The following is a 288,358-nucleotide window of genomic DNA, read 5'->3' as shown; positions in this document are numbered from 1 at the left end:
CTCCAAAGAAAGTCCGTCAGCACATCACGCCTAACTTTAATCAGGAGAAGATGAGCATCAAGAGCCCCCTCCCTCCCATGGGAACAGTTTTTATACCTTTTCTGACTAACTAAAGTATCTTTATCGGACGTTTTTTCTGTCAATCCAAACTTTCCATTGGCTGAGCCATGTCAGTCCACTGTCAGGTCACGCACTCCTGACCAAGTCCGGGGCCTCATCATAGCCCTTATTGTTCTTAGTTTCACCATCCTCTTTGCTTCTTCAAAACGATATTTTTGATTGGGAGAAACATTTACTTCCTAATCTTGGCAGGCCATTCAACGTCCTGTCCTTGGAAATGTCACCAAGAACACATTCAACTCGACCAGGATTTCTTTTGCATTAAACGTTGTCAGCTTAGCAAAATATTCTGCACATGTGTGAAAGCTTCACTCTGGTCAAGTCTCGAAGGCTGCAGTATTGGCAATCATTTTCTTTAGGCCCACTCGCAAAACTAATATGTAAACAAACACAAAACACCGATTAATGTGAGAAATAAAGTTTGTTTTGTTACCCACCCACCTTTGCTAATTATTAATCCATTAATCTATGTTACCTAACAGAAGCAAATAAAGCAACAAGGGGGGGCGTGGTCTGGCCACGCAGGAAGATGGCCGCCTGTTAGGAGAGCTCTGCCGAGGGACGGACCCCCGATGAGCCTCCTTACCTTACCTGCTCCTATGGGTCCTTTTTTGGAGGATGGCAGTCTTCGGTGACCCATGGGGATTACCGCGGTACTTCTCTTTTCTGGCAGGCGGCTTCCGTCCCTGAGTTAGCTGCATAACGGTGAGCCGCCCGATCCTGTGACGCGCACTGCGGTGATCGCGCGCATCCGACGCCGCACCTCTCCTCAGCGAGGGCGGCGTCCTTGAAACTACAGGACCGCGCCTCTTCACGTTGTAGGCCGCGCCTCCTTAGACGGTGGGGGCGCGCTTCATCGTGGTTATAACCTGATTTCTTTAACACTTCTGGCTGCATTTCCCAGTAAACAGCGCCCTCCTCTGGATTTAATTGATTATTTCTTTTCTAAGCTGCCAGAATCTTTCAATAATACCGGCACTATGACGAAAAGGAGCTGTCATTTGTACACTTGACAGACCTTTCTTTCTAGTCACATGTCAGCAAGTATCCAGGTGGATTAGCATTGCTTGCAAGGCTGCAATTACATAACTTCTTGTTTTTAAGCATTGCTCATACATGCAGCAGTCAGTTATGAATACTCATTGAAGAGTCAACGTAAATACTGCAGGCAGATTTATTTGCAGGACTACTGCTTCACCTTCCACCTTGACTCTAACTAATTGGCTTTGGCACTTTCATCCAGTCGCTTTAGGAGGCACATATGACATTTGAGTCAGAGTTACTTGACCCTATCAGTCTTCTTACCTCCTATTTCTCTACTGCGACACTTTGCCAGTTCCACTTCTAATGGAGAAAGAAGAGGAAGGGTAACTGGAAAAGGGCTGAACCTTCATTTACAATCACCGCTATATATCATTAGTTCATGTGAATTGTTTTCTCTGACATTGCCCTAGATGAATGCCTTGCTGCTCTATTACTTCATTGTACTCACATGCTTTTCTTCACCAGGAGGGGGGGCTTTTTGGTGTGCATGGCATTTTGCTCTCCTTTGAATTTGTTTCATTCTGCACTGCTTATTATTTTGTGGTAACATCAGAGTGCTTCCTCAATTTGTTGCGTTTTTCGTTTTGTTACACATGATGATCGCTGCTTTCTTGCATACACTTCCTTGCATTTAATTCTTTGCTGTTCTCCTGGTCTCATCATTGCTTCACACTCCAATACCTTATCAATACGTTTTTGTAGACCTTCTTTGCAACGGTGTGCTACAATGTCCAATAACAGAAATGGGGGTCGCGGTCCCAAACCGCCACTTTTTACTGAAGTGCTGAAACAAAATTCTAATGTTCTGGTGAAAGGAATTGGCTCATTATCGCCCCCCTCATCATCAGCTGCCTCATCTCAGAGCGACAAGTCTCTGTCAGATACTATGCAGCGTATCCTGCTGGAGCTTTCTGGTGTCAATCGCAGACTGGAGGGGCTGGACATCACAATGACGTCCTTAGCTACTGAGACTAAGTCTATTCGTGCTGAGCTTACTACCTTCCATACACGGATTGATGCTATTGACTCTAAGATATCAGATATGGAAACTCGACTGGATACTGTCCATGGTTCAGACCAAGATCTCCTCTTTTTGCATAGTAAAATCATTGATTTGGAGGATCGCAGCCGTAGAGACAATATTCGATTTTTTGGTTTTCCGGAAAATGTTGAAAAGCAAGACATGAAACTCTTTTTATGTGAGACTCTTCCTCTGCTAACTGGTGTTTCCTTTACTCCTCCTCTTGAAATACAGCGTGCTCATAGACTAGGGCCTCCACGTTGTGATGCTTCTGCTCGACCTAGACCAATTATTGCTTGCTTTCTTAGACATGAGCACACTCGACAGATCTTGTCAATGGCTCGTTCACGTGGCTCCTTCCTATTCCAAGGTCATACTATTCACATGGCGGCGGACTTCTCCAAAGAGACAAAAGAAAGAAAGAAGGCGTTCCTTTCTCTACGGCCGCAGCTGCGCAGACTGGACATCAAATATGGTCTATTCGAACCTGCACGTTTTCGTATAACCAGGAATGGCGACTCCAAAGACTTCTACGATCCTGCTCTTCTTCAGCAATTTTTAGATAACATCACGACTGATGGTATGAACACTCAACCTTCCTCCTCTGTTCAGACCTCTCAGTCCAAGGCGTCGTCGGCAGGTCCTACAGCATCTCCTTTGGAACCCTCTAATGACCCTCGGCAACGTGGCAGGGATATTACCCGTTTGCCTCGTTCTCAGGATGATAAGGCCTCGGCATTGCATTCAGTTTCCTCCCTAACTAACATGCCACAAAGGAACAAGTCTAGGTCACCTCTTAAACAGCCTTCAGATGCTGACTGATTTTTCTATTTTGTTGCCTTTTTGCTGTCTTATAGATTAGGATAATTCCTATTATCTGATGTTTTACCTGTTTCCTTACTTGCCTGTGGATCTATAGTATTATACAATATATGCATTGTGGCACCGTTTTATTTTGTGCCTTATCTCTTATTGTTACCCTGTGAATTTTTACCAAAATGTTGCTGTATTTACTCATTTTAGGTTTTGCTCACTATATGTTGCATATGCATTACTTTCTACATGCGGGGCTCGCTTTCTGTTCAAGCCCTTCTACATGTTGTGGTTATTGTGTTTAGATTCACACTGTTCATTTGCCTCGTTAGATACTTGGGTTTTGGCATAATGTAATTTTATTGTATTGCTCTACTCATTTATACTTATGCTGTCTCTATTCACGCTCTCATGTTTTCTTATGGATGCTTTTTTTCTTTTACTTACTGACTCTCTCTCTCTTTTTCTATCTTGTATTCTCAGCTTTGTTCCCTCCCATACACTATTTCCCATGTTTCTTTATTACATCTTATTTGTCTCCTTTACTGTATGCTATAGGGATTCCTTCATTTACTTCACCCCCTTTAGTCTTCTTTCTTTCCTTATCAAGCTATTATTTATTGTACAGTAATTCTACCATGCGTTTCATAATTTTCTTTATTTATTCACTGGGTTTCATAGTGGTATTTATTGTTTTGCATGATCTTGGCTAATGTTGCCTTCTGATGAGGACTGAATTTTCTTTTATGTTCTAGGTTTCCTAATTCTATGAGTTTATAAGCAGTATTTGTTGCTCATAATGCTTTTGCTGTTTCTTTAGTTTACTGAGCCTTTCATGCATTGTATAACATGGCTCCTTATATTTAGTGTTCTATATAATGCCCTATGCCTTACTGTTATTCTATATTCACTGTTAATCTGTGACTTTCAGTTTTACAGTCATTTAATCATTTTTCAGATTGTGCTTCTTATATACTATTAGGCTGTTACCTTTCCACACGTAGTTTTCTTTCCTCATGTCCATTCTCCCTGTTATAGTGATGTTATTATTGTTCGGGTAATCACTCAATATTCCATTTATTGATTATCTCGCTTATGAATGTTGTCTATTTGTTTCACTGTTTTTTTATCTTTAGTCTGTTTCTGATCATTTTCTTTCAATTTCCCTTCCATTGTATGATCTCATGGTTTTCCATCCTGTCTTTACATGTTATCTCTTTCCCTCTTTTTCGGTGCTATTATTGGTTTGTATCCTTTTCGTGTTTTCTTCATTCTAATACCCTCGTCTAGGTACTATTCTGTCGCTGTCTTTCTCTTTGGGGTATGATCACTTCGGTTCTTTGTTCCCTACTGTGTTTTTACCTCCATGTTCTTTCATGGTTTTATAATATGCGTTTAATCTCCTCAGTGTATATTTCTGTTTGTAGGCTTGCCTCCAATTTGTTACCTTTATTATGGTGGTCCTTTTTCCAATGTATTCCTTCCCTATGATATTATACACGTTACTTAACGTGACATTATTCATTTCCTTTACTGCTCACTTTGTTTTGGATACTTTCATATACTTCTTAAAATAGGTTCTGGTATTTTTCTATGCTCTTATTTCCATGCTTTATTATCTGTACTCACTATTCATTCTATCTCTCGCACCTCCTTTCTTATGTAATACATATTCAGTTTTATTACTTGTTCCCCGAATCCCCATTCTTCTTTGCTCGGAGGGGGTCCGGCCTCCCTTGGTGCTGTTGTAGGTGCACCCAGACCCGTAGTTAACAGTCTAGGTTTCTTTTTTCTTCTCTTTCTCTTCTTTTCTTTCTTTTTCAAATTCTTCTTTGCATCTTTAATACTTTCTCTCTCTCTATTCATATTTGCTTTATTTGTTCCACTCTTCGCTCTGCATTTATAAACCACTTTTCTTTTTCTTTTTCTTCTTTCTTCTTCCTCCTTACCCAGAGTAACAAACCTCCTCTTTTTATTTATTTTCTTTTTCCTCTTTCATCTTCTTGTTCAATTTTACTGTCATGTCTTCTACCCATCCGTTGTCTGTGATCTCATGGAATGTTCATGGCCTCACTCATTATATTAAACGAAAGAAGGTTCTTTCTTATTTGCATTCTAAACATGTAGACGTTGCCTTACTGCAGGAAACCCATTTGGACGATATCGAATCTAGTAAACTTAGCAGGGATTGAGTGGGTAAAGTCATTCATAGCAGTGTTTCTAAACCGGACCCCACTAATCCCAACCCTGTTCGTAAATGTGGCGTTGTCACTTCCTTTTACGACTATCAAGACATGGACTGACCCAGATGGTCGGTATGTATTTGTTAAGTTGAAACTTGGGAATTCTTTCATTTGTCTTGGTTCTGTCTACGCTCCATTAGGTTCCAAAAAGCAATTTTTTCTCAGACTCAATCGCCTCCTCACAGAAATAAATGCTACCCAATTTCTTATGGAGGTGATTGGAACTTGGCTCCAGATCCTGCCCTTGACAGAACAGGTTGCCTTGATACCTTGATACCGTCAATGCATCCGATAGGGCTATTTTGCGTGACATTCTTACTGATACTGGTCTGGTTGATCACTGGAGACTCAGTCACCCTCAGGATAAAGAATACACATTCTTTTCCTCTACTCACGGTACATTCTCCCGTCTCGACTACTTTCTTCTTTCGCAACATACAGTCCGGCTAGTTACAGAATCGAAAATTCTAGAAGCAGCCATTTCCGACCACTCACCTATCTTCTTGTCTCTTGATTTGGGTCTTTCCAGTCCGGGGCGCAAACCCTGGCGTTTAAACATCAATAAATATAAGACACCGTCAGGTAAGCTTCTCCTACAGTCGCACCTACGGGACTACCTTTTGAATAATGAGGACTCAATCCCTTCTAAAAGAACGGTATGGGCAGCTGCTAAGGCAACTATCAGAGGCCAACTTATGCGAGACGCTGCTATATATAACAAGAAAAATGCTGCCAAACAGGCTGATTTGGAAAAAGATATTGGCCGACTTTCCCAATTATATGTTTCGCAACCAACCCTTCAAAATCATAAATTGTTGGAACAGGCACGCATGTCACTCAACAGTCTTTTTACTTCTAAGGCCGAATATGCCTTACAAAGGATGAAAGGGCCTCACTACGAGCAAGGTGAAAAAGCTGGCCGTCTACTAGCTGCGCAATTGCGTCAGAGGGAGGCTGCTATGGCAATTCCCGCTATTACATCAAGTTCTGGTGATATGCTCACTCGACCGCAGGAAATCGTTGATGAATTTGCTTCATTTTACAGATCTCTCTATTCACCAAGTACTCAAATAGACACGTCCGAGATGTCCAATTTTTTGGATACAGTTCATCTTCCACTACTCTCTGATGATGGTAGAGCTCTGCTTGACGGAGCTATTACGAAGGAGGAAATTTCCTCAGCTATTGCTACCTTACCGCATCATAAAGCACCAGGTGAGGATGGTTTCCCCCCTGAATTTTTCAAGTGGACTGGTCAGAGTATGGTTGATACTCTACATGCCGCATTTGCAGAAGCCACAGAGAAATCCTCTCTTGGTTCTCTTTCCAACAAGGCCATCATAGCTGTTTTACCAAAACCTGGTAAGGATCCTCTACTGTGTGGTAGTTACCGCCCCATATCTCTTTTAAATTCTGATGTTAAGATCCTTGCAAGTATCCTTGCATCACGTCTTCGTAAGGTTTTACCTTCTTTAATCCACAATTCACAGGTAGGCTTTGTTCCTGGTCGTTCATCTCGGAATCATTTACGTACTCTCTCTCATGCCTTATGGTCAGCTAAAAATCTTGGTAGTGATGCCATACTCCTTTCTTTGGATGCCGAAAAAGCATTTGACGTATTGAGTGGGAGTATCTTTTTACCATAATGCAACGATTTGGCTTAGGCGACCAATTTATAGCTAAAGTACGTCTGCTATATGATAGTCCTTCAGCTCAAGTTAACTGTGGCGATTTCCTATCTACTCCATTTCCAATCAGACGGGGTACTCGTCAAGGCTGTCCTCTTTCCCCTCTCCTTTTCCTTCTGGCAATGGAACCTTTGGCTGCTGCAATACGTCAATCAACTGCAGTAGTTGGTGTTCCTCTTCCAATTGGTCACTCAAAAATTTATTTATATGCGGATGATATTCTTCTCACACTTACCGATCTTCCCCGATCTCTCCCTGCTCTTCTTCGCATCATAGATAATTTCTCTTCTTTTTCCGGTTATAAGATTAACTGGGATAAGAGTGAAGCACTGCCCATGTCCATTGGTACTACAAAATCTGCAATTTTAGGTTTTCCATTTCACTGGCAATCTTCCCGCCTTAAATATTTAGGAGTATTTATTAACAGAGGATTGGATAATGTGGTTATGGACAATTTAACACCGCTGATTGCACAAATGCAACGAGATTTCGATAAATGGAAAGTCCTCTGCTTATCTCTTTGGGGGCGAGTTCAGGCGGTTAAGATGGTCACCCTACCGCGCTTCCTTTATGTTTTAGGTATGCTCCCTTTAACCATTCCCCTGACTATTCTAAGGTCCATTGACTCCAAAATAAAATCTTTTATCTGGGGTACGGCTAAGCCGCGTATTACCATGGCCAAACTCAAATCCCACCAATTACATGGTGGCTTGGGTCTTCCCTCTATAGAGCATTATTCACTCGCCCTTCATCTTTCACAACTTTCCTTCTTTTTGCCCAAGTCTAAAGACATACCTCAATGGGTCCCACTTGAACGTCACTTATTATCTTCTAGTGTTGGCCTGTCCCTTTTATATGTTAGTGGTTTTAGTTCTTCCGACCCTAAAAACCCTATCTTATCTGCTATGCATAAATCTTGGCAAAGAAGCCATCGCTTACTTAAATCCAACTCGCGGCTTCACGTCAAAGCTCCTTTATGGTCCAATTCGGCTATTCATGTTCATGGTCGCATGATATCATGGCCTTTGTGGCAGGAGGCTGGTGTTCACTCTTTGGAACAACTATTCCACGACAATAACTTTAAATCTTTTTCTCAAATCAGCGAGGAATTCCATTTACCATCCACACAATCCCATCAATATGCACAACTTCAACACGCCATCACAAAACACTTAGGTTCTCCACCCGTTTTGTTGGCCGTATCTCCTATTTTATCTTATTTACATCTGTGGGGAAATCTTAAAGGTGTGACTTCTGGTCTTTACAAAACTTTCTTGCATCCTCTTTTTTCGCAACCCCTCTCGAAAGCTCTTCAATTGAAGTGGCAATCTCGCTTATCAGTTACATATTCCATTACTCAATGGGATCAAGTTCTGGAAGGTTTACATAAAGGTGTCCGAGAAGCTCGTCTCAAATTTTGCATTTTCAAAATCATCCATGAATGGCACTGGTCTCCATCTAAACTACATCATGCCAAATTGATAACACACTCTTTGTGCTGGAGATGTTCTGCTTCTGGCTGTGATATTACACACATTATTTGTGAATGCCCCCGTACTAAATCATTTTGGCTTTTTATTAGAAAGACTTTGGCATCTACTATGTCATTACCATTGCCCTTTACTTCTGCAAATATTATTTTACATGATTTTCGAGGTCTTCCGACATTGTCTAAACCACAAACTCGTCTTCTTCATACTGCTTTGGCTACGGCCAAAATCTGTATATTACGCCATTGGAAGTCTCCCTTATCTCCTTCCCAGGAAGAGTGGCTGGTGGCCATGGTACAAACAGCTTCTTATGAACGTGTAATTTATAACTTACAGGATAAGGCTTCTGTTTTCCTTCAAACATGGTCCCCATTCATAGAAGCCACGGTGGATAGTGACTCTGTTTCCATTCCTTCCTCCCCAACGTCTGCTATCCCTTCTTAATTATTTTTCCTTTTATTTTTGCGCTTGTGTACTCTTCCTGGTTTTATCATGCTCCTTATCCCTCTTCATTTGTCTAGGTCACCTCTTCCCTCTTCTTATCTCCTTTCTTTTGTTACTCTGGGATTCTCTTTTTTTCTTTTTTCTTCATTATTTTGCTTTCCTCTTCTCTGCTCTTTTTGCTTTATAGCTCATTGAATATTTGATATTTTTCCTTTTCCACATTTAAAATATCCTATGTATAATTATGTCATTTTCATATCTTATTTTATTATATATCTACATGTGTATGTATTTTTGTATTTTCATCTAAAATCTTTTAATAAAAAATTGCTAAACAAATAAAGCAACAAACAGATTTGTGCAACATAAAGACAAAAAGACAAAACATGAGCACACAGAAATAAGCACATGCCATTATTAAAACAGCCGCAATTTATTCTGACAAAACAATAGACAAGATTAAATTATTATTTTCTCTCCAACATGCTTTTGCAACATAAAGCACATATATGAGCACATATATATTAGTTCCCACATGTCATGAACTGCAATTTATTCTAGGTTGATTAATAATTTACACTCCATTCACGTTTAGTATAATTATTTTATTATGGAAGTTTAACTTTGCGAGTTGAAATAAATATATTTCTAAATCTCGCTCCATCAATATCTGTAGGGTAAGGCAATATTCATATGAAGCATGAAATGGGCACAGGAAACTCTGGACGAGGCACAGGATACATTCAAATTGCAAGCCCGCTCTATGTATGATTCTACACAAAAGTCCCCTCAGCAAAGCAGTGGAAGTGTACAGCTGTTACAGTCAAAACATTGTGAGATCAAAATGCTCTTGAGTGGTTCAAACACAAGAATTGAGAGGAAAGCAATAGAATCAAGTGCAGACAACTGAGATAAACTACAAAAGGTACTCATTAATGAGCAAGGGACCGACCAGATTCCCCCTCTAAGTATATGTATATATTGGAAACAACAGGTCTGTCAACAGACAATGAAGCTGTCTGTAGCTGAGACATAAAAATAGCTATGACAGCATTGCAGGTATTCAATGTTTGCAGCAGTCCCTTCCTGCAGAAAAGTGATATGATGTAGAAATAACAGGTTTTCAATATCTGCTGAGAAGAACCCTTTGCTCTGTCTGTCAAGCTTAAATATTCAAGACTCGGAGCCATTTGATACTTGTCCATGTAAAGAGTTGTCTGTGTGTGGATGTGTATGTGTGGGTGTGTGTGTGTGTGTGTGTGTGTGTGCACAAGTCTCTGTAAAGGGCTCTAGATGAGCTTGAGCATTCAGTATTTTATATTAAAAAGAACAAATTGAGCAGATGGTCACAAAAGACATGTGCAGTGCTTCCTTGCATGAGTAATAAATAATACCCTAAAAAGCATACTGAAGCTCACCCTGCAAATTCAGTTCATACTCTGCTGCAAAGCAAAATCAGTAAGTCAGAGATAAAACGGCATTCTTTCTGAAGAGTTTAGCCGGTAGATCTGTTTTTGGGAAGCATCTAATACTTGAAAGCAATTTATGAGGGCCACTCAGTGTACCGTGGGAGATGGAATTCAGTACGTTTTTATTTAGAGGATACAAATACTTGGAAGTGAAATTTATGAGTGAAATACATCACCTGTGTTTGTAGTACTAGGGATATGATGTGAATATTCCACAAACATCATTAGTATGGGTAAGACGGGCAATCCTCTTGATGCAGTTTTCCGGCATAAAATAGAATGTCACAAGTTATTTCGTTCTGTGTCACCTTGATTGAAGACTATGGGTGCCTTATTGAAAGTTCAAAAGATGTAACATGAAAATAAAACTGGCTTTCTAGCAGGCCACTAAATCATGACTGGATCTTTAAAAGTTACCCAAAAACAGCCTCTCTGGAGAAGCATTCCCAAAAATTGGCAAAGCCAACAAGTCTGGCTTTAATATGTGAACGCATGCAAACAGCATTTGTGCACTCCTCTGTTTCCATGCACAATGAGCTTCACGCCAGGAGTCTGAGTGCTGAAAAGTAAGTCAATAATAAGAGTTAAGTCTTATATGTTTTAATATGTTTCCTTTCTCTGAGAGAACATTTTAACTAATTACAGACATTGCCTTCTGTCAGTGCCACAACTTGTACATAGGATAGCCACGGTCCCAAGACAAACTTTGTACTCACTTGTATAAAAGCTAATTATTATCTGCACTATCTTATATATAATGTACATTAAAATTCTAAATGCGAGATACTGTAGGGTCTCCCACACAACTATTTGATAATGCGTGTATTTGATAATGCGTGTTGTCTATCGGCCAGTTAATTATCTTCAGATTTGTGATCTGATGGTTAGAAGGTATTTGTGTAATTATTGAAAAATCAGCATCTATATTTATAAATTGGTTGGCTTAAACATTGTGTGAAGGTTTAAATCAAACCTCTTTGCCTAAGGTACTATTGTCCAAAATAGGCATAGCGGGAAATATTTACTAGGAAACGGCAGTGCTGCGAGCAATTTAGCATTGCTCCACTGTGTCGTTTAAAAAACACAGTGATGCGCCATATTTACAAGAATACAGCACAACCTTGTGTTTTCTCTAGCACTGCTGCTAAACAAAAGCTGCCTAGCGCCAACACAGACACCCTTGTGACATGGTGCCAGGGTGTCCAGGGACACTTTCCTGCACATAAACAATCTTTAAAGGTGATTTGCTCTTTCTGTGTGTATTGCCGAACATAGCACATATAGAAAGAGCAAAAACATGGAGCAATAAAAGTATTCCTCCTCGTTGTGCCAAACTAACACCTGTATTCAGTGTTGTTAGTTGTTGGCTTTGCCTTAGATTTGCACATACTTATAAATCTGGGACAACATCAAAAAGCAATGGGTGTTGCGTGAGAATGCCCACAGCAACATTCAATGCACGCTCCTTTCACGCAGATAATTGCGTGAAAGGGGACAATACTTACAAAGCTTCGTTAAGCCACACAAAGTGGCTTAATGCCTCTTTGTAAAATGGAACATGGCATTGTGCCACCAGAGCATCCCAAAAAGTGACATTCCGGTGGCCTAATGCTCTTGTAAATATGCCCCAGCATGTTATTTCTTGTTTCCACCAGCCTGTGGCTGTTTTTACTAACCAAAGCTTTGTGAAAGACTTAAGCCTTCATTTAGGCTTTGACAGGTGGCCTGCCGTCCACCAGGAGAGTTGAGGTAATAACTTCTAGCGCCCAAATGGACTAGATCCTGCTGTATTTAGAAACCTCTGCCTGCGTGCCAATGATCTCTATGCCTTTAAAGGATCCACCATCATGGCGGCTCCTCTAAATTAATTCAAAATCTGCTGAGTAGTCACCATGTTTCATACAGCAGGTCAGTAAACTTATTTGTAGTACAAAACAAACACCCAAAGTGCAAGTTTCTTTTTGTAAAACAAAAATAAATGATATTCATACCTTAGGGGTTTTCTCCCAGGATGACAGGGTTATATTTCTTTTTTCACTTCAAGACCACAAGGCTTTCCCTGGTGGTCCCGAAGAGGCAAAAATTCAATTAGACCATCTGCTCGAAACAGGGCAGATGGTCAGAAGCACTTACACCAATAACTCTGTCGGTCTTGCCTTTGCTGTAAGGTTTCTGATGGGGAGGCAACACGAGCACTACTGGTAGAAACAGAACAGTCTATCCTACTCTAAATAAGATTCTATTACCCTGTTCACTAAACTCTAAACCATGGCCTCAGTTACATCATTCAGCAAATACCATATTGAATAAAACAGCTTTTTTACCCTGCCATAAGAGCTAATCTTAACCTGTGCATTCATGAATCTTCAGAGGAACATGTGTGTAATTAAGCCTGGGTGAAATGCTTGTTGCGTGAAAATCCCCAAATTACATATTTACACCACTTTTTAATTACGTACTACTACAATTTACTGCGAATGACGACATGTGTGGTAAAAATGTAATGTAAGCACATAGGAAAAACAGAAAGTGAATGGCTTTTGCTCACAGTTCTTTTATTTCAGTGCATCCTGACACCAAAAGATGATGCAAGGATGTATTTAACGCTAAAATATAGCGCACAATGACAGATTTGCATTTTTCATAATTATGCATAATTTTGCGTCATTTTATTGTAAGTTTTGCATTATTATTAAAACGCAAATGATACACATTTCCACATCCCTTGTGTATATATCAGTTTTCTCCTTGAGAGTTCGAAGGTGTACATTTTATTTACTGTCTCTATTAAAAAGTTTGTTAAAGTTGCATAGCTTATCTTTGCCTACATTCATCCAATAGCAGTACAATTATTTGGATAGTGGCAATTGACTAGCATGGGTGCTGTTTCAAATAATTTGCTTAAAAAACTAAGGAGTTCAGATGTCTTCCCTGGCTGAGAATGTAGGAATCTTTGATACATACAAGGCATTCATTACGTGGGGGATGATTTTTAATATGTTCTTAAAATGCTGTTATGGATAGTCATGTGGCTAATCATGTGAAAGAACATAGATCACTGCCTGGGATCCCTGTCAAAAATATGTTGCTGGGAGGAATTATAACTTGGATCATGATCATTCATCACCCATTGCCACTTGTGCTTTCTTTACTGAATATTGCAGACTGAAAACAGTCAGGTCAATGTAATTCCATCTCAGTACAGCAGATCAAGTTTCATATTTTTCAGATTAAGTGTCATGAGTCACATACTTTGCTTATTTGGGTTCTATCAAGAGTAGTCACGGTGTTTGAGATATGGTTTCTGAATTATTTAAACCAAGTCATTTTGATGAATTTCCTCTATTCAACAGTCCATTATGTGAATGATTTCATGAACTGCAAATCCGTGCTCTGTAATATCCTCTCCAGTCCCCTCCGCTAAACAATGTGTTCCCGTTCAGTCTCTCTGTCATCAGATTCTGAACGGTAACTAGAGGTGCACGAAATTTGCGAAATCGCAGCGGAATTACGCGGAATTTCATTACGTACAAAAACTGTCATTTTGCACTATATATTACTGCAAAATGCATCCTTGCTGCAATTTTTGCCTTGAGGATGCTTTTAAATAAAAGCTCCGTGATAAACAGCCGCTTGGGTTCTCTTATGCGGTTGTGGAATTTTTTTTACCGCTAATGGTGAGTAATTGCATGTAATGGCGTACTTTCAGGAATTTTTCATAACAAACATAATACAAAATTACAGACATACCATTGGTGACACATACATTTCACCAAGGTCTATTTATAATATATTCCCTTTTTTTTAATAAAGACCCAATTCACCTCACAATAGGTTTGCTTTTATAAAACATTTAATTATCGATAAAAGAGCCTTCTTGCAATACGTCCAATGGAAACAGTTTAAATTGAAATCTTAGAAGTCTACCTTCAATCCTAAATTGCTGTTTTAGGACTTAAAATCAAAATGAGAGCATTTGACTACTCTTAACTTATGAAGAGCATATTTATAATGATCTTAATGGAACAGTATAGCTCACAGGTCGAGAACTTGGCTTCACATTGCCTCTCTGAGCATAGTATAATATCAGGCAGAGTGTGAAGATCAGACACTATTAGTACATCTGGTGTTGGATAACATTTTGCCAAAATCAACCAATTTTAATATGTCATTGTAGCTTTTCCATCCTCCACCCATGGGTAATGTGTCAAGAAAAAGTGAGCTGCATTTGTTAACAAAATCAGTTTGAGTCAATAAGTGATTGACCCATTTCACCAACATGTCACATCTTCCTCAAGAATCTCCTTTTACCATGCCTCACATTCTCTCTATCTTAGCCAATTGATTTCCACTCATAGTTTGCCTCCCCTGATAGAAATCGCCACTTCATTCAGAATGTTTTCTATCTCCCCTCATCAATAACCTTCAATCTTCACTGTGGACTTCTTGCATATGAGTCCAACCATCTGACTCTCTCCAAGTGAAATCACTGTTTTCAAGGCACCTGGATTTGTTGAGTTGGGGCAACACTAGAATTGTGTTCATTCCCCTATCCAATGCTACCTACATATGGTTTTGGAGGCTCAAACCCTATCTGTTGATTTTGACAGCCCAAACAGCTTTTGCATTCAGGGCAATGCTTTGGAATGTTCTGCTCAAATCATTTCCCCCCCCAAAATATCACAGATCTGATAGGCTGTAATTAGACACCATCAAAAGGCATTGTTGCATATTAGGGTCATTTTACCCAAACCCAAATTACTGGAACAAACAAATACGAACACCAACATCCTTATGAAGCTAAAAAAGTATAATTTTTTCTCCATTGCCAAGAAGTTGATTAATTGGTTTACTGTAGAAGAACAAGTGACAATACAAGTGCTGTTGATGTTCAGGTTGAAATATCAAAAAAGGATATCACCTTCTTAAAAATGTGTACAATGATGCCAAGTGGAGTATGCCCCAGTCTAATCTATTTCTAGAGCAGCCAGTGTAATGGCTACTATTAGTGCAGTAGGAGCAGTGGCACTGGGACAAACACGTGGCAGGAGTTTACTGCATACCAACTATGGTTGATATTTTACTTCCAAGCTTGGATTGTGGGAACTCATTTTCCTTGCCTGCTTAGTGTCAATGTAACCTTTGCAATGCCACTCAGCACTGCTGCAAAATCCCACTTAATGCATCAAATACGGCCACATTGTTATGTAAGTGTTGGCAAAACATACCAATAAGAGTGAATCAACAAACACTCTTCCACCAGCACTGCAGTAAAGGTTTCAAGATATGGTTCTAAATAAATTATTGTGTCCAAGATGCAAGAAAGATCTTATGGGATTCAAGTGGCAAGACACCCATCAGTGTGTGGTTATCACTGCCTCAAGTCTGTCATTATCTCACTCACTCACTCACCCAAAGTCCCATCTAGGGCTTCAAGTCATGTATTGTATTGGATTGCAGCATTCCTATAGTGCTTCACAACCCTGACTAGTCCACGAAGCACTCTGAGTTGCATCTGATTCCTGTGCTCCCTTTTGGTGTGCTCCAGCAGAAGTAAGCATTACAAACCTCTAGTGCCACGGTGTAATGATAGGGACTTGAACCATCTTCTAACAGATACAAGCACAGAATCGAATACCATTTGTGACCGAAACAGTATGGAACATGTTTGTCATAGTGTTTGCCTACAATATTTGTTCCCGGTAAAATCTGCCATCAATCTCCTGAGCAAAGAGCAAGCATCTTGTGGTAGGGTGTAGGCGTTATCATCCATTCTGAAATCCAGAATTAGAATGATGCAGGTACTGCACACCTTTTAATTTCATCACACCCCAAAAACCCTCAAATTATGCACCCAATTTTTCCAGTATTAGTGCTGATGTAATGATAATTTCCTTGATATTTACATGCATATACAAAAAGGACTTACTATTTAATCTAAGATTCATTCTTTGTCTGTTAAATAATTCCATATAATTTTTTAAAAAGAGATTAGAAAACATTATTGGAAACATAGAAGTTAATGCTTTTAGTTTTAACATTTCGAAGAGGAAAGATTGCCACACATATGCATTTTTACCTTTCTTTTTAGCAGTCTGTCGCTTCAACCTCATACTCTAACTTATTCCAGCAGCATTTCTTAGTTCTAATTGATCTTATTTTTTCCTCTGCATATCATGAATATGATGTCGAAAGTGTGTGTAATTCCATCTAGAAAGGATCATTTTAGAATTGTTCAAGCAAGTTTTTGGTATTTCATCATGGTCGACTTGAACCAGAATAGGGGCCCAGGTATCAAAATTAAAGGGGCCCCCTTTAATGAATCAGACAGGTATAAAAGTGGGAATGTTTGCACTAGTAAAGACACGCTTAATTGGTTTGTGCAACCTACGGGAGACTGGGTGCATTAGTGCTTGCTGCTGACAATGTTTATGAAGGAAATAAATAATATACACAAGCCCCTCAGACCATATGGGCTTAGGGGCTATGTCCATCACCTCACCTTTTTAATAACAAGGAGATTGTCTGTCAGGCTGAACAACGGTCAGCCTGATAGACACTCCTCTTGTTCATGTCAGGCAGCCAGAAGTAAGGCATGCGCTAAATAGGCAGGCTCCTGACTCCCTGAGCTGAACTTTGCCAGGCTGAGGATTTCTCAGCTCTGTGGGTGTGATCTCCTCAGCATGGCAAAAGTGCCTTGAGACTAGCCCCCTCATGATGAGGGGAGCATCAATGATTGTCTCAGGCCTGGGCGCTTCAGTTTTAAGCCCTGAAGTTCCCTGGACCGAGTGTCAATCAGTGGCACCTAGTCACAGAGTGTGGTGGGGTCAGAAGTCTCACTAAGTGTGACAAGTGAGGGACTGCTGCCTTCCCTCAAAGGCTGACCTTACTGCAGTGTAGTAGGGACTTAACGGTCAGAGCATTGAGACCCATAAATTCAACTTACGGGTCAGGCAACTCTTAGCAAGTCCAAAGTCCCAGGTTTATGGTAAGGTAGGAAGAAAATATTGATCAAAGAGAAATTGTTTAAGTTCTTGTTTAAAAAGGAAAGAAAGGTGATACTACATATGGATGGCAGACGCAGCTGTAATAATATAATCATCACTAAATATGCAGTCATCCTATAAATATATATATATATATATATATATATATATATATATATATATATATATATATATATATATATATATATATATATATATATATAGATGCTTTTAAGCTCCAAAAGCGCCACTTCCAAATCCACCCAGGACTGGCGAAGCAAGCAAGGTAGGAGACGGACCACTGAATTTCACAGGTTCTTTATTGCAGTGTCAGCTGGTAAAACAGGAGGGCAATACGCGTTTCGGGCTTCACAAGCCCTTGTTCACATGCAAAGATCTAGTAAAACTTTTTGGTTTTTATAATGCTCAGTGACTTGCTTAAGCCCCACCTTCAGTATGGTCACATGACTATAGACATAGAAAACATATCATGTTTCCTTTAAATGTTTCGTGTGCAAATACGCAAAATAAGTTATACATATATATATGCTTGTTAAAAATACCTTAACATGACAGTCATAATTTCATAAATTGAAATTTTTATAAAGTATATCTTAATGCAAATTTGTAAACAGATAACAGGATTAACCCATTTGATACTATGTCACAAGGTATATAGTGAAGGTATTCAGATATTATGGAGGCAAGCAAGATATAAAGTGCAAATAACAGTGCTACTAGATCAATGTCTAGCTGTGCGAAAAGCGAAATCATACGTGCTACAGGGAGAAAAAATGTAAAGTATTGAAAGTGCATGATAAAGTGACCTGTGTATAAAAATGCATCAATGCTTAATCCAACAATTAGGATAAAATCACAATTTTGTCATTCTGAAAAGCAATATTAAAACATTTCATACAGGTATAAAAGTATTATCATGTTAAAAAGTGATAAGAACACCCCTTGATAAAAAGTGCTAAAAATGTAAAAAGTGGTAAATATAAATATATGTAAGGAAGTGAATAATTGATAAATTGCTAAATTGCGTTGCCGTGGCTAACAAGGAACTTGACTAGCAACGGAAACAGTCATATAGAAGAACAGAGATAGTCAGGATCATTAAATCGGACAGTCTGTGTGATTGAGATCTTCTCTAGGTAACAGGGATCCTGACTACCTAGAGGAACGTTGAAATCTGCACTATACAATTAGGAACCGGGGCTAGGTGTTAGTTCAGAGAAAATTGCGTAAATCCTCAGTATTGTTTAGCCCGTTCGGCCACTTGCTGTCATATTCGAGGATCATGCTGGATTCTAATTGCCTCAGTTTGAGCTCGCGGTTGCCTTTCCCGCCTAAGTGTGGGACTGAGGCTACAACATAATAAGTTAGGCAGTTGACATCTTTATTATGTGTACTCTGAAAATGACGAGCCACCGGGTACGTTTGATCACAGTGCAGAATGGCCCTGATATGCTGCAAGATCCTGACGTGCACCTGTTGTTTAGTACTACCAATATAGTTGAGGCCACAGGTGCACGTCAGGACATAAACAGCATATTCAGTTTTACAAGTATGATTGCCTACAATAGGGGTATCCACCGGCTTAAATGGGGTGCTGTAGTGAGTTTTATTAATGCCAAATTGTCATGCTCTACAATTGGAGCACCTACGGAACGCAGATGCCGGTTGTAGCCAGATAGCTTTTGGCTTTAGTTCTGGACTACTCTGATCCAGCACTGTTCCCATACTCTGCGCTCTACGAAAAGTTACCAGTGGTTTCTTCGGCAACATACATCCCAAAACAGTATCCGTGAGAATAGTTGGCCAGTTGTGATTAATAATTTGTCTGATCTTTTTATCTTGACTACTGAATGCTGTAATTAATCTAGGACAGTCATTTGAAATTGCAACTACTGGAGTTGCTACTGCCTGATCATTGCCAGTGAATTCGTTGAACAAGCTAGGTCTCGGTCATTTGTCGGCCTTTGCTAAAGCCCAATCAAACACTTGATCTGAGTACCCTCGGGCTTTTAATCGTATCCTTAATTCCCTGACACATTTGAGAAAATCTTCTTGAGAGCTACATATCCTCTTGATTCGTAGGATTTCTCCTAATGGTATGCTTTCAATGGTGTGAATAGGATGGAGACTGGAAGCATGCAGGGTCGTATTTCCTGCAGTAGCTTTTCTATGTTTTCTATATTACCCCATGTGGTAAGTGGACAGTGGCAGTGTCCCTGCCGCTTTTATGGCGCGATTATCGACGCTTTGGTGATTCTTGCAGACCTGTGTTTTTACAGTGTGTGAGCTCATTTTAAATCAGTTGGGGCTAGTGTGAGCGAGCGAGAGAGTGATCGCTCCCCCCGAGGGCTGTTTTAACTATTTTCCTCACATTTGTTTTTCGTTTTGGGGCATTCTGTATTTTGCTCTGCTGAGGTCCTTACCTGAAGGCAGGCAGCTGCAGCTTCGGCACTGGGAGGCGCTGGACTCGTCCCTCCTTCCCGCCTCGTTCTGACGCCGGTGATTAGCACCGTTCGAGCAGGGGGCATGGAAGGTCCGAGCCAGCTGCTTCCGGTTGCTACGGGCAGCGCTCTAATTGCTTGGACGCTGGGGGGGATATAAGGCACTGAATCCTGGGCCCCCATGTGGTAAGTGGACAGTGGCAGTGTCCCTGCTGCTTTTACGGTGCGATTATCAGCGCTTTGGTGATTCTTGCAGACCTGTGTTTTTACAGTGTGTGAGCTCATTTTAAATCAGTTTGGGCTAGTGTGAGCGAGCGAGAGAGTGATCGCTCCCCCCGAGGGCTGTTTTAACTATTTTCCTCACATTTGTTTTTCGTTTTGGGGCATTCTGTATTTTGCTCTGCTGAGGTCCTTACCTGAAGGCAGGCAGCTGCAGCTTTGGCACTGGAAGGCGCTGGACTCGTCCCTCCTTCCTGCCTCGTTCGGACGCCGGTGATTAGCACCGTTCGAGCAGAGGGCGTTGAAGGTCCAAGCCAGCTGCTTCTGGTTGCTACGGGCAGCGCTCTAGTTGCTTGGACGCTGGGGGGGATATAAGGCACTGAATCCTGGGCCCCCATGTGGTAAGTGGACAGTGGCAGTGTCCCTGCCGCTTTTACGGCGCGATTATCGGCGCTTTGGTGATTCTTGCAGACCTGTGTTTTTACAGTGTGTGAGCTCATTTTAAATCAGTTGGGGCTAGTGTGAGCGAGCGAGAGAGTGATCGCTCCCCCCAAGGGCTGTTTTAACTATTTTCCTCACATTTGTTTTTCGTTTTGGGGCATTCTGTATTTTGCTCTGCTGAGGTCCTTACCTGAAGTCAGGCAGCTGCAGCTTCGGCACTGGGAGGCGCTGGACTCGTCCCTCCTTCCCGCCTCGTTCTGACGACGGTGATTAGCACCGTTCGAGCAGAGGGCGTGGAAGGTCCGAGCCAGCTGCTTCCGGTTGCTACGGGCAGCGCTCTAGTTGCTTGGACGCTGGGGGGGATATAAGGCGGATGTATAATCGGCAGCGCAGCGGGCGCGACGAAGGAGCGCCAAAGTTACGCCTAAGTTAAGCCCGTCTGCGCCCGTCCGCGGCCGGGCGTGGGCCAGGGTCTTGCCCCCTGCCCCTCCGGGAGGACACATACGCTGGAGCAGAGCTGACCTGTTGTCCTTCCGCAACATGTGCGCTAGCAGCTCTTGTCTGCATGGCATGAGCGTTGAGGAGAATACTGGCTGCAGTCACTGCCAGTTCTCTTATAATCTGTCCAAGACGGCTAAAAGAGAGCATTACAAGCTAGTCTGTGGCTTGCTGAATATTCGGTCACTACGCAAGCACAGACTAGATATTCATGATCTCCTCAGTGAAAAACAATGGGATCTAGTTTTTTTCACGGAGACATGGCTGGACCGTGACTCTTCCCCAGAGGTCCTTGAAGCCATTCCGGATAGTTGTACTCTGGTAAGGCAAGATAGACCGAAGGGTAGAGGTGGAGGAATAGCCATTGCCGCCAAGCAGGGCCTCCGCTGCTATCTGGAGCAGACTGTGATCACAGATAGCGAGGCGGGTGCGTTCTCCATTCAAGTCAATGGGAGGTACACTGTGAAGGGCCTCCTGATATATAGGCCTCCTGGCCCATCTGTCAGATTCGTCGATAGCCTGGTTGAAGGTATCACAGAGGTAGCTCTGCGCACGGATAAGTTCCTGGTGTTGGGTGATCTCAACCTACACCTGGACGATCCTGCGGATAAGACGGCTTAGGACCTCTGTAAAGAGATGAGTGCGCTTCAACTCGAGCTGATGGGTAAACTCCCCACCCATCTGCGGGGCTACTTACTGGACCCTATCTTTGCCAACTGGGGACAGGTGGAGGCCTTGACCCCTGTACCCATTCCCTGGTCGGACCATCATCTGGTGCCCTTTTCGATCTACGTTCCGGGAGCTAGAGTGCCGGAACAGGTGGCATTACATCGACCGAGACGGAGATGGGCTAAGTTCTCCCAAGCCAGCTTTAATGAGGACCTCATGGTGGGGGGTGGTCCGGGGGGAGAGGATGTGGAGAAAGCCAACAATAACCTGGACCAGCGCATTATGGATGCCCTGGACCAGGTTGCTCCCCTCGCCCTGATTAGTACGAAGGGACGTGTCTTGAAAACGGCATCTTGGTTTAGTGAAGAGGTGCGCACGGCTAAGGTCGCGTGCAAACGTGCAGAAAGGCAGTGGAGATCAGCCTTCGCCACTCAAGCTAGAATGGACTATGTTGTAAGTGGGCGCAACTATCATAGATTAATTAGAAAGGCAAAAAAGGTGTATTATGACACCAGGATCAGGGAAGCAGAAAACTCCTCGAAGGAATTGTTTTTAATGTACAAATCACTCTCGGTTGGGAAGCCTGTGGCAGTCCCGGAGGAATTCTGCACGGTGGAGAGCTGCAACCGAGTAGCGGAGTTTTTTGCAAACAAGGTTGCAACCATTTATTCGGCCTTTCCAAGCCGGGCTATCATAAACCCCGAGATTGCAGAGGTGTACGGGGTAAGGGGAGAACAACGGGTGTTAACTACACTCGTCACCCCGCCCACTGAGAAACTTATTCAGATCTGCGGATCAATAAAATCAGGTTCCCCTAGAGACCCTACTGCACCCAGATGCCTGATCTGCAGTCTGTATGTACTAGAGCCGTACATCCGTCACCTTCTTGACACCTGTTTTAGGACCTATACAGTCCCTGATGCCTGGAAACGGGTGGTAGTCCTTCCTCTCCAAAAGAAGCCCAATATCAGCTATGATAGGTTAGACAATCTTCGTGCTATCTCTCTTCTGCCATACATGGCGAAGGTTGCTGAGAAAATTGTGAACCTCCAGCTGATGGGCTTTGTAGAAGAAGCTTCCCTACTCCACGACTCTCAGTTTGGCTTCCGTCCACGGCACTCAACGGAGTCAGCATTGCTTATGGCAGTAGAGTCCATACGGCAGGGAGTGGATGAGGGCCAGACTATGGCCCGGATCCTCTTGGACCTAAGCGCAGCATTTGACACTGTTGCTCATTCCACCTTGCTACAGTGTCTGAATGATGGAGGGGTATCAGGAGCTGCGCTTAGATGGATCCGGTCTTTCCTGACAGGTAGATGCTTTCAAGTCCGCCAGGGAGAATGCTATTCTAGGGAGATTGGGTTGGGCCAGGGCGTGCCGCAGGGCTCGTCTCTGAGCCCGACCTTGTTCAACCTATATGTCTCCCCGCTGGCAGCCATAGTTGAAAGCTATGGTTTGCGCCTTGTGTCCTATGCCGATGACACGCAGCTGGTCATATCCCTCTCGCGTGTGCCTGGTCTTGTGGCGGACAATTTCAGAGTTTGCATGCAAGAACTGGCAACCTGGATGTCCGCCAACTGCCTGAAACTCAATGGCAGTAAGACCGAGGTGCTCGTGGGGGGGGAGGGCCATCTGTATGGTCGTCGGCATGGTGGCCGCCCTGCCTAGGAGAGACACCTGTTCCTTGCCAGGAAGTAAGAAACCTTGGGGTATGGTTGGACGCTGACCTTGCCTTTGGCCCCCAGATTGGCCGAGTGGTAGGGACATGCTTTGGAGTTTTAAAAACTCTAAGGAAGGTCTTGGCTCTTCTGCCCATTACAGCTCGCCGGACGCTGGTGCATGCCCTAGTCACTTCGCGCCTAGATTACGGCAACTTGCTGTATCTGGGGGCCACGGGAAAGGCTCTCAACCGCCTCCAGGTGCTGCAAAATGCTGCCCCTCGCCTTATTTTGAGGCTTCCTAGAAGATCATCATCAAAGGCAGCGCTCCAGGCCTTGCACTGGCTCCCCGTCAGGAGCAGGGTGGAATTCAAGGCTCTAGCCATGTGTCACCGCATTCTGGGTGGCAAAGCCCCTGCCCCGTTACAGAGTTTGGTTACCCGGTATGAGCCGACAAGGAATCTGCGCTCCTCCTATACAGGACTTCTGAAAATCCCAAAAATAAAGAAAGCGCGTATGGGGGGCAGGTCTTTCAGATATTTGGCTGCGAAGCAGTGAAATGACCTACCATCAGAGTTACGCTTGGAGCCTTCGGAATCCATGTTTAGAAGGAAACTTAAGACTCACTTATTTGGAAGGTAGGCGGCTGTGATGGCTGCTTGGACTGCTTACCCCACTTACCATAGCGCGGGGACACGCCTTTGGGCGTAAACCAGGCGCTCTATAAATCTCCCTAATAATATTAATAATATGTAGGGTCGTCTGTAACCTGTTATTGTCATCTACATAAACATTGACATCTAAAAATTCAATTTGTTTGGTAAATTTTAAGTTAAGGGCATTGTTGTTGATTTCATCAATAAATTGACAAGCTTCCTTTTCGTCTCCCTGCCATACTATAAAGATGTGGTCTATATAGCGCAAAAATGTAACAATTTTTTCTCTGACCCATACCTGGTCATGTTTTCATAAAGGGAGATGGTAGACGTCGTGCACTTTACTGCTGGCCCCTGATGAGGAAAATAAATTTCCAAAACGCGTCGGGCCTATTTCAAACACACAACTGCCCATACCAACAAACGCTTTGGGGAAGGCGCACGCAGGCTCGAGTGCAACCCGCTACATGGACAACCCCATGGAGTTGTAATATATATATATATATATATATATTGCGTTTCACCACACGCTAACAAGCGTGAAAATGCACTCGAAATCCAGTATATATTCACCATCCAATTATACCATCCAGCAAAGTTCGTGGGTATATATTCTTTTATTCCAGCATGGAACACAGTTCATGGAACTAACCCCCAACGCGTTTCAGCGACAACTCGCCTTGGTCACGGGTGAGTAGTGTTAGCAAATTAAACATTTAAATAAAGTTTTCAAACCATCGTGTATAGACATGAAAAAAGGACAATGTGCATAAAGTAAAACACAGCGGCCATCTTGGCATGGTCAAGTACTCATAATAATGTGCCCAAGTGAATATCCATTCGACTATCTAACTCTTGCAATAATATATGCTATCACTTCTAGCAACAATATTGAATGATTTATCCAATACCTGCACCATAACAGTTCAAAATAATAATTGTCCCAAGTGGGGAAAACATTGGGACAATTATTATTTTGAACTGTTATGGTTTATGATTTCGAGTGCATTTTCACGCTTGTTAGCGTGTGGTGAAACGCAATACATACAGGGTGCCTTTGACCCTGGTGTGCACCGCAGTCCGAGGGTCCCGGTTTCTCAAAGGATGTGAACTGTTTATATATATATATATAAAACAATAAAATAACTTTGCACCGCAATTTGGGTCTCGTTGGTTCCTGTTCGTTTGTGTGGCGGACTGCAGCGCTTGTGGACGAAGGAGCTTGACATACCTCGTATTTGGCATCCGGGACTGCTTCCCCGGACTTTACGAGACCCCTCCACGTTTTGGGCAACGGCGGCAAGAAGCAACGTTCTTTTGGGACCTTAACCAAAGCTCCGTGTAGGAGACGTCGCCAACGCCCCAGGGAAAGCGGAATTGACTGCGGCGGCGGGTCAGAGGAAAACCGGAAGGAGTTCGGGATTCTGGGTCGGCGGAAGCGGATTGAGAACCTCTGGACTCCCCGTGTGTGTACCTGGGACGCTGTGCGGACAGACCGCAAGATACCCTGTGTGGAGTAGCAGGATCGGCTCGGCGGCATCTCAACCGGTAGGAGCATCGACTGCTGTGTGCACTTTTGTATTTCACCCATTTCCACGCACCATGTCGGCGGACACGTTAAGGGGGCGTGTTGAGGCGTCTAGGGGCATGTTCACGGATTCCCCGGCTGGGGGATCCGGGTCTAACACTAACACTAATTCGAATGTGGTTGCGGTTAGCGGCACGAGAAATGAGGCTAAAGAACTATTCAAACGCTTGGAGAAGTGTAGTAAGAGAGAACTATCTAAATGGTGGGAATTTACCTCTTTGACCGGCTATTTGGACGTGGGGCGAGTACCGCGTGGCTTGCGCATCATGCTAGCTCCGTCCTATGAACAGCCTGACCCACTCATGCTACAAGCCTGGGCGCTTTGCAACTTAGAAAATTCCAAACGATTGATGGCCATACTAGTTCAGTTCGCTGAGAGCGATAGATTGAAGCTCTTAAATGAAATCAACTTGATTGAAGCTGATATACTCAAATTGCCTCCTACTCCGGAAATTGATAAATATAGAACGGACATGAATGCGCGACTAGCACGTGAGGAGGATATCATCAAGAAGAGAAAAGCCTTCAAGTTCATACGAGATAGACTAGACTATGAAAATGGCCAAATCTTTACTTTTGCAAGAAAGTACGACAACATCAAACAAAGTAAAAATTTATCGGCCGTTGCTGCTACAAATGTAACAGATACCACTGTACCGCCACAACAGGTAGAATTGTCCTCAATTTCGGGGGATAGCTCACAACCCGAAAGTGAGTCGGACTCGGAGATAAGGCGACAACAACGGTCGGGGTTTCGAAAATTTACCCCAGGGCAGGAGTTGGAGTTGGTCCAGCGGGATCGCAAATTAACTTTGCGCTCAGCAAATCAACTTACCGGAGGCAGCAAGCCAACCGGAAACGCTCAGAGAGGCGCAAAAGCAACAAACGCCGCAAGCGTAAAGGGAACGCCAAGGAGACAGCGTCCTCGCTGGCAGCGCAACAAAGCACAGCCAGCACCGTCACAGGATTGAACGCCAACACAGTAGTTGATGAGAATGGACACTCTGTCATCAACCTGACTGAAATCGATCTAACCCCCAAAGAAACCAGCATTCTGGCGTTAGGCTTAACGTACAGTCCAAGGGGAGATTTTGATTACACGACCACGAAGATCGATGTATTTAAATTCGTGCGCAAACTCAAGTTGAGGAAATACCACAATGCGCACAAAACAACTGAGAGTGTGGCTGTTAGTAGTGATCAACCTGTAGACCCTAGCCTTGGCACCCCTGCAATTAGAAATGTTGAAACATCTATGGGATCAGCCCTAACACAAGAACTCTTTGAGCTCCAAGAGGAGGAATCCTCTTTAGGATCTTACAACTCAACGACACTTGGGGGTGAACCTGCCACTGCCTTATGTACAACACCTTTCAAACCAAAGTCGAAATTTTGCCAACTCATGATAAAAGATAATGTGGATATATTTCATGACAAAGTGGCAATACAGTTAAAGGAGCTACAGATTAAGAATGCCCACAGAAAGAAACGCTTCAACTACAGGGACAGTGAATATCATCAGTTAATCAAAAAGCTGAGTGCAAACAAAAATGTGGTAATACGTCAATCAGACAAAGGGGGTAACGTGGTCTTATGGCCACGTAAGATGTACCTAGAAGAAGCCCTGAAACAATTGAATGACAGGGACTGTTACAAACGTATTACGCCACAGGTTGCTCTACAGGCGAGGAACACAATATATTCAACATTGATAGCCTGGAGGAGCAAGGGCCTCCTTACCATGGATGAACTTAAATTCTTGAGGAATGATTTTCCGGTTACACCAGTCATTTATTTCATTCCAAAAGTTCATAAGTGCTATCAACAACCTCCAGGCAGGCCCATAATTTCGGCTTGCAACAGCCTGTTGGAGAACATGAGTAAATACATTGATTTCTTTTTGCAAGATTTTGTGAGAAACCTGCCATCTTTTATTTTGGACACTAGTGACTTATTAAGGAAACTAGCCAAGTTCCAATGGAACACGAACTATATACTGGTATCTATGGATGTCACCTCTTTGTATACCAGTATATTTCATCAAGATGGTATGAGAGCAGTACAGCATTTTCTTGGGAAAAGACCAACTTGTTTCCAAGATCACTCTAAGATGCTGATAGACATGATTGCAATCTGCTTAGAGAACAATATGTTTTTGTTTGCCAACCAACTTTTTCTTCAAACCAGGGGAGTGGCTATGGGGGCCTGCTTCTCTCCCAGTTATGCCTGTTTGCACATGGGTTACTGGGAGGAGCAGGTCCTGTGGCAAGAACATTTGGCCATTATGAATACAAAGGTAAAACTTTGGTCAAGGTATATTGATGATTTGATTTTTATTTGGGAGGGCACTGAGACGGAGGTGATAGATTTCATTGAGAAACTGAATGATAATGATCTTAACATCCGTTTTACCAGCAATATCAGTGCAACTTCTATAGTGTTCCTTGATGTTGAGATTTACGTCCAGGCAGGCAGCCTTCAAACTAGGTTGCATCGAAAGCCCACTGCAGGCAATACATTGCTGCATGCTGGGAGTCATCATCCAGCGCACCTGATACGGAGCATACCCTATGGGGAGATGCTCCGTGTCAGGAGGATCTGCAGCAGTGAGGAAGAGTGCCGGATGGCTCAACTCCACTGTAAATCTCGTTTCCTTCTTAGAGGCTATAAATCAGAGGCCATTGATGTGGCAATTCTTAAGGCCAATAGAACGGACAGATTGTCACTCCTGGGCTCAGGAGTGACTAATTCAAAAACCCAGATTAAGGACTCACAAGGGGTAACAAGGATGATTATGGGTTACAGTAACCAGCATAATAGCATCTACAAAATCATTAAGGAGAATTGGTCCTTACTGTCTGAGGATCCTATTTTGGGTCCAGTTATTCCAAAATTCCCCAGTATAGCATACCGTAAAGCTAGGTCGATGAAGGATAGCTTGGTGTCTAGCAGCCCAGAGGTTGTGATGGGAACTTGGCTTAACGAGAGTAAGGGCTTTTTGAGGTGTTCGAGTTGTAAGGCTTGTAAGAATGGCGTTAGCAAAACTGAAGTGAAAACACCATTGTCGCCATTCCCAATCAAGATTAAACACAAGCTCAACTGCAAGACAGAGTTTGCAGTTTATGTTTTGGAGTGCCCTTGTGGGCTAAGATACGTGGGCAGTACGAGGCCTCAGGTCCACAAGCGCATTCTCCAACATCTGCGAGCAATTAGTAACGTGGACACCTCATATCCAGTTGCCCGGCACTTTGATAAGTGCCATGGCAAAGATGCTTCCCTCTTGTCTTATTTTGTGATAGATTGTGTTCCTCCCCAGAGGAGAGGAGGTGATAGAGAGTCCCTGTTGCGCAAATTAGAAACGCGCTACATTATTCTTCTAGATACCAAGGTACCACAGGGCCTGAACACTGGGGAGGACTGCCACACCTATCTATAATGAATTCTGTCTGTTGTTATATGTAACCTATGATTACATTGCCTTTCTGTATCTGTATCTGACCTAAAATTTTATCGTGTACCCTAGACGCCTCGTATTTGATCATTATGTAACTGATTTTAATCACATTGTATGCAGTATCACTATTTTTCACTTCATGGTAGCACTTTTTTTAGCCATCTGTATATATATCAACTTAGATACATTTTGCACAAACTTTGCTATTTGCACATTAGTCAACTGTACTGTATACGCTAGACATTGATCTAGTTGCTAATAAGGACAACTATATACAAACCTAGGAATGAGTTCCACCATCAGGACATGGTTTTAAATGTTAATATTTATGTTTTTAACTTTTATATGTCCTTTTTGAGCTTTTATCAATTTTTGAGTAAACCATTGTGATTTGATGTGTATATATGAAATTTTGGTAATAGGGACTCTATAGGAATTATCAATGTGTGGTGGAAGTTTGTATTTTGCATCCAGTTGTACAGATTTTTATTGACATTATTTTAATATGTGCAATATTGTGCAAATTACTAGCATTTAGGCTGTAATTTTGAAAGACATGTGCGAGTTTACTTACAACATCATAGTAACTCTTCTATTTTCGTATCATGTGATGGCTATTATGCACTTTAAAAGGGTGGCCAGCCCTCGTGACGTTGTCATGTGAACAAGGCTACGGTTTAGCCGAAACGCGTCGTGGCGGACTGGTGCTGGGTTTAAAACAATAAAATAACTTTGCACCGCAATTTGGGTCTCGTTGGTTCCTGTTCGTTTGTGTGGCGGACTGCAGCGCTTGTGGACGAAGGAGCTTGACATACCTCATATATATATATATATATATATATATATATATTACCTACTGGCGGTCGCCAGTAGGTAGTTATAGTTAGGACCTAGTTTCCATAGGAAATCCGCAACATTCTATTGGGAATAACTTTGGCACCGGTGGACGAATTTTCGCAAATTTCTCAAAGAAGATGGCCCGCTCTGCTCTGCTCCTTCCCTTAAAGTTTGGGGGGGATTCGTCAAGCGGGGGCCGAGATAAAAGGGGGGTCCCAAAACGTGTTTTCTCCATGTTAATTTCCATAGGGCGGTTGGACTCACTTTTATCCCGAATGGCTGAATGGATTCCCACCAAACTTGGCAAAATTGTAGGGACTGGTAGCCCGATGTGCCTTTGCTATGTCTCAAGATATGTGCTCCAGAGGATTTTGAGTAATTTAGGTTCAAAAAAATATATATATCTATAAGCGCGCCCCGGTACTCGCACCGGGGAGCGCACCCGGTGCGCTACGCGAGTACGCGAGTGGAAAGCTGATTGGCTCTCGGGTGTCTGTCAACATCCCAAACAGTCCGGAGCGGCCGCCATCTTGTGTCTCGATCCTACCGAGACACAAGATGGCAAAAACAAAGGGGGAAATGACCAAAAGGGGGCAGGGTAGACCCCCCAGACCCCTTAGGTTTGATGTGGGGGCTATAAAAGGGCCCAGCGAAAAAAAAAAAAACGATTTTCACGGGGGGAGCGCCCGGTACGCGCACCGGGGAGCGTACCGGGGAGCGTACCATGGGGAAAACCCAGTGAAACAGTAAAATAATAATTTAAAGTGCTTAGAGGTAGGGTAGCTCTGAATAGAGTTGCTGTGTTGTATGGGTGATTTAAGTACCAACATGTAGGTACCAATGCAGAGTCTTAAATTCAATGTACACCTTCTTTTCTGTAGATATCTTGCATGTTGTTACAGAAGTTATTGTGGTATATGGAATCCATACCATAGTCTGTCAGGAAAGCAGAAACAGATCCTTTAAGCACTCCCTGAGAAGGCCTAGGGGATCATGGGTAGTCTACCCTGCTCCCTTATGATGTTTTCAAATTGCACAGTATACTGTAAGTCTCACTTTATATTATAATCATTTTGGTACTACTTCATGAATTACATATAAAAATGAATAATGTCTCAAAATTTTTTAATTATTAAATAAAAATGTATTGTTTAGAATTTTCATAGTTTAATAAAACTTCCAGCATCAGATGATCTGGAATCTCCTCAAAATTGCATGATTCAATATTGTGTAAACAGTCAAAAAATTGTTGGTCCAGAGACTCATCCATAAAATCCTCGTCAACAAAATCTTCTTGAAGAATCTCCTCATCGGTAATTTTGAAAGAAATATTGATGTTTTCTTGTTTACCTTCCATTTTCTTGCTGTAAATTGCATAAAAAATAACTATATCAGTAGAGTTAGGGCCATGTTGGGTTTAAGTTCAGAGAGGTACTTCTGAGTTTTTAACAGTGAAGTTATCTTTGGGCAGTGTATGGTATCAGGCAGGAAGTAGAAATATAAAAAAGTGCATGTGATGAAGCCTAAGTAAATTCATAATTATACCAGAGAAGCCTAACTCAATCCATAACTATAACAAAGAAGCCTATCTCAATCTATAACTATAACAGATAACTAACAGAAAACGTTTTTCTAAATTAACTTAAAGTGCACAACATAGTTCCCCTTACAAATTAACAACTTACCTTTCAGAAAGCAGTTGAAGTTTTCAGTGAAAATCCTTTTGAAATGTACCTCAGGTAATACTAGTCAAAATGGCCGTGTTTCCCTCTCATTTTTCATATATATTCATGTACATAACCAATCAAATGTCAGCACATAAAAATACAAAACGAAAGTAACATTTTAATTGATTGTAAATTCTAACACTTTCATATGTGTTTTTGTCAGGATATTTAGACGGGGCTACAGCCTAAATGGCTCATTGGAATTCCACCAAATTTGGGAAAATGGTAGGGACTGGTATGTAGTAGGGCCTATTCTATATTTGGTGAAAGTCTCTCCAGTGGTTTTTATGTAAATTAACTTCTAAATTTTTTGGGGAGCGCTTACCGGTGCGCGCCCCGGTACGCGCACCGGCAGCGCTACTGGAGTCCTCCATTTTGTGTTTCGGAAGAATTGAGACACAAGATGGAGGATAAACAATGTTGGGAATGGGTAAAAGGGGGCACGGTAGACACTCCCTGAACCCCTAGGTTTTCTGAGGGGGGGCTTAGGAGGCCTATATAGGCCCCAAAAATGTTTTTTTTTAATTTTATTTTTTGAGGGGGGCGCGCCCCGGTGCGCGTACCAGTACGCGTACCCTGGAGAAAAAAGAATGACAGAGTTTTTAAAAAATGTAGCATTTTTTTATAAATTGGAGGTAGTTCTAAAAACTTTTTTTTATTCTTTTTGTTGTTTTATATTTTTTTATTGTTTTTTTGAACATTTTTTACTTTTTTGGCTTTTATGAACAATTTTATAGTTTTTTATAATTTTTATGGGGACAAACAAAAAACAGGGAATTGTAAACGGCTCAACTGGAGCAAAAAAAAAACAGGAAAAAATTAACGTTTCTTTGGGCACTTGTGGTTATCACCAGCATGGTTGATGAGTGTAATACTTTGCTCACCATAGGTAATTGTTTTTCCACAAAATATACAAACGATGTTGTATCCACCAAACTAGGTTTGGATGTTTGGGACCATCTCCCTTGTCTCTAGACCCGATGGAGTGGGTTGTTTACTCTGGGAGGTGCTGGGTGAAGATTGGGAAAGGTTTCTGGTCAGTTCTCTGACCTCTGCCGCAGAATAGTTGTTTGGATGCCGGCGTTGCATGTGGCGAATCATGGTGTTGTTGCCAAAAGAGTATTTTTTGGCAGGGTTCCCCCTGGGTAGTACAGTGCCACAGATCAGACAAGTAACCTTTGGCGCATTAACTTTCTTTTGGTCCTTTGGGATTTTGAAAAACTCCCAGACAATGTGCTCCTTTGGCTTATAGGGGGTAGTATGTTCAGGCAGGAACTGCTGCCTCTCCTCCTCTTCCTCTTCCTCCTCCTCTTCTTCATCTCCACCACTGTGGTTTTGTGGTGGTCCTTGTGGTGGTGGTGGTGGTGGTGCAGATGCTCCTGCTGCTGCTGCTAGTGTAGCCATTTTTCAGTACAAATAGGTACAAATAGATCTGTAAACAGGTCTTCCTCAATCAAAGTACAAAGTGAGAATGAGGAAAAAAGGTGGGGGCTTTCATCATTTGGAAAACAAAACTGTCCTGAACCAATGAAAAGGGTTATTTTCAGATCACATGACTCGGGCTTTCATCATTTGGAAACCAAAACTGTTCTGAACCAATGAAAAGTGCTATTTTCAGGTCACATGACCCGACGCGCTTACGCTACGCGCCAGGGGGCGCGCCCCGTGGCGCGTAGCGTAAGCGCGTCAGGGTGCTTACGTTGCGCGACCGTATGCGCTCGGGCGCTTCTGGGTGCGCTTACGGCGTGCGTCATAAGACGCATCTCGTGGCTACGCGAAACGTGTCTTATGACGCACGGCGTCGCGGCTACGCGATACGTCACAATGTTGTTTTCGTTTGCGGCAATAGCGCTAACGGGACGCTCACCGGTACGCGCACCGGGGCGTGCCGCAAGACTGCGCTTACCGGTGAGCGCACCGGTATGCGCACCGGGAGCGCTCCAGGGCAAAAAAAATATATATGTATATATATAAAAAATAGTATTACATAAATATACAATATAGGATTCATTATAAAATAGAAATTAGCTATTAAAAAACCTATGAAATTCACTGATAAAACCATAGGTTTCACACCAGTTATAGTTAGGAATTAGCATTTAAAAAACCTATTAAATTCAACTGGTATGGGTATCTCCATTTTTTGAAAATGTTAGTTTCTATTTTTGAATATGTGTTTCAAGAGTTACATTACACTGAAAAGAGGTCTGTCACTCTGTCACATGGATGGTGTCATGAGTGATGTCACTGACCATGTCATGAGTGATGTAATATGTGACGTCATCAGTAGTGCATTGCAGGCGCGCAAGTTATAGTGAGTCCAACTAACTATAACGTGGGATTTTCAATGGTTTTATGTCAGTAAAATTTCCAGCTAACTATAACTGGTGTCAAACGTATGGTTGTTTCAGTGAACATATATATATATATATATAAATATATATATATATATATTCCAGCTCTACTTTCTCTCCGCCACGGCTTCCGCCAGGAAAGAATCGCACTCGCGGGGACTTGTCACCATACGTTTATTACAGCAACAGAGTAACAAGTAAACAGATGCGTAAACCTTTCTCTATGTTTACCGGAACGCCGTACATCCAAAGTATTTAAACGTAATCACTTCCGCCATGAACATCAAAAGAGGACTAACACATATCTAGATAGCACCTCTAAACCAGCACCATCTTTAAATAACAAACTGGTCAACTTTCGAATGCTAAATTCATATGAAAATCAATTCCATAATAAATTGAAAATCCTAATCAAGCCCTAAATGGGCAATCATTATTATGTTCACATAAATCAATCAAGCCCTGGATGGGCATATGTCTTTGATTAAATAAATACTGAATGATTAGAGCCTCTTCAACAAAAAATCCAAATCATCACAAATATATCAAATAGGACACATTCCAACAATGATACCATTGAAATGAAAACATTTGAGAGTTATGTCAGTTAAAAAAATTATGGAGATCTTCGCTGGTGTTAGATCCATTGGGTATTCTACTATCTAATGACAGAATAAAGGTAGACTCCAGCTGGCATAGCTTTTTCTCCCGATTGCCCCCACGGGTGCATGGAGGGACATCTCCTATTACAAAGTAATTGAGATCACAGACTTTGTTGGAATGGACAGCTTTGAAGTGTTGAGCAACTGGGTAATTGGAATCTGAGTTGATAATCGCACAAAGATATTGTAGTATGCGATTAAAAACTGGTAGCTTAGTGCTGCCAATGTATTTAAGATGGCAAGTGCACTCAAGAATGTACACTGCAAAGTCTGTACGGCAAGTAAAATGGCTTTTGATGGGAACCGGAGTGTTGCTAAAAGCTGTGCAATACTCAGAAACATTTCTCCCAAATTTGCAGGCTCGACAGGATTAGCATTTAAAGAAGCCACACCTGGTTTACCATGTAGATTTACAGGTAAGCTCTGGGCTGGATCTCACTAGGGCGTCCCTCATGGAGGGTGCTCTCCTGAAAGTAATATCAGGGACAGTAGGCAATACAAATTTGAGAGTTACGTCAGTTAAAATGATTGGCCAGTGTTTGAAAATAATCTTGCGAACAATTTTATCCTGTTTACAGTACGTGGTGAAAAGTCTGATGGGTTGCAATTCTTCTATTGGGATCCCCTGAGAAGGGCTAGAGGGTTGGGGGGTCTCTACCCTGCCCCCTTTTCGTGTTTTCCACTCTTGTTTTGGGCTCTCTTGTGCCTCAGTTCTCCTGAAAAACAAGATGGTGGCCAACACTTCCTGGTTTGGACAGTTTGGAATGTTGACAGTCGACTGCCAGCCAATCAGAAACTCGCTCGCGCACGTAAGGGTACGCGTACGGTGCGCGTACGGTGAGTGCATGTAGATATATAATTTGCTCAAATTCAATTTTCTCAACAACTACTGGAGGGATTTTCACCAAATATAGAAAAGGCACTACTGCATACCTGTCCCTACCATTTTGCCAAGTTTGGTGTAATTCCGTTCAGCCGTTCAGGCTGTAGCCGTGTCTAAAGGTCCCATAGAACATTCCATTTGAAAAATTTCAAATTCAATTTTCTCAAAAACTACTGGAGAGATTTTTACCAAACATAGCAAAGGCACATCTGCATACCAGGCCCTACCATTTTGCCAAGTTTGGTGTAATTCCATTCAGCCGTTCGGGCTGTAGCCGGATCTAAAGGTCCCTATGGAAATTAACATGGGGGAAACATGTTTTGGGACGCCCCTTTCGGCCGCCGCTTGACAAATCCCCCCGAAACTTTCAGGGAAGGAAGGAGCAGAGCGGAGCTGGCCAAAATTCTGGAAAATTACACACAGATTCCTCAATTGGCGCCAAAGTTATTCCCAATAGAATGTTGAGCGCATATAGATATATAATTTGCTCAAATTCAAATTCTCAACAACTACTGGAGGGATTTTCACCAAATATAGAAAAGCACTACTGCATACCTGTCCCTAACATTTTGCCAAGTTTGGTGTAATTCCGTTCAGCCGTTCGGGCTGTAGCCGTGTCTAAAGGTCCCATAGAAAATGCCTTTGAAAAATTTCAAATTCAATTTTCTCAAGAACTACTGGAGGGATTTACACCAAACATACAAAAGGCACTGCTGCATACCAGTCCCTACCATTTTGCCAAATCTGGTGTAATTCCGTTCAGCCGTTCGAGCTGTAGCCTTGTCACAATGTCCCTATGGAAGTTAACATGGGGAAAACACGTTTTGGGACCCACCTTTTTTCTCGGCCCGCGCTTGACAAATCCCCCCGAAACTTTCAGGGAAGGAGCGGAGCGGAGCGAGGCAAATTTAAGTAAAATTACAGGCAGATCCCTCAATCGACGCAAAGGTTATTCCCAATAGAATGTTCGAATTTCCTATGGTAACTAGGTCCTAACTATATATACCTACTGGCGACCGCCAGTAGGTAATATATATATATATATTTTAATCAAAAAGGTGCCCAAAGCATTCAAGGACGCACATCACTGTTTTTGCTGTACCATCCGGTTTTATTCACAAAGGAAGCCCAGCGTGGCCAAGAAGCGCAGCACCACCTCGGAATTGGAAAGAGGGGCTGCTGGCAGGAACTGCCTCCACGCCTGGAATGTGGCGCAGTGTCTGCGGAATAAAAGAGCTCGGCACTAGATCCAGTAACCGACTAACGGACATAAACTTGCTGAAAAAGGTGAGAACGGAACCTACTCAGGGGAAATTCTTGAAATCCACAGGGAAATGGACTGCTAATCCCAGAAGCCATTAACAAGCACTTAGCAAAGTAGGCAATTAGTGTGGTGCTCTCTCTGTCTATTCACCGTTCAGTCTGCCTATGATTAAGTGGGATCACTACCACAAAACACGTCAGGCCAATGATTTGAAAGACTGCATTGAAAGCGCTGGGCTTTCTTTGTGAATAAAACCGGATGGTACAGCACACATGGTGATGTGCGTCCCTGAATGCTGTGGGCACGGATCACTGAAATAATATCGACTACCAAAATATCGACTACCCAAAATATCGAGGATAAAATATCTACAACCAAAATATCGAGTTTGTATGTACAAACAGGTAAGTACAAAAATATCGAGTACAAAATATCGTTTACAAAAATATAGTTGTAAACAATATCGACTTTAATAAAAACAATGTTTAATTACATTAATATAAAAAATTAATTACTAAAATATAATTAACAATACCTAAATTAACTTTTAATACATAAATAATTAATGAAAGTAAAAAAATAATATTTTTTTAATCATATTTCTTAAAATATATATATATATATATAGTAACAAAATTTAATTAAATAATAGCCAATATTATTAACGTATACATATGACGTTACAACGCAACTTTTACAACGCACTACCATTACAACGTAAGTATTGGTAAGTATATAATAATTTTTTTTTAATTTAAATTATTTAAAATTATTTAAATATAATTTAATTTAATTTAATTTTACTTTATTTTTACACTGTACCCCTGTACCCCTGTACCCCAAAACTGACCCTGAACCCTAAAAAAACCTTTACCCAAAAATCCAAAACTGACCCTGAACCCTAAAAATACCCCTTTACCCAAAAACTAAAAACTGACCCTCAACCCTAAAAATACCCCTTTACCCAAAAACTAAAAACTGACCCTGAACCCTAAAAATACCCCTTTACCCAAAAACTAAAAACTGACCCTGAACCCTAAAAATACCCCTTTACCCAAAAACTAAAAACTGACCCTGAACCCTAAAAATACCCCTTTACCCAAAAACTAAAAACTGACCCTGAACCCTAAAAATACCCCTTTACCCAAAAACTAAAAACTGACCCTGAACTCTAAAAATACCCCTTTACCCAAAAACTGACCCTGAACCCTAAAAATACCCCTTTACCCAAAAACTAAAAACTGACCCTGAACCCTAAAAATACCCCTTTACCCAAAAACTAAAAACTGACCCTCAACCCTAAAAATACCCCTTTACCCAAAAACTAAAAACTGACCCTGAACCCTAAAAATACCCCTTTACCCAAAAACTAAAAACTGACCCTGAACCCTAAAAATACCCCTTTACCCAAAAACTAAAAACTGACCCTGAACCCTAAAAATACCCCTTTACCCAAAAACTAAAAACTGACCCTGAACCCTAAAAATACCCCTTTAATTTAACATAATTAGCAATTAATCAATTAAATTAAAATAATTACCAATTGCATTTTAATTAATTAACAAATATTATTTAATTACCAATTAATTAAATATTACTACCAATTAATACATTTACATATTTAATAAATAATAATTAAATTACTTCCCACCCTATTCCCCTATAAACCCACAACCCGCTACAGGAAATACATTATTTTAATTTACATAATTAGCAATTAATAAATTAAATTAAATTAATTACCAATTAAATTTTAAATAATTAACATATATTATTTAATTACCAATTAACATATATTATTTAATTACCAATACCATATATTATTTAATTACCAATTAATTAATTTATTATTTAATTACCAATTAATTAATTATTACTACCAATTAATTAATTTACATATTTAATTAATTATAATTAAATTACTTCCCACCCTATTCCCCTATAAACCCACAACCCGCTACAGAATAAAATTACACAATAATTAAAAAAAATCATTAATTAAAAATAATTATAACATAAAATGACACTTTTCACACATATTATAACATAAAAACACTATAAATAATTACATATTATATAAAAAACGATATTTTTTTACTTTCGATATTATTTACAGTCGATATTACTTCACTTACCTTAAAAACGATATTTTGGCTGTCGATATTCTGTCCTGTCGATATTTTCTCCAAACGATATTTAAAACTCGATATTCTGTCCAAACGATATTTTGGAGTCAATATTATCTCTGTGTACCTGTGGGCACCTAGTTGATAAAAAAATATATATATATCATGTACAAGTAAGGAACCCCTGGAAGAGCAACAAACAATCTGGATGGGCACTGATGAAGCCATTTGAGGCAGACATGCGTCTGCCCTGCGTTTCCAGAGAATCTCTAATGCCAGCACTATTTTTATAATAAAACTGTTCCTGATTCACCCCCGGAGCAGTGTCACACTCTTTTCATAGGAGAGGAGAGAGCCTGGTTGGTATGTGTGGCCAGCTGCAGGTGCTGGCGGAGTGACACGCTCTCTCGCTTTGGAGCTACGCGGATTAACTGTGCCTTGGTGTCCACATGAAAATGTAATGCGTCGCCCCCCAGGCATTGAATACCAATGAGGAACACATCGCTATTATAGGGAGAGAGGAGGCAAATCGTTGCCTGAAAAGGGGGACCCAGGACAGCCTAACCACCTGCAAGGCTACAGCGGTGTGGGGACCCGGCTCAACACTGTCTGGAACATCACTTGATGTTTTAAGAGGCCCCATCATTGAATGGGCACTTACAAAGCACTCCAATTACTAGAATGCAGCAGTGCAAGTGAGTAACGCTTAGTGCCTTGCACCTGTGAGGAAAGGGTGGGACTTGATCATGTGACTGGGTGTGACCTTTAGATATACATATATAAAACATATTTATTTTTCAGAAAGACACACATTCACTGGATGATGTCATCAGTGATGTCATTTGAGATGTCATCAGTGATGTCATGAGTGATGTCACTGACCATGTCATGAGTGATGTAATATGTGACGTCATCAGCAGTGCATTGTGGCAGAGCGAGTTATAGTTAGCTGAATTAACTATAACGGGGGAATTTCAATGGTTTTGTATGAGTGAAATGTCCAGCTAACTATAACATGTGTGAAACCTATGGTTTTTTCAGAGAATTTTTAAGGTTTTTTAAATGCTAATTCCTAACTATAACGTGTGTGAAACCTATGGTTTTTTTCAGTGAATTTCTAAGGATTTTAAATGCTAATTTTTAACTATAACGTGGCTGAAACCTATGGTTTTTTCAGTGAATTTCGAAGGTTTTGTAAATGATCATTTTTAAATGTATTAATTGTTATATTTTTTTTATACTGATTTACTACATTATTTTAAACTATTTTTAGATATTTGATTTTTTAAATTACATGACACATTTTTAATATAAATTGAAAAAAAATGTTTTTAAAAATATGAAAATTGTAATATTTATTTATTTTATTTAATATATTTTTTCTTAATTTATATATGTTTTATATAGCAGGCAATGATATCCTATAGAAGGAAATTCAAGGTACTGGTAAGTGCAGTTAAATTTACTTTTCAGGACTAGTAGTGAGCTAGATTGGGGAATTAATTCCTCTTCAATCCTGAGGTACCCTGTGAGCCAACTAGCCCACCAGGTACCTCCAGTATGCGTCAGGCAGCTGTGTAGCAGAGAGTCGTTCAAAGGGCACGCCCCCTTTTTACATCACTCTGCAACACAGCTCCGTGGCGCTTACTGGAGATACCTGTTGGATTAGTTGCCCCCTAGGGGACCTCTGGATTGAACAGGAATTAATTCCCTAACTTAAAACGCGCCTCAGGGCATGTTTGCACTCACATCACCTCAAGCCCCGCCCCCTACCTTCACCACTGTGCTAACGCGCCCTGTAGAGTGTTCTAAGTTGGGGGATTAAGTCCCCTTGCATACTTGGGGTCCCTGGGGCCAACTAGCCCACCAGGAACCTCCAGTATGACGTGTAATGAGGCCACGCCCCTTTTTACACCTCTCTGCAACGCAGCCCCTGGGTGCGTTTGCAGAGAGGGAACTAATTCCGCTTGCATACTGGGGGTCCCTGGGGGCAAACTAGTCCACCAGGAATCTCCAGTATGCGCCAGGGGGCTAGGTGTAATGAGGCCACGCCCCTTTTTACACCTCTCTGCAATTCAGCCCCCGGGACCGTTTGCAGAGGGGGAACTAATTCCACTTGCACACTGGGGGTTCATGGGGGGCCAACTAGCCCACCAGGAACCTCCAGTATGCGCCAGGGGGCTGCATTGCAGAGAGGTGTAATGAGGCCACCCTCCTTTTTACACCTCTCTGCAACGCAGCGCCCTGGCGCGTTTGCATAGGTGGAACCAATTTCCTTTGCAGACTGTGGGTCCATGGGGGCCAACTAGCCCACCTGGAACCTACAGTATGTGCCAGGGGGCTGCGTTGCTTAGCCCCAGGGGGTGGTGGTCCCCGGGTCAGTGTGGGGGGGATTGGGACCCCCCCCACTTCTTTTTCACTATGCCCCCGGGATTTGGTCCCCCCTGGGGGTAATTTGAAAAAAAGCAGACCGGGTTTTTTAAAAAAGAATTTGGGGTCTTGGGGTTCCTTGTGGGACCACCAGAGCAGGCCTAGGGGGTCAAGCTGTTTCTACCCTGCCCCCTTTTTGCGCTCTACACGTTTGTTTTTCTGCTTTCTTGTGCCTCGGTCTACCGAGCACAAGATGGCTGCCAACACTTCTTGGTTTGGAGAGTTCACAGCTAATGAGCATGCAGCTCGTACTCGGAAAGGTACGCGTACGGTACTTGTATGGTACTCGTACCCCGCGATTTTTGTAAAAAAAAAATTGGGGGTGGCCTTGGGGGTCATTGTGGGACCCCCTGAGCAGGCCTAGGGGGTCAGGGTGTTTCTACCCTGCCCCCTTTTTGCATTCTAAACGTTTGTTTTTCTGCTTTCTTGTGCCTCAGTCTACCGAGGCACAAGATGGCTGCCAACACTTTCTGGTTTTGAGTGTTGACAGACAGTTGACAGCCAACTAGCATTCAGCTCATGCTCTGGAAGGTACAGAGTACAGTAAGCTTACAGTAAGCTTACCGTATGCACCTCTAGATATACTTATGATTTTACTTTTGATTTTCTCTGGAACTACCGAACGGATTTACACCATTTAACAAAAAGGCCCATCTGCGAACAGAACTCTACCTTTTTGCCAAGTTTGGTGTAACTCTTTTCAGCCGTTCGGGTTGTAGCCCCGGCTAAAGGTCCTATGGGAAATTGCATGGGGAAAACACGTTTTGGGACCCTTCTTTTTTCTCGGCCCCTGCTTCACAAATCACCCCCAAACTTTCAGGGAAAGGGCGGAGTTGAGCAGGCCCTCTTCTTGGAGAAATTTGTGAAGATTTGTCCACCGGCGCCAAAGTTATTCCAAATAGAATGTTGCGGATTTCCTATGGAAACTAGGTTTTAACTATAACTACCTACTGGCAACTGCCAGTAGGTAATATATATATATATACATATTTTTTTAATTGAAACCAGTACAAACAGTTGCAACTACTGTATGCATGACTGTGTATAAACATACGGACCACAAATAGGTACTATACCTTGAATATATATTAATATATAATCTCTAATCTGATATACACCAATGCAGCAGTAATTTTGCAATATGTCATCAAGATTGTCATAGAAATGTTAATTTCTGTCACTTAAGGTGTTTTCCGTTGAAAATTAGTTAAAAAACTACCAATCCCAGAATTCCATGGGACGGGTTCAAAGTGCATAGCCTTTAAAATCTGTGGAAAAAGTAGTGCCACCTACCGTGAGAAAGGGCGCATGCCCGAAACGCGTCGGTGTGACAGACTGATGGTGGAGTTTGCCAAATAAAGGAGAGTTATTAACAATTCCAGAGTGCGACGTCTTTACTTTGCAAAAAAAGATTTTCTGGACCTGTGGTTGGTCCCTCGCACGCACCCGCTGCAGAGCGCTCCAGAGTGAACCGCCATTGCTTTGCTATATATATATAAACATATATATATTCGGCATAGAGACGTCCAGCAGCAGCATACAGCAGCAAAACAGACGAGGCAAACCCAATGTTGTGAGTAGTGGTTTTTAATTACTCATCACCATACCGCCATGACGCGTTTTGGTGCAAACAGCACCTTGATCACATGACAACGATACAAGGCAGGCGTGCTCAATTTAAAGGGCTCAGAGCCAATGGCCCGTTACCAAATGCATAGATATAGAAAGTAAACTGTCACGAAAAGTAACTGCATCAATGCATAATTACAGTTTTGTCACCAGTGGGCATGATTATAGCAATTCGGTTACACAGTTGAAGATATTTGGATATGATACGATATTTGTTCAGATCATATTTGTGCACTGAGTTTATAAATAAATAAATAAATACAAATATGTACATACTCATTTAAAATTCATCAATTTACATCACTAGCAGCAACAAGTAAAATTAAAAACTTTATGCAACGCTGAGCAATGTGAAAAACTAAAGTGCATCGGGGAGGAGCTCTCTATACGTAATGTACGCACCAGGCATTATATGTGTAAATATATAAATATATAAAATAATATATACATATGTACATACAAATGTAAATATACCTGTATTTTAAGTTCATCATAAATACAACCATAAAAATTCTGTTAACCTTCCATTTGATGATTCATATAGGGCTCCCCATATACATTTAAATTTCTTCTCGCATGAAGTAACCGTATGTCGTGGGGATAAATCCCTTAGTGAGATGTACTTGTATGCCCACTTAACCTATAGGTGACTAATGGTTAACTGACATTTGGCTCATGAGCTGTTATGTGCAACCCTGTGATAATATGAAAATCAGTGTAAGTTTAAAATGTGATATTTGGTTGAGGCAGCTACTATGTTCATTCAGGTTTGTTCCGCACCATTATAGTTTAGAATATTCAGAGATAAGTGTAGCAGTCTTCTCCCGCGTTTAATCCATTGGGACTCTTTGTATCTAGTAGGATAATATGTCGTGTTTCTAGTCTGCGCAGCAATAGATCACGGTCACCACCCCTTCTCTGAGGAGGAACAGTGTCTATTACAAAGCAGCACATTTCAGAAGCCTTTTTGTTATGTACTAAGCTGAAGTGCCTAGCTACCGGTACGCAGTGTCGCCGTTGGTGATGGCTCTTAAGTGCTGGAGTATACGCTTGTACACCTGTGGCCTCGTGCTACCAACATAGCGTAGGCCACAGGGACACTCCAGCACATACACCGCGTACTCGGTGCGGCAGGTCAGCTTATACCTGATGGTGATCAGTATCTTGTTAAAAGGCGTAACATAATCTTTCCTGCTGACTCCATTCTTACAAGCTTTGCAAGTTGGACAGCGCAGAAACCCCTTGCTCTTGTCTAACCATTGAGTCTCTACACGTGTTTCTGGACTACTAGATACCAGGCAGTTACCAAGTGTTCTTGCTCGCTTATAGGCAATCATGGGAGCCCCCTTAAACTGATTGCCTAATACTGGGTCACTCGTAATGAGTGCCCAGTTGCGTTTAATGATGTTCCTGATGGTACGGTGATGGTTATTGTAGGTGAAAATCAAACAAGTTATATTTTCCTCTTTGCGGTCGGTTGTCTGCACTGCACTTGTTGTGGTTCCCGTAGATTCTGTGAGATCGCAAGATGTAATTGCTAATAGTGAGGTTCTTGCTTGTGCATTTGCACGATTCATGGCCCTCTCTATCACAGCCTTACTGTAACCTCTCTGGCTGAATCTCACAGCACATTCTAGCTGCGCCGCTAAGCAACCTGCATTAGTGGTGCAAATGCGTCTAATGCGGAGCATTTCGCCGTAGGGTATGCTCCTAATTAGGTGGGCAGGGTGATGGCTACCAGAGTGGAGGATGCTATTACCTGCTGTTGCTTTTCTAAATAGCTTGGTTTCCAGTTTCCCTCCACTCACAAAGATTTCCACATCTAGGAAGCAGATTGAAGTATCACTGATCTGACTAGTGAATTCGAGATTCATACAATTGTCATTAAGACTGTTGATGAACTCCTCGGCTTCTTGTGTGGAACCGTCCCAAATCACGAAAAGGTCATCTATGTACCTTAACCATAGAACAACCTTGGTGGCCATTGTGTCCGCGAAGTTAGCCGACAGGACCTGCTCCTCCCAGTATCCCATATGCAAACAGGCATAACTGGGAGAGAAGCAGGCCCCCATCGCTACTCCTCTTATTTGTTGGAAATATTGTTTCCCAAAGAGAGAGAAATTATTCTCCAGACATAGAGTGATCATGTCGATGATCATGCGTGTGTGTTCTGTACATCCCTCAGGTCTAGAATTGAGGTAAAATTGCACCGCTCTCAGACCGTCCCTGTGGTGTATGCTGGTGTACAATGCAGACACATCCAAAGCTATTAACAGGTAACTTGTCTTCCATTTTACATCATACACTTTTTTGAGAAAATCACTCGTGTCTAACACAAAGGACGGTAATGATTTTACAAAGTCTTGAAGGAAAAAATCCACATATTTGCTGGTATTTTCCAGAATGCTGTTACATGCGGAAATGATTGGGCGTCCTGGAGGTACTTGATTGTTTTTGTGAATCTTAGGAATGAAATATATGACCGGAGTGATAGGATTGTCATTTTTCATGAACCTAAATTCGTCCATCGTTATCACTCCGGCACTTCTCCATGCCATGAGTTTGGAATATATTTGGTGTTTGGCCAAAGTAACCTCGTTCGTGTCTGCCCTGCGATAACAAGTGCGATCGTTCAGTTGGCCCATCGCCTCATCTATGTACATCTGAAGAGGCCACAGTACAACATTTCCACCTTTATCAGACTTTCTTATTACCACCTTTGTGTTGTTCTTCAATTTCTTTACACATTGGTGATATTCAAAATCTTGATATCTGTGTTTCTTGGAGAAATCATTGTGCTTAAGGTATAGTTCTATCAGTTCATTGGACACCTTGTCATGAAATTGGTCCAAATTGTCCTTGATCATTAATGGACAAAATTTGGATTTAGGTTTAAACTTGGTAGTCGTCAATGATTGTGCATGACCCGAGCCCGGATCATGTTGTTGCGACGTGGATTCCATTTGCATATCAAATAATGTGGTTAATAGACTTTCATCCAGTACTGGCATGATGGATTGTTCCATACTAGTCCCAGCCACATTAGGAAGCACAGCAGGTTTATGTATAATATTGTATTTACGCAGTTTTAACTTGCGGACGTACTTAAAAAGCTCAATTTTGGTATCAGCATAGTCAAAATTTGTTTTCGCGCTATATGATAAGCCCAGCGCCAGTATTTCAGTTTCCTTGGTAGATAGGGTCAGATCAGTTGATAACCGTTGGAGGTTCAGTATTTGTACAAATGCTATGCAATGAAGCTAGCGCTGGTTCCATTGCTTGCGTTTCTTTTGCGTTTTGTTTGGCACGCTTACGTTTGTTGTGTTTCCTCCTTGCTGCGCGTTTGGTGTTTGTGTTTTGTTTCTTGCAGCATTTTGTGCACCAGAGCGCAGGGTCTGCTTTCTGTCCTGCTGGACCACCTCCAGTTCTTGTGCTGGAGTAAATTTGCGAAACCCCACTCATTGAATTCTGCTTTGTTCGCTATCAGACCCACTTTCAACGCTTGAGATTGCATCCATAGAAGAGAGACTCTCAGTGCTTGCGGCTCCGAGTGTGGTGGGTGCTTTGGAGGACCCCACCCCCTTGTTAGGCTGGGATTTCTTGATGCTATCGTATTTTTTGGCAAAGGTGAAGATTTGCCCATTCTCATAGTCTAAAGGGTCCCTTTGTAACTTATAGGCTTTGCGACGTTTGATTATGTCTTCCTCTCTTTTTAGTCTCACTAGCATCTCCTCCCTGTATTTGGTGATTTGTGGGGTGATTGGCAGTTTTTCTATTTCCCCATTTATTCTCTCCATTTCAGCAAGTAACTTGACTCTATCGCTTTCAGCGTAATGTATTAGAATGGTCATAAGTTTTTTAGATGATTCCAAATTGCCTTCTGCCCAGTCTATGAGCATTTTAGGGTCCGGGTTTTCGTATGATGGTGCCAGAAAAATTCTTAGCCCACGTGGGACTCTTCCAACTTCTAAATAGCCTGTAAGGGAACTATGTTCCCACCACTTTGACTGTTCGGCCTTAGACGCTTTTTCAAGGGCTCTAAACAAATCTTTCACATTGCTGGGAACCTCATGCGGGGCTCCTAAAGTTGATGGTAATACCGACTCCCCGGCCGGGGAATCGCTGAACATAGTCTTTGCTGCCTCAGACCGCCCTTGTAGCGTGTCGGTGGACATGGTGATTGTTGTGAGCCTAGTTGACACGGTTCCCCCGCTTTGTCTATAATATTCTGTAATAGTCTGTGATAGCCAAGGAAACGCAGGAGCCGGCACACTCCACACGTGACTTACTTTAGCTTCCCGTCCTCGTCTCCAGTACTTGTCAGTGCACCTCCCGTCCAGTCCACAAACAGCGACCCGCCAGACGACTCCAGCAGGCACACGTCGTGAACCGGAACCACTTCTGACTTCCTTCCTCGCTTCAACTTCGGAACTGCTTACTCTCCCGGGGCGTAGAGGTTACTCCTCAAGGAGTGAATCACTGAAAACTCCAAAACAGGAATCGCTGCTTCAATCCTCTTAGCCCAAACGTGGAGGGGTTTGCCGGATCCAAGGAAGCAATCCTGGAGTATATTTTCGGCATAGAGACGTCCAGCAGCAGCATACAGCAGCAAAACAGACGAGGCAAACCCAATGTTGTGAGTAGTGGTTTTTAATTACTCATCACCTTACCGCCATGACGCGTTTCGGTGCAAACAGCACCTTGATCACATGACAATGATACAAGGCAGGCGTGCTCAATTTAAAGGGCTCAGAGCCAATGGCCCGTTACCAAATGCATAGATATAGAAGGTATACTGTCACGAAAAGTAACTGCATCAATGCATAATTACAGTTTTGTCACCAGTGGGCATGATTATAGCAATTCGGTTACACAGTTGAAGATATTTGGATATGATACGATATTTGTTCAGATCATATTTGTGCACTGAGTTTATAAAAAAAAAAAAAAAATACAAATATGTACATACTCATTTAAAATTCATCAATTTACATCACTAGCAGCAACAAGTAAAATTAAAGACTTTATGCAACACTGCGCAATGTGAAAAACTAAAGTGCATCGGGGAGGAGCTCTCTATACGTAATGTACGCACCAGGCATTATATGTGTAAATATATAAATATATAAAATAATATATACATATGTACATACAAATGTAAATATACTTGTATTTTAAGTTCATCATAAATACAACCATAAAAATTCTGTTAACCTTCCATTTGATGATTCATATAGGGCTCCCCATATAAATTTTAATTTCTTCTCGCATGAAGTAACCGTATGTCGTATAATATATATATATATTACCTACTGGCGGTTAGGATTGTTTTCCATAGGAAATCCGCAACATTCTATTGGGAATAACTTTGGCGCTGGTGGACGAATCTTCGCAAATTTCTCAAAGAAGATGGCCCGCTCCGCTCTGCTACTTCCCTGAAAGTTTGGGGGGGATTTGTCAAGTGGGGGCCGAGATAAAAGGGGGGTCCCAAAACGTGTTTTCCCCATGTTAATTTCCATAGGGCGGTTGGACTCACTTTTAGCCCGAACGGCTGAATGGATTTCCACCAAACTTGGCAAAATTGTAGGGACTGGTAGGCCGATGTGCCTTTGCTATGTCTCAAGATATGTGCTCCAGAGGATTTTGAGTAATTTAGGTTAAAAAAAATATATATATCTATAAGCGCGCCCCGGTACGCGCACCGGGGAGCGCACCCTGCGCGCTACGCGAGTACGCGAACGGAAAGCTGATTGGCTCTCGGGTGTCTGTCAACAATCCAAACAGTCCGGAGCGGCCGCCATCTTGTGTCTCGGTAGGATCGAGACACAAGAGGTGGCAAAAACAAAGAGGGAAATGACCATAAAGGGGCAGGGTGGACACCCCCTGACCCCTTAGGTTTGATGTGGGGGCCTGTTTTGGAGTTTTCAGTGATTCTTCACGGGGGGAGCCCCCGGTACACGCACCGGGGAGCGTACCTGGGAGCGTACCATGAGGAAAACCCAGTGAAACAGTAAAATAATAATTTAAAGTGCTTAGAGGTAGGGTAGCTCTGAATAGAGTTGTTGTGTTGTGTGGGTGATTTAAGTACCAACATGTAGGTACCAATGCAGAGTCTTAAATTCAATGTACACCTTCTTTTCTGTAGATATCTTGCATGTTGTTACAGAAGTTATTGTGGTATAGGGAATCCATACCATAGTCTGCCAGGAAAGCAGAAACAGATCCTTTAAGGACTCTCTGAGAAGGCCTAGGGGATCATGGGTAGTCTACCCTGCTCCCTTATGATGTTTTAAAATTGCACAGTATACTGTAAGTATCACTTTATATGATAATCATTTTGGTACTACTTCATGAATTACATATAAAAATGAATAATGTCTCAGACAATTTTTAATTATTAAATAAAAATGTATTGGTTAGAATTTTCATAGTTTAATAAAACTTCCAGCATCAGATGATCTGGAATATCCTCAAAATTGCATGCTTCAATATCTTGTAAACAGTCAATAAATTGTTGGTCCAGAGACTCATCCATAAAATCCTCGTCAACATAATCTTCAAGAACAATCTCTTCATCGGTAATTTCGAAAGAAATATTGTTGATTTCTTGTTCTCCTTCCGCTTTCTTGCTGTAAATTGCATGAAAAATAACTATATCAGTAGGGTTAGGGCACTGTTGGGTTTAAGTTCAGAGAGGTACTTCTGAGTTTTTAACAGTGAAGTTATCTTTGGGCAGTGTATGGTATCAGGAAGGAAGTAGAAATATTAAAAAGTGTATGTGAGGAAGCCTAAGTAAATTCATAATTATACCAGAGAAGCCTAACTTAATCTATAACTATAATAGAGAAGCCTATCTTAATCTATAACTATAACAGAGGGACAGTAAATAACTATCAGAAAACGTTTTTACAAATTAACTTAAAGTGCCCCTTACAAATTAACAACTTACCTTATATAAAAGTGATGAAGATAAATAAGAAAATCCTTTAAAGGTGTACCTCAGGTAGTTGTAGTGAAAATGGCTGTGTTTCCCTCTAATTTTTCATTTATATTCATGTACATAACCATCAAATGTCAGGAAATAAAAGTAGAAAATGAAAGTAACATTTTAATTGGTTGTAAATTCTAACACTTCATATGTGTTTTTGTCATGTAATTTACCTCAGGATATTTAGACAGGGCTACAACCCAAATGGCTCAATGGTATTCCATCAAATTTGGGAAAATGGTAGGGACTCGTATGTAGTAGGACCTATTCTATATTTGGTGAAAGTCTCTACAGTGGTTTTCATGTAAATTAACTTTAAAAATATTTGGGGAGCGCTTACCGGTGCGCGCCCCGGTACGCGTACCGGCAGCGCAACGGGAGTCCTCCATCTTGTGTTTCGGTAGATTTGAGACACAAGATGGAGGACAAACAGCGTTGGGAATGGTTAAAAGGGGGCACGGTAGACACCCCCTGACCCCCTAGGTTTTCTGAGGGGTGCTTAGGAGGCCCATATAGGCGAACTTTGGTGAAAAACAGTGAAAAAAATTAGAGTAAAGTAATCATTTTGAGTGATGAGAGGTAGGGTAGCCCTGAAAAGAGCTTTTGGGTTATGTGGCTGATTTAGGTACCTACAAGTAGGTTCCAATGCACAGTCTTAAATTCAGGAGGAATATTCTATTCCCCTCATCTGAGAAGTGCACACCATCTCCTCTGCAGATATCTTGCATGTTGTAACGCAAGGTGTTGTGGTATATGGAACCCATACCATAGTCTCTGAGGAAAGCAGAAACCGATTTATTCACATGTTTCCGTGCTTTCTCAAATTGTAGACAAAATTGGTTGGACCACTTCCATTTCTGTCTTTGGCATATATTGGAAAATACCAAGGCAGTTTGAGGAAAAAGTGCCATCAATTGCTCAAAGGTGTCCTTTAAAAGCATTTCCAGACCTACCCCAGTCAAAGTGCCTAAGTCATTTCCACCACAGTGCAGAATTATGAGGTGAGGGTGTGGCAGATGCAAAAAGGTTTTCACCAATGGTATCAATTGATGACATCTCAATCCTCTTTGGCCAATCCACTTGATGTCTACATTTGGTAAATCAAGGCTGTGAAAATTTCTGGTAGCTGCATACCTTTGAGCCCAGTGGATGTAGCTATGTCCAATAATCCAGACAGAATACATGGTAAGAGGAGGTTCTGGTGCAGTCAGATAAAGTGTGGGAATTAAATGGCAGTTGGAACAGTAGGAGTTTGAAAAAAAACGGTGGGGTTTCAGTGCTCTTGAATCACAAGCAATGATTGGTGGATTGAGATAGTTGAAAACTGAAAGATAGGGTGCATGTTTCTGTTCTGTGAAAGAAGTAATTTGAATGGTTAAGAAAAAGTCATTTAAAGAAACATTGCACCGGATAAGCTGGTGTATTGAGAGGTCAAACATCCTTGCTGAGTTCATTTGCAACATTGTAGAATAAACTTTTAAACCTGAGAGGTCAGTGAGGAGGGAGTTGCTATGGTAACAGGTAGAAAGGGCTGAGGGGGGAAGGGTGTTGGTTTGAAAATAGAGAGGTTTTAATTGGTTAACATGAGGGATATGTGTGTAGAATTAGAGGTTTTCTGTGCCATTCATGGTTGCAGTGCCTGGAGTGCATACCTTTAGCTCTGCTAAAGAAATATTGGTGTGTGTGTCTGACACTGTTTTAATGTTGCTTTGTGTCATGTTTTTTGATAATGCTTGGTAAAAAGTTTTTACTGCATATATGAATTGCATTTTGTAAAATTGTGAAGTTTCAGTAGTGACATGGAATGCTTGTACATAGGACGAGCGCTCTGTTTCTTGAATGTTATTGGAAAAACGATTTTGGGGCAAATTAATGGCTTTTACATTCTTGAGAAGGAATAAATAGTATCTGCATGGTTAAATAAATATATTTGAACATTTCACAATGATGTCACCTGTGTTACCTCAGATTAGGAAGCACATTGAGCTTCTTTGGTGTTGGTTTCTGTCATGTTTTTTGATAATGCTTGGTAAGATCATTTGCAAGATAGAGGATTTGTATTTTGTGAAGTAGTGAGGTTTCAGTAGTGAAATTGAATGCTTGTACATAGGACCTGCGCTCTGTTTCTAAAATGTTATTGGAAAAACGATTTTGGGGCAAATCAATGGCTTTTACAATTTTGAGAAGGAATACATAGTGTCTGGATGATTAAATAAATATATTTGAATCTTTCACAATGATGTCACTTGTGTTACCTCAGATTAGGAAGCACATAGAGCTTCTTTGCTGTTGGTTTGTGTCATGTTTTTTGATAATGCTTGGTATCAAGATTTGCAAGATAGAGGATTTGTATTTTGTGAAATAGTGAGTTTTAGTAGTGAAATTAAATGCTTGTACATAGGACCTGCGCTCTGTTTCTGAAATGTTATTTAAAAAACGATTTTGGGGCAAATCAATGGTTTTTACATTTTTGAGAAGGAATAAATAGTGTCTGCATGATTAAATAAATATATTTGAACCTTTCACAATCATGTCACCTGTCTTACCTCAGATTAGGAAGCACATTGAGCTTCTTGGCTGTTGTTTGATAATGCTTGGTAGGAATGTTTGCAAGAGAGAGAACATGTATTTTGTAAAATAGTGAGGTTTCAATAGTGACCTGGAATGCTTGTATATAGGACACCTCATCTGCACTCCTGGTTAGGCCTCACCTTATCTGCATCCTGTTACCATCAATTATATCCAATACATTGAGGCCTGTCCAGGGCGCAGGGAGGTGGTGAGGCTTGTCCAAGGGTCAGAGGAGGTGAGTCCTGTCCATTGCACTCTTGGACACAGGGCTCACCTCCTCTGCACCCCTGGACATGCCTCACCTCATGTGCACAATCTGCTTACTAATCTGAGGAAACACAGGTGACATAATTGTGAAATGTGCTAATATATTTTTTTAATGATGCAGATACTATGTAATCCTTGTCAATAATGTAAAACACATTCATGTGTCCGAAATCTTTTTTTAGAATAACATTTAAAAAACAGAGAAAAGGTCATTTGTATAAGCATTTCATTACAGTACTGAAACCTCGCTCATTTACAAAATACAATTCCTTTATGCATCAACATTTCTTTACTAAGTATTATCAAGAATGTATAAGTCTCTCTAATATTCTCTTCCTGACTTACTGTATTTTTCCACCTGTCCCCTTCTAACACCCTCTTTCTGACTTATTCCTTTTTACATCTCGACTCTGTGTTACACTCTCTTACACTCTCTCTTTGACTTATTTTCTATTACATCCTGTCTTTGATTTACTCCCTCTCTCTCATTACTCCTTGTTACATCCTCTCTCTGATTTAGTTCCTCTTACACCCTCTCTCAAACTTAGTCTCTCTCTACCTTTTACAGCCTCTCTCTGTTTTAGTCTCTTTTATATCCTCTCTCTTCTAACACCCTCTCTCTGTCTTACATCCTCTTACACCCTCTCTCTGTCTTACACCCTATTACATCTTTTTTCTGACTTATTCCCTTTGTCCCTTTCTTTGACTGACTCCCTCTCCTTATTACATCCTATTTCTGTCTTACAACATATTATACACTCTTTCTGTCTTACTCCTTCTCTATGTTTTACTCCCTCTACCTGTTTCTTTGTCTGACTCTCTCTGTCTTTTTGTGTTAGTTCCTCTAGCTCTCTTTCTCTGTCTTCCTCCTAGTTACATAGTTGCTGTGATATAAACTTAGATATGTTGTAAAGTAGTGTTTATATCGTTTGCTTATTGTCATTGCTTTGTTGTTTGGTAATAGTGGTCTAAAATGTGTTATCTTTTTTCTTTAACACAGATTAAAATCAAGATTTCAATAGTAAGGAAATATGCCCTCAAGGCAGAGGAGAAGAAAAGATGCCAAGCAGAAAAAAATCAAAAACAGCAACGGAATTAAAGCACTCCTCTACAACAAATACTTCAAAAGACAGGAAAAAAGCTCCTGGTAAGACAACTAAGTCTTTCTTTCGGAACATATGTAGATCAAAAAAAAATGTTGATGAGAATGTGAATAAACAGAAGGAGAGAGCAAATTTGAAGAGGAAGGAGAGGCCCTCCAAAAATGATACTACTGCAGCAGGAGAGAATAATATGTATAGGAATAGAAGGCAAAACCAATTCAGGGACATTCGTAAACGAATGTTTCGCAATAGAGTAGTTTTAAATTTGATGAAAAATAATAAGAAAGGTAAACAGAGAGCTGCTTTTTACAAGAAAAAGAAAAATGTAGAGAAAATTGTTGATCAGGCTTTTGAGGTTAAGAAAAAATTATTTATTTTAGTAATCAATAGAATTAGGACACTTAACAAGACAATTGATGTTTTCAAATCAAACAGTAGATGCAAAAGAGTAATTAATTGGACTAATTTTTGTAAAGTTTTTTCTGGAGAATGGATGCATAGTTCAAGTTGTGAGCCATTTTTTAATGAGGAGAGTTACTTCCAGGAGAATGATTTGGTGCATGCAGTTGACACCAGTGGTCGAGCATATGAGGTGATAGACGGTTGTCCGATTGAAAAAGAGAAACTTGTGTCTAGAAATGCGGAGGAGGTGTTAGCTGATGAAGTTTTAGGGAGACGTACTAAGGGTCCTGTGTACACTTGGAAGTGTAGTAGTATTTGTAGTGTGCGACAGGATTCAATTGATTTGCTTCATAATTTCTTACGGACATATAGTAAGAAAAGTCTAAAACAGAAAATGAAGATGTTGCAAGACTTAGGGCCAGATGTAGGTAAATCTATTTTACCGACTCATAAATACCGAATTTTACCGATTCGGTATTTATGAATCGGTAAAATAGAAGGAGGGAGATGTAGGTAAATCCAGATGTGCTTTTACCGAATCGGTAATATTCGGTATTTACCGATTCGGTAAATACCGACCGGTAATGCCCATTCATTCCTATGGGCTTTGAAGACCATAGGAATGAATGGGCATTACCGATTCGGTATTTACCGAATCGGTAAATACCGAATTTCACAAGGGTGCAGGGGGTGTCACTTTGACACCCTCTAGCACCCCCATAACAGGGTCGGGGGCAGGTCTGCCTGTCATATGGCACAGGTGTGCATGCACACATGTGCATGCACACCGGAATCGGTATTTTACCATCAAATTGAATTTGATGGTAAAATACCGATTCAGTAAGGCTTGTGGGACTCAGAAGAGTCCCACCTACATATCAAATTTACCGAATCGGTAAAAATACCAATTCGGTATTTTACAGAATCAGTAAATTTACCGATCGGTAAATTTACCGATTCTGTAAAATGACTGGCCCTACATCTCAAAATCCAAATACCGGTCGGTAACGGCCGAATTCGGCCGTTACCGACCGGTAATTGGCCACCTACATCTGGCCCTTAGATCCTTGCAGAGTCAGAGAAAACACAGGTTTGCATGGGCATTCACTGGCTTGTCTTTCTAGAAAAGTATGTCAGAGTGTTTTTCATCATTTTAGGATGTTAGCAGTGCATCATACTAAAATGAGGAAATTAGTGAGAATGTTGTATTATGCAAAAAGTCCAGCACTTAAGCTTAAACAGTTAAACAGTGCTCTTTTGCATGGAACTGAATTAGATGTGAAGAAAATTTGTGAAGAAATTGAGTTAAGTTACTTTGGTGAAAAAGAGGACAGTGTAGAAATTGACACAGTAATAGAAGGTAATGTGGAAGACAATGTACAGATTTCAAGTACAGAAAAGTTTGACCAGGAAATTACCAAGTTTAAGGTGAAATCAAGTGAAAGGCCTAATTTTACTTGTGTGTGTTGTCGACGGAGTCATTATAAGATTCAGACTAGGTTAGTTGATTTATATGCAGAAAGTGTAATGGAAAATAATAGTGAATGGAAGAATTTTGCAACTTTTTTGTTGGTGGAGAATTCCTTTGATTTGAGTTCTGATCAGCGTATTTGTAAATATTGTTACAATAAATTAAATGAAAACAGAATGCCTGCTAGAGCTGTTCATAATAATCTTGAGTTGGTAGACATTCCTCCTGAATTGATGGATTTAAATACATATGAATCTATTTTGATTCAATGTGTCCATCCTTTTCAGGCTATTGTTCGCATGGAGCCTAAGATAGGGAAATTGCCTCCTTCGGATTTACAGAGAGGATTAAAGGGAAGAGTTGTTTATTTGCCTCTACATTTCAAGAAAAATATTGATACAATTGGTGTAGAGAAAGTGGAAGAGGAACCTCTGGTTATTCTATTTAATGGGGTTCCGACAAAGAGTAAGAAAATCTGGCAAGATTTAGTGGAAGTTAGGAAAGTCAAAAAGGCAACGTTGTATTTGGTCAAAAACAATGAGTACTACAAAGATGTATGTGTTGGAGCAGAGGAAACAGCTGCAGAAGAAGACAGTGATTGTTCAGCCGGCCAAATTGAAAAAGTTGATGTATCTAGAAGTGAAGAAATATATGAACATTATACTGTTCATCCTTTGCCTTCCAAAGACGTAATGGGGAATGCAATTGACTTGTTTCAAATGAAAGCAGCAAAAGGAAGTCTCATTAGTGTATGGGAAGAAAGTTTGGAAGCTCGTTGTTTTCCACAGCTATTTCCAACAGGTCGAGGTGGACGATATGACGATCGACCACTTCAAATTCCTGCATCTGAATACCGGACTTTAAGATTATATGCTGAAGATCCAAGGTTTCGTCAATGCATCCCATATTTGTTTCATCTACTGTATGAAAGTGACTTATCTGGGCTTTCTGATGCAGTAAACCATATACTGAAAAGTGGAGCACATCTGCAAAATGTTTCGGCGAGGGACTTTATGGAGAAAGTCAATCTGCAAGACAATATCTTGGAATCTCATCTAATCAATCTCATGGCATGTCAGCGTGGTACAAACGAGTATTGGTACCGTCGTCATGGGGAATTGAAATGTATGCTAAGAAACTTAGGAACTCCTACATGGTTCCTCACTCTTAGCTGTGCTGAGTATGCATGGGACGACTTACTTCAATTTCTACGAGAGACAAATGCAAACATACAAAATATAGAATTCAAAACACCTGGAGAACTGTGTTCTTTGGATCCAGTGAATGTATGTAGATATTTCAATCATAGATTTGAAGCTATGATGTCTTTCATTACCAACAAAAGAAATCCTCCCCTTGGAGAGGTTTTGGATTTCTTTTGGAGAAAGGAGTATCAAGCGAGAGGTGCTCCTCACATACATATGTTGTTATGGATTAAAGATGCACCCAAATTTGGAACAGATTCGGATGACACAGTAATGAGTTTCATTGAAGAGTATTCAACATGTGCTGTTCCGAAAACTACCGAAGAAAACAGTTTAAGGCAACAAGTTTTACGGTTTCAATCCCATCGTTGTGGAAAGTACTGTCGTCGGAAATTCAGAAACAAGGACAAGTTCTACACAAAATGTCGTTTCGGGTTTCCACGACCAGTGATTTCTAAAGGAAGAGTAAATAATTTGATGTCTTCTCTGCGACTTACTGTGACGAGGAAATCACCAAAAAATACATACAATTTAAAAAGAAACGAAGAGTCCAAGTACATCAACGACTACAACCCAGTGATTTTGTCCATGTGGAATGCTAACATGGATATTCAGCTCGTTGCTGACAACTCTTTTGCTTTGGCTCGATATGTGACGTCTTACATCACAAAAAAAGAAAAGACAGAACTGAAGGAAATGTGGGAGGACATTTCACATGAAAAGAGTATAAGTAAAAAATGATACAGTTTCAGTTTGAAGATGTTGTCGCATCGAGAAATTGGAGCATATGAATGTTCTGATCGGTTATCATCAGCAAGTCTCTACGCCAAGTCTAGAACAAATATTTGGGTGAGTCTAGGTCTTGCTGCAACACGAAACCGAGTTTTGAAATCTGTACAAGAAATTGAGTATTTGGCGGAGAAAGAACCAAACAGTACAGATATTTTGGAGACAAACATGTTGGATACATACTATCCAAATAGAAGTAGTCATCTTGAGAACAGGTGTTTGTATGAAGTTCTGCAAAACTATATTTATAAGAGGACCATCAGAGAAGATATCAATAATGGAATATATGCTATCATTGGGTGTGAAGGATGTCTAGTGAAGCAGAGAAAAGGCCATTTGATTAATCATCGAAAATTGAGTTGCGAAAATCCAGAGAAAAGGAAATTTTACTATTTAGCTCTTTTGCAACTCTTTAAGCCATGGCGTACAGAAGAGGAACTACTTGGAGATTTTCTCGGTTACGAAGATTCTTTCAATGCAACCAAGGATACCATAGAATGTCCTGATTTTCCAAATTATCTGCAAATGTTGAACGAAGAAATAGAGCAAGAAGCCACAATTGCTGTAGAGATTGCTAGAGACAGTTCTCAAGACAGTCAGAGTTCTGCTTCATTGAGTCAGGATCCATTAGGAGGACCAATTATCCAAAATGAAGCTGCCACTGCCATGGATGAGGTGGAAAGAGCTATGGAACAAGCTCAAGATGATGTAGTTAACTTATAAGATTTGATGAAACAACTAAACCTTGAGCAGAAACAGATATATGACGAAGTCACAGAACAGGTTGAACATGGATTCAGTCATGAGAAAAAAGAGTGCTCATGTACATCATTTAAGCCTGTCCGACTGTACGTGAGTGGAGAAGCGGGAACAGGAAAAAGTTTTCTGATTAAAGCAATTGCAACTTATCTGCAGAAAAGGACTGAATCACCGCTGTCTTGTGTTGTTACCGCTCCAACTGGGCTGGCAGCACATAACATTAAAGGGATCACTTTACATTGTTTACTGCTGCTACCAGTGGAGCATGATAACAAATTACAATACCACAAGCTATCTGGAGATGCTTGTTCTGAAGTTTCCAGAGTCCTGAAGAAAATGAAACTTCTTATCATTGATGAAGTAAGCATGGTCTCAAATCTAATGCTTGCTTTTGCGCATTTGAGAATGCAAGAAATTCTTAGAACAGACTATGATGTCTTATTCGGAGGAAAACACATTATTGTTTTTGGAGATCTACTGCAGTTGACTCCAGTGAAAGGACAACCAGTGTTTAAAATGCTCACGCATGAAGATACCAGGAAGTGCCTAGGAAGCATTGGAAACGTTAATATATGGTTACATTTCAAATATGCAGAACTGCTTCAAAATATGCGACAGGCAAAGGACGAAGATTATAAAAATATTCTACAAGATGTAAGAATCGGAAAAGTAAGTGAGCATGGGAAAGGAGCATTACATGCACGATTAATTTCAAATTTGTATCCAAATGAAAACACTCTTCCAGAGAATATTTTTACGAAAATTACTGAGAACAAATCTGGGATATGTTTAATGCCAACTCTGCAAGAATTTTCCATCTTCAACAACAAAATGTTAAAGTTAGAAAATGAAGAGATTGTGAAACTGGAAGCTATAGATAAAATAGAGCATATGGGAGCAACAATTATTTTGTCAGAAAATTTGAAATCAAAATTGGATTCATTAGAGAAGAGTGTATCTAAAACTGCTGGTTTTGAAAAGACTCTGAATGTGTGTTTAAATTGTCTTATCATTTTGAGAAGGAATTTAACTGTTGAAAGAGGTCTGGTAAATGGAGCAATGGATCATGTTGTTGATTTTGTGAATTACAAAAATAGACATGGAATTGAAATTTAAAAAATTAAATTTGATGGCATTGACGAAATAGAACAAATTTGTCGTTGTTCAGCTATATTTTTGCTTGTGAAAGACTTATATGTTCGCCGAAAACAGTTTCCTGTTTGTTTGGCATATGCGGTGACAATTCATAAATCTCAAGGTTTAAGTGTAGATAGTGCTTTAGTGAACATTGGAAGTTCTGTGTTTAAAGAGGGTAAGGCATATGTGGCATTATCACGAGTCAGAACTTTATCAGGATTGCACTTGATTGAGTGTGATGAAACAAAGATTTGTGCAGATCTAGATTGTGTAAAAGAATACAATAAGTTAAGAAGAGAGTATGCTCCACATTTGCCTCAATATCCTCTGTTTGAAAAACGTGTGGTAGGCCGAAAAAGAAGAAATGAGAATAATTGCAGTGAGTTAGTAGCAAAAAGACAAAAAGTAGATGAAACAGTAATTGTAAGCAGAAAGGAAAAGGATTCAGGTAAAGATGTTGTTGGATTTCAGTTGAAAACAGTTCTGGTGTCAACTGCTATGCTAATGTAGTGCTTAATGTTGTTTTTTTTTCTTCAAAATTTACAAGAACAGATTGTTGAAAATCGGGATCAAACATTCTGCTGTTTATTGAATTCTGTGTTTGAGAAATGTAGCAATGATAGAGCAAAAATAGAAAGTGTTTCAGAAATTCGAAATCTTTTAGACATATGTTCTGGTCAAAATCAATTTTCACAGAATATTCAGCGGGATAGTCAGGAATTTTTAATGTATATGTTTGATGTATTGGAAGATGGAGGTGTAGATATAAAAAATCTGTTTAGCCTTTCGTATCAATGGCAGCATGACTGGGACAACTGTAGTTTATCAAGTAGTACTACAATAGACACCGAAAGATTTATATATTTGACTTTACCAGACTGCAAATCAGTGCCTTTTAATAATCTAGTTAAAGCAGCTGATCACAATATAGTGTGTACCCAATGTAAGTCTGCAATGCTGTCCACATTATTTATACAAAATTATGGTCAGTATGTCATTTTAATGTTCCAACGATGTGGACCTGATGGAACTAAATTGACAACTTCTATTAAAAATTTCGTGGCTTCTCAGTTATCAATTTCAGGAAGAACTTTTGCCACTGTAGCTAATGTTTATCATGACGGTCCTTCAACAACATCAGGGCATTACACATGCTATTTAAAATGTCGAAAAGGTTGGACTAACTGTAATGATACTCATTTGACTTTCAAACAACGTTTGCCTTTTGACTTAAAAAATTCATACCTAGTGTTTTTACAACCAAAATTTAAGTAAAGGTAATTGGCCTATGAAGACGGGAGCAGTTAATAAAAGTTACTCTGCTGTTTAAAATTATATTGTGAGTAAAAGTGATGAAGATAATATAAAAATTATAGTTCTCATAAAGGTACAGTAAGTGGATCGCATAGTAAGTGATATCAGTATTATAGGAAATGTTCAACATGAGAGAGCCAGAGATGGAATTATGAATATTTAAATAATGTGTGTTGTTTGAGCCTTTATTTCAGAACGTCGGGAAAACGGTAGTTTTAGAGTTTGTTTTAAGTAATTTGAAAATATAATGATACATCTGACACTATTTGGCCTTAAGGAAAGGTGAAGGAATGAGGAAAGAGTCATGACTGAACACAAGGAGTATATGAAAACATTGAAACATATTTCAGATGTTCTTGGAGCTTTTCTTCTAGAAAGTCGATGAAATGGAATTTTTAGAGAACAGCAGAGTACCTTCCTACGAAAAGGACCTTCATGATGTACTATTTGGCCTAAAGGAAAAGTAAGTGAATCAAAGATTAGTGTACATATGTGATTTGTAAGTTTATATGTTTGTTTTTTTAAACGCAATCTTTTTGATTGTGGTTTTTTTCCCGCTGCCATATGATGAATAGTTTGAACTCACTGTTTTTAGTGAAATTCAATATGTTCTGAGAACAGCAAAAATAAACTATCTAACATGTTGTACAAATTATTCTATAGTTTGTATTGTGTAATTTATATTATATTCCCATTGTATCACACTCACTTTCCTTTTTCCTCTCTCTTTCAGCTCTCTTTACTCACTCACACTGCCTTTCTCTCACTCTGTTTCACACCCATTCGTTTACTGCACTTCTTTCACAACCCCTCATTTCCATTTCAACTGTGTGCATCCCCTCTCTCCCTTGCACCACTTTTCAGTCTTCAGTCTCTGCTTTACTTCCCTTTTCCGTCTTTTCCTCCCTTGCTCTTTTAGTAATTCCTCTTTACTCACTCACCAGTATTTTCGCACTCTGTCACTATAAGTCACCCACTCTCCCTTGCTTATCTTTGTTTGCTCCTTTCTTTTGACCTCCTCTCTATTTTGCGTTCACTACCTCTATGTCCTCAGTCCCTCACTCTCTTTGTGTTATGTTCACTGGTGTTTATCTACCTTCTATCATTTCTCTTACAACAACTTCACTGCTTCTCTCTCATCGTTCTTCACCCCATTTCTTTTAGTCCGGTTCCATTGCTCCCCCTCATTTCCTATCTTTCAATGTCCTTCTCTTTACTTTCATCACCGAATCACTTTCTCTAAGTACCACTGCTTTAGTCCTCTTCTCCTCTTTTTCCTTCTTTTGCTCCCTTACTTATTTTCCTTTCCTCACTCATTGTACTCTGCTTCACTCAGTCTTTCCCTTAGTCTCTCTGTCTACTAACTTCCTCACTTCTTTTTCCTGAATCCTTCTATATTATCTTCTCTCCCTTCATCCCTTCACTCTTTGACTCTCCTTCACTTACTCTCAGTTATCTTCCATTCCTCATTCTTCTAAATGCATCCTCAATCAGACTCCTTTCCCTCTCAGTCTTTTTACTTACTCCTGTTTCCTGATTTAGTTCTTTTAGTATCTTTCTTACCTTCAGTTCATTTCTCTCTTCTTCTCCTCCTCTCTGTCACTGAATGTATCTGCCTTACTGTTAGTAATTTGCTCTCCTTCTATTTATTTTACCCTCTTTTTGTCCTTCTACATTACTTTATTTCCCTTTCTGCATCTTTCAATCATACTTTATTTCTTAATACACTGTTATGATTTTTAACCTCTTCATTTGTATCTTTTATTTTAAAATATATATTTTACTAATTATAACTTATTTTTTCTTCTCTCTTTCACAGATACAAAGTGTAGTAAAAAAATGTAATTAAAGTTACATTAATTATATGGTAAGTGTGACTTAAAAAATGTAGTTTGTCATCACCCTTTCCTTTAACCTCACTACTATTTTCTCACCCTACCTCACTCCTGTTTCCTTACTCTGCTTCCCTCACTTATTCTTATCCTCTATGTTTACTCCCCTTTCCCTAACTCCCCTCTCACTTTCAACTTCTTTCAGTCCCCCTGCTTTACTTCCCTTACCCTCTGTTGCCTTCCTTTGCTCCCTCACTCATTCTCTTTCCTTTACTCATTTACTTCACTCCTCTCACTCCTTCTCTCAGTCCGTCTGTCCTCACAGTTCCTCACTTCCGTTCCCTCACTCTATCTCTCTTACCGTCGCTGTCTCTGTCCCCTCACTCTGTCAATACTCTTTCGTCATGCTCACTCCCTACAACTCACCCACACTCCCTCACTTAGCTTTCTTTGCTGCTTCATTCACTCCCTTTCAGTCACTCCTTCCTTTACTCTCTCTCTCCTTTCTCTCTGTCACTCCCCATGTCTTACCCTTATTCACTTTTATCCACCCTCTTTCACCCCTCTTTACTTACAATCACTGCTCTTTTCTAACCCTCCCTCACCGTTGTTCCTTTCCTCCGGTTCCGTCACCACCCCTCATTCCCCATCCTTTACTGTCCTTCCATTTACTTTCAACACCCACTCACATTCTCCCAGTACCTCTGCTTTAGTCTTCTTCCTCTCTCTTCCCTTCTTTCGCTCCCTTATTCATTTTCCTTTTCTCGCTTACACCCTATTACACCTTCTCTCTGTCTTACTATGTAATAAACAGTCCCTCTGTGTTGCTCCCTCTAGCTCTCTTTCTCTTAACATCACTCTCTCTGTGTCTTTCCCTCATGCTCACTCCTTTATTTTATTTTTATTTTTTTTGGGTGCGCGCCCCGGTAAGCGTACCGGTGCGCGTACCCTGGAAAAAAAAAGAATGACAGAGTTTTTTAAAAATGTAGTTTTTTTTAAATTGGAGGTAGTTCTAAAAAGAACTGTTTTTTTTATTCTTTTTGTTGTTTTATATTTTTATATTGTTTTTTGAATTTTTTTTACTTTTTTTTGGCTTTTCTGAACAGTTTTATATTTTTTTTGTATTTTTTATGGGGAGAAACAAAAAACAGAGAATTGTAAATGGCTCGACTGGAGCAAAAAAAAAAAAAGGAAAAAATTAATGTTTCTTCGTGCACTTGTGGCTGATCCCAAGCACGGGTGATAAGTGTAATGCTTTGCTCACCATAGCATAATGTCACTCCACAAAATATGCAAACGATTTTAAAATTGGAAAACTTGGATTTAATGTTTGGGATCGTCTCCCTTGCCTCTGGACCCGATGGGGTGGGTTGATTACTTTGGGAGGTGCTGGCAGAAGATTGGGCAGGGTTTCTGGCCAGTTCCCTGACCTTTGCCCTAGCATAGTTATTAGGGTCCCGGCGTTGCATGTGCCGAATCATGGTGTTGTTGCCAAAAGAGTATTTTTTGTTAGGGTTCCCCCTTAAAAGTTGAAAGCCGCAGATTAAACAAGTCGCCTTTGGCGCATTAACTTTCTACTTGTCCTTTGGGATGGAAAAAAACTGCCAGATAAATTGCTCCTTTGGCTTATATGGGTTAGTATCTTCCGGTAGGAACCTCCCCTCCTCCTCCTCCTCCTCTTCTTGTTCTCCACCGCTGTGGTGTTGTGGTGATCCTTGTGGTGGTGGTGGTGGTGGTGGTGCAGATGCTCCTGCAGCTACTGTAGCCATTTTTCAGACAAATAGGTACAGAGAGGTCTTTCAACAGGTCTTCCTCACTCAAAGTACAAAGTGAGAATGAGGAAAATAGGTGGGGGCTTTCATCATTTGTCACATGACTCGGGCCTTCATCATTTGGACACCAAAACTGATCTGAACCAATGATAAGTGTTATTTTCAGGTCACATGACCCGACGCGCTTACGCTACGCGCCCCGGGGCGCGCCCGGGGGCGCGTAGCGTAAGCGCGTCGGGACGCGCCCGGCGGCACTTACGTTGCGCGATCGTATACGTTCAAGCCCTTCCGGGTGCGTTTACGCCGTGCGTCATAAGGCGCATCACGCGGCTACGCCATACGTCACGATGATGTTTTCGTTCGCGGCAATAGCGCTAACGGGACCCTCACCGGTACGCACACCGGAGCGCGCCGTAACACTGCGCTCACCGGTGAGCGCATCGGTACACGCCCGGGAGAGCTCCAGGGCAAAAAAAAATAAAAAATTTAAAAAAATAGTATTACATAATTATACAATATAAAATTCATTATAAAAAATATTACATTTCATACCTATAGAAATTTGCTATTAAAAAACCTATGAAATTCACTGAAAAAACCATAGGTTTCACACCAGTTATAGTTAGGAATTAGCATTTAAAAAACCTATTAAATTCACTGAAAAAACCATAGGTTCCACACCAGTTATAGTTAGCTGGAAATTTTACTCGCATAAAACCATTTAAATTCCCACGTTATAGTTAGTTGGACTCACTACAACTTGCGCGTGCAATGCACTGCTGATGACGTCACATATTACATCACTCATGACATGGTCAGTGACATCACTCATGATCATCATTATTAATGGCGTTATCAGACTCAATCATTCATTACAAATGAGTTTGCATATCTTCCTCAATGTTAAGCCCATCTGGTTGCTTAGAATTTAATTCTAATATGTACGTTGATTCTAGTTTACATTAATACTGCCAATTGTTTTTTAAAGTTTTTTTTAAAGCTTTTTAATTATCATGTGTTGGTTAGTTGGTATATGTAAGGCAAACGGCTGTAGATATATGTGAACACTTAGTATACTTTATTTGATAAGACATCATGGTTTATGAACAAGAGCTGACATCATGAGAATGTGCCCACAGGGGCGTGATTTTACTTATGGCATAACAGGTAGCTGCAATGAGGTTAATGCCCACTTGGGCTTTATTGTGACTAAGAACAACACTTCATTAAGTTGGGATTGTGCTAAAAACCTCATCATAAATGCACTCTCTTGAAGCCCGAAACGTGTCTTGCTGGCTGTGAAAGAACGAAAATAAAACTTTACCTCGCCTGAATATGCTGTGGTCGGTCTGAGTTCCTGCTTCGCCGTACAAACGGAAGTGGTGTGGAATTGCTGGTGCATATATAATATAATATTTGATGCTGAAGGACAATTTAGACATTTTCCATGATCGGGTTTCATTGGAACTGAAGGAGTTACACATTAACAATGCAAATGTAAAAAAGAAAAGACACAACTACCATGACATGCAATATCACAATCTAATCAAAAAACTGAAAGGACATAAACAGCTGGTAATTAGACAGTCGGACAAGGGTGGAAACGTTGTGCTCTGGCCCAGAAAAATATACCTGGAGGAGGCTTTAAAACAATTAAACGACAGGGAATGTTACAGGAGAACCAATGCACAGGAAGTGCAAGCAGCCAAAAACGAAAACTACTCCAAACTGATGGCCTGGAGGAGCAAGGGCTTGCTTACCCTCGATGAATTCAAATATCTAAAAAACGATCATCCTGTGACCCCTGTAATATATTTTATCCCCAAAATTCACAAAAACTATCATCAACCACCAGGAAGGCCAATAATTTCGGCCAGGAACAGCCTTCTGGAAAACGTCAGCAAATACATTGACTTTTTTTTGCAGGATTTTGTCAAAAACCTACCATCATTTATACTTGATATGGGAGACTTATTGAAAAAACTTTCCAACTTTGAATGGCAGCCAATTTTTCTTCTGGTGTCTTTAGATGTCACCTCCTTGTACACAAGCATTTATTACAGGGATGGGATAAGGGCAATCCAGCACTATCTCAGCAAGAGACCCGCTGAATTTGCAGAACATTCCAAAATGGTAGTGGACATGATTTTGGCTTGCTTAGAAAATAATGTGTTCCTATTTTCGAACCAGCTTTTTTTGCAGACTAGAGGGGTGGCTACGGGGGCCTGCTTCTCTCCCAGTTATGCCTGTCTCCACATGGGCTACTGGGAGGAGCAGGTCCTCATGCCTTGCCACTCTGCCACCATGAATACCAAGGTCAAATGTTGGTGGAGGTACATTGATGACCTCTTCTTCATATGGGATGGCACTACAGATGAAGTTACTACCTTTATTGAACAACTCAATGTCAATAATGTAAATCTACACTTTACCAGCACTTTCAGTAACATGTCCATTGTTTTTCTTGATGTAGAAATCTATATTGATAAGGGCAAGCTACAAACTAGGCTATACAGAAAACCGACGGCCGGCAACACTGTGTTGCATGCCCATAGCCATCATCCAGTCCACCTGATAAAGAGCATCCCCTACGGGGAGATGCTCCGCATCAGGAGAATATGTAGCAATGAAACGGATTGCCTGACTGCGCAAAATGAGTGTAAAACCAGATTTCTCGCTAGGGGTTATGATATGCACACTATTGACAATGCCATGAGGAGAGCCAACAAGCAAGAAAGACGCCAACTGTTGGGTTCCTCAGATGATAGCTTCAGGGCCCCTAAATCTGACACAGCCAAGGAAATCAGACTGATTATGACCTATAGCAATCAGCACAAGTCCATTCGGAAAATTGTTAAAAACAACTGGTCTTTAATCAGGAGTGACCCTGTTGTAGGTAGTTTAGTGACTTCCTCGCCCAACATCACATACAGAAAAGCCAGATCAATGCAAACCAGTTTGGTCTCCAGCAGCCCAGAACTAGTCACGGGCTCGTGGCTAGGTGGCAGTAGAGGGTTTTTGAAATGCACCACATGTAAAGCTTGTAAAAACGGTGTCAGCAAATCAGAATACATGATACCATTCTCCCCCAATCCTATCAAAATAAGAGAGAAACTTAACTGTAAATCAGAATTTGCGGTTTATGTTTTAGAATGCCCATGTGGGCTCAGATATGTGGGGAGTACCAGGCCTCAAGTACATAAGAGAATTTTGCAGCATTTGAGGGCCATCATTAATGCAGACCCCTCTTATCCTGTGGCAAGACATTTCGAACAAATGCATAGCAAAAATCCAAATGGTCTAACCTACTTTGTCATTGACAGCGTCCCTCCCCAAAGAAGAGGTGGTGACAGAGAAGGGCTCCTACGCAAGTTAGAGACTAGGTACATTATTATGCTGGATAGTAAGATACCTAACGGTCTCAACAATAGTGAGGATTGTCACACATACCTATAAACTTGTCACTCTGTAGAGAAGAGAATCGTGCACTGAGGTTGTACTTGCAACTTGTATTTCTATTCAGTTTTATATTACCATATTATGAACTTCCCCTGTTCTCCACACTTTTATCTTTGAATCAAGAGATATTTTATCTATTCTTTTTATTTATTACGCACAATTTTGTTTTAATCACTGGTAGCACTTTGATTTTACTGTTGCGTGATGTTGCACATTTAGCTAACTTGCACTGAAACCATTGCCAATTTGCACAAGAATTAGAATTGCCCACACAGGCAGTATTGTTGTTATGGCTTAGAGCCACTCTTAGGTAATATCCAATTGGCGTGTTTTGCACAAATCCTACTGTTGCTTCACCAGCACACGGTTGACAGTGAGACATGTTTTTTAATTGGAGCATTCAAAAAAAAGTCTTGTTTTGAGGTGACTCTTGCACATATTAGGAATATTTATATATTTTTAATACATTCTTAACTATTTATGTGTTTTAATGTATTCTATTCAGAATGGCTGTTTTATTCCTCATATTCCAATTTGTGCATTTACATCAGATGCTAAAAGGTTTCAGCGACAATAAGTGACACAATTGTATTCATACAGCCAAGATCAATGTATCATGTATTTTACATTTATTACTGTAAGCTAAGTTTGCTTCGAAGGCATTAATGCATTTATGCATGTAGTATTTCTACTATGTTTACCACGCAGCAGGCACCTTGCACTTTAAAACGGGTGGCCAGCCCCCATGACTGCGTCATGTGATCAAGGCTTATGGTAGCCGAAACGCGTCATGGCAGACTGGTGTTGGGCAAAATAAATGATTAAACACCTAAGAACGGGTCTCGTCTCTTCCTCACTGTTTGGCTGGGTATGCTGAATCAAAGGACGACACATACCGCATATATATATATATATATATATATATATATATATATATATATATATATATATATATATATATATATATATATATAAAACGATACCGTTATTCACCACACCTTTTCAAAAGAATAACGAGAGTAACCCCAAGTTTTGTGCTGATTCTTCGGTGATTTATTGTGCAATTACACCAGCCATCCGTCATAACGCGTTTCACCTCCCAAACGAGGCTTGATCACATGACGTGCAATGAAACAAAAGATATATATATATATTCATTTGCCTGGTTTGAATAATGATTATTAACTCCTACAAACTCATGCATTTATTGATTAGTACCGTTCGTTTATATTGCAACTGTGTATGTAACTATAATCATGCATTTAACATGTTAAGTTGACCAAAGGCCTTAAGCATTTGGATTCAATGTTCTCATTTCCAAAGAGAAAGCTTGCCAGGGTTGTGATGCTTTTCTCTCATCTGTAGGTGCACTTGCATGAGATCATGGTTAAAGAAAGGCTCATTGTGCAGCAGAGATATTGAGGCTCGAAATGAGTATCATTGGCAAGGACGAGGGACACTAACGAACAAAGGGAGGAAGATGGCCCATGTTGTATCTGAAGGCTGAAGGAATGCGAGATGTTTCAGAGTGTGGAGATCAGAAGAAAGGAGTTTAAGTGTAGTTGCCTTGGTTTACAGTGAGAAGGTGGATGAGTTGTGGAACACTTGACAGAGGTTCTTGAATGTTCTTTGTGGGTTTTAATGGTTGAGTCCAATATCCTTAAAGACTTTGAGATATCTCTGTTGTTTCGCTTCATGCAATACAATATTCTTTCCATTTAGAGAATATCTATGGAGATTCTGCTATGCTGACACCTTTCTATTTTAATGGATCAAATTAGAGTTTCCTCATCCAGTATTATTTAGAGTAGTTTTTGCTTAGGAGATTTAGATGTTCATTATGCAGAACAGGCAAGACGACTGCAAATCATATACTGATCAAAAAATCGTTTTTTTAAATGATTTATCACAATTACTGGATTTCTTTTATGTTTTATGTTGCGAAGGCTAAACTTCATTCATCTCTTTGGCCTGTCAGTAGTAGTTCTGTATTTTTAGAATATATTCCTAAGACTTGTGGACATCAGTCTGGCTTTGAATTTTATATAATGCATACTTAATCCCATTTTCCAGTGTAATTGTTAAATTCTAGTTGACCCTAACTCCTATTATTCCTCAGGCACCTAGAAAGTTCCATTTCAAAGAGCAAGGAAGAAGGAGCCCAAATACTGTGCGTTAGCAAACTAATCAGTAGCCCAACCACAAAACGTTTTTTAAGGCAGCTATTACATGCCCTTTGTGTTAAGGAATGGCTTTTAATACAATTAGATATTTGTGCATATTTCCTGTGTTGCATAAGTGATGTGTTTCTTTTTGTGCTGGTGTGTTTTTGAGCAGTATTTTGGCTTTGTGTTTTTTGTGTTCCACTCTGCCTGCTGTGTTATGTTTGGTTTTGACTGTTGTGCCCTGCAGGGGTGTAACACAGGCACCTTGACCCCTGTGGTGCAAGGGATCCCCAATCCTCCAGGAGGCCCCAATCTTTTAGGGGTGCACCCATTGAGCCCACGCCCTAGGAATATCTGTAAGATATGAGAGACGTGCATGCCCCTCATCACATTTTGTAGGGGAGCCCCATCATTTTGCAGGTAAAAATTTTTGCTTTGTTATTTTGCTTTTTCCTTTTTTATTGTGTTGTACTTTATAATGAATTTAGAGATGGTATGATATTCTGCTACATTTCCAGGCACAGTGTAAGGTAGTAAATTGCTGCCGTTCCCGCTCTTCAACTGTTTAAGACGCAATTCATCTCAAAACCGTAGCACAGACCATGGGGTATTTTGCATTAAATGAACATTGGTATCCATTTCACATGAAATGACCAATGCCAGAGCTAATTTACAACAAAGGCTGATTCACAAAACAGTCTTGAGTGAGCTATTACATGTCCTTGATGGTAAGGCATGCACTTGGTGCACATACCTTTTATCATCACATTATAAACCGAACTTGTGGAGGTGATAATGGGTGACACAAATAATTGTGCTTATTTGTTGTGCTGCATTTTTTGTGGCATGAAATGTGCTTTGTTTACTGCTGTGTTTGGGGCTGTTTTTTGTGCTGCGTACTATATGTTTTTCTTCTGCTGTTGCTTTTCTTTTCATTGTTATTGTGTTGTTTACTCTTACGTTCAACAGTTAAGCTGAAGTGAAATGAATATGGTGGTATTGTCAATACACATGTAACGCGTTAGACCCTTTATTTCATATCAAATGAATGTCAGAGTAATAAGTCAGTGTCACTAAAATATATAATATATAACAGATAGCAGATTGCACATTTAGAAAAAAGCACAAGAATGTTGGAGTTTTTTTTCATTTGTTTCATTCTTCTTGTAGTTTCTTGTATGTCCACATTTGTATTGAATAGAAGTTCAACCAGCACGTGTTTCAACCTGCCACAACACTGGGGCTTTCTCTAGAATTCCATTTCCCTTTTTATGAGGTGGTCATCAGGTAGTACAGGTAGAATCAATAGTGTGGTCTGAGGAAGCGATCATATGTTGTGGTCTTGTCTGAAGAGGAAGGGAAAGATGCACTTTCTACCTCTATGTGTTTAGAGATAGCATTGGTGGGTTTCAGAAGGACCTATTAGGTTTGCATCTGCTGTTGTCATAGCTGCTAAGGTTTCAGATAGCTATGTGTGACATTTGTATAATTTCAGTGTAATTATGAGTGACATTTCATCAACTACGAGTGACACTTTCTCCCCAGCAAAATCAAGCGATAAAGACGGGAAAACATATACATATCAGAAATAACACCCATTTGAGCAATGAGAAACTCTAAGAAGATATTACAACTGCTGCAAACCTAATATGAAAGGACCTTTACTGGGCAGTATAATTAAAATCAGTAGCTGAGCCCCCACGTCGTCTGATGTGTGTTGCCACCTGCTATTATTAACAAGTTGCACACCTCTCTCAGCAATTCAGTTATGCATGACAAGTGGAAGTTTACTTAAATGGGACAAATACTGCCACTCACTCTGGCACTTACTCATCATGATGCAGGTGCCACAGCCCGGTGGGCTGGGGTTGGGTCAGGAGACGCTGACTGAAGAACGCCAACATAGCCTAGGATGGCTACAGCCCACCCAGCCGCAGGGTGTAATATTTAAATAGTCACTGATACACAGCACCAGCTAGTGCAGTCAACTCAGAACTCACTAACCTTCCTCACGAGTCAGCCTGGCATGGCTGATGGGCCTAGGGCCAAGTCGCGCAGCTGGGGTGGGATCCCATCCCTCATCTGGCACTGGTCCAACTGCCAGCTGCTATAGCAAGGAGCAGTTGTCTCTCAGCCTGATCCCCTTGCCTCACTCCATTTGACTTAGTTTGCAGGACAGACCATAAATCTCACCCCCAACTGACCTTAACCTATAACTCTTACAAGCCATAAATGGTGGGGCATTGACTGTGATGTCAGTTATGCTTGTGTTTTGGGGCCGGGGGTGGGAGTGTCTATCTTAGATGCATTGTTGTAGTGAGAGAAGTACTCACAGAGATGTGAGCTGCCAGCCCCTTAGCCTGCCGAGAGCTGCATGCACTGTGCTACTGCTGCTCACATAGTCATGCATTATAGCATCACTGTGCATTGACAGCTGAGCAGTGCTACAATACATGACTAATGCATTTCGGTTGATGATGTGGACCACCACACTGAAATGCACTAGACTAACGCCTGATGCATTGTACTTGACCGGGCTTTCATTTCCCTGTATGGTTTAGGACTTTTTGCCTGTTGAAGTTATTTATGACATTTGCATTGATAGCATTGTCTCATCACTGAGACAATGGTGTATTTCATCAGCTCAGTGATGACTGGCTGCTGTTCCAAAACATTTAGCAGACTCACATACTGGAACGATGATAAAGAAGGCTTTGGGGAATAAAATTACCTTTAAGCCCTAGTGTATATTAGGCGATACCAAAGGTGATGATGGACGGAGCGTTTGAGTAAATCAAACACTCACCCCCAGTCAACTGATCTGGTTTTAATCCATCATCATTCTTTAGCTCACTCCACCACCCCAGTTCAGACATGGCCAAATGCAAATCAGTCTCACCCTGGGCCTCATCAGAACAGTCTAGCCTGAACTGTCAAGCCATGTCTTCTCTGGACCAGAAACAAGCATCCTGGGACAGGTTTTGGGTTCATAACCCTCATCAGCCAGGCTATCTTGAACCCAGTGGCAGAGTGAGCAAGGTACTCACGTCTGAGCATACCCTGCCAACTCAGGGAGAACAAAGCAATACCAAAGGGGATGATGGATGTAACACTTGAGCAAATCAAACACTCACCCCCTAGTCAACTGATCTGGTTTTAATCCATCATCATTCTTTAGCTCACTCCACCACCCCAGTTCAGACATGGCCATATGCAAATCAGTCTGACCCTGTGCCTCGTGGGAACAGTCTAGCCCGAACTGCCAAGCCGTGTCTTCCCTGGACCGGAATCAAGCATCCTGGGGCCGGTTTCGGGTTCATAACCCTCATCATCCAGGCTATCTTGAATACAGAGGCAGTGTGAACAAAGGACCCACGTCTGGGCGTACCCTGCCAACTCAGGGTAAACAAAGCGATACCGAAGGGGATGATGGACGGAGCACTAGAGTGTATATTAGGGCATGGCAGTTTAGAGGCCAGCAGCCCTTTATGTGCTTGAATGTGTCCACTGCTGACAGCCTGAGGTCATTTTAAAAGCAGGCCTGGGTTGCAGGACTGCTTTTAAATGTAAATTGTGCCCACACTTGACTTTGAAGTTAGGGGCACTTAGAAATTAATAAACTACAATATTTTGACATATTGGGTACTCTCAGGGTCTCCCCTCAGTTTCCCTGGGGTAAGGGGGTCAAGTACCTATATGGCGGACCATTCTAAGAGAGGTTTTATATGCCTTGGGGATAGAGAAATTGCACATTTCCCCTCCCTCATTGTAGTAAAGTGCTTCCCAAAATGGACTTATATGCTGGTAGCACTATGGAGTGAGTATCTACATTATCTGTGCATATTCAAGACCCCTAAAGTCTCCCTGGGTTATCCCAGGGGTAGAGGGTCATGAAGTTATAAGCATGGTCCTTATAAAATCTTTTTTATAGGCACTCGTGCTGGAGAAATTGAACATTTTCCCCATTGTAGATCCCCAGCCACATAGATCAACATTGCAATAGTTTATGAATTAATAACTACCACAAGGGACAACCAAAAATATAATTCGAAGACTTAGGAGGATAGTATTGATAAATCTAACAAAAAGCTGGTGTTGACATTATCCTAAAATATACAATGACCTGCCGAATTCCTGGAATATTTCAGCTGCAGAGGAAACCCCAGGTGAGTAGCAAATGTGGTGATATATCTCGCCTTTGCCTCCAATTCTAACTGGTGGTACCCCTTGTTTAAGTCCAACTTGGAAAATATTTTCGCTCCATTCAGGGCCGAAATCATATCACTCAAGTGCGGACCCGGGTGTCGCTCTCTTTCAATTGCAGTGTTGGGCAGGCGCATATCCACACAGAGTCTGACTTTGTTGGCCGTGCCCTTTTTGGGAACAATAACTACTGGGGACACCCATGGTGTTGGACCCTCGGTGCGCTCGATGATGTCAGCAGCTAGCAAGTCCTGGAGTTCTTCTTCTACAGCGGTTTGGAGGTGAAATGGTACCCGTCGAGGGTGTTGAGCGACAGGTCTGATTTGTTCATTAATGTGTAATCGTACTTGGCAGTTTTTTAGCTTGCCTAGTCCTTGGAATAGTCTGGGAAACTGGCGGGTCACATCTTGATTTCCGCTGACTTTGAAAAGGATTTCCACTAGATGAAGGCGTTCAGCAGTCGGGAGGCTCAGTAGACAGTCCGCTTCCGGGCCCTTAATGACGTGGATTACTGCTGGGATGGTTGTGTCTTCATGTTGGAGGGTCGTTGAAAACTTCCCGAGGCAGGGGAGTGGCTTCTTAGCCATCCATGTAAAGACTCTGACTGGTGCAAAGGTCAGTGGAGGACGTGGCTTCATTCTTTCATATTCGGTGACTGGAATGTAGTTCAGAGATGCACCTGAGTCTAGTACAAATTGCGTGTCATGATTGCCAACTTTGATATCCAGTCTGGGATATGTCTTGAGCTGGTCTTGATCTACAGCTAAGTTCAGATATTCAATGGTGTAAGTTGAGTCTCTGGATGACGGTCTCGATTCCTGGGATGGTGATCTCCGTTCCCACCTGGACCGACTTGACTCTCGGCTGAAGTGTGATGACCCAGAAGACTGTTCAGCTTGGTCTTGGACAGCTCGGGCATGATGTCTTCGAGTACCAGATCGGGACGTTCTCGGGGTACCTCTTCGTGAGTCGGGCTGAGCTGTCTTTGTGGCACCACTTCTTCTCTCCTTGTTGTACTCCCCACACATCGCTTCAAAGTGATTAGTTCGACCACACTTCCGACATCTTTGGCCCATGGCAGGACAGCTGTCTACATGGGGGTAATCGTACCCACAACAGAAACACTTCCTCACGTTCTCTGATCTCCTTTCCTTCTTCCACGGTTCTCGCCGCTGATGTCCTGATCGCTCTCGACGTGATGACGGACGTGATCTCCAGTGTTTGTCACTCGAGCGTCTTCGACTTTCATTCTTGGCGTGCACGCGTCTCACTTGTTCGCGACTTCCTTTGTGTCCCGTTTCGATGTCTGCTGCATATTCTTCTGCTTGATCAAATATTCGTGTCATCTCCTCTATATCATCAAGGCTATGTTCCTTTCTCAATAAACGTCTCCTCAATTGGTCGGAGTGACATCCATCAATTATTTGTGACTTAATTGCGGCATCTGTCGAGAAATTATCAAATGCACAATGCTTAGCTAGTCTTCTCAGTCGCATCATAAAAGCGCTCATTGGTTCCTCTTTCCCTTGACGAGCCGAGTGAAATGTATGGCTTTCATAGTCGACATTCTTTTTGTGAAGGAATCTCTTGTTTAGTGCGTCACGCACTTTGTCATAGGTGTCCGACTCAGCGTCAGGAAGGTCTTTGATTATTTTGACTATCTCCCGCCCCGCCAAGTTACGCAGGGCAATCAACTTCTTTTTATCCTCAGTCACTTCTGATCCTTCGATATAATCCTCGAATTCTTCGAACCATTCTTGCCATTTGGGATCCATGGTTCCCCCAGTGGTCACTTTTAGGGGTTCAGGCGCTCGCAGGTGCGACCCACCGGGAATCGTAGGCTTGGCATCTGGCGGATGTCTATCATCACCGGACATCGTTGCAGTGTTTGTTTGTGTCTTTGTCACACTCACTTGGTTTCACCAACGCTTGTTTACCTTCAGGTACCAATGCTTGTTTCTTTTGCCAATGTTTGTTTGTTTTCAGGTACCAGTGCTTGTTTCTTTGCCAATGCTTGTTTATTACTGAGTACCAATGCTTGTTTGTTTCATCAGTGCCTGACTTCAAAATGGCCGCCGTGTACCAGTCAAGGGGTCTGTCCTGACAACCGCCTGACTCAAAGATGGCCGCCGGCACTGCAGGCACACACGAGGCTTTCTCTCTCTCGGCACATTCATTTTCCACTTGCTCTGGACTCACCGGCAGGCAGTTGCAGGCCACAACGCTGGTCAGGATACCTTCTCTTGGTCACTGCTGGCACCAGGTGAGGTTGGGGTGGGCTCCCAGCCCACTTTCTCAGTTCCCGCTCGTTTGCGCCGACAGTGCGCTAAACCTCACGCATCGGGCGTGAGGTTTTCAACCCCCGACGAGCGTGCAGGCTCTGGCTGTGTCGCGCTCAACGGCGCTTGCTGGCAGTCCGTCGCGGACGATGTCCGCTGCTCTGGGGGCACATCCTCTTGACTGTTGGGCACAGTACAGGGTCGGAGTGGGCTCCCGATCTGTGTACACAGATCACTCACTCCAGGCACACGCTTCCCGCGTGAGACGCGTTTTACCGCGATTAGTGATTTTGGCTGTCAGGCGATTCGGCACTCGCTTCTGCAGTCTCTCTTGGCTCCCTCGCAGCCTCTGAAGGGATAAATACACCAGCTGCTGGTCTCGTCCTTCTGGCGGCAGCGTGGCTCGGCTCGGCAGCGTTTTCTGCTTGCTGCTTGGGACAGGGTGTTTCTTCAGGGTGTCGCAGGTAGTGGGTTTAGTATCCCACCCTCGTCGCCAGCTGTAGCATCTTGCTACCAAAGAAATACCGACTCGTATTACTGTTTGAAGGAGCTTTATTACACACTTCTATAACTCTCCCTGTCCCTACTCTAACTGCCCCTTCCTCGTGGGTTCCCTCCTCTTCCTGTCCACCCCCTAAGCTCCACCCATAACCACTAGCCTGCTAACTTCACTACAGCAACTTACACTGTTTTTTAATTTGGTCGGATTCACTAGGTGAAAGAATAAAATTGTCGCGAAGTGAGTGAATCCTATCAATTTTAATCACAATTCTCACCCCACTGTGAGGTGTGATATACTTTCACACTTCCCTTTTTTGCACCTTTTCTGTTATTTTCTTACTCTGTTGGACACCTCTATTTTCTGTTTAGAGCGTGATGAATGCCAATGATGATAACAATGGACTTCACTGGTGAGTACCTATCAGTGGTCCGCATGGTGGTACGTCCGTGAGGTGTCATCACGCTCGTTTCACTTTTTTCACTTTTTTCACTACATGGGAACTGTAGGATTGGGATGGCAATGCATTGTCCCACCATTTTCTGAAATACTGTCAACAAAAAAAAGTGTGAGATGAGTTTTTTAGGACTAGATATATATGAATACTACGAATTGAGTACACAGAGTGTTATGTAGAAGACTACAAACCTGTGAATATGACTAATTTGAGGAGATACGGCATATGAGGATCTCCGCAGTTCCAGGACCCTGGTCTTTTTGTATATTAATGATTTGAGTGGAGGGCCACCAGAGTTCCGTTTTCCCTCTTTGCTCCCTAGGGTTTGTGTACTGTAATGTCATACCATTATTATGCCTGCTATTATGTTTTACCTTTTGTTTGTGTTTAATATAAATACAAATATATATTATTTTGAAGGAATGCGTGGCCTACCATGACTCTTGAGTTACTGTCACAGTGCACCTATGTTATGAGTGAAGACTACTTCCAACTTGTAACTAGCAGAATGAGTCAGACCAGGCAATGCCTGAGTGAAGCTCAAGGTCTGTGAACTTTCAAAGTGATGTAAGAATGGTTTAGATTCTGCTCTGTTGGCCCACTGATTGAAATCACTCTTGATAAGAATTTGCCCAGCTCTTGTGTGGAGGGGGAGCAGTTAAAAGAAATTCCTCCAACATCGAAGCGCTATGACTTGACTGGTGGTACTGGAGTGATAAAAGAGCTGTTTGGGTGTATTACAAAGTGGATTGTGATACGCTCAAAGGAAAGCTCTGCAAATGAGAGATCAGAGTTTTAAATAAGATAAACCCCCCCCTTTTTGTGTTTCAACATTTGCTGAGCTCTGCAGGGTGCGATTTACCATATAGTTGCATTATAGCCCACCCACGTTTCTATTAGCCCTAACATGCAGTAGGTATCAGGTATTAGGTAATACAACTCAAAAGACATTCTTCTGGGTAAATTGAGTGTTGATAAGGCCCATTTTTAATAGCCGTTTGGTTTCATTCGGGAAATTAATCTGTCTGGGTATCGCATTGTAAGTCAGGTAGATCACTGCTTGTGCTCCATTAGTCTTAAAATGAGTACTTTGTCTACAAGCATACGAATTAGGTCAATATTGAGGGCGGATGAGATTTTTACCTTAGGAAGCTCTCCAAATATAAAAGCATTGGCTCAGTGAAGATAGTAAACTTGTTCAGTGTAGCAATAGTTCCTTTGTGTTTAAAGTTATTGGTGTATGGGCGAATGACACAATGGATTTCAAGTGGTCGGTGGTCAGGGATGAGGCCACATAGGAACTCATTCTTTACAAAAAATCAGCGTCAGATGTTTTAGAGTTCGCTTGAAAAACAAATATTTTGTTGTCATAGATGCTGGTCATCAGTTTTTATGGGAATCAGAGAGTAACATAGAATAGAGTTTCAATCTCCCATTGATATTTGGCTTATTGATAACATGAATGCATTCCGATATGTGGGACTCCACAACTCTAGTTTTTAATGAAGAATAGTAGGACAATAATAGGTATCCACGTTTGTATGCTGTGTATTCAGTGTGGATGAGACTTTCTGTAAGGGATTTCATTGTGAAGTTGTACATTTTTTATCAGCATTTAGGGTAATTAGTGTGACATGTAAATGATAGTACCGCGGCCCATGCAGGTTAGATAGGTGGGGAAGTGGGGCCGGGGGCGCAGGGGATTTCGACAGACGACGACGGGGGGGATGCGGGGGATTAAATAACTAATTAATTTGCCCACCGCTTTTACCTGCACGGGCCGCGGCTGGAGAGTCATATGGTCAGAAGTTTGTGATGGAGCCCTTGACCTAGCTTAACATTTTCTAAACAATTGTTTATGTCGGTTGTAGTTATTAGTGTATCTTGCACGATTATTTATACAGTTCGTTTATCTGAGGTTGGCATGTTGGGCACTGTGAGTGGCAAGTGTTACACTTGGTCAGATAGGTGGGGCGAACGTATTTTATCTTGTTTAGGGGAGAAGTGAACTTGAAGGGTAAACTTTAAGAATTTGAGCAGTATATTATGTAAGGGTTCAGCTTCTTTAAGCCACTAAAAGTGACAGTCTTACTAAACTAAAACATAGAAGAAAGCAGAAGAAAACAGAAGAAATCAGGGTAAAGTAACACACGTGACAACATTCTGGGAGATTTAGCCAAGAAAACAGATTTAGGACCACCATAAACACACAGAGATGCTCAGCAAAGGTCACAGGGGATTAGCTGAAACCCAGAATTTACACAGAACAAGGTCCAATGTGGCTCATTACCCTGAGAAATGATCCTCAAAAGGAGCAGTCCTGAAGCCACACACGAATTTAACAATCTAAAAGAAAATAATGCAACTCCTAACTAAGTTTTTTTTTTAAAAGGGACTTTAATAAGCCCTAACCATTTGGACAGACAAGTGCAATAATAACATGCATGCAGCACGCGTGGGACTCCAAATAACAAGACTGAGAAAATAAATACTTAAACTATCCAGTTGTTGAAGTTAAATATAATAATTGTTAAAAGAAAACGTTTTGTTATTGTGGATACCCCAAAAGAATGTAAATGTGTACCATTCACCTGGGCATCGGGCACTTGGCATCAAATAAACATAGTGACCGTTGGGAATTACAGGGAGTCATGGGAATCTAATATTTGTGTCAGAATATTCCATTTAATGAATAGTCTCCTATGCTTACTGCCCATTTGCTATCATATTTACACTTTCCTGTGTGCTAGGCCCTATAATGGGATCTGCTACTCTTTAGCAGACACACATGCTAATTACGTAGAAACCATGAAAGGTAAATGCAATGCACCATTTCATGTTAGCTTTGCGGATAAAGAACATGGTTGCATAAGTGTTCTTAGCAATTTGTCTCCTGTCGACACATGTATTACTGGATACATTTCACTGTAAAAATAATGTCAACCAAAATGTAACCTGATTAAAATATACTCTGCTTATCATACCATCCCTCATCCTGTCACCAAGGCTGTAATTTTGTGAGAAATCAAACTCGGTTCTTCTTTTTCTTGGACTACCCCCTGCTGGTGCTGCCTTCCCCCGTATCATTTACCATTTCTATTTTAGCTTCAAAATTGAAATGTAATTTCAGGTCAGAGTGGCAGCGTGAATATTTCAATCTGAGCTGCCTCCATCGATGGGATTTTGAGCTGTCATCAAAACTGGAATAAAAATACAATTTCCATAAAAGTATAAACATGCATTATTTCATTGGAAAGAGCAACACAAGTGCAAAAAAAGGACAGTGTAGATTATTGAGAGCGAGTTCCATTCTTGATCAAGCATTTTTTGTATTTATTTTTTTATTGAAGTTCTTGCAGTATACAGCATTTGTGACAGCGTGACTATATACTATATCTATCTATCTATCTATCTATCTATCTATCTATCTATCTATCTATCTATCTATCTATCTATCTATCTATCTATCTATCTATCTATATTTATATATATATATATATATATCTGTAATGTGCACTTATAACGTCAGCATCTAAATTGCCTTAGCATATGCAGAAACTTGATCAGGCATTAGCGTTATTTCCTTCCAATAATCACTTTTACAGATACCAGCTAATTGAGTGAGAAAAAATACTTGAAGTGATTTGACTTAAGTTTATGCGGTTGAAAGTTGGTATAAATTAATTCATATTTCGCCTTCGTCCGAAGGCGACATTTTCCCTAACAGGGTTTCAGATTTATGGTGTTCATCTCAATAACCAATCATGATTCTGTATTGCCCTTCCTAGTGAAGAGATCATGCCTTTACCCGTGATGAAACAGATCATTTGTGTTGGGTACTCCCGAGTCCTAGAGCAAAGTATCTGCATCAGACAAAAAGTACATCTTTATGCTGCACTGGTAGTAGACAAAATCAGCAACCCAGCTCTTTTGTTACAATGTCTAACCAAAAGCCATCCAACCACCTACTTGAACAAGTACATCTAGTGGTTCCAGGGGAAAACTAAATGCCTGTTTTCTGCAACTCCTACCAGTGGGGTCGCCAAGTCGTATGTAGAAATCCAACCAGCTGCAAATCCAAAATGCTCAGTGTATAAGCACACCCACAAACATTTACTCTTATTATATTTATAACTCAACCTCCTACCATGCTGGAGAAAATTTTCTGTTGATAGGATTTGCAACTATGGAACTGCAGGCAATCACTTCTGTAGAGTGATTATCCCTTCACATCCATATGCCCTATTTTATCACTTTCTTCGGAAAATTTCACTCTTCACTTCTTCGTCCCACGAATAATTCATACTCTCGTCTGATATGTTACTTCAAAATATATTCTTAAATCTATTTATATTTCGTAGGAGTGCCATGGAAAAATATGCTGCAATGTATTTAAGTGACTGTCACAAATTATATGAAGTAGAAAAAATAGCACATGATATTAATGTCAGTCAATTAAAAAATTAGCAAGCTTTTCCCACTCTTGCTCCAGTTCCTATATAAAAAGGTGGGGCATATTCTCAAGGACTTATCGCCGATTTATAGCCACTTTAGCGCCATAAAAGTGGCGATAGATTTATCGTCCTATTCTCAAGCTGGTGCAAACAGACGATATTGCCAGTTTTCCAGCGATAGCTGCCTCAAAAAACATTGCCAAGGATGAGAGCGACAACTAACGCTAATGATATGCAGAGTAGGCATTCCTGTGAAAAAACAAATGAAAACACCACTTCCCGATATTCTCAAAGATCAACGAGATCGGTGATGCAATCCAAAAACAGGCGATAAGGTGCGTTAGCAGCAGGGATTTAATACCTGCCTTCTACTGGTGTTAAGCAGGACGACAACCTGCAGTATAAAAGGGAGCCCAGCCCAGAGCCACATCTGAAGATGCAGCGTGGAGACACAAGAGGGCCACAACACCCACCACCACCCGCAGGACCCCCCGGACTACCACAGAGGCAGCACAGAACAAGGCAGCGGACCTTCCGAAAACGCACCAGCCTCACAGACTTAATGTCAGAGGATGTCATTGCCCACTACAGGCTCAAAAGAACAACCATCCTCCGCATCCTGACCCACATTGCCCACAGGCTCATGGTACCAACACAGCGGAGAACCAACATCCCTCCGCTGACAAAGCTGCTGGCTGTGCTGCACCAGTTGGCCTCTGGTACCTTCCAACCAACAACTTCCAGAGTCGGAGGAGTCTCAGAGCCAGCCCTATCAAAGTTCCTCACACCTGTCTTGGATGCCATCATCAGCTTTGTACCACAGCACCTTCACTTCCCCTACACTGCTCAGGAACAGCTGGAGACCAAGCAAGGCTTCTACGCCCTAGCTGGCTTCCTGCACATGTTGGGGGCAATTGACTGCACACATGTCCTACTTGTGCCACTTGCCAACACTGCACACAATTACTGCAACAGAAAGCACGCGCATTCCATCAATGTACAGGCAATAGTGGACCACCGGGGACTCTTCACCAATGTCGTCACCAACTACCCAGGCAGTGTGCATGATTCCTACATCTTCCAACAGTCCATCATCAACCAGTGCTTCTAGGATGGCACCTATGGTAATGCACTGCTCGTTGGTAAGTACCAAATGAACATACCACACACCTAAACTCCACAATCATGCAACTCACAACTGTGGGAATGCATATGTTACAAAATCACATACAACATGCCAAACAACATGTCCACCTACCAGGCACGACAACACAAGTAACTGTGATAACTGTGGCCAGCCATGTAGACAAACCATCCACATCATGGCACCTCTTCCACACAATTGCAGAATGTGGGGAGAGGTGGGAACCAAGTCTGTGCGAAGGAGGCAAGTGACCCATGAATAAGCATGTACACAATGTCAAGTGTGGCAGTGATGTGTTGGACAGACTTCAGTATGCAGAGCACGGACATGTCCATGTGGACATATACTGCTGGTGTTTGTAGTGTTGTGAACAGTGGACTCAACCATGTTACCTCAGGCAGTAGGGAAGACCTTGGACATATAGCTATGTTGTCTCCCCGTAAGCGTAAGTGGATTCGGCTGGACCGGCGTGCACCAGTCCTGCAAAGGAGTGGGAATAAATAGCCCGGGCTCTGCTCGTGGTTCACTTCTGGGTCTTGCGTGTTTCTCTGTGTCCGCCATATCCTGACCATAGGCCTATACACACATGGCTGACCACCTTCAACAGCCAATATCACAGTGCCATTGTCATGCTTGTGGACATGCACAGACAGTCATGACAAAGGTGTGTCTTAGGAGTGCATGTGATGCAACTGCACAGGGCACACAAGTAAATAGGCTCAGGGGGAGCGAGGAGCTGCTGTGAGGCAACGTAATACACATGGATGCCGCTCATTTGCTACAAGCAAAACATGTCAAAAATGAATCCCAAAGTTGCACACATCACACACCACTAAACTAATATCCTGCCAACACAGAATGCAGAACCACCGATTGACACATATCTCTCTTCCCTGTCACAGGTGATCAAGGATATGCACGCTGCCCGTGGATGATGACACCCCTCCGAGACAGGAACACCCAGGCCCAGAGGCAGTAGAATGCGGCCCACAGAGGCACCAGGGAAATTTTGGAGCGCTCATTTGGCGTGTTAAAGTCACGTTTCAGGGGCCTGGACATCACAGATTGAACACGCCTGTTCAGCCCGGAAATAGCGTGCAAAATGATCATTGCATGTTGTGTGTTGCACAACATATGTGTACGCACCAATGCCCCATGGATGCAAGTGCCAGATGCACCAGACAATGATGATGAAGATGAGGCAGGTGGACCACACCCCAGGGCAACTGCAGCAGGAATAGCCCAAAGGAACACAATCATTAACAATTTCTTCACATGAGCACGTCACATTGTGACTGTCCTTAGCAAACATGGGACAGGACAAACTGACCACAGGCACAGCATGTGCAAATAAATTAATTCCAACACACATTCCCTGTGTGCATGTCACTCCTCTGCATAAGCAGATCACTCTGACAAGTGTAAGTGCAACATTTAGTGCTAACAATCTCATGAATGGCAATTAGATGGTGGGTGTGTCACCTCTGTGCAGAGAGTCTGTTATGGGTGTCACGTATTCAAAATGGTACAAAAGGGGGTCCTCGGAATCTTGCTTCCGGTCCAGGGAAGGCATGGCTTGACAGTTCGGGCTGGACTGTTCCCATGAGGCACAGGGTCAGACTGATTTGCATATAGCCATGTCTGAGCTGGGGTGGCAGAGAGGGCTAAAGAACGGTGATGGATCAAACCCATATCTTTTGACTGGGTGTGAGTGTTTGATTGGTTCAGATGCTCCGTCCATCACCACCCCCTTTTGTACCGCTTTGGCTGCCAAAAGTGTGGCAGGGTATGCTCAGACTTGAGTCCCTTGCTCACTTTGCCACTGGATTCAAGCAAGCCGGGCTGAAGACGGCTGAAATGCCAGAAACCGGTCCTCGGTAGCTTGTTTCCGGTCCAGGGAAGACATGGCTTGGCAGTTCGGGCTGGACTGTTCCCATGAGGCACAGGGTCAGACTGATTTGCATATAGCTATGTCTGAACTGGGGTGGCAGAGTGGGCTAAAGAACGGTGATGGATCAAACCCAGATCTTTTGACTGGGTGTGAGTGTTTGATTGGTTCAGATGCTCCGTCCATCACCACCCTCTTTTGTACCGCTTTGGCCGCCATAAGTGTGGCATGGTATGCTCAGACGTGAGTCCCTTGCTCACTTTGCCACTGGATTCAAGCAAACCGGGCTGAAGACAGCTGGAATGCCAGAAAGCAGTCCTCGGAAGCTTGTTTCCAGGCCAGGGAAGGCATGGCTTGGCAGTTTGTGCTGGACTGTTCCCATGAGGCACAGGGTCAGACTGATTTGCATATAGCCATGTCTGAACTGGGGTGGCAGAGTGGGCTAAAGAACGGTGATGGATCAAACCCAGATCTTTTGACTTGGTGTGAGTGTTTGATTGGTTCAGATGCTCCGTCCATCACCACCTCTTTTGTACCGCTTTGTCGCCATAAGTGTGGCAGGGTAAGCTTAGACGTGAGTCCCTTGCTCACTTTGCCACTGGATTCAAGCAAGCCGGGCTGAAGATGGCTGGAATGCCAGAAACCGGTCCTCGGAAGCTTTTTTCCGGTCCAGGGAAGGCATGGCTTGGCAGTTCGGGCTGGACTGTTCCCATGAGGCACAGGGTCAGACTGATTTGCATATAGCCATGTCTGAACTGGGGTGGCAGAGTGGGCTAAAGAACGGTGATGGATCAAACCCAGATCTTTTGACTGGGTGTGAGTGTTTGATTGGTTCAGATGCTCCGTCCATCACCACCCCCTTTTTGTAACGTATTCAAAATGCCATTTCAGGGTGTCAAAGATAGAATGTAATCTCACTCAGCAGCGTATCACGTGTCCAAATTCATGAAATAAAGGTTCAACATGAGTGTCGAAGAGTGTATCAGGGGACAGTGGAAGGTGATGATGCAGAGGGCAGAACCAAGCAGAAACAGGCCATATATGGAGATGAATGCTACCGCTTCGTTCTTACCACTAAGGCAGAATCTGCATCTTAGTCCTCTGAGGTTTTGTGTGCCTCACATGTGGGTGGTGTTGTTTTATCTGCATCACTGTGTGGCAGTGACACATCAGTGGCTGGAGGTGGATTGTCTGCAGCACCCTGTGTCACTGACACTTCAGGGGCAGAGATGTGGATGGAGGGGCAGCAGCAGCATTCATACGTGCGAGGCCTTGTGGCAGCAATGCCATGATGAGCGTCTGCAGGGCATGGAAGAACCCAGCTACATCTCGCTGGTGTGCAGCCTTGGCAGCCATTCTTTCTGCATGCATCCGCTCCATGTTCTCCATGATCCTCCGCATGTGACCCAACTCCAGGCAGACATCACTGGAGCCACTCTGACTAGACAGTTGTTCTTGTCTCAGAGTCAGGACTCCAGCAATGTCAGTCATGGACCGTTGGAGAGCATGGAGCAGACTGTGGGTGTCCTTTAAGGACTGTAAGTGGTCCCTGATGGGACATAGACATCCACGTATGACATCTAGTTTGGCTTCCATGAGCTCGAACCCCACGCGCACCTGATCAGCCATCGTTTCCTGGCACCCCAACACGCGGCATTGGAAGGCTATGCGTTGTTCGTGGGGGTCCTGGGAGACGGCTGTGGTGGTGGGTGATTCCTGCTGTGTGGTCTGTGCAGGGGGGAGGTCTCCTCGATGCACCTGGGCTGCCCTGCTCCTGGAGGTGAGGTGCCTAAGCTGTCCATGAGCTCTTGGAGGGTGTCGGTGTCGAAGGTGTGGTGGTCCTCTTCGTCATCAGTGAAGAGATGTTTCATCTGCTTTGCAGGAGGTGTTTATTCTTCCTCTGCAATGTGAATGGGAGATGCAGTTTGATATTGTGTTAACATGTATGTTGAGGCATTGTACAAGATTACATACAGACTGCATGACAATGTACATTGTGACTGGGAGGTGCTGCCTATTTGATATGGGACAGTGGACATTTCGACAACATCACAGATGTGTGTTTGTACTTGTACATTATCATCTCACATTTCCCTGCTATGCCAAATGTGATTGGCCAGTTTCTACACACAAGTGGCACCAGTTGTTTCCTCTGTTCTGTTGTGAACGTGTTGCAGTTTGTACCACATTGTTATCAATACTGATGTGCTCTGAATGGTATGTGTGTGTGCTGCATTTTGGGAGCGTTGCCCCTGCAGCTCTGGTTTTGCTGCCCCTGATCCCTTTCAGACAGTGTGCCTTTGACTTTTGTGCTTATACAGTGCTGAGATGTTTTATACTTGGGAAAATTGGGCTCTTGGTGGGAGTTGGGACTCTGGGGCATTGTTTGTCCTCAGATGTGTTTGGTGACGTCAGGGGTTGTTTGTGCATGTGGATGTGTCAGAGTGTCACCTGCTCCTTTACGGATGTGGTCCACACTCATCCACCTCAGTGTTGTGGCGTGCAATATGGCATGATATATTGACTGCAGTCATGCCATGCATCATGCAGTGTCACTTGCATTGTCAGTGTGGCTCACAAGCACGCCTCTTTGCTGGGTTTGGCACATGTGCATGGGTTGATTGTGAGATTGGTGATGTGTGGAAAGAGCCCCCTCTGGGCACATTGCCTACGAAGGCCTACTTGCTGTTTCTAGGTGTGCTGCAGTGTGCTGCCAAGGGGATGAGGGACATGATCCAGAGTCATTGTGAGTGTGCACTGTGCTATTTTTAATTGTGAATGTGTGCCATTGTGCCCATCTCCCCTGTCCCCCAGTCCCTGATCATTACTCACCCTGTTGCTGTTGTGTCAGGTCATGTTGAACAATGCTCGGTCCACCAACTCTTGCCACCATCTCCACACTGATGATGTGGACATAATTTTCTCCATCTCATCCAGTTCCTCCTGTGACACAGGACTCCCACCTCCAGTCTGCATTGCTGCCTTCTGGTGGTTGCTGAGTTTCTGCTTGGTTTTCCGCTTCACATCATTCCAGCACCTCTTGAGCTCTTCCATTGCCCTTCTCAGCACTCCGACTACATTCATCGTGTCAACGATGGACTGACATTTCCATGTTTTATTGCCAATGACACAGTGGAGGTGACGAACAGTTGTTGATGGTGTTCTGTCACCTCCGTTATCAGGATCCTGTTTTACTGTGGAATGAACCATGTCTTCCTCTTATTCTTCTCCTTGCCCTTCCCTGACCCCGAGGTCCCAGGCTGGTGGAGCTTGTGGGGTTATGGTTGTCTTCTGTACTTGCTCCAGCTACCTCCATTCTGCTTTCCAGTTGTTTTGGTTTTGTTTGTGGGTTTGTTCCTGCTTTTATAGTGCTTTTTCGCTTCACATGTGTGAATTGCAGGCCTGACACAGCTTATCGCTGAACTTTTTATTGCGGTTGGGCCCATTGCCACTTTTTTCACGTTCAGATTTTGATTTTTATCATCGTCCCAGTAATTTTATCGCAGACATTTGACGTGTTATCTGGAAACTATTGCATGTTACCACTGTGTTGAGAATACAACGTTAACACAGCGTTATTTTCCTGTGATAGATGCGATGTGAAAAAGTGCGTTGACCTATTTTGGGGATGATTATCGCTCGTTCTTGAGAATATCCCCCAGTGTCTATAAAAAACAAGACATTTCAATGTCTGTCAACCAAACCAAATGGTTGTATGCTTGATAATCCCTCAACCCAATATGTTTTTCTCTGTACCAGTTAGCTCTGTGCATCACACATGATTGATTTTTGCACAGTTTCAGTGGCTTGATATGGTATCTACGTACATAATCTAGTACAGAGATGTGTATTGAAAGAGCTGTGAGATAGACAGAGGTGAGACAGTAAAGATAGGAGTAGGCATATAGAGGTTTAGGGTTGGATAGAGAAACAGGTAAAGAGAGAAGTGTGTTGTAGAATAGGTGAGGGAAATAAAGGAGAGTGACATAAGACCAAAGAGAAACTTTAGGCAAAGGTAGTTGTAGAGAGTAGCAAATAGAGAAGTGAGTTAGGGTGGGGTCGTAGAATCTGATTTAGAGTATGGCAGATGAGTAATCCATCACAAATCTAATGGTTAGCTTGTCTGCACTATTGCAGCTGCATTATATTGTAATAAATAATGTATAAGGTAGATGGGATATCTGTCACTTTTGTGATGGAGTACCCATCTGTCATGCTCTAAATGAGGCCTTTAGGTATTTGTGTGATAGAGAGATGAGATACAACAAGATAAAGATATGTCATGAGGGAGAGATGTGGTAGAGAAAGGGAAGGTAAAAAAAGTGCAGTGGTAGCAGGAGAGGGGCAAGGAAGATAGTGGGGGTAGAAGTAATTAAGGCATGGTAGACCAAGAAGTAGAAATGTAAAGAGGAGTGAGTAGAGTAGATATTAGATAACCTGTTCACCATCAGAACTGTAGACAAGAGAGCTAAATCATGAAATCCATTTTGCTGTATGTAAAGTTTACTACAGTAGTAATACTTACTACATAATTCAATTTACAAACCTACAGGTGGGAATCTCAACCTCCATCTTTCCTATATTATTTATTGAGAGATATCTCCATATGTATGTTTACTACTTAGTTCTAAATGTGGGAGGTACAAGGGTGGTGGGGAAATTGGGGAATATCTACTGATAAACTGGAGGGAGGGAAGTGTAAGGGGAGAGTTAGGGATAGGAAAGGGGAAGTTTAAAAAAGCTCATGTTATAACAAACACCCACATACAATAGTGTAAAGCCATTGCTATTTACAAAGTATACTGCCAAAGTTACAACTGTCCTAACGGTCACTAAACATTAGTACATGTACTGAAGTGAAGCCTTGCAGTAAGTTTAGCACTACACAAAGCCATTCACTGATACTGCATCACACTCCCACAGAAAATAAAAAGAGATAGGGGCTTAGCATAACACAGCAGGGGAAATAACATCACAACACACCATTCTCTATGAAAAAATCAAACAGTTCAAGATGCACTTACAAGAAAGTGAATATAGAATTTTAATAATGCTACACACAAAAAGCAAAAGCCAATTCTTTTTCACCATGGTCAATCTTGGTGACAAGCGCAAGGTTGGTGTGGATAATGTCACACAGGGCCTCCATAAACATGTTGCACTAGCAGCAAAAGAAGCCATGGCGCCATTCAAAATCAAGACCTGTGACTATATGTATGCATATATGTGTGAATATGTGTGTGTATATGTATGTATGTATGTATGTATGTATGTATTGTACACTTGTATAGCGCAAAATCCTGCCACCCAAAGGGTATCCTGGCGCTTTTGACTCCACTGAAACCTATACGCAACACGTTTTAGCCAGCTCTGGGGAAGAGATGAGTTTTTACATTTTTCTTGAAGGAAGACAAGTCCTCCAAGCTCCTCAAGGATAGTGGAAGGGAGTTCCAGAGCTTGGCAGCTGTGAATCCAAATGATCGGCCCCCCATTTGAATCCTGTTAATCCTGGGAACCACAACCAGGTATAACGAGGATGAGCGTAGCGGCCTCGCTGCGTGATACCAAAGGAAGAGGTTCCGTAACATTACTGGGCCTTGGTCATGTAAAGCCTTAAAGACCAAGCAAGAAGATTTAAAAAGAATTCTCTGATGGACTGGGAGCCAGTGTAGATCTCTAAGTGCAAGGGAGGAGGAAGCAACGCGAGGCCTAGCAAAGGCTAATTTTGCGGCCATATTTTGGACACGCTGCAGTTTAGAGATCAGGTTGCCAGGAGCCCCCAGAAGCAATGCGTTGCAATAATCTATCCTACTAAGGATAATGCCACGCACCACCTCTGGTCTAACCTGGAGTGGCAGCAGGGGGAGAATTTTCCGTAGCATACGAAGTAGCATCATACAGACAGGGACAGTTTTGTCAACAAAGCCATTCAGCTGAAGGTTGGAGTCGAACATCACTCCAAGGTTGCGGGCAGAATCCACCGCCACAACCTTACCTAATGAGGAGGACGGCCAAAGATCAATCGGCAAGGCGTGTGGGACGCGGTCCGATGAGCAATGGCGAACCTCCGTCTTGGAGCTGTTAAATTGAAGCGAATTGTTCCTCAGCCATTCGGACGTGGCCGTCATACAGCGCTGGAAGGTATCTGTGGACACCGCATCTTTGCCTTCCAAGGAAAAGATGAGCTGGGTGTCATCAGCGTAATTGATCACTGAGATGCCAAAGGATTTTATCAATTTAACTAAAGGACACAGATATAGGTTGAACAGTATGGGGCTGATCGCGGACCCTTGCGGGACGCCTTGTCCCACTCTCCTAATACCTGAGCGAAAAGGTGGTAGGGCCACCACCTGATGCCTGTTCAGAAGGTATGAGATCAACCAATTTCTTGCCAAACCAGCTATCCCGGCCTCCTCCAACCTGTTGACAAGGATGGAGTGGCTGACCGTGTCGAACGCGGCCGAAAGGTCGAGCAGCACTAAAAAGGCTGCTCGACCATCATCGACCCGCGATCGAAGTTTGTCCAACACGACCACCAGTGCCGACTCCATGCCATGGGCTGGCCGGAAGCCGAACTGGGCCATCTCCAAATAGTTGTTGCTTTCCAAAAAGTCGGAGAGGGACCGGGTAACCAGTTTTTCCATGATCTTCACTGGAAAAGGAAGCAAGGATATTGGTCGATAATTCGACAAACAGGTGGGGTCTAGCGTTGGCTTTTTTAGGAGAGGGGAGACCACCGCCAACTTCCAGCTGTCAGGGACCACAGCTGATTTAAAGGACTGAAGGCAGATGGAGTGTAGAGGGGAAAAAAAGTTCATCCTGAAATAATTTCCAATAACTGTGGGGCAATGGATCCAAAGGGGAACCATAGTTCACTCCGTTTGCTAGCTTGCAAAACTCGTCCAATGAGGGAAGGGGGCAAGACTCCAACCGTAAACAGGAAGTATGCTCATCCCCCTCAACAGGGGCAGGGGAGGGTGGACAGGCAATCACAGGCTGAGGGACGTATATGCCTGAGGGAGCAAGGGCATTTAAAATGTTTGCAATTTTATTCTCAAACGCTCCCGCTAAGGAATCACAGAGTGATTGTGAGGCTGGAATATTATACGCCGCGCACTTGGGCTTAGAGAGGTCATTTACTATTTTAAATAAGGACTGTGATTTATTCGTTGCCTGTGTCAACGTGACCTCAAAATATTTTGCCTTAGCACTTTTGATTTGGGCTTTATATTCAAGCAATGCAGTTTTATATAGTGACTTAGCATTCTCGGAATATGACCTCCTCCACACCCTTTCCGCCTGCTTACACTGGAGTTTCAGTTAAAATAAGTCAGGAGAATACCAGGTTTGGCGCTTGGCCTTAGGGTTCCGTATCGGGACCAATATGTCCAGAGAGCTGGTAATTTGCTGGCGCAAGCTAGCATAGCTTGCTTCAGCATTTTCCATCAAATGGAAAGTCCCGGAAAGGAGGGGTGGAAGTTCCGAGTAGTGTAAAAGCTTTGACCACTGTCTCTTCGCAGTAGACTGCACTCCATTCCTGCCGAGGGACTCTACGGGGAGGTAGAGGGAGAAGCACACTAGTGCGTGGTCTGTCCAGCATTGAAAAATTATTTCCCCGACTACCACCCGAGAGGCTTCAGCGAAGATCAAGTCCAATACATGACCCTTCGTATGGGTCTGGGACAGCACCAGCTGTTGCATCTGAAGGTTGCCACATGCCTGGCACAGTTCTCTATATGCTGTACCCAGAGACCCATCAGGCCAAAGATTGAAGTCCCCGAGAACAAAGAGTCTCGCATGCGAGTTAGAGAGGTCATATATTAAGTCTACCAGGTCTGGTAGTTTAGACGGTACAGAGCCCGGTGGTCTATAGCAGAGCAATCCGGACTGTACAACCCCTTTATGTCCTTTCATCGAGAAAACCAAGAGTTCAAACCCCTGGACCGCTTTGACCTCGAATATAGAGAACACCAATGAGTCTCTGAAAATAAGACCAATTCCTCCGCCTCTACTCCCTACCCTCGGGCAATGCATGATTTTATATCCCGCTGGACAGGCCAGTCCAAGTTCCACATTGCTGTCTGCTCGTGTCCATGTCTCGGTTAAAAAAAGCACATCCAAAGCATGGAAGTCTATGAGGAGTGCTATTTCAGCGTGATGTTTACAAAGTGAGCGGACATTGAGCAGGCCACAGGACAATGCGTCTGATTTTCCCGAGTTGGTTCTTGATTCTTGGCTGGTCAGGGGTTGTAACTGTATATACTCAGACCTGGAGTATGTGACTGGAGATGAGGAGGTACGGGCAGCGTGACTGGCACTGGGCACGACCGGTTCGCAATTGGGCGCAAACGGGCTTACCTCTGGCGCACCTCCGGCGCGCCTACGGCGCGCCCGCTGCGCGTCACCGCTGCGCGCTTGAGGGTAGCACATCTTATATGGCCGTTAAGCGCGGGATTCCTGCCAGGCCGATCTCTGGCCCCACACCCAAGATGGCGCCCGTAATTCGGCACCTCCTGGCTATCCACACCCAAGATGGCGGCGCGAGCACCGCAATGCGCTTTCCAGGGGATCCTGAGTTCTAAATCCCGCAAAGTGCGAGTGATGGCACAATTATAATGCAGGTAAGACCTGAATATAACCCCAGGCGAATTTCCCAGCGCGAGAGGATAACTGCGTTCTAATCGCGCAGCGCAATAGAGCAATAGTGCAAGTGCACGTGAAGCTAAGTGATTTAAAATAAGGCGTTTTAAAAAGAGGCAGCACGAGAGCAACAGCAGCAGCTGTCCGAGCGTGTGGTATCAAGTTGAATCTACCTGAGTCTGAAGAGATATCCGCTTAAATAAGCTCTTCAGAGCGCGGGATTCCTGCCAGGCCGATCTCTGGCCCCACACCCAAGATGGCGCCCGTAATTCGGCACCTCCTGGCTATCCACACCCAAGATGGCGGCGCGAGCACCGCAATGCGCTTTCCTGGGGATCCTGAGTTCTAAATCCCGCAAAGTGCGAGTGATGGCACAATTATAATGCAGGTAAGACCTGAATATAACCCCAGGCGAATTTCCCAGCGCAAGAGGATAACTGCGTTCTAATCGCGCAGCGCAATAGATTTAAAATAAGGCGTTTTAAAAAGAGGCAGCACGAGAGCAACAGCAGCAGCTGCGCGAGCGTGTGGTATCAAGTTGAATCTCAAGTTGAATATATGCATATATATTCATAGAAAAGAAACATCATGGGTTTGTGTTAGACTTGGCCCTTTTTGACAGGTTCACCCCTAAACTTTTTGCCTTTTCTGTGACCTGATATTAGTAGTTTTCGGCCTCTGCGCACTTTAGCACTGTGGCCCAGTGTAAAGTGTGTGTGCGCTCTGAGTGCCTGTGGTGAGATTGGCCTGCCCTCCCATAGGAATGCATGGGGGATATGCGTGTCTCTGGTAATTCCTGGTATGAGAGGAGTGGAGAGGCGAGTTTAGTAGGTATCAACTTGTGGGAATAAATGCTGCGCAATGGTGTGCTCAGATGTATGGTGACTGGTGGAGAAATGCCACTTTTAGAAATTTGCATTTCTGTGTGCAGTGTGTCTGCCTGCCTGATTTGAATTGCATATCTGGCTTGTGATTGACAAGTGCTGGATGGTGTGGGTGGCACCAGGAGCCAGGATGAGTCTGCCCAGCGGTGAATAGTGAGATCTGCATGTAGATGGGAGGGAGGAGTGGCATCTGGGACCTCAATAGGGCTGTGCCTTCCCTCCACAATGCTGGCTCTGCCCCCTCTGGTGCGTCTAATCCATGAGCCCCCACCTGACAAAGGAGAGAGGAGCTGAGCGAGCCATTGTGCTCCAAAGCACCCCTATACCATTTCTAACTTGTATCCCTAAACCCTGTGCTGTGACACAAAGGGAAACGAAGTATAAATATAGGGGATGTGACCCCGTGAAATTGTTCAGCTCTGTTGAGCTTGTTCTTCTTTTGGGAGGACACGCTGTCAGAGGGAACCGCCGCTGGACCCAGCTGCTGCTTCCTGAGGGTCCCTGCATGCTGGCCTGCCTGGCTGCGCTTTGCTGGGGCTCCACAGCTCCCAAGTCTCTTCCTTTTTGCTCAGGCAAAGACTTTGTGGCTTCTAGCACCTGTTATTTAAATTTCCCCAGAGGAGAGGAGAGAGCTGGGGCCTTGCAGCGCACAGCTGCCATCTATTCCGAGGGAATCCTGACGTAGGGATTCCCCCACCCCGCGTTATGCAGCTCTTTCACAGCTGCCCCACGTCGCATTTATGCCGCTAAAAATACAGCAGGTGCCCGCACAGCATATGGACACTTTTTACCTACAGGGGGATCCAGGCAGGCAACTAGAGCCAAATTTTGGGGGGGCTGACAAATATTTTGGGGGGCTAATTCTTCCAACCATAGACAGAGTGACTGAAAGAAGGGGTGAAAACACAACACAAGCCTAATTTACAAGTAACTGGTCTTTTAAAGACCTGTTAAGTACTCGGGTGCGGCTGCAATTAAATGGTCGCCAGCCCGCAAAGCTGTGTCAGCCCGGGCTGACACACGATGGGGGGGCTGAAGCCCCGGGAGCCCAATGGGTGTTGCCCGCCTGGCAGGTGCCGACTCGCCGTATTTGTGCCGGTTAACAGGAGCCTACCCCGTACTGCTGCCAGGAGAAGGAGCCACTGAAAACCCTGAGGGCCGCCACGCTGCCCGCGCCGACCCAAAAGTTGAACTGTGCAAGCCTTGGTTGCGGGTGGGGCCTGAGAGTGCACGCCGGTCAGGAGCCCAACCCGCGCTGGAGCACTACGAGGTGGTAGAGCGAGGAATAAGCCGGCATCTCCCTCATTGGTGCTCCCGCGAGCGAGGGAGGGCCCCGAGGTACCAGGTGAGAAGCCGGAGGATAGCTTTGAGGCCGGGAGAGAGCTGAGGGGAGAGATAGCTTCCCCTATGGCCGAAGGCACAGGACTACAGCGCTAGCCATGTAACAGACTTGCGGAGGGGAGCGCTGCAGAGGGGCCGTGTCCTGCTGGGTTGAGAGTTGTGTCGGCCGGCTCGCACGCGCATCATTTAGGGTGTGTGGTACCGTGGCCAGCTAGGAGTGGGGCATTTTTGTAACTCCCACCATTTTAGCAGAGTTGAGGTGCGAAAGGGAAATTGCATGCTCAACACTGCAATTAAGCATTCTTGGCCACAATTGCAGTGGGGGCTCAGAGGGTCCGTGTTCGCTCCAATAGTGGCCCTATGTTTTCCAGTTGCCCCGCGTGACAGTGGGCAACGGCAACGTTTTGGGTGAAATATTATTTCCGAGAAGCCCCAGTGAGACTGAGAGCAGGCCCCCCGAGCCCAGCGCTATTCTTACAGTGAGTGCCCACATTTCTGCCTGCACAGCTGCCCAGCAAGTAGTGGGCAGCTGCCACATTTAGGCCAGTACTTTGCGTACTTTTGCTTTTGCTGCCTTTGGCAGCTTACGCCCTGACTCTGTTGGACATAGGGTGTTGGAGCCCCTGAGAGAGGCCAGTTGGCCTGGGGGCCAATTCCAGGTGGGGTGCCCCCGCTTGGGGCACACTGTGTTTATGCTGGTTATGACATAATGTATTGATACTGGTGATGCCTATTGCGCACAACATTCTCCTAATGTGTTTATGCCTAATGTGATAATGCTTAGGTCATTATTGTGCCAGTAATTACTGGTTGTGTTCTACGTCTGTGATAAATCTTACTTTTACTATTTCTACTAAGTGATGATTCGGACGGTGGTCCATGTGGCCCTGTCTTGTATATATAATCCCCTGTAAATACAGCCGAGTGCCAGTTGGCACAGTGTATATTGTGTGATTACCATCTAATGTTTTTAAGATAATACAAAGGCTCTTTTTGATATAACCTTGTGTGGAGTTCCTTTTGTGGTGTGCCTAGTGTGTTGCTGCTGTGTGTGTTTTGCGCAAACGCTTTACACATTGCCTCCGGGATAAGCCTGATTGCTCGTGCCAAGCTACCAAGGGGGAGAGCAGGGGTTATCTTTGGCGTGTTACTCCCTTGCCCTGACTAGAGTGGCGGTCTCTGCCTGGCTTTGGTGCAAGCCTTAGCCAACCAGAGATCCCATTTCTAACAGGTTGGTTCACTTTACAGGGGTTAGTTGCATCAAGGGGTTGGACACAGGCCCTGTAGCCAAACCCCTGCTGCCCATGGCCAAAGGCCATGCGCAGTGTGTGGCTGTATTTACGTGTGTAATTAAATAATACTTTATGGTAAAAAAAGTAGAAATTCACAGAAAAAACAAAGTTAAAATAATGCTATAGTTAGGTGACTTTGTCAGTGTCAACATTAATGTGTTAAACTAAATAAATACAGAAATTCATCAGTTATAGTTAGCAGAGCCAACTATAATTTGCACAAACCCGCTGTGCACTGCTCAAAACCTCATATATGACTGCACTTCCGAGGGTAAATCTTTTACAGCAGTTTGCTCTTCTTCCCATGAGAGAGGGGCATCCAACAAGTCCTGGTCTTCCACACTAAGGGTCTGTTTATGAGTTGCGGCTGTCCTGAAGCAGGCGGCACACCACCGCCTGCTCCAGGACCACTAAAACTCATCACCTGCCATATTACAAGTAATTTTCTGGTCTAGCGGGCAAGTGGCATGGCAGTCCCGTGGCATTGCTGTTTAAAGGCTCATTGTGAGCATTAAACAGCACTGCTGCAGGACTGCCAATGCATGTTGCTGCACGGTAAGAAAAGCAACTTGTCATGCATTCTGACCTGTGCCGGAACTGGGGTGCAAATCTGCAGGGGGCACCCCCAGTTCCTGCACAGGACAGAATCCCATGCAGGGACAGGGACACAGGGACAAGAGGGGGCCCTGTGGGGCCCCATTTTTTGCCTCACTGCCATCTTTTAACCACTTCCATGCTAATGACAAGGCCAGCTCGTCATGCAGTACACTGGAGCTGTGCTTATGACGAGCTGACCTTGTCATGAACAATGGAGATCCTTCATGTTCAGCACCCAGCGGGAATTGCCTTAGCATTGAAGGTGTTAAAAAGGGTAGTGGCGAGGAAACTCAAAATATGCTCAGCGGTGCCACCGCGGCACTGCAAGCATATTTTGCCCTTGAACCTCTGCCATACTGTCACAGGATCCTTGATCCGCTTCAGTAGCAGCAGTTCAGTGGTATTCCAACCGCCACACTTATAATACTGCAGGCAGTTCCACAGTGTGGTGGCGGTCGGATTGCCACCACAACTACAGCAGTCCCATAGACCTCCATAGTCGTAGTATGGCCCTTAGTCTCCCAAAGGGGACTAACCCTAGGAAGTGTATTAGATCCTCATCTTCGTATTTCTCTTCCTTTTCTTCTAAATAGAGTCTCTCGTAATACCCCCGAAACACCTCTCAAATTCACTTTGGGTCAGAGTCAAGGACTCCCTTAGAGTCCCTTAACTCAGTTATCCAGGGCTCTGGTGCCTGAGCTACCCTCCGAAAATGTTTGATTTCCCCGTGGCGTTGGTGATCCCAGGGGCTTATAGAGACTGAGGAGGGGGGCCTTGTGCACCCCTTTCTTTCCTTTTAAATAAAGCCCCACTGAGGTGTTGGTTCCCGGGGCTCAATGAGACTCATGATTGGGGCCCCATGAGCCCCCTCCTTTTAAACTAAATGCACCAGGGACCTGGCCCATCAGGTGGCTAAAATCAAAACAAGTGCAGGCTTTTTGTCACAACTTTGTTGTTCAGTCACGTTTCTGCAGCAAAAATGTAAAACAAAGTGGTTTTTTGCCCTGGTAGGATCCGGCTGGGTCCCTATGACCAGAGCTAAGGGGTCAGGGTATTCCTACACAGCCCTCTTTCCTTTTTTTTCAATTTTTGTTTGTGGGACTCAGCTGAAGTCGAGTCTCAAGATGACTGCCAACGCTTCCTGGTTTAAGTGTTGGCAGCCAATCAGACTTGAGCACAGGGACTGTTGTATCCTCGGAGGATTGGTGCCCCTATCTATATACATTTGGATTTCTTTAAATAATTCAAAAACTACTGAACAGATTTACACCAAATAACAAAAAGGGTTTCTTTGTGGACCAAGAGCTTCCTTTCTGCCAAATTTGGTGTAATTTCATCAAGCGCTTCAGGCTGTAGTCTTGTCTAAAATTTCTATGGAAGATAACATTGGAAACAACACTTCTCTTTTACTCTCACCCCCCCTTTCCATGTACAACAAGAATCACTGGCGCACACTTTTGCGAAAAGTTTGTGAAGATTCGTCAAACGGTGCCGAAGACATAGGCAAGTCAAAAAACACTTTCCCTATGGAAACATGGTCCTAACTATAACATTACAAAGAGTATCAATAGGGATGTGGGCCCTGAGAGTCAAGAAGAAGAAGATGTGCACCCAGTATTGATGAATGAAGTACCCAGCCACTCCAAGCCGCCCCAGGCAGGTTTCCAGGGGTTAATGATGTATGGGTAGAATGTATAGCACAACAAGCCCTGAGGTGCAGTATTTAGAATCTGATGCCACTCTTAGCCTAAGAGATATTAGTCTGTTCCCAGATGGAAATTTTGGAGATGGGATCGGGAAATGATGATGCCTTGAGAATGTTAGAGAGTGAGCCAGAGTCCCAGTGTGGTTTGATGGCACATTTAGGGAACATGACCACAGATGCTCACAGGACAATGGAATGCCAATCTACAAAAATTGCCGGAATCCAAAAGCCGAAGGTTGTACAACAAAGTGAGTCTGTCTTTTTGAAAATCTCTCAATAAATACCTGGAAGTGGATAGCTCTGGTTCCCTGTTGTTTTTGCTCAAAGATATTTTGGGGAAAGTTAAATCTATGAAATATCAGCAAGCAGAAATGGCCAATGAGAGGAAGCAGCAACAGGAGAGAGTATAAAACCTGGGCCTGTAGGGTTGAACTTTTCTTGTGTGCACCACAACACACCTTTAAGCAGGTGAGCCAGGTGCAAAGTGGTAAAGTGTGCACTGTTATGAAGAATTCACTGCCATCAGGGAAGCAGCAAACTCATGTTGCCCGCAAGCCAGTGAATTCAAGAGAAATACAGGGCGGCTGTTTATAAGCTGCTCCTTGTTTCTCTCAACCCGCCAGCACTTTCAAAAGGGATCCTCTTGTAGGTGGGTGCAGTGCATGACTGCAACTGCCTGCAGGGGGATGTCTGGGGAGAGTGAATTGGATCCACTTTCTACATCCCAAAGGTGGTCTTTAGGAGATGCACTAAAAGTATGCCACCTTTTTCTGGTGTACTTCAGCGTACTGCATTAATGCATGTTTGCATTGGCACCCACATCAGTAATACCAAGCAGAGGCAAAATGATTGCCTCAATTGCATAGGGCCATGCCCCAATAAAAATGAGGGAATGCGCTCTCTTGATAGTGCTGGCCTTACATGCTTGCCAGCGCTATCTGTATTATACAAAGGGCCACATAAGTGTCTGCAACCCCTTCTGTAACGCCAAAGTGCCTTGGTGGCACGCAAAACAAACTTTCTGTAATATGGTCCAAGATGGCTTAATTTGCTGATCCTTGTGATGAGCTGGAACAAAGAATCACAGGTTATGAGGATAAAATAAAGGCAGCTTCATCACAGTCTGCATAGTTTTAGAAAGAGATCCAACTCCTTCATAAAAAAACAGGGGTGATTGGAAAATCAATCAAGGAGGATTGTTGGAGTGCCTGAAAGAAAGTAGGACAGAGTGAGGACTATTGCTTTTGATCTTATGTTCTTCCAGAGATTTCTCAAAATTTGACTATCATGTGGATGTATAGAGTGCCTTTTCATAATCCACCCAATGCTAAACACCCCCGCACTATTTTGGAAAATGTAGCCAACTATAGCTTTAAAGAAAAGGTTAAGGCTATCAAAGAAAAGTCTTTTACAGTGCAGAATGTGTCTACTTTTTGGCTCTTTTCACATATAACCCTTGAAACTGCACAACGCTGTCAGGAATTCAAGAATATGATTGCTGTTTTTCATGCAGTAGACACCCAGGCCTCATTGGTCCAGATGGCAACATTGAAAGTTCTATGCAAAGGACGCTTACATTGTCTCTTTCAGATAGTAGAGGCACAAGCTTTTTAGCTGGGATAAAACAAAGAACTTAGTTGACTTGGCTGGTTGAGAATTTTAACTGAGGTGCAATGAGTAAATTTATTATGTTGATTATGGCAATTGAATTTGATGCAAGGGTGTCACGATTCGCTCCCTGTGCTCTTGTGCCCACCACCAGGGGGCCGAATTGTGGGGCTTTCCAGTGTTCTAATATGCCTCCAGACACTCCCCTGTATGCATATCCTGACTTCCAGGCATTTGGACATCATTTAGGAATTGACATCCATTCCCAATCCATGCCGGGTTTTGTGAAAGCCAGCCTGCTTATACTTGAAGCCAGCCTACTCATGCCTGAAACTCCATTACCCAGAATTCCCTGCTCACTGCTATGTCTCCACCCCTGCAGGCCAAGGATGGGTGGAGGAATTCAGCTCACCTGTGGCTGGCTGCTGCTAGCCTGCTCACACCTGATGCATATGATTACTGTGAGCTCTTTTAAGCCCCAGCTCCCTTCAGGCAAAGTTTGGTCATTGTAGCTCTTTACCGGTGAGATCGATCCTTGTTTCCAGTACTCCCTGAGCTTTTGCTGTTCTTGTTTCCTGAGCTTTAGTTATGCCTTGTTCCTGACCTGCTGCTGCCTGCAGTGCTACCCTGACCCCTGAGCCTTAGTATTCCTTGTTCCTGAACTGCAGCAGTTTCGCTTATCCTGAATTAGCACTGTTTGCAGTGCCACCTTGTTTCCTAAGTTCCTGAGCTATAGCTATTCCCTGTACCTGAATTAGCACTGCCTGCAGTGCTACCTTGTTTCCTGAGTTCCTGAGCTATAGTTATTCTTTGTTCCTGGGCTTAGCTATTTCTTGTTCCTGATTTGCACTGCTTGCAGTGCTCTCTTGACTCCTTGTTTCCTGAGCTGTAGCTATGTCCGGTTTCCTCAAACCAGTATTGCCTGCAGTGCTAACTTGACTCCTGAGCTCTAGTAATTTCCCTGTTCCTGAACTAGCACTGCCTGAAGTGCTACCTTGACTCCTGAAGCATTGGTAGTTCCCTGTTCCTGAACCAGTACTGTCTGCAGTGCTGCCTTGACTCCTGAACCTTAGCTCACTTCTTGTTCCTGCCCCAGCTCTGCCTTCTATGCTACTTTGTTTTCTTGATTTCTTAACCTGCACTATTCTTGTATACCCTTGTAGCCTCCCCTTCTGTATATCCCTTTCCAGTCCCTGCCTTTCTTTCCAATTCCTTGGTTCCAGTTCTAGTTTGCTGCCTTTCTATTCTGCTGTCTTGCTTCTGTTGCCTTGTATGTGTGTTACCTGCTTTCTGCCACATGCCCTTTCATTTCCTTCCTTTCCTGTTAAGCACTCCTCCTTGCTAGCTCCTTGTCTATTGTGCTTGTGTTTAATTCTACCCCTTTGCTGTTACTGCCTTGCGTGTTCCTGTTTGATATCCAGGATCCGTGGGCACAGCTGACTACGTAGGTGGTGTTTCTTGTTCACTGTGAGTATTGTCTTTGAGTTGCATTTATAACATCACCATAGGTATAAGCTCCACAGACCCTGCCTTTGCATGCATATCCTATATGTGGGTATTTGCAGTCAGTGTCTGTAACAGCAATTGTGGGTAAGAAACTTACTGAGCTTCAATCTTCCCGTGTGGAGCTCCTGAGTGCTTTACCCCACACCCCCTTTATTGTTAATGTTGTCTCATATATATGTCCTGCACATTCGTCCTGGGTGTAGTTTTACTGAATGCTAAATTGCTTTGTGAGTACGCTTCCTTTCTAAGTCTTACCCATCTTGTTCACTTGTACAGGCTTCCCCTTTGGATCCTTCTTTCTCCTCTGACTCCCTGTATCATCCTGGGCAGCGCTGTACTCCTCTTCCTGTGTACGTTTTCTACCCAGTGCCCAGTCCTTGCCCAAGTCCTTGACTGTGTTCCCCACATAGTCCCGGACAGTCCCTGACAAAGGGATGATCATTCTACTGTCCATCTTTACCAATGCCAGTTCGCTTTTAGTAATTATATTGATTTACAAATTGGTTGATCTGAATTGGAAGGACTGAGCGGGTTGAGTGATGAGAGGGCTAAGTCAGGAACCGGATAACAACAAAGACAGCACTCATTCAGGGTCTAGATTGCCTTCAGGCAAGGAGGAGGGGTTTGGGGTGGGAGGAAGGGCAGCGCTTCCATTATAGCAGGAGGAGGAAAGGGGAGGGAGGTGGGTGGGGTGTATAGGGTGTGCAGTAGAAAATAAGGAGGTACAATTTAGTTGTAGATTAATACAGGATTTTTGAGAAATGATTTCAGTCTTCTTGGGAGGTGCCTGATGTGCAATGCATTTTGTAGGCTAGGTACGCAGTAGGGAGCGCCGAGACCAATTTACTTACAACGCATTGGTGCGGACTAGATTTGATTTGCACAAACGCAAAGCACTATATAAATAATATGCACTTTGGATGTGGCGTGAGCTAAAATGGAAACTTTTACTGAAATGCTCTTATACTGCTGCTATAATTAGGTGTTTAGGTACTGTAGGCACTTTAAGCATATGCACTTTTTTTAACTACATACCTTTAGGTATACACTGGTGTTGGTGCTCTTAGAACTTGATTTTGTTGTTTGCATAATTGCATATTTGTATATTTGCACAGAGGAGTGCTTTGGATTGTTTTGGCCAGTGGTATTAATAGTATGGTATGACGTAATATTAATATGGTTCTTTTGAAAAGGGTGAAATTATGAAAAATATTTGAATTGAACTTCAACGGTTGAATAATGGTCGAAAGAAGGCAGTAGAAGCCTGGATTAGGGGACATATTCCAACAGATTTTGTTTCTGCAGGAAACTCACCTGCGAGTATGGAACAGATGTCCAATTATAATGTTGAGATCAAGAGTTTTTTCTTTTTTTTTAAAACAAGGATTCAGTTACTGCCAATATGGTCCAGGATGCCATTAAGGCTTCCTTCCGAGCTTCTATGATCTCACGAGATAGAGCTCAATCCAAAAATCTGAAAAAGGAATGAGACTGTTTAGAGAATCAAATAAATTATAAATATAAGAGAATTTTGATGAATAGTTTGGAAGAGAATAAAATGGTGTTAGAAGAATCAAAATCGTCCCTCCAGGAATAATATTATGTTAAGAACTATGTACACAATTCCACCCATCTGCAAAAGATATATGAAGAGAGCGATTTTCCAGGGACGTTTATGTCATGGTAAGCATGAGAGTGCGTCAGGAAGAAGACGATTAGTGCCGTCAAATGTCTCAAAACAATGCATGTTCACCTCTGAGGATGAACTTAATTCTACTTTTAGAGTATGTTAAGATTATATATAGCATCCCCCCTAAGGTGGGTAGGTTAAAATTGGATTTTATTTGCATCATTTTCCTATTCCAGCTCTGACAGAGGTAGACAGGAGGTCTATAGAAAGTTCCTTTTCCATGCAAGAACTAGAGGAAGTGGTGTAAAGTCTACTTGGGGCAACGTTTGTGCCCAAGAGGGGTCTCACTCTGAATATTATTAAGTTGTTGTACATCTTTGAAATCCCTATTTGCTTGAAGTGGGCTATTTCCTTTTTAAAGAGGGAGCACCCCTTCCATTTTACAACTTAGGGAATGTGTTTTTTTTTTCTTAAAAAGGGTAAAGAACCTGTAGATCCCAATTCTTACCGGCCCATTACACGTTTAACCTTGGATTTCAAAATTGTAATAAAGCTGATTGCAAATAGTTTCAATAAATTTGCACCTACATTGATACATTCAGACCAGAATGGCTTCATAGCAGGAGACCAGCTCTGCATGAACACAATTTATTTTATCGACACACTAGATATGTTTGCTATGAAGCAGGTCCTGACAGCTTTTTTTTTGCTGGATGCAGAAAAAGCATTTGATCTTGTTGTATGGGACATGTCTAGGTATTTTAGAGAGATTTGAATTCTCTATCCATACTACAGGATTTTCAGAAAAGATGTATCAAAATACCGAAAAGGATATTGGAGATTTTAAGTAAAGTTAAAGGTTTGCTAGTCAAATGAAACCCACTCCCCCTTTTGTTCCTTGATAGGGTAGACTTAATAAAACTGGCTATACTTTCCTTATTTAATTTTCTATTTGTAGCTGTTACATGTATAATATATTCTTAATTGTTTAAGGTTGTTGAATCAATGGTTTCATCATGTTTGTTGTCTAAATTGAGACCCAGCACCATTAGCACTAGACACACTATATAGGATAAAGGAGGGTTGGCTCTACCACATTTTAAATCATAATATTTGCACAATATGTTTTAAGTTTTGGAAAATATGCACCTTGTGTAGTCACTTGCAGAAAAATGTGATAGCCATGATGTTAAAAGAAATCCAAATCCAAACCCCTTTCAGGTTAACCAAATCCCCCAAAATGTGAGATCTAAAATAACACCCTAACCTATTTATATCTGGTTGAAGGGAATTCTGGTGCTACCATTTATCCTTTGATAGCTTCACAAAGTCATTGGTCTTCCAACTACTGGCTAACTGATTTTGTCATTAATAATAAGAGATATAAAGTAAGAGTAAAGTGTGGTTGCAGTGGTCCTATAAGGTTCTGTATGGTACTTTCCAGCGCAAGATTATGTCGGATAGGAAGAAGTTGGTGGAAAATCTGATGATACACTCCATCTAGGAAGACATAGGGTTTTTGAATTAATATCTTTTGTCAGAAGCAGAAAGTTGATATTTATGGGTGAATCTCTACCAAATGGTTAAGAGAGGGGATTTTAGTATTGACCAAAGGTATTTGGCAAAAAAAATAAATGAGTTAAACTTTACAGCATTAAGAGGTGGGAGTTTTGGTTGAAATATATGGTCACTCAACTCATAAAAAAAATTAATTTGGAATGTCCCAATCAATGTTTTAGTAGTGATATTCCGAATAGTGGGTACTGGTCAAATATAATCTGGCACTACAGGAAATTTGATGAGTTTTGGTATAGTAGCTTTAGATTTTTGGAAAATCAACTGCAGATTCAAATTCCCCAAACCCCCATGCTCTTGGGATATTTCCCTATGCTGGTTATTGGGTGGAGGCATCAGAAGCTGATATTTATTTCAATGTAAGTGGTGTGATCTTTGCTCCTCTAAAAGAGGAGATTCAGTCGGCTCCCTGCTTCATTGATTGGCTCAATAAAATGCAGAGTGTCAAGAATAGAGAGAGTGGTTTACTGCCCGATCAGGTACCTTTTAAGAAATCTAATAGAATATGGGATCTTTTCTTAGTAGATTAGGGAGAATGGAAGCACTGTGGTAATTTTGTATGGGGGTTGGATCTGGAGTAATGAATTTGATGTAAAGTATTTATGTATGGATTATTGTAACATTGGATAATGGATTATGTATTTGTATTCTGCCTTATCATTCTTCAATTTAGTACCACTGATGAATTGTTTGACCATGATGATTTTTGGCTCTGTACCTGCAATTAAAAAAAAATATGATAAAAATGTTAAGAATATTCAACATTGGAAGAGGAAGAGTGCACAAGTGATTTCAAAGATGTCAGTGCCAACGCTGAGAGGCTTTCGCTAAGTAGGAAAGAGATACATTTTAGATCTAGATGCAGTCCCGAAATTTGCGTTAGCACAACAATCTGCTCAGTTTGGCCGCAAGTGTATTGGTGGGCTGTTAACAAGGTGATGACGGTGATTTTAAATGCACGAAGAAGTAATAACACAGGACTTTTGATTGAACATCAACAAGATATTTTACTTCTTAAAGACTGATGAGAGTGATTAAATGGAAGACCTGTGTGTTGCGTGAAAATCTATTTTCTTTTAAAAATATTTCCTCTTGTTAAAATATTATGTATTTTTATGTGCTTTTTGTACAATGCTTTGAAGTCATCGAGCCAATGATATTTAAAAAATATATATAAAACTATAACATTTTTGCTATAACTGTACATTGAGCTGGCTTACTGTTTGGCTCCCCATGACTATATATAGACTGATGTTTAACGTGTGTCAGTGGTGTTACTGACTCAATGAGTGCATGGCCAGGTGCACCCATTTAACCCAAACAAAATCTCAGAGAGTAAGAATAAATTTACACATGTAGATTTACTCACATGCATATTTGCCTTTTTTTACTAGAGATCTGTATGTTTATTGGTTTCCAATAATGGCCATTCATCTAGCGGAGAAGGGGTGGGGACATTTACCTTGCTTGCACCACCAATAGCACCCTTGATGTGCAACTGGTAAGATGCAAGTAGTCAAACAACTTCTCTTACCAATAAGTTGAAAAGACTTTACAAATACAAGGCATTTGTTTATTTCTATGCAACGTCCTTTTGATGCATGATCTTCTATTTGTTCAAATTGATTTTTAGTCAAAGATGAATGATCCCAGCTTGAAAATACATACTTGACTTTGGGTCATAAGAAATGAAAGCTTTAAAGAGTCTAGAAATACAATGTTTTAAGTTCACAAAAACACTACCAAGGAGTTTGAAATGCCTTCTTGGCAGCATATTGGAACCACAAGGTAAAATTAGACCAACCATTGTCAAAATGATATACTTTAAATATTGCAGATTATATTCAGTGGGACAGAAAATGTGAGACACATCCCTGTGGATACACCATTTACATGAGGAGTCCTAACAATTGTGACCATTTTTCCTAGTGGATTATTTTCAAGAGACCTGATTAGAACTCGCAGCAGAAAGGGAACAACCTAAATTTCAAAGTCCTTGACTCTCAAATACCATACTGTCAATCTCAGTCTTTGAAGAATTTGAATGAATATCAGTAGAGGAAGGATCAGAGGATATAGATGATGTGGAATAAACCACACATTATCTACCCCCATTTTCCCCAGAAGAGGAAACCAGTGCTTCTGTTGAAAATATGGACAAACCACAATCACTTTTGCTTCTTCCATTCTGATGTTTGCCAGAAATTGAGGAATCAAAGCAATGCATATACGCGTGTTTTTTGCCTTTAGAACATTAGTGCAAGAGCAAGCATGTTCTAAAACCTTCTAAAAACTGTGGAAGAAGAGCATTGGAATGATCTGCAAACAGGTCTATTTCTGAATTGCCAAGTCTTTGGAAAGTCCCTTTGAAGGTTAGACCTGACAGAATCAGATTCTGGAAAGAAGTAAAGTTTCTGTTTATAGTGTCCACCATCTGATTGTACCTGCTCTTTATAAGAATTCCTCTGATAGGCAGAAGATTTCTCTCTGCCCATCTGTCAATCATGTTGACTAGGAGATTAAGGGATGCTGACCCAATGCCAAACTGCCTTTTCACGTTTGACATGGCAATCAAGGTGTTTGTCCTGATTAAAACATATGGTCCCTGCATCTTCCCTCAATTACCCAAATTCCTTGGGCTGTTGCTGGACTCAGAAATGCACCCCAAACCTTCTTGCTGGCATCCATTGTTAACACCTGCTGAGGCTGAGGGGACACAACTAATTTGCCAGTTCATATTGAAAGAATCCAACCACCACATAATCTGAAGCAGCACTATTTCTGGCTCTGGAATCTTGGCATCAAAATCCTCCAAAATTGTGGATATGAAGAACTAGTGGGCCCAGATGGAGAATGGCTTATGAAACCATAAACAGTGTCATAGTCCAAAAGGACCGAAAATCAAAAATGGGTGTACAATGAGTAAAAAATGCAAAAATCCTATTCGTAAGCTTCAAGTTATATTGACCATGTATCCTCAAACCCGCAGTTATTGTCTCCCTGGAGCTCAATCATGGTGAAAAAGGGCAGACCGTCTTTGTACAACTTGAGTTTTTATGCACGATGCAGACAGACCAACCAATGTACACAAGGTTCAGTGATGGCTCTCGTAGCAACTTCTGTAATTGATGAGGAACCTGAACCTTTCCAGGGTTCAAACTACCTGCTAAACATCCAACATTAGTGTCTGTCTTGAGTGAGATATGATCATAAGGACACCCAGGTAAGGTTGAACTTGAATGACCTTTTTGTGCAGGTGAGCCATTATTTTAGCCAAAATATTTGTAAGCACTCTGAGAGAAGCTTTCAATTCAAAGGCTGAACCTTGAATTGCCAACGACTTCCACTTATTACAATTCCTAGATATTCCGATGGTCTTGCCAGAAAGATAATTGCAAATAGGCATCTTGAAGATCTACTGATGCTAAAACATTGCCCATCTGTATTAGTTGAATCACATGATCATTTATCGTGAAATGATTGGTTCTCAAAAACATATTCATGACCTTAAGGTCTATTATCGGACAGAAATCACCAGATAGATTTCTTCTTCGGAACAATTCCAGTTAGTACCAGCCCTGACCCTGTTCCCACCTGTGGTATAGGAATTATTGTATTTGTCTTCCTCAGGAACATAACATTATGATGCAATGATACTCTTTTTGACAGAACTGTTCAAAAGGAGCAAGAGAACAAACTTCTCAGGAAGAAGCTTAAGAAACTCTAGTGCATTAGTCTGGGAAATTATCTGTTGTGCCCAATTGTTCTTGATGTCCTCCTGCCAAACAATGTGTAACCCCAACAGTGTTGCTTCCACATGGTCCAAAAAAATCGGTTCTCCTACATTGCCCGGGACACTGATTAGGTCTTCTATTTTGGGATGACTTAGAATCAGTTGCTGACTGCCTCTATTGGAAATGTGACTTATTTGAAGATGGTTTATAGTACCTTCCATTTGGAGGATCATATGGCTTTTTGCTAGACCTGTACAAACTTTAATTTTGATAAAGTAATTTTAGTAAATTTTCATAATAAAATGTAAACAAAATCCCACATCACGTAATTTTGGGAAAAAAAGTTTAATATGAAAGTTCAGGTAATTTTTTAACATGACTAGCATTTCAAGTAGAGTTTTTTTACTCAAGCGCACTTTTTCGATAATTTTAGAGCATGAAACTACAAATCCAAATGCAAGCGTCAGTTCCTTCACTGTGAATGGTCTACAAGCATTTCAGGTAGATGTTTTACCTAAGCAGACAGTTTGGGTAATTTTTGAGTGAAAGCTACAAATCCAAACACGTGCTGCAGTGTTTTGATTGTGAGTCACCTTGAAATCAACTATAAATTACACTTATTTTCAAGTTGAATGTGTACCTGGATGGGCCCTTTGAATCATTTTTTGAGTGCAAGATGCATTTTGCATAATTATTTGTAATGTTGTGGTAATTTTGCATAATTACACTACAGCAATGTTTTTATTCCTATCATAGCCTCTAATTTTGTATTTGAGAGGCTGCATGTGTTTTCTGCTCCTAAAAACCTTATGAGTAACATTCCATATATCCTTCCCAACAAGCTTATCTCCAGAATATGGCATTTTAAACAGCCAAAGATTTCTTGGATGAATTTGTTTTCCAGTGCCTTTTAAATAACGTGGTCTTCTATCCTTCACCATGCTACTTGTTGACACAAGTGTCACTTTCAAACTAACACTACATCTCCTTGTTGAGTAGCCACTGACAAAGACTGACAGTTGTTCACTGTGGACTGTGAGGAATAGGTTGAATATATACTCGCTTTGGCAACTAAAGTCTATCCTGTGTAAGCTCTTTTAAGAGAAACTTCCACTCTTCTATCTTCTGGGTCAGCAAGAGACTCATCATCCAACAACTTTGCAGACTAACTAGCAAAGATAGAAAGAGCATGATCAACAACCAGTTTCTGATGGACACCCCCATCTTCTTTAGCTAAGGGATTTGGGGCCCGATGTATGACCCGTTTTTGCATGCGCAAACAGGTTTGTGACCGGTTTGAGCATGAAAAAACCTACAGGGCCATGTACAAACCCAATTTAGTGAGTCGCAATTTATTTGCAACTAGCTAAATAGGATTTGCGACTCGCAATTTAGTGGGAGCGTTCCAAGGGCATCCCTTCCTAATTCCGACTTGCTACCCTATGTAAGAATGTTTCACTACTGCAATTGCGGTCACAAAATACTCACAATGTACTGTCCTCTTCAAGAGCATGGTAATGCACTTGAAATTGGGAAGGGGTCCCTGGGAACACTACCTTCCCTTAAAAAATGAAGCAAAAACATATATATTTTTTTAAATGCAGCCTGTTTTCCTATAAGGGAAACGTTCTGCATTTATAAAAAAAAACTGCTTAATTTAAAAGCATCCCAGACATGGAGGTCTGCTGAGCCCAGCAGGCCACCTTTCTCAACAGGGTCGCAAATTGTGAGTGCCTCATGAATATTGATGAGTCATTTGAGAATTGCTAACAATGGGCTAGATGTATGTAGCCTGCATTTTGCTGTTCCCTAATTGCGATTCCCAAGGATTGGTAATTAAGAAATAGCAAAATGCAGTGTATGAAGGTGTATAGTACACCTTTTGGGATTCCTAAGGGGTGGCAAATTACCTACCTCATGAATATTAATGAGGTAGGTCGCAATTTACAACCCCCTAGGAATTGCAAAAATCACAGGGATGGTGGCCTGCTGAGATCAGCAGACCACCATGTACGTGATTGCTTTTCAATAAAGCAAACTTTTATTTTGTAAAGCAGCCCGTTTTGCTTAAAGGAAAATGAGATGCTTTACAAAACGAAAAATGAAAAGTTTTCTTTTAAATTTTTTAAGAGCAGGCAGTGGTCCGTGGGACCACTGCCTGCTGGTCCGAGGTACCACTGCCTGCTCTTTAAAATAGTTTTACAAACATTCAAAAAGGGGAAGGCGTCCCTTGGGGACCCCTTCACATTTGCAAATGGGTTCCAGCTACTTGAAGTAGGTCGAAAATGCGAATGTTTAGCAAGCGCAATTGCAGTCACAAAACATTCATACATACTGATGCAATTCGGTATTAGGAAGGGGTACCCTAAACACGCCCCTTTATAATACCGAATCGCAAACCCATTTCTCCATTCGGTAACAGGTTACTGAATCGCAAAATTCGGTTTGCTGCATCGGAAAAGCTATTTTTACATTCGCAAATGGGCAGATTCCGCGTATTTGTCCTTTTGCGAACGCAAAAATGCTTGCTACATCTGCCCCTAAGTCTCTGACACTGTTGTACATATCATTTTGCGAGTCGCAAATTGCGAGTCACAATTGAACGCAATTTACTACTCGTAAAAATGACATGGTCGTACATCTGGCCCATAATCTTTTAATACAAATCTGGATCTGTTGCAGGGATTCTGCTCTATAATAGAACTATGCTTGAAACCATAGAACATCAGTATGAAGGAACTCAATCAATCAGATGTCTTGTAAACTACAACTATTCACCCGTAAGGGTCTCAAGGCACTGGGGTGGGGGTAGCTACTGGTCTGACAGGGTGCTGTGATTCAGTCGAGGATCCAGGTCTTGAGGTCCTTCCTGAAGTGAGGCAATGACTGTGATTGCCTGAGGTCGAAAGGTAGTGTGTTCCTAATCTTTTCTGCAAGAAAGGAGAAGGATCTTCCTCCGGCTGTGGTCTTGCAGATACATGGGACGGTAGCCAGGTCCAGTTGGGTAGAGCGAAGGTCTCTGGCCGGTGCGTGGAATGTGAAGCAGTGGTTGAGGTACGCAGGTCCTACATCATGTAGGGCTTTGTAGGCATGTGTGAGGAGCTTGAAGGTGATTCTGTTTTGACTGGGAGATGCCACAACCGACCGCACCAGCACTAAGGGAACTCAAAGCCCCACAGGTCTACTGCTTGTCCAGAAGGAGGCGCTGATCAGCACTCAAAAGCGCCAATCTTATCCCGTGACGTGGGACGCCGCAATGGACCGCACCAGCACTAAGGGGACTCCAAGCCCCACAAGTCTACTGTCTGTCCAGGAGGAGGGGCTGATCCGCACTCAAAAACGCCAACGTTTTGCTGCGTTGTGGGATGCTGCAACCGACCGCACCAGCACTTAGGGGACTCCAAGTCTACTGCCTGTGCAGGAGGAGAGTCTTTTCAGTGCTCAAAAGCACCAACGTTCTGCTGCAATGCGGGATGCTCTCTCTTTTGAAGATTTTCGATCCGATTTTGCAATACCTGAAACTGGATAATGCAGCCTCAGCTATTCCAGGGAGCAGAGAGGAGTCTCACCCTGTACGAGAGGTGGCTACTCTCCAAACAGTCGAATAACCAGCTTATTACAGAGCTCTGCCTCATGCTACGCCCCCGGAACAGCTGACTAAATCTACGGGTCAGAGAAGATGGGAGACAGAATTGGGGTGGACACTATCGCCAAAGGAATGGGGGATATTTGTTACAGGGACAGACATGCAGCGCGCAATATCACTAACATAGAGTCCGTTACTAAGATTGCAATGTACTGGTATCTCAGCCTCCCCAGACTCCATAGGAGCGACCCAAGCCACTCCCCGGGATGTTGGAGGGAATGCGGGATGAAGGGCACACTGTTTCACCTGTTATGGGAATGCCCCACTCTTACACAGTACTGGGAACTGATCCTAGATGAGATAGACAAACATTTTGACAGTACAATATTGGGCTTCCTGGTGTATGTCACCTGGGCATGTCCGACATGATGTAGAGGAGCAGTTGGGACTAGGGGGAGGATCTAGACTTGACAATAACTTACATACCTCCCCCTTGGAAGCTACACAACATGAAATTCCAGGTGCTAATACCGAAACAGGCTCTGAGGTGGAGGAGGGTGTTTCTACTGGGGTGCCGCAATACCCCTTGACTTTCGTTTAGGATTCTGTTAAAGACACTGGGGAAAGACTGGGTGGTGACGTATCCACTGCTTCGATAGTGGCCCCTAACAAAAAAAATGGAAAAAGGGCATGAAATAGGGGTCCAATACAGCTGCCTATCAGCCTGGGGCACAGATGCCTCAGGCATTGAGGCCTGGGCCAAAATGCATCTCACTACTGTTGTTGCAGACTCTATTCAAACGTGCCTTGAGACGTTTTTTGGAACTCTTGAAGAGGACTTGACCACCTGCATTATAATGTCCTAGATGTCATGGTAGTTAAACTTGCTTCCATAGAGTCACATCTAGGCAAACTTAAGGAGTGTAAACCATGGTTAAAGAACAACATTGTACAGAGTAACGTGTAGTTGGCTGCTCACTCTGGTTTATGTCCCTCACATGCAAGACCATCTAGGCAGGCTCAACATACTGCCCAAGACCCCAGGAACCCAAAACCTGACCACAATAAAATAGTTATTAATAATAATGAACCTGAGCGGCAGGGTGCTAAATCAATTTACATGAGGTCCCACCTACCGTCTGAACAGTCAGAAACCTCTCTCTGTATAGAGCAGAGTAATCCTTCTTCGTACGGGTCTGGAAATATATGCAGGCTCCACTTACCCCCAGAGGCTGCTCATCAAACAGCAGTGTTAGTAGGGGTTCCCCACCTTAAAGATAACACAAATGAGACCCCTGATGAATTGATCCGTAAAGTCAAATTTTGGTGCACAAAGCTGTCTGATTGTGAGGCCAATGCAGCATCACATCTTAATATTGCTAGGCGAGTGGGAAGGGTTGGTCAGGGCATGAAGATGGATGATGGCGACTTATTAACTTAAATCAGGGAGATGTAGCTGGTCTCCTTTTTAAAGAGTGTTGTAATCATGGTCCGGGGGATAGTATAGCGTTTCAACTGGGGTTTTTTTTTATCGCCCATCTGTGAGAAACCAAGCCAGTAATTCCACATCCCTGTTTGGTTACCCTGCAGAAAGATCATATAAAGGGTCGGGCCTCAGATTTATTAACAGAGAGAGTCATCTTTTTACTCTGAACCCAAACCCACAATCCCTTAGTCTGTCAACACCAGAGGTTGTTTCTGGTGAGAGAGCAGTAGGGAACACCTTAGAATTAACTAACAGATTTTCCCCTCTGAGCCAGTTAGATTCCAATGACTGACTATCTAATCATCCCCTACACCTGTTTTAAATCAGTCGAATCAGGCCATCTCTATTATGAGTATACCAACGAGGGAAGTAGATAAACCAACAGAAACTTCTAAGGTACTTAGATGGAATTTAGCGGGTTTAAAGAACAAGAGCGATGATCCCATGTGGCCTGGTCTGGTAAGGGAATATGATGTAGTGGGGTTTCAAGAAACATGCAAGATTGAGAATACATTCTGGCTTGATAGTTATACAACTTATACAGAGGCAGTGCAACCTTCGGTAGCGGGTAGTCCAAGGGGTGGTTTACTAAAATTTATTTCCTTAAATGTGAGGGGCAGTCTTAGTAAATTGGACTCCGGGTCTAAAAATTGCTTAGTGGTTGAGATTAATCCTGTAAATGCACCAAAGATACTAATTCTTAATTTTTATAATTCTTTTGAAAAGTCGGACACAAATGAACATTTTTGCAGTTTAAGACTTACATAGGGAGAAACAAGTTGCTCAGTTCTCGAATGTTTTACTGGGAGATTTTAATAGTGATTTATTGTTTATTGTTTTTAGTTAACAAAAACCATCACAATACAAATACAGGTTAAATACATTTTAAAAGGATGTTACTCCATCTTTATTAAAACATTAATATATATTATTATATCACATACCATGAGTTATAATACAGTTGTATAAACTATATTTAAGGCAAAATTACAGGTACTTTGCAGTTTTCATCAAGTTATTTGTGTGGGGTACGCAGGTGATATAGCAAACATGATTATACGGTTCTAGATGTCATCAATTGCTACAGTTTTAACCTCCTTATCAATGTCAAACACTGTTATAGCCTGCGCTTTTGGATACTTCTTACAAGCCTGTTTTACTGCTTTGTCGTGGGATTGAAAAAACTTCACCAATTTACAATTTAGCCGAGGGTCAGTGGAGTCCAAGCTTCTCATGATTGCTGTTCTGCATGCACGGATCCCTCGCTCATTGAATAAAAACTTTAAATGTAATCGACACGCATTCATCATTTCGGGGCATATGCAGACCAAATGCACAAAGTCTTCTTCTGCTGCATCACATAGCCTACATGTTTTTGGTCCATTGTATTGCCAAAGTGTTTTTTCAGATAAAGACGGCAAATCCCCTAGATGCATGGCCAATAATTGTTTCTTAAAGTGCACCGGATAGGTTAACTGTAAATAAGTTGCAGGTTGCAATGTGACATATGTTTGGATTGTCATCCATGCATGGACTCGTCGTGAAAAACACTTTTATCCTATATCAGTGAGTGAATTTTAGCTGCTTTATTCATAGCCAGGCAAAACGTGGGATGCGGCAATTTTAAATCCCACACATCACCCGCATTTATTAAACGTAATGAGGAAAACAAATATTTGCTATAGGTTGAATTAGCATCATTGACCATGGCTTCCCATAGCACATTAATTAAAACACTTGATTGGTTGTTTTGTATTTTATGCATGGTGTTAATAAACTGATACCTTCTTAATATTCATTTTTGCAAAAACAATTGTCAGGTCTTTGACGAACTTGGCCCAGGCTGTAACCTAGAGACACATTTTGAACACACCATTCAAGGAGGATACTTAGAGGATTTTCTCACTGTATTCGGTCTGGCTCACCCATATTTGGCAGAAGATGGGGTGGGTATTCCCTCTTTTAAGGGCAGGGGTATGTTCTCAACAATTGACTACATATTTCTTAATACAACCTAACTTCCCTTGATTCTGGACTATACTGCTCAAGGGTCACATAATAGTGACCACAATCCGATTCACCTTAGTTTACGGGGGTAACTGAAGGCCACAGACAAAGTGGAGATTAGTGCTCCAGTCTCAATGATAAGAACCAGGGATGAAGGTCATAGATTGAAATGGGCCAATGTTTGTACCAGATCTCTTTTTAAATGATTTACTAGACATTGCAGGGAATGAGATAGCCATATGTCAAGAGGGTACCCAAGGGGAATTGAAATTATCACAGCATTTGACAAGATTTGTAAGCAGGTTGCTAGTGCCCTCTCCCTACCTATTAAGGACTGTTTCAACAAGGAAGAGATGTGGTTCGATCATAATTACTATCTGCTCTGAAAAAAAAAAACAGGATAGAACTCTAATAGCTGCGGCAAGGCTAGAGTATAAGCATAGATTGCATACTCGCAAATCAGAGATTAACCAGGAAGCCTGAAATGAACTGTTGTCCCTTGACGTGATCAAGAACAGTGCAAAGTTCTGGGATATTGTCAACAAACCTTTTTTCTGGTATCGGGGGTACCACTGTTCATTGTAATATTTTGGAAGAGCTTTGGTTTCATCATTTACGGTGCTCAGCCAGATCAGGTAGATGCAGGCCCCTCCGTATGGCCGCAGCATATAGTATAGATTTTTCAGAACAAGAAGTGGCTTTGGCCATTGCCCAAATGACATGCAATAAAGCACAGGGCCCGGACGGGGTCCCTGCTGATCTCTTTAAGGCAGATATCACTCTATGGTCAAAGATATTGGCTAATGTTTTAAATACGGTGTGCCAACAGGGTCTGCCGAAATCCTGGTCAAACTCAATTATTGTTCCAGTCTACAAGAAAGGTCAGAGAGGTGACCCCAGGTGCCAATATCTTTGATTGACTCAGCTGTTAAGGTGCTGGGCAGAGTGGTTCTTAGTAAATTAACAGGCTGGATTAATGAATGCAATGTCCTGTCAAACCTCCAATATGGTTTCAGGCACCTTGGATCAGTGTCTCAACCTTTATCTCTTAGTAGGGAAATATACCATAGTAAAGAAAGGGACACTTCATCTTGCTTTCATGGATCTATCCTAGGCTTTTGACCAAGTGAATAGATCCAAGCTTTAGGACCTGCTTCTCTCAATGGGTATGGAAAAAATATTGTGCATTTTAGGCAGACTTGCACAGGGATCTTTCGGCAAGAGTAAGGTTTGGTCAAAAGGGCAACCTTACGTAAAAGATTGATATTATAAGAGGAGTCAGCCAGGGTTGCATTTTGGCTCACTTGCTGTTCACCCTTTATATTAATAATTTAGATTCAGAACTGTGCAGAGCCAGTATGGACATTCGATTGATTCTAGCACTACCATATGCGGACGACCCTGCTTTGCTAGCACGCACAGCAGTGGATCTCCAGCATCTCCTGAACTCCTTTGTTGATTTCTTGGGCTGCTTGGACCTGATTGTAAATTTCTCAAAATCACAAACCATGATTATGGGAGTGAAGTCAAGAAAACCCAAAACACATTATTGAGATGTAAATGAAATAACTAGGGTTTGCCACAGTCCAGTATTTAGAGTCTTAATTGACGACAGGAGCTCATGGGCCCCACAAAGGAGGGCGAAGAGAAACGCGACGGTAAGATCCACCGGTGCGGTGCTTGATTTTGCTTGGAGGCTGGGTGCTAATCCTGTGCAAGCAATGTTGAGTATTTAGAAAGCCAAGAGTATTGCCATTGTGAATTATGGTTCTGAAATTTGGGGCTATAAGAACTGTGCAGAGCTTCAAATGGTGGAAAATAATTTTTTGAGAAGTCTGCTTTCAGTCCCCCAGTCAATAACTTCTTATATTATTCATCAAGAAGTGAGTATTGGTTTTGTGGTTTATCTGATCAGACTGTCCCTCTTTCTTGAATGGATCTTGATCTGGTCTAACTCAGTATTAGTGATGAATCAAGAGATCATACAAGACTGTACCAAACTAGATAGGGCAAGTAGTATCCAGTGGCTTAGTTACGTGAAAAGTATAGCAATGTTGTTAGGTCGCCCAGAGGTATTTGACAACCCAGAAACATTATACAAAAAAGATCTGGCATGGGCTAAGACCTCATTTCTACATCTAGCGTCTGCAGAAAGAGGGGCTACCGAGTTATTGAAACCCACTGTACGGGGATAACATTGGTTACATTGCGGTGTTTACACCGCAATACCTTCACAACGTGGGGATTACAAAGAGTCATTACAATGACTTGCAGTGAATGGCACTCTAACCTAAGGAATAGTATGATTTACTATTCTAACACCTTCCCTACTGTATGTAGACTGGAGTTGGAATAGTAACTCATACCATTCCTAAGTCCAGCGTCATCCAACGTAAATCGTTGTAACAAATTGCGTTGTAATTCCTCCGTTGAAAAGTTATCGCGGTGTACCCACCGCGATGTAACATCATATATTCCTGTACGCGCTAACCAGATTAGAAAAACTACTTATTTTATGGAGTCATGTTCAGACATAGTTACCAAGCTTCAACATTGTTTCCTTTTAATGAGACTGAGGTTTAATTATCTGCACTTTTTATTGTCTGAACCCCTGGACTGGAGAAAGATAGAGGATAGAGGATTTAGGACCCTGCCCCTGCGATACTTTTTTGAGTCAGGATACTTTGCGCTTTGTCCGGTTTTGTGAGCATTATTTGCACATACGTAAACGTTTTATTTTTCTAATTTTAAAGGACAAAGGCTTCATGCAGGTTAGGCCAGCCCTAACGTACATGCAGATGCTGAATAATCCCTGGGACATTTTTTAATATTGGTAGCTTTTTAGTAACGGCAATCAGAGCAAGAAAAAAGAGAGAGAGAGCCATGTGTTCTGATCTATTAAATGTATATCTTTTTATTTTTATTGTGAAATGGTTATCTCTCTTATAATATGCACTTTACCTTACATTGTCTGAACTTTTTAGAGAGTTCCTTTAATCATGTGTATTTTTAACTGGGACTGTATATTAACTATGACTGATTTTCATTCTATGATTGTGTGATATTTGTTTTTTATGTGATGGATATCTTAACATGCTTTTATGGTTCTAATTAACCGAATAAAGTGATTTTGATTGATTGACTGAGTGCCAGACAAGGTCTCTTGGGTGCCTGGTGACGTGACTGCACTGGGGGAGGTTGAGGATAAGTCTGGTGGAGGCTTTCTGAATGTTCTGCTGTTTCTTGAAGAGTTTCTGAGTAATGCCGGCATAGAGTGCATTGCTGTAGTTGATTCTGCTGCTAATGAGTGTTTGGGTGACCGTCTTGCAAGACTGTGGGAATCCACTTGAAAATCTTTGGGAGAAGGCGTAGTGTGTGGAAGCAGGATGATGAGATGGCATTGATCTGGCGGGTCATGGTAAGCGAGGAGTCCAGGATGATGCTGAGGTTCTGTGCATTGTCTGTGGGTCTGTGGTCCAGCAGATGTCACCTCATGCGGAGGGGTGGAGCCCATGATGAGGACTTCAGTCTTCTCTGAATAGAGCTTGAGGCAGCTGTTCTTCATCCAGCTGGCGACAGACTTCATTCCATTGTGAAAGTTGTTTTAGTGACTGAGGATTCGTTGGTGAGGGAGAGAATCAACTGGGTGTCATTGGCATAGGAGACGATGTTTAGTCTATGGTTCCTAATGATGGCTGTGAGTGGGCCATGTAGATGTTGAAAAGAGTGGGGCTGAGGGAGGAGCCCTGAGGCACTCCGCAGCTGATCTCTATGTGTTCTGAGAGTAACAGAGGTAACCAGACTCTGTGTTTGGCTGGTGAGGAAGGAGCGGATCTATTACAGGGCTTTGCCGTGGATGCCTGCGTTGTGGAGTCTTGTGAATAGGGTGCAGTGAGAGATGATATCAAAGGCAGCCAAGAGGTCCAGGAGGATGAGGGCCGTTGTCTCGCCTCGGTCGAGAAGGGCAGGGACATCATTTGTGGTGGCAAGGAGGGTGGTCTTGGGGCAGTGATTGCTTCAGAAGCCAGTTTGTGAGATGTCCGCAGTGTGGTTTGCTTAGATGGACCCAAAATGTTAGGCACTTATGGCCTTCTCAATAACCTTGGCTGTGAAGGGGAGAAGAGAGATGAGTCTGAATCTCTTGAGGTCTGTCGGGTCGGCAGAGGGTTTCTTCAGCAAGGGGTTAATCTCCGCGTGTTTCCAGTTTTCCGGGAAGGTGGCAGAGTAGATGGAGCAGTTGACGATGTGGCAGAGTTCGGGGGTGATGATGGTGGGTGCTCTGTTCAAGATGTGATTCAGGCTGTGATCTAAGGGTGCTCCGGGGTGAATGCTCTTCATGATCTTCAGGGTGTCATCCGCCATGAGGGGAGTCAAGTTTAGCAAGATCTGTTGGGGGCTGGCGTTGTAGGGTGTAGTGGATGCGGGTGGCATGGGAGGGTCTTAGGTAATGATGGTGTCGAAGCTGTCCTATATCTCCTTGATCTTACAGTGGAAGTAGGTGCCAAGGTTGTTGCAGGGAGGGGGATGCCCGCTGTCTCTCTGCTGGGTCTGGAAAATTCTTTGACCACGGTGAAATTTCTTTACTATTGAGTGAGTTCGTGTTGATCCTTTTTTGCAGGGCCACTTTCTTCATTGTTCGGATGAGATGGTGGTGTGGTGACAGTGGTCTTGAAGGCTGAGTGGTCTTCTGGGGTCTTCCTGATCCTCCATCTCTTCTTGAGCCGTTTACAGGTGTGTCTGTACTAATGAGAAGGGTGGGAGAAAACCAGGTGGCTTTCTTGGAGCCTTGCTTGCTTGGGGCTTTCTTCAGGGGAGCCAAAGAGTTGCACAGTGGGAGATACATCAGTGGAGGTTGTGTGATGAGGTGTTGGCTTCTGTGGATGTCGATGTAGGAGTTTTGCTGAGGAAGGTGGTGAGTTGTTCTTCTGTGACCTTGTTCCAACTTCTGCGAGGGTAGCAGTGGCCATGGTGGTGTACAGTGGGTTTGGTGAAGGCGAAGTGGACAAAGCGGTGGTCAGTCCACTGGCGCTCATGGTGTGGCTGAAGATAATGTTGTTGTTGGAGAAGATGGGGTAGAGCCTATGTCCTGCTGAGTGCGTTAGGTCCCATGGTGGCAAAGTTCTCCAGCAGGAATGGGGTGTTTTTCATGTTGGAGTTGTCCAGGTTAAAATTGAGGTCACAGAGAAGTATATAGTCTGTGGAGGAGAGGGAGTGGGGTACAGTGCGATGAAGCCTATGATGGAATTGTTGAAGGGTGGACGAGGTCCAGGAGGTCTGTAGATGAAGCTGGTACAGAGGCTGATGTTCAGATTTGTCTGGACCCATAAGCGGAGGTGCTCGATGTTGAGAGGTCATCCACGTGGGTGGTGGTGTGGAGGGTTCTTTTGTGTACGATGGAGATGCCTCCCCCGGTATGTTGATGCGGTCCTTGTGTATGATTTTGTAGTCATCTGGGATGGTGCTGGCAGTATCTGGGGCAGAGGTTTAGTACATTGATGTCGGGGTCGGTGGAGTCTCCACAGAATGTTTGTGTGGGGAACATGTGTTCAGCAGGATGCAGTTGAGGCAGCCAGTGTTTGTCGGTCGTGTAGTGGGTAGGGCTGGTGTGAAGTGGCAAGCAGAGGTGTAGCTGCAGTTCCGGCAGGAGACTGTGGTAAATAAATAATTATTTACCGGTACTATTTTTCATATAATCAATAAAACAGGTAGCTCAATAAATAAGAGTCAGGATTCGAGGTATCTTGAGTCTTCAGGCTTTAATCAGGCATAAGAGAAAAGGACAGAACAGCCTGGAAGCACGGGTCGGCAGCTGCACAGGAAGGGACAAGGGAAACTGGGAAATGGCAATTGGCAATTTTTAATATGGATGCACAGTATATATATCAAAACAATTGCATTACATTCAATACAGTAGGCGTAGCAGTAGGCGTGACTCGTAGCAGTCGCGAAAGATAAGGGCAAAATGATGTAACAAGAAGGCGTGTACAGGGCGTATACATAGACATGTGATGTAAACGTAACAGAATATGTCATAAATGGGGCGGAAACATGGAGGGAGCTACCTGAGCAGCTGGGACCTCTAACCTAGTGGTGCGCGAAAACGGGCAATGACGTGTTACCAGGGAGAACTGGGGGCTATGACTTCTGCGCTAGAAGAGGAGACTAAAGTCTGGAGTGTCAGAGCGACATGTACCCAAGGCATATCTGGTATCTGGTGTTTAGAGTACATATTGATAGAATCCAAAAGTTATCAGGGCAAAGGCTACTAGACATTAGGACTGATGCGTGCATAATTCTACATGTATTGTGTGTGCGAGGAATATTCTATGAATATTAATACAGTATTTCTCTTACATGGAGACAGAAAGGCTAGACCATGACGGAAACTATTGATGCGATTCAGTAGCCTAGGAATGCAGAGAAGGAGGGCTGGACTGATAACTGGAAGCATAACATACTCTTGGCAGACTGGGAGGCAGAGCCAGGCCGGGCCGGGCACTGCGAGGCATGAAGTAAGCTAAGGGTCAGGGATGCAGGTGGGGGCTGTATCGCTCCTCGGAGAGGGTTCAGAAGACTGGAGCTGAATCTGAATCCCGGCCCTTTTGAGGCCTAGAAACGGGGACAATTCAATGAATTACCGTGCACACTGTGAAATATGGCAACGTAGGTTTACATAGGCCTGATATTCGTTGTTTTCATGATGACTGGAAACTGGCATACTAGAGATGGACACAACTGTAATTGCGTCTTTAATCGATCAGAGGGGAATACATGCATATCGATCATGCACATATAGCATAAGATGGGGAACACGTAGGCACATATAACATGGCAAAATTTACTTTTCCACATTCCCTCCTTGTGCCCTACGTTTCCATCAGGAAACATCAATATTCATGATACCATCTATCATTTCATATAGCATAATTTGCTCGTCTCGAATTGTCTTGGAACGGGATTTAGGACTAGGAATACAAGAGGTAGCACACATGCCCCAAATCGCAGGGCCACATTGTATACAGAGGCAGCAACTGAATATAATCATTACTGCAATACCTAGGAATGACAATACTTTCCATCCCCAGGCAGATATAATACTCCAGAGCCAACCGGACCATGTCCAGGTGCCTGGATTCTGGTGTAACTGATGGGCAATTTTATGAAGTCTGGTTATAGCTGAATAAACAGACGGCGCGTTATTAGGAATGAAAATGCAGCAACTAGATCCGATGACTCTACATCCTCCTCCTCTATCGGCCAGTATGACGTCAAGAACGAGACGATTTTGGAGCACGACAAATCTCATAGCAGATTGCTCTTCGGTTAAGTTACCTAGAGCGGAAGTAGTCTCATTCACTACTGCTTCAAGGGTTCTGGTTAACCTACGTATTAGCTTACTATTCTGGATAGGTCCTATAAAGAAGAAGAAACCTTTATTGAAGTCTTGATATTGTTCTAGAGTAGTTTCAGTTTGATCGACAATTGGGGACTCGATCTCCCTTCTATGTCTGACGTGTACTAGATGTGTGTTTCTGTGATAATCAGATGGGGCTAGAAAAACTGGTGGCAGTAGGAAGGCAATATAACATGTTCCATCCCAATCGAGGGGCAGACGAACATATGCGGTCTGACCACAAACAAAATAAGAATGACGTGAGGCTTTGAAAATAGATTTCCCACTGTCACTATACTCGATAGTAGTAGTACAATCACTATGTCCCACATGTGCGGAACCATTCTTTCTGACACATAATTCGCCTTTGACTGGTAGTACTGAAATGGCAGGTAAATCTGGAGTAGTATCAGACTGAACATTCAGGACCATGAAATTCGAAGAATAATTACCTAAATCATATACTTCATTTTCTAGATCTAACCCTGTTCTATGGGAAAGACCTTGCTTGTCTGGAAAACATGTTCTATTCAGAAGGGACATATCATTTGAGGATGACGTTAACGTGGACCATGCTCCACACGAACCATTATGTGAAAACGGATAAGGAAAAAGTGGCAGAACTCCCTTCGGTGTCTGGAAAGGGGGGAGTCGACCACATACCCAACAATTAGTGGCATTGCTGGTCTGGTGTGAATAATGTAACATCCGGATGAATGTATTATTTCGCATAGCAAGACGATAGGATAGCTCGTGAGGAGGCAGATCACTAAATGTGTGCTCTACTGTAGTATTAGAAAACATATTTACATGTGAAACTGGAAAACATAAATGTAAAGCATAACTTGTGCAGGTAACCATAAGACTCAAAAATAATAAAAAACTTAGAACAATGATACATCTTATAGAGTTTTGACTAACTCTCTCACTATGGGGGTCTATCTCATACATGTCAGGAACCTGTCTAACCGTTTCACCCGAGAGGGACTTAGACAATTAAACTGGCTGACTTATTTTACTAGACCGGAGTTTCTGTTTATACTCCTGTTGCGGAGTTTTCTCTAACAAGGGAATTTTGAGTTCAGAGTCTGTTTTTAGGCAATCTTTAGGAATGAGGTAGTCCTTAGCAAAAGTCTTTTCTGGTACTCCATGGAATTTCTTTATGTGGGTCAGGTGGACCCATCCTTTTCTCCCCTCGAGCTTTACTGCAGTCCTTGTTGTAAGCAAGACGAGGCGGGGCTCCTTCCAGCGGGGCTCCAGCGGACTTGAACGATCAAAATTCCGCACCAACACCAGGTCGCCTGGAATGACTTCATGCGGTTTCACCTCGGTGTTGTCTGGAAATGCGGCGGCAACCTGTGAACGACAAGAGTGTAGGGCAGACATCAAGGAAGCTAGGTAATCTGTCAGCATATTACTGGAAACATCGGTAATACTGCGGGGTCTAGGTGTACCCCACATGTTTGGGGGGCGGCCGAATACGACCTCATACGGGGACAGACCTGATCTGGAATGTGCAACCATCCTCATAAAAAATAAAGCAACTGGCAGGGCAACTAGCCAGTCTACACCTTTTTCTCTACAAATTTTAGCAATGCGGATTTTCAGAGTCTGATTATGTCTCTCTACGAGACCGGCTGCTTCAGGATGGCGCACACAATGGAACTTCCACTGGTACCCCAACAGAAGGGAAACATGTTTCATGAGCTCAGATGAGAATGGCTGGCCGTTATCTGAATACACGACCCTAGGGAGTCCATAGCGGGGAAAGAATTCACGAACCAACTGCCTGGCAGTGGTCGCGGCTGTGTAATCTGGAACTGGATATGCTTCTGTCCACCTGGACAAAGCGCATACAACTACGAGGACATACTTAAAACCTCGACATCGCTCCATCTGAATATAATCCATCTGGAGGACTTCAAAAGGGTGGTCAGGGGGTTGGAATCCACCTTGTTCCACCGGGACACTTTTACCTGGATTGAACTGACAACATATCATACAGGTACGGACTTTCTGCTTGGCTGCAGCTCGTAAGTGCTTGTTGAACCAAAGGTTCTGAATACTGTCTAACATAGCTTTCTCTCCTAGATGTGCTGGACTATGTGCGGTATTAATAATGACTTGAACCATAGAGTCGGGGAGAAACCATGTGGCTTTTCCCTTCGTCAACCACCCTTGATCTGTCTGGACCCCTCCTTGTTCGGACCATTTCTTGATTTCTTCGGGAGTAGCATGTAACTGTATGTCTATGACATCTTGTGTAGGGTCCTTAACTGTCATACAAGTAGTCGGATCTGGAGTGAGTGTCTGTGTCGTGTTAACTAGAATGTCTGAAGCCTGAGCTGTAAGCTTGGCTGTTCGATCTGCTAGATCGTTACCTTGGGAAATTATGTCAGTAACTTTCGTATGTGCCTTGCACTTCATGATAGCGATAGCTGTCGGTAAATGTATTGCATCTAACAGAGCTTGAATGAGGAGACCATGCTGAATCTTGGTTCCATGAGAAGTCATGAAACCTCTCTCCTGCCAGAGCACTCCAAAGTCGTGTACGACTCCGAATGCGTAACGTAAATCTGTATATATGTTTACTTTCAGGTTCTTGGCACGTATGCAGGCTTGGGTCAGAGCGACTAGCTCTGCTGCTTGAGCAGACAGGGTGTCAATACGATGTGTTTCTATAACTTCGGTTTCAGTAGTCACTGCATACGCGGCTACTAGTTCTCCTGTACTTGTTCTCATACATGAACCATCCACATAAAGTGTCAGGTCAGGATTAGGTAATGCAATGTCTGTCAGGTCTTGTCTTGGCTTTGTCATAGTGTTGACAACTTCCACACAGTCATGTGTGGCCGGATTTGAAGTAACTGACGGTAACAGTGTGGCTGGATTTAGAATGTTGCAGCGTCTGATTTCTATGTGTGGCTGGAACAGTGTCAGTTCATAACCTGTTAAACGTGCAATGATCAAGTGTTGAGTCTGGGTTCGGTTTAAAAGAACTTCCACGGAGTGTGGAACTGGTACTGTCAGGGAATGTCCTAACACTATGGAATCACTTTGTCTGATTGCTAGAGCTGTGGCTGCAACTGACTTGAGGCACGCAGGCAGAGTCTGGGCTACTGGATCTAATGTGCTCGAGAAATAAGCACAGGGCTTGTACTGTCCTGCTTGATCTTGTGTGAGAACAGATAATGCAGTACCATCACGTTCTGTAACAAAAAGTGTAAAAGGCTTACTGTAGTTGGGTGTCGTTAGAACAGGTGCTTGACATAAGGCTTTCTTTAATTCATTGAATACAAGTGTATGTTCCTGGGTCCAAGGGAGGACAGTCGATACGGCTGCCTCCTGTGTCGTTAACTGTATCAGTGGCTTGGCTAGAAATGCATACTGAGGAATCCATTGTCTGCAGTAAGAAGTGAGGCCGATAAAAGCTCGTACCTCCTTCTGTGTCTTGGGCTGTGGAAGACTCGCTATTAACTGGATACGGTCTGGTGTCAACTGCCTACCCCACTTGGACAGTAAGTGTCCTAAGTATACCACTTGCTGGACACAGAATTGTAATTTGGAAGGGGACACCTTGTGCCCCTGCTCGGCCAGAAAATACAGAACTGTAAGTGACGCTCGCTCGCAGTCACGTTCAGAACGGGCCGTGATCAGTAGATCATCGACATACTGGAGCAGGGCAGTGTCAGATGGCATGTGAATATTGTCTAGTTGTCTCTTAAGTGCTTGACTGTAAATACTGGGACTTTCTGTGAAACCTTGAGGAGCTCGTGTGAATTTATAGCTCCTTCCATTTAAACAAAAACCGAAAAGGTACTGGCTGTCTGGATGAATGGGGACACTGAAAAATGCGTTCTTGAGATCGATAACTGTGAAGAACGTAGCTTCAGAATCAATGGCTGTTAATAGGGAAGAAATATCTGGGACTACTGGATACTGAGGTATGATACATTTATTAAGCTCTCGAAGGTCAATCACTAATCGATATACCGGAGGTGCATTTGGATCAGTACGTTTCAAGACCGGAATGATAGGAGAATTACATACATTGGAGTCAGTTTCTACAACCACTCCTTGAGCAATGAGCTCGTCAATAATTTTGGATAAGGCTGCTACAGCCTCAGGTGGCAATCTGTACTGTCTGATTCGTGGCAAAACTATACCTTGCTTGAGAGTCACACGATGGGGTGTGATGTGCATACAACCTACATCAGTTGGACCTTGCGCCCATAAATGCTGTGGTACATTCAATAATCTTGGATCAAAATCACGTAATACATAATGACCTTTAAAGTCTCTCAGGAACAATCGGACCCCTTCTGGGGAGCAACAAATTACTGCACCTAATTCTTTTAATGTCTTAATGCCTAACAAATTTTCTGGACATGATTTCGTGAGTAACAAATCAGTAGTTCGGGACAATGGACCAACTTCTAGAGAAACTGGTTTCGAAATTTCATTAACAATCGGCTTTCCTGAAAATCCAAGGGAAACATTTTTAGAGCCTGAGAGCGGAGCCCCTGGAACCTCGTCATGACTGATAGTAGTCCTACTTGCCCCTGTATCAATCAAAAACTTTCTGTCTTTCCCTAATACTTGACTGTGTACATAGGGACCCTCTTGATCTACAGGTATCTCGATGAGAGGCAAGCCTACCTCCCTCTCTAGGCTGTTTCATGAATATGGCTGATAATCTGGATATTCTGTCTGTGCATACTGGTACATCTGTTGTGTAACATGCTGTGTTGCAGCGATAGGCTGCGATGCTGGAACTGTCTGTTGTGCATTCTGGGGTGACTGAGAAGTCTGTGAAACTTGTTCTTGTCTAGGCGGACGTGGTCTTTCTTTAGTCTTACCAGTAGCTATGTTGTGTTTCAGAACTGCACACTCGTTTATAAAATGACCTGGCTGTTTACAGTAATTGCAGGTCCCTTTAACGGGAGCTGCAGGATGACTGGCTTGATTCGGACCCCTCTTCTGACTGTCTTGTGGAACAGATTGTGCAACTAATACTTTCATTTTCGTGTCTTTCATACGTCTCCTTTCGTGTTCTTGCTCTTCCCTGATTCTATTCTGGTGATACTGGAGCATCTGGAGCATTTGTGACGGAGTATTAGCTTGCCAACTACTTTCGACTTTCAAAACTCGATTTTTAACTTGTTGACTTGAATTCTCGACTAGTTTGGTAACAAAAAGATGAGGGTACGATTCACTACTCGTTTTCAGACCACTATTAATAATAAAACATTTTTCAAATCTGGAATCAAAATCACTAGTGTCTTCCTCCTGTTTCTGTTTACAAGCTGAGATTGCATCCCAATCTTCCTTTTTCGTGGCTAGTAATCTTGGCAAAACCTGGATCAATAACTCGGGCAATTCTTTAACTTTACCCCCAAGACCGGTACCTGGTACTCGTGATTTATCTTCAGCTTCCAAAGCTGTCCAATCTATCTTTTTCTCTCCTACCTCCCATTCTTTTTCCTTGAGTTTTTCATATACCCCTGCGGGCAACAGGACCTTTAACATTTTAATAATATCAGGATACGTGTATTCTCCCATACGGAGCATGTCTTTTAATTCTCGGTGGAACCCTGCTGGATCTTTGTCGTGACAGGGAATTAACTTTTTCATCTCTAAGAGTTCCATCTTTGTGATAGGGGTGTAAACAAATACTCGTTCTAGATCACCACCCGTTGTCCTAACTGGGTGTACTTCTCGTAACGGATGTTGTCTATCTATGTAAAATGATTTACTTTCTGGAGGTGAGACATGAACAAAATGCGGATTCAGAAACGTTCGATATTTGTGGCGCTGTTCTAGAATGATACTAATTAAATCAGTACCTAGACCTCTCCATCTATACTGGAGTAACTCGTTCAGAACATCATGTAACAGACCTGGATCAGAATGCTGTCCCTCATACAATGTAATGAGGTGCTGGATCATATACATACCCACCAGTCGCTGCTCGGCTGGGGGCAGTTTCAGAAACATTTGTGCCACTATTTCGTCTGGAAAAGTGGTAGAATCAGTAGTCCATCGGACTGCTGATCGAGCTAGTTCTTGTTCATGCATTGTACTCAGTTCACTATAACCGATTCGTGATTTCAGAATGTGATCGGTAGCTTGAAATACTTGCTCAAGAGAACCTTGTTCTGGTGCTGGAGGAGGGAAAACTTTCTTGTGATCTAGGCGTGAATGTCGGTCGGGAAGTCTAGTTCTACCTACATACGCTATTCTGGAGGGATTCTCGTCGTCTACCTCTTCAGTAGAAGAGTTGTCTTCTTTCTCGGTTACTCGTGCTGCTTCTCGTTTCTCGTGTATCTTTATTATTTCCCTACGGATTTTCTTGTACATACTCTCTATACAGTTCTGTGTCTTGTGTCTTCCCTCGGCTATATGGTCACTCCACCTGGTCAGGACTTTTATTTCTTCCGGATCTTTATCCGGATAATCTTGTTCTCTTATTAAACAATTAATTAGAAATTTTAAAAGCATGAGCTGAATCTCGACTTTTCTTTGAGCCATGGCCTCGCCAATACTTCCTGGATCTGCTCCTGTACGGATGAAACGATATATTCTGTCTAGATAACCTTTCATATTCGGTAGGGTGTCCAAATATTCGGTCACCCGTCTTACACGCAATGAATACAGGACCATATCATCATCGCCTGGGACTGGATCATAACGGCATTCGGTAAGGGCTCGCTGACTGAAGTTTGGGCGAACGCTGTAACGCTCGTGCATGTAGCTCGAGTAGCGTGATACGTCTGGGTTGAGGCGGGGTTCCAGGAGGACTTCCCCCCGTGGCCCCTAGACTAGAATCATCAACGGGTACTGTACGTGCTGGGAGAGTGACTGATGTAGCGGGTACATGTACTGTAGGCTGGACCGGGGGTGCCGTAACAGGTGCTGTAACCGGTGCCCCGGTGGCTGGAGGAACAGGAATTACATTATTTACGGGAGCTGGCGGAACAGGATTTGCATATTCTGGGACTGTGTCGTCCAAATAGGACGAGAGAAAAATATCAGCTGCGGTTGGTTTGTGACGTAACTTAATCGGAACTAATGGCGGCGGAAAATTACATGGTGCTTCCGGGGTTGCTTTCGGCAAGCCCTCGGCAAGAAGAGGATACATACCCTTAATAAGGGCATTTCTCTGTCTGTCTGACTGTTCGGCTTTAACTCGTTCACCTACTTCGATTAATTCCCTTTCTTGGGCTCTTTCGGAGGATTCCCTACTTAATTCTGTCTTTCTGATTTCTTTTTCCGTTCTTCTGTGAGATTCTTTGCGCCATAACTCGATGGCATCTTTCTGGGACTGTCTGGATTTCTTTTTCCATAATGCTTCTTCTACTCGCATGATGCACTCGGCATCCCACGTACCTGATACAGGCCATCTATATTTCTCTTCTAATTCCTTGGTGTACTCCACCCATAAGTCTAGATATAATATGGCACTTAAGCTATGCTTATGATACATAAAATGACCTGGACTGTCCCTCGACGGGACAGGAACTGCTTCCTCTAACAATCCCTTTCTGGTTTTAAACTGACGTAACTTCGAGAATAGAGGCATAGTTTAGGCTGAAGTCTGGACACAATACAATACACGGTAAACACAAAAATAACTGGAAAAACAAATCACTCATACCACGACATTGAAGACACATGAAATAACATTTAAAATAACGGTTCGGACAGAACACTGGAATTTCTTGAGAACAGAACTTACTGGAATGACTAGATGCACTGCTAAAACAGTACGAACTTACCGGTCCCATAAAGAGACACGTCAGGACCCGCATCCACCTAGGTGGACACTTCGTGTTGGATCTGTGTACCCAAACCCACGGACCAGAGACAAATTAATTGACCCTGTCTAGATACTACCCCAGCAACGGTACTCACCGGGCAGCAAGAACGGAAGGCCTCGGACTGGACTGGACTGCTACGACGACGGACTACGAACTTCGGACTTCAGTTACAGGTGGGCCTCCGGATACCTCGGACCTTGGACTCTCGGCTTGGGCTCTGGTCGGGACTCGCCGCGTTCCTCACCGCCTCGTCTGGATGCTGGACCGCAACCTCCGTCTCCTCCGTGGGCCTGAGGGATACTTGAAGCAGAAATATCTGCACGTGCACGGTATGGTTCCGTCACGGCTGCAGAGGATCAGGGGGCCTGCGTGGCTTCTCCGGCGCGTGGGGAAAGGGCAAGTCCCTATTCGGGCGCCATTATGTGGTAAATAAATAATTAATTACCGGTACTATTTTTCATATAATCAATAAAACAGGTAGCTCAATAAATAAGAGTCAGGATTCGAGGTATCTTGAGTCTTCAGGCTTTAATCAGGCATAAGAGAAAAGGACAGAACAGCCTGGAAGCACGGGACGGCAGCTGCACGGGAAGGGACAAGGGAAACTGGGAAATGGCAATTTTTAATATGGATGCACAGTATATATATCAAAACAATTGCATTACATTCAATACAGTAGGCGTAGCAGTAGGCGTGACTCGTAGCAGTCGCGAAAGATAAGGGCAAAATGATGTAACAAGAAGGCGTGTACAGGGCGTATACATAGACATGTGATGTAAACGTAACAGAATATGTCATAAATGGGGCGGAAACATGGAGGGGGCTACCTGAGCAGCTGGGACCTCTAACCTAGTGGTGCGCGAAAACGGGCAATGACGTGTTACCAGGGAGAACTGGGGGCTATGACTTCTGCGCTAGAAGAGGAGACTAAAGTCTGGAGTGTCAGAGCGACATGTACCCAAGGCATATCTGGTATCTGGTGTTTAGAGTACATATTGATAGAATCCAAAAGTTATCAGGGCAAAGGCTACTAGACATTAGGACTGATGCGTGCATAATTCTACATGTATTGTGTGTGCGAGGAATATTCTATGAATATTAATACAGTATTTCTCTTACATGGAGACAGAAAGGCTAGACCATGACGGAAACTATTGATGCGATTCAGTAGCTTAGGAATGCAGAGAAGGAGGGCTGGACTGATAACTGGAAGCATAACATACTCTTGGCAGACTGGGAGGCAGAGCCAGGCCGGGCCGGGCACTGCGAGGCATGAAGTAAGCTAAGGGTCAGGGATGCAGGTGGGGGCTGTATCGCTCCTCGGAGAGGGTTCAGAAGACTGGAGCTGAATCTGAATCCGGGCCCTTTTGAGGCCTAGAAACGGGGACAATTCAATGAATTAACGTGCACACTGTGAAATATGGCAACGTAGGTTTACATAGGCCTGATATTCGTTGTTTTCATGATGACTGGAAACTGGCATACTAGAGATGGACACAACTGTAATTGCGTCTTTAATCGATCAGAGGGGAATACATGCATATCGATCATGCACATATAGCATAAGATGGGGAACACGTAGGCACATATAACATGGCAAAATTTACTTTTCCACAAGACAGAGCCTTGAGTGTTCATCAGCGATGCCTGGCTACAGGCGGAGTAGCATCTGGTGGTGAGGGCATGGAGGGTGTTAGCGTCATAGTGGTGGATGGTCTGAGAACCAGGGTCCGTGGTGCTGGGAGTGGTCTAGGCATGGATGAGCACAGGTGGGCTTGTCTTTGATGTGCCAGCGGCGTGCCCACTGCATGACTGCGCAGCGGCAGCCATTAAGTAGTGTGCAGGGAGGGCTGGACAGCTGGGAGGTGGAGAACGTGGGGAATGGGAAAGTGGCACTGGAGAGGAATGGGGCCACAGGGGATCACAGCTGCGGGGCAAAAAGAATCAGAGAAGAAAAATGCCCAAAAAGTGCCAAAAATCTAAAAAGTGGCAAAGGACTGGAATGGATGAAGAGAGAGACAAGCAAAAAGAAGTAAAGGCAGAGCAGAAAAACAGATAGCACAGCAGCATAGCAGAGATGCTCTACTATGGAACCACCAGGGAGGAGGTCCAGGTGGAGGAGGGAGCAGCAGCTACCAGGCAGAGCTATGCAGGGGAGGGAGCCGTCCACTGCCAAGTTCAATGAGGGCCTGATTACCACTTTGGCGGTGCTGTGCTGGCTTTGTGCTGGCACAGCACCACTAAAGCCACACAAAGACCGCACACCTGCTTACTATTTGAACTCATGCAGGCAGATGGTCCATTTGCCGTTACCAACGTGGTGCCCTGAAAAAGGGTACCACAATGGGAACAGCAAAAATGTTCCAGCACAGCATGAACTGTGAAGTCCATACCTTGAACTGGGGGTGCAAGCAGACAGGGGTGCACATGTTGTGCTCCTCTATATGCATTCCATTGGTGGGGTCATGGGCCCTGTAGAGCCAGCTTTGTTTCCCCAACCCCATCCTTTTAGTGGCAGGCTCACCACCATGAAAAGACTGGTGGTGGAGTAACTTGAAATATGCTCTGTGGGACTGCGCTAATCCCGCTCAGCATTTTGTGTATTGGCCCTCCGACATGCAACCAGTTCCCAGGCATAGCCAGCAGTCCATCTCCAGAATGACACAGAAAGTCATAATCTGGTAGTCGGACCACAGCATCAGCTAGTCTGGCTGTCCATGGACTGCCAGAGTGACTTAATCCTCCTCCCTTGCTAGTAAAGCTGAATGATTATATGAAAGATCTCTGGGATTACTGGTAGCTTCCATACTTTAGCATACACAAATGGACAATCTACATCTCAGTAGATACAGTGCTCCTTTCTCAGAACTCTCGTTCCATGTGTCTGTTTGTTAGTCATGTACTAATTTATATGATAGGACATGTGTGCACATAAACAACAGCTACATTCATGTATTATGTCTAGGTGCTATACCTGGCCAGAAAGAATAACAAGGGACATTGTTGTTTGACCTTGTCTGTGGTGCTCAGACTAAATCCCAGTAAAAGAACAGAACACGAAAATATATGCAGATTCTGTGTGAAAGTACAATGTGACTCAAAGGCAAACGTGTTTATATAGTAATGTGTGCAAAGGAAAATAAGGCCTACAAAATGTACAGTTAGGCTAACATAGAGAAAACTACAATGGGCCATGAAGGAAACACATGACAGATCTTTCAATTTCCTTTTTAATAATCCATGTAACATAGAGTTGACAAGAGATTTAGGGTAAAGATGTTCAATAACTTACCTAAAGAAAGCATAATGACCAGAAGATGCTTGACCATCATTTAAAAGAGGATGAATATTGGAGGAAATATATTAAACCAAATACTTTATTTCATCCTTCTGGATAAATGTCCCCCCTACAAAAACCCAAATCAGCATCATCAGTGTCATAGCTAGGCCAGAATGCAGACACTAGGAAGGAGAACTAAAAGATATTTGGAATTAATCTTATGTTTGGTAGCTTGATGTGTCTGAATGTCATGATAGCGCAGTAAAGCATCAGCAATTGACATGACCATCAGCTGTATTTATTTCTCAGACATTCCTTTTTTATGTTTGTGACCCTTTAGAAATGATAGCCATCATAGGGATGGGTGGCCTGCTAGGTTTCGCAGGCCACCATGTCTGAGGTTGGTTTTAAATAGAGCAATCTTTTTTCCTTATACATGCAGCCTGTTTTCATTAAAGTGAAATAGGATTTGTTTCAAAAGAAAAAAATGAAGCATCTTAAGTTTCATTTTTTGAGAGTAGGCATTGGTCCATGGTATTTTTTTAACATTCTCACAGGGAAAGAGGACCACTATCCAGTTGCGAATGATTGACACACTTTTCAGTAGTAGGAAAAAATTCATGTTTTGCGACCGAAATACAGTAGCAAAACATTAATACATACCACTATGATTCGGTATTTGGAAGTGAGTTCCCTAAACACGCCACTTCCAAATACCGAATTGAAAAGCCAAATTGCGATTCTGTAGAATCTCAGGCCCTCAAGTATGAAACAATTTTACCATCGGTAAGTCTCCAAATGGTAAAATCAGAGGCGTTCCACATACAAAATGGCATTGTTTTAATTTACCAAACCGAATTTGCGGTTCTCTATTATTTTATTGAATCTCCTATTGGGTTTGTGAAAAAATGCTGATTATGTATTTGGAAAAGGGGTTGTTAAGGGCATTCCTTTCGGATATCGAATCTTTAAAGTATGTATTCATGTTTTGCACCTGAAATCTAATTGCAAATCATTAATATTTTACTACATTCTCATAGGAGGTGGTAAGCCATTTGCAAATTGGAAAGGGTCCCCCTGGTACCAATTACCCGGTTCACAGACACAACATTGATGTGATAAATATCGATGTAAACATTTTCTAAATATCGAGTAAAACATATAGAGAACAAAACTGTTGACTCCTATTCTCAAACAGGTAATTACAAAAATATTGTCTAAAAAATATCAATGTAAAAAATATCAATGTATAAAATATCGACTTTTATATAAATATAAAATAAAATAATATATATTAAATATTACATTTAATTTTAACAAAATAAAATTAATTTAATATACATTTTAATAAAATATAACAAATAAACTTAATAAAAAGATAAACACACAAACATAATTATGTGTACTTGTACATTTACTTTAAAACAATTAATAAACTATTATTTTAAATTTATGTTAAAAGTACAAATCAAATCAAAAATATATATTCATGATTTTAAATATAAAACACTAAATCACATAATAAACTAAAACATTAAACTATATTAAAAATATTTAAACTTAAATTTCACAATACAGTCAGTGCAACAGTAAGGAAAGTGTTGGATTGGGAAGGGGTAAAAATTACTATTCACACTCCAGTGAGAGCAACAGTAGGGAAAGTGTTGCATAGCGGAGGGGGAAAAATTACTATTCCCACTCCCATGAGAGCAACAGTAGGGAAATTGTTGGGTAGCAGAGGGGCAAAATTACTATTCCCACTCCAAAGAGTGCAACAGTAGGATAAGTGTTGGATAGTGGAGCAGTAATATTTACTGTTCCTACTCCAGTGAGATCAACAGTAGGGAAAGCGCTGGAAAGCAGAGGGGTAAAAATGACTACTCCCACTCTAGTGAGTGCAATAGTAGGGAAAGTGTTGGATAGTGGAGGGGTAAAAATTACAATTACAACTCCAGCGAGTGCAACAGTAAAGAAAATGTTGGATAACGGAGAGGCAAAAATTATTATTCCCACTTCATTGAGAGCAACAGTATGGAAAGTGTTGGATAGCGGAGGGGCAAAAATTACTATACCCACTACACTGGGTGCAACAGTAGGATGAGTGTTAGATAGCAAAGAGGTAAAAAAATGTCTTCCCGCTCCAGTCAGTGCAACAGTATGGAAATGTTGGATAGCACAGGGATAACAATTACTAGTCCAACTCAAGTGAGTGCGACAGTAGGAAACTTTTTGGATGGCGTAGGGGTAAAATGTACTATTCCCAATCCGGTGAGTGCGACAGTAGGGAAAATGTTGGACAGCAGAGGGGTAAAATGTACTATTTCCACTCCAGTGAGTGCACAGTGGGGAAAGTGCTGGATAGCAGATGGGTAAAAATTACTGTTCCCACTCCAGTGAGTGCAACAGTAGGTAAATTGTTTAATAGCAGAGAGGCAAAAATTACTATTCACACTTCAACAGTTAAAACAAATATATTAAAAATCAAATATATTAAATATGTAAAAAAAGTGATTATAATATTAAATACATAAAACAAATCCCTACAAATATTATATAAAATAAAATAATAAATACACTTAAGAAAATTATTCTTTAAAACTTGAAAATATTTACAAACAAAAACATTAGGTACTACGTAAATGTTTTTATTTTATTTTCTACTGAATAACACAGTCAAGAAATGACGCCCTCCTACAGGGAAAGGACAAACTCACATCAGCCCTCTGTCTCTCCGCTAAAACGCTTTGGGAATGTAAATAAGATGCACTTGAGTCCCATCAAATTACTCTTCCATCAGAAAGTTTAATTGTGAATCCTTATTTGCCACAATTTACTTTTCCTTGAAATGGAATCCTCGTACAAAGAGCCTAGGGGGTCAATTAGGATGGCGGACGTATCGCCACTGCCATGCAGGCGGTGGCGATCAGTCCGCCATCCTTGCCCATCTGCCACCTATTTCCCCCCCGCCATATTATAATGGCGGGGTGGACAGTGGCGGACGGGAAGACCGTCTGTCGCATTTCCGCCTCGGTCGCCTTGCGACCACGGTGGAAAAGCTCTAATATTGTGGCGGTGTCTATCAGACACCGCCAGCCATATTAGGATGTGCTGGGGGATATGCATTTGCGTGGCGGAAATGCCGCCACGAAAAGGCATACGGTCCATGCATTGGGGGCCCTTTGCGGGCCCCCAGGGTGAAGGGGGTGGTGGGGGGTGTACATGGGGGGTACCTATGGTACCCCCCTGCAGTTGCATGCACAATGCGTCAGGCACCGTGCGGTGCCTGCCGCTTTGTGCATGCAAATGCACAGCATGCATTTTTAACTTTGCGGCGGTTGCTGCTTAAAGCAGCACCCGCCACAATGTTAAATATACAGGATGTGACCACCAGGGTGGCGGTCACATCCTAATTCCAACGGAGGGACTGCCGCTGCTCCTGCGGACGGTTCCTCCACCTCGGGCTGGCGGACGGACGCAGGTCCGTCCGCCATCATAATCGACCCCTAGGTTTGGTGTTTTTACGTCACTTTTGTAGTCACAAACTACCCAATTAGCAATCACCAAACACTTTGTACATGTGGTCCTAAGTCAGGAATGGAAGGATGAATATGGATGAGGCTGGCAATAGATGTTTGTTTTCTGCCTCAATCAAATGGTATTATCAAAATGTTTCTACTTTATTGCATGAGACAAAAAGTCATGAAATCTGCATTTTAACTTTAGAGGAAAGGGGTTAATTGAAAGTTTAAAGATTTGCATTTCCTGACTATCAAGCTAAATTCTGGATTTTTACCATTGTATTAACAATAATTCTGAGTACAAACGGACTTTCATATTTGTAGTTAAGGCATATATATTGTATTCTTGCAAACATAGGCCCTTATTATGAGTTGGTTGGTATATTTCAACCTGTGTTTAAACCCCTGTTTACGCTCTGGTTGGACGTATGAGTTAGTAGGTGTTTGACCATCTGATCATTTTCGGATACATTAAATATCTCAACCATCATTACATTTCAGCAGGTCTAACCTGCCGGAATTTAGTGTGCAACACATACTGTATTTACCGTATCATACAGATTTTGTTGCATTAAACACCAAAATCCTGAAGTTATTCACCCCAACTCATTAGTGTTATTTATTGTACCCGATAAATTAACGTTTCCCGTGGTATAGTTATTTATCAGTAGCACCTAAACTCGTAATCAGGGCCATGAAATTATTGTTGCACATACTTCGACACAAGCATTCTTTGATTTAACCGTATTTGAAAAGTTGGAATTTGTTTAGAACCTCTAGCATGAATATTCTTTGAACGCACTCTATAAACAGATTTCATAATGTTATAGGATAGCGACAGCATTAGTCAAGTAAAGGGGAAACACAGCAGGAAACTGGCACCATTCATAGCTCTTGATCTTATATCTCAAATTGTGTGGAAATAACTGATTTTTTTGTTCAACGCTTTCCTTATATTTAAATGCTATATTTAATTATATTCAGCTCTTCAAGCGATCAAAGTACCCTTAGCCCGTGAGTTTTCACCTATAACTGAACTTATCATTACAATGCGCTGCAGGTGAATTTATAACAAAGCATGTACAGACAGTGTCAGGTTCATTATAGTAATTCCAAATAAACGCAACACATACATGCTTGTGAACCTTACTTGAAAATGCCCAGGCACCTGATTCACAAACTGTGCAAGTACATTTTAATGCATAAGCTGTGATGCCCACTATTGCTCAACTGGCACCTAAACGATTACTTAGGGCCTGGCATGCGTTTGGTTCCATTATTTTCATTAACACTGCGTTTATGGCTGCAGAAGTAGCTGTTTTTGGCTCGTGACAGCAGGCGTTTTGTATGGGTGTAATTTTAGGAGGGATTGGGGAGGATTCCTCTATTTTGTTCTTATTGCCAGTAAACCACTGCTTACTCTAGCATGTCATCCTTTCTCCTCCCCCTCTACTTATATATATGCATTAAATGCAGACAATGCCCAGAGGTGTAGCTTCGGGGGTAAGGGTCATTGGAGTGTGACACCCCTCACATAATTGCATTCCTGGGTTGGCAGTTAGATCTGGGGGCTCTGAGTTGGTTCTGCTATGTCTGTGTTGATTTTTCTCGTCATAATGATTTTGCTAAGAACTTTTAAACTGCTCATTTTTTGGATCAGCCTGATATACAGTGATTGGTTTTGAATGGATGCTAATATACTACTTTTCGGAATTCACAAACATTGGCAGTAGTAGGCTTGGAATTGTACCACAGTCTCAGGTTTTCAATTGGCAATCAAAAAACCGAAAGCTGATAGTACAAATGCTTGCAAATAGTCTACTCATTGGCAATCGCTCAGGGTAGGATTACAACCCAATATTGTATGCCCACTCTAGATGGTCTGATTTAGAGATTAGCAGCCAGAGTAAAGGAAGACAGGGTAGTGGAGGACTTCACTTCAGCTACCCACCTTTACTCCACCAACCAACTTGAGAGATGTCTGCTGGCCCTGTGGACATCTCTATACATTTTTATTTTTATTTTTATTTTTATTTATAGAGTTTTATAGCGCGGACTTGACCCTTGGGTATCTGAGCGCTTCACAGTTACATATGGAACATTTGAGATACAGTGCGATTGGCTATATAAAATTCCTGTACTACATTTTCTTATCAGTTTCAGCAAAAAAAACAGCAGTATTATTATATATAATATTCATGTACAAGACATTCGTATCCGTTTCAGTAAAAATAAAGTATTTTTGTATACAAGGATCTGTAGTGCTTTCTGTGAGTCCTACCACAGGACCGGTTCCTGATCGATGTTTGGTATTAAACAGCTAAAGAGACGCCTGGTGTTATGGAAGGAACTTGCTCATCAGGAAGCTCTTCGCTTCCTTCTTGAATGTTGCTATGTTTGGAATTTTTCTGATGTTTGGAGGGAGTGAATTCCAGATTCTGGGGGCTGCTCCGGAGAAAGCTCTGTCATAGGTTTTCTTCTTCCGAAAGAAGGGTGGTTTCAGCAGCAGTTCTCTGGCACTCCTAGCTAGTCTGTTTCCCCCTGACAGCTCTATTTTCTGAGCTAGGTACCTTGGAGTTTTGTAGTGGAGTGCTTTGTTTGTAGTACATGCCAGTTTGAATTGAATTCTTGCTTCGTACGGTAGCCAGTTTAATGCTTTCAGGTGACGGGAGATATGGTCATATTTTCTTGATCCAGTAATGAGTCTTGCTGCTGCATTTAGACACGCTTTTAGTGGAGCTGTGGAACTTTTTGACAGACCTGCCAGAGTTGTACATCCATATTCAATCCTTGAGATAACTAAGGACTGGACTGCTCGTTTAAGGTCTGCTGTAGTGATGAGTGGTTTCACTTTTCTAATATAGTTCAGGTGAAACCGGGCACTTTTTGTCATTGATTTGATGTGAGCTTTCATGTCTAGGTTCTTACCACCCCCTTTTGTACCACTAGGTTCAAGCGTGATTCCCATTGATTTTGCAGATTCAACTAGTGTAGGGGTGCAGTTTAGTGCTGTGATCATATTGGTCCATTCTTTCACTTCTGTGGGTTTCTTCAGTGGTGATTTTAATAGGAATTCTGTTTTCTGTGCGTTTAGTTTCAGATGATTACTAGTTAGCCAATGTAATGACATTTTTAAGGCCTCATTCATTTTTTTTATGTCGTCTATTGACGTTATCTTGATGTAAATCTGAGTGTCATCAGCGTACATGTGATAAGATATGCATGCGTCTCGTACAATTTCTGTGAGGGGTTCAACATTTAGGTTGAATATAGATGGACATAGAGTTGAACCTTGAGGGACGCCAATTGAATTTGGGCATGATGAGGAAAGCGACTGGTTGACTAGGAATCTTTGAGTTCTGTTCTCGAGGAATGATTCAAACCATTTCAGAACAATTCCAGATAGTCCCATCCTGTCTTGAAGCCTGGCTAGCAATTTTTCTTGGTTTACCGTGTCAAAGGCAGACGACAGGTCAAGAATAAGCATGGGCGGATTTTGCAAATTGGCAATCCGCGAACTTGCGTATTTACGGATTCGCAATCCGCAAAATCCGCGAACTCTCGCGAATTTGCGGATTATTTTTTTTTGTGTTCGCAAGGATTTCTGCCAGTTCGCGAGGATTCTGTACCAGTTCGCAATTGCGAACTTACTTGTCGGCTCGCAACGACCGCGACTATGTTGTTTCTACATCTGGTTCATCATCACAGGTTCACAGCACCCTCTGTTTCACCACTGCCACCCTCTGGTACACCCATGCCACCCTCAGGTACATCCCTGCCACCCTCTGGTTGGTTTATCACTGTAGATTATGGGGGTGAAAAAAAGCAAGCACACCTGCCCTGCTTCAACTGACATGAATTAATTTGGGGTTGATTAATGTGTCACTGAATTTAAACTTCCAGTCTGGCTGGCACCTGCTTCCTTATCTGTAATTTGCTGAACTCTGAAGGGGCCCCTCAGGAAGCACTACAGGGAATGTTTACTAATGATAAGATTGAACTTTTGCACCTGCTGAGTGCTTTCAGTATTGTCTGTAATTGCTTTCTGTTGAAGTGTATTTTTTTTAACAGGACCTTTGTTGTATACTTGTAGCTATTCTCTGAGCCTGCTGTGAGGGTCAGAGCAGGGTCATAGAATAGTTGCAAGTAGGCAAATGAACTCTGAAGTGGCCCCTCAGGAAGCACTACAGGAAATGGTTACTAATGATAAGATTGAACTTTTGCACCTGCTGAGTGCTTTCAGTATTGCAAAAAACGAAATATCCAGCAGCATCCACAAAAGTAATCCTTCCAGGTCAAGATCCAAATCAAAGTGACCAGCACATGAAGAAAGCACTGGGAGGAGCCTGGTGGACAGGAACAGGAAGTTGGAGACTGTGGGGCACTTCCTTCCTCCCACCCCCACCCCCTAAAATGGACTCCTTGCAAAGAAAAATGCAGGCAAATGTCAACCTGAGGAGTTATTCTGATAAAAATCATAATTTTCAAGGTTTATGCTGCCTGCTGGTGGATTTCTTGTGCGAAATTGCAAATTTTGCAATCTCGCAATTGGGAGATTGTCGCTGCCCGCCGCATCTACGTGTTCGCAAGTATTTACTCCCGTGAAATTGTATAGTATTCTAGTTGGCAAGCAAAAAATCCGCTTCGCACGGATTTTACGAATTTTCGGCAAGTTCGCTAGAGTTCGCGGATTGCGAATTTACCGAAAATCCGCAAAATCCGCGAGCGGAACGGATTTTACGCCCATGCTTAGTCAAGAAGTACTAATAGGCATGTTTGATTGTGGTCTAGGGCCTGCAGCGCATCATCCACTATGTGTAGGATTGCTGATTCTGTACTGTGGCCCGGTCTGAATCCGGATTGGCAGTCGTCCAGCAGCTTGAAATTGGCGATGTGGTAGCTCAGTTGATTTTGTACACATTTCTCGATTAGTTTTGCAAGTATTGGAATATTGGTTACGGGGCGAAAGTTATTCGGCTCTGCTGGGTCCTCAGTAGGTTTTTTTATGATGGGGAGGACTTGATCTGTTTTTAGGCATTCTGGTAGGATCTCTTGAGAAAGTGAGGCATTTATTATCTTTGTCCATACTGGGACAATGATATGATTGATCCTTTTTAAGCATTTAGATGGGAGGTGGTCATTTTAGTGGTTGTTGGGTTTGATATCCGAGAGAGTTTTGTCAATAGCATTCTGGTCATATAGCTTGAAGGTTGCCCAATGTGCATTGTTTTTCAAACTATCATGATCGTTTGTTGTGGTATCATTGTTTTGAGTTGGTAGGTGTCTCGGCAGGTTGTTAGCTGCTAACCTGAGGTCTCTTTCAAGCGTGTTGGCCTTGTCAGTGAAGAATGTAGAGAATTCTTTGCAGCTCAGTTGAGTTTTAGGAGTTTCTTGTGCAGATTTGGCCAACTTATTTGATTGTTGCTTTAACATCTCGAATAGTTTCTGCGGTCTGTTTTTGGCGTTGTCTAGTTCCGATCTCAAGAATTCCTTTTTGTAATGGAGTATTTTTGTTGTTGTACTCGTTTCTGATCTTTCTGAGTGTTTTAAGCTGGGGGATGATGGGTGCTGTCTCCATCTTCTTTCTGCCAGTCTTAATTTACGTCTATCTTCATTCATTATCTCAATAAACCATGGGTTTTTATCTTTCTCCGCTATGCTTTTTAGTTTTAGTGGCATGGTGGAGTTGACAATACTCGTTATTGACTTAGTGTCGTGTTCAGTGAGATCGTTAACGTTCAGCACGTTGTTAGGCGGATTTAGTTCCTTCTCACATCTTGCTATAAGCAGTTCCATATTAGGTTCCTTAATGTCCCGGGACCACTTTTTCAGTTTGACAGGCTGCGCGGTTTTGTTCTTTATTATTGTAGGTATTAGGAATGTTATGGCATAATGATCTGACCAATCACAAGGAGTAATTGATTGAACTGCAACATCTTTACTCCTAGCTATTATCCAATCCAAGGTTGCTCCATGCGAGTGGGTTGGCTGGGTGCAGGCTTGAGTAAGGTTTAGATCTGTCAGAAAGTCTTTCAATGCGTTGATCTGTTTGTTCTTCTTGTCATCCCAGTGTAAATTGAAGTCGCTGAGAAATATGTTATTAGTGTGACTGTTAGAGTTAGCCGTGATGATCTCCGTTAGCTCTTCTATGAAAGTAGCATTATTGCCTGGTGGGTGGTAGAGCGAATGTAATTTGCATCTTTGATTGCTTGCTGTTCTTACATTGAGTCCTAGGTATTCACAAGATTCTAGAGGGTCTGATTATATTTGGTTGATCTTCATATTCAACCGGTGTATGCAGGCTATACTGCTTCCTGTCTTTTTTTGTCTGTCTAATCTTAAAATGTTATAGTGAGGTGGCACCAGAATATCCATGATCGGGGCAGAAACAGGCATCGCTTGCTTTCTGTCAAAGTAGGAAGGTTTTATAGAAGGCTCTGTCAAACATGATGGCTAGGCATCAAACATTTCCAAAGCTGTTTTTCAAAAACAAGCTCCTAAAGAGTGAGTTTGATTTTGAAAACATAACTAATGACCACCACACCAGGGGATTTATTTCCCATGATGTGTGGGGCATTTTCTTTTTTTTTTTACTGTCCCTCAGCACCAGGAATACATGGTGGTGATGGGACGAACTGTTAAAAAAATACATCTGATCATCCACTCTAAATAGGGAAGACACTCGGACGGCTTACCCTGGATGGCCCCTACTCCATCAGAGGAAGTTTTACACTGGACTAAATTTTAATCTGCCAGCATAAAACTTGCAGTCTGCCTGGCTTAAAATCGGGTGAGTGTATTTTGAAGTTTGGTGGACAGGGTACTCTGTTAGTGTTCCAACAGAGTACCCTATCCTCCAAACTCAACTGACTGACCCTGATCCTCATGGGAACAGGCCATCCTGAACCTTGGTCATCTCATTCATGTGGCGAGCTGCTTTAGTTGGAATATTTGAGATTCATGTCCCTCGAATGTCACTGACTTAGCAATGACAATGAAGGGCAGCAGGGTACCTGCTCATCTGTATGAAAACCATCCCATGTGTGCTTAAGGTTAGGGGGCAACACTGGGGGTGGACATTGCTTGAATTATATTGGTGACTGTAGGTGGTGGGCATTGGATTGGGAAATAATTTCACCATCAGAATCTAACCTAGTGAAAGAGAACAAATGCAGAAAAGTAAGTAAACAGGGCAGAAGAGAAACAGGAAAATGGTGACAAAGGGATAATACAGGGTGGAAAAGAGCCTGTAAGAGTAAGATACACAAACAGGAAGTATAGGGAGGTGGAATAAAGAAGCAGGAAGTGGAATCAAGACTAGGCAGTCCAGGTGTTCAGCAAATATGACATTCAGCAGTACTGGCAGCAAGTTCCTAAAAAAAACGGTTTAACCCTGCAGTTTAAAAACATGTATCACTGAGGGTGTGATGATGATGGTTGAAAGCTCGAATATCAAGCACAAAATTATTGTTGGCAGAATATCGACTATGAAATTAATATGAAATTAGCTATAAACAGTTCCTTTTTTTAAAAAATATATATTTCTTTATATATATATTTAAACACAAAGTTATGGTAATACATAGTTCAAAAATGATACAGAAAAAAAACATAAATTAATACACGACACAAAAAGACACAGAAAAGAGAAAAAGAAACAACGAAAATGGAACAAAGAGCAGATAATGAATATACACGATAATCAAAAAACGAAGATTCATCCTAACGAATCAGTGACAGGAGCCCATATTCTGCGACCCATTTCCTATCTTCTCCTGCCTTTTACTCTACACACAGCTGACTCCATATTATACTTTGCCACTAATCGGGCCCTCCAGTTGATAAAGGTGGGGGAATCCGGACTAATCCAATGTAAAGTTATACATGCCCTAATAATAGACATAGCAATGAACAGAAAACCTTGCTCGGGTTTACTACGAATGAGACTATTTTGTGACTGGTCAACCCCCAGAATCACTAAGGCAGGTGTTAAAGTTAGGGCTTTACCAGTAATTTGAACAAGAAACCGCTCAACATCTTCAATGTAATTAGCTAGCTTAGGACAGGAGAAAAACATGTGTATTGTATCCGCAGCCCAGGTCCCACATCTACTACACAAGTTCCCTCGATGGTTAGACCATTTGACAATTTTGCCAGGAGTATAATACAAGTCAAAAGCGGCCATATAAAATTGGGACCTCAATCTACTGAAATCTAATTACCGTCTGGTCGGCCAACTCCAAGGAGACCGTCAGATCAGTCCCTTCTAGATCAAATTTCCTATCCCACTTATTATTTTGAACAATTAAATCATCAGGCAGCTCAGAAATGAGAGTTTGATATATAGACCCAATCCTGGATCTCTTCTCAATGTGCCCCACCAGCGGGATACTCTCAAACATATCTGCTCTAACTGTTGCATGCTGTAAAAGATAGCTCCTTAGTTGCAAAAATGTAAAAAAGGCCATACTTGGCTTGAAGATCAGAAAAAGAAGCAAATTGGCCCCATAAAAAGATCACCAAAACCTTAATCCCCCGAATACCCCAGCTGAAAGAAATCGAGTCCTGAAAAATCGAGGGCAAGAGGCCATAGGAGATAAGAGGAGTGTATGCATTAATAGTTGGCATACCAAATTGTCTGCAGATTTTTTTCCAGAACGTAAAGGCAGATTGTATAATCTTGAATTTGACTTTCTTGTAATAGCTTGGTTCGATATTGTTGACCAAGCAATTACAAGCGCCCCCCCCTCGAGGAGTAGCTCAAAAATTAAAGGCCTGGCAAATTCTGGCACCACAGTCTTCCCGCCTGATATTAGCAGCCCCATATGCTGTAGAAGTGCAGCCCAATGATATAACAGCAAAGAGGGCATACCCCATCCACCCTTTAATCTGGGAAGTATTAACCACTTCAACGCTCTTCTTGCTTTGTGATAGCCCCACAAAAACCTTGAGCAGGCCCTTTCGGCGCTTGAGATACAATGCATTGGGAATTCAATGGGGATAGAGCGGAATAAATATAAAAAATATGGAAGTATTGTTATTTTTCTTACATTGGAATGACCATGGAGTGAGAGATGAAGATGGTCCAATCTCTCCAATGATTGATTTACCTCTTTAACGATCGGTGACATAAAAATTTCAGTTATCTCCTCCACTTTCAGCATGATCTTCACCCCCAGATAAGTAGCAACCGGGATTACTGGGATCCCTACGGGTTTTAAGAAATCCAAGTGTATAACTTGTGTTTTATAGACATTGAGTCGATAACCAGAAACTACACCAAATCATTTGGCTAAATCGTAAACTGCCGGAAGAGCAGGGCATACCTCCTCAGTAAGAATGGCCACGTCGTCAGCGTATGCCAGTGTTTTATGAGCTACACCATTAACCGAGACTGCCTTGATCCTTAAACTGTTGTCTAATTTGATAAAAAAATGATCTATGTAGATTGAAAATAAAAGCAGAGAGCAGGGGCACCCCTGGCGACTTCCTCTACTAATGGACAGGAGATATGAATCTTGGTCAGACATATGAACTGAAGCCACTGGAGAAGCGTATAAGGCTTGTATGGACTTAATAAAATCTTGTGGAAATCCCTTAATTTTTAGTAATTGCCATAGGAAGCCCCAGGAGACCCTGTTGAACGCCTTTTCGGCGTCCAACAGGATAATTGCCATAGGTTGTTTGGAAACCTGAGCCCAATCAAATAGTGCTATTGCCCGCCTGATGTGATCTGTGGTGTCCCGACCAGGTATAAAACCATGTTGGCGATTAGAGACCAGGGGGGGATCACCTTTCCAAGCCTAAGTGCAATGATCTTGGCGTAAATTTTGCTATCCGCAAAAATTTGCGAAATCAGGCGATAGGACGAGGGACTGAGCTCTGGTTCGTCCTTCTTTCTAAAAATTACAATTGTGGTCGTGTGCCAAGAATCAGGTGTCTGACCCTTCTGGGCAAATGCAAATAGAGATTCTAGCTCCCCCAGTAGAGTATGTCTAAATGTACGATAAAACTCAAGGGGCAGCAAATCAGGACCAGCCGCCGTACCAGCTGCCAGTGACACTAAGGCTAGTTCGAGCTCCTCCCTAGAAATCGGGGAAGAAAGAACAAGCGACTGTTCTGATGTCACCTTTGCAGTTACATAGTCACCCAGATATTCCTCCCTCGAGTCCCCTTCATCATCCTCTTCGGAAGAATAAAGAGTCTTATAAAATTCCTGAAAAACTTCAAGGACCTTATCCGGTTGGTCTTGTATCCGGCCTATACTGTCTTTTATACGACATACCCAATTCAGAACCCCCTTGTGCTTTAGCCTTTTAGAAAGTAGTCTCCCGGTATGTTCACCATACTCATAGATCTATGTTTTATACTGAATAAAATTTGCAGCAAGCTCTTCCCCAAAATGCTGGTAGATTCTATTCCTACAAATAGCTATCTGCCTAAGTCATTCCTCTTTCTTTGCCTGATCAGTGATGACTCTAATTAATACTTTCTCCATCTCTCGCAGCTGATTGTTCCAGAATTTAACCCTTTCTTTGATTGCCTTTTGGCGGTATAGCCAGAAGCTGAGAGTTTCCCCCTCACTGCTGCATTAAAAGCATCCCAGACGATTGCCACAGGGGCTGAACCATTATTTCGCTGGAAGAAGTCTTTTATCCATTCTGACATATGGCTACAATACTCCTGGTCAAGCAGTAGTTTACGCTCAAATGTCCAGGCTGACCCAGGTGGCTTTATCCCTTTAGATGGAAGTTGCAAAATCAGTGGGTTGTGATCCGAAATTACTCGAGGATACAGCTCACAAATACCTCCTTCGAGGATCGAATCTGACACCAGAAAGTAATCTAATCGAACAAATTTGCTGTGGGGTGCTGAATAAAAGGTGTAGCCGGGATCTGCTGAGTACAACTTCTGCCAGACATCGACCAGGGCATGTTCAAGGCAAAACCCCTGAACAGCCTTAAATGTCTTCCCTTTCCTCCCAGGGTAAGGGACATTACAGTTTAAATCAAAGTTTGAGTTCAGATGTATATTAAGATCTCCACATAAGATTTTTGGGGAAGGCCATTGGGCAAATTCGATACTCAAAAAATGCAAAATAGAGGGGTCATCCAAATTAGAACCGTACAATGAACAGACAGTATATGAAGATCCCCTATTATATTGGCAAGAGCCCATCGGCCAAAATTATCCACCTTCAATTGCTGAACGGGCCTAACTACTCGCTTAGGTATTATAGCTACCTCCCTTGTAGCGGTTGTTTGCCGGGAGCAGGCAATCAGATCCAGACCCAATTCCTTCAGCCAAACACGGTTATTCCAAGGGACATGTGTCTCCTGTAAACAAAATATATCTATGTCCCAATGTCTGACAAGTTTAGCAAGCACACCCCTCTTTCTCCTATCATTTCAACCACAGCAATTTAGGGAGAAGATTTGAATTAAATTATCTCTACCCATCATCCTTGTAAGCGATCCTGACCACCCCAATGCTACCTGAACCCAGCAATCCTGTAGCACTGATTAAGACGGCTGCTGAAATGAGATTAAGACAAAAAAACGTAGAAAACCTTTTATATAAATTACCATTAGTAGCTTGTATGTAGATAAATTGCACCCACCTCCACCACCCACTACCATACCCGACCCCCCTGACCCCTCCCTCCTATCCCCCCTACCACTCCCCACCTTCAAAGGCATGGGGATCTACTATCCCTGGTGATGTTGAGCTGTGTGACCCCAGCTCGTCCTACCTCTGCACCCATAATATACTCAAAACAGTCTTACAGAAACAATGAAGAATCAATCTGCTCAAAGAAAGAAAACAAACAAAATGATAACCTGAGCCCCCTTTGCCTGGAATTCAGGGATCAGTTGCCTAAGGTGCCATCGCAATTCGACTGTCTTCTGACAGAAGTCAGGGCGCACAAAGAAGCTGTAGCCCTTACCAGTTCTTTTGCAGACTGGCCTTGCCAGATCATACAAAGATTTACGGGCCAAAATGTTATTCAAAGAGATCAGGATGGCACGAGGACGATTGTCAGATTGAGCACCAGAACTCCGCTGGTTGAAAGGAAAGCAATGAGCCCTCTGGATTTGCGTCTTTCAGTCCCATTGCAGGAGATCCGGGAAGGCCTCCTCGAATAGCTCAATTACATATTGGCGGACATTAGCACCCACCTGGCCCTCCGGGATACCCAGAATTCTCAAATTGTTGCACCTTGCCCGGTTCTCCAAATCGGTCAGTTTGAATACAGTGTCGTTCCTAGTTAATTGCATGCTTTCCACCTTAGACTGCTGTGCAGCTAATTCATCTTCAAGTTGGGAGATCCTGGTTTCCGCCTCTGTAATTCTGGAGGAGAAGTCCGAGCAAGTCTTCGCGATCCTGCGGATGGAGTTTTGTAGTTTCCTACAAGCCCCCTGTGTCGGGGAGCTTTCAACCCTTGACTCCTCTCTGTGCGCCATCATCACGTGATAAATAGTGGAAAGCGTGATTTCTTCAGGAGAGGCGAAAGCTGTGTCGTTACTACCAGACACTGCACTGGTCGCTGTGTCACCTTTATCAACCAGGCCAGATGAAAACGTGTAATCCCAAGACATAGCACCCGTGGTCATCTCGTTCACGGCGGGGCAAGCAGAGAATGCGCTAGTTTTTTTAACTGTCTCTGTCCTCAGCTGAGATTGATCGCCTTCACCATCCCAGCGAAAGCTACTGGTATAATTACCATCACCAGCCCAGTCCTTATCTTGGACATCCTCTTCTGAGGAGTTAGACACATCAGATAAGGAGAAAAATGTATCTGCTGGATCATCCTCCTTATTGAGCTCGAAGTCCTCCATTTGATCCATTACATTAGATAATAGTGCTGTTTCACATGGCCTTGAATCTTGTTTTTCTTCCAGCGGGACTCCATTACCCAGCATGCAGCTGGTTTGCTGAACAACACCACCATCAGATTCGCAGCCCTCAAGAAGCTCTTGAGAAGACTTCTCGGCAGTGGTGATAGCTGGCACTGCGTCCTGAAGTGCTAACAATGAAGACACAGAGGCAGGTGGAGCCCCCCTGTTCGTGCCTGCAGCCGATGTAGCTGTGATGGAAGGTGAAGATTTAGCAGAGGCAGAGCCCCTTGTCCCAGCAGGAGTGCTGATTGAGGATTTATTTTTCGAAGACTGGGCTTTAAATAATGCGGGTACCATTTGTTTGTTGTTACGACCGGCAATACTATTCTTGGCGGCCAAAGTCGAATTTGCAGGCTGCAGATTATCGGCTTCTCGCGCTTCGGAACTCGGAGCCGTGGCAGAGATCTTGGATGCAGCTCCAGAAGCCGGCATTGACGTGCCGCAGCCCCTGCTGGTGGATCCCTTTGGCGGCATGACTACGGAGGGACACTCCACAGGCTGAGGAGGTACGGCGGTGAGTGCGGGATTAGGTCTGGACCAGGACGCCAGGTAGCACGGGAGCGGTGCCAAGTCCAAAGATGCCAGCTCATTCTGGTAGGTGTTACAGATTTAACCCACTGCAATGAGTGTCCTGCTTCTCTCAAAAACAAGCTCTCAGGCGGCTATATCCTTCATTGTCAGGCAATTAGGTCAGTAGTGGAGAGCAGAGAGAGCAGCTCACTCGGCCGTCAGTGCGGCCGCCATCTTGCCCCACAAGTAACCCGCTATAAACACTTCCTAACCTGAAATCCTGATCTATGTACCTTGAAGGCATATACAATATTACCACTTTTATTTATTGCTATTTCAAAAATTGCAATAATACAGCACAATATTAGCGCCTTAACCGCGGCGTTTTTTCAGCCACGGTGCGGCGTTCTAAAGGGTGGACGGGGCTCTGTCGGCCGTTGGCACGCAAGGGGTTAACACTAAAACAGTATCCTGGGTTTACATTTAATAGCCCATGCTATGCCAACAGGAGCAAACAATCTCCCACAAGGGATGGGGTTATGGTCACTCTTTCAGGAGGACTAGATGCACTTAGCTAAAACTATAAACATTTTAGTTACAAACTATAACCGTGTCCATGCATGCCTAGGTCTTGTCATAAACTGGGTGAGCAACATCAGTTACAGAAAAGTGGAGCGAGAAGAGGGTGGGCCCAGGGAAGGGCATCCCATCTTGCCTGCAGCTCCAGGGCCTGTGCACACTTGGAGTCCAGCCTGTCAGCTGCTCTGCGTATCCTCGTTCCTAACAGGGTCTGGTACATTTGCACAGGCAGGAGTTTACCCCACAGACTGGTCCCACTCAGAGTCAACTGCAGCCCCAGGAAACTTCCATTCATCAACCACTTACCTACATAACAATGCAATAGGTCTGCGGCAGACACCCCTAGCCTCCTCCCTCTGCAGGGCCCTAACCTTAGCCTGTGCACAGCCTGTGACATCAGTCACCCAGGTTTACACTCTAGGTCTCCTGGGAAATTTCCAAACCATGGCCATTCGTCACGCAGACAGAGACAGAGCCAGAGACAAATGTACATATCTGTTCCTTACCTTCTTTGGGACCCGGCTGCGAAATAAGCCCAATAAACACACTGCAGGTGAGTTAGCGAGTGACCTAGATAGGGTCTTATTAGGTCGCAAAATTACCTCCACCCAGAACCCTGCAAGACCAGTGCAACCCCATGCGATGTACCCAAAGTCAGTGCCCAGTATCACCGATTGAGGGCAACCTCTAGGCTCCCCACCGCAGATAGTCTGAATCATATCAGGGATAAGGTACATCCAATGAGTGTAGTTGAATTGTATGTCTTTAAGACGCATATTGCGAGAGACATTCTGTGGATATGCAGTCACCCTCCCCATTCAGTGTCTGTCATGTCCTCACCCAAGTCTGCCACCCAGTGAACCCAAAGTGCATCCAAACGTTTCTTAACCAGCCCATTTAGAGCCTTAGAAAACCACAAGAATAGGCGAGTGCCCGTTCCCAAGGTCCGGAGTAACTAAAGGACCACAGGTATGGGAGGTTCTACTCCCACATCTCCCCATAGGTCCCGTAAAGCATATGTAAGCGCTTCATGGTTAAGAAGTTGTTCCACTGACAGGCCTGTATGATCCACCAGGTCTCTAAAGGGCATTAAAACATTCATCTGAAAGAAGTATCCCTGGGTTACCAACCCTGCCTCCATCCAGGAGTCCGTTTGCCCTGCAGTAAAGAAAGTCAGTACATCGCCATGAGGGAGGCCTACCAATGGGAGTTCTGGGGAATACGTGGTCACTGTAGCAGTGCACCACAGCCTGTGTGGCCAGCAGGCCAGGGCAGTGGACAAAAGGATACCTGGGCAGGGAATCCCTAAAGCTGGGGCCACCAGTTTCGCCTACAGGAGTCTCTGGTTGGATTCAATGGCCAACCGACCCAGGTCTGATAATAAGCCTACTCCATCAAGCCATTTTGTGATCCACTGAAGCTGGGCTGCAAGAAAGTACAATTCAAAGTCTGGCTGCCCTCAGGTGGGGGTCTGTAAAGGGTAGTTAATGAAAGCCTCTGACATCCGCTATCCCAAATCAATTCCCACAGGAGTGCATCAAGCCTCGGAAACCAAGCCACTGGAATTTTCACTAGGAGGTTGATCAAAATTTGCAGTGATACAGCCCAATATTAACACTAAAACAGTTTCCTGGGTTTACATTTAATAGCCCACGCTGTGCCAACAGGAGCAAACAATCTCCCACAAGGGATGGGGTTATGGTCACTCTTTCAGGAGGACTAAATGCAATTAGCTAATAACAATAAACATTTTAGGTACAAACTATAACCATGTCCATGCATGCCTAGGTCTTGTCATAAACTGAGTGAGCATCATCAGTTACCGAAAAGTGGAGAGAGTAGAGGGTGGGCTCAGGGAAGGGCAGCCAATCTCGCCTGCAGCTCCAGGGCCTGTGCACCCTTGGAGTCCAGCTCTGTCAGCTGCTCTCCGTATCCTCGTTCCTAACAGGGTCCGGTACATTTGCGCAGGCAGGAGTTTACCCCACAGACTGCCCCTCCGCAGAGTCAACTGCAGCCCCAGGACACTTCTATTCATCAACCACTTACCTACATAACATTGCAATAGGTCGGCAGCAGACACCCCTTGCCTCCTCCCTCTGCAGCGCCCTCTCCTCAGCCTGTGCACAGCCCGTGACATCAGTCACCCATGTTTACATGCTAGGTCCTCTGGTCAATTTCCAAACCATGGCCATTCATCACACAGACAGAGCAAGGGCCAAATCTACATATCTGTTCCCCACCTTCTTTGAGACCCGGCTGCCAAATAAGCCCAATAAACACACTGCAGGTGTGTTAGTGAGTGACCTAGATTGCGTCTTATTAAGTTGCAAAATTACCTCCACCCAGAACCCTGCAAGACCAGTACAACCCCATGCGATGTGCCCAAAGTCAGCGCCCAGTCTCACCGATTGAGGGCAACCTCTAAGCTCCCCACCGCAGAAAGTCTGATTCATATCAGGGATAAGGTACATCCTATGAGTGCAGTTGAATTGAATGTATTTAAAACGCATATTGCAAGAGACATTCTGTGGATATGCAATCACCCTCCCCATTCAGTGTCTGTCATGTCTTGACCCAAGTCTGCCACCCAGTGAACCCGAAGTGCATCCAAAAGGTTCTTAACCAGCCCATTTAGAACCTTAGACAACCACAAGAATAGGTGAGTGCCCGTTCCCAGGGTCCGGAGTAACTAAAGGACCACAGGCATGGGAGGTTCTGCTCCCACATCCTCCATAGGTCCTGTAAAGCATGTGTAAACGCTTTGTGGTTAAGAAGTTGTTCCGCTAGCAGGCCTGTCCGTTCCACCAGGTCTCTAAAGGGCATTTAAACATTCATCTAAAAGTAGTAGTATCCAAGGGTTACCAATCCTGCCTCCATCCAGGAGTCTATTTGCCCTGCAGTAAAGAAAGTCAGTAGATCGTCATGAGGGAGGTCTACCAATGGAAGTTCAGGGGCATACGAGGTCACTGTACCAGGACGCCACTGACTGCGCCACCAGCAGGCCAGGGCAGTGGACAAAAGGATACATGGGCAGGGAATCCCTAAAGCTGGGAACACCAGTTTAGCCTAGAGGAGACTCTGGTTGGATTCAATGCCCAACTGACCGATGTCTGATAATAAGCCTACTCAATCAAGCCATTTTGTGATCCACTGAAGCTGGGCTGCAAGAACATACAATTCAAAGTCTGGCTGCCCTCAGGTGGGCGTCTGTGAAGGGTAGCTAATTAAACCCTCTGACATTCGCTATCCCAAATCAATTCCCACAGAAGTCCATCAAGCTTTGGAAACTAGGCCACTGGAATTTTCACCAGGAGGTTGATCAAAAAGTAAGGAAGCTTCAGGAGCATGACTATTTTGGTGAGTGCAATACATTCCATAGTTGGTAGCCTGAGGGTGTGCCAAAATGAAACACAGGACTTCAGGGACCGAATGGCCACCCAGTTTCCCCTCTTGGAGATCGTCCTGTTCATGGAATACTTGGACATCTAAATATTTAAAGGTTTAAGGAACTAAAAGTATGTCAAGTGAGCAAGAAGTAGGGGGTCTGATCCAGCGATCACTGGAAACAGACGTTTCATTACGGTTTATCCGAAGACCAAAGCACCTTTCAAATTCCTCAAGACCTGGGAAATATCACTCATCCAGTCTCTGATGTAAATAAGCAAGTCATCTGCATATAGTGAAATAACATGATCCAAACGATCAAGAATAATGCCCCAATCTATTCCCTCCATTCTTAACATTTCTGCCAGTGGATCTACAGCCAGGGGGAACCCTGTCTAGTGCTTCCCAAAGTGTTAACCCTGCTTTAACTCTAGCTATTGGGTGGGTATAGAGTAGTGTGACCCATCTTACCAAGTTTGCAACTAGCCTCATGAGATGCATAGTGTCCTCCATGAAGTCCCAACGCACTGTGTCAAGGCATTTTCAAGGTCCACAGACACAATCACTGCAGTGGAGTCAGGTGGCTGATCATGGGCCTACAGGATTGAATAAAGTCTACAGAGGTTGTGATAGGTATTGCAGATTGGTATGAATCAGTTTTGGTCTCCATTAATCAGGGCATGTATATGGGGAAACAACTGAGACATTAATATTTTACTGAATATTTTGAAGTCAGAGTTAAGCATAGAGAGGGGTTGGAAGTAAGAGGGAGCTACATCCTGTAAGGTAGATTTGGGCAGGAGCACCACCAATGCCTCCTTAGTGGTTGCTGGGATAATACCTGCCTTGTAAGTTTCTGCATACATTTCTGCCAATTTAGGTCCCAGTACACACACAAACACCTTGTAGAGCTCCAAGGGGAGTACTTCAGGACTAGGCATCTTAACAATTGCCATGGTTTTGATGGCATTACAAACCTCTATGTGACACTGGAGCACCTAGTGGTTCTTGTTCCACCTGAGGGACAGACACATGTGGGAGTCCCTCCAAGAAGGAATCCAATGCTGCCAGGAGTCCTAGATCTGGTGGGCAATGGAGGGGCACATAATTAGACCTGAATGTCTCATTAATATGTTTTGGCTGGAAGATGACCGTCCCATCAGCTCACACTAGGTAAGTGGTGGGGTACCACTACTCTCCACACGAGCCAACCAGGCAAGGAGTTGTCCCAACTTTCTTTCCTCTTCATGTACCTGGATTATGTTGTTTTTTATAATCATGGCATCACAGCTGTTCCAGAGCCACATTATATTGTTGCGTGTCTCCGGCAACCGCAAAGGGCTTTCAGGCTACCAGCCTCCTTATTATCCAGCACATGGAGATTTGTATTTTGAGATACTTGTAGAGCGCAACATTCATCCCAAGGGACAACACTGCGCTAAGACTGAGCAGAGTGCGGTTCAGGCAATTGTAAGAGTTCTATTTGGTAAATCAGTATCTGGGGAACAAAAACTGTTTTTGAGGTTTTCCTGAATATTAGAAAGTCTTCAGTCAGGCGTAGTTCAAGTGGGAGTTTATTCCAGAGGGCCGTTGCTGATTTTAAGAAAGATTGGTCATCCATCCTGACTTTAGTCGTATGTTTGACTGTAGCCACTGCCTGATGGCGAGATCTCAAATTATGTGAGGGTACATGAAAATATAATTTGCCTTGTAGGATTTGTGGGCCAGTCTTATATTAAGTTCTATGTGCATAGCACATAAGCTTAAAGCTGGCTCTTTGACGTACTGGTAGCCAGGGTAACTCCTTCATGCAGAGGGATCCAAACTGTATCTACTTTTGCTACAGTTTGGCAGCAGCGTTTTGGACCACTTGGAGTCTGGTGAAAAGATACATACATACAGTGCATTGCCGTAGTCCAGTTTACTCACAAGAAGTGCTTGTGTCACCGTTTTCCTACAGTTTAAAGGAATCCAGGGAAAAGGTATTTTAAAGAGTTTTAATGTAGCGAAGCCTTTCCCGCATAATGAGCGTACTTGATTCTGCATGGATAGGGCGTCATCAAAGATGATGCCCAAATTCTTGAGATCATTCTCCAATTTCTTGAGATCCCTCTCTATGTCTTGTCAAATACCCACTGATTGCCCCAGGCAGTGTCCCCTTACCAGGATCTTAAAGGTCCCCCTTTCTGGGCCACGGCTTGATGTTGATCCTGGGTTAGTGGCAAAGTATTCAGTGATTCTGACTGTGAGGGAGTGTCAAAAGACGGCATCCTCAAGGGAAGTTGGGCTTAGCTGCAATGATTTAATAAGTGGAAATGCATCCAATGGTTGTATCGTCAAAATTAGAAGGCTTTGGGTTGACAGGGTGTGGACCAAGTATTCTGTGTGCAATATGCAACTATTAAGGGACTTGGAGTATACAAAGCGATCAATTCTCATGTGGACCTGGTATGTGCCTGAAAAGAAAGAATAATCCCTGTCTGTGGGATATGGAGTACGCCAGGGGTCCTCCATATCGCAGTATGTAATCCAAGAGGCCAAACCAGCTGCTGCTCTATGGGCTGCTGCACCTGGGAGTGGAAGATTTGAGTAGTCCAAGGACATGTCTAAAACTCAATTAAAATCCCTTCCAATAAGGCACAGCATCCCTTTCATATGAGCTAATCATGTCGACAGAGTATGAAGAAACGAGGTCTGATCATGGTTTGGAGCATAAACTCTGCCCACCACCAGTTGTTTTCTGCAAAACCACCCCTCCACCAGGGCATTTCAGCCGTCTTTCTCTATGTCAATTGAAGTTGGCTCAAAAGCGATTACAACCTATACCCAGAGCAGCGCCCCCTTGCAAAGGGCAAGTATCTAGTAGCATGGAGCTGACCCCGCCACCATCGGCAGAGGCAATCAGCTTCTGCAACCATGAGGTACGATTCCTGAAGTAGGGCAATATGTACAACATGACTTTTAAGGTACATCAGGACTTGGTGACGTTTGGTCACAGAACCCATGCCACATATGTTCCATGTCATCAGTTTGTAGTTGTTGGATGTGTTAGTCATAGGAATAGTCACATGGCAATCTAATGAAGGACCCTTCCCCAATTGTTTTCCCTGACCCAACAACCCCTGTATATAGTACTGGCACATCAGCGAAAGAAGCAGAATAGGACAATAAAAGAAAACAGTCTTTCCAACTCCCCATCCCCAGAGCAGCCCAGCATCAGCTGACCATCCAAACTATGCAGGTCAATAAGTTAATAAAACTTAATATATCCGCTCTATAATCCATAAGGTGGCAATGAGGAGAAAAGACAAAGGCAGGCTTCCAATGCACAGCTGTATCAGCACAAGAATTAATTAGGACAAGTGCACATTTTTGACAGACCCTGAACGGTGCATTTCCAACCAGATCCAAGATTCATCTGGGTTCTGACAGAAGTGGGAGTGACATTCCAGCGCAATTTTAAATTTAGCTAGAAATATACGGCCCTACTGAATCCCCTACTCACGGAGTATCCACTTCCCCTCTAAGAGGGAGGCTTGTTTGGTTTACACCACTGCAGTAAAGTCCAGGTACAATGTGACCTGACCATTTCCCACCCGGAAAGCACGTACTTCCTGTAGCTGCTGCAACAGCGCATTTCTGTCTTTGTATTGCAATAGCTTAGCAATTTTAGGCCTGGGAGGGCATCCTGGGCCTGGCGGTCATGCTGGTACTTGATGAGCTCTTCCAAGACATAGAAGGGCCAACAACGACTTCAACCAGGACTCAAAGAAAGCTATCATGTCACACCCTTCAGTTCCATATGGAAGACATATTATTCGCACATTGTTCCTCCCTCTGTGTACATTTTTATATATTTATAGAGTGCATCAATCATCCCGAAGGACATCACAACGCTAGGTCGGGGATTAGTGCAATTCAGGTTGTTCTTAAAAAGATCAGTATATGGGAAACAAAGTGGTTTTACATTTTTTTCTGAAGAGCAGATGACTGTCAGGTGAAGATCAGGGGGTAGGTTGTTCCAAAGGACCGCAGCTGGTTCAGAAAAAGATTGATCGCCCATCCTGACCTTAGATGTGCGTTTGACTGACGCGAGAGTTAGGTGACAAGATCTCAAATTGCGTGAAGGGACATGTAATTGTAGCTTATCTCGCAAAATGTGTGGTCCTTTTTTATGCAGGGTTTTGTGCAAAGGAGCTTGAAACTAGCTCCCTGGCATACTGGTAGCCAGTGTAATTCCTTCAGGCATTGAGATGCTGAGCTGTATTTTTTTTGTTACAGATTAAATTAGCGGCCGCTTTCTGGACTACCTGGAGTCTAGAAAAGAGATAGTCGGCCATGCCAACATAGAGGACATTGCCATAGTCCAGTCTGCTCAGGAGCAGAGTCTGTGTTACCATTTGTCTGCGGTTAGAGGGGATGCATGGAGACAGTCGTCTGAGCAATTTCAGTGTGGAAAAACGTTTTCGCATAGAGTGCTGCTTGGTCCTGCATGGAAAAGGTGTCATCAAAGATGATACCCACATTTGTAGCCGCTCGCTTGGGTTTTGAGGCTGTGCCTAGTGCCTGGGTCCACCAACTATTATCCCAAATCACCTGGGTACCCCCAAAAGCAGGATTTCAGACTTCCCTGCATTTAGTTTTGGACAGTGCCGGGAATTCCAGCTTGCAAGTTCAGTGAGACAATTTATTAAGTTGTCCATAGTCTCCGTATTGGTCAGTATAGTTATCAGGGGGATCACCAATTGAGTATCATCGGTGTGTGCCCTTCCATGCCCTTCCGCATCCTCTGTCCGATGTTCCAGCAGCTGCACTCATTCCGTGAGATGGGTAAATTGGGTTTTCATGGTTTGGTGCAGGGGCTGCAGCTCTGCGAGGGCTGTTTCATTGTCTTTCACCATGTGGTCAACTTCTGGTTGTCTGCACGGAGCAGGCCCAGTTCAACAGATGCCTTCCCTAGTTCCAGTTGGAAGGTGGACTACGATTCTTCAATGGCCCCTAATATCTTGTCCAAGGTACACTGCAAATTGAATGGAGAAGGGTCTGACAACATCTCTAAGTTGCACAAGTCCTGCTCTTCATCTGTCTATATCAAGCGTGATACCTGAGATTTAGCCTTCGCTTTCCCCATAGTGACCACCAATCCACTGTGCAGCAGGCTGAAAGGATGGATAATTCAGCTTGGTCATAACCAGGGCCGGACTGGCCATAGCGGGCACCGGGCAATCCCCCGGAGCGCCACACTTGTGGGGGCCAGTTTTGGGCCCCTGGGGGCCGTTTTTGTTACAGGGCCGTTAGCTGCAAAATCGGCTCTGTATCAAAATCGGCCGAAAACCGGCCCCGGAAAAGAGCTCGGCGGCACCTCCACCCGCCCCACCGACCCCCCCGAGTGGGGAGGGGGGGGCGAGCACGTTGCCAGGGGCGGTTGTGGTTCCCAGTCCGGCCCTGGTCACAACTGCAGTAGATAATTGAAGGCAGGTCAGCCCCAAGGGTATGCTCTTCCAAGGCCTCATACACTGCAGGATGCACCGTCACACCTTACTGATCTTTCAACTCAGCAGAATGGTCACACGGTTAGACAACTCATGTCAAATACGCTTCTTCCCCTCACAGTGGGCAGTTGGACAGAATAGACTATGCATGTGGAATAAATGTACTGTTTCATGAACAAAGCACGCACTGTTGGTTATAAGGAGTACAAGCAGACTAGTCACATGGAATATATGCAACTAGCTATAAGAAGTATAAGCAGTCTTGGCACGTGGAACGCTCCATATGCTGGCAGTTATCGTTTACTTTAGGGTTCACAGTATGGCAGATAGGCAACATGCGGAAGCACAGCAGTTAGGCACCATGCAGAGTGGTTATTTAGCCAGCATGCGTAATGGTCACAGACAACAAGTTCACGGTGTGGCAGATAGACACTATGTGGATTGGTCACACAGTCATATGCTCTGTGTTTCAGTAATTGTTAATTAATATTTACTTCAGAGTTCACAGTGCATGATGAATGATTATGCAACATGCAAAATGATTATGCTGTTACATTGCAGTGAGCAACGCAGGCACAAATATTTATAAGGAGTATACGAGGTAAAGAGTACAGGCTTTACATCAGAATTCACGGTGCAGCAGAGATCACGGTGCACCGGTTAGGCGGCATAGACTTGGCATGCAAAATGGTCACACACAGTGCGGCAAAAGGCGTACCATACCACCAGTGAAGATTGCGTCCCATCTTGGGATCTCAAGGTACCTCAAGCACTTCACTAGGCATAAGATGGGACTGCTGGTTCTGCTGTGCCTGCATACAACTTCTCCTATAATGTAGTGCAATAAACATCTGTTTAATTATAAGGTTTTTCCTTTAAAGGGAGTTGCTGCTCCTTTCCACCATTGACACTTCCCCTTTAAGGGGAGCTGCTTCTCCTTTCCACCATTTAAACTTCCCCTCTAACTCCCAGGGCTCCTCCTGCCATGGACGTTGCTTGTCTTCAGGAGCAAATCAAGGGCGTGCTCTCTAGCTTATGACTTCAATATGGTGAGTTATTTTTCTCCCAGTCCATGCCGTGCCGCACGATGATTTTAAGTACCACACCTGCCATACATAGACCGTGCAAGAAGCTCTTAAGTTCCCCTCATCTGAGCATTAGCCATTCGCCACATAGGCCGCATTCATTGTCTCAATTTCTAGGAAATTTCCACATGGTGTGCTTCCCCCATCACCCGGGTATGCTCAGGGTTATCTCGGTCAAGTCGCCATCCTCAAGCATTATCACCTCAGCCCTGCTGCCAACCTCCAGCCTTACGCTCATGCCCATGGCAGCAGGGAAATCACTAAATCGTCACTAGCTATGGTGACCTCTCATCGCCCAGGCCTGCTCAGGAACACCTCGGCCCAACCAAGTCCCTAAGGGCACCCAGTGAGGGAAATTTTGCAGGATTATTTTCAGGCAGATGCAGAGACGCCAGATTATACAACTGCCATCTTGGCCACCCAACTGCCCATATTGTTAAGGTATATTTATGAGGAGATCATTATAAAAGATCTCAACGTACCTATATACTTGCTTTCACAATAGTTTGGTAGTCAATATTCTGGCTATGATATTTTTACACCACAATATTTCAAACGTATCCTAGTGCTATATCATGGTGGGTAGGTAGCTGGCTCTCACCCTTTTCACACTTGGTTTCTGAGGAACAGGGAAACATGAAGGTGATATCAACATGTGTTAACACCTTACTGATGATTTAGTGGCATGCTGCTACCTGCCAACGTTTGTGATTTAAAATTATTGTTTATGTGAATTGGATACCAATATGTATTCTTCGATTTTTTTTCTGATGGTTGGTTTTGGGGATTAGTTCGGACACCAATACATATTCAGTTTTTTGTAATGGTTAGTGTTGGTAGTACTTCTATTGTTCAGAAGGAAGGAGTTACAGCACTTGTTTTTTTTCTTTTTACGAGTCTCATGTGGGTGTTGCCTTAATACTCCACAGATTTACTAATAATAATTTTCACTTGTGTTTTTTTAGAACCGACAGAGGCGTCATCAGCCTCCCGCTTTAGTAGCTTAAGCGGAGTCCCTCAGAGCACAGGGCACCAAACTGAATGGAGCTTGTTATTATGATAGTCAGCTCTAGCTTGGTTCGCTTGTTGCAGTGACTGAGTTTTATGGGAGTTGTAGTCCGCAGGCCTGTTCCTCTTCAAGGCAGCCTGCCTTTTGAAGAATACAACCCCAAGGGATTTCCAAGGGCTGATTAATCTCCCAAGAGATATAATGACATGCAGACAATGCACTAAATTCTAGTTATAGCTTGCGTACAGTGTTCTATTTTGATAGAAGCTGCGCGTAACAGGAGAGCAAAGCAGTAACTGTCTTTCTTTCTCACCTCTCCTCTAATCATGTGTGTCGCTTGGAGTGTTTTATCCATGTGAAAAGTCTGGCCTGTATGCTTCAACTCTACAACTCCTGCATGCTAAAATGATTTCAGTTGTTTCTGAGGGTTAAAATTGACACTGCTTATCTACTAGACTTTTTCACAGAAACTATGCCAATGACTTATTTTTGTATAGCATAAGCATATGGCTCAATATCTCAGAGAAGCACATAAAAACATATTAGTGGATCAAACTCCACTACCCCGTGTCAATGAAATGTTTTCTGCTATCAAAGGAATGTGTTGGTTCTCACCTATTGACCTAAAATCAGCATATCATCAGATACCTTTAAATGCAAACAGCAAAAAGTACACTTCTTTTATTACTCCGTTTGGATGCTTCCAGTTTCCCAGGGTACCCTTTGGCCTAGCATCTGCCCCCGCTCTATTTCAAAGAGTTATGACCAACATCTTTGAGGGCGTTTGTGGTGCGATGTTCTTCCAGGACGATATCCTGATAATGGGGAGCGGCAAATCTGAACACGATTTTCATTTGAAGCAAGTACTTGAAATTTTAAAATTGAAAGGGCTAACTGTGGAACTCAACAAATGTACATTTTCATTAAATGAGGTTGTGTACTTAGGTCGCAAGATTAGCAAGGAAGGAATCAAACCCAGAAAAGGCCTTATTGATGCTATTGTTAATGCACCAAGTCCCACAGGGAAAGATGAGGTCAGGGCATTTTTAGGTCTTACGGAATATTATTCGAAATTCATAATGAATTTCTCTGAAAAATCCAACCACATACATCAACTTTTAAAAGGCAAAACAGAATTTGTTTGGTCCAGAGACTGTCAAGAATCTATTGTTAGGATAAAGAAAGAATTGTCAAATGCACCGTTTTTCAGAGGTTTTGATCCTAAATGTCAAATTATTGTATCCAAAGATGCTAGCAATAAAGGTCTTGGCACTGTTCTTTCCCAGAGAGATAAAGAACACAATGAATGGGTGCAGCGTTTGCATCACATTCCCTCATCACTGCAGAAGAAAAACAATCAGTGATAGAATGTGAAACATGAGCATGCACATGGGCCCATGGACATTTTCGATTGTATGTTTGGGGTTTTCATGTGCTTATTTGCATTGATCATAAACTCCTCCTGAAAATGTTGTCCCCCTCTGGGTTACAAAACGCTTCCCCCAGATTAAGCAAAATGCCTGTGAAATTACTGGATTTCACATATGATATTGTGCATTGGCCCGGAGTCATAAATTGGGTTGCTGATTTTTTTTAAGCAGGTTACCCTTATCTTTAGCCAATGAGGATAATGATTTACAGGATGAGAATGAAATGGTTTCATTTCTGTTTGATATTGGGCAAGAGGCTATTACCTTTCCAGTATGGGTAGATTTCATGGCTAAAGATTGTATTCTCTGTAAGGTTACATCATATGTTTCTAAAGGATGGCCTGATATAAAGAAATTGTGTAGGGAGGAACCAGCTGGTTTAAGGAGTAGGTTGTTAAAATTGTGTCATGAGGGTCATCTGGGAATTTCTAAAACCAAGCAAAGAGTGAAGTATGACTACTGGCGTCCAGCATTGATAAACAGGTGGAGGAAATGATAAGCGAATGCATCAAGTGCAATGATTCTGACAAAAGTTTTAAAACATTCAAACCGCCTTTACATCCAATGAAAGTCCTAGTATGTCAGGGAAAAGAGTGGGTGTTGACATTGTGGGTCCTGTTGAAGGTACAGATGAAGCTTGCAAGTACATTTTGGTTCTGGTAGTAAAATCATCGAGTTTTGGGAAATAATCTTCAGGATAGAGGGTTTACCAAAAATCGTAATTACTGACAATTGGCACACAATTGACCTCTTTTGCATTAGCGTAACTGCATCAAGCATAAGAAGACATCTGTTTATCATCCCAAAGGGAATGATTTAGTTGAATGCTTTAATAGGGTAATGAAAGGTAGAATTCAACTGTCTAGATGTGGTAATATGAGGTGGGAAAGTGAGCTATTCAGGCTGATTTGGTCATACAGTATTACTCCAAGTATGAAAACTGGGAACAACCCATTCACAATGATGAGAGGAAGGCTAGCACTTACTAAAGACTTAGGGGGTAACGTCTGCCCGCCATCGTGGTGGGGATCGGGACTGCCCGCCATGCATGTGGTGGTCCCACACACCAACCAAATTAGGATGCAACTGCCACCTGGCGGTCGCATCTTGCAATTTAACATTAAGGCAGGTGCTGCTGACTGCAGTACCCGCAGCGTTGTCAAAAATGCAGGTTGTGCATTTCACTGCACTACGTGGCAGGCACAACACAGGGCCAGCCACTTAGTGCTGTTAAATGTAGGGGGGTACCATGGGTACCCCCCAGTGCACCCACACCTCCCCCCAACACAAGGGTGGCCCGCAACAGCCCCCCAAAACCAATCCCCACCTGACTTTCGATGGCCGTTTCGCCACCATGGAAAGGTTGGCTGTAGCCAGATCGTAATTTGGTGGACGGTGCCAGCTAGGCACCGTCACCATTTTATGTATGCAGATCGTACCACCAGGCAATCGTAATGATTGCCTGTGGAAGATCCGTGGCGTGCTGTCTTTGAGCCAGCCATGGTTGTGGTCAGATTTCCCCTGCCATCATAATGTGGTGGAGGAAATTGCTTTCCAATGGCGGAAGACCCGCCACGGCACTGCTGGCGGTGGAGGGCCTTCTGCCGTCGTAATGACACCTGTTTCCAAACAGGTGGAGTGGTCTCCTGAGAGTGTGCGCAAGAAAATAAGAATGGCATAGAAAACGTATAAGGAACGGTACAACAGAAAACATGGTGCAAAAATAAGATACTTCAAGTGTGGAGACTGGGTAAAAGTCCTTTTGGGAAAGAAAATAAGGAAGCAAGAGAAAGAGAGCAGATTCACTTGCCCTTTACGGATTTGTAAAATTCATTGTAATTCCGTTAAACTCAGTGATGGAAAGGTTTGGCACAAGAGCAGAATTTTTTATGCAGTCATAATGGAAATTTGCTAGACAATGATTGTGTCAGGTTGTCTAGCGCAAACTGTGACATGTGGTTAGATTTTGATGATGAAGGTGTCATTTTACCTGATCCTACCTGTGGCATGGTGGATGCATCGGAGGGTAGAGTTAGTGCTTCTGAGAAGGCACAAGTTCCAACTGAAACCACTCATTTAGATGCTAATACCATGGATGGAAGATGGTGTTCAACTGGTGGTTCTCGAGGTCTTGCTGGCAGCCAGAAACATACCAGCAGCTGTGGAAGAACACTAGTCAGACCTAAGAAATTTGATGATTACAATGTTGATGTTTAACCACATACTTGTGCTTACCTGCACACCATTTTATCCACTGGGCTGTCTTCACCGCAGCTCTCCCCTGCCTTGATGTTGCTTTCTCACCACTAATCTTTCCCCCCTACATATGTTTCCTTGAGAAGAGAGGATGTGTTGTGATGATGTTTTAACATGTTAATCTTGATTATGATGTAATACTATTCTCCTCCATCATTGGCACTGCGTCTCACACCATACCCCACGTTTCAACTTTACAGTTGAATAACGGTTGCTTGTCATTACTCAGTTTACTTTTTTGTGAACCAGATGTGTCTGGGCTTACTGAATAAATCTTCTTTTTCGAACCGCATGAAGTCTCAATCTTCAATTCTAAACTCTGTCTTGTCATTTTTATTTTGATCCTGGCTCTTACGAAGGAAGAGCATCAAACGTACAGTTTTTTTCGTCCACATTATAACATTTTCATTATCGCCATTCATTATTTTGTTGGTTCACATTGGAAAAGCAAATGGCACAAATGAGGGGTAGTGCTTATCCGAATTAATGGTTGTCTTGGTCCAACCTAGTGACACGCTGGCCAAGCCAACTTTATTATTAACTGTTCAGAAGAGATAGGAGGTGAGTGGGAAAGACAGGGGCAAAAGGAAAGATGAGAGAGATATAAAGGACAAATAGGCAGAGGAGAGAATAGAGAGTGAGAGAAAAATGGTATTTGGAGAGGGGTGAGAGACTTTGAGGGAGACAGAGAAGGGTGGAGGAGCGAGAAGAGGGAGGGGAGAAGGAAAATAGAGGGAGAGAAAGACAAAAGGAGGAGGATAGGAGTGCAAGTGGAGAAAAGAAAAAAGGTGAAGTAACACACAGAAAAAGGGAGGAGAGAGGAAAAGGGGAAGAGGAAATGGGGGAAATTAGAGAGAGGTACCAGAAGAGAGAGAAAAGAGGTACGATTGGAGAGGTTAAAGGATATTCCATATAGGGAGAAACAGGCTTGATCGCTCACTGCCATTCTGGATGTTCTTCCAAGTGAGGGTTATTTATTTTTTGGGATACATCCCTGAGTACGGACAGGCCACACAAGTACACACATAGACTGAGACTTTGCGCTGCTCATTGCGAAACGAGGCCTGACTTCAAAATGGCGGCGATCATGGGTAACGACTTCACGGAGCCCCAAAACTTCATCTAATGTCCAGGATTAGCCCTTCAAGCAACAGTTTCCTAAACATATGCCCAAATACACCTGTAAGTCTTGTATGACGAGTTAATCAATTTCCGGGACTTTGCGCCGTTCACTGCAGAACAAGGCCTGACCTCAAATTGGTGGCGTACAGTGCAAACCGGGGAGCGGTGATCTAAGTACAGCGGGAATGTGATGGGAAGCACAAACATGTGGGAGACCGCTACTAATGCAACAAGTGTGGCCTATTTGAAAAGCTTCTTCTTAAAGACACCAACGTCAACTACTTGAAGAATCTGCCAAGTATGGAGCCTGATCCTAAAAAGGAAGTCTAGGGAGGACGAGGACAACACTATAAAGTTTCCCCCAATGACCATCATACTTTACCCAGCGACATTGTTCATATTCTTCATAAGTCAAATGTTAAAGTACAACAGTGAAGATAAATATCATCTCATTGTATCTTTTATTTTTTTAATGTACTTATCTTTCTGTTTTTCTTTTCTCATTATTTCACGTTTATCAAGAGACCTTTTTCTTTTTTCTCACATTATTTCATATCATTTTTTAAAAACACATACATGGTAAACAATTCATAATCGTGAATGCATTTCTATAAAGTTAATACAAAAATCAACTCAAGAAAATTTCAAAGTAAGTATATACAACAAAACACCCCTGGATACCATTCAATATACACAGTCACACATCAAACATTCATATCATCCAATCTCATTCATACAATATCTGTACACAGTTGAGTTTTATGAGACTGAAAGAATCTCTGCCTGTAATCCAATCTCAGTGTGAAACACGAGGCTACGCACTTGGTCGACGTGCGTTTCGTTGGGTTTGAAGTTGTAAAAAACCACCTTCCTCAGGACCTATCCAGATGCAACCTTTCAATTCCCAGGGGACCTAAAAATAGATAAAAAATGTCACCACCATTGTACTCTGAAAGTAAGATTATAAGTACTCAGTACTAATACATTAACGACCCCAGCATGAACATTCATATGTGACTGCACACCATTTATAATTGCCCAAAACACAATAATTCCAGAGAAGAGCTTTTGGAAAGTTTTTAATATAAGAAAAACGATCCAAGTTTAACGATTTATAGAGATCGTCAAAACAGAAAAAAAAAAGAAAAAAAAAGAGTGTATTATCATAATCCAGGGTTAGCCGACCTCAATAGATTAAAGGGAGGACGAGGAGACATTGTTTTGCTCTGTTGAAAACGTCCAGACTCCGTTGACAATGAGCGCTGCCACCAGGATTGATTCAAAGCTCTGCAACCCTATTCTATTACCTGCGTTGTTCTCTGGCACAATGCTATGACCATCACCTACCCAGACAGACCTCGGACGTATGTCTCGTATCTTTCTCCACTGCTGACTCCCTCCCGTGGACTCCCTGCTCTCCCAGGCCTTTTTCTTTTTTCCCCCTCTTTTTTCTGTGAATCTTGTTTTTCATGGTCGCTAATAACTCTTGTAGAGAATTTGTAACCGCTCTGTAACTAATATGATCATTTTTATAATTTGTAACACAATGTTTTCCTTATGTTAAGCGGTAGACCTTGTTTTTGGCCGATGCCTGGTGGAGCTACCTGATAGCTATAGAGGGGATGGCCGCCTTGGCCCTCACCTACCCAGCCAGACTTTGGGCAGACCTTCCTTCGTCTCGCCCTCGCTTTCTCCCTCCCACCCCTTTACCCCACCCCCTTTCTCCTTCTATGCTCCATTTTTTCCGTCCCCTATGCTTTTTAAATGTTTTTCCATTGAGACCTAGCTATTTGGCCGATGCACGGTGGAGCTACCTGATAGCTATAGAGGAGATGGGCTGTAGGCACCTACCCAGACGGACTTTGGGCAGACTCTACCCCGTCTCTACACCCTATTTTCCTCCTACCCCTTCACCCTACCACCTCTCTTCTAAGCTCCATTTATCTCATCTTTAAGCTCTTGAAATGTTTTTATAAAAACTAATGTAACTGGTAACTGATGTCATTTTGTAACTTTGTGGAAACCTTTATAAAGCGCTCTGATACCTTCGGGTCTAGCCATCGCTATATAAAACTCAGAAAAAGTATATATATATATATATGTATTTCTCCCCATCATATTGCAATAGAGAACTGACACTTTTTATTTCTTATCTAGAGAAATTACATTTTTCAACATAAATAAGACAATTTTCAAATTTATGATATGGAGAAGAAGCAATGGAGATCAATTAATGCAAACACTTAGGGGCCCATTAGGATGGCGGGCGGATCGCCCCCGCCGGGCCGGCGGTAGCTACCGCTGGCCCGGCGGGGGCAATCCGCCCGCCATTCATGCCTGATTGACCCCCCGCCATATTAGTATGGCTGTGGGGTCCACGGCAGACGGAAAGACTGTCTGCTGCTTTTCCACCGGTCGACTCGTCGACCGGGCAGAAAAGAGGCATAATATGGTCGCGGTGTCTTCAAGACACCTCCATCCATATTATGATGCAGGCGGAGATTGGCCTTTCCATGGGGGCATTGCCGCCATGGAAAGACATGCAATATTCTGTGTTGGGGGCTCATTGGGGGTCCCCCAGGGTGGTGGTGGGTGCACTTGGGGGTACCCATGGTACCCCCCTACATTTGCATGCAGAAGGTAGCAGGCACCGCGCGATGCCTGTCACGTTGTGCATGCAAATGCACAACATGCATTTTTCACATAGCTGCGGTGGTGCTGCTTACAGCACCGCCCGCCGCAATGTGAAAAATGCGGGATGCAACCGCCATGGTGGCAGTCGCATCCTGATTTGTATGGTGGGACCGCAACACCTATGGCAGGTGGTCCCTTTTGCCGTTGCGGTGGTCCGCCCGCCAACGTAATGATACCCAGAGTTCTGTCTCTCAATCTGAGCATGTTGTAACGAAGGACTTTTTAATTTTGAGGAGAACATAAATATTCCTTGTTTTAATAAAGTGTTTATCAGAAACTTCAAGTGTCACAGGTAATGTAATGGCTCCTTGACCTTCGCCGTGGGGCTGGGGATGATTGCCTTTGATCTCCCAGGGTTCGTTCTTCTGTGGCTCTGCAAACTAAGCCACCTACAACCCCTTTAGTACTTGACTCCCAGCGGAAGCAATAGCGAGGAGTCTCAGGCTTATTAGGGACATTAGTGTGGAGTACAACATGCTAAGCACTGAAACACCCATCAGCACCATTACTAGTTGCCCAGCGAAGTGATCGTCTTTATAAAAGACAATACGTCTCTAATGCACTTTGACACACAAACATATTACTATTGACTACAATATGCAGGTACCCTGGAGAAGGGTCACTCTAAAATGGGCAGGGGTACCTCTAATGCTCACCCCACACCTCCCCTCTCTCTCTATAATAGCGAAAATCTGCATTATGTCTTTGGTACTGGGTCAATGCCTAACACCCCTCATGCAGGGTCATGCGCTCAGTTCCTCAGTCTAATGTTTCTCACCAAATGTGAGTCCTCATGGTAAGCCTTGGCTAACCTCAGCACACTCAGTCTGTGCCCTCCCTCTGGACGAGTAATAATCACTGCTGTGGGTGTTCCAGCCCTCTACTCTGATCTTTGGAGCAGATGTGGGGCCACATGGTTAGGTCAGGAGGTGGCTGCAGGAAGGAGTGGGAACCATCTTCAGACTTTTGGCCTTCCTCCAGGCATTTGATGAGTGGCAGGAGCTCAGAGCCCATGGATCTAGGCACGGTCTTTCTTCCACTTATGTTGTTTAGTGTGTCAGCAGCTCACCTGGAAAGACCCCTCAGGGGTCAAGACAGCGATGCAGTCCACTTTCAGACTTGAGTCCAGATGGCAATAGTTGGGCCGCTTCTAGGTTCTTTGTAGCCACAGCTGAGGAGACACAGCCATGTTCAGCTTCTCAATGACACTGGTCCCTTGGACCCACATGGGTAAATGCCATACGCAAGGTAACAGTGAATTACTCAGCAGTGCAAACCAATCGGGCACACCTGGGACAAGCGCCATTGAATGCAATGGCAGGGGTCTGTTCGAACACTTTGGGCAAGTGCAACAGACCAGCAGCAGACAGGTTTCATCAGGGCGATCCACCTTCTGCTTCAGTGAAGGCTCTAGCCAAGAGCTCATCAGTCACATTCCCTGGTGTCTCTGGTGGACACTCAACTCCACAGTTAATTGCTTGTGTCATTGCTGGTAGTCAGCTTTACCTGCCGGGCTCCATCACTTCGCAGTCAGAGTACTTCCAGGCCTTCCAGAGCAGGGAGACAGCTCTACCTTCAGAGCAGACACCAGGTGATATCCTTTAACATTTGGATATCTGGCTGCCAGGCAGACATCATCTTTGGTTGCACAGCAATTCCCTGGATACGGCGTGGACCATCCCCGCAACGGTCAGAGAGAAGTTATAAAAGAGGCAGCTGTGAGCCAATCAGTGGGTCAACATCTGTCTCATTTATAGAGGTGCAACAAACAGGAGGTAGGTATTAGCTGTCTGCACTCTCAGAACTTTTTTTTGTGAGTTCTCATTTAATGTGTCCTGCAGCAGCTGACTTTCAGACTCAGGCTTTGTATAGAGTGATGCTCCTCACATCAAGGGCATCTCCAGGTTGGAGCAACTACAAAAAAGCACAAAGAGGTGTGAGTATTCTGTACATAGATATCAACAGCAACACAGTGATTAGCAGGAGAGACAAAATGCAGACCTCTTCTAAACAACACTTTACACTCTAAACAACAGAGACTGCAGTTCCCTCTTCCCTACAAACATGTACCAAACAGTACTGTTCTAAAGTCTAATCCGCAGTAAAAGCACCTAATTGAATTTCTAAACGCAGTGTTTTTACCTCTTCATTTCATAGGCCCCCTCCCTCCAGTCTCAGGAATGTCATCAATGTGCTTCCCCTGCTAGGGAAAGTAACCTTGCCTCCATCATTTGCACATGAACAGGCCAGGGGAGACCAAAATTAACCTACATGATTCCTTCACTTTTCTTAATTCACACACACTATGCATGACCACACACATTCATAGACGTACACAGGTACTGGGATGTTAGGACAATGACTCAGGTTTAGCTTTTAGCAAGGGAACTTTACATGAGTGGGACAGTAGGCCCCAAAATTTCATGACATTTATAAGAAGATATGGTCACAACTATAGAATCACCAAATTACAGTATGCTACTACCACCACTCTACATGCTAGAACCCGTGCCAGGAGTGATAGTACACAGCACTGAGGAAAGCATGCTTGGTGTGCCTCTCCCAGTCCAGGAAATGTCCAGGACTGTACTCACATCAAGGGACAGGCTAATCATGATAGATTAGAATGGGTCTTGGGTTAAAAATCAGGATACCAACTACTCACAGTTATGCACTCAGGGCAGGGAACATGACTACACTACATGCAAGGGACATTCTCAACCCAACAGTGCTGGAATCTGAAGTTCTTCACATTGTGCAGTAATATCCAAAACTTTACCCAGTTATGTATTGTTTGCTGTGTTGATTTTAGGAAGTTAACATTTTGAATTTGCTATACTTGGATTCGATCCTGTGATCTTCAAGTTATATAGAGATATCAGAAACATGAAAGTTAATTTACTAAACTATCTAGCTGATGTCAAAGTGATGCCTGGATGCTACAGACAGATATATGCAGCCACCCCACTAGCCCCTGTGTTATCATAACTATCCCAAAACTCAAGCTTCCAAATATCGAAATAGCTCAGAATTCCCATACTGTGACTTGAACCTTCCCTTACAGATTATTTACAAATCTCTATAGCAGATTCATGATAATATTGGGCTACCCTTATTACAATGTGTGACGTTAATGTTTTACATCTTTTTTTTTTAGTTTATAAAGCTTTATTAAGCAGGATATACAAAGTAAAACATCATTACAAAAACAAATGGCAATGAAAAGAGATTGAAATATTAAAATGTAACAATATGTAATGCAATACCCAAAAGGGATATAAAAACTGTACCTAGGAACAAAGCTTTTTAAAGGTATTTTGTTTTGTGGGAGGGAGAGGAGGAAGAGAAAGAAAGAGAGGGGAAAGAGAGGAAGAAAAGGAAGGGAATCTAGAGTACAAAATCAATACTTGAAATCGCTATAAGAAAATAAAAATGAAATGAAAAAATAAACGTCAATGAAAGAGAAGGGAATAAAGAGGTAAAATTCAGGGAACATGTCTGGAAAGGAAATCAGTTAAAGGCAACCATAACAAGTCCTTTTTGATTAATAAAGGTACAGTGGTGGCAAAGGCACGATCAAGCCTATGATGGTGACATAACAGGTTCCACCAAGCAGTATATGAAATCTTTGAAGTATCTTTCCGGTTTGTTGTAATTATCTGAAAGGAAATAGCTATAAAAAGATCTATGAACTTACGTTCATTACAATGAACATTCCATATGGGGAGGAACAACCCCAAAAAATATGCACAATCTCAAAGGGATAGTCATGTGGATAAAATCACTATTAAAATTTTTTGAAAACAAGTAACTTGAATTTATGTAAATCAGAAGGAGTAAAAAAAAGTCTATTGTAAAAAAAAAAAAAGTCTGTGTGGTGCTGGCGGAATGGGAAACAGTATGTATTTTAGACAAAATAGTGTCTCAAACCTGCAGAGAGAATTCTTGAGCTAGGTCTCTTTCCCATAAGAGCTCAAGTTTAGATTTGAGCCTATCAGTATTGGGATGGGAAAGTATTTTATTAATAGCAGCAGCTTTGAAAGGAATAGAAAAATCTGGTGGAGGTGAGAGAGTCTGGACGATGGTGGTCAGGGAATTACTCAGAAAAATAAAAGAGGTTAGGGTGCCTTTAAGCAAGGGAAATTGGGAAGAGCGACCTGTATACTACTGGCCACTTCCCACGCTACATACCGCCTCGGGGGAACCTTCACTTTGGTTTTAGGTTCCCTTTGATAAAAAAACGGCACTCTGCGCTCCAGAGCTCCTTGGCTTAGGGCGTGGCCATCTTGGAGCCGTCACCGCGCGCTCTCTACATCTTTTTAGATGATACATTAGTCCACTACACTGCCTTCATGAAATTACTAATTTTGTTCTAAAGATTTAACTGCTGTGTAGGCTTTAACCCCTTTAGGTAACTTAATGCAATCGGAAACATGTGAGCTAAAGATAACATCCAGAACACTGGAGCATGCGCTCAACTCCTAAGCAGTATTTATTTTATTTTTTAGTTTTTTTAAAGGTTCTATCTTGTGACCATCACCACTTTGTTTCACTGAATAATGGACAATGTAGTGCTATATATATATGAGGTCATTTGGATAGTCATCTGACATAAACTAAAATATTTTGATTTGTTTAATAAGCAGTATTGTTTTATATTCAATTTTCTTAAATTTGGAAGAAGGAAAACATTGTTGGCTTTTTCGGAATCCTAATCTGTGAGCCTGGAAGTAAGTAGTAGAATTTTCTGCAGTGGGTGCTTGACCCTCTGAGCTACCTCACCAGTCAGGCAGATGAAATTGCTTATGCTCCTTTTAGATAAGAGTTGAGCTAAATGCAGTTTTAAGTATTATGTGAATGCTTCACTACTGGAATACCGGCACATATTTTAATTCATGATAGAGGTACCATGTGTGAGTTCGGATTGTTTCATGACTCCAATATCAGTAGATGGTGCAGGCCGATCTACACATGCATTGATAGCAGACTGGGAAAGTTGAGTACTGAAATAGCTGGGCATGCTGTATCTTGAGATAGAACTGGGTATCTGAGAGTTCTTCCTATGTCTCACTTCTGGGATGGCAACTCATAATGCATATAAGAATATAGATCCATTATGTGAGCTCTTTATGTATGTCTTAGTTTAGGAACAGCATTAGGCAGTGCGATTTAGGACGGAGATGGACTGGGAGAGATATATGTAGCTAGTTCTCTTTTGAGAAAACATTGCAAATCTCCTGCTAAAGGGCCACACAGTTACCCTAATTTTTTCCTGTAACCCCCACTGTCAGTGCAGTATTCATGCCTAATAAACTGCTCAGTCAATAATCCTCATATTCTGGTGCATATTTTTGGATACTTTTATAGTTCATTTTGACAAATGATATGTTTTTTGATATACTTAATTGTATGATTTGATTTGTTCACCTACATTAAATATGTTAAGACATAAATATTCCTCTGTTGATTATTATCATGGTGCAGAGACAGAATATCGACGTATAAATATTGAGTTGCATGAATATCAAGTCAACAATATTGATGGTGGAAAATATCGAGGTAAGTTCTTTCATTGTTAAAAGTAGCAATCTGTGTGTAATGTAGAAACATCTAAATTGAAAATATTGATGGCCAAAATACTGTTGTAAATAATATTGTCTGTTTAATTTTTTTTATTGTTTTTTTTTTATTATTTTATGTTTTCATTTATTGTATTTTCATTTATGTTTAGGAGCAGGATGTTGGGTTTATAGGGAATAAGGGTGGGGAATAATTTACAAATATTTTTATAAACTTTAAAATATTTTTTAAATGTATGTAAAATTTTAGGAGCGCGATGTTGGGTTAATAGGGGACAATGGTGGGGAGTAATTTAAAAATATTTATTTAAATTTGTAATTTTTTTATTTTTAAGTTACATTTTAGGAGTGGGATGTTGGGTTTATAGGCACTAAGGGTGGGGAGTAATTTAAGAATGTTGGTTTAAAATGAATTGTAATAAAAAATGTTTTGAAAGATATCAGTAATTTTTGTTTTAAAAAAGAATTTGAGGGGAGGAGCCAAGCTCGCGAGCGTAATGGTCGCCTTGTAGCTCGGCTCCGTCAGCCCTCTGGCCTGACTCGCATATCCTGCTGCATATCCTGCCCAGAGATGACATAATTCCGGAGAAATAGGAACGCTACGTTTCGCTCTTACTCACCGTTTGGCCTGGAGGCTCCGGCGTGCTGCGGTTCCGAAGTTGTGCCCCCGGAAGGGACCTGGGCCTTCGCAGTGTTGAAACCGGGGCCTCGCCTATTGGATCCGGCCTGGCGTTGTGGTGACCGTCGGCCGAGAGACTGCGCCACTGGTGAGAACCGCTGAGTGAACATCCCGGTGACCCTGATCCGGGCCCGCCTTGACGGCCGTGAGGCTGGTGTGGGGCGCGGTGCTCCGTGGACTGATCGTGTGAAGGGGTCGACCCTGGACCCTCGTCCTCGGACTCTGTTTGTGAGGAGCGCCAGCGATACTGCAGACGGCCCCCCGCCTTGGGCGAATCTCCTTTCTTCACCGAGGCTGCCATTGCTGGGACCCCCCGGATATCTGTAAAGGCCCGCATTTGTGAACTGTTCCGAGAATCGCAGAGGGTGGTGAGGAGGCTGAATTCACAAAATGGCTGCCGACGACCTGTGTTGTGGGTCTCCTCGCTATGACGGACTTGGGTTGCTGGACTGCACGGGGCCTGGACATGTGTGCGTGAGCCTACGATTGGCGACGTTCTTGATGCCTTGCGATCCTTACACGCGGCCCTGGCCCCCGGTGCTCCTGGAGACTCGATTCGATCCGCCGCCATCTTGGGTGAACACTCCTTCATGGTCCCCTCTTGTCTCCGTGATGCCACTGCCTCGCCTCCCTCGGTCGCTACGAGGGCTACTGCCGCTGTCCATCGACGGGTCTGCTGGCCGGTGGATTTGGAACCTCCTGCTCTTCGATGTTTGGAGTTTGGGGACCTGGATGTCGTGCGGGGACCCGATCCTCCCCGGGTGCCTGAGAACAATGGTGGACTGTTGCCTGTTTTTGCCTTGATGGGGTCGTGTTTCTATTTTGCAGGGAAACCCCCGCTTTTCCGAACGGCGAGACTGAACTCCTGTCTTTTATTGCCCTTGTTGCTATTGCTGAGACATTTGAACTGCCTATTTGAACTTTTGCCCACTGGCTTATTGATTGCCCTCCCTGGCCTACGTCTTTCTCGTACTTTCTTTCATGTGTGTGCTTGCCTCGCATCGTGTTGCTTACTTCACACTGTCATGTGGTGGGTGGTAATTGTGGTTAGGAAGGGACTGGGGTGAGATGCACGGCTCCCGGTGGTTTATAGGTATACAGATCCGTGGCGAAGTTGCTCATATTTCTAGTGCTGTGGGTGACCCCCCTGTACGTTTTTTGGCGCTCGAGATTGTGTCGTTCTGGTTCACATGTACTGTGATCGTATGGTTGGGTGGAGGGCTGTGGCCGACCGTATTTGTTCCTGCCCTCCTGCTCCTCCCTCCCATTTATTTCTTTTGTTTCCATGTCCTTCTTTTTGTCTCTTTATTCCTCTTCTCTCTTGTCTCTACTATATTTCGGGTTCTGGTTTAGGGCGACAGGCGCGCTGTTTGGAGGGTAGGCCGTAGCCTTCTGCAGGGGTGCTGGGTAGGATGGGTGGGTTGGGTCTTATTTGATGTTTTATTTTCTTCAGTTCCATGGCCCTTTTGTATCTCTTTATTGGAGTGCCGCGTCTGTCCTTGCCTTCCGTGGTATGATTGGGGTGGGGTCTGTAATGTCGCTGTTCTTCTTCTTGTAGTTCTGCTGCTTTCCATTGCGACTCCCATGCCCTCCTCGTTGCTGATATTCCTGCTCTTTTATGTGTTCCTCGCTACGGGGCGCTTGTTTAGGCGCGGCATTCTTCTCTTTCAGGCTGTGTTTTCCTTTCCCTCTCTTCTTTCCTCTCCCCTCTCCCCCCCCTTTTTTTCCTTCTCTCCCAAGGTTAGTATGACGGGTTAGTCTTGGTGTTGTCGCTATTCCGGCCCCTTTGTTCTGTTTCCGATGTGCTACTGGGTGGTGGGGATGCAAAGTTGTTATTAATTATATATTGACTTGTGTTCACTGCATCTGTTTTTATACCGATATATACAGTGCTGACACTCCTGCATTGCTGCCCTTTAGCCTTTCTGTTGCCAATGGTTTGATTTGGGAATCCGGATTCCTCTATATTGTCGCCGAGCCTGTCATGCTCCTTATCGCTATATTATAAAAAATAACCTTCTTTGCTCCTGTTTGCTGGCCGTTTAGATCCTCTTTCCTCCCCCCTTTTTAAGATTGTATTGATTACGTTCCTCTATGATTAATTCTGTAACCTCATTCTGGACTTCTTGACTGCTTTCACGTATTATGGCCGGCCAGTTTGGTTGTAGGCCCAGATTTGTATATCCTGTCTATGCCAATAAAGGTTTAAAAAAAAAAAAAGAATTTGAAATGTAATTTTGTTTCACATTTTGAAGGTTTCTTTGGGTGAAAATATTTTGATGTAATTTGTATAAAACATATGAAAAAAATTAAATGTGTAAAACATTTAAATTAATAAATAATAGGATATTAAAAAATTATATTGTTTGTTATTGTTTTATTTTTTATTTTTGTTTGCATTCATTTTTTTAAATATTGGATGATTTAGAATTTTAAAATTTACAAAAACGTAATTGTAAATCTGAATTTAATTTTATATATGCGTAATTTTTGTGAGAAGAGGTTATATGAACATTTTAATTTGTAATTTTTTTAATATTTCAGACACATTTTAAAAAATGTACAATTTTCAATTATATTGTTTTGTTATTGTTTTATTTTTGTTTGCATTCATTTTTTTAAATATTGCGGTACGGCTGGGCTGAAAGGCTCCTCTTTTTAAAAACGTGACATATATTTTAACTTTGGGACAATACTGGAATATTAAATAATGTGTGTGAGGGGCTTGGGTGCAGTATACCTGTACTCGTTTTCCTGGTCTTCCCGCCCTGGTCCGACGTGGTGTTTACCGTTGCGCGGAGGGCGGGGTAAACAGAGACAGGCACTTCCGGTGGGGGCAGCGCTCTAGTTGTTGGACTTGGTAGCCTTCAAATTGTCCATGCCTCTGAGGCCGCGCAGCAGATGTGCCGAGCGGGCTCGCTGCTGGAGCGTCAAGCCCGTCTGTACCCGTCCGTGGCCGACCAGGGCTAGGGGCCAGAACCCCTGCTGGATTTGAGCCCGCCATCCCCTACAGCGCCCAGACACTCGGCACACTGCCCAATTATAAAAGCGAAGTGCAAGCATAGCATAATTTTAGATAGCAACTGTTGGCAATGTGAACACTGTTCATTTGAAGCAAAGGTGTTTACGGGGAGCAGGAAAGTAGGTTCTCGACTCGCTCTATCTCTAATTAATTGTAGGTCTGTGATGAAGCATAAATATGAGATACATGACCAAGTGATGGAGGGACAAATAGATGTCCTATTTGTCACTGAGACATGGTTAGATATGGAATCTGCACCAGATATTTTGGAGGCCCTTCCTGAAGGATATGGGATTATGAGATTGGACAGACTATCGGGTAGAGGAGGGGGCATCACTATTATTCATAAACACTTTATTCAATGCTCCCTCGAGCCAGCTGCTATCGAGAACAGTGAAGTAGGACTATTTACGCTCAGAACAGCCACTAACTACGTTATTAAAGGTCTACTGGTCTACCGACCTCCGGGGCCCCATACCAGGTTCTCTCTTAGTTTAATTGACTATCTGGTGCAACCGGCACTAAGGTATGACAAACTACTGGTGCTGGGAGACTTGAATCTGCACCTTGATGATGTACTCAGCCTCGTACTCAGTTGCGTCAGGAATTAGCGACACTTCAATTAGTACTACAGTCGGAATTCCCTACACATAAGCAGGGACATTTAATTGATCCCATCTTTGTCACCTGGAATGCTATGGCGGTTGAGTCCCTGTGTCCGGTGCTGTGGTCAGACCACTTTTGGATACCGATTACAATACAGCTTCCGTCCCCCAAAGTAAAGGAGAAAGTTAAAACTGATTTTAAAAGCAGGAAGTGGGTTAGCTTCTCTCAGGGGGCTTTTAACCAGGCCCTCATGAGAGATGGACCAACCTCTGGTTTAGATGTAAACCAGGCGTGCAAAGCTTTAGGGAGGCGCATTACGGATGCCCTTGATTGCATGGCACCCTGGTCTAATAAGGTATCGACAAAAAAACGTAAATCTGCCCCCTGGTATGGGGAAGAACTTAGGATGGCCAAAACAGGGTGCAAGCAAGCATCTTGAAAGACGATGGAGGAAAGATTCCTCCGTCCTCGTGGAAGAGGAATATAAAAGCTGTTTTAATTCATACCATTCGCGCATTAAGAAGGCAAAGTCAGCCTATTTTAAGGAGAGAATTCAAACAGCGGAAAACTCTATGAAATACCTTTTTAAGGTTTTTAAAGAAATTTCCTCCTTGACATCTATTGCTCCACCCGTTGTGGGATCTGAGAAATCCTGCAATCGGATTGCTGAGTACTTTGCCGCGAAGGTAGAACAGATCTACTCCTCTTTCTCCGACTGCTCGTACAAGCGTGGGAGGGGAGGGGGAACAAGCGGATGCTCCAATATTACAATATCTCAATGGATTTTCGGTGCCTGCTCCGGACACCCTTAAAAAGATAGCGATTACTATCAAATCAGGGTCACCTACGGATCCAGGGACCCCCAGGGTGCTTAGAGGGAGTTTGGACATATTGGACCCCTTTATTAGACATCTCATCAGCATGTCTTTTAGCTCAGGAGTGGTTCCTAACAGATGGAGGGAGGCAGTGGTGCTTCCTTTGAAAAAGAAGCCCCATATTAACGCAGAGCAATTTATTAAAGGCCAACATACGTCTCACATTACCACTTACTGCCTAAAACCTCATCTGGGCCGGCATAGCTAAATGGCGATTATATAAATCGGATGCGTTACGGGGTAGGGGAGTACACAGCAAGCCGCCTACAACCCCATCGGGGCGGCCGCGTTAGTGGGAGTGTTTGATTATGAAGGCAGAATTGTCATTACAGACGTATTCAGTATTAATAACATTAACACATAACTAAGGATTCCTGCAGAGGAAGGTATCCAATTCCACTTGTGTGTCACATATGAAGACAAAAAGGGAAGCATTCCTGGCCATGGTGAGTAGATATTACGTCCTATAAATAACGTAGCTATGACATTTAACGTCCCAAAACCTGTCAGTACACGGCATGAGGGTGTTTTGCTGGGGGAGACCACCAGGGAGTGGGTGATACACGCTATGAGATTTCCGCGCTATGATCTGCGGGGTGGGCTATTAAATAGGTTTGCAATGGGCCCCATATATCTCTTGGGCGGGATGAGGGGGGTTGGAGTTCTGCATAAGTGGGTAGTTGCTCCTGGCAGTATATTAAGTCCTGGAGCCCTGGCGCTCTCCCTCTCCCCTACCTACCTGCATGCAATTTTTCTTTTGGCGATTAGTAGTGCCATGGAAGTGTACTTCCGCATTTAGCAGCAATGGGTTCGGTAACAATATACCCCAGTAGGGCAGTAGGTTGGTCAGTAGGAACGTGCAAGCCAGTCATTATATCTAGAGCAGTCACCACTTCCCTCCAGTAGCGTTTTATGAGCGGGCAGTCCCATGCCAGATGACGAAAGTCAGCACCTTCCCTCCCACATCGGTCACAGCGATCATTGTCACGCAGTTTCAGCTTGTGTAGTCTCGCTGGTGTGTAATATAAACGATGTAGGAATTTATAATGTATCATTCTGAATCTACTGCTGGAGGAAATTTCTCCCGTCAGTGCACAACGGTATATTCATTGCTCCTCGGTTAGGGGGTGACCGAATTCTGCTTCCTACATGCCTTGGGCCAGTGGTTGGTCATATATTCTATTGGTTTGAACGGTGCGGTACAAATTCGACAATATATGTTCAGGGGCATCCTGGTGTAGCAGGACATGTAGCGAGGGCATCACTGGGAGCTCTAGAGGAAAAGAAGGTGTAGCAGCCCTCATGTCTTGCCGGAGTATGATGTAATAAAATCGGTCTAAGGGAGCAGGGTCGACGTCTTTAAAGAATTCCTCGCTAGTGCTAAATTTCCCATTGGTATATAGGTGTCCCCGGGTAGACACAGAGAGTTTACGGAGGAGCTGACGACATCCGCCCTCCTGTTTAACTGGGAGGTCCTGTCGCGTGTGAAGAGGAAGGAGAGGAGAATATAGTGGTGTGCAATTGGTCAATTTAGATAGGTCATGCCATGCTCTAACTGTGCATTGAACATTCGTAGCTGCAGTGTGCCTAGGGACGGGGGGGACACTGATGTAAGCAGTACTAGGAGTGGGGCGCATATAACCATGCTCAATCACCAGGTGAGGCATATAGGGGGAGACTTCATCCAGTATGTAGCAAAGTGTGCCTGTGCGCAGCTGAAATATAATGCGATTTCCAGCACTGAGAACCCTCGAGCTTTGTAAGGGCGCATAAGTGTATCCCATCTGAGTCTGGCTTGCTTCCCTCCTCACACTAGCCATATTAGTTGGGTCCTCATGGCAGAGAAAAAGTGTCAGCTGGAGGCGTAGGGAATATTAACAAATAAGTATAGGAGTTTAGGTAGGATGACCATCTTAATTAAAGAAGCCCTGCCAGCCATGGACAGAGGCAGGGCAATCCACCACCTTATTTTGTCTAAAGCACGTCCGTAGTTGGCTGTCATAAGTTTGTCGTGCGAGCGGACACAATGATGCCCAGATAGGTGAGAGTGTCATCACACCTCTTGAGGGGGAAATCAGGGGTGAATTTCGTGGTGGAGTCAGTAAGTGGATCAATTTGGGACTTGGACCAGTTGATGTTGACCCCCGATAATTGCCTAAACAGGATAAATAGGTGCAAGATGGGGTTCAGGCTGACGTCAGAGTGTCGTAAATATAAAGTGATGTCATCGGCGTATAATGATATGAGGATCTGCCGCTCTGGATAAGCGATAGCGTGGTCCCAATAATGTTGTCTGATTTTAGCAGCGAGGGGTTCGATAGCCAAAGCAAATAGTAAAGGGGAAAGATGATATCCCTGTCTGGTGCCTCTTGCAAGTGGGAAAGAGGAAGAGCGCAGTCCATTCACCACCACGGTGGTGCGCAGACCAGTGTACAATAAGTTAATCCAGGCTAGGAAAGAGGGGGGAAAGCCCATGCGCACCAGCACAAAGGACAGGTAGTCCCATTCTAGGGAGTCAAATGCCTTAGTGGCATCGAGAAAAATGGCAGCCGCGTTCTCCACGGGGTCAATGTTGTGAAGTAAGGCGAATAATGTCCTCAGGTTGTGCGCAGTGCTCCTAGTCAGGACAAAGCCTGATTGGTCCGGGAGGACCAGCACTGGCATAAGGGGGCTTATGCGATTGCTATTAATTTGGTGAGGATTTTGGCATCAACGTTTATAAGAGAGAGGGGTCTGTACGAATCTAATTGCGTGGGTGGTTTATTTGGCTTGGGTAATGATATAATAATGGCTTCGCGCATTGTACGGGGCAGGATGCCAGACTCGCGGGCCTCCTCGAACACGTTCCGTAGTACTGGAATAATGAGATGCTTATATAATTTATAGAATTCGGCTGGAAGGCCGTCAGGCCCCGGGGCTTTGCCAGATTGCAATTGCATGATAGCTGAGATGATTTCATCATCCTCGCGGTGGGCTAGCAGGAATTCCCACTGGCCATTTCCCAACCAGGCTATGGCAGTGTCGTCAAAGAAGGACTCCATCTACTGAGGTGCTGTGGTGGGTGGAGTATAGGCCTTTATAAAATGTTCTGAATGCCACTAAAATGTCCAAGGAGTTTCTGCGTACCAGTCCATCTTTGTCTTCAATTTCTAACACTGTGTTAGCAAACCAGGGAGGGTGGACAGAGGAGGCTAGCGCTCTACCTGGTCTTTCACCCTCCCCATACTGCCGAGCCTTGTGGTACTTTCCCCTGAATTTACACTAGCGCTCTGCAGTTTCTTGGTAGTCATTAAGGAGCTCACGGATTTGCGCCTGTAATGTGGGGGAGGGCGCCGACTGAAGATAAGACTCAGTTTGTTTTAGTGCCACCTCTAATTTGTGGAGTGTGTTTCTTATATCTTTCAAGACCCCGCTGCTCTGTGCGATACAGATGGTGACTTTAAAAGCTTCCCATATGGTAGAATATAGTGGGACAGATCCAGTATTACGAAGAAAGTAGTCCGAGATTTCTTGTTCCACCTCGTCTTTGAAAACAGGGTCAAGTAAGGATTGCGGGTTCAGGAGCCATGTTAAATATGGGGGTTCCTCCTGTGGCGGGGTGAGCGTAGACAGTACCGGAGAATGGTCCGAATATGTGCGTGATAAGTAGGTGGTGTGTGACGTTCAAGTTGTCAACCCCCTATCAATCAACCAGTAATCTATGCGCGACCAGGAGGCGTGAGTGGAAGAGTAGCAAGATCCCTGTTGCATCACTGGATGGTGGGTTCTCCATGGGTCTGCAAGGCCATGTTCCTCCACAATGTCACTGAGGGTTCGCTGTACTGCTGCGTAATGATGTGATTGTGGATGTGACCTGTCCAGGCGAGGGTTAAGCTTGACATTAAAGTCTCCACCCTATATCAAGTGTGTGGTGTCTAGGTTTCTTATTTTCCCCCATAACACCTTAAAGATCTCCGGGTCATCTGAATTTGGGCCATATCACAATACCATAGTAATGGACTGCCCCAACAGCCTGCCCCATAATACAACATATCTCCCCTGGGGATCTGTACAGGAGCCAATGGGAGTGTACGGGAGAGTGTACCGTACCAGCACAGCAGTACCGTGAGCATATAAGGACTAGCAGGAGAAACCTCTGTGATGGTAGGGGAGAAATTGGGAGGTAGGTGTGTCCTGCAGCATAGCGCAATGAACATTGTGGCGGTCGAGATAGGCCAGAATATAACGCCAATTGCGGGGGTCTCCTAAGCCGCGCACATTCCATGATAGAAAGTTATATTGGAGTGTATTGGGACGAATCTCTGTCATAGTCGAGAGAAAAGAAAGTGTGACGGGCCATGCTGTATGCAGCTACGGGAAGGTAGGACAAGCAGTGGAGTTGTGTCAAGTGCCAGAAAAAAAGGAACATGAAGAACAATGCCCAGACACTCCCCCCTCCCACAACGGCAACCCTAACTTGCAGAGCAGCCTCCCCCCTCCCAACAGTCCCAACCGGTGCAAACGTGGTGCACAAAATCATGTGAGAGGGTTTACCTGGTGGGTGGTGGCAAGAGGGCAACCAGGTACTCCTCGCAGAGGCGAGGGCATTTGGGCTGTAGAAGCGTTGGTCCATTCAGGTATTTAAGATAGGTGAATCAAGAGGCCACCGCAGGCCTGCGATAATATCAGGGCCACAGTACGGGGTTCAATGCGAGCATATCAGGCCAAGCTTGGGAGCCATTGTCTTATCTTCGGGCAGGAATTAGCTTTGCCAGGCCGTATGCCAGGGGCTTCTGCTGTGTCAATGCTCGAGCCCCTGCAGCCGGGAGGCCATGCCCGCCGCCCACAGCAGGCGCAGGATTCCGCCCTTATGCAGCCAAAGGGATCGGTCTGACCGTAGGGAGCATGTGTATATTCGCAAGAGGGCCCAACTTCATGTCAGTGTAAGGCCGGTTACTCTATGTCCGATGCGCCCTTGTTCTCTTTGTCCTGTCTCATAGGTGAGTGGCGCTCTCCAGGTGACTTGGGTAGGGTCTTAATAATGTCTTGAGCATGCTGCGGGTTTCTTTAGAAGTGTTGTTTTCCTTGGGCTGTGACTTTCAGGCGGGCCGGGAATAACATGGCATAGGGGATGCCTAGTTGCTGAAGCTTACGTTTGACCTGAAGGAATTTGCGCCTTTGTTCCTGCACAGCCATAGTGAAGTCCGGGTATATTGAAATCTCCGATCCTTCCTGACTGAGGCATCCCTTCTCCCTGGATAGGCAGAGGGCAGTGTCTCTATCACGATAGTTTAGCATTTTAGCTATTATTGGACGAGGGGGAGCACCAGGGGGAGGACGACTCGACAGCAAGCGGTGGGCCCTTTCGACCACAAGCACCGTCAAGAATTCTTCTCTTCCAAACAGTGTCAGGAGTAGGCGCTCCACATAGGTCTCCATTTTCCGTGGATTCTGGCACCCCTAAAATGCGGAGGTTATTTCTCCTTGAGTGCGATTCTAACTCCTCTTATTTGGCGGCTATGACCCTCGGCACCTTATCCATTTCAAGAGTGCGAGTATTTGTGGCAGTGGTTGAGTCTTCTAGGTCCGATATCCGCCACTCTGCTTCAGTCAGTCAGGCATCGTGCTTTTCAACCCTATGCGTGAGACCATCCATCCTCGCTGACATAGAGTCCATTTTCGACTCAATAGAGGTCAGGCTGGACTGCATAACAAGCAGCAGTTCCTTCAAGTCCGCTGTGGATGTTGTCAAGGGTTCCGCCTGTTCGTCATGTGGTCCCATCGGGGAGTCTTCCTGGTGTCAAAGGTGAGCTTCGGTTGTTTGTTGTCCGGCTTCCCCATTGCGGTCAGGCGGGAGCACCTGCGATGGGACGCCGCGTCGGGAAGCTCCGTGTCCACTGTCAGGGCGCCACCTCAGGCACAGGGCAAACACCGTCCCATGCGCGTTTCGTGCGTGAATTTAATATGTCCAGCTCTGCGCCGCGGGCAGTCCCCCACGTGCGTCCTCCTCCTCAGCGCGTCCGGCCAGACCTCCGGCGGCATCCCAGTGGGTGTAGGCGACTGGCACTCATGCGCAGGCCACGCCCCCCCAGTGAGATCAAGTGGCAGCGACGCTTCAGTGGCTCCCAATGTCAGAACGGGCACGGAATGCTCCTCGACCTCCCGGGGAAATGGTGGTTTGCTGGGGCTACTAGGGCTACGGATGCATGTAGTAAGCATAAAAGGGGAGCCAGAATTGCCCAGCAGCATGCAAGAGGGGGAAGGCGGGGCACAGGTGAGAGTCCTCAGGTTCACAGAATGGGCCAGCCACTGACGATGGTATATTACAGGACCCAGAGGGCTGCAGAGTCAGGTCAGGGCTCCCAGCAGCACCGACTCCACAGGGTAGATGTACGGCGCCCCCCCTCCGCCAACAGTAGCAGGATCTTTCAGACACGTGCAATAGCCCTCTAGTCTCTTAAGGAGTGGCAGCGAGCGGGGGCCACAGGCCGTCCTCAGCATCCTAATTCGCTCAGCTTCGGCCCAGTGAAGGACATTCGGCCGCATATTTTTCCAGGCCGGCCGGCCGGAAGCCCCAGGTCTCTCCGGGCAGCAGACAAACACCTAGAGCCTCTCTGGTCTGAGGGGGGATGGCGGGCCTCCCTCCAGGTCTGCGCACACCACAGCCGCCAAAGGCCCCCGCCCGACCGGCAACGCCGGCCCAGCCATCGGGAGCGGGTGATGATGCGCCAGGCCCAGTGAGCGGCCCCAGCAGGGGAGGACAGCCAGGCATAGCAACAGGCCCCCGCGCAGAGGCCCACCGCCCCGATCCCTCTCACAGCTCGCCTCCACAGCGGCAGACAAATCTCGGCGGCCAGCGTGCTCCTCCTCAATCAAGTCAGGGCCGGCATCTGCCCCGCCACTCACCGGACGCAGCGATCAACTCCAGAGCCGCCGGGCAGCGCACGGGGCAACAGCACCGCAGGCCAAAGGATCCCAGGGCCAAATCCGGCTCACCAAGGCAGTAGCAGCTCTCCCCAGTCGACCCACAGGATTCAATTTACAACAAGGGGTGGTGATGGACAGAGTCTCTGAATTAAGCAGAATACTCTCACCCAGTCAAGAGATCCGGGCTAGATCCAACACCGTTTTTTAGCTCATTGCACCATCCCAGTTTCAGAACCTGGCTGTATGCAAATTAGTCTGTCCCTGGCCCAGTGCATCATGGGAACAGGGCAGACCAGACTACAAAAGCCAATTCTTACACTGGGAAGGAAACAAGCTTCCGGGGACCAGTTTCTGGCATTTCAGCCGTCTTCGGCCCGGCTTGCTTGAATCCTGATGGTGCAATGAGCAAGGGACTCACATCTGAGTATACCCTTCCACGCTTAGGGTGGACAAAATAATTTACAACAAGGGGTGGTGATGGACAGAGTCTCTGAATTAAGCAGAATACTCTCACCCAGTCAAGAGATCCGGGCTAGATCCAACACCGTTTTTTAGCTCATTGCACCATCCCAGTTTCAGAACCTGGCTGTATGCAAATGAGTCTGTCCCTGGCCCAGTGCATCATGGGAACAGGGCAGACCAGACTACAAAAGCCAATTCTTACACTGGGAAGGAAACAAGCTTCCGGGGACCGGTTTCTGGCATTTCAGCCGTCTTCGGCCCGGCTTGCTTGAATCCTGATGGTGCAATGAGCAAGGGACTCACATCTGAGTATACCCTTCCACGCTTAGGGTGGACAAAATAATTTACAACAAGGGGTGGTGATGGACAGAGTCTCTGAATTAAGCAGAATACTCTCACCCAGTCAAGAGATCCGGGCTAGATCCAACACCGTTTTTTAGCTCATTGCACCATCCCAGTTTCAGAACCTGGCTGTATGCAAATTAGTCTGTCCCTGGCCCAGTGCATCATGGGAACAGGGCAGACCAGACTACAAAAGCCAATTCTTACACTGGGAAGGAAACAAGCTTCCGGGGACCGGTTTCTGGCATTTCAGCCGTCTTCGGCCCGGCTTGCTTGAATCCTGATGGTGCAATGAGCAAGGGACTCACATCTGAGTATACCCTTCCACGCTTAGGGTGGACAAAATAATTTACAACAAGGGGTGGTGATGGACAGAGTCTCTGAATTAAGCAGAATACTCTCACCCAGTCAAGAGATCCGGGCTAGATCCAACACCGTTTTTTAGCTCATTGCACCATCCCAGTTTCAGAACCTGGCTGTATGCAAATTAGTCTGTCCCGGGCCCAGTGCATCATGGGAACAGGGCAGACCAGACTACAAAAGCCAATTCTTACACTGGGAAGGAAACAAGCTTCCGGGGACCGGTTTCTGGCATTTCAGCCGTCTTCGGCCCGGCTTGCTTGAATCCTGATGGTGCAATGAGCAAGGGACTCACATCTGAGTATACCCTTCCACGCTTAGGGTGGACAAAATAATTTACAACAAGGGGTGGTGATGGACAGAGTCTCTGAATTAAGCAGAATACTCTCACCCAGTCAAGAGATCCGGGCTAGATCCAACACCGTTTTTTAGCTCATTGCACCATCCCAGTTTCAGAACCTGGCTGTATGCAAATTAGTCTGTCCCTGGCCCAGTGCATCATGGGAACAGGGTAGACCAGACTACAAAAGCCAATTCTTACACTGGGAAGGAAACAAGCTTCCGGGGACCGGTTTCTGGCATTTCAGCCATCTTCGGCCCGGCTTGCTTGAATCCTGATGGTGCAATGAGCAAGGGACTCACATCTGAGTATACCCTTCCACGCTTAGGGTGGACAAAATAATTTACAACAAGGGGTGGTGATGGACAGAGTCTCTGAATTAAGCAGAATACTCTCACCCAGTCAAGAGATCCGGGCTAGATCCAACACCGTTTTTTAGCTCATTGCACCATCCCAGTTTCAGAACCTGGCTGTATGCAAATTAGTCTGTCCCTGGCCCAGTGCATCATGGGAACAGGGCAGACCAGACTACAAAAGCCAATTCTTACACTGGGAAGGAAACAAGCTTCCGGGGACCGGTTTCTGGCATTTCAGCCGTCTTCGGCCCGGCTTGCTTGAATCCTGATGGTGCAATGAGCAAGGGACTCACATCTGAGTATACCCTTCCACGCTTAGGGTGGACAAAATAATTTACAACAAGGGGTGGTGATGGACAGAGTCTCTGAATTAAGCAGAATACTCTCACCCAGTCAAGAGATCCGGGCTAGATCCAACACCGTTTTTTAGCTCATTGCACCATCCCAGTTTCAGAACCTGGCTGTATGCAAATTAGTCTGTCCCTGGCCCAGTGCATCATGGGAACAGGGCAGACCAGACTACAAAAGCCAATTCTTACACTGGGAAGGAAACAAGCTTCCGGGGACCGGTTTCTGGCATTTCAGCCGTCTTCGGCCCGGCTTGCTTGAATCCTGATGGTGCAATGAGCAAGGGACTCACATCTGAGTATACCATTCCACGCTTAGGGTGGACAAAATAATTTACAACAAGGGGTGGTGATGGACAGAGTCTCTGAATTAAGCAGAATACTCTCACCCAGTCAAGAGATCCGGGCTAGATCCAACACCGTTTTTTAGCTCATTGCACCATCCCAGTTTCAGAACCTGGCTGTATGCAAATGAGTCTGTCCCTGGCCCAGTGCATCATGGGAACAGGGCAGACCAGACTACAAAAGCCAATTCTTACACTGGGAAGGAAACAAGCTTCCGGGGACCGGTTTCTGGCATTTCAGCCGTCTTCGGCCCGGCTTGCTTGAATCCTGATGGTGCAATGAGCAAGGGACTCACATCTGAGTATACCCTTCCACGCTTAGGGTGGACAAAATAATTTACAACAAGGGGTGGTGATGGACAGAGTCTCTGAATTAAGCAGAATACTCTCACCCAGTCAAGAGATCCGGGCTAGATCCAACACCGTTTTTTAGCTCATTGCACCATCCCAGTTTCAGAACCTGGCTGTATGCAACTTAGTCTGTCCCTGGCCCAGTGCATCATGGGAACAGGGCAGACCAGACTACAAAAGCCAATTCTTACACTGGGAAGGAAACAAGCTTCCGGGGACCGGTTTCTGGCATTTCAGCCGTCTTCGGCCCGGCTTGCTTGAATCCTGATGGTGCAATGAGCAAGGGACTCACATCTGAGTATACCCTTCCATGCTTAGGGTGGACAAAATAATTTACAACAAGGGGTGGTGATGGACAGAGTCTCTGAATTAAGCAGAATACTCTCACCCAGTCAAGAAATCCGGGCTAGATCCAACACCGTTTTTTAGCTCATTGCACCATCCCAGTTTCAGAACCTGGCTGTATGCAATTTAGTCTGTCCCTGGCCCAGTGCATCATGGGAACAGGGCAGACCAGACTACAAAAGCCAATTCTTTCACTGGGAAGGAAACAAGCTTCCGGGGACCGGTTTCTGGCATTTCAGCCGTCTTCGGCCCGGCTTGCTTGAATCCTGATGGTGCAATGAGCAAGGGACTCACATCTGAGTATACCCTTCCACGCTTAGGGTGGACAAAATAATTTACAACAAGGGGTGGTGATGGACAGAGTCTCTGAATTAAGCAGAATACTCTCACCCAGTCAAGAGATCCGGGCTAGATCCAACACCGTTTTTTAGCTCATTGCACCATCCCAGTTTCAGAACCTGGCTGTATGCAAATTAGTCTGTCCCTGGCCCAGTGCATCATGGGAACAGGGCAGACCAGACTACAAAAGCCAATTCTTACACTGGGAAGGAAACAAGCTTCCGGGGACCGGTTTCTGGCATTTCAGCCGTCTTCGGCCCGGCTTGCTTGAATCCTGATGGTGCAATGAGCAAGGGACTCACATCTGAGTATACCCTTCCACGCTTAGGGTGGACAAAATAATTTACAACAAGGGGTGGTGATGGACAGAGTCTCTGAATTAAGCAGAATACTCTCACCCAGTCAAGAGATCCGGGCTAGATCCAACACCGTTTTTTAGCTCATTGCACCATCCCAGTTTCAGAACCTGGCTGTATGCAAATTAGTCTGTCCCTGGCCCAGTGCATCATGGGAACAGGGCAGACCAGACTACAAAAGCCAATTCTTACACTGGGAAGGAAACAAGCTTCCGGGGACCGGTTTCTGGCATTTCAGCCGTCTTCGGCCCGGCTTGCTTGAATCCTGATGGTGCAATGAGCAAGGGACTCACATCTGAGTATACCCTTCCACGCTTAGGGTGGACAAAATAATTTACAACAAGGGGTGGTGATGGACAGAGTCTCTGAATTAAGCAGAATACTCTCACCCAGTCAAGAGATCCGGGCTAGATCCAACACCGTTTTTTAGCTCATTGCACCATCCCAGTTTCAGAACCTGGCTGTATGCAAATTAGTCTGTCCCTGGCCCAGTGCATCATGGGAACAGGGCAGACCAGACTACAAAAGCCAATTCTTACACAGGGAAGGAAACAAGCTTCCGGGGACCGGTTTCTGGCATTTCAGCCGTCTTCGGCCCGGCTTGCTTGAATCCTGATGGTGCAATGAGCAAGGGACTCACATCTGAGTATACCCTTCCACGCTTAGGGTGGACAAAATAATTTACAACAAGGGGTGGTGATGGACAGAGTCTCTGAATTAAGCAGAATACTCTCACCCAGTCAAGAGATCCGGGCTAGATCCAACACCGTTTTTTAGCTCATTGCACCATCCCAGTTTCAGAACCTGGCTGTATGCAAATTAGTCTGTCCCTGGCCCAGTGCATCATGGGAACAGGGCAGACCAGACTACAAAAGCCAATTCTTACACTGGGAAGGAAACAAGCTTCCGGGGACCGGTTTCTGGCATTTCAGCCGTCTTCGGCCCGGCTTGCTTGAATCCTGATGGTGCAATGAGCAAGGGACTCACATCTGAGTATACCCTTCCACGCTTAGGGTGGACAAAATAATTTACAACAAGGGGTGGTGATGGACAGAGTCTCTGAATTAAGCAGAATACTCTCACCCAGTCAAGAGATCCGGGCTAGATCCAACACCGTTTTTTAGCTCATTGCACCATCCCAGTTTCAGAACCTGGCTGTATGCAAATTAGTCTGTCCCTGGCCCAGTGCATCATGGGAACAGGGCAGACCAGACTACAAAAGCCAATTCTTACACTGGGAAGGAAACAAGCTTCCGGGGACCGGTTTCTGGCATTTCAGCCGTCTTCGGCCAGGCTTGCTTGAATCCTGATGGTGCAATGAGCAAGGGACTCACATCTGAGTATACCATTCCACGCTTAGGGTGGACAAAATAATTTACAACAAGGGGTGGTGATGGACAGAGTCTCTGAATTAAGCAGAATACTCTCACCCAGTCAAGAGATCCGGGCTAGATCCAACACCGTTTTTTAGCTCATTGCACCATCCCAGTTTCAGAACCTGGCTGTATGCAAATTAGTCTGTCCCTGGCCCAGTGCATCATGGGAACAGGGCAGACCAGACTACAAAAGCCAATTCTTACACTGGGAAGGAAACAAGCTTCCGGGGACCGGTTTCTGGCATTTCAGCCGTCTTCGGCCCGGCTTGCTTGAATCCTGATGGTGCAATGAGCAAGGGACTCACATCTGAGTATACCCTTCCACGCTTAGGGTGGACAAAATAATTTACAACAAGGGGTGGTGATGGACAGAGTCTCTGAATTAAGCAGAATACTCTCAACCAGTCAAGAGATCCGGGCTAGATCCAACACCGTTTTTTAGCTCATTGCACCATCCCAGTTTCAGAACCTGGCTGTATGCAACTTAGTCTGTCCCTGGCCCAGTGCATCATGGGAACAGGGCAGACCAGACTACAAAAGCCAATTCTTACACTGGGAAGGAAACAAGCTTCCGGGGACCGGTTTCTGGCATTTCAGCCGTCTTCGGCCCGGCTTGCTTGAATCCTGATGGTGCAATGAGCAAGGGACTCACATCTGAGTATACCCTTCCACGCTTAGGGTTGACAAAATAATTTACAACAAGGGGTGGTGATGGACAGAGTCTCTGAATTAAGCAGAATACTCTCACCCAGTCAAGAAATCCGGGCTAGATCCAACACCGTTTTTTAGCTCATTGCACCATCCCAGTTTCAGAACCTGGCTGTATGCAATTTAGTCTGTCCCTGGCCCAGTGCATCATGGGAACAGGGCAGACCAGACTACAAAAGCCAATTCTTACACTGGGAAGGAAACAAGCTTCCGGGGACCGGTTTCTGGCATTTCAGCCGTCTTCGGCCCGGCTTGCTTGAATCCTGATGGTGCAATGAGCAAGGGACTCACATCTGAGTATACCCTTCCACGCTTAGGGTGGACAAAATAATTTACAACAAGGGGTGGTGATGGACAGAGTCTCTGAATTAAGCAGAATACTCTCACCCAGTCAAGAGATCCGGGCTAGATCCAACACCGTTTTTTAGCTCATTGCACCATCCCAGTTTCAGAACCTGGCTGTATGCAAATTAGTCTGTCCCTGGCCCAGTGCATCATGGGAACAGGGCAGACCAGACTACAAAAGCCAATTCTTACACTGGGAAGGAAACAAGCTTCCGGGGACCGGTTTCTGGCATTTCAGCCGTCTTCGGCCCGGCTTGCTTGAATCCTGATGGTGCAATGAGCAAGGGACTCACATCTGAGTATACCCTTCCACGCTTAGGGTGGACAAAATAATTTACAACAAGGGGTGGTGATGGACAGAGTCTCTGAATTAAGCAGAATACTCTCACCCAGTCAAGAGATCCGGGCTAGATCCAACACCGTTTTTTAGCTCATTGCACCATCCCAGTTTCAGAACCTGGCTGTATGCAAATTAGTCTGTCCCTGGCCCAGTGCATCATGGGAACAGGGCAGACCAGACTACAAAAGCCAATTCTTACACTGGGAAGGAAACAAGCTTCCGGGGACCGGTTTCTGGCATTTCAGCCGTCTTCGGCCCGGCTTGCTTGAATCCTGATGGTGCAATGAGCAAGGGACTCACATCTGAGTATACCAGTGGTTCCCAATCTGTGCGCCGCGGCGCCCTGGTGCGCCATCAAAACTAGCCAGGGGCGCCGTGAACACACTTTGGGAACCACAATCAAGGCCTTTGACCTCTTCTTCACAGCTCTGCTACCAAAGCTGTGAGGGATAATTACTTCAAGAGAAACAACAGAAGCCCCCAATAAATAACTTTTCAATACACTGCCAAAACGCACACCACGGGCTGCAAAGCATTCCTACAAAGTGAAAACAATCAGAGATGCGCACACAACGTCAGATAATTAATCCTAACCCTGCCACCTTCAGCGTCAGAACTTAGCAGGCAGGAACATTTGGAAGCCCTCTGTTCATCTTTCTGTATTCTTTTTCTCACTCCACGAACAAGAGGCTGAATGGGTCAGACTGCCTGAGACGTGCATCTTGCAGCAAAATATGTGTTATGATGCAGACAGAATTCTTGGCTGCAACAATTACTTTGAACAAATATTTGCACAATCTCATCCCAAAAGGTACATTGTTTTTCCCCTCACCGTACAGGCCTGTCAATTTGTAGTACAATTTTAAGAGGTCACTGACCTGACTTTCTTCAGCATCTTTTGGATTTAGGTATCCTCAGTCTTGAACTTTACCAGTTAAATATGAATATTTAATATGATTAAATAAAGAGTTCAGGTTAATTGCCTACTGCCCATGAACAGTCACGGTGGTACACTGTCTATTATTGCCAGCCCTGGCCAGTAAGGTTAACTTTGTTTTGAATATACTGTGACTAAACCAAAAAAGTATTTTATTAAGCAACTGCTATATAGCTATTTGCATATATGATTATAATACCTTCATGGGCTTCATGGCAGTTATTTTCAGAGCGAAAAATGGAAGTTCTCCCGAGGCAGTGCTTACATCCCCTCACCCACTAAAAGAAGTAACATAATGGGGAGCCGCGGCTTATGGCCAATAGATCAAGGGAGCCGAGGGTTGAAAAAGTTTGGGAACCACTGGAGTATACCCTTCCACGCTTAGGGTGGACAAAATAATTTACAACAAGGGGTGGTGATGGACAGAGTCTCTGAATTAAGCAGAATACTCTCACCCAGTCAAGAGATCCGGGCTAGATCCAACACCGTTTTTTAGCTCATTGCACCATCCCAGTTTCAGAACCTGGCTGTATGCAAATTAGTCTGTCCCTGGCCCAGTGCATCATGGGAACAGGGCAGACCAGACTACAAAAGCCAATTCTTACACTGGGAAGGAAACAAGCTTCCGGGGACCGGTTTCTGGCATTTCAGCCGTCTTCGGCCCGGCTTGCTTGAATCCTGATGGTGGCATGAATCGTTTTTGGCCACTATAGGTGTGGCAGGGTATACTCAGACATGAGTCCCTTTCTCACTGCTCCATCAGGATTCAAGCAAGCCGGGCCGAAGAGGCTGAAATGCCAGAAACCGGTCCCCGGTAGCTTGTCTCCTTTCTGGTGAAGAATTGGCTTGGTAGTTTGGTCTGCCCTGTTCCCATGATGCACTGGGCCAGGGACAGACTAATTTGCATATAGCCAGGTTCTGAGCTGGGATGGGGCAGTGAGATAAATAACGGTGATGGATCAAGCCCTGATCTTTGGACTGGGTAAGAGTGGTCTGCTTAATTCAGACACTCTGTTCATCACCACCCCCTTTTCTGAATCGTTTTTGGCCACTATAGGTGTGGCAGGGTATACTCAGACATTAGTCCCTTTCTCACTGCTCCATCAGGATTCAAGCAAGCCGGGCCGAAGAGGCTGAAATGCCAGAAACCGGTCCCCGGTAGCTTGTCTCCTTTCTGGTGAAGAATTGGCTTGGTAGTTTGGTCTGCCCTGTTCCCATGATGCACTGGGCCAGGGACAGACTAATTTGCATATAGCCAGGTTCTGAGCTGGGATGGCGCAGTGAGATAAATAACGGTGATGGATCAAGCCCTGATCTTTGGACTGGGTAAGAGTGGTCTGCTTAATTCAGACACCCTGTTCATCACCACCCCCTTTTCTGAATCATTTTTGGCCACTATAGGTGTGGCAGGGTATACTCAGACATGAGTCCCTTTCTCACTGCTCCATCAGGATTCAAGCAAGCCGGGCCGAAGAGGCTGAAATGCCAGAAACCGGTCCCCGGTAGCTTGTCTCCTTTCTGGTGAAGAATTGGCTTGGTAGTTTGGTCTGCCCTGTTCCCATGATGCACTGGGCCAGGGACAGACTAATTTGCATATAGCCAGGTTCTGAGCTGGGATGGGGCAGTGAGATAAATAACGGTGATGGATCAAGCCCTGATCTTTGGACTGGGTAAGAGTGGTCTGCTTAATTCAGACACTCTGTTCATCACCACCCCCTTTTCTGAATCGTTTTTGGCCACTATAGGTGTGGCAGGGTATACTCAGACATGAGTCCCTTTCTCACTGCTCCATCAGGATTCAAGCAAGCCGGGCCAAAGAGGCTGAAATGCCAGAAACCGGTCCCCGGTAGCTTGTCTCCTTTCTGGTGAAGAATTGGCTTGGTAGTTTGGTCTGCCCTGTTCCCATGATGCATTGGGCCAGGGACAGACTAATTTGCATATAGCCAGGTTCTGAGCTGGGATGGGGCAGTGAGATAAATAACGGTGATGGATCAAGCCCTGATCTTTGGACTGGGTAAGAGTGGTCTGCTTAATTCAGACACTCTGTTCATCACCACCCCCTTTTCTGAATCGTTTTTGGCCACTATAGGTGTGGCAGGGTATACTCAGACATGAGTCCCTTTCTCACTGCTCCATCAGGATTCAAGCAAGCCGGGCCGAAGAGGCTGAAATGCCAGAAACCGGTCCCCGGTAGCTTGTCTCCTTTCTGGTGAAGAATTGGCTTGGTAGTTTGGTCTGCCCTGTTCCCATGATGCACTGGGCCAGGGACAGACTAATTTGCATATAGCCAGGTTCTGAGCTGGGATGGGGCAGTGAGATAAATAACGGTGATGGATCAAGCCCTGATCTTTGGACTGGGTAAGAGTGGTCTGCTTAATTCAGACACTCTGTTCATCACCACCCCCTTTTCTGAATCGTTTTTGGCCACTATAGGTGTGGCAGGGTATACTCAGACATGAGTCCCTTTCTCACTGCTCCATCAGGATTCAAGCAAGCCGGGCCGAAGAGGCTGAAATGCCAGAAACCGGTCCCCGGTAGCTTGTCTCCTTTCTGGTGAAGAATTGGCTTGGTAGTTTGGTCTGCCCTGTTCCCATGATGCACTGGGCCAGGGACAGACTAATTTGCATATAGCCAGGTTCTGAGCTGGGATGGGGCAGTGAGATAAATAACGGTGATGGATCAAGCCCTGATCTTTGGACTGGGTAAGAGTGGTCTGCTTAATTCAGACACTCTGTTCATCACCACCCCCTTTTCTGAATCGTTTTTGGCCACTATAGGTGTGGCAGGGTATACTCAGACATGAGTCCCTTTCTCACTGCTCCATCAGGATTCAAGCAAGCCGGGCCGAAGAGGCTGAAATGCCAGAAACCGGTCCCCGGTAGCTTGTCTCCTTTCTGGTGAAGAATTGGCTTGGTAGTTTGGTCTGCCCTGTTCCCATGATGCACTGGGCCAGGGACAGACTAATTTGCATATAGCCAGGTTCTGAGCTGGGATGGGGCAGTGAGATAAATAACGGTGATGGATCAAGCCCTGATCTTTGGACTGGGTAAGAGTGGTCTGCTTAATTCAGACAATCTGTTCATCACCACCCCCTTTTCTGAATCGTTTTTGGCCACTATAGGTGTGGCAGGGTATACTCAGACATTAGTCCCTTTCTCACTGCTCCATCAGGATTCAAGCAAGCCGGGCCGAAGAGGCTGAAATGCCAGAAACCGGTCCCCGGTAGCTTGTCTCCTTTCTGGTGAAGAATTGGCTTGGTAGTTTGGTCTGCCCTGTTCCCATGATGCACTGGGCCAGGGACAGACTAATTTGCATATAGCCAGGTTCTGAGCTGGGATGGCGCAGTGAGATAAATAACGGTGATGGATCAAGCCCTGATCTTTGGACTGGGTAAGAGTGGTCTGCTTAATTCAGACACTCTGTTCATCACCACCCCCTTTTCTGAATCATTTTTGGCCACTATAGGTGTGGCAGGGTATACTCAGACATGAGTCCCTTTCTCACTGCTCCATCAGGATTCAAGCAAGCCGGGCCGAAGAGGCTGAAATGCCAGAAACCGGTCCCCGGTAGCTTGTCTCCTTTCTGGTGAAGAATTGGCTTGGTAGTTTGGTCTGCCCTGTTCCCATGATGCACTGGGCCAGGGACAGACTAATTTGCATATAGCCAGGTTCTGAGCTGGGATGGGGCAGTGAGATAAATAACGGTGATGGATCAAGCCCTGATCTTTGGACTGGGTAAGAGTGGTCTGCTTAATTCAGACACTCTGTTCATCACCACCCCCTTTTCTGAATCGTTTTTGGCCACTATAGGTGTGGCAGGGTATACTCAGACATGAGTCCCTTTCTCACTGCTCCATCAGGATTCAAGCAAGCCGGGCCGAAGAGGCTGAAATGCCAGAAACCGGTCCCCGGTAGCTTGTCTCCTTTCTGGTGAAGAATTGGCTTGGTAGTTTGGTCTGCCCTGTTCCCATGATGCACTGGGCCAGGGACAGACTAATTTGCATATAGCCAGGTTCTGAGCTGGGATGGGGCAGTGAGATAAATAACGGTGATGGATCAAGCCCTGATCTTTGGACTGGGTAAGAGTGGTCTGCTTAATTCAGACACTCTGTTCATCACCACCCCCTTTTCTGAATCGTTTTTGGCCACTATAGGTGTGGCAGGGTATACTCAGACATGAGTCCCTTTCTCACTGCTCCATCAGGATTCAAGCAAGCCGGGCCGAAGAGGCTGAAATGCCAGAAACCGGTCCCCGGTAGCTTGTCTCCTTTCTGGTGAAGAATTGGCTTGGTAGTTTGGTCTGCCCTGTTCCCATGATGCACTGGGCCAGGGACAGACTAATTTGCATATAGCCAGGTTCTGAGCTGGGATGGGGCAGTGAGATAAATAACGGTGATGGATCAAGCCCTGATCTTTGGACTGGGTAAGAGTGGTCTGCTTAATTCAGACACTCTGTTCATCACCACCCCCTTTTCTGAATCGCCCCACAGGATTCAGCAGGACTCAGTCCGGCAGCAGGGTTCAGGTGAGGCGTCACTGATCAGCAGCGGTAGTCAGTGCAGCAGCGACTTACTAGGCAGTCTGCGCCGCCGCCATCTTGTGGGCCGCGAGCCCCGGGTCTCCAGCAGCAGCAATAGCACTTCCAGGCAGGAGCAAGCCGATTTTCAGCTCCAGGCTAAATCAGGGGCACTCAGTTTTTACGTGTGGCCGGTTATGTGGGATCAAGATGCCAAGATGTCCAGGATAAGAGAAGGATTTTATATAGGGGACATAAACTAAAATATGTTGATTTGTTTAATAAGCAGTATTGTTTCCATCCTAATTATATTCATTTTTCTTAAATTTGGAAGAATGAAAACATTGTTGGCTTTTTCGGAATTCTAATCTGTGAGCCTGGAAGTAAGTAGTAGAATTTTCTGCAGTGGGTGCTTGACCCTCTGAGCTACCTCACCAGTCAGGCAGATGAAAATGCTTATGCTCCTTATAGATAAGAGTTGAGCTAAATGCAGTTTTAAGTATTATGTGAATGCTTCACTACTGCAAAACCGGCACATATTTTAATTCATGATAGAGGTACCATGTGAGAGTTCGGATTGTTTCATGACTCCAATATCAGTAGATGGTGCAGGCCGATCTACACATGCATTGATAGCAGACTGGGAAAGTTGAGTACTGAAATAGCTGTGCATGCTATATCTTGAGATAGAACTGGATATCTGAGAGTTCTTCCTATGTCTCACTTCTGGGATGGCAACTCATAATGCATATAAGAATATAGATCCATTATGTGAGCTCTTTATGGATGTCTTAGTTTAGGAACAGCATTTGGCAGTGCAATTTAGGACAGAGATGGACTGGGAGATATATATGTAGCTAGTTCTCTTTTGAGAAAACATTGCAAATCTCCTGCTAAAGGGCCACACAGTTACCCTAATGTTTTCCTGTAACCCCCACTGTCAGTCCAGTATTCATGCCTAATAAACTGCTCAGTCACTAATCCTCATATTCTGGTGCATATTTTTGGATACTTTTATAGTTCATTTTGACAAATGATGTTTTTTGATATACTTAATTGTATGATTTGATTTGTTCACCTACATTAAATATGTTAAGACATAAATATTCCTCTGTTGATTATTATCATGGTGCAGAGAGAATATCGACGTATCAATATTGAGTTGCATGAATATCAAGTCAACAATATTGATGGTGGAAAATATCGAGGTAAGTTCTTTCATTGTTAAAAGTAGCAATCTGTGTGTAATGTAGAAATATCTAAATTGAAAATATTGATGGCCAAAATACTGTTGTAAATAATATTGTCTGTTTAATTTTTTTTTTTATTGTTTTTTTTGTTATTTTTTGTGTTCATTTATTGTATTTTCATTTATGTTTAGGAGCAGGATGTTGGGTTTAAAATAGTTTTTTAAATGTATGTAAAATTTTAGGAGCGCGATGTTGGTTTTATAGGGGATAATGGTGGGGAGTAATTTAAAAATATTTATTTAAATTTGTAATTTTTTTATTTTTATGTTACATTTTAGGAGTGGGATGTTGGGTTTATAGGCACTAAGGGTGGGGAGTAATTTAAGAATGTTGGTTTAAAATGAATTGTAATAAAAAATGTATTGAAAGATATCAGTAATTTTTGTTTTAAAAAAGAATTTGAAATGTAATTTTGTTTCACATTTTGAAGGTTTCTTTGGGTGAAAATATTTTGATGTAAATTGTATAAAACATATGAAAAAAATTAAATGTGTAAAACATTTAAATTAATACATGATAGGATAATAAAAAAATAAAAAATATATATTGTTTGTTATTGTTTTATTTTTTATTTTAGTTTGCATTCATTTTTTTAAATATTGGATGATTCAGAATTTTAAAATTTACAAATACTTAATTGGAAATCAGAATTTAATGTTATATATGCGTAATTTTTGTGAGAAGAGGTTATATTAAGGTTATATTAACATTTTTAATTTGTAATTTTTTTAATATTTCAGACACATTTTAAAAAATGTACAATTTTCAATTATGAAAATACATTGTATATCTTTATAAATGGTAGGTTTTTCATACTTTTAAAAAGTTTTATATTTTTATGTATTTATAATTTTTTTAATTTTTAACATTTTCCTTTAGTTTAGTTGTTGTGGTTTTGGAATAGTAACTTTTTTATGGTTTCTTATCCAGCACGTTCCTTGAGTTTAGTTGGTTTTGGAGTTGGAATAGTAACTTTTTTAATTTGGTGTATTATTCTGCACTTTCCCTGAGTTTAGTTGGTTTTGGAGTTGGAATACTCATTCTTTTATGGTTTGTTATCCAGCACTTTCCCTGAATTTATATGGTTTTGGAGTTGGAATAGTACTTTTTTGGGGTTTAATATCCAACATTTTCCCTGAGGTAAGTTGGTTTTGCAGTTGGAATATTATTTTTTTGGGCTAATTATCCAGCACTTTCCCTGAGTTTAGTTGGTTTTGAAGTTGGAATAGTAATTCTTGGTGGTGTATTATCTAGCAGGTTTCCCTGAGTTTAGTTGGTTTTGGAGTTAGGAATAGTACATTTTAATGGTTATTATATAGTTTTGTTCAGAGTTTATATGTAAATTGAAATAAAAAGGTGACGTATGTGAGTTTGAATTGTTAATATTTTTATTATCAAACATGTATATGGTTTTGTCATACAATTTTTGAAAATATTGATAAACATGACTCAGAAATGTTGGTTATTTAGAATTTATTATAAAGTATAATATATTTTTAATATATATTTTTATGTACATTTGCAAAATTGAACAGTTTTAAAAATGGTAAATATTTCTGAAGTATAGTGATGTAATAGTAAAGTATATATTGTTTAGTTTTTTCATAAACTTTTTGATTTTGATTATTTATCATTTTTTATGAAAAAAGTAAATATTTTAGTGCATTTTATTTGTACATTTGTTTAATACATTTGATATAATTGTATTTTTTATGTAAAATGATATAATATATATTTTACACAGATATAGTTTGTACATGTTGTTTTTAATATTCAGTATATTAAATATTATTATTTAAAAAATATATTTAATATATTAAATATTTTACCATTTTTTTCACAAATATATTTTCGTATCATATAATTTTTTAATTAAACAATGCATATTTTAACTTTGGGACAATACTGGAATTTTAAATAACGTGTGTGAGGGGCTTGGGTGCACTATACCTGTACTCGATTTCCTGGTCTTCCCGCCCTGGTCCGACACGGTGTTTACCGTTGCGCGGAGGGCGGGGTAGACAGAAACAGGCACTTCCAGCGGGGGCAGCGCTCTAGTTGTTGGGCGAGGTAGCCTTCAAATAGAGTTTTCCTCTGCTGCCGTGCGGTGGACGAAGGGACAGTGGCAGTGTTCCCGAGTCCCCTTGCGGTACGGCTGGGCTGAAAGGCTCCTCTTTTTAAAAACGTGACATATATTTTAGCTTTTGGACAATACTGGAATATTAAATAATGTGTGTGAGGGGCTTGGGTGCACTATACCTGTACTCGTTTTCCTGGTCTTCCCGCCCTGGTCCGACGTGGTGTTTACCGTTGCACGGAGGGCGGGGTAAACAGAGACAGGCACTTCCGGTGAGGGCAGTGCTCTAGTTGTTGGGCTTGGTAGTCTTCAAATTGACCATGCCTCTGAGGCCGCGCAGCAGACGTGCCCAGCGGGCTCGCTGCTGGAGCGCCAAGCCCGTCTGCGCCCGTCCGCGGCCGACCAGGGCTAGGGGCCAGAGCCCCTGCTGGATTTGAGCCCGCCATCCCCTACAGCGCCCAGACACTCGGCACACTGCCCAATTATAAAAGCGAAGTGCAAGCATAGCATAATTTTAGATAGCAACTGTTGGCAATGTGAACACTGTTCATTTGAAGCAAAGGTTTTTACGGAGAACAGGAAAGTAGGTTCTCGACTCGCTCTATCTCTAATTAATTGTAGGTCTGTGATGAAGCATAAATTTGAGATACATGACCAAGTGATGGAAGGACAAATAGATGTCCTATTTGTCACTGAGACATGCTTAGATATGGAATCTGCACCAGATATATTGGAGGCCCTTCCTGAAGGATATGGGATTATGAGATTGGACAGACTATCGGGTAGAGGAGGGGGCATCGCTATTATTCATAAACACTTTATTCAATGCTCCCTCGAGCCAGCTGCGATCGAGGACAGTGAAGTAGGACTATTTACGTTCAGAACAGCCACTAACTACGTTATTAAAGGTCTACTGGTCTACCGACCTCCGGGGCCCCATACCAGGTTCTCTCTTAGTTTAATTGACTATCTGGTGCAACCGACACTAAGGTATGACAAACTACTGGTGCTGGGAGACTTGAATCTGCACCTTGATGATGTACTCAGCCTCGTACTCAGTTGCGTCAGGAATTAGCAACACTTCAATTAGTACTACAGTCGGAATGCCCTACACATAAGAAGGGACATTTAATTGATCCCATCTTTGCCAACTGGAATGCTATGGTGGTTGAGTCCCCGTGTCCGGTGCTGTGGTCAGACCACTTTTGGATACCGATTACAATACAGCTTCCGGCCCCCAAAGTAAAGGAGAAAGTTAAAGCTGATTTTAAAAGCAGGAAGTGGGTTAGCTTCTCTCAGGGGTTTTTTAACTAGGCCCTCATGAGAGATGGACCACCCTCTGGTTTAGATGTAAGCCGTGCAAAGCCTTAGGGAGGCGCATTACGGATGCCCTTGATTGCACGGCACCCTGGTCTAATAAGGTATCTACAAAAAAACGTAAATCTGCCCCCTGGTATGGGTAAGAACTTAGGATGGCCAAAATAGGGTGCAAGCATCTTGAAAGACGATGGAGGAAAGATTCCTCCATCCTCGTGGAAGAGGAATATAAAAGCTGTTTTAATTCATACCATTCGCGCATTAAGAAGGCAAAGTCAGCCTATTTTAAGGAGAGAATTCAAACAGCGGACAACTCTATGAAATAACTTTTTAAGGTTTTTAAAGAAATGTCCTCCTTGACATCTATTGCTCCACCCATTGTGGGATCTGAGAAACCCTGCAATCGGATTGCTGAGTACTTTGCCGCGAAGGTAGAACAGATCTACTCCTCTTTCTCCGACTGCTCGTACAAGCGTGGGAGGGGAGGGGGAACAAGCGGATGCTCCAATATTACAATATCTCAATGGATTTTTGGTGCCTGCTCTGGACATCCTTAAAAAGATAGCGATTACTATCAAATAAGGATCACCTAGGGATCCAGGGACCCCCAGGGTGCTTAGAGGGAGTTTGGACTTATTGGACCCCTTTATTAGACATCTCATCAGCATGTCTTTTAGCTCAGGAGTGGTTCCAAACAGATGGAGGGAGGCAGTGGTGCTTCCTTTGAAAAAGAAGCTCCATATTAACGCGGAGGAATTTTATTTTTTTTTGTTTTCAAAAACCTTTATTAAAGGCCAACATACGTCTCACATTACCGCTTACTGCCTAAAACCTCATCTGGGCCGGCATAGCGAAATGGCGATTATATAAATCGGATGCGTTACGGGGTAGGGGAGTGCACAGCAAGCCGCCTACAACCCCATCGGGCCGGCCGCGTTAGTGAGAGTGTTTGATTATGAAGGCAGAATTGTCATTACAGACGTATTCAGTATTAATAACATTAACACATAACTAAGGATTCCGGCAGAGGAAGGTATCCAATTCCACTCGTGTGTCACATGTGAAGACAAAAAGGGAAGCATTCCTGGCCATGGTGAGTAGATATTACGTCCTATAAATAACATAGCTATGACATTTAACGTCCCAAAACCTGTCAGTACACGGTATGAGGGTGTTTTGCTGGGGGAGAGCACCAGGGAGTAGGTGATACACGCTATGAGATTTCCGCGCTATGATCTGCGGGGTGGGCTACTAAATAGGTTTGCATTGGGCCCATATATCTCTTGGGCGGGATGAGGGGGGTTGGAATTCTGCATAAGTGGGTAGTTGCTCCTGGCAGTATATTAAGTCCTGGAGCCAGCCCTTAAATTTCGGCGCTCTCCCTCTCCCCTACCTGCATGCAATTTTTCTTTTGGCGATTAGTAGTGCCATGGAAGTGTACTTCCGCATTTTAACAGCAATGGGTTCGGTAACGGTATACCCCAGTAGGGCAGTAGGTGGGTCAGTAGGAACGTGCAAGCCAGTCATGATATCTAGAGCAGCAAGCACTTCCCTCCAGTAGCGTTGTATGAGCGGGCAGTCCCATGCCAGATGACGAAAGTCAGCACCTTCCCTCCCACATCGGTCACAGCGATCATTGTCACGTAGTTTCAGCTTGTGTAGTCTCGCTGGTGTGTAATATAAACGATGTAGGAATTCATAATGTATCATTCTGAATCTACTGCTGGAGGAAATTTCTCCCGTCAGTGCACAACGGTATATCCATTGCTCCTCGGTTAGGGAGTGACCGAATTCTGCTTCCTACATGCCTTGGGCCAGTGGTGGGTCATATATTCTATTGGTTTGAACGGTGCCGTACAAATTCGACAATATATGTTCAGGGGCATCCTGGTGTAGCAGGACATGTAGCGAGGGCATCACTGGGAGCTCTAGAGGAAAAGAAGGTGTAGCAGCCCTCATGTCTTGCCGGAGTATGATGTAATAAAATCGGTCTAAGGGAGTAGGGTCGACGTCTTTAAAGAATTCCTCGCTAGTGCTAAATTTCCCTTTGGTATATAGGTGTCCCCAGGTAGACACAGAGAGTTTACGGAGGGAGCTGACGACATCCGCCCTCCTGTGTAACCGGGAGGTCCTGTCGCCTGTGAAGAGGAAGGAGAGGAGAATATAGTGGTGTGCAATTGGTCAATTTAGATAGGTCATGCCATGCTCTAACTGTGCATTGAACATTCGTAGCTGCAGTGTGCCTAGGGACGGGGGGGACACTGATGTAAGCAGTACTAGGAGTGGGGCGCATATAACCATGCTCAATCGCCAGGTGAGGGATATAGGGGGAGACTTCATCCAGTATGTAGCAAAGTGTGCCTGTGCGCAGCTGAAATATAATGCGACGTCCAGCACTGAGAACCCTCGAGCTTTGTAAGGGCGCATAAGTGTATCCCATCTGAGTCTGGCTTGCTTCCCTCCTCACACTAGCCATATTAGTTGGGTCCTCATGGCAGAGAAGAAGTGTCAGCTGGCGGCGTAGGGAATATTAACAAATAAGTATAGGAGTTTAGGTAGGGTGACCATCTTAATTAAAGAAGCCCTGCCAGCCATGGACAGAGGCAGGGCAATCCACCACCTTATTTTGTCTAAAGCACGTCCGTAGTTGGCTGTCATAAGTTTGTCGCCCGAGCGGACACAATGATGCCCAGATAGGTGAGCATGTCATCACGCCTCTTGAGGGGGAAATCAGGGGTGAATTTCGTGGTGGAGTCAGTAAGTGGATCAATTTGGGACTTGGACCAGTTGATGTTGACCCCCGATAATTGCCTAAACAGGATAAATAAGTGCAAGATGGGGTTTAGGCTGACGTCAGGGTGTCGTAAATATAAAGTGATGTCATCGGCGTGTAATGATATGAGGATCTGCCGCTCTGGATAAGCGATAGCGTGGTCCCAATAATGTTGTCTGATTTTAGCAGCGAGGGGTTCGATAGCCAAAGCAAATAGTAAAGGGGAAAGAGGACATCCCTGTCTGGTGCCTCTCGCAAGTGGGAAAGAGGAAGAGCACAGTCCATTCACCACCACGGTGGTGCGCAGACCAGTGTACAATAAGTTAATCCAGGCCAGGAAAGAGGGGGGAAAGCCCATTCGCACCAGCACAAAGGACAGGTTGTCCCATTCTAGGGAGTCAAATGCCTTAGTGGCATCGAGAAAAATGGCAGCCGCGTTCTCCACGGGGTCAATGTTGTGAAGTAAGGCGAATAATGTCCTCAGGTTGTGCGCAGTGCTCCTAGTCAGGAAAAAGCCCGATTGGTCCGGGAGGACCAGAACTGGCATTAGGGGGCTTATGCGATTGCTATTAATTTGGCGAGGATTTTGTCATCAACGTTTATAAGAGAGAGGGGTCTGTACGAATCTAATTGCGTGGGTGGTTTATTTGGCTTGGGTAATGATATAATAATGGCTTCTCTCATTGTACGGGGCAGGATGCCAGACTCGCGGGCCTCCTCAAACACGTTCCGTAGTACTGGAATAATGAGATGCTTATATAATTTAGAGAATTCGGCTGGAAGGCCGTCAGGCCCCGGGGCTTTGCCAGATTGCAATTGCATGATAGCTGAGATAATTTCATCATCCTCATGATGGGCTAGCAGGAATTCCCTCTGGCCATTTCCCAACCAGGCTATGGCAGTGTCGTTGAAGAAAGACTCCATCTACTGAGGTGCTGCGGTCGGTGGAGTATAGGCCTTTATAAAATGTTCTGAATGCCACTAAAATGTCCGAGGAGTTTCTGCGTACCAGTCCGTCTTTGTCTTCAGTTTCCAACACTGTGTTAGTAAACCGGGGAGGGTGGACAGAGGAGGCTAGCGCTCTACCTGGTCTTTCACCCTCCCCATACTGCCGAGCCTTGTGGTACTTTCCCCTGAATTTACACTCGCGCTCTGCAGTTTCTTGGTAGTCATTAAGGAGTGCACGGATTCGCGCCTGTAATGTGGGGGAGGGCGCCGACTGAAGATCAGACTCAGTTTGTTTTAGTGCCACCTCTAATTTGTGGAGTGTGTTTCTTATATCTTTCAAGACCCCGCTGCTCTTTGCGATACAGATGGTGACTTTAAAATCTTCCCATATGGTAGAATATAGTGGGACAGATCCAGTATTACGAAGAAAGAAGTCCGAGATTTCTTGTTCCACCTCGTCTTTGAAAACAGGGTCAAGTAAGGATTGCGGGTTCAGGCGCCATGTTAAATATGGGGGTTCCTCCTGTGGCGGGGTGAGCGTAAGCAGTACCGGAGAATGGTCCGAATATGTGCGTGATAAGTAGGTGGTGTGTGACGTTCAAGTTGTCAACCCCCTATCAACCAACCAGTAATCTATGAGCGACCAGTAGGCGTGAGTGGAAGAGTAGCAAGATCCCTGTTGCATCACTGGATGGTGGCTTCTCCATGGGTCTGCAAGGCCATGTTCCTCCACAATGTCCCTGAGGGTTCGCTGCACTGCTGTGTAATGATGTGATTGTGGATGTGATCTGTCCAGGCGAGGGTTAAGCTTGACATTAAAGTCTCCACCCTATATCAAGTGTGTGGTGTCTAGGTTTCTTATCTTCCCCCACAACACCTTAAAGATCTCCGGGTCATCTGAATTTGGGCCATAACACAATACCATAGTAATGGACTGCCCCAACAGCCTGCCCCATAATACAACATATCTCCCCTGGGGATCTGTACAGGAGCCAATGGGAGTATACGGGAGAGTGTACCGTACCAGCACAGCAGTACCGTGAGCATATGAGGACTAGCAGGAGAAACCTCTGTGGGCTGCCCAGCGGGCAGCGATGGTAGGGGAGAAATTGGGAGGTAGGTGTGTTTCCTGCAGCATAGCGCAATGAACATTGTGGCGGTCCAGATAGGCCAGAATATGACGCTGTTTTCGAGGGTCTCCTAAGCCGCGCACATTCCATGATAGAAAGTTATATTGGAGTGTATTGGGACGAATCTCTGTCATAGTCGAGAGAAAAGAAAGTGTGACGGGCCATGCTGTATGCAGCTACGGGAAGGTAGGACAAGCAGTGGAGTTGTGTCAAGTGCCAGAAAAAAAGGAACATGAAGAACAATGCCCAGACACTCCCCCCTCCCACAACGGCAACCCCAACTTGCAGAGCAGCCTCCCCCCTCCCAACAGTCCCAACCGGTGCAAACGTGGTGCACAAAATCATGTGAGAGGGTTTACCTGGTGGGTGGTGGCAAGAGGGCAACCAGATACTTCTCGCATAGCCGAGGGCGTTTGGGCTGTAGAAGCGTTGGTCCATTCAGGTATTTAAGATAGGTGAATCAAGAGGCCACCGCAGGCCTGCGATAATATCAGGGCCACAGTACGGGGTTCGATGCGAGCATATCAGGCCAAGCTTGGGAGCCATTGTCTTGTCTTCGGGCAGGAATTAGTTTTGCCAGGCCGTATGCCAGGGGCTTCTGCTGTGTCAATGCTCGAGCCCCTGCAGCCGGGAGGCCATGCCCGCCGCCCACAGCAGGCCCACGATTCCACCCTTAGGCAGCCAAAAGGATCGGTCTGACCGTAGGGAGCATGTGTATATTCGCAAGAGGGCCCAACTTCATGTCAGTGTAAGGCCGGTTACTCTATGTCCGATGCGCCCTTGTTCTCTTTGTCCTGTCTCATAGGTGAGTGGTGCTCTCCAGGTGACTTGGGTAGGGTCTTAATAAAGTCTTGAGCATGCTGCGGGTTTGTTTAGAAGTGTTGTTTTCCTTGGGCTGTGACTTTCAGGTGGGCCGGGAATAACATGGCATAGGGGATGCCTAGTTGCTGAAGCTTACGTTTGACCTGAAGGAATTTGCGCCTTTGTTCCTGCACAGCCATAGTGAAGTCCGGGTATATTGAAATCTCCGATCCTTCGTGACTGAGGCGTCCCTTCTCCCTTGATAGGCAGAGGGCAGTGTCTCTATCACGATAGTTTAGCATTTTAGCTATTATTGGACGAGGGGGAGCACCAGGGGGAGGACGACTCGACAGCGAGCAGTGGGCCCTTTCGACCACAAGCACCGTCAAGAATTCTTCTCTTCCAAACAGTGTCAGGAGTAGGCGCTCCACATAGGTCTCCATTTTCCGTGGATTCTGGCACCCCTAAAATGCGGAGGTTATTTCTCCTTGAGTGTGATTCTAACTCCTCTTATTTGGCGGCTATGACCCTCAGCACCTTATCCATTTCAAGAGTGCGAGTATTTGTGGCAGTGGTTGAGTCTTCTAGGTCCGATATCCGCCACTCTGCTTCAGTCAGTCGGCCATCGTGCTTTTCAACCCTATGTGTGAGACCATCCATCCTCGCTGACATAGAGTCCATTTTAGACTCAATAGAGGTCAGGATGGACTGCATAACAAGCAGCAGTTCCTTCAGGTCCGCCATGGATGTTGTCAAGGGTTCGGCCTGTTCGTCATGTGGTTCCATCGGGGAGTCTTCCTGGTGTCAAAGGTGAGCTTCGGTTGTTTGTTGTCCGGCTTCCCCATTGCAGTCAGGCGGGAGCACCTGCGATGGGACGCCGCGTCGGGAAGCTCCGTGTCCACTGTCGGGGCGCCACCTCAGGCACAGGGCAAACAGCGTCCCATGCGCGTTTCGTGCGTGAATTTTATATGTCCGGCACTGCGCCGCGGGCAGTCCCCCACGCACGTCCTCCTCCTCAGGGCATCCGGCCAGACCTCCGGCGGTGTCCCAGTGGGCGTAGGCGACTGGCACTCATGTGCAGGCCACGCCCCCCAGTGAGATCAGGTGGCAGCGACGCTTCAGTGGCTCCCAATGTCAGAACGGGCACGGAATGCTCCTCGACCTCCCGGGGAAATGGTGGTTTGCTGGGGCTACTAGGGCTACGGATGCATGTAGTAAGCATAAAAGGGGAGCCAGAATTGCCCAGCAGCATGCAAGAGGGGGAAGGCGGGGCACAGGTGAGAGTCCTCAGGTTCACAGAATGGGCCAGCCACTGACGATGGTATATTACAGGACCCAGAGGGCTGCAGCGTCAGGTCAGGGCTTCCAGCAGCACCGACTCCACAGGGTAGATGTACGCCGCCCCCCCTCCACCAACAGTAGCAGGATCTACCAGACACGTGCAATAGCCCTCTAGTCTCTTAAGGAGTGGCAGCTAGCGGGGGCCACAGGCCGTCCTCAGCATCCTAATTCGCTCAGCTTCGGCCCGGTGAAGGACATTTGCCCGCATATTTTTCCAGGCCGGCCGGCCGGAAGCCCCAGGTCTCTCCGGGCAGCAGACAAACACCTAGAGCCTCTCTGGTCTGAGGGGGGATGGCGGGCCTCCCTCCAGGTCTGCGCACACGACAGCCGCCAAAGGCCCCCGCCCGACCGGCAACGCCGGCCCAGCCATCGGGAGCGGGTGATGATGCGCCAGGCCTAGTGAGTGGCCGCAGCAGGGGAGGACAGCCGGGCATAGCAACAGGCCCCCGCGCACAGGCCCACCGCCCCGATCCATCTCACAGCTCGCCTCCACAGCGGCAGACAAATCTCGGCGGCCAGCGTGCTCCTCCTCAATCAAGTCAGGGCCGGCATCTGCCCCGCCACTCACCGGACGCAGCGATCAACTCCAGAGCCGCCGGGCAGCGCACGGGGCAACAGCACCGCAGGCCAAAGGATCCCAGGGCCAAATCCGGCTCACCAAGGCAGTAGCAGCTCTCCCCAGTCGCCCCACAGGATTCAGCAGGACTCAGTCCGGCAGCAGGGTTCAGGTGAGGCGTCACTTATCAGCAGCGGCAGTCAGTGCAGCAGCGGCTTGCTAGGCAGTCTGCGCCACCGCCATCTTGTGGGCCGCGAGCCCCGGGTCCCCAGCAGCAGCAATAGCACTTCCAGGCAGGAGCAAGCCGATGTTCAGCTCCAGGCTAGATCGGGGGCACTCAGTGTGTACGTGTGGCCGGTTATGTGGGATCAAGATGCCAAGATGTCCAGGATAATAGAAGGATTGGAGCCCGAACTACAAGAGCCTCACATCGGTGCTGCCATCTTGCTTGGCGCCCTCTAGCCCCCCCCCCCCAATGCGGAGCAATTAGACAACTTGTGATCCATCTCCCTGCTTCCCTATTTTGCTAAGGTAGCAGAAAAGCTTGTGAACACACAGCTTACAATGCACATTTGTAAGAACAACCTCCTTCACCCCTCTCAGTCAGGCTTTCACGCCCTCCCTTCCAATGAGTCGGCGTTATTGTATTCTACCGAGATCATTCGGAAGCACGTGGACGACGGACAAACAGCGGCGCTAATTTTGCTAGATCTAAATGCCGCTTTTGACACTGTCGCCCCCATACCTTGTTGCAGGCTTTAGAGAGAGGTGGTGAAATTAATAGGGCTTTGAAATGGATGGAATCTTTTCTGACCGAGCGGAGCTTTCAAGTTATGCTAGTGGCCCATTACTCCAGGAACATCAAGCTGATGCAGGGGGTGCCTCAGGGCTCAACCCTGAGTCCGACCTTGTTCAATCTTTATGTCGCACCCCCTGGAAAAAATTGCGGATACGTTTGGGATTACTGAATTAGAATCTGATGTGCGAGACACAGGACATTTCATCCAATAAATAGAAGGCACATCATTCTTTGAAAACTCTGAGATAATGGTCACCCTTGATGTGGAATCATTGTATTCCAACATCCCTCAAAGAGGGGCATATGAAGTGATTGAAACCATACTTTCAAGGAACTCGGATATCACCAATGACGAATTCATTCTACAATGTCTCAAGATAGTTCTTTTTGAGAACTACTTTGAATTTGACAATTCCATGTACAGGCAGGCTACCGGAGTCAGCATGGGAGCTAGCTGTGCCCCTAGCATAGCCTGCCTGTACATGGGAGAATTTGAAAGAATCAACATTTTCAATGAAATGGCCCCCTTCTTAGAGAACGTCAAAAACTGGAAACGGTTTATTGACGACATCTTTTTTATCTGGAAGGGGGCTGAAGAACAATTGTCTGAATTCATCAAATGGCTTAATGCGGCGGATGCCAATTTAAGATTTACCAGTCACACAAGTACAACTAAAATTGAATTCCTGGATATCTGGATTGAACACCACGAAAACTCCATCAAGGTATCGCTTTACACTAAACCGACAGCTCGAAACACCTTGCTCCAGTACTCCAGCTTCCATCCGCGGAGTCAGAGGGATAGTATCCCTTATAGTCAATTTCTCCGAATTAGGAGAAATTGTTCAAATATGCAGGATTTCCTAATTCAAGCAGATATCTTACAAGAAAAACTCCGGTTTCGAGGTTATCCAGCCAGATTGATCAAAGAGTCCTTCAAACGGGCAAGATATACTAATAGAGAATCAATGTTCACAGGAGCAAAACATGAAAAGACAAACCAACTAGTCTGTGTCACTCGCCATTCAGAAATGAATCACAGAATTAGACAAGCCATCAACTCGAGTTGGAACATTCTAAATTTGGAAAGTGAGAAGCCACATCTGAATCGACCTATATTCGCCTTAAAAAAAAAACGCAATTTGAAAAATCACTTGGTAAGAGGCAAAATTCAAGAAACCCCAGAAAATATTCAAACCACCATAACTGGAATGGAACCTATATATGGCAACCACAAATGTGGGACATGTCATATTTGCCCGCAGGCTATCGTGGGTGAAATTGTCAGTACCAACACCCGCACGATATCTGTACGACGGAACGCCACTATGACGAACTGTCGCACCAGTAACATCATATACCTAATTCTGTGTCCGTGCAACCTCCCATATGTTGGGGAGACAGGCAGAGAGTGCCGAGTACGAATAGGGGAGCATAGATCCAATATTAGGAATCAAAAAACTGCGGCCCCAATTGTAACACACTGGCTAGAAAAGGGACACAAAGAACTAGAACTGCGTTGGTTCATTCTTGGAAAAAATTAAAGCGAATCCAGGAACGGACCCCGTGGGTTTACGAAAAAAACGGGAAGTATTCTGGATTTTCTTTTTGAACGCTGTGGACAAAGGACTCAATGAAGAATGTCCTTGGCACCAGGCATTTCTGTAACAATGATCTCTCCAGCAATAAAGTCCGACCACCCTATTTGATAAAAGCTATAATGATCTGGATGGAAACATCTTTGCGTTTGGATACATCTGTCTATTGGACACTTTTGCACATTATTAGGGAGAACTTTCGAATAGGTGCGCAAAATTTAAAAATTTAATGTCCCTAAAATATACCCACTAGTCGAATAAAATAGAATATAATCCCCTTTTTTTTAAAATGGTGATTATTAAGTAACTAAAGGAATGAGGTCCAGTTTCCTTTACTACAGCTTCCGAATTTTAGCCGTTCTAAGATGGCCGCCATATATCTACCAGAAAAATCTAGTCGGCAGTCGATGTTTGTTATCTTACATCTTCCTAATCTCAGCCGTTCTAAGATGGCCGCCATCTATCCACCGGGAAAATCTAGCCTGTCGTCGATGTTTACCACTCTACGCAGGTGATGCCGATTCTCTGTGAGGCGAAAAGCGGGCTATTTAAATGCAAACAGGCTCTGAATCAATGAGAGTCCTATCTCCGGCGCCGGAAGGTCGATGCGGTCCATCGGCGGAACCCCCTCTACAGACTGATCCGCTATTGTTGAAGGTATGTTCCACACATCGACATGCTACTACTTAGACCCAAAACATGCTTAGTCATATTCTGATCGCTGTTCTTGTTCTACCTTCTATACCCCACTAGGTAGCCTTATGCGCAGCTCTGCACCCTCCCTACAGCGGAAAAGACAGTGGCATTTCGCATCACCCAATAACGGTGTGTATACGCCTGTACTTGATTTTCGAAATAACTAGTAGACTAATTCAATAATGTTTACTTATCATAGGCGCGTTATTCTTTACTCTTATTGACAGCCATCAACTTATTTCAATAGCGACGAAAAACGGCGGATCCACATCTGTATCACCCGTGAACCCTGCTTTATTAAGCTGATGGCGTGTATATTTGCCAGATTCCCCTCTATCTACTTTGTACTAATTAGAGGATACCAACAATAATACACATTTAACTCTGGCCGTTTATCCTCTATTAGGGATTTTTGACTGATAGTTTCCTACCCGCTCTTACCTACTCGGATAGCCGGAAGTGTGGCGAATTCACATCATAGATTGCTGAGTTTTGGAACCGGTTCCCTTATTCTTTGCCACCTGATAACCATCTATTTTAGGTAATGAATCACTCCCCTTGTGCAATCGTTGTAGGTTGACTAGACAATGCGAGACCATATATAATAAGTATCCCTGTTTGTTTATTAGGATCTATAAGATTGCCAGCATCTGGTGACACCTTAAATTCCCATTACTACGAAAGAACCATTTAAAGATTATCTCAGGTACTGTGAGAAACATATTATCCTCGAATGTGTACCAGAACATAGGATTTAGTGCTGTTAACTTTATAATTGGAATCGGAATCCAACTATGTCTCCAACTAAATATGACACCTCGGTCTTTAATAATACCATGTTTACTTAAAGTATCATTTTACTTATAGGTTCTTTTTCGCGGTACCCAGTGTGAGCGGAAATAGAAACTACCTTCTACTGCATATAGGATTACTGGTCTCAAGTTTCTGTATCGTTACGACTACAATCGTTACGACTACAATTTTATAATAGGTAAAAAAATGTTTTTTTGAATAATTTGTCTTTAGTGGTCTAAACAATTGCTATGAAGAATAGAAGGAGAAATCGTTAGGTACCATTGTGGTTTGACCCCAAAATACTGCGCTTATTCCATATATGTTCTCTAAAAACCCAGTAATGAAACAAAAGTTGTCTAAAGATGATGCCTACTATTCCTCCATTTCCCTTCAGAGTAAATGAACTCACCCCATGGGTAGACCTTTTTTGTCCCTGAGCGTCACTAGCAATTGCAAGAATCTGTCTTTTATTTGGTTAAATGTGCTCTAGAAAGAATGTATGATGTACTGTGATAGACGAAAGTTGTGATGAAATGTACTCGATGGGTCGCTTAGTTAAGGTTATCTCTATACCTCTCACAGATCTCACCTAACCGGGAGTCTGTTCTAGGGAGTGTCACTAGGTAGTCGGGCGGTGCATAGCCACAAAAAGTCAACTATATAGTTGTCATACTAATACTAATAATCAATGTATTTTTCTGTATTAAATTGTATCAAAGAGTGAAAAAGTACATGTTCCAACACGTTATGACTGTATTTTTATAGAATGAAAAAATTAAGACATTGTTTTTTATTTCCAGATCTTTGTTCATTTCCCTCCCAGTTAACAACCCCCAGCCCTGACGAAGGTGTGGCCCTTCAGGCCTGTCACCGAAACGCGCGTCGGCTTGTGTTTCCAGAAATACGGCGTACTGTTTTATAATCATCAAAAGCCGTATTAATGTCATCTATCTGGAATAACATTCTGATTTATGTAACAAATTTACCATCTTTGTGTTACATATGCCAGGACGATAGGGATGAATAAATGCATGGAAGAATGAAAGTTGAATGAGAGAACATTAGGTAGGTTATTTTGGAAATGTGTGAACATAAGAGTATGATTGAAGTATGTTTTGTTACTGGGTAGGCTCTAAAGTAAAACGAATCTCTCATATTTTTATCCCCTTTTTGCACTAATGTATGTTGTTTGATATCTTGTGGATTTGAAATGTTATCTATTTTTGTACAACCTTTTTTACATCAAGCCAAAGAATATATAAAAAAATAAAAATATATATATATTTTCTAAATACCTTTTGTTGAGTATAATTGGATTGACTAAATTTTGTCATGTGCACTGCTAAACTCCTAGGCTAATCACCCCATATATATTGGGATCCTATTGTTAGGACCATTACATCATTAGGCGGGGTTACGTTCCTTGTTCTATTTTCTGTTCTACGTTTGGGATTAATGCCCTGTCCTACGCTGATGACACCCAGCTGGTGGTCTCCCTGACTCAGGCTCGGTCCAATGCTGCCTTTAACTTCATGTCGTGCCTGCAAGAACTGGCTGAGTGGATGGCAAGTAATTGTCTGAAGCTAAATGGTACTAAGACTGAGGTACTGGTAATAGGGAAGGCTCCATCAGTTTGGTCATCGGCATGGTGGCCTCAGACATTGGGCTCTACCCTGACACTGTGTGAACAAGCAAAGAACCTCGGTGTGTGGGTGGATAATAAGCTGTCTTTTGATTACCACACCAGGTGGGTGACAGGCGCCTGTTTTAGCATCCTAAGAGGTCTATGGAAGACCCTGGACTCCCTTCCCATTGCATCTAGAAAGATCATGGTGCATGCCCTGGTGACATCACGCTTGAACTACTGCAATCTCCTGTATTTGGGTGCAACTGACAAGTGCATACGGAGATTGCAGGGTATCCAGAATGCAGCTGCAAGACTTGTTTTTATGTTACCTAGGAGAGCCTCTGCAAAGAAAGCGCTTGCCTCCTTGCACTGGCTTCCCATTAGGGAGAGAGTGAAGTTGAAGGCCATGTGTGTAAGCCACCGAATTTTACAGAAGAAGGGCCCTGTGTATTTGCACGACCCTCTTATGCCCTATGTACCTACTAGACTGCTTAGATCAAGTGGGAGAGGAATGGTGCATATCCCTAAGATTAGGAGATCTTGGATGGGTGGCCACTCGTTTCGATATGTGGCAGCCCAGTTGTGGAATGCCCTTCCTCAGAATCTCCGGCTGGAGGAATCTGAATCCACCTTTCAGAAAGGTCTGAAGACCTATTTGTTTCCTGTAATGTAATCTAATATGTCATCTGGCTATGTTAGATGTAGCTTTTGGGCTCTATGGCTGTTACCCTAGCGCAGGGACACACTGGGTCAGTGTAACCAAGCGCTCTATAAACACAAATAACATAACATAACATATTGGTTGCACATTTATAATACTTTTATTGTAATTTTATAAGTTATAGGTGAATACATCAAACAAACATACATTTTAATGTATATTAAATATTATATATGTATTTGTTTGATAATATAATATTTAATATACATTTTTCGTACATTTTGTCAACATTTTGTGGGGAAAAAAATCTAAAAAATATATACATTTAATTTTTTGAATTTTTTACTCTTTTTCTCCATTCATTTCTATGGGAAGTCAGTCTTTTTTCATTTTTATTATACAGCCATTTTTTCTCACTTTTAAGTCATTTTGCAAGACTGAACTTCGCGGTTGGAAGCTACGGGGCTCTTTACGATGGCGGACGAACATGATTTTGCACGCCATCGTTACGGTGTTTGGGATCACCAGCCAGTCATGCGGCGGTCCTACCACTGCAATACTGATGCTGACTGGCGCATCCAGGGGATTTGACATTGCGGACGGTGCTGCTGGCTGCAGCAGCGTACGCAATGTCAAAATGTAATGCCTGTCATTTCCCTGCACTACATGGAAGCAACCATGAGATGCCTACCAAGCAGTGCAGGGAAATGCAGGGGGTACCATGGGTACCCCCGTGCAGCAAAAACTTCCCCCAAGACAAGGTGAGCCCGTAACAGGCCCTCAAACCCAATCCCCACCAGCTTTTCCATGGCGGTTTCACCGCCATGGAAAGGCTGGCTGATGCCAGCATTGCAATCTGGTGGGCTGTGCTTGCTAGGCACCTACACCATTTCCCTGGTCGTGTTTGCTCTGCAATGGCAATCCTAACGATTGCCTGTGGCGGAAGCGTGGTGGGCGTTCTTTGCGCCCGCCATGCTTGCGGAACGATTCTTCCAGCCATCGTAATGTGGCGGGGAAATTGGCTATCAGATGGCTGAGGCCCCCCCACCGCACGGCTGGGGTTGGCGGGCCTTCTGCCATCTTAATGACCCCCTGTGCTTTGTTGGTTAAGGTAAGTTTGATTTAATTTACTTTTAAGTTAGTTTCAGGGTGGGACGACGTAGTAGTAGTGTAGTTAGTTTTGTTAGGGCGTTAAATGTTCGTTTCTTGTGCAGTTAGGTGTTGTTTTGGTAGTTTATTGTTTAATGTGTTTGACGTAGTGCTCGAGAGTAGTAGAGTGTTATGTAGTGTTAATAGTTTGTCCGAATGACGTCGCACACCGCTCGTCCAATCAGCGTGTGACCCCGGAGCATGATGGTCGATGTAGTCGGTATCAGCGGGTGCGCTTCTACCCGGGTCTTTAGTCTTCAAGGTATTCACTTGGTGTGCTTGCCATCCCTGGACACGTGTTTCGTGTTCATTAACGCTCATCAGCAGGGATTAGGCGTGTGCACGGGGTTGCTGCGTGGGCTGCTGAAAATATTCGTAGGTCCAGATACCTCTTAAGGCGCGCGGATGCGTTATCTCGAGGTCGTCACCTCCACTGGCTCAAGGGAGCCTGTATAAATAATATGTCCAAATGAGGTCGCACACCGCTCGTCCCATCAGCGTGTGACCCCGGAGCATGATGGTCGATGTAGTCGGTATCAGCGGGTGCGCTTCTACCCGGGTCTTTAGTCTTCAAGGTATTCACTTGGTGTGCTTGCCATCCCTGGACACGTGTTTCGCATTCATTAACGCTCATCAGCAGGGATTAGGCTTGTGCACGGGGTTGCTGCGTGGGCTGCCGAAAATATTCGTAGGTCCAGATACCTCTTAATGCGCGCGGATGCGTTATCTCGAGGTCGTCACCTCCACCGGCTCAAGGGAGCCTGTATAAATAGTATGTCCGAATGAGGTCGCACACCGCTCGTCCCATCAGCGTGTGACCCCGGAGCATGATGTTCGATGTAGTCGGTATCAGCAGAAGCGCTTCTACCCGGGTCTTTAGTCTTCAAGGTATTCACTTGGTGTGCTTGCCATCCCTGGACACGTGTTTCGCGTTCATTAACGCTCATCAGCAGGGATTTGGCGTGTGCACGGGGTTGCTGCGTGGGCTGCCGAAAATATTCGTAGGTCCAGATACCTCTTAAGGCGCGCGGATGCGTTATCTCGAGGTCGTCACCTCCACCGGCTCAAGGGAGCCTGTATAAATAGTATGTCCATATGAGGTCGCACACCGCTCGTCCCATCAGCGTGTGACCCCGGAGCATGATGGTTGATGTAGTCGGTATCAGCAGGTGCGCTTCTACCCGGGTCTTTAGTCTTCAAGGTCTTCACTTGGTGTGCTTGCCATCCCTGGACACGTGTTTCGCGTTCATTAACGCTCATCAGCAGGGATTAGGCGTGTGCACGGGGTTGCTGCGTGGGCTGCCGAAAATATTCGTAGGTCCAGACACCTCTTAAGGCGCGCGGATGCGTTATCTCGAGGTCGTCACCTCCACCGGCTCAAGGGAGCCTGTATAAATAGTATGTTCGAATGAGGTCGCACACCGCTCGTCCCATCAGCGTGTGACCCCGGAGCATGATGGTCGATGTAGTCGGTATCAGCGGGTGCGCTTCTACCCGGATCTTTAGTCTTCAAGGTATTCACTTGGTGTGCTTGCCATCCCTGGACACGTGTTGCGCGTTCATTAACGCTCATCAGCAGGGATTAGGCGTGTGCACGGGGTTGCTGCGTGGGCTGCCGAAAATTTTCGAAGGTCCAGATACCTCTTAAGATGCGCGGATGCGTTATCTCGAGGTCGTCACCTCCACCGGCTCAAGGGAGCCTGTATAAATAGTATGTCCGAATGAGGTCGCACACCGCTTGTCCCATCAGCGTGTGACCCCGGAGCATGATGGTCGATGTAGTCGGTATCAGCGGGTGCGCTTCTGCCCGGGTCTTTAGTCTTTAAGGTATTCACTTGGTGTGCTTGCCATCCCTGGACACGTGTTTCGCGTTCATTAACGCTCATCAGCAGGGATTAGGCGTGTGCACGGGGTTGCTGCGTGGGCTGCCGAAAATATTCGTAGGTCCAGATACCTCTTAAGGCGAGCGGATGCGTGATCTCGAGGTCGTCACCTCCACCGGCTCAAGGGAGCTTGTATAAATAGTATGTCCAAATGAGGTCGCACACCGCTCGTCCCATCAGCGTGTGACCCCGGAGCATGATGGTTGATGTAGTCGGTATCAGCGGGTGCGCTTCTACCCGGGTCTTTAGTCTTCAAGGTATTCACTTGGTGTGCTTGCCATCCCTGGACACGTGTTTCGCGTTCATTAACGCTCATCAGCAGGGATTAGGCGTGTGCACGGGGTTGCTGCGTGGGCTGCCGAAAATATTCGTAGGTCCAGATACCTCTTAAGGCGCGAGGATGCGTTATCTCGAGGTCGTCACCTCCACCGGCTCAAGGGAGCCTCTATAAATAGTATGTCCGAATGAGGTCGCACACCACTCGTCCCATCAGCGTGTGACCCCGGAGCATGATGGTCGATGTAGTCGGTATCAGCGGGTGCGCTTCTACCCGGGTCTTTAGTCTTCAAGGTATTCTCTTGGTGTGCTTGCATCCCTGGACACGTGTTTCACGTTCATTAACGCTCATCAGCAGGGATTAGGCGTGTGCACGGGGTTGCTGCGTGGGCTGCCGAAAATATTCGTAGGTCCAGATACCTCTTAAGGCGCGCGTATGCGTTATCTCGAGGTCGTCACCTCCACCTGCTCAAGGGAGCCTGTATAAATAGTATGTCCGAATGAGGTCGCACACCGCTCGTCCCATCAGCGTGTGACCCCGGAGCATGATGGTCGATGTAGTCGGTATCAGCGGGTGCGCTTCTACCGGGGTCTTCAGTCTTCAAGGTATTCACTTGGTGTGCTTGCCATCCCTGGACACGTGTTTCGCGTTCATTAACGCTCATCAGCAGGGATTAGGCATGTGCACGGGGTTGCTGCGTGGGCTGCCGAAAATATTCGTAGGTCCAGATACCTCTAAAGGCGCGCAATGCGTTATCTCGAGGTCGTCACCTCCACCGGCTCAAGGGAGCCTGTATAAATAGTATGTCCGAATGAGGTCGCACACCGCTTGTCCTATATGTGTGTGACCCTGGAGCATGATGGTCGATGTAGTCGGTATCAGCGAGTGCGCTTCTACCTGGGTCTTTAGTCTTCAAGGTATTCACTTGGTGTGCTTGCCATCCCTGGACACGTGTTTCGCGTTCATTAACGCTCATCAGCAGGGATTAGGCGTGTGCACGGGGTTGCTGCTTGGGCTGCCGAAAATATTCATAGGACCAGATACCTCTTAAGGCGCGCGGATGCGTTATCTCGAGGTCGTCACCTCCACCGGCTCAAGGGTGCCTGTATAAATAGTATGTCCGAATGAGGTCGCACACCGCTCGTCCCATCAGCGTGTGACTCCGGAGCATGATGGTCGATGTAGTCGGTATCAGCGGGTTCGCTTCTTCTCGGGTCTTTAGTCTTCAAGGTATTCACTTGGTGTGCTTGCCATCTCTGGACACGTGTTTCGCGTTCATTAACGGTCATCATCAGGGATTAGGCGTGTGCACAGGGTTGCTGCGTGGGCTGCCGAAAATATTCGTAGGTCCAGATACCTCTTAAGGCGCGCGGATGCGTTATCTCGAGGTCGTCACCTCCACCGGCTCAAGGGAGCCTGTATAAATAGTATGTCCGAATGAGGTCACACACCGCTCGTCCCATCAGCGTGTGACCCCAGAATATGATGGTCGATGTAGTCGGTATCAGCGGGTGCGCTTCTACCCGGGTTTTTAGTCTTCAAGGTATTCTCTTGGTGTGCTTGCATCCCTGGACACGTGTTTCACGTTCATTAACGCTCATCAGCAGGGATTAGGCGTGTGCACGGGGTTGCTGCGTGGGCTGCCGAAAATATTCGTAGGTCCAGATACCTCTTAAGGCGCGCGTATGCGTTATCTCGAGGTCGTCACCTCCACCTGCTCAAGGGAGCCTGTATAAATAGTATGTCCGAATGAGGTCGCACACCGCTCGTCCCATCAGCGTGTGACCCCGGAGCATGATGGTCGATGTAGTCGGTATCAGCGGGTGCGCTTCTACCCGGGTCTTCAGTCTTCAAGGTATTCACTTGGTGTGCTTGCCATCCCTGGACACGTGTTTCGCGTTCATTAACGCTCATCAGCAGGGATTAGGCATGTGCACGGGGTTGCTGCGTGGGCTGCCGAAAACATTCGTAGGTCCAGATACCTCTTAAGGCGCGCGATGCGTTATCTCGAGGTCGTCACCTCCACCGGCTCAAGGGTGCCTGTATAAATAGTATGTCCGAATGAGGTCGTACACCGCTCGTCCCATCAGCGTGTGACTCCGGAGCATGATGGTCGATGTAGTCCGTATCAGCGGGTGCGCTTCTACTCGGGTCTTTAGTCTTCAAGGTATTCACTTGGTGTGCTTGCCATCCCTGGACACGTGTTTCGCGTTCTTTAACGCTCATCAGCAGGGATTAGGCGTGTGCACGGGGTTGCTGCGTGGGCTGCCGAAAATATTTGTAGGTCCAGATACCTCTTAAGGCGCGCAGATGCGTTATCTCGAGGTCGTCACCTCCACCGGCTCAAGGGAGCCTGTATAAAAAGTATGTCCGAATGAGGTCGCACACCGCTCGTCCCATCAGCGTGTGACCCCGGAGCATGATGGTCGATGTAGTCGGTATCAGCGGGTGCGCTTCTACCCGGGTCTTTAGTCTTCAAGGTATTCACTTGGTGTGCTTGCCATCCCTGGACACGTGTTTCGCTTCATTAACGCTCATCAGCAGGGATTAGGCGTGTGCACGGGGTTGCTGCGTGGGCTGCTGAAAATATTCGCAGGTCCAGATACCTCTTAAAGCGCGCGGATGCGTTATCTCGAGGTCGTCACCTCCACCGGCTCAAGGGAGCCTGTATAAATAGTATGTCCGAATGAGGTCGCACACTGCTCGTCCCATCAGCGTGTGACCCCGGAGCATGATGGTCGATGTAGTCGGTATCAGCGGGGGCGCTTCTACCCGGGTCTTTAGTCTTCAAGGTTTTCACTTGGTGTGCTTGCCATCCCTGGACACGTGTTTCGCGTTCTTTAACGCTCATCAGCAGGGGTTAGGCGTGTGTACGGGGTTGCTGCGTGGGCTGCCGAAAATATTTGTAGGTCCAGATACCTCTTAAGGCGCGCGGATGTGTTATCTCGAGGTCATCACCTCCACCGGCTCAAGGAAGCCTGTATAAAAAGTATGTCCGAATGAGGTCGCACACCGCTCGTCCCATCAGCGTGTGACCCCGGAGCATGATGGTCGATGTAGTCGGTGTCAGCGGGTGCGCTTCTACCCGGGTCTTTAGTCTTCAAGGTATTCACTTGGTGTGCTTGCCATCCCTGGACACGTGTTTCGCTTCATTAACGCTCATCAGCAGGGATTAGGCGTGTGCACGGGGTTGCTGCGTGGGCTGCTGAAAATATTCGCAGGTCCAGATACCTCTTAAAGCGCGCGGATGCGTTATCTCGAGGTCGTCACCTCCACCGGCTCAAGGGAGCCTGTATAAATAGTATGTCCGAATGAGGTCGCACACCGCTCGTCCCATCAGTGTGTGACCCCGGAGCATGATGGTCGATGTAGTCGGTATCAGCGGGTGCGCTTCTACCCGGGTCTTTAGTCTTCAAGGTATTCACTTGGTGTGCTTGCCATCTCTGGACACGTGTTTCGCGTTCATTAACGCTCATCAGCAGGGATTAGGCGTGTGCACAGGGTTGCTGCGTGGGCTGGCGAAAATATTTGTAGGTCCAGATACCTCTTAAGGCGCGCGGATGCGTTATCTCGAGGTCGTCACCTCCACCGGCTCAAGGGAGCCTGTATAAATAGTATGTCCGAATGAGGTCGCACACCGCTCGTCCCATCAGCGTGTGACCCCGGAATATGATGGTCGATGTAGTCGGTATCAGCGGGTGCGCTTCTACCCGGGTCTTTAGTCTTCAAGGTATTCTCTTGGTGTGCTTGCATCCCTGGACACGTGTTTCACGTTCATTAACGCTCATCAGCAGGGATTAGGCGTGTGCACGGGGTTGCTGCGTGGGCTGCCGAAAATATTCGTAGGTCCAGATACCTCTTAAGGCGCGCATATGCGTTATCTCGAGGTCGTCACCTCCACCTGCTCAAGGGAGCCTGTATAAATAGTATGTCCGAATGAGGTCGCACACCGCTCGTCCCATCAGCGTGTGACCCCGGAGCATGATGGTCGATGTAGCCGGTATCAGCGGGTGCGCTTCTACCCGGGTCTTCAGTCTTCAAGGTATTCACTTGGTGTGCTTGCCATCCCTGGACACGTGTTTCGCGTTCATTAACGCTCATCAGCAGGGATTAGGCATGTGCACGGGGTTGCTGCGTGGGCTGCCGAAAATATTCGTAGGTCCAGATACCTCTTAAGGCGCGCAATGCGTTATCTCGAGGTCGTCACCTCCACCGGCTCAAGGGTGCCTGTATAAATAGTATGTCCGAATGAGGTCGCACACCGCTCGTCCCATCAGCGTGTGACTCCGGAGCATGATGGTCGATGTAGTCGGTATCAGCGGGTGCGCTTCTACTCGGGTCTTTAGTCTTCAAGGTATTCACTTGGTGTGCTTGCCATCCCTGGACACGTGTTTCGCGTTCTTTAACGCTCATCAGCAGGGATTAGGCGTGTGCACGGGGTTGCTGCGTGGGCTGCCGAAAATATTTGTAGGTCCAGATACCTCTTAAGGCGCGCAGATGCGTTATCTCGAGGTCGTCACCTCCACCTGCTCAAGGGAGCCTGTATAAAAAGTATGTCCGAATGAGGTCGCACACCGCTCGTCCCATCAGCGTGTGACCCCGGAGCATGATGGTCGATGTAGTCGGTATCAGCGGGTGTGCTTCTACCCGGGTCTTTAGTCTTCAAGGTATTCACTTGGTGTGCTTGCCATCCCTGGACACGTGTTTCGCTTCATTAACGCTCATCAGCAGGGATTAGGCGTGTGCACGGGGTTGCTGCGTGGGCTGCTGAAAATATTCGCAGGTCCAGATACCTCTTAAAGCGCGCGGATGCGTTATCTCGAGGTCGTCACCTCCACCTGCTCAAGGGAGCCTGTATAAAAAGTATGTCCGAATGAGGTCGCACACCGCTCGTCCCATCAGCGTGTGACCCCGGAGCATGATGGTCAACGTAGGCGGTATCAGCGGGTGCGCTTCTACCCGGGTCTTTAGTCTTCAAGGTATTCACTTGGTGTGCTTGCCATCCCTGGACACGTGTTTCGCGTTCATTAACGCTCATCAGCAGGGATTAGGCGTGTGCACGGGGTTGCTGCGTGGGCTGCCGAAAATATTCGTAGGTCCAGATACCTCTTAAGGCGCGCGGATGCGTTATCTCGAGGTCGTCACCTCCACCGGCTCAAGGGAGCCTGTATAAATAGTATGTCCGAATGAGGTCGCACACCGCTCGTCTCATCAGCGTGTGACCCCGGAGCATGATGGTCGATGTAGTCGGTATCAGCGTGTGCGCTTCTACCCGGGTCTTTAGTCTTCAAGGTATTCACTTGGTGTGCTTGCCATCCCTGGACACGTGTTTCGCGTTCATTAACGCTCATCAGCAGGGATTAGGCGTGTGCACCGGGTTGCTGCGTGGGCTGCCGAACATTTTCGTAGGTCCAGATACCTCTTAAGGCGTGCGGATGCGTTATCTCGAGGTTGTCACCTCCACCGGCTCAAGGGAGCCTGTATAAATAGTATGTCCGAATGAGGTCGCACACCGCTCGTCCCATCAGCGTGTGACCCCGGAGCATGATGGTCGATGTAGTCGGTATCAGCGGGTGCGCTTCTACCCGGGTCTTTAGTCTTCAAGGTATTCACTTGGTGTGCTTGCCATCCCTGGACACGTGTTTCGCGTTCATTAACGCTCATCAGCAGGGATTAGGCGTGTGCACGGGGTTGCTGCGTGGGCTGCCGAAAATATTCGTAGGTCCAGATACCTCTTAAGGCGCGCGGATGCGTTATCTCGAGGTCGTCACCAGGGAGCCTGTATAAATAGTATGTCCGAATGAGGTCGCACAACGCTCGTCCCATCAGCGTGTGACCCCGGAGCATGATGGTCGATGTAGTCGGTATCAGCGGGTGCGCTTCTACCCGGGTCTTTAGTCTTCAAGGTATTCACTTGGTGTGCTTGCCATTCCTGGACACGTGTTTCGCGTTCATTAACGCTCATCAATAGGGATTAGGCGTGTGCACCGGGTTGCTGCGTGGGCTGCCGAACATTTTCGTAGGTCCAGATACCTCTTAAGGCGTGCGGATGCGTTATCTCGAGGTCGTCACCTCCACCGGCTCAAGGGAGCCTGTATAAATAGTATGTCCGAATGAGGTCGCACACCGCTCGTCCCATCAGCGTGTGACCCCGGAGCATGATGGTCGATGTAGTCGGTATCAGCGGGTGCGCTTCTACCCGGGTCTTTAGTCTTCAAGGTATTCACTTGGTGTGCTTGCCATCCCTGGACACGTGTTTCGCGTTCATTAACGCTCATCAGCAGGGATTAGTCGTGTGCACGGGGTTGCTGCGTGGGCTGCCGAAAATATTCGTAGGTCCAGATACCTCTTAAGGCGCGCGGATGCGTTATCTCGAGGTCGTCACCTCCACCGGCTCAAGGGAGCCTGTATAAATAGTATGTCCGAATGAGGTCGCACACCGCTCGTCCCATCAGCGTGTGACTCCGGAGCATGATGGTCGATGTAGTCGGTATCAACGGGTGCGCTTCTACCCGGGTCTTTAGTCTTCAAGGTATTCACTTGTTGTGCTTGCCATCCCTGGCATCCGCGCGCCTTAAGAGGTATCTGGACCTACGAATATTTTCGGCAGCCCACGCAGCATCCCCGTGCACACGCCTAATCCCTGCTGATGAGCGTTAATGAACGCGAAACACGTGTCCAGGGATAGCAAGCACACCAAGTGAATACCTTGAAGACTCAAGACCCAGGTAGAAGCGCACCCACTGATACCGCCTACATCGACAATAATGCTCCGGGGTCACACGCTGATGGGACGAGCGGTGTGCGACCTCATACGGACCTACTATTTATACAGGCTCCCTTGAGCGCCGGTGGAGGTGACGACCTCAAGATAACGCATCCGCGCGCCTTAAGAGGTATCTGGACCTACGAATATTTTCGGCAGCCCACGCAGCAACCCCGTGCACACGCCTAATCCCTGCTGATGAGCGTTAATGAACGCGAAATACGTGTCCAGGGATGGCAAGCACACCAAGTGAATACGATGAAGACTCAAGACCCGGGTAGAAGTGCACCCGCTGATACCGCCTACATGGACCATAATGCTCTGGGGTCACACGCTGATGGGACGAGCGGTGTGCGACCTCATTCGGACATACTATTTATACAGGCTCCCTTGAGCCGGTGGAGGTGACGACCTCGAGATAACGCATCCGCGCGCCTTAAGAGGTATCTGGACCTACGAAAATTTTCGCCAGCCCACGCAGCAACCCCGTGCACACGCTTAATCCCTGCCGATGAGCGTTAATGAACGCGAAACACGTGTCCAGGGATGGCAAGCACACCAAGTGAATACCTTGAAGACTCAAGACCCGGGTAGAAGCGCACCCGCTGATACCTCCTACATCGACCATAATGCTCCGGGGTCACACGCTGATGGGACGAGCGGTGTGCAACCTCATTCGGACATACTATTTATACAGGCTCCCTTGAGCCGGTGGAGGTGACGACCTTGAGATAACGCATCTGCGCGCCTTAAGAGGTATCTGGACCTACGAATATTTTCGGCAGCCCACGCAGCAACCCCGTGCACGTGCCTAATCCGTGCTGATGAGCGTTAATGAACGCGAAACACGTGTCCAGGGATGGCAAGCACACCAAGTGAATAACTTGAAGACTCAAGACCCGGGTAGAAGCGCACCCGCTGATACCACCTACATCGACCATAATGCTCCGGGGTCACACGCTGATGGGACGAGCGGTGTGCGACCTCATTCGGACATACTATTTATACAGGGTCCCTTGAGCCGGTGGAGGTGACGACCTCGAGATAACGCATCCGCGTGCCTTAAGAGATATCTGGACCTACGAATATTTTCGGCAGCCCACGCAGCAACCCCGTGCACACGCCTAATCCCTGCTGATGAGCGTTAATGAACGCGAAACACGTGTCCAGGGATGGCAAGCACACCAAGTGAATACCTTGAAGACTCAAGACCCGGGTAGAAGCGCACCCGCTGATACCGCCTACATCGACCATAATGCTCTGGGGTCACAAGCTGATGGGACGAGCGGTGTGGGACCTCATTCGGACATACTATTTATACAGGCTCCCTTGAGCCGGTGGAGGTGACGACCTCGAGATAACGCATCCGCGCGCCTTAAGAGGTATCTGGACCTACGAATATTTTCGGCAGCCCACGCAGCAACCCCGTGCACACGCCTAATCCCTGCTGATGAGCGTTAATGAACGCGAAACACGTGTCCAGGGATGGCAAGCACACCAAGTGAATACCTTGAAGACTCAAGACCCGGGTAGAAGCGCACCCGCTGATACCGCCTACGTTGACCATAATGGTCCGGGGTCACACGCTGATGGGACGAGCGGTGTGCGACCTGATTCGGACATACTATTTATACAGGCTCCCTTGAGCCAGTGGAGGTGACGACCTTGAGATAACGCATCTGCGCGCCTTAAGAGGTATCTGGACCTACGAATATTTTCGGCAGCCCACGCATCAACCCCGTGCACGCGCCTAATCCGTGCTGATGAGCGTTAATGAACGCGAAACACGTGTCCAGGGATGGCAAGCACACCAAGTGAATAACTTGAAGACTCAAGACCCGGGTAGAAGTGCACCCGCTGATACCGCCTACATGGACCATAATGCTCCGGGGTCACACGCTGATGGGACGAGCGGTGTGCGACCTCATTCGGACATACTATTTATACAGGCTCCCTTGAGCCGGTGGAGGTGACGACCTCGAGATAACGCATCCGCGTGCCTTAAGAGGTATCTGGACCTACGAAAATTTTCGCCAGCCCACGCAGCAACCCCGTGCACACGCTTAATCCCTGCCGATGAGCGTTAATGAACGCGAAACACGTGTCCAGGGATGGCAAGCACACCAAGTGAATACCTTGAAGACTCAAGACCCGGGTAGAAGCGCACACGCTGATACAGCCTACATCGACCATAATGCTCCGGGGTCACACGCTGATGGGACGAGCGGTGTGCGACCTCATTCGGACATACTATTTATACAGGCTCCCTTGAGCCGGTGGAGGTGACGACCTCGAGATAACGCATCCGCACGCCTTAAGAGGTATCTGGACCTACGAATATATTCGGCAGCCCACGCAGCAACCCCGTGCACACGCCTAATCCCTGCTGATGAGCGTTAATGAACGCGAAACACGTGTCCAGGGATGGCAAGCACATCAAGTGAATACCTTGAAGACTCAAGACCTGGGTAGAAGCGCACCTGCTGATACCGCCTACATCGACCATAATGCTCCGGGGTCACACGCTGATGGGACGAGCGGTGTGTGACCTCATTCGGACATACTATTTATACAGGCTCCCTTGAGCCGGTGTAGGTGACGACCTCGAGAAAACGCATCCGCGCACCTTAAGAGGTATCTGGACCTACGAATATTTTCGGCAGCCCATGCAGCAGCCCCGTACACACACCTAATCCCGGCTGATGAGCGTTAATGAACGCGAAACACGTGTCCAGGGATGGCAAGCACACCAAGTGAATACCTTGAAGACTCAAGACCCGGGTAGAAGCGCACCAGCTGATACCGCCTACATCGAACATAATGTTCCGGGGTCACACGCTGATGGGACGAGCGGTGTGCGACCTCATTCGGACATACTATTTATACAGGCTCCCTTGAGCCGGTGGAGGTGAAGACCTCAAGATAACGCATCCGCGCGCCTTAAGAGGTATCTGGACCTACGAATATTTTCGGCGGCCCTCGCAGCAACCCCGTGCAAACGCCTAATCCCTGCTGATGAGCGTTAATGAACGCGAAACACGTGTCCAGGGATGGCAAGCACACCAAGTGAATACCTTGAAGACTCAAGACCCGGGTAGAAGCGCACACGCTGATACAGCCTACATCGACCATAATGCTCCGGGGTCACACGCTGATGGGACGAGCGGTGTGCGACCTCATTCGGACATACTATTTATACAGGCTCCCTTGAGCCGGTGGAGGTGACGACCTCGAGATAACGCATCCGCACGCCTTAAGAGGTATCTGGACCTACGAATATATTCGGCAGCCCACGCAGCAACCCCGTGCACACGCCTAATCCCTGCTGATGAGCGTTAATGAACGCGAAACACGTGTCCAGGGATGGCAAGCACATCAAGTGAATACCTTGAAGACTCAAGACCTGGGTAGAAGCGCACCTGCTGATACCGCCTACATCGACCATAATGCTCCGGGGTCACACGCTGATGGGACGAGCGGTGTGTGACCTCATTCGGACATACTATTTATACAGGCTCCCTTGAGCCGGTGTAGGTGACGACCTCGAGAAAACGCATCCGCGCACCTTAAGAGGTATCTGGACCTACGAATATTTTCGGCAGCCCATGCAGCAGCCCCGTACACACACCTAATCCCGGCTGATGAGCGTTAATGAACGCGAAACACGTGTCCAGGGATGGCAAGCACACCAAGTGAATACCTTGAAGACTCAAGACCCGGGTAGAAGCGCACCAGCTGATACCGCCTACATCGAACATAATGTTCCGGGGTCACACGCTGATGGGACGAGCGGTGTGCGACCTCATTCGGACATACTATTTATACAGGCTCCCTTGAGCCGGTGGAGGTGAAGACCTCAAGATAACGCATCCGCGCGCCTTAAGAGGTATCTGGACCTACGAATATTTTCGGCGGCCCTCGCAGCAACCCCGTGCAAACGCCTAATCCCTGCTGATGAGCGTTAATGAACGCGAAACACGTGTCCAGGGATGGCAAGCACACCAAGTGAATACCTTGAAGACTCAAGACCCGGGTAGAAGCGCACCCGCTGATACCTCCTACATCGACCATAATGCTCCGGGGTCACACGCTGATGGGACGAGCGGTGTGCGACCTCATTCGGACATACTATTTATACAGGCTCCCTTGAGCCAGTGGAGGTGACGACCTTAAGATAATGCATCTGCGCGCCTTAAGAGGTATCTGGACCTACGAATATTTTCGGCAGCCCACGCAGCAACCCCGTGCACGCGCCTAATCCGTGCTGATGAGCGTTAATGAACGCGAAACACGTGTCCAGGGATGGCAAGCACACCAAGTGAATACCTTGAAGACTCAAGACCCGGGTAGAAGCGCACCCGCTGATACCGCCTACATCGACCATAATGCTCCGGGGTTACACGCTGATGGGACGAGCGGTGTGCGACCTCATTCGGACATACTATTTATACAGGCTCCCTTGAGCCGGTGGAGGTGACGACCTCGAGATAACGCATCCGCGCGCCTTAAGAGGTATCTGGACCTACGAATATTTTCTGCAGCCCATGCAGCAACCCCGTGCACACGCCTAATCCCTGCTGATGAGCATTAATGAACGCGAAACACCTGTCCAGAGATGGCAAGCACACCAAGTGAATATCTTGAAGACTCAAGACCCGGGTAGAAGTGCACCCGCTGATACCGCCTACATGGACCATAATGCTCCGGGGTCACACGCTGATGGGACGAGCGGTGTGCGACCTCATTCGGACATACTATTTATACAGGCTCCCTTGAGCCGGTGGAGGTGACGACCTCGAGATAACGCATCCGCGCGCCTTAAGAGGTATCTGGACCTACGAAAATTTTCGCCAGCCCACGCAGCAACCCCGTGCACACGCTTAATCCCTGCCGATGAGCGTTAATGAACGCGAAACACGTGTCCAGGGATGGCAAGCACACCAAGTGAATACCTTGAAGACTCAAGACCCGGGTAGAAGCGCAGACGCTGATACAGCCTACATCGACCATAATGCTCCGGGGTCACACGCTGATGGGACGAGCGGTGTGCGACCTCATTCGGACATACTATTTATACAGGCTCCCTTGAGCCGGTGGAGGTGACGACCTCGAGATAACGCATCCGCACGCCTTAAGAGGTATCTGGACCTACGAATATATTCGGCAGCCCACGCAGCAACCCCGTGCACACGCCTAATCCCTGCTGATGAGCGTTAATGAACGCGAAACACGTGTCCAGGGATGGCAAGCACATCAAGTGAATACCTTGAAGACTCAAGACCTGGGTAGAAGCGCACCTGCTGATACCGCCTACATCGACCATAATGCTCCGGGGTCACACGCTGATGGGACGAGCGGTGTGTGACCTCATTCGGACATACTATTTATACAGGCTCCCTTGAGCCGGTGTAGGTGACGACCTCGAGAAAACGCATCCACGCACCTTAAGAGGTATCTGGACCTACGAATATTTTCGGCAGCCCATGCAGCAGCCCCGTACACACACCTAATCCCTGCTGATGAGCGTTAATGAACGCGAAACACGTGTCCAGGGATGGCAAGCACACCAAGTGAATACCTTGAAGACTCAAGACCCGGGTAGAAGCGCACCCGCTGATACCGCCTACATCGAACATAATGTTCCGGGGTCACACGCTGATGGGACGAGCGGTGTGCGACCTCATTCGGACATACTATTTATACAGGCTCCCTTGAGCCGGTGGAGGTGAAGACCTCAAGATAACGCATCCGCGCGCCTTAAGAGGTATCTGGACCTACGAATATTTTCGGCAGCCCACGCAGCAACCCCGTGCAAACGCCTAATCCCTGCTGATGAGCGTTAATGAACGCGAAACACGTGTCCAGGGATGGCAAGCACACCAAGTGAATACCTTGAAGACTCAAGACCCGGGTAGAAGCGCACCCGCTGATACCTCCTACATCGACCATAATGCTCCGGGGTCACACGCTGATGGGACGAGCGGTGTGCGACCTCATTCGGACATACTATTTATACAGGCTCCCTTGAGCCAGTGGAGGTGACGACCTTGAGATAACGCATCTGCGCGCCTTAAGAGGTATCTGGACCTACGAATATTTTCGGCAGCCCACGCAGCAACCCCGTGCACGCGCCTAATCCGTGCTGATGAGCGTTAATGAATGCGAAACACGTGTCCAGGGATGGCAAGCACACCAAGTGAATAACTTGAAGACTCAAGACCCGGGTAGAAGCGCACCCGCTGATACCGCCTACATCGACCATAATGCTCCGGGGTTACACGCTGATGGGACGAGCGGTGTGCGACCTCATTCGGACATACTATTTATACAGGCTCCCTTGAGCCGGTGGAGGTGACGACCTCGAGATAACGCATCCGCGCGCCTTAAGAGGTATCTGGACCTACGAATATTTTCTGCAGCCCATGCAGCAACCCCGTGCACACGCCTAATCCCTGCTGATGAGCATTAATGAACGCGAAACACCTGTCCAGAGATGGCAAGCACACCAAGTGAATACCTTGAAGACTCAAGACCCGGGTAGAAGTGCACCCGCTGATACCCCCTACATGGACCATAATGCTCCGGGGTCACACGCTGATGGGACGAGCGGTGTGCGACCTCATTCGGACATACTATTTATACAGGCTCCCTTGAGCCGGTGGAGGTGACGACCTCGAGATAACGCATCCGCGCGCCTTAAGAGGTATCTGGACCTACAAATATTTTCGGCAGCCCACGCAGCAACCCCGTGCAAACTCCTAATCCCTGCTGATGAGCGTTAATGAACGCGAAACACGTGTCCAGGGATGGCAAGCACACCAAGTGAATACCTTGAAGACTCAAGACCCGGGTAGAAGCGCACCCGCTGATACCGCCTACATCGAACATAATGTTCCGGGGTCACACGCTGATGGGACGAGCGGTGTGCGACCTCATTCGGACATACTATTTATACAGGCTCCCTTGAGTCGGTGGAGGTGACGACCTCGAGATAACGCATCCGCGCGCCTTAAGAGGTATCTGGACCTACAAATATTTTCGGCAGCCCACGCAGCAACCCCGTGCAAACTCCTAATCCCTGCTGATGAGCGTTAATGAACGCGAAACACGTGTCCAGGGATGGCAAGCACACCAAGTGAATACCTTGAAGACTCAAGACCCGGGTAGAAGCGCACCCGCTGATACCTCCTACATCGACCATAATGCTCCGGGGTCACACGCTGATGGGACGAGCGGTGTGCAACCTCATTCGGACATACTATTTATACAGGCTCCCTTGAGCCGGTGGAGGTGACGACCTTGAGATAACGCATCTGCGCGCCTTAAGAGGTATCTGGACCTACGAATATTTTCGGCAGCCCACGCAGCAACCCCGTGCACGTGCCTAATCCGTGCTGATGAGCGTTAATGAACGCGAAACACGTGTCCAGGGATGGCAAGCACACCAAGTGAATAACTTGAAGACTCAAGACCCGGGTAGAAGCGCACCCGCTGATACCACCTACATCGACCATAATGCTCCGGGGTCACACGCTGATGGGACGAGCGGTGTGCGACCTCATTCGGACATACTATTTATACAGGGTCCCTTGAGCCGGTGGAGGTGACGACCTCGAGATAACGCATCCGCGTGCCTTAAGAGATATCTGGACCTACGAATATTTTCGGCAGCCCACGCAGCAACCCCGTGCACACGCCTAATCCCTGCTGATGAGCGTTATTGAACGCGAAACACGTGTCCAGGGATGGCAAGCACACCAAGTGAATACCTTGAAGACTCAAGACCCGGGTAGAAGCGCACCCGCTGATACCGCCTACATCGACCATAATGCTCTGGGGTCACAAGCTGATGGGACGAGCGGTGTGCGACCTCATTCGGACATACTATTTATACAGGCTCCCTTGAGCCGGTGGAGGTGACGACCTCGAGATAACGCATCCGCGCGCCTTAAGAGGTATTTGGACCTAGGAATATTTTCGGCAGCCCACGCAGCAACTCCGTGCACACGCCTAATCCCTGCTGATGAGCGTTAATGAACGCGAAACACGTGTCCAGGGATGGCAAGCACACCAAGTGAATACCTTGAAGACTCAAGACCCGGGTAGAAGCGCACCCGCTGATACCGCCTACGTTGACCATAATGCTCCGGGGTCACACGCTGATAGGACGAGCGGTGTGCGACCTCATTCGGACATACTATTTATACAGGCTCCCTTGAGCCGCTGGAGGTGACGACCTCGAGATAACGCATCTGCGCGCCTTAAGAGGTATCTGGACCTACGAATATTTTCGGCACCCCACGCAGCAACCCCGTGCACACGCCTAATCCCTGCTGATGAGCGTTAATGAACGCGAAACACGTGTCCAGGGATGGCAAGCACACCAAGTGAATACCTTGAAGACTCAAGACCCGGGTAGAAGCGCACCCTCTGATACCACCTACATCGACCATAATGCTCCGGGATCACACGCTGATGGGACGAACGGTGTGCGACCTCATTCGGACATACTATTTATACAGGCTCCCTTGAGCCGGTGGAGGTGACGACCTCGAGATAACGCATCCACGCGCCTTAAGAGGTATCTGGACCTACGAATATTTTCGGCAGCCCACGCAGCAACCCCGTGCACACGCCTAATCCCTGCTGATGAGCGTTAATGAACGCGAAACACGTTTCCAGGGATGGCAAGCACACCAAGTGAATACCTTGAAGGCTCAAGACCCGGGTAGAAGCGCACCTGCTGATACCGCCTACATCGAACATAATGTTCCGGGGTCACACGCTGATGGGACGAGCGGTGTGCGACCTCATTCGGACATACTATTTATACAGGCTCCCTTGAGCCGGTGGAGGTGAAGACCTCAAGATAACGCATCCGCGCGCCTTAAGAGGTATCTGGACCTACGAATATTTTCGGCAGCCCACGCAGCAACCCCGTGCAGACTCCTAATCCCTGCTGATGAGCGTTAATGAACGCGAAACACGTGTCCAGGGATGGCAAGCACACCAAGTGAATACCTTGAAGACTCAAGACCCGGGTAGAAGCGCACCCGCTGATACCTCCTACATCGACCATAATGCTCCGGGGTCACACGCTGATGGGACGAGCGGTGTGCAACCTCATTCGGACATACTATTTATACAGGCTCCCTTGAGCCGGTGGAGGTGACGACCTTGAGATAACGCATCTGCGCGCCTTAAGAGGTATCTGGACCTACGAATATTTTCGGCAGCCCACGCAGCAACCCCGTGCACGCGCCTAATCCGTGCTGATGAGCGTTAATGAACGCGAAACACGTGTCCAGGGATGGCAAGCACACCAAGTGAATAACTTGAAGACTCAAGACCCGGGTAGAAGCGCACCCGCTGATACCGCCTACATCGACCATAATGCTCCGGGGTCACACGCTGATGGGACGAGCGGTGTGCGACCTCATTCGGACATACTATTTATACAGGCTCCCTTGAGCCGGTGGAGGTGACGACCTCGAGATAACGCATCTGCGCCCCTTAAGAGGTATCTGGACCTACGAATATTTTCTGCAGCCCATGCAGCAACCCCGTGCACACGCCTAATCCCTGCTGATGAGCATTAATGAACGCGAAACACCTGTCCAGAGATGGCAAGCACACCAAGTGAATACCTTGAAGACTCAAGACCCGGGTAGAAGTGCACCCGCTGATACCGCCTACATGGACCATAATGCTCCGGGGTCACACGCTGATGGGACGAGCGGTGTGCGACCTCATTCGGACATACTATTTATACAGGCTCCCTTGAGCCGGTGGAGGTGACGACCTCGAGATAGCGCATCCGCGCGCCTTAAGAGGTATCTGGACCTACGAAAATTTTCGCCAGCCCACGCAGCAACCCCGTGCACACGCTTAATCCCTGCCGATGAGCGTTAATGAACGCGAAACACGTGTCCAGGGATGGCAAGCACACCAAGTGAATACCTTGAAGACTCAAGACCCGGATAGAAGCGCACACGCTGATACAGCCTACATCGACCATAATGCTCCGGGGTCACACGCTGATGGGACGAGCGGTGTGCGACCTCATTCGGACATACTATTTATACAGGCTCCCTTGAGCCGGTGTAGGTGACGACCTCGAGAAAACGCATCCGCGCACCTTAAGAGGGATCTGGACCTACGAATATTTTCGGCAGCCCATGCAGCAGCCCCGTACACACACCTAATCCCTGCTGATGAGCGTTAATGAACCCCAAACACGTGTCCAGGGATGGCAAGCACACCAAGTGAATACCTTGAAGACTCAAGACCCGGGTAGAAGCGCACCCGCTGATACCGCCTACATCGAACATAATGTTCCGGGGTCACACGCTGATGGGACGAGCGGTGTGCGACCTCATTCGGACATACTATTTATACAGGCTCCCTTGAGCCGGTGGAGGTGAAGACCTCAAGATAACGCATCCGCGCGCCTTAAGAGGTATCTGGACCTACGAATATTTTCGGCAGCCCACGCAGCAACCCCATGCAAACGCCTAATCCCAGCTGATGAGCGTTAATGAACGCGAAACACGTGTCCAGGGATGGCAAGCACACCAAGTGAATACCTTGAAGACTCAAGACCCAGGTAGAAGCGCACCCGCTGATACCTCCTACATCGACCATAATGCTCCGGGGTCACACGCTGATGGGACGAGCGGTGTGTGACCTCATTCGGACATACTATTTATACAGGCTCCCTTGAGCCAGTGGAGGTGACGACCTTGAGATAACGCATCTGCGCGCCTTAAGAGGTATCTGGACCTACGAATATTTTCGGCAGCCCACGCAGCAACCCCGTGCACGCGCCTAATCCGTGCTGATGAGCGTTAATGAATGCGAAACACGTGTCCAGGGATGGCAAGCACACCAAGTGAATAACTTGAAGACTCAAGACCCGGGTAGAAGCGCACCCGCTGATACCGCCTACATCGACCATAATGCTCCGGGGTTACACGCTGATGGGACGAGCGGTGTGCGACCTCATTCGGACATACTATTTATACAGGCTCCCTTGGGCCGGTGGAGGTGACGACCTCGAGATAACGCATCCGCGCGCCTTAAGAGGTATCTGGACCTACGAATATTTTCTGCAGCCCATGCAGCAACCCCGTGCACACGCCTAATCCCTGCTGATGAGCATTAATGAACGCGAAACACCTGTCCAGAGATGGCAAGCACACCAAGTGAATACCTTGAAGACTCAATACCCGGGTAGAAGTGCACCCGCTGATACCGCCTACATGGACCATAATGCTCCGGGGTCACACGCTGATGGGACGAGCGGTGTGCGACCTCATTCGGACATACTATTTATACAGGCTCCCTTGAGCCGGTGGAGGTGACGACCTCGAGATAACGCATCCGCGCGCCTTAAGAGGTATCTGGACCTACAAATATTTTCGGCAGCCCACGCAGCAACCCCGTGCAAACTCCTAATCCCTGCTGATGAGCGTTAATGAACGCGAAACACGTGTCCAGGGATGGCAAGCACACCAAGTGAATACCTTGAAGACTCAAGACCCGGGTAGAAGCGCACCCGCTGATACCGCCTACATCGAACATAATGTTCCGGGGTCACACGCTGATGGGACGAGAGGTGTGCGACCTCATTCGGACATACTATTTATACAGGCTCCCTTGAGCCGGTGGAGGTGAAGACCTCAAGATAACGCATCCGCGCGCCTTAAGAGGTATCTGGACCTACGAATATTTTCGGCAGCCCACGCAGCAACCCCGTGCACGCGCCTAATCCGTGCTGATGAGCGTTAATGAACGCGAAACACGTGTCCAGGGATGGCAAGCACACCAAGTGAATAACTTGAAGACTCAAGACCCGGGTAGAAGCGCACCCGCTGATACCGCCTACATCGACCATAATGCTCCGGGGTCACACGCTGATGGGACGAGCGGTGTGCGACCTCATTCGGACATACTATTTATACAGGCTCCCTTGAGCCGGTGGAGGTGACGACCTCGAGATAACGCATCCGCGCGCCTTAAGAGGTATCTGGACCTACGAATATTTTCTGCAGCCCATGCAGCAACCCCGTGCACACGCCTAATCCCTGCTGATGAGCATTAATGAACGCGAAACACCTGTCCAGAGATGGCAAGCACACCAAGTGAATACCTTGAAGACTCAAGACCCGGGTAGAAGCGCACCCGCTGATACCTCCTACATCGACCATAATGCTCCGGGGTCACACGCTGATGGGACGAGCGGTGTGCAACCTCATTCGGACATACTATTTATACAGGCTCCCTTGAGCCGGTGGAGGTGACGACCTCGAGATAACGCATCCGCGTGCCTTAAGAGATATCTGGACCTACGAATATTTTCGGCAGCCCACGCAGCAACCCCGTGCACACGCCTAATCCCTGCTGATGAGCGTTATTGAACGTGAAACACGTGTCCAGGGATGGCAAGCACACCAAGTGAATACCTTGAAGACTCAAGACCCGGGTAGAAGCGCACCCGCTGATACCGCCTACATCGACCATAATGCTCTGGGGTCACAAGCTGATGGGACGAGCGGTGTGCGACCTCATTCGGACATACTATTTATACAGGCTCCCTTGAGCCGGTGGAGGTGACGACCTCGAGATAACGCATCCGCGCGCCTTAAGAGGTATTTGGACCTAGGAATATTTTCGGCAGCCCACGCAGCAACTCCGTGCACACGCCTAATCCCTGCTGATGAGCGTTAATGAACGCGAAACACGTGTCCAGGGATGGCAAGCACACCAAGTGAATACCTTGAAGACTCAAGACCCGGGTAGAAGCGCACCCGCTGATACCGCCTACGTTGACCATAATGCTCCGGGGTCACACGCTGATAGGACGAGCGGTGTGCGACCTCATTCGGACATACTATTTATACAGGCTCCCTTGAGCCGCTGGAGGTGACGACCTCGAGATAACGCATCTGCGCGCCTTAAGAGGTATCTGGACCTACGAATATTTTCGGCACCCCACGCAGCAACCCCGTGCACACGCCTAATCCCTGCTGATGAGCGTTAATGAACGCGAAACACGTGTCCAGGGATGGCAAGCACACCAAGTGAATACCTTGAAGACTCAAGACCCGGGTAGAAGTGCTCCCTCTGATACCACCTACATCGACCATAATGCTCCGGGATCACACGCTGATGGGACGAACGGTGTGCGACCTCATTCGGACATACTATTTATACAGGCTCCCTTGAGCCGGTGGAGGTGACGACCTCGAGATAACGCATCCACGCGCCTTAAGAGGTATCTGGACCTACGAATATTTTCGGCAGCCCACGCAGCAACCCCGTGCACACGCCTAATCCCTGCTGATGAGCGTTAATGAACGCGAAACACGTTTCCAGGGATGGCAAGCACACCAAGTGAATACCTTGAAGGCTCAAGACCCGGGTAGAAGCGCACCTGCTGATACCGCCTACATCGAACATAATGTTCCGGGGTCACACGCTGATGGGACGAGCGGTGTGCGACCTCATTCGGACATACTATTTATACAGGCTCCCTTGAGCCGGTGGAGGTGAAGACCTCAAGATAACGCATCCGCGCGCCTTAAGAGGTATCTGGACCTACGAATATTTTCGGCAGCCCACGCAGCAACCCCGTGCAAACTCCTAATCCCTGCTGATGAGCGTTAATGAACGCGAAACACGTGTCCAGGGATGGCAAGCACACCAAGTGAATACCTTGAAGACTCAAGACCCGGGTAGAAGCGCACCCGCTGATACCTCCTACATCGACCATAATGCTCCGGGGTCACACGCTGATGGGACGAGCGGTGTGCGACCTCATTCGGACATACTATTTATACAGGCTCCCTTGAGCCGGTGGAGGTGACGACCTTGAGATAACGCATCTGCGCGCCTTAAGAGGTATCTGGACCTAGGAATATTTTCGGCAGCCCACGCAGCAACCCCGTGCACGCGCCTAATCCGTGCTGATGAGCGTTAATGAACGCGAAACACGTGTCCAGGGATGGCAAGCACACCAAGTGAATAACTTGAAGACTCAAGACCCGGGTAGAAGCGCACCCGCTGATACCGCCTACATCGACCATAATGCTCCGGGGTCACACGCTGATGGGACGAGCGGTGTGCGACCTCATTCGGACATACTATTTATACAGGCTCCCTTGAGCCGGTGGAGGTGACGACCTCGAGATAACGCATCCGCGCGCCTTAAGAGGTATCTGGACCTACGAATATTTTCTGCAGCCCATGCAGCAACCCCGTGCACACGCCTAATCCCTGCTGATGAGCATTAATGAACGCGAAACACCTGTCCAGAGATGGCAAGCACACCAAGTGAATACCTTGAAGACTCAAGACCCGGGTAGAAGTGCACCCGCTGATACCGCCTACATGGACCATAATGCTCCGGGGTCACACGCTGATGGGACGAGCGGTGTGCGACCTCATTCGGACATACTATTTATACAGGCTCCCTTGAGCCGGTGGAGGTGACGACCTCGAGATAGCGCATCCGCGCGCCTTAAGAGGTATCTGGACCTACGAAAATTTTCGCCAGCCCACGCAGCAACCCCGTGCACACGCTTAATCCCTGCCGATGAGCGTTAATGAACGCGAAACACGTGTCCAGGGATGGCAAGCACACCAAGTGAATACCTTGAAGACTCAAGACCCGGATAGAAGCGCACACGCTGATACAGCCTACATCGACCATAATGCTCCGGGGTCACACGCTGATGGGACGAGCGGTGTGCGACCTCATTCGGACATACTATTTATACAGGCTCCCTTGAGCCGGTGGAGGTGACGACCTCGAGATAACGCATCCGCACGCCTTAAGAGGTATCTGGACCTACGAATATATTCGGCAGCCCACGCAGCAACCCCGTGCACACGCCTAATCCCTGCTGATGAGCGTTAATGAACGCGAAACACGTGTCCAGGGATGGCAAGCACATCAAGTGAATACCTTGAAGACTCAAGACCTGGGTAGAAGCGCACCTGCTGATACCGCCTACATCGACCATAATACTCCGGGGTCACACGCTGATGGGACGAGCGGTGTGTGACCTCATTCGGACATACTATTTATACAGGCTCCCTTGAGCCGGTGTAGGTGACGACCTCGAGAAAACGCATCCGCGCACCTTAAGAGGGATCTGGACCTACGAATATTTTCGGCAGCCCATGCAGCAGCCCCGTACACACACCTAATCCCTGCTGATGAGCGTTAATGAACGCGAAACACGTGTCCAGGGATGGCAAGCACACCAAGTGAATACCTTGAAGACTCAAGACCCGGGTAGAAGCGCACCCGCTGATACCGCCTACATCGAACATAATGTTCCGGGGTCACACGCTGATGGGACGAGCGGTGTGCGACCTCATTCGGACATACTATTTATACAGGCTCCCTTGAGCCGGTGGAGGTGAAGACCTCAAGATAACGCATCCGCGCGCCTTAAGAGGTATCTGGACCTACGAATATTTTCGGCAGCCCACGCAGCAACCCCGTGCAAACGCCTAATCCCTGCTGATGAGCGTTAATGAACGCGAAACACGTGTCCAGGGATGGCAAGCACACCAAGTGAATACCTTGAAGACTCAAGACCCGGGTAGAAGCGCACCTGCTGATACCTCCTACATCGACCATAATGCTCCGGGGTCACACGCTGATGGGACGAGCGGTGTGCGACCTCATTCGGACATACTATTTATACAGGCTCCCTTGAGCCAGTGGAGGTGACGACCTTGAGATAACGCATCTGCGTGCCTTAAGAGGTATCTGGACCTACGAATATTTTCGGCAGCCCACGCAGCAACCCCGTGCACGCGCCTAATCCGTGCTGATGAGCGTTAATGAACGCGAAACACGTGTCCAGGGATGGCAAGCACACCAAGTGAATAACTTGAAGACTCAAGACCCGGGTAGAAGCGCACCCGCTGATACCGCCTACATCGACCATAATGCTCCGGGGTCACACGCTGATGGGACGAGCGGTGTGCGACCTCATTCGGACATACTATTTATACAGGCTCCCTTGAGCCGGTGGAGGTGACGACCTCGAGATAACGCATCCGCGCGCCTTAAGAGGTATCTGGACCTACGAATATTTTCTGCAGCCCATGCAGCAACCCCGTGCACACGCCTAATCCCTGCTGATGAGCATTAATGAACGCGAAACACCTGTCCAGAGATGGCAAGCACACCAAGTGAATACCTTGAAGACTCAAGGCCCGGGTAGAAGCACACCCGCTGATACCACCTACATCGACCATAATGCTCTGGGGTCACACGCTGATGGGACGAGCGGTGTGCGACCTCATTCGGACATACTATTTATACAGGCTCCCTTGAGCCGGTGGAGGTGACGACCTCGAGATATCGCATCCGCGCGCCTTAAGAGGTATCTGGACCTACAAATATTTTCGGCAGCCCACGCAGCAACCCCGTGCAAACTCCTAATCCCTGCTGATGAGCGTTAATGAACGCGAAACACGTGTCCAGGGATGGCAAGCACACCAAGTGAATACCTTGAAGACTCAAGACCCGGGTAGAAGCGCACCCGCTGATACCTCCTACATCGACCATAATGCTCCGGGGTCACACGCTGATGGGACGAGCGGTGTGCAACCTCATTAGGACATACTATTTATACAGGCTCCCTTGAGCCGGTGGAGGTGACGACCTTGAGATAACGCATCTGCGCGCCTTGAGAGGTATCTGGACCTACGAATATTTTCGGCAGCCCACGCAGCAACCCCGTGCACGTGCCTAATCCGTGCTGATGAGCGTTAATGAACGCGAAACACGTGTCCAGGGATGGCAAGCACACCAAGTGAATAACTTGAAGACTCAAGACCCGGGTAGAAGCGCACCCCGCTGATACCACCTACATCGACCATAATGCTCCGGGGTCACACGCTGATGGGACGAGCGGTGTGCGACCTCATTCGGACATACTATTTATACAGGGTCCCTTGAGCCGGTGGAGGTGACGACCTCGAGATAACGCATCCGTGTGCCTTAAGAGATATCTGGACCTACGAATATTTTCGGCAGCCCACGCAGCAACCCCGTGCACACGCCTAATCCCTGCTGATGAGCGTTAATGAACGCGAAACACGTGTCCAGGGATGGCAAGAACACCAAGTGAATACCTTGAAGACTCAAGACCCGGGTAGAAGCGCACCCGCTGATACCGCCTACATCGACCATAATGCTCTGGGGTCACAAGCTGATGGGACGAGCGGTGTGCGACCTCATTCGGACATACTATTTATACAGGCTCCCTTGAGCCGGTGGAGGTGACGACCTCGAGATAACGCATCCGCGCGCCTTAAGAGGTATCTGGACCTACGAATATTTTCGGCAGCCCACGCAGCAACCCCGTGCACATGCCTAATCCCTGCTGATGAGCGTTAATGAACGCGAAACACGTGTCCAGGGATGGCAAGCACACCAAGTGAATACCTTGAAGACTCAAGACCCGGGTAGAAGCGCACCCGCTGATACCGCCTACGTTGACCATAATGCTCCGGGGTCACACGCTGATAGGACGAGCGGTGTGCGACCTCATTCGGACATACTATTTATACAGGCTCCCTTGAGCCGGTGGAGGTGACGACCTCGAGATAACGCATCCGCGCGCCTTAAGAGGTATCTGGGCCTACGAATATTTTCTGCAGCCCATGCAGCAACCCCGTGCACACGCCTAATCCCTGCTGATGAGCATTAATGAACGCGAAACACCTGTCCAGAGATGGCAAGCACACCAAGTGAATACCTTGAAGACTCAAGACCCGGGTAGAAGTGCACCCGCTGATACCGCCTACATGGACCATAATGCTCCGGGGTCACACGCTGATGGGACGAGCGGTGTGCGACCTCATTCGGACATACTATTTATACAGGCTCCCTTGAGCCGGTGGAGGTGACGACCTCGAGATAGCGCATCCGCGCGCCTTAAGAGGTATCTGGACCTACGAAAATTTTCACCAGCCCACGCAGCAACCCCGTGCACACGCTTAATCCCTGCCGATGAGCGTTAATGAACGCGAAACACGTGTCCAGGGATGGCAAGCACACCAAGTGAATACCTTGAAGACTCAAGACCCGGATAGAAGCGCACACGCTGATACAGCCTACATCGACCATAATGCTCCGGGGTCACACGCTGATGGGACGAGCGGTGTGCGACCTCATTCGGACATACTATTTATACAGGCTCCCTTGAGCCGGTGGAGGTGACGACCTCGAGATAACGCATCCGCACGCCTTAAGAGGTATCTGGACCTACGAATATATTCGGCAGCCCACGCAGCAACCCCGTGCACACGCCTAATCCCTGCTGAAGAGCGTTAATGAACGCGAAACACGTGTCCAGGGATGGCAAGCACATCAAGTAAATACCTTGAAGACTCAAGACCTGGGTAGAAGCGCACCTGCTGATACCGCCTACATCGACCATAATGCTCCGGGGTCACACGCTGATGGGACGAGCGGTGTGTGACCTCATTCGGACATACTATTTATACAGGCTCCCTTGAACCGGTGTAGGTGACGACCTCGAGAAAACGCATCCGCGCACCTTAAGAGGGATCTGGACCTACGAATATTTTCGGCAGCCCATGCAGCAGCCCCGTACACACACCTAATCCCTTCTGATGAGCGTTAATGAACGCGAAACACGTGTCCAGGGATGGCAAGCACACCAAGTGAATACCTTGAAGACTCAAGACCCGGGTAGAAGCGCACCCGCTGATACTGCCTACATCGAACATAATGTTCCGGGGTCACACGCTGATGGGACGAGCGGTGTGCGACCTCATTCGGACATACTATTTATACAGGCTCCCTTGAGCCGGTGGAGGTGAAGACCTCAAGATAACGCATCCGCGCGCCTTAAGAGGTATCTGGACCTACGAATATTTTCGGCAGCTCACGCAGCAACCCCGTGCAAACGCCTAATCCCTGCTGATGAGCGTTAATGAACGCAAAACACGTGTCCAGGGATGGCAAGCACACCAAGTGAATACCTTGAAGACTCAAGACCCGGGTAGAAGCGCACCCGCTGATACCTCCTACATCGACCATAATGCTCCGGGGTCACACGCTGATGGGACGAGCGGTGTGCGACCTCATTCGGACATACTATTTATACAGGCTCCCTTGAGCCAGTGGAGGTGACGACCTTGAGATAACGCATCTGCGCGCCTTAAGAGGTATCTGGACCTACGAATATTTTCGGCAGCCCACGCAGCAACCCCGTGCACGCGCCTAATCCGTGCTGATGAGCGTTAATGAACGCGAAACACGTGTCCAGGGATGGCAAGCACACCAAGTGAATAACTTGAAGACTCAAGACCCGGGTAGAAGCGCACCCGCTGATACCGCCTACATCGACCATAATGCTCCGGGGTCACACGCTGATGGGACGAGCGGTGTGCGACCTCATTTGGACATACTATTTATACAGGCTCCCTTGAGCCGGTGGAGGTGACGACCTCGAGATAACGCATCCGCGCGCCTTAAGAGGTATCTGGACCTACGAATATTTTCTGCAGCCCATGCAGCAACCCCGTGCACACGCCTAATCCCTGCTGATGAGCATTAATGAACGCGAAACACCTGTCCAGAGATGGCAAGCACACCAAGTGAATACCTTGAAGACTCAAGACCCGGGTAGAAGCGCACCCGCTGATACCACCTACATCGACCATAATGCTCTGGGGTCACACGCTGATGGGACGAGCGGTGTGCGACCTCATTCGGACATACTATTTATACAGGCTCCCTTGAGCCGGTGGAGGTGACGACCTCGAGATAACGCATCCGCGCGCCTTAAGAGGTATCTGGACCTACAAATATTTTCGGCAGCCCACGCAGCAACCCCGTGCAAACTCCTAATCTCTGCTGATGAGCGTTAATGAACGCGAAACACGTGTCCAGGGATGGCAAGCACACCAAGTGAATACCTTGAAGACTCAAGACCCGGGTAGAAGCGCACCCGCTGATACCTCCTACATCGACCATAATGCACTGGGGTCACACGCTGATGGGACGAGCGGTGTGCGACCTCATTCTGACATACTATTTATACAGGCTCCCTTGAGCCGGTGGAGGTGACGACCTCGAGATAACGCATCCGCACGCCTTAAGAGGTATCTGGACCTACGAATATATTCGGCAGCCCACGCAGCAACCCCGTGCACGTGCCTAATCCGTGCTGATGAGCGTTAATGAACGCGAAACACGTGTCCAGGGATGGCAAGCACACCAAGTGAATAACTTGAAGACTCAAGACCCGGGTAGAAGCGCACCCGCTGATACCACCTACATCAACCATAATGCTCCGGGGTCACACGCTGATGGGACGAGCGGTGTGCGACATCATTCGGACATACTATTTATACAGGGTCCCTTGAGCCGGTGGAGGTGACGACCTCGAGATAACGCATCCGCGTGCCTTAAGAGATATCTGGACCTACGAATATTTTCGGCAGCCCACGCAGCAACCCCGTGCACACGCCTAATCCCTGCTGATGAGCGTTAATGAACGCGAAACACGTGTCCAGGGATGGCAAGCACACCAAGTGAATACCTTGAAGACTCAAGACCCGGGTAGAAGCGCACCCGCTGATACCGCCTACATCGACCATAATGCTCTGGGGTCACAAGCTGATGGGACGAGCGGTGTGCGACCTCATTCGGACATACTATTTATACAGGCTCCCTTGAGCCGGTGGAGGTGACGACCTCGAGATAACGCATCCGCGCGCCTTAAGAGGTATCTGGACCTACGAATATTTTCGGCAGCCCACGCAGCAACCCCGTGCACATGCCTAATCCCTGCTGATGAGCGTTAATGAACGCGAAACACGTGTCCAGGGATGGCAAGCACACCAAGTGAATACCTTGAAGACTCAAGACCCGGGTAGAAGCGCACCCGCTGATACCGCCTACGTTGACCATAATGCTCCGGGGTCACACGCTGATAGGACGAGCGGTGTGCGACCTCATTCTGACATACTATTTATACAGGCTCCCTTGAGCCGCTGGAGGTGACGACCTCGAGATAACGCATCTGCGCGCCTGAAGAGGTATCTGGACCTACGAATATTTTCGGCACCCCACGCAGCAACCCCGTGCACACGCCTAATCCCTGCTGATGAGCGTTAATGAACGCGAAACACGTGTCAGGGATGGCAAGCACACCAAGTGAATACCTTGAAGACTCAAGACCCGGGTAGAAGCGCACCCTCTGATACCGCCTACATCGACCATAATGCTCCGGGATCACACGCTGATGGGACGAACGGTGTGCGACCTCTTTCGGACATACTATTTATACAGGCTCCCTTGAGCCGGTGGAGGTGACGACCTCGAGATAACGCATCCACGCGCCTTAAGAGGTATCTGGACCTACGAATATTTTCGGCAGCCCACGCAGCAACCCCTTGCACACGCCTAATCCCTGCTGATGAGCGTTAATGAACGCGAAACACGTTTCCAGGGATGGCAAGCACACCAAGTGAATACCTTGAAGGCTCAAGACCCGGGTAGAAGCGCACCTGCTGATACCGCCTACATCGAACATAATGTTCCGGGGTCACACGCTGATGGGACGAGCGGTGTGCGACCTCATTCGGACATACTATTTATACAGGCTCCCTTGAGCCGGTGGAGGTGAAGACCTCAAGATAACGCATCCGCGCGCCTTAAGAGGTATCTGGACCTACGAATATTTTCGGCAGCCCACGCAGCAACCCCGTGCAAACTCCTAATCCCTGCTGATGCGCGTTAATGAACGCGAAACACGTGTCCAGGGATGGCAAGCACACCAAGTGAATACCTTGAAGACTCAAGACCCGGGTAGAAGCGCACCAACTGATACCTTCTACATCGACCATAATGCTCCAGGGTCACACGCTGATGGGACGAGCGGTGTGCGACCTCATTCGGACATACTATTTATACAGGCTCCCTTGAGCCGGTGGAGGTGACGACCTTGAGATAACGCATCTGCGCGCCTTAAGAGGTATCTGGACCTACGAATATTTTCGGCAGCCCACACAGCAACCCCGTGCACGCGCCTAATCCGTGCTGATGAGCGTTAATGAACGCGAACCACGTGTCCAGGGATGGCAAGCACACCAAGTGAATAACTTGAAGACTCAAGACCCGGGTAGAAGCGCACCCGCTGATACCGCCTACATCGACCATAATGCTCCGGGGTCACACGCTGATGGGACGAGCGGTGTGCGACCTCATTCGGACATACTATTTATACAGGGTCCCTTGAGCCGGTGGAGGTGACGACCTCGAGATAACGCATCCGCGTGCCTTAAGAGATATCCGGACCTACGAATATTTTCGGCAGCCCACGCAGCAACCCCGTGCACACGCCTAATCCCTGCTGATGAGTGTTAATGAATGCGAAACACGTGTCCAGGGATGGCAAGCACACCAAGTGAATACCTTGAAGACTCAAGACCCGGGTAGAAGCGCACCCGCTGATACCGCCTACATCGACCATAATGCTCTGGGGTCACAAGCTGATGGGACGAGCGGTGTGCGACCTCATTCGGACATACTATTTATACAGGCTCCCTTGAGCCGGTGGAGGTGACGACCTCGAGATAACGCATCCGCGCGCCTTAAGAGGTATCTGGACCTACGAATATTTTCTGCAGCCCATGCAGCAACCCCGTGCACATGCCTAATCCCTGCTGATGAGTGTTAATGAACGCGAAACACGTGTCCAGGGATGGCAAGCACACCAAGTGAATACCTTGAAGACTCAAGACCCGGGTAGAAGCGCACCCGCTGATACCGCCTACGTTGACCATAATGCTCCGGGGTCACACGCTGATAGGACGAGCGGTGTGCGACCTCATTCTGACATACTATTTATACAGGCTCCCTTGAGCCGCTGGAGGTGACGACCTCGAGATAACGCATCTGCGCGCCTGAAGAGGTATCTGGACCTACGAATATTTTCGGCACCCCACGCAGCAACCCCGTGCACACGCCTAATCCCTGCTGATGAGCGTTAATGAACGCGAAACACGTGTCTGGGATGGCAAGCACACCAAGTGAATACCTTGAAGACTCAAGACCCGGGTAGAAGCGCACCCTCTGATACCGCCTACATCGACCATAATGCTCCGGGATCACACGCTGATGGGACGAACGGTGTGCGACCTCATTCGGACATACTATTTATACAGGCTCCCTTGAGCCGGTGGAGGTGACGACCTCGAGATAACGCATCCACGCACCTTAAGAGGTATCTGGACCTACGAATATTTTCGGCAGCCCACGCAGCAACCCCTTGCACACGCCTAATCCCTGCTGATGAGCGTTAATGAACGCGAAACACGTTTCCAGGGATGGCAAGCACACCAAGTGAATACCTTGAAGGCTCAAGACCCGGGTAGAAGCGCACCTGCTGATACCGCCTACATCGAACATAATGTTCCGGGGTCACACGCTGATGGGACGAGCGGTGTGCGACCTCATTCGGACATACTATTTATACAGGCTCCCTTGAGCCGGTGGAGGTGAAGACCTCAAGATAACGCATCCGCGCGCCTTAAGAGGTATCTGGACCTACGAATATTTTCGGCAGCCCACGCAGCAACCCCGTGCAAACTCCTAATCCCTGCTGATGCGCGTTAATGAACGCGAAACACGTGTCCAGGGATGGCAAGCACACCAAGTGAATACCTTGAAGACTCAAGACCCGGGTAGAAGCGCACCCGCTGATACCTTCTACATCGACCATAATGCTCCGGGGTCACACGCTGATGGGACGAGCGGTGTGCGACCTCATTCGGACATACTATTTATACAGGCTCCCTTGAGCCGGTGGAGGTGACGACCTTGAGATAACGCATCTGCGCGCCTTAAGAGGTATCTGGACCTACGAATATTTTCGGCAGCCCACACAGCAACCCCGTGCACGCGCCTAATCCGTGCTGATGAGCGTTAATGAACGCGAAACACGTGTCCAGGGATGGCAAGCACACCAAGTGAATAACTTGAAGACTCAAGACCCGGGTAGAAGCGCACCCGCTGATACCGCCTACATCGACCATAATGCTCCGGGGTCACACGCTGATGGGACGAGCGGTGTGCGACCTCATTCGGACATACTATTTATACAGGGTCCCTTGAGCCGGTGGAGGTGACGACCTCGAGATAACGCATCCGCGTGCCTTAAGAGATATCTGGACCTACGAATATTTTCGGCAGCCCACGCAGCAACCCCGTGCACACGCCTAATCCCTGCTGATGAGTGTTAATGAATGCGAAACACGTGTCCAGGGATGGCAAGCACACCAAGTGAATACCTTGAAGACTCAAGACCCGGGTAGAAGCGCACCCGCTGATACCGCCTACATCGACCATAATGCTCTGGGGTCACAAGCTGATGGGACGAGCGGTGTGCGACCTCATTCGGACATACTATTTATACAGGCTCCCTTGAGCCGGTGGAGGTGACGACCTCGAGATAACGCATCCGCGCGCCTTAAGAGGTATCTGGACCTACGAATATTTTCTGCAGCCCATGCAGCAACCCCGTGCACACGCCTAATCCCTGCTGATGAGCATTAAAGAACGCGAAACACCTGTCCAGGGATGGCAAGCACACCAAGAGAATACCTTGAAGACTCAAGACCCGGGTAGAAGCGCACCCGCTGATACCACCTACATCGACCATAATGCTCTGGGGTCACACGCTGATGGGACGAGCGGTGTGCGACCTCATTCGGACATACTATTTATACAGGCTCCCTTGAGCCGGTGGAGGTGACGACCTCGAGATAACGCATCCGCGCGCCTTAAGAGGTATCTGGACCTACGAATATTTTCGGCAGCCCACGCAGCAACCCCGTGCACACGCCTAATCCCTGCTGATGAGCGTTAAGGAACGCGAAACACGTGTCCAGGGATGGCAAGCACACCAAGTGAATACCTTGAAGACTCAAGACCCGGGTAGAAGCGCACCCTCTGATACCGCCTACATCGACCATAATGCCCTGGGATCACACGCTGATGGAACGAACGGTGTGCGACCTCATTCGGACATACTATTTATACAGGCTCCCTTGAGCCGGTGGAGGTGACGACCTCGAGATAACGCATCCACGCGCCTTAAGAGGTATCTGGACCTACGAATATTTTCGGCAGCCCACGCAGCAACCCCGTGCACACGCCTAATCCCTGCTGATGAGCGTTAATGAACGCGAAACACGTTTCCAGGGATGGCAAGCACACCAAGTGAATACCTTGAAGGCTCAAGACCCGGATAGAAGCGCACCCGCTGATACCGCCTACATCGCCCATAATGCTCCGGGGTCACACGCTGATGGGACGAGCGTTGTGCGACCTCATTCAGACATACTATTTATACAGGCTCCCTTGAGCCGGTGGAGGTGACGACCTCGAGATAACGCATCCGCGCGCCTTAAGAGGTATCTGGACCTACGAATATTTTCGGCAGCCCACGCAACAACCCCGTGCACGCGCCTAATCCCTGCTGATGAGCGTTAATGAACGCGAAACACGTGTCCAGGGATGGTAAGCACACCAAGTGAATACCTTGAAGACTCAAGACCCGGGTAGAAACGCACCCGCTGATACCGCCTACATCGACCATAATGCTCCGGGGTCACACGCTGATGGGACGAGCGGTGTGCGACCTCATTCGGACATACTATTTATACAGGCTCCCTTGAGCCGGTGGAGGTGACGACCTCGAGATAACGCATCCGCACGCCTTAAGAGGTATCTGGACCTACGAATATTTTCGGCAGCCCACGCAGCAACCCCGTGCACACGCCTAATCCCTGCTGATGAGCGTTAATGAACGCGAAACACGTGTGCAGGGATGGCAAGCACACCAAGTGAATACCTTGAAGACTCAAGACCCGGGTAGAAGCGCACCCGCTGATACCGCCTACAACGACCATAATGCTCCGGGGTCACACGCTGATGGGACGAGCGGTGTGCGACCTCATTCGGACATACTATTTATACAGGCTCCCTTGAGCCGGTGGAGGTGACGACCTCAAGATAACGCATACGCGCGCCTTAAGAGGTATCTGGACCTACGAATATTTTCGGCAGCCCACGCAGCAACCCCGTGCACACGCCTAATCCCTGCTGATGAGCAATAATGAACGCGAAACACGTGTCCAGGGATGGCAAGCACACCAAGTGAATACCTTGAAGACTCAAGACCCGGGTAGAAGCGCACCCGCTGATACCGCCTACATCGACCATAATGCTCCGGGGTCACACGCTGATGGGACGAGCGGTGTGCGACCTCATTCAGACATACTATTTATACAGGCTCCCTTGATCCGGTGGAGGTGACGACCTCGAGATAACGCATCCGCGCGCCTTAAGAGGTATCTGGACCTACGAATATTTTCGGCAGCCCACGCAACAACCCCGTGCACACGCCTAATCCCTGCTGATGAGCGTTAATGAACGCGAAACACGTGTCCAGGGATGGCAAGCACACCAATGAATACCTTGAATACTCAAGACCCGGGTAGAAGCGCACCCGCTGATACCGCCTACATGGACCATAATGCTCCGGGGTCACACGCTAATGGGACGAGCGGTTTGGGGCCTCATTCGGACATGTTATGTAGTGTTAGTTATGTGTTGTTTAATAATGTTATTTTGGTTTTAATGTTGAAATTACTGTTTGTGATTTATATATGTTATTGTGGGAGAGTGTTTTTTTTTTACAGGTTTCCATTTTTGTGAACGGATGGTGCTGAAGACGCTTTTTTCTTTTTTAAAGGAAAATGTTGTTTGTTTCTTTGAAAAACTTAAATTTTTACATTTCCTTTTATTTTTCGGGTTTGTTGGAGCGTTTTATTTTTTTAGCTAAATTTCTGGTTTTGAGGGTTTCGGTATTGAGAGGATTGCGTCTTTGGAGCCTTTATTCTACAGTTGTATTTTTTCATTTCTGTTGGGGGCATTCATTTTGGATGGATTCGTCTTTTGATTTATCTATAATGGATTTTTTTGTTATTGAGGACCGTCTACTGTGACATAACTGTAAGTAATTTTTTATTATTAGGGTTGGGAAATGTTTTTGATATTATTTGGTTTGCTTGTTTCTTTTTTATTTTAATAATTATATTATGTACGTTTTTATTTTTTGAATGACTTAATTATAATTATTAATCTGCAGCACATGAAGAAAGAGGAACAAACCTATCAGGACTGTGTTTTTGCAGGAAGGTGTCCCTTCCTGTACAAAAACAATCCTGCCTACAATGCAGGCACCCTTGCAACATGACGTAAGGGTGTCGGCATTGATGCTAGGCAGTCAAAAGTGATCCTGCACTCGGGAAGGGACAGGAATGCACCATATAATGTTCAGTATTGTGCATTTTTGCACTTTCCTTTTCTCACAGCACAGCAAGGTGGCTTGCTGCGTTGCACTGTGTGAAAAATTGATAAATCTGTCTCCTAGTCTACACACAGGTACATCTATTTTGGGAGAAGTGAGAGGTGAGGGAAGAGACATCTTGCAGCTGTTATCTATAAGAAGCTCTAGCTCTCTACAAGCATTTCAAGTTTTCACAATTTGTCTCAATTCTTGCTGTGGTGTTGTGAATTTTTTTTTTCTGTGATACTAACTGACTCTAAATCTGTTTACCCCATCCCTTGTTAACCAAGCCAAAGCTTCTGGCCCGCGTTACAAGGGGCTCATAAAATGAGGGAGGCATTATTCCTCCTCCGTGGAGTGACCCACACCGAAGGTGGGGATATTCTTGACCATTACCGATTTAAACCCAGAAAGTTCATTACAAAATTAAACATTACATGGGGAATCAAGAATACCCCACCGCTGATTTCCCCTAAAACTTGTTTTGATGCCAGCAAAATGCCTGAAAAAAAAACCTTGGGCCTGCAGCAAATCCTAGCAATGTTTTTAATTCTGATTGTCCATCGGAATTAAGGGTCAACCTGTAATGCGGGCCAAAGTGGCTGCTGGTCACAATTCAGAACTTGAAAAAAATACACATAACCAACATGCGGCGGGCACACATGGGGGCATAATCTCAGGGACTTATCGCTGAGTTTTCGGCACTTTATCGCAGCCAAAGTGGCGATAAATGTATTGCCCCATTCACAAGCTGGTGCTAACAGCCTATATCACCAGATTACCTGCGATAGCAGCCGCAAAAAACATTGCCACAGATGACCCCGGCAACTAAAGCTAATGAGATGCAGAGTAGGCGTTCCCATGCAAAAAGCGGTGAAAACACCACTTCGCAACATTCTCCACGACAGCCAGATTGGCAATAGGATCCCAAAACAGGCAATAAGGCGCGTCAGCAGCAGGGATTTAACACCTGCTCTTACCTGGTGTAAATCGGACGTCAACCTGCACCATAAAGGGGAGCCCAGCCCAGAACCACACCTGAAGAAAACCAGATGCCATGGAGCCAACAATCATGCAGCTCGGACACCCAAGAGAGCCACAACACCCACCACCACCACCACCCCCCCAGCCCGCCATCACCCCCGGGCTCCCCCCTCCCCCAGAAAAAGATATGTTACATTAACTTTACGAAATCATGAGCAAAACAATTCGCCTGATGTCGCACAAATACAACGCTTAACATTCATGTGTGGTCAGAAAAAGGCGATTCACTCATTCATCTTTGAATTTCCAAACAAAACATTTTATTCAAATTAAACTCAAAGCAACTATTTGGAAGAGTCATGGCAGGTCTTCTCTGGACAATCTGTAAGTCACAGCCTGCAAGACAAAATTCAAGATAAGAAGGTGCGCCATGCGCTATCAAAGGACAGAGAGAGAAAGAGAGAAAAAGAGAGAGAGAAAGAGAGAGTGGAAGAGGAGAGAAAGAGAGAGAAAGAGAGAGAGAGAACGAGAAAGAGAGAGAAATAGAGGGAGAGAGGGAGAGGGAGAGGGTGCCGGCACTGCGGACCCAGGCCTCACTGCTCACCTGCTGCCACTGGTGTGTTTCCAACCACGTGCCGGTATACACTGCAGTCCACTGGGTCCCTTAGCTAAAACAGATTTATGAATGGCAGAGTTCGTACAATTGCACACGCCATCATTGCTTTCCCACTCCTGCGCACACAGGCTGCTGCACCCTAGCCCCTCCTGTCCCCCAGCGGTGACTGCCCAGCCCTACGCACCCAGGCCTCACTGCTCACCTTCCGCCATTGGTGTGTCTCCAAGATGGACAATCACGTGTCGGTGCAAGCTCCAAGGCCGCGACCATGGCAGCCTCCACATCATGTAGCCCTGCACCGCGGGACACCAGGTCACACACTTGATTCTGGGTACTGATTTCACAATGGCGAGTTCAAATCAGTAGACATGGCATCATCGCAGGCTGCACAACCGCTAAGCTCCTTAGGTGCCACTAACTCTATGACCCGCAATGCAACGCCACATGGCGGTAGGCTCGCACTGTCTGCTGGCTCAGGCTTTCACTGTGGTCCAGCAGGGCTCACACAAATCCTTACCAGTCCAGACCGCCATGACGTGGCATCATCACAGGCTGCATATTTGCTCAGCACTTAAGGTGCCCCTACCTTAGTGCACCAAAAATCACCGTCCCATGGCGGTAGGCCAGCGCGAGCCGCAATGTATCCGGCACCACCAAATCGGTGCCAAGCAAATCGTGGGCCCTTTTTGATTGAGTCTTGTGGTGCATACGCCCTCATGTCACCTCAGGCAGTGGGGAATGTGATGTGGTAGGGCCCTAGGCCGTCATGCAATAATAATAACCACACGGATACACCCAGATAGGGAGTGGAAATGGCGTCAAGCACATGTGCCCGGCCCTTTTTATTGGCAGGGTCACGTGTCCTGTAATGCGTATGCTGGATGGGTGCAGTGTGGGTGTAAACCAGCCGTGATGGACCAGCTGTGGCATGCTGACAACTAGACCTGTTATCAGCAGATCACTACAGGGAAGACCTGGGACATGTAGCGTTGTCATCCTCCCTGTGAGCGTAAGCTGAGTCGGCTGGCCTGGCGTATGCCAGTCCAGCATAAGGGTGTGAACAATGACCCTGGGGCTTTGGCGTGGTTCTGTCCTGGGCTGGACAAGGAAGTAACTAATGCGTGTGTCTCTGTTGTAGTGTCGGCGCCACCCGGACCGCAATTGACAATGTGTCACCCTGTGACTCAAGTCCCACAACATGAGCAACATGGACTTAAGGGGGAATCACTAACCCTACATCCATCCATGCGTCCACACTTGAATGATCTTAGACATGAGACATTTGTGTGAAAATGAATGTTTAATGCACATTCAGCAGAGTGTTGTAGCTGGAGCAGTACAGGGCCATGTAAACCCAACTTTACATTATTGGCCCATGAAGGACCAGCCAGAGTCCTTTAGGGAATGACAAGTTCATCTGAAGAGGAAGAGTTCAGTCCGCAGTCTGAATGCTGTGTCATTGGTGACCAAACAGAAAATGGCAGTCCATGTAGAGGTCCAAGTTGAGTTTCGCAGAGTGTATCGGGGACAGTGGAAGGTGATGATGCAGAGGGCAGAACCAAGCAGAAACAGGCCATGTGGCGGAGATGAATGCAACTGCGTCCTTCTTACCACGAAGGCAGAATCATCTACATCTTCATCCTCTGCTGTTTCATGTGCCTCACATGTGGGTGGTGGTGTTCTGTCTCCAGCACTGTTCAGACCTCAGGGGTCATAAGTGGAATGTCTGCCACACTATGTGGCACTGACACTTCAGGGGGTGGAGATGTGGATGGAGTGGTAGCTGCAGCATTCATCCGCGCCAGGCCTTGTTGCAGCAATGCCATGTGGAGGATCTTTAGGGCATTGAGGAACCCAGCTACCTCTCGCTGGTGTGCAGCCGTGGGAGCTGCTTTTTCCACCTGCGTCTGCTCCATGTTCTCCATTATCCTCTGCATGTGTCCCAGCTCCCGGGTGACATCGCTACAGCCACTCTGACTAGACAATTGTTCTTGTCTCAGAGTCTGGAATCCAGCGATGTCAGCCATGGATCGTTGGAGAGCACGGACCAGACTGTGGGTGTCCGTTAGGGACTGTGAGTGGTCCCTGATGGGACTTAGACACCCACGTATGGCATCTGGTTTGACTGCCATTCGGTCGAACCCCACCCGCATGTGTTCAGCCATCTTCTCCTGGCACCCAAACACATGGCGTTGGAAGGCCATGTGTTCTTCGTGGTGGTCTTGGGAGGCAGCTGTAGTGGTGGGTGCTGTCTGCTGTGTGGTCTGGGCGGAGGTGGGATCTCATCGATGCTGCTGGGCTGCCCTGCTCCTGGAGGTGGGTTGACGTAGCTGTCAATGAACTCTTGGAAGGCGTTGGTGTCGAAGGTGTGGTGGTGCTCTTCATCATCAGAGAAGAGAGGTTTGGTCTGTTCTGCAGGAGGTGTTGGTTTTCCCTCTGCAATGTGAAGGGGAGATGCAGTTTAACATTGTGTTCACATGTTTGTTGACGCATTGTACATGTTTACATACAGATTGCATGACATGGTACATTTAGTCTGTTTGGGAGGAGCTGCCTATTTGATGGGGGACAGTGGACATTTCGACGATATCACGGATGTGTGTTTGTACATGTACATTGTCAACTCACATTTCCCTGCAATGCCAAATTTAATTGGCAAGTTTCTACACACACGCTGCACCAGTTGTATCCTCTATTGTGTTATGGACGTTTTCCAGTTTGTACCACATTGTTGTCAATGTTGATGTGCTCTGCATGTTATGTGTGTTTGTGGCATGTTGGGAGAGTCGCCCGTACAGCTCTGATTTTGCTGCCTCTTATCCCTTTCATGCGGTGTGCCTTTAACTGCTGTGCTTATACAGTGCTAAGATATTGCATACTTGGGTACATTTGCCTCTTGGTGGGAGTCGGGGGTCTGGGGCATGGTTTACTGGCAGATGTGCTATACTTAATTGTTCATTTGTGCCCATCTCCCTCCATCTCCCAGTGCCTGGTCGTTACTCTCCCTGGTGCTGTTGTGTCAGGTCATGTTGAGAAGTGTCCAGTCCCCCAACTCCTGTAACCGTCTCCACACTGATGACTGTGGACACCATTTCCTCCATCTCATCCAGATCCTCCTATGGCGCTGGACTCCCACCTCAAGTCTGCATTGCTGCCTTCTGGTTGTTGCTGAGTTTCTGCTTGGTTTTGCGCTTCACATGATTCCAGTGCCTCTTGACCTCTTCCATTGTCCTCTTCACATTCCGAATGCATTCACCGCCATATTCCATTTTTGACTGCCAAAGACACAGTGGAAGTGACAGTTGATGGTGTTCTATCACCTCCGTTATCAGGATCCTGTTTTCCTGCGGACTGAACCGTGTTTTCCTCTTCTGCTTGTCCATGCCCTTCCCTGACCCCGAGGTCCCAGCCTGGGCCTCTGAGGGGCTTGTGGGGTTCTGGTTGGCCTCTGTACTTGCTCCGGCTCCCTCCATTGTGCTTCGCAGTTGTTTTGCTTTTGTTTGTATTTTTTTTATACTTTTACAGTGATTTTTCCTGCCTGACATGTGTGAATTGCAGGCCTGGTGCAACTTATTGCGGATTTTTTTATCGCGGTTGGGATCATCGCAATTTTTTTCACTTTGGGGTTTAGATTTTTATCGCCGTCCCGGAGACTTTATCGCGGACATTTGACGCGGTATCGGGAGACTATCGCATGTTACCGCCGTGTTGTGAATAGGATGTTAACACGGAGTTATTTTCCCACGACAGACGGCGATATGAAAAATTGCGATAACCGATTTTGGCAATGTTTATCACACTTTCTAGTGAATATCCCCCATGGATTTGCTCTATTGCTATATATAATAAAATAAATCTTTAGAATACCAAATGCAAAAAAGTCGGAAGAAAATGAACACCCTAAAACTGAAGTTCTAGTCTGGAGTCAGTGACACACAGGCCATGCTTCAGCTGCAACAAATGACTGAGCTCGCGCACGTCAGCATTTGATAAACATCCTCTTCAAGTGCTTGGTAAATTCGCATTCGAATATGTAAGTGAGGGGCTTGAGTGGGAGGTCCGGCATTTACTGATTGCTTCCCCAATTCAGGAAGTCAATTAAACTTAAAGTCTAAATTGCCTAGCATGGTCCATTTGTCCATCCACCACATCAAATGACGGAAACTGGATTTAGCTGCAGACGTAGGAGGACGGCTTTGAGGTTCAGGAAGTCTCCTGCTATTTTAAAAATCACTGTTATTACGTCAGGTCACATCAAGGACAGGCCACCGGTCAGGCCCAGTGCCCCAAGGAACAGAAAGAAGTACACCATGGTTTATTTCAAATGAAAGGGAAATCAAAGTACTGCGTGGCTGCTCCTGCTCCAAATGGCTGGCTTCCTGTGCTTTTAATACTTAATACCCATGGTTAAAGTGGATGTTATGTCTGTGGAAAAAGAACGAAACGTTTTTTAGATTTAATATTTTTAGTTTAATGTTAGTCAAACTTAAAATACTGTGTCAGAAATCTCACTATTTTGAGAAAATAAATGTATGTGCAATCTCCAATTAGCAATTAGTTAGGTGACTTGCTTAATATGAGTAAGACAGATATAGATGGCATACAAAGTGCACTCTCCCCCCAATGCATGCTTTAAAGAGAGGCCCCCCTTTCCACAATTAAACTCGGGAGTCTTGCTTGATTTTCTGCAGTGTGCATGTTTATTAGAAACAAGTTCACAGGTCAATTACTTCATTGACCCCCATTTCTTTATTTATAGTCCAAATTACTTTTACGTCACAGTATTAAGAAACTCACACTTATATACATATACACTCTTTTACCGCCCATTCTCCAATGGGCCTTTGGTTTAACTTCGGGTTGCGCCAGCAGGCCACAACCCAGATAGCCTGCTCTCTTTACGTTAACCTCCTTCCGGTCAACAGAGCCGCAGGTGAATGATGTGCCACCACTTGGGCAACCAGCGGCTTCCGGGGTAGGGCTGGAGAAGCCAAGGCCACCAGCAGGTCAGCCCCAACTCTCCCGCCAGCCCGGAGTCCATGATGATTTAGAAAACCTGTTCAGAGGTAAAACTGTCACTGGACAAGAAGTTCCCGTGGTATTCTTGTCCGGAACCCCGCCACAGGGCGAGGCGCTTACTGGCGGAATCGACCCCCCCCCGCGCTCGAGAGCTTCGGAGATGGCTCCTAAGACTGTTTCTATAAATATCTCAGTGCCCGCCTCTGAAAGGTGCACTCCATCCACCGCATATAACTCTGGCCTGGACGTTTGTATCAACTTGTGGCGAATAGTTCTAATGCTGGATTTCTGCAGGATTTCTGCCACCGACTGATTTAACCTTTTTATCGATTTATTCACTGCTTTCATGGGTGCGCCCCGCGACCATACCAGCCTCGGGATGACTTCAGACCATATTAATATAGCCTCGGGCAAAATATTTTTGACAGCTGCTAGAGTAGAAAACAAGAACTCCTTCACTCCTCTCCTTCCTGCCGGAATCATATTGTTGCCTCCACAGTGCAACACGAATACATCTGGATAAGGCATGCCTCTGGCTAAAGCCGCCTTCAAATCCTTCGGAACGTCAGCTAGAAGCTGCCCGCCTATCCCCACCCAATGATGGTCCCATCCTTGCACCATGTGCACCCTTTTTTCGATCGTCTCTTTGAAGATCACCCCCGCCCTGCGAATGAAGGAGTGGCCGCACCAACATATTTGGATTCTCTTAGGGGAGGTACCTATAGTAAACATTAAGAAACACTGTAAGAACGATCTTAGGCAGAAGGCGGAAAAGAAATGATAAAGATTGTTAAACTAATTGCGGGCGGACATAACGTTCGTAACATGTTGATTTCCAACGCCCCAATCTCTTAATCGCCTGTTCGGGCAAGCCCAAGCCAGCCGCTGTTGTGGCTGCACCAATCCTAAAGGAATGGGATGTAAAGTCGGTCGGGTCAACCCCGATCTTTGCCAAGGTCATTTTTACTACCCTTGTAAACTGGAACCTGGTGAGGGGCAGACCATTCCTGTGAACCAGTACTCTATCATCGGCCCCTTGAGGCCTGACTTGCATAAACCCTCTCATCAAGTTAACTGGACAGAAAGACTCGCCCTCTACTCTACCCAATTGCAACCAAGCCCCTTTACCTAAAGGGTCCGTTTTCGACCTTCGAACTCTGAGTCTCAGGACATCTTCTGACTCTATTATGTCTGAACACCTTAGGCCTCCCACCCTATCTGTTTTAGATGCCGGGAGTAATTCAGAGATCCGTAGTGCTCCACAAAAGGCTAAAACGTAGGCCACCCTAAATAATTGGGTCTCGTATGGGGAAAAACAAACGAACGGCAACGTCTCCAAGATTTTTACCAACTTCCCTACATCTATAGGCCTCCTGGAGTCCTTTACCCCAGGCGTCAAGCGCTCCCAACCCCTCACAGCTCTTCTTACCCTCTGGTCTTTCGTTGGGTCTGTAACTCCCTGCAACCCTGCATAGAATGCCAATGCTGATAATTGCCTTTTCATAAATGCCACTGATTTCCCCCTCTCTTTCTGCTGTACTATGAATCCTAACACGCTCTGAGGCACAAAAGCATCCACTAGGCCCGCTCCCCTTAAGTATGTCCTATAACATTCCCAAGACTTTTGATACATACACTTAGTCTTGGGGGCCAAGGATGCTGCTATCAACTCGGAGGCAGTGGGGCACCAAACTTCCATAGCTCCGCTGGGAAAGCTGTCATTGTCTTCTCTGCTTGCGGCCAATGTGCCCGGAATTCTGTCAACTTAAAACGAGATAATGCATCAGCCGCTTCGTTCTCAACACCAGGAACATGCCTAGCAGTAAAATGGACATTGTGGCTCAGGCATTGTAATATTAACTCCTTTAAAAGACGAAGCACCCATGTGCAGGTTGCTCTCTGGTTATTGATCACCATCACTACTGACATGCTGTCTGACCAAAATACAATGTGCCTGTTTGAGAGCATATCCCCCCACAAGTGCAACGCCACCACTATGGGGAACAACTCTAAGAAAGAAACGTTACGGGTCAGACCTTGTTCTACCCATTCGTCTGGCCAGTGCTGCATGCACCACTTAGTGCCCAAAATAGCTCCAAAACCAATACTTCCTGCAGCATCGGTGAACAGCTCAAGGTCGACATTTGCGGTGCTGGCTGACCGCCACAACACCGTGCCATTGAATTCCTGCAAGAAACACTTCCAAATCAATAAGTCCTTTCTCACATCAGCTGATAGCCTCACTCTGTGGTGCTTTGCACGCAGCCCAGACATTGCCCTTGCTATACTCCTGGAGAAAGCCCTGCCCATTGGTATGACCCGCAAAGCAAAGTTCAGTTGGCCCAAGAGGACTTGTAACTGGTGTAAAGTTACTTTCTTTGCTCCTAGGCAGCTATCAATTGCGGCCTTGAAGGCATCTACTTTTGACTTTGGCAACCTGCACACACCTGTTCTGGTATCAATTTCATTGCCCAAATATGTCAGACATGCAGTTGGGCCTTCTGTTTTTTCCGCTGCCAATGGCACCCCCAGAGCTTCAGTCAGGTGCTGGAAGCCCAGCAGGGCCTTCCTGCATGACTGGGAACCCTTAGGGCCCATGAATAAAAAATCATCCAAGTAGTGTACCAATGCATGGGATTTGTCTGAGGTCAGGAATTGTTCAACAGCCCATTCTAAGAACCTGGCAAAAGTCTCGAAAACTGCACAAGCAATAGAACATCCCATGGGCATGCATAAGTCAATGAAATAGTTATCATCAAAAGTGAAACCCAAAAACTTGGTATCCTCCGGGTGAACCGGAAGTAACCTAAACGCTGACTCAATATCGGCTTTGGCCATTAAGGCTCCCTCACCCAGCGCCTGCAATTTTTCAATGGCTGTGTCGAATGTTGTATAGCGCACCGTGCACAGTTCAGGGTCTAGCTTGTCATTGACAGATAACCCTGGGGGGCTTGATAGATTATGTATCAGGCGGAATTTACCCACCTCTTTTTTAGGAACTAGTCCCAACGGTGAGCAGACCAGATCAGGGTTAGGTAGTTCTTTGAAAGGACCCACGACCCGCCCCAAGGAGACTTCTTTCATGATCTTGTTTCGCGCTGCCTCCATATTCTGGAGCACTGAGTTTTGATTGCGAGGCGGGACATTAGTGGGGGAGGCTGAAGACGGGATACGGAAACCAAATGTAAAACCGTGAAGCAGGAATTGCGCCTCCTCAAGTTTATCATACTTACTAAGGAGGTGTGTCAAGACATGACGTTTAATGGGAGTTGGGAGCCTTGTCGGATGTTTTAGGTGGCTTTCCTTTTGGGGTGGTATGGATGGACTGTTCCTTGGGGTTTCCAGTTTTCTTAAAACATCTGATTTCTGGATGGGATGTTCCCCCGCAGTACGTACAGCAGTGTTTGAACCTGCACGAGGTCCCCCTAGTACACTCATTTCTGTTAAACTGCCAGCAGGCCTGTTTTTTATCACCGACTCCCTTGTCACTCCGAAAGGACTGACTCTGAGCAGGGGAACTCGTCTTAGACGTTGAGGGCGAAGAATAAAACACTGTGTGCCATAGATTGATCTACCGTTGGTCCCATGATATACCTGGGTGGACTGCTTTCATTTTTCTGAACATTTTATCATATTTTAACCACCCCAGGCCTGGAAACTCAGCTGCCGCGCCATGTATCAGGGATATGTAACTCATCATTTGAGGACCCAACACGGGATACTTTTCCAGTATAACTGCGGCATAGATGGCAAATCCCGTGATCCAATTCTTCATGGACCACTCTACCCATGACTTCTTTTGATTATATTCGCCCTCTTTCCCTCCTCTGGACTTCCCTGACGCCACCCCTGCATTAATGAGGTCAAATACCTCCACATATTCACCTCTGAGTATCTTTTCTTTTATATCTGCTGGAACGTGCCAGGTTATCCCCGTAGATGGCGATAGGGTCATTGAGGATGAACCAAACATTAACGGGCTGAATGCCAACATCGGGTGACCTGTCAGCTGCCCCCCAGCCCCCCCTTGTATCTGGCTATTAGGAGACATGGACAAATCCACAGCGGTGTTGGCTATTGGGGCCTGTGATGGACACCCTAAATTCGAGTAAGCATTCATCATTACGAGCCCCCCACTTGCCGGGTATGTCATGGTGGGGATCATCGAGCTTATAGGGCCATTACCAATTGCTTGCCCATGAGAACCATATATTTGCATCCCTGGTAACTGTGCGACCCCTCCGGGTTGTACCCACACTTGCGACACTCCGCTACCTGGTTGCGCCACTACTGGCGGTAACGTACCCTGTGAACAGGGCACCCCCACATGAGTGACAGGGATCCCTCCTATTTGTGTAGACCTAGCAGTAACATGCTGTCCCTCTACGCCGTCCTTGTCCTTATCTGCGACTGCATTAGAGTCAATTGTCTCTAGCACCTCCTCCTCACCTGGTGATGCTGGTTGGGGCTCTGCCGCCCTGGCCCGCTTGCCTTTTGTTGCCTCTTTAAACCTTTCTGGCGTACGCCTCGTTCTCTTGCCTCTCCCTCTTTCTTCCTGCGGATTCGCGTCTGCTCTAGCCCCTTCTCGCATGTTCTTTAGCACCCAATCCACACCTTTTTCTTTCGTGAACTCCAGCAGCTCCGTAAAAGCGAGGTACCCATCATCTTTGGCTGAGGGCTCTTTGCCCTTCTGAGCCCTTTTTGGCGGCATCCTGCACTTGAAGAAAACAAGCATTAAAATTCTTTAAATGACATTACATGCATTATTCTACCCCAAGCGTCAGCCACCGTGGCTTGAGCTTGCTCAAGATAACCATGTTGTGCTTCATGCACATGTGCTTGCCCCCCTGGGTATGATGGCAACCAGAAACCTGCCTCCTGATCTTTAATAACAGCCCTTTTATGAACATCACGCCGTTATAGCCCCCATATATTAAATGACCAAATTATTATTGACATGACACATCTTCAAAGCCTATAACTATCCTGCTGGCGCCGCGATGGAACCCTCATGCGAGCGCCATTCCTAAAAATCCCTTGAAGGGGGGGGGTGGATGCATCTCATCCACCTCTTGCAACAGCGCTTTACCCAGGGACCCCCGCTGTCTCCATGATACTGATTACAAGGCCAAGTATTGCGGAGTCCTCTTTGTATTTTGAAATTACCGCGCTGGACCCCGATCACCGCGCTTCGTCATCGTTCCATACAATTTCGAGATACCAGAGTTAGGTAGGAGCTGAAAGCGCTAAGGGATCCCAAATGCACCGCGTCTGCCACACACCCGATTCGCTGCCTTCCCGTGTGTGCGCGACCCCCGATGCTTGCAACCCGCTCTTCAGATCTAAACGCGCCCGCCGAGTGGTACGCTTCCCCACCTCCATTCGCTCTCTCAAATTACAAACACACGCACGCTTTTAAGATATGCATGCATATCCCTTCCAACAACCACACGACACACTGCACGGCCCGCTAACCTGGATCCATGAGTCGGAATGACCCTCGCTGCTCACTTCCACGCGACGGTCCCGCGATGTCTTCTTCACGCGACGTCCGACTCCTGGGCGGTCAGCGGACGAAAGAGGGGGCCCCTAAGATGGACGCAGGCTTTTAAGCCTCGCGCCCTTCGACTACTTCCGGGTCGTCAATAACCCCCGATTCCATTGGCCTTCGCCCCATTTTCCACTTCCGGGTCGGCTGACCCGGAAGTGAACCTCAGCTAGGTCGGCCCTTTGGCTGCCACTAACGACTCCACTCCTCGAAGGGGGGTGGCGCCTTGCATTCTGTTCAGAGTGCGCATAGGGAAGTACATATTTGACTGTTCCCAACTCCACGCCCGCTTATCTTGAGGATAAATATATTGCCAAGTTACATATGTGAATATAGGTATGGAAAATATGTACTTGCTTCTGTTGATATAATATTTTCGATATTGTATCCTCGATAGTGTCGATCGATATTGATGGTGCGCACCTATGTTTCGTGTAAAATTATTTTGGTAATATGGCATCATCTTTGCAACAACAGGAATGCTATACATTTTCTTCATTGCACGTTTTAAGATATATAGTTCTGTATCCCCCCTGTCTCGTTGATGGCTGTTTTACGTAGTGTTGAAAAAGCCTTAAGTTTATTTTCATTGTTATGATTTGGTACCGGACAGGGCTGACTCTGCAACTATTACTTTCAAACTACCCCGCTCAAAATCTATCCACTGAGGACAATCAAAGCCAGGCAGCAATTTCAATTCGTAAAGAACTTTCCCATCAATGCACTGCATGACCACCTAATCTCCCTTGCAGCTTCATAAACCCATGCTACCAGCAGGAACTAAGAGGGAATGCTTCCTTAAAAAGAAGGAAGACACCTAAGATGCAAAAATAACGAATTGATTTTGTCCCGCCCTGGTCTTCAGTTCATCCTTTCTCGAAGACATGCTATGTTTTCCTACTGGGTAATATTTGCCATGAGTCTCGTGAGAGGTGCTCCACAGTGAATTAGTAGCTTCTCAGCAGGGTACTCGACTCTACCATGAGTGACAACCATCCCCATAAGTAGCCTATGTAACAATGAGTTTTAGTGGCTGCTGAATATACCTGCATTATTGTTGGGGCCTGTTAGAAATAAGGGTCTCTATTTGGCAAGGGTTTGCACCTTTGTCCAAGTAGGGAGCCTGCTTCCTAGTCAGGGTAAGGGGGATACACTTCTAAAATAACCCCTGCTCACCACCTTGGTAGCTTGGCATGAGCAGAAAGGCTTATCTTAGAGGCACTGTGTGAAGCATTTGTGAACACATGCAGTGATACAGTGAAAACACTACAAATGGGCACCACGCCAGTGTAGAAAAACAAGTAATCTTTAGCTAAACTAAACAAGACCAAACTGACAAAAATCCACAATGCAGTACTAAATATATGGGTCTTAAAATGTAGAAACAGTTCTGTTCCAAGAAAATGTGGGATGCATCGCTTTTATACAAAGTACCTTGGATGCGTCAAAAATGCAAGCAAAAAGGGTCACAGGAAAGGCAATGCGTCGGTTCCTTACACTCAGGGAAGGTGATGCGTCGGTTCCTTGCTCCGGGAAAGGTGATGCGTCAGTTCCTTACTACTGCGCAGGGAAGGTGATGCGTCGGTTCCTTAACGGAGAGGAGGTGATGTCTCGGTTTCTTACTGCGTGGGGAGGTGATGCATCAGTTTCTTACTGTGTCCCCCAATGATGCAACAAATTTGGCGCTTCGATGCAATGTATGACAATTTGGTACGATGCGGTGCGTGATGACCCTGGATGCGCCACAATGATTTCTGCTGCTTCCCCTCGATTTGTCAGTTCTTCCCCAACTGGGCCTGCATCAGAATCGGTGTGGGGATCTTGAATGTCGGAGATCGGTGCACCTGGTTCGTTGCACGGCAGACTTTTCAGCCGCGAGCAGGCACTGCATGGATGCAGCGGCAGTGCATTGTAAAATTCTTCTCGCACCGATGTGATGCATTGGAAACAGGCGATGCATCGATTTTCACAGTTCTTGCAGTTTCCAGTCCCAAAGCATCCTCTAGAGTTCCAGAATACTGGCAGGCACCTCTCAGCAGGTCAGAACTTCCTTCAAAGGAGTTCAGGAGGGACTGGGGGTGAAGTCTTTCTGTTCCTGAGACTTCAGAACAGGAGGCAAGCTCTCTTTCAAGCCCTTGGAGATCTTTCTCAAGCAGGGGACACAGCACACAGCAAAGTCCTTCTCCTTTCCTTGGCAGAAAGTAGCCACTGCAGGCCAACCCCAGACAGCAACGTCACAGGGGCAGTATTCCTCCTCAGTTTTTCCAGCTCCGCTCTTTGGCAAAGGTTTCTCTTGATTCCCAGAAGTGTTCGTTGAAGTCTTTTCTATCCCTGAGACTTCCAACAGGAGGCAAGCTCTACTTAAAGTCCTTGTAGAAAACTCTAACAAAAGGATGATGAAAGCACAGTCCAGTCCCTGCCCAAGACTGAAGCATCCATTGCAGGCCAACCCCAACAGCACACACGACAGGGGCAGAACTCCTCCTCCAGCTTTCCGGTTCTTCTTCCTGGCAGGTTCCTTAGTGCAGCAGTAATCCAAAGATCTGGGCCCCACTTTTTATAGCACAAATTCCTTTGTACTATGGTGGCAGAGAAGCTCTTTACCCAGCCAAAACCAGTGCTGTCCTCTCTGGTGCAACTGCCCGGCAGGAGGTGGAGACGGCATTGTCCAAGTCAGACCAGTCCCATTCAGGTGTGAAAGAAATCTTGTCCCCTGCTCTAAATGCTGCCCAGGTCTATTCAGACCAGCCCTGACTCATCCAGGAAAGGCAGGACACACATCAAACCCCCCCCGTGGCTGTCTGAGATAATGCACATCCCCATCCGCAGTCATTCAAAAGCCAGACAGTCAATCCACAACCCAGCTGAGGCACACAGGATGGCTAAGCAAGAAAATATCCAGTTTCTACAAATGTAATTTTCAAACACACAATATAAAAATCATCTTTACTAAAAGATGCATATTTATATTCTGAGTTCAGGCATACTAAACTCCATCTTTCTGAGGAGGAGCCTAACCCGCAACCATGATGGCCGCCTGAACCCTCGGCTCCGCCGACCCTCTCTTTTTTTTCCCCGCGTTGCTGCTCATCCTGCAAGCTATCCTGCTCCTTACCCAAATTTTCGGATCCGGGAGGTGTTTCTGCTCTCGACGCTGTGCCTCTCGATGTGTTCCCGGCGGGGGAAGCGAAGCAGCGCCCCTTTTCCCTCCTTTGACTCTATGGCGGCGACCGGGTCTCTCTTCCTCGGAGACGGCCGACCCTGATTGCCTCACCAGCGGCCATTGCAACTGCATCGGAGCCGTCCGGTGGGGGTGGCTGTTACTCTGTACCTTCCACCGCAGATATCCCGCCTGCTCCGCAACGCTTCATTCTCCAAGGACAAGAGGGCTGTGAGTGTTACACAGTATCCTCTACCCAGCTCGTACGAGAGTTTTCCAGCTTTCTCGATGCCCAGCGCTTTGGTGGGTGCCATTTTGTATCTATTACCCGCCTCCAGCATTTGCCGACCCCGGGCTGCTCCTGAGTATAAGAGCGTGCCCCGTCGCTGACTGGACTTGTGTGGGTGTCGGAATGGAGTGTGCTGCCCCTGTGCCCCCGGCTTGTCTCTATTGTGCGGAGTTGCGGCTTGATGACCGGCTGTCCGCAGGGGAGGTCGGCGGCCGGTCTCGTGGTCTCCTCCATATCTGTGAGCCTGGCGTGCAGGGTGCTGCTGCATCCCCCTTTCCTGGGGAACCGCTGCGGATTGGCGATATTTTTGGGGCGCTGGGTGAATTGCGAGCTATCTTACGATGTAATGCCCGAGAGCTGGGGGACCGATTGGATGCCCTTTTGTCCGCTATGACCTCGACTGGCCACGTCTGCTCTCGAGTGCGGAGCACTATGCCACATCCTGCAGCTGATTGCCGTGGATTGACTAACCGGATGTCTACGGAGGCACGGACGATACCGGACCCTGATCCTGTTGTGGAATTGGATACTATGGTTGGGGAGAGCCCTGATGTTCCTGGACTTGCGCGTTGGCTGGGGGATCGTATCCGGGCATTGTGTCCGGCGGACCCTCCGTGGTCTGCTGGCGTGTCTCGCCACCTTCTCCTGGGACTGTATTCACTGCTTTGTCCGGCCTCTCCCGGTGGATTGTTACTATGTGTTGTATCCTTTTGTGATGTTGTGGCACGCTCGGTTTCGAGTTCTACAGACTTTGGTGGACAGTCTCCTATCCTGCAATGGTCATCCCGTCTTTTCGCTCTGTTAATGATGGGCACTATCAAGCTGGACCTTGTTGACACGTTGGACCGTAAGGGGCAAGGTTGAAGAAGTTCTCTCCCTATGATTCCTGATGCTCGTGTTGCTGGGACTTTACTGTACACGCGGGGATACTGTATTTTGATTCTATGTCGGGTTGGGGGTCCGGGGATGGCGGCCGCGTTTACGTATGTTGGTTGTTTTGTGTATATACGTTAGGCCCTCCTCTGATACGTTATTATTCCTCTTTTTCTTCTCTCTTAATTTTTCTGCTGTATTTCGGGTGCTCTTTTGGGGCGACAGGCACACTGTTAGGGGGGGGTAGGCCATAGCCTCTGCATGTGTGTAGGGTGGGGGGTTGGGGGAAGGGTTTTCTTTTGTCCGCTTTTGTTTCTATGGTACCTTATTTCTCTTTATGTTCTTATCCTTTTCTTTCTTGCTTTTTCTGGGTCAGTGGGATCGGTAGGGATTAGATGGGTGACGCCTGGCGTGCTACGGGTTTTTTTTTTGTGCCTGTTTATCCTTTAGTGTTGTTCTTCTGCCGCCATTTTGATTGTCTCTCACTGCTTGCTCTGAATTCTTCTGGTACGCGTTGCCCATCCATGTCTTCGGTGGCCTATATGTGCTCTGATCCTTCTCGATTCGTATGCTTTCCTATCAATTTAATTATATAACCTTTAAAAGTGAACCTTAACTACTCCTGATTCTCGGTAGCGCCTGCTTATTTGATGTAACTTGGATCGTTTGTTCTCTTGTACTCTGTGCTGCTGAGTCGCGATATTCTTGTCCCTATGCCCATACATATGTCTCGGCCGGCCGGATGGTTGTAGGCCCGTATATGTTTATGATAATGCGCAATAAAGGTTTTAAAAACAAAAAAAACAAAAAAATAAACTCCATCTTTCTATCTTGTCCCAATGGGAAGTTGTAAGATGTTATAAATAAACTCCCATTCTATCCCATTATATAGCCTTTCAATAATGAAAAACGAAATTGGTAGTATTTCACTATCAGGACATGCCACACTCATCTGGGCATGTCCTACCTTTCACATAAACTGCACCCTGCCCGCAGGGGTACCTTGGGCTTACATTAGGGGTGACTCACATGTAAGAAACGGGAAGGTTAGGACCTGGCAAGTTGGTACACTTGCCAGGTCAACATGGCAGTACTACTCTGTGCACAGACAGTGCGGTGGAAGGTCTGAGTTTACAAGCTGCTTATGTGGGTGGCACAATCAGTGCTGCAAGCCGACTAGCAGCATTTGATTTACATGCCCTGGGCACACACAGTGCACTGTACTAGGGACTTACCAGTAAATCAAATATGGCAATCATGGAGTCACCAATCCATCATAACAATTTACAGGTACAGCATATGCACTTTAGCACTGATCAGCAGTTGTAAAGGGCCCATAGTCATACAACCAACAAAACAAGTCAGAAACAGAAGGCCAAAAAGAAAAAAGTCTGGGGATCAACACTCTGGACAAGTCAGGTCTAACAGGGCCAAAGCCTAGAGTTTCTTTCTGGGAAACTCCAATAAACTATTCATGTAAGGCATTCTTGACTTCCTCCTTCAATATGAGACTGTTAGACCTGGGGGTCTCTAAGTGGCTGAGGTAGGCACTTAGAGACCTCCTAGAGGTGGGATGCCCCGTTGCATATGGCAATGCCTGAATTAGCCTGGAGATATCAGCAATTGAAGCTGCCTTTTTGGAGAACACTACGCAGCCGCGTACTTCTGACCCGATAGTGCAGAAGCCTGCCAAACATTTCCCCATTGCTTTGAAGGACCGCACTGGAGTACAGGAACTTCTGAGGGAGGCTTGGAGCGCAATGTTGCATGGTCCCCCCACCTTGCCGAGATGACCTACCATGGTGATTGAACTTGGCACTGGACTTAGTGACCCCATCTGGGTTATGGGCCTGCTTACTCTAACTTTTTGAGCTTCTGCGTGGTTCTTTTCTCCCACTGCCGGTTTGCCAGATTCTGATCTGCTTTTCATCTCCTTGTTCTCCATTCTCCTCCCCTTTCTCTCTATTCCTCTACTGAGGACTTGTTTCTTCTGTGTTGGTCTATGCAACTGTAACTAATGTAACTCATGAAAAACAGTTTTTTTTCCTGTTATTCCTGGCCGCTGAGACCTGAGCAACCTGGCTGATGCCCGTGGAGCTGCTAGACAGCTATAGAGGAGATTGGTCCTGTTTCACCCCCTCGGCCATCACCAACCCAACCTGACATTGGACACAGTTCTCCCCCTCTCCCCGCTATCTCTTTCCTCCACTTCCCTCCCACAAATTACCGTAACATTGTTTTTTTTGCCTGTGTTTTACTACGCTCTGGTAACAGATGTAATTTGTAACTTGTAACGCATCGATTCTCCTGTAAAGTGCTCTGATACCTACGGGTCTAGCCAGCGCTATATAAAACTCTTCAAATAAATAAAGAAAATAAATAGGCCAAATAAGGACCTATGCTTCTAAGTCAGGTAAAGGAAGGACACCTTCTCAGATAGCCCCTGCTCACCCCCTCGGTTGCTTGGAACGAGCAGCCAGCCTATCTCCAAGGCAAATGTGTAAAGTATTTGCAACCCCGCTCTTAGTAACCCAATGAAGACATCACAAATGAACTACACACGAGTTTCATAAAAAAACAAGTATATGTTTATATAAAAATATATACGATGAGACCACACGATAAAAGTCCAACATATGGTTATTTGTAATATTTCAGCTGGCCGGTTATTAGGCCAGCAAGTCCTTGCAGTATTAATGGGCAATTCTAGATGATCTAATGCAGTCCTAATGCAAGGCTATACAGTTCGTAATGCAAGAATCAGGCACTTCTTAATGTAAAATTAATGCAGTTCGTTATGCAAAAATAATGCAATGTGTAGTGTAACAATCAGGTCGTTTGTTATGCAGAAATAATGCAATGCGTAATGCAACAATCAGGCAGTTTGTAATGCAATGCGTAATGCAACAATCAGGCAGTTCGTAATTCCAAAATGATGTAATGCATAATGCAACAATCAGGCAGTTGGTAATATCAAAATGAAGTAATGCGTAATGCTATAATCAGGCAGTTCGTAATACCAAAATAATGTACTCCGGCACCAATCACGGTGCTCTGGACGGTCTTAATGCCACTCCTGCTGACTCATGGTCAGCTACTGCCAAAATATGCCCCCAACACGGGTACGGTATAAAACAAAGTGTATCTCCACACTCCGACCCCGGTACTGCCACTCCTTGGCAAGTACGGCCCACAATACGGACTTCAGTGGAGGCTCGCACAGCAAAGTGAGGAAAGTCCGGGAGTGTCCCTCTCATAGCCCGCACCTGCCCCAGGCACGACACACACATGCTCACTGAGCGTTACCTGGGCGGTGCGTACTCAGTCTCCTCTCCTCGTGACTTGGGCCTTCGATGCGACTTCGTGGATCTTGGGTAGTGGAACACGGGCCCCCGACGGGGATGGTTCGAGTTCCCTCCTTGGCAAAGACAGGCTCAGACCGGTGGCACAGCTCCTCTGGGGATGCCGGTCTGGGCCGATGGCAATGACAAAGGTCTCAGGCTGCAACAGAGCACACGCACACAGCGTCACTCAGACTCACTTAAGCTCTGGGTGCCCACGATCACAGGGCAATCCTCACGAAGGTCTCAGGCTGCATGAAGCACATGCACACAGCATCTCTGAGAATCATTCAAGCTTCGGGTGTACACGATCACAGGACAATTCTTACAAAGATTTCAGGTTTCAAAAAGCACACGCACACAGCATCGCTGAGACAACTCCGGAAACTTTTTTGTTCCTGAGTTTCCACAACTGGGAGCCAGCCCTCCTCAGGCCCTTGGGGCAAGTTTCTTCAGGACACAGCACACAGAAAAGTCCTTTCAAGCAGGTAACACAGTACACAGCAAAGTCCCTTAGCCTCTCCTTGGTTAAATCAGTAAAACTGCAGACCAGTCCCAGAACGCACAACAAGGGTCAGTCCTTTTCTTCAGTCCCTCCAGCTGTTTCTTCCTTGCCAGAGGTTCCTCTTGACCACAAAGTAGTTTCAATCCTTTTCATTCTTGAGCAGTCCAAAGTCCAGGGATTTCAGCTCTCATAGTTATACTCATGAATGTCTTTGAAGTCTTGTTGCTCAGGGGGGCACTGTCCCCTGTCCAAACCAGTTCTGAGTGTCTCCCAGCCAGCGACACCTTCTTCCTTTGATTAGTGAGGTTCTGGATCCTCAATCACTCTCACCTCCAGGGGCTACTCCTCCCCCTACACTCCAGATGCAGGTCCGCCTGTTGCTGTCTCACCTCCTCCCCTGGGTCAAGACATTCACCAGATCCTATCACATTCAAATCCAGACTGTCAATCCACAACCAGGCAGAGAAACACAGAAATGTTAGAACACAAAAATTCAGCCACTTCTAAAAGTGAGTTTTCTAAACACACAATGCAAAAACACCTTCACAAAAAGATGTGATATTAAATTGTGAGTTCAGGCATAGTAAACTTCACCTTTCCATCTACCAGCCCTGTACGGATTTGAGCGTCGGGCTGTGTTGGGTGGCTGCGGACCTGGTGAGGCGGCGGCTTAAGAGTGTTCAAATGATTAAGCGGATCACACCCCAGTTGTGAGTGGCGGACCCTCAGAGATGTGGAAAGGTGAGTGAGGGGTTGTCCTGTTGCTGTGGAGGTGTGGGATGCCCCCTCTCGCCACTGCAGGATCACCTGTACGTTGCCCGGGTGCCGCGGCTGAGCTTTGGCAGTGAGCTGCAGCATCCGCCTGAGGCCCTGGTTACAGCTGAGGGTCCTGGATGAGCGCACATCGTGGCAAATGTTGGCATTGGAGTTAGGCAGTAGACCGGCCACTGGGATTACTGTTGAACACAGGTGGAGTGCAGGAGCCTCTCCCGCCCTGATATTACTGACCCCGGCAGCATTGGTGTCTACTGTCTGCATCCCCGAGTCTAGCAAGTCTGCATTAAGCCTTTCTGCCCTCGATGCAATAGATAAGCGTGAGGAGCCAGTGCTATCCGTTTCTGAGGAGCTATTGACAATGGGGCCAACTGCAGATTCCAGATGTCTTGCAAGATGTATGGTGCCGGACCCTAAAATGGCGGCTGTGTAAGATGTAGTTGATTGCTTTATTTTTCTGATGTTATCGGGCTTGGTGTAATAGTTGTATAGACAATGGCAAGGCGGACTGTGTGTACTGGGACTGGACTGTGGAACACTGCGGCTGTAGACCACCGTGAGGGATGTCAATATCCTAAGGAAATCCTCTAGCTAAAGACTAATATGCGTACCGGCTGTTTCTATCTCCGAGGTCAGGATCCCTGGCCTTCCCCCAAGATGGCTGCCACAGTTTTTCCCTACCACCAGACTCCGACCAGACCTTGATGACATCCCCCATCGGCCTATTTGGTAGCCCCGCTCCTTCTCTGGCTTGTTTTTACTCCCTCACCCCAGCCTCCTTCTGTTACCTCTATCCTCGTAACCTATGTATCTATTAGAAACTGGTTTTCCCGAACGTTGAGACCTGAGCAATATGGCTGATGCCCGGTGTAGTTGCTAGACAGCTAATGAGGAGATTTGCCCAGGTTTCCCCCTCAGCCGTCACCTACCCAGCCGAACATCGGACAAAGTTCTTCCTCTTCTCCCTAATATGGCTCCTTCCTCCCCTCCTTTCCTACAAATTCTCTCATCCTCGTTGTTTGTTGACTGTACCTTACTACGCTATTGTAACTAATGTAATTTGTAACGCAATGTTCCTCTTGTATAGCGCTTTGATACCTCCGGGTCTAGCCAGCGCTATATAATCCTTTTTAGATATACCTTGTAATGCAACAATCCTCTGGTTTTGCGCTCTGATACCTCCAGGTCTAGACAGCGCTATATAACCTTTCTCAAATCAAATAAACTAAAATCTGTTTTTCCTGAACGCTGAGACCTGAGCAACATGGCTGATGCCCGGTGGAGCTGCTAGACAGCTAATGAGGAGATTGGCCCTGGTTTCCTCCTTGACAGTCACCTACCGAGCCGGACATTGGACACAGTTCTTCCTCTTCTCGCTGTTATTGCTCCTTCCTCCCCTCCTTTCCCACATATTCTCTCATCCTCGTTGTTTGTTGACGGTACCTTACTACGCTACTGTAACTGATGTAATTTGTAACGCAATGTTCCTCTTGTATAGTGCTCTGATACCTCCGGGTCTAGCCAGCGCTATATAATCATTTTTAGATATACATTGTAATGCAACAATCCTCTGCTTTTGCGCTCTGATACCTCTGGGTCTAGCCAGTGGTATATAAACTTTTCAAATCAAATAAACTAAAATCTGGTTTTCCTGAATGTTGAGACCTGAGCAACTTGGCTGATGCCCGCTGGAGCTGCTAGACAGCTAATGAGGAGGTGGGCCCTGGTTTCCCCCCTTGACCATCACCTACCCAGCCGGACATTGGGCACAGTTCCTCATCGTTTCCCCGCTATTATTCCATCCTCTGCTCCCTCCTACGAATGTGTGAATCATTGTTTATGTCTACTGTTATCTTACTATGCTCTTGTATCTGATGTAACTCTTAACGCAACAATCCTAAATGTAAAGCGCTCTGATACCCTCTTGGGTCTAGTACGCGCTATATAAAACTTTATAAATAAATAAAAAATAAGCCTATGGGAAGATAGGCTGGAAACATAATACACGCCCCCCCCCCATTCTGTCCTATGGGCAAGATGGCCTTCCGACAGTGAAAAACGAAATGGAGAGAATTTCACTGTCAGGTCATGGTACACACCCCAGTACATGTCTTACCTTTCACATGCACTGCACCCTGCCCAGGGGGGTACCCTGGACCTACCATAGGGGTGTCTGATGTGCATAAAAAGGGAAGGGTAAGGCCTGGAAAGTGGGTGCACTTGTCAGGACAACAAGGCAGTTTAACTAACTGCATGCAGGCACTGCAGTGGCAGGCCTGAGTTCTCTCTTTAAGGCTACTGGTGTGGGTGGCACAATTAGTGCTGCAGGCCAACTAGTAGCATTTGTGTTACCAGCCCTGGCACACACAGTGGGCTTTACTAGGGACTTTACTAGCAAAACAAATATACAAATTAAGGACAACCAATTACCATTACACTTTATACAGGGAGCACTTGCACTTTGATACTGATCTGCTGTGGCTAAGTGCCCAAAGCATCTAAGTTGGCAACACAATGTCAGGAAAAAGGTCTAAGGTGAAGGCAAAAAGTTTAGGGAACTTTAGCCAAAAAGGGCAAAGTCCAACAGAGACTTTAATGGCAAGCATGTCAGGGTAGAAAAAGGAATGGGACCCCCTCCTTCATGTGGGTAGCCCCAAGATAGACAAGCATTGAAGGCAGCTGTAGACATTTCAGGTATCTGTTTTTCCTTCTGCTATGTATGTTCCTTTTTCTGATCATTTCCGCTACTCCCTGCGTAAGACTGTAAATTCTACAATGGAAAAGAGTAAAGATCCTTGTATATCCCACACTTGTTTCATACATTGCCATCAGACAAACTGGTAGCTGGACGAATGATGTATATTATATAACATATAAACAGAATGTATAGAATGCAACAAATAATGTCACTTATAATTGCTAACATAAAATAAAAATATAATGTATAATATATAACATGTAATAAATTAAGTTTACCTCATAACATGAAACCTATATTGAATATCATATAACATGACATAAACCATAGAACATGTAACACATAACTAAAAATATATAACATTTATATGTATGCATTAATATATAATGTATAACATATATACATGCACTAACATATAATGTACAACATATATATGTATACAATAACATATATGAACAACATAAAACATACATGACTAACCTATGCACATAAATCTGTAACTGATACCCTATAATAAATTACATATAACTCATCATTTTAACAAATAATATTCAACAGCTTACATACAACATATACGGTATAACATATGTAGTATACTATATAACTTTTTGCATGTAACATATAATATATAATGTACTGCATAAAACATATATCAAAAATATAAAATAAAAAATAACATATAACATATAACAATATGCATGCAATACCAGAAAACCTCATTCGTATACATATACATGAATAATGTATAATATGTCTTTAGCAATGTATAATGTGGTACATGGAATATATCAAATAATGTAAATATAGTGTATATTATAATGTATAACATAAAATATAACTATAGGCAGATTATATATAAAACATACCTTATGTACATGTGCCATATACAATATTACCTATAATGCAAACTTAGAACACATGCTATATGTGAGAAAGTGGATTATTAGTTGGGGTGGATAGTAATCCTCCGCACGTAATAATGTAACTTTTTTTTTTAGTTCCAGTAATTTAACCATGAGCTCAAAAAATCCCTAGTAGCAAGGCCACATAGTAGACAGCCTTAACTTAAGAAAACGTCAAAAGCATTTATAAGTAGTTAAAAATATGAAAACATATTGCATTAAAAATCCAATCTAATTTATAAAAAATAGATAATATTTCAATATACAAAAAAAAATCCAATAAGGGGATTGGGAAAGATAAATCTTTAAAGTCTTAAATAAAATTGTCGCAAAAAGCTAAAAAGTGCCAACTGTCATGCTAGACTTGTGGAAATTCAAGATTTAAAGCTGACCATGGTCAATCACTTGTTGGATGCAAAGACTTGGAGTGCCTTAGTGAAAGAGTTACCTTTTTCAGTTAGAGAGAGTTCTGGACTCAGACAGGTCATTGATGGGTTCTTTGACACCGAAGGCAGGAGACTGAAGCTGAAACAGGGCTGAACGGTGACGAGTTGCAAGAGGACAAAGTGTTGATGTGGTGTCTATAAAGGCTGGAATGCTCTTAGAGGGAGAAGTTCATGATTGGTCTCAATGATGTTTTGCTGTTGGTCGCCATTGGTTCTGTCCTAGTTACCAAAATGTTTCTAAATCCCACCTTTAGGGTTAAGCAGGAGGTATGCACTCTGACGACAACCAAAGCTCCCAGGCACAGCACTTTGGAGTCAAGATTCATTCCAACAGAAGTTACCAACAGGGTCTATTGCAGGCACCATTAGAACGGATCAGCTGGGCTCTACCAAGAAAGAGGTCTTCATGCAGCTTTTGTGTCCCTGTAACTTAAAAGGAGGTCTTCCAACTAACCCTCGGAGTCCATTTCCTTATCCTGGCTACAGAGGGAGCAGATTTTGCCCTTATCATTCTCTTCACAGGTCTCAACAGCAGGTGCGTCCTTATTCTGTCTTTCACGGGTCCAGTAGTGTTCTGAAAAGGGTCCTCAAGGCTGTCATATTTATAACTGCCACTAGATTGTGGGTGGGGTTGAATCCTTGTCACCCCATGAGCAATCGAGAAAAAGTTGCCAGGGGTACCAAGACACACTTTTGCAGCAGTTTCTGAGTGCCCTACTAAAAACAATTCCACTGCACCCCTTGCTACCTAAAACCAAAGTGGTTGAACCTTTCTTCCTCTGTACAGACTGCCTGTGCTCACCCTAGAGATGTGGCTCCGCACATGAGTAAACCTTCCCCTGCAGTCAATCAAAACCTCTTCTAGTGTTCTAGGGACAGCTTCTCTGCCACTGGGATTGGGGCCTGATTGGCTAGAAGGACAATAAAGAGGGCATGCCCAGCTGTGAGAGGGCAGGCCCCTTTGAAGTCATTTAAGTTCCTGGGCACTTCCCAGATGGACATCTTGCCAGTGGAATAGGATACCGCCACACACTTAAATCTCTGGGAGCCAATTCACACACAGGTAATCAAGAGTTATACAGGTTCTGGGTGACAGTTGGAAGCTTAGACTAGAAGCTTTAAGCAGGCTAAAGATAACTTCTTAAAAGTGCAGTTTGTAACGTATTTGTTACAAATCTGATTTTATCAACGAAACAGATTTGTGAGAAATATTTTAAAGACTCAAAGAATGTATTTTTTATCTGCTTCTGAGGTAAGCATAACTATTTTTTACTTTAATAATGTACCCCAGTGCTTTCCTATGGAACAGCTAACCCTGCTATAGTGAAAATAGCTTTTAAGACATTGTCACTGTAAGGAAATATTTTACTTTAAACTTTTACATTTACTACGTCTAAATTCCATGCACCCTGTATTATTGGCATTTAAAAGAAGGAGTTATGCCTGTAAAAAGGGGTTATTTGTTCGGGTGGACGAATAATTCCACTCTGCTGGCAGAGTTCGCAGAGCTTTCCCATTCCTCGTTCCGCTTGGAACGTGAAGTGCTGACAAAACTCCATCAACTGCTGCATGGCAAAGTTTTTCTCGAACGCGGCTCGCAAAATTAAGTTGGTGAGCGCAAGCGAGAATTTTGGTGCTCTAGCGAGATGTTTGAGTGGTAGAACGCTTCCGGGTGAGAATTCTCAACATAGGCATTTGCGCTGCTGGTCACGACCGTTCGTGTTGAGAAAACTGCAGCTTGAATAGAAAATCTACTTAAGCGCCAGAAAGAAGCAGTGCCCTCGGGTAAGCCACGTGGTACTGTTTGTGTGAAACAAGCTGCCTGCACTAAACATCAGCGTGAACAGCAGGAGGTGTGGAATCCACCCACTTGCATACTCTGTGTAATCTTGCATAGTGTTTATGTAACTACGGCAGAAGTTCCACCCACCCCTAGTTATTAGAAAAGTCAGACTTCCAGTTCAAACCTACACAGCAAGGTTACCGTTGTCAGAACTGCAGTCCTGTTTTGCATTTTCACCCTAGTGGTGGTGCAATATGTGCAGCACTCCACTAGTGACATTAAACCTACAGTCCCAGGGTACACTCTGTGCCATATGCTTGGGGCTAATACGCAAGTTAAATGTAGCAATTAAACATATGGTTATATTTGACGTTTTAGGGGCAAGAGCCATTGATGGTTGGCTGCCCACCTCATGCGACCCTGTGGCTCCTTATAGGAGGATCAAGGCGTGCCGCCCCCACGATGCCAACAAGTGGTTTACTGACGATCTCAAAGCTTTGAAACTAGCTCTCAGGCAGTCAGAACGCCAGTGGAGGCACAATTACTGCCCCTCCCTGAGAGATCGTTACAAATCTCTCCTTAACAACTATAAGCGAGCTATTATTTCAGCCAAATTAGACTACTTTTCTGGCAAGATTCTGTCAGCGGCAAATAAATCAAAGGGGATTTTCTCTATCGCTCACTCCTTGGCCGCATCTGATAGAGCCGACCCTTACCCAGTCCCATCCCATGCCCTCTGGCTCTCTTTGAATGATTTCTTTCTTGATAAGATTGCAACCATCAAACGGAATATTCCCCCGTCTTCTTCTCCTCCCCCCCACTCCCCTCCCTCCTCTAGTTTCCTCTCTTAACCACTTTCCTCCCATCTCTAAGGAGTCATTCCTTACTTTGCTCAAGAAAATTAAGTCAGGCTCTCCCACCGACTACGGACCGGCCCGGATTTTAAGGGAGCTGTTCTCCGGCTGTCCTGATCCCCCCCTCTCCCTACTCAATTCCTCCATTTCCGAGGGCATAGTCCCAGCTTCCTTTAAGTCTGCCACAGTGATCCCCATTCTGAAGAAACCTGGTTCTGATCCCACTCTCTCTACCAATTTCAAACCTATTTCTTTACTCCCTTATTTAGCCAAGATCATGGAGAGCCACATCACCTCCTGTCTCTCGACATACATCGAGGACAACCACCTCCAGGCTTCCCACCAAGCTGGTTTTCGCCCAGTCCACTCGACTGAGTCCGTGGTCCTCGCTGTTTTGGACGAACTGAAGAGTAAGGCTGACTCCAAGTCCCCCCAAGCCGTGGTGCTCCTCGATCTGTCCGCTGCTTTTAACACGGTCGACCATTCCATCCTTCTCGACCGTGTCATGGCAGCGGGCATCCGGTGTTCTGCCTTCTCTTGGATCGCCTCTTTTCTTCAAGGTCGGTCACACGCAGTTCGTCACTCCAGTTTCTCTGCCCCCCCTTGCCCGGTGCCCTGTGGGGTTCCCCAAGGTTCTTCTCTTTCCCCTCTTCTTTTTAACCTTTACATTTATCCACTTATTGTTTCTCTGTTAAACATGGAGGTCTCCGTATACAACTACGCTGATGACCTTCAGTTGGTTTTTGATCTTTCTCATGACTCTGACCCGGCTCTTAAACTCCATACCACACTGAACTTCATCGCTGGCTGGATGAATTACAACCATTTAAAGCTTAATCCGGACAAGACGGAGTTGGTCCTGACTGGTGGCTCCTCGAGCCCCTGGACCTCTGCCTTTTGGCCTTCCACCTTTGGCCCACCCCCGGTTTCTTCTGCCTCAGTTAGAACCCTGGGAATTAAAATCAGTCAGGACCTCTCCCCTCGTCCCCAGGTCAGCTCTATCGTCTCATCTTGTTTTTTATCCCTCAGGATCATCAGAAAGATTTCTCGCTTTTTTTCTTTTGATGCCCTGAAAATTATTGTTTTGGCCATGGTTCTCTCACGGGTGGCCTATGGGAACTGCCTCTATGTGGGCATTCCAGCCTACGAGCTGCGGCGTCTCCAGTCCGTCCAGAACCAGGCTGCCCGCCTTATTTACAGGCTTCCCAAATTCTGTCACATCACCCCCTTACTGAGATCCCTCCATTGGCTTCCCATCTTGCAGAGGACCCTCTTCAAGATGGGTTGGATTGTATTTATGGCTCGTGCTCGCACGGCCCCCATCTTTATCAACTCTATGATCACTCACTACCTCCCCTTCTGTAATCTCCGTTCCTCTAGCCAAGCACTCTTAACTGTTCCCCGTTTTCGTAAGTCCAGAGTAGGCGGCACTAGATTTTCCATCCTCGCCCCCCGCTTCTGGAAGAGTCTCCCTCTGACCATCAGGTCTATCCCTGTTTACATGCATTTCCGCAAGGCCCTCAAAACACACCTGTTCTCCTCCGCTTTCCCATCTTAATCGCTCCCAGGTCTCTCGCTCTGTTGGTACTGACTCAATCTCCTAGCGCCAGGAAGCCGTTTGGCCACAGAGCGCTCTATAAATATTTTAAACTTCAAACTACTTTAAGAGCACATGCACTGGGCACTGAACAGCAGTGTCCCAGTTTGCAGATTCAAAAACCTGCAACTCTAATAAAAAACGGAACTGACCTTCCAAAGGAGGCATTTCCCAACAATATATAATGAATAATGTATGACATCAAATGTTAGGTATAACATAACATATAACATGATACACAACATATCACCAAAAGCATATAATATTTAACATCACACATATATCAAATAATATAAATTAAAACATATGACCTAACACATGAAAAGTATATTACATAATATATGTTGTGTATTTAATATATAACAAATTATATATTCATATTGTTTTGAATATCATTTATAACATATGACACAAAACCTATAATATATAATCAAATATTTTAAAAAACAAACGGTAGCACATATACCACTGAAAGTATAACTTAACACATATAGTATAATTTATTAAAGTTTTTTAATCCTGACATAGAGGGTGTTCCTGAAAACCAACTTACTGGTGACTAGGGCGTAAGTGATGTTTTTTCTGGTGTTGCTTGGGAGCCATTTAATGATCTTGCCCCCCATATTTAGGGTGTGGAAGCAGGATGTAGTGATGGCATTGACTTGTCTGGGTATGTCCAATTTGATGTCAATGATGATTTTGAGCTTCCTGGAGTGGTTGCTGGCTTTGAGCGTGAGTCTGAGTTTGGCTGGCCACTAGTTGGAGTCCAATGACTAGGTGTTCTAGCTAAAGATCACTACTTCTGCTTTGTCGTTGTTGAGCTTGAGACAACTGGCTTATTTCCAGTTAAGGACTTCTCCCATGCAGGCGATTAACTTATCTATTGTGTAGCGGGTCTTATCCCAGAGGGAGATGATGGGTTACGTATTATCAGCATAGGAGACTATGTTGGTGTTATGTGCACGGATAACGCGGGCCAGAGGGAGCACATATGCATTGAAGAGGGCGGGGCTTAGGGATGAACCATGAGACACTCTGCAGGTATGTTTGCGGGCTTCCAAGAAATAAGGTGAGAGGCTGACAGTTTGTGTTCTATATAGTAAGAGGTAGGAGATCCAGGAGAGCGGATCCTTGGAGCCAATCCCATGCAGGTGCTTGATGAGAATGGAGTGTGAGACTGTGTTATTTGCTGGAGAGATGTCCAGTAGACTGAGAGCTGCTCTGCCAAGGAACATCCAGATGTCTTCTGTGGCAGTGATGAGTACTGTTTGTGTACTGGGTTTGGGTCTGAATCTGGACTGCATGGTTTTAAGGAGCTGGATGTTGCTGAGGTGGTCGGTGAGGCCTCAGTTGATTAGTATCTCTAAGACATTGACTGGATATGTAAGGAGGGAGATTGGTCTTTAGTTGAAGCGAGTGGCTGGGTCAGCATATAAGTACTAACGTATTACTTTTGACCAATAACATATAACATATAACAATATGTACAACAAATAACATAACATATAAAATAAAATATATAGCAGAAAAATAAAAATATAACATACATGAAATAACATATAAGTACTATGCAATAGTGTATACAAGATGACATATTTACATGTAATATAATGTATAATATGTAACATATGATATGTCACATAGAAGGTACATTTATAAGATATAGGGTCATATGTAGGTAATCTCTATTTACAGATTCTTAAATACCGAATTTTACCGATTTGGTATTTAAGAATCGGTAAATAGTATGTAGGTAAAAATTTGGTACATTTTACCGAATTGGTAATATTCGGTATTACCGATTTGGTATTTCCGATTCGGTAATTCCCATTCATTCCTATGGGCCTGGAGGCCAATAGGAATGAATAGGAAGCCATTCACTATTACCGATTCGGTAAATACCGAATCGGTAATAGGGGGAACATATTCAAGGGTGGCAGGGTGTCACATTGACACCTTGTTGCACGCCTGAATCATGCATGTGTGCACATGTGGCACACATACATGCCCTAAGGGCATGTATGTCTGCCACATGTCACTTTTAAAAAAGCACAAAATTGCTTTTTTAAAGGTTTTCGATATTTACCACCAACTTGTAGTTGGTGGTAAATAACGAATCCTTAAATCAAAAATGCCCTCACTTGAGTGCTCCCTACATAGGATTTATGGATTCTGTAA

Source organism: Lissotriton helveticus, chromosome 10 (assembly GCF_964261635.1).
Source record: "Lissotriton helveticus chromosome 10, aLisHel1.1, whole genome shotgun sequence".
NCBI classification, from domain to species: domain Eukaryota; kingdom Metazoa; phylum Chordata; class Amphibia; order Caudata; family Salamandridae; genus Lissotriton; species Lissotriton helveticus.
Note: the sequence above shows the minus strand (reverse complement) of the source record.